The sequence below is a fragment of the Cetorhinus maximus genome, chromosome 20 (assembly GCF_964194155.1).
Source record: "Cetorhinus maximus chromosome 20, sCetMax3.hap1.1, whole genome shotgun sequence".
NCBI classification, from domain to species: domain Eukaryota; kingdom Metazoa; phylum Chordata; class Chondrichthyes; order Lamniformes; family Cetorhinidae; genus Cetorhinus; species Cetorhinus maximus.
Genome location: NC_135898.1, coordinates 83,309,327 through 83,597,684, shown reverse-complemented (window position 1 = coordinate 83,597,684; position 288,358 = coordinate 83,309,327). Strand labels below are relative to the sequence as shown.

The 288,358-nt window shown below is 45.5% G+C and overlaps 1 protein-coding gene across 1 annotated transcript; it reads right to left on the bottom strand.

The window, feature by feature from the left end:
• Positions 1-145,823: 145,823 nt before the first annotated feature.
• armh3 (armadillo like helical domain containing 3) lies at positions 145,824-286,178 on the bottom strand. Its single transcript, XM_078565041.1, has 26 exons — positions 285,789-286,178; positions 269,583-269,694; positions 268,233-268,289; positions 267,313-267,459; positions 265,721-265,828; positions 263,832-263,924; positions 263,496-263,570; positions 259,408-259,494; positions 258,562-258,618; positions 255,117-255,160; positions 249,482-249,542; positions 247,524-247,570; positions 234,155-234,230; positions 231,819-231,915; positions 229,520-229,621; positions 226,671-226,729; positions 226,385-226,450; positions 224,699-224,768; positions 208,576-208,636; positions 206,135-206,223; positions 194,680-194,762; positions 192,470-192,596; positions 191,572-191,647; positions 182,995-183,073; positions 147,639-147,755; positions 145,824-146,678 (listed from the first exon to the last, which is right to left on the bottom strand). Exons 2-26 carry the CDS (start codon positions 269,682-269,684, stop codon positions 146,586-146,588), a joined length of 2,073 nt encoding a protein of 690 aa, XP_078421167.1. The 5' UTR covers positions 269,685-269,694; positions 285,789-286,178; the 3' UTR covers positions 145,824-146,585.
• Between the last annotated feature and the right edge of the window lie 2,180 nt (positions 286,179-288,358).

The following is a 288,358-nucleotide window of genomic DNA, read 5'->3' as shown; positions in this document are numbered from 1 at the left end:
GGAGTCTCACCATCAGGGCCCCTGTTAAAGGGGGAGTCTCACCATCAGGACCCCCTGTTAAAGGGGGAGTCTCACTATCAGGATCCCCTGTTAAAGGGGGAGTCTCACCATTGGGACCCCTGTTAAAGGGGAAGTCTCACCACCAGGACCCCTGTTAAAGGGGAAGTCTCACCATCAGGACCCCTGTTAAAGAGGGAGTCTCACTATCAGGACCCCCTGTTAAAGGGGGAGTCTCACCATCAGGACCCCCTGTTAAAAGGGGAGTCTCACTATCAGGATCCCCTGTTAAAGGGGGAGTCTCACCATTGGGACCCCTGTTAAAGGGGAAGTCTCACCACCAGGACCCCTGTTAAAGGGGGAGTCTCACCATCAGGACCCCTGCTAAAGGGGGAGTCTCACCATTGGGACCCCTGTTAAAGGGGAAGTCTCACCACCAGGACCCCTGTTAAAGGGGGAGTCCCAGATTTACAATGTCTTTTAACACGGAATGACTGATCTGTCGAGAGTTCACTTCACTCACTCGCACATTAATTCTCCCTAAATACCAAAAAGTATTATTCAATGTTAAATTAAAGATTTCAGACATTTCTGGGAAGATTAAATGTCCCTGAGAACCAGGGGGCAACCATGGAGGCTCAGGATGTTAGCACATTATAGGGATTGGGAGCTTTACTCTGTATCTAACCCCATGCTGTACCTGCCCTGGGAGTGTTTGATGGGGACAGTGTAGAGGGAGCTTTACTCTGTATCTAACTCCGTGCTGTACCTGCCCTGGGAGTGTTTGATGGGGACGGTGTAGAGGGAGCTTTACTCTGTATCTAACCCTGTGCTGTACCTGTTATGGGACCCTGTACAGTACATGTCCTGGGAGTGTTTGATGGGGACAGTGTAGAGGGAGCTTTACTCTGTATCTAACCCCGTGCTGTACTTGCCCTGGGAGTGTTTGATGGGGACAGTGTAGAGGGAGCTTTACTCTGTATCTAACCCCGTGCTGTACTTGCCCTGGGAGTGTTTGATGGGGACAGTGTAGAGGGAGCTTTACTCTGTATCTAACCCCGTACTGTACCTGTCCTGGGAGTGTTTGATGGGGACAGTGTAGAGGGAGCTTTACTCTGTATCTAACCCTGTGCTGTACCTGTCCTGGGAGTGTTTGATGGGGACAGTGTAGAGGGAGCTTTACTCTGTGTCTAACCCCGTACTGTACCTGTCCTGGGAGTGTTTGATGGGGACAGTGTAGAGGGAGCTTTACTCTGTATCTAACCCCATGCTGTACATGTCCTGGGAGTGTTTGATGGGGACAGTGTAGAGGGAGCTTTACTCTTTAGCTAACCCTCTACTGTACCTTTTTTTTTATTCATTCACGGGATGTGGGCTTCGCTGGGCTAGGCCAGTATTTATTGTCCATCCCTAATTGCCCTCGAGAAGGTGGTGGTAAGCTGCCTTCTTGAACCACTGCAGTCCAAGTGGCCCACAGTGCTGTTAGGGAGGGAGTTCCAGGATTTTGACCCAGCGACAGTGAAGGAACGGCGATATATTTCCAAGTCAGGATGGTGAGTGGCTTGGAGGGGAACCTCCAGGTGGTGGTGTTCCCATGTGTCTGCTGCCCTTGTCCTTCTAGATAGTAGTGGTTGTAGGTTTGGAAGGTGATGTCGAAGGAGCCTTGGTGAATTCCTGCAATGCATCTTGTAGATGGTACACATTGCTGCTACTGTGCGTCGGTGGTGGAGGGAGTGAATGTTTGTGGATGTGGTGCCAATCAAGCGGGCTGCTTTGTCCTGGACGGTGTCAAGTTTCTTCAGTGTTTTGGAAGCTGCACTCATCCAGGCAAGTGGAGAGTATTCCATCACACTCCTGACTTGTGCCTTGTAGATGGTGGGCAGGTTTTGGAGAGTCAGGAGGTGAGTTACTGTCTGCAGAACCTCCAGCCTCTGACCTGCTCTTGTAGCCACAGTATATATATGGCTAGTCCAGTTCAGTTTCTGGTCAATGGTAACCCCCAGGATGTTGATAGTGGGGGATTCAGTGATGGTAATGCCATTGAACATCAAGGGGTGATGGCTGGATTCTCTCTTATTGGAGATGGTCATTGCCTGGCACTTGTGTGGCATGAATGTTACCTGCCACTTGTCAGCCTGAGCTTGAATGTTGTCTATGTCTAGCTGCCTATGGACACGGACTGCTTCAGTATCTGAGGATTCTTCCTGTTCGATAATCATGCACATTTTTCATGCAGTGGGAGAGAGGCAGGTCCCCAGGTAAACAGTTTTATACTGAAAATCCAACTCACAAGGGGAGCAGGAACCCAACTCCTAAAACCATGCATCATATTTGAGAATGAAAGCTCCACTGAGAAATTGAATAACACTATTGAACGAATATAAAGGATATGTTCCATAATTCATCACAATTTATCATTTATGAATGCTTGCAGCTGCTCGAGTCACACTGCACTCCATGTGACAGCAAGCAATACGGATCCCAGTGCCATGTGTAGCACATTTGTTACAGGTTCAAATATACCCCAAAAGATGCAGTGAGGGCTTTCAGATAGGGAAGTGTGGGCACAGAGAGTAGCACTCGCCTCTTCTACAGTGGCTGTTGGACAACTGGACTCATTCTAAACTCTGCTTCCCATTTCCAACTCCTGTCAAGTTCCATTTGCCCACCCCCCCACCCGCCCCCCACCCCGCACTGTGATCTCACTGATCTATATTCACTCCTGGTTTGTAACACTTCCATTTGAAAATTCTCATCCCCATTTTCAAATTCTTCCATGGTCTCTCCCCTCCCTATCCCTGTAACCTCCTCCAGTCCCGCAACTCTCTGGGATATCTGCACTCCTCTAATTCCTGCCTCTTGAGCATCCCTGATTTAATCACTCCGTCATTGGTGGCCATGGCTTCAGTTACCAAGGCACCAAGCTCTGGAATTCTCTCTCTAAATCTCTCCATCTCACTCTTCTCCATTAAGATACTCCTGAAGATCAATCCCCTTGACCAAGCTTTTGGTCATCTGTCCTAATATCTCCTTACTTGGCTCAGCATCACATTTTGTTGACCATACTCCCGTGCGGCCGCTTGAGACACCTTATTAAGTTGAAGATGCTATCTAAATGTAAGTTGATGTTGTTATTTAATTCCTGATGTACCTAATTTTCTCTCTTCGTCATTCTAATCTTTGTGGTGCCCTGAATCGGCCCTTCATCTAGCGACTAAAAGGGATTTCTTGGTTGGGACAATTGAAAATGCGGCTGCTCCCTTGAACCATTGAGGATCCCAGGATAGTAAGTTCCCATTCTAGGTCAGAAAATGCTGGAAAAACTCAACAGGTCTACCGGCATCTACGGAGAGAGAAACGGAGTTAACGTTTCGAGTCCGTATGACTCTTCTTCAGAGCTCTGTTTTTTGTTTCAGATTTCCGATATCCGCAGTATTTTCCTTTTATCCCCTTTAAGGCTCCCCCTATTCCAAGCTGCGATATTGAACGAGTGACAGTACAAGAGATGACGAGATTCCTGTCGAGCTCAAGGTGCTTTACCTTTACCACTTCACCTCAACTTGATTACCCTCCAATGAAAGGCAGCGTCCAGGACGGCTCATCAATTATTGAGATCAGGTTTGCGGTTCACCCATGCAGTTGACAGATCACCTAGACTGCTCATTAATATTCAGAGGCTGGAGCTTCACAGCGCCAAGCTTCTCAAACATTAGAGAGCAGCTTCAGGTTACAAAGCAAACAGGGGGAAAAGACAATCTCTTCACAATCTCCTCTCATCGAGTGATCAATACGGTTTTGCTGCTTCTGATCTATGTGACTAATCGACACTGAGGAACAGAAAGCTTTGCTAGTTGTCATGTAGACTGATCATCTAGAAAGTGAAGTCCAGAAGCCACTGGGGAATTTAAATTCTGATAATTAAACCTACCTGGAGTTAAAAAGGAAGGATCAGGAATGGTTGTTGTTCAAAGACCCATCCGGTTCACTAATGTCCTTTAGAGAAGGAAAACGGCCATCCTTACCCGGTCTGGACTCCGTGCGTCTCCTGACCCACAGCATTGTGTCAGCCTCTTAACTGCCCTCCGAAATGGCCTAGGATTCGTGTTCAAGAAAGTGACTCAGCACCCAACTTCATAAGGGGAATTATGGATGGACATCAAATGCTGATCTAATCAGCCGACACCCACATCCTGTGTATGAATTATATTTTTAAAAAAGGTACCTCTACACTGTCCCCATCAAACACTCCCAGGGCAAGTGCTGCCTGGAGTTAGTTACAAAATAAAGCTCCCTCTACATTGTCCTCATCAAACACTCTCAGGACAGGTACAGCATGGGGTTAGATACAGAGTAAAGCTCCCTCTATACTGTCTCCATCAAACACTCACAGGACAGGTACAGCATGGGGTTAGATACAGAGTAAAGCTCCCTCTATACTGTCTCCATCAAACACTCACAGGACAGGTACAGCATGGGGTTAGATACAGAGTAAAGCTCCCTCTACACTGTCTCCATCAAACACTCCCAGGACAGGTACAGCATGGGGTTAGATACAGAGTAAAGCTCCCTCTACATTAGAAATATTTGACCCATGGGCTTAGAGACTGAAATAGTCCAGCAATCTGCTGTTGATAGACTATTTAACAACACACTTGTATATAAATGACTGAATATTCTCTGTATAAGCATCCATTTTACTGAGTTCCTGATAAATTATTCCACTTAGAAGGATTTGGTCCGTAAGCAGCAAAGTAACTTCCCTGAAATGAACTCTAGACTTGCTCACACCTGTCCTGCGTCATGGCCTCATTAATCACTCATGAGTTGCCGCTCTGAGTATGTTCATGACGTGTTCTCAATTATCCAAGATTCAGCCAAAATGACAATTTGCTTTCCCTAACATGGAGGCTTGAGCTGTCCTAACGCGGCACCTATTATCTATAATCCCAGCTCGATTGGCTCAAAGCATCATCCTTATGCTTGTCAGCTTGTTCTTCTGGCACAGAGGTAAATGCATGTGCCCTTTTGGATTAGTTTAGACAAATAATGTTGTACAATTCCTCCCTTGCCACAGCCCTCTATCTCCACTGCAATGTTTCTCTAATTCTTCTGTTTAACTATGTGTCACTCTCAACCCTCAGTCAGATGGTTGTGGGTTTAAGTTTTATTCCAGAGATTTGAGCTAGGAAGAGCATCCTGCAGTCAGCATCGCAGTGAAGCAGTCTGGGAAGTGTGTCCTGCAGTCAGCATCGCGGTGAAGCAGTCTGGGAAAAGTCCTGCAGTCAGCATCACAGTGAAGCAGTCTGGGAAGAGTGTCCTGCAGTCAGTTTCATGCTGACGCAGTCTGGAAAGAGTGTCCGGCAGTCAGCATCACGGTGAAGCAGTCTGGGAAGAGTTTCCTACAGTCAGCATCACGGTGAAGCAGTCTGGGAAAAGTGTCCTGCAGTCAGCATTGTGCTAAAGCAGTCTGGGAAGAGTCCTGCAGTCAGCATCACGGTGAAGCAGTCTGGGAAGAGTGTCCTACAGTCAGCATCATGGTGAAGCAGTCTGGGAAGAGTGTCCTGCAGTCAGCATCACGGTGAAGCAGTCTGGGAAGAGCATCCTGCAGTCAGCATCACGGTGAAGCAGTCTGGGAAGTGTCCTACAGTCAGCATCGCGGTGAAGCAGTCTGGGAAAAGTGTCCTACAGTCAGAATTGTGCTAAAGCAGTCTGGGAAGAGTGCCCTGCAGTCAGCATCACGGTGAAGCAGTCTGGGAAGAGCATCCTGCAGTCAGCATCACGGTGAAGCAGTCTGGGAAGAGTCCTGCAGTCAGCATCACGGTGAAGCAGTCTGGGAAGAGTGTCCTACAGTCAGCATCATGGTGAAGCAGTCTGGGAAGAGTGTCCTGCAGTCAGCATCACGGTGAAGCAGTCTGGGAAGAGCATCCTGCAGTCAGCATCACGGTGAAGCAGTCTGGGAAGTGTCCTACAGTCAGCATCGCGGTGAAGCAGTCTGGGAAAAGTGTCCTACAGTCAGAATTGTGCTAAAGCAGTCTGGGAAGAGTGCCCTGCAGTCAGCATCACGGTGAAGCAGTCTAGGAAGAGCATCCTGCAGTCAGCATCACGGTGAAGCAGTCTGGGAAGTGTCCTACAGTCAGCATCGCGGTGAAGCAGTCTGGGAAAAGTGTCCTGCAGTCAGCATTGTGCTAAAGCAGTCTGGGAAGAGCGCCCTGCAGTCAGCATCGCGGTGAAGCAGTCTGGGAAGAGTGTCCTGCAGTCAGCATCGCGGTGAAGCAGTTTGGGAAGAGTGTCCTGCAGTCAGCTTCGCGGTGAAGCAGTCTGGGAAGAGTGTCCTGCAGTCAGCATCATGGTAACGCAGTCTGGGAAGAGTGTCCTGCAGTCAGCATCATGGTGAAGCAGCCTGGGAAGAGTGTCCTGCAGTCAGCATCACTGTGACGCAGTCTGGGAAGAGTGTCCTGCAGTCAGCATCGCGGTGAAGCAGTCTGGGAAGAGCGTCCTGCAGTCAGCATCGCTGTGAGGCAGTCTGGGAAGTGAGTCCTGCAGTCAGCATCGCTGTGACGCAGTCTGGGAAGAGTGTCCTGCAGTCAGCATCGCGGTGAAGCAGTTTGGGAAGAATGTCCTGCAGTCAGCATCGCGGTGACGCAGTCTGGGAAGAATGTCCTGCAGTCAGCATCGCGGTGAAGCAGTCTGGGAAGAGTGTCCTGCAGTCAGTTTCGCTGTGACGCAGTCTGGGAAGAGTGTCCTGCAGTCAACATCATGGTATCGCAGTCTGGGAAGAGTGTCCTGCAGTCAGCATCGCGGTGAAGCAGTCTGGGAAGAGCGTCCTGCAGTCAGCATCGCTGTGAGGCAGTCTGGGAAGAGTGTCCTGCAGTCAGCATCACTGTGACGCAGTCTGGGAAGAGTGTCCTGCCGTCAGCATTGCTGTGACGCAGTCTGGGAAGAGTGTCCTACAGTCAGCATCGCGGTGAAGCAGTCTGGGAAGAATGTCCTGCAGTCAGCATCGCGGTGAAGCAGTCTGGTAAGAGTCCTGCAGTCAGCATCACAGTGAAGCAGTCTGGGAAGAGTGTCCTGCAGTCAGCTTCATGCTGACGCAGTCTGGAAAGAGTGTCCTGCAGTCAGCATCATGGTGAAGCAGTCTGGGAAGAGTGTCCTGCAGTCAGCATCACGGTGAAGCAGTCTGGGAAGAGCATCCTGCAGTCAGCATCACGGTGAAGCAGTCTGGGAAAAGTATCCTGCAGTCAGCATTGTGCTAAAGCAGTCTGGGAAGAGTCCTGCAGTCAGCATCACGGTGAAGCGGTCTGGGAAGAATGTCCTGCAGTCAGCATCGCGGTGAAGCAGTCTGGGAAGAGTGTCCTGCAGTCAGCATTGCCATGAGGCAGTCTGGGAAGAGTGTCCTGCAGTCAGCATCGCTGTGACGCAGTCTGGGAAGAGTGTCCTGCAGTCAGCATCGCGGTGAAGCAGTCTGGGAAGAATGTCCTGCAGTCAGCATCGCGGTGACGCAGTCTGGGAAGAATGTCCTGCAGTCAGCATCGCGGTGACACAGTCTTGGAAGAACGTGCTGCAGTCAGCATCGCGGTGAAGCAGTCTGGGAAGAGTGTCCTGCAGTCAGCATCGCTGTGACGCAGTCTGGGAAGAGTGTCCTGCAGTCAGCATCGCGGTGAAGCAGTCTGGGAAGAGTGTCCTACAGTCAGCATCGTTGTGAGGCAGTCTGGGAAGACTGTCCTGCTGTCAGCATCGCAGTGAGGCAGTCTGGGAAGAGCGTCCTGCAGTCAGCATCGCGATTAAGCTGTCTGGGAAGAGTGTCCTGCAGTCAGCATTGCTTGACACAGTCTGGGAAGAGCGTCCTACAGTCAGCATCACGGTGAAGCAGTCTGGGAAGAGCGTCCTGCAGTCAGCATCGCGGCGGAGCAGTCTGGGAAGAGCGTTCTGCAGTCAGCATCACGGCGAAGCAGTCTGGGAAGAGCGTCCTGCAGTCAGCATTGCTTGACACAGTCTGGGAAGAGTGTCCTGCAGTCAGCATCGCGGTGAAGCAGTCTGGGAAGAGTGTCCTGCAGTCAGCATCGCTATGAGGCAGTCTGGGAAGAGTGTCCTGCAGTCAGCATTGCGGTGAAGCAGTCTGGGAAGAGTGTCCTGCAGTCAGCATCACGGTGAAGCAGTCTGGGAAGAGTGTCCTACAGTCAGCATCACGGTGAAGCAGCCTGGGAAGAGTGTCCTGCAGTCAGCATCATGGTGAAGCAGTCTGGGAAGAGTGTCCTGTAGTCAGCATCATGGTGAAGCAGCCTGGGAAGAGTGTCCTGCAGTCAGCATCGTTGTGACGCAGTCTGGGAAGAATGTCCTGCAGTTAGCATCGCGGTGAAGCAGTCTGGGAAGAGCGTCCTGCAGTCAGCATCGCTGTGAGGCAGTCTGGGAAGAGCGTCCTGCAGTCAGCATCGCAGTGAAGCAGTCTGGGAAGAGCGTCCTGCAGTCAGCATCGCGGCGAATCAGTCTGGGAAGAGCATCGTTCATTCAGTTCTTGTTGAAAATAACAAGAGTGACCTCACAAGACAGCGCGAGAGAGCGGCGGAGAGATCAGAACTAGCATGAGTGTGGAGAAGCTTCAAAAAGTGACATCAGCACAAAGGTTAGAGCTGATTGGTGAGTAGTGGGTAAGTGTTTTTCTCCAGTTTTTTAATCCAGTTTTTCTCCAGTTTAAAATAGATTAAGCTGAGGAAAGGTAAGGGTTCTAGTTTTTATTTAAAGTACATAAATAATTTAACGTTTAATTTAAAGTAAGGTTTTTTTCAACTAGAAGCATGGCAGGGCAGCTCAGTCCCGTGTTATGTGCCACCTGCAACATGTGGGAAGTCCTAGACGCTCCTTGCGCTTTGACTGGCCGTATGTGCAGGAAGTGCCACCAGCTGCAGCTACTTGAGCTCCGAGTTTCAAAGCTTGAGCAGTAGCTGGAGGCACTGAGAGTTTTGGTCGATGATGGTCCCATTCCAGTTCAGGTGCAACCTGTCCGCCTTGTACAGGTCCCACTGCCCCCAGAAACAGTCCCAATGTCCCAGAGATCTAAAGCCCTCCCTTCTGCACCATTTCTCCAGCCACACGTTCATCTGGACTAACCGCCTATTTCTATACTCACTAGCACGTGGCACCGGAGGTAATCCAGAGCATCCATGAGACTGTGTTTTGTGGATAGCACGTTTTTAGACGTGGTCACCCCACAGCTTACAGAAGTGCAGACAGAGGGGGAACGGGCGACCATCAGTCAGAAGAAAGGTGTCAGGCAGGTAGTCAGGAAATCCCCAGGGTGCATCTCACTTGAGAACCGTTTCTTTGTGTTGGAAAACGGTGAGAGTGATGGTTCCTCTGGGGAGTGTAGCCACACTCATGGCACTGTGAGTGGCTCAGCTGCACAGGGCGGGAGGAAAAAGAGGGGAAGAGCAATAGTGGTAGAAGACTCGACAATAAGGGGAACAGGTGTTTCTGCGGCTGTAGACGTGACTCCAGGATGGTGTGTTGCCTCCCTGGTGCCAGGGCCAAGGATGTCACTGAACGGCTGCAGAACTTTCTAAAGAGGGAGGGCAAATATATTGGTACCAACAACGTAGGTAGAAAGAGGGATGAGGTCCTGCAAGCAGAATTTAGGGAGCCAGGAAACAGATTAAAAAACAGGACCTCAAAGGTAGTAGTCTCTGGATTACTTCCGGTGCCACGTGCTAGTGAGTATAGAAATAGGAGGTTAGTCCAGATGAATGTGTGGCTGGAGAGATGGTGCAGGAGGGAGGGCTTTAGATTTCTGGGACATTGGGACCATTTCTGGGGGCGGTGGGACCTGTACAAGGTGACAGGTTGCACCTGAACCGGAATGGGACCAACATCCTTGAGGGGAGGTTTGCTAGTGCTTTTGGGGAGGGTTTAAACTAACTTGGCAGGGGGTTGGGATCCTGAGAGGAGGTTCAGCAGGGAGAGATGCACAGCCAAAATTAGAAGAGAGAGCAAGTGAGTCTGGAAGGCATAGAAATTATAGGCCAGTTAAGGCACAAGGGAGTTTGGCAAGGTTGGATGGTATTTATTTTAATGTAAGGAGTCTGACGAATAAGGCAGATGAGTTGAGGGTGCAAATTAACACATTGAAGTATGATGTCACTGCTGTCACAGAGACATGGTTGAGAGAGGGACAGGATTGGCAGCTCAATATTCCAGGATATAGGGTCTTCAGGCGAGACAGGGAAGGAGGTAAAAGAGGAGGGGGTATCGCAATATTGATCAAAGAATCAATTACAGCAGTAAGGAGGGATGACATCTTAGAAGGCTCCTCAAATGAAGCTATATGGGTAGAACTGAAAAACAAAAAGGAGCAATCACATTGCTGGGAGTGTACTAAAGGCCCCCAAACAGTCAGAGAGAAATAGAAGAGCAGATATGTAGGCAAATTTCAGAGAAGTGTAAAAATAATAGGATAGTAATAGTGGGGGATTTCAACTTCTCCAACATTAACAGAATTAGTCATAGCGTGATAGGTTTAGAGGGAGTGGAATTCTTAAAATACATCCAGGAGAGCCACTGCGCAGAAGGTCCTACAAGAGAGGGGGTGGTCCTGAACTTAATTTTAGGGAATGAAGCCGGGCAAGTGGTAGAGGTATCAGTGGGGGAGCATTTTGCAGATAGTGATCATAACTCCATTAGATTCAAGATTGTTATGGAAAAGGACAAGGATGGGCCAGAAATCAGAGTTCTAAATTGGGGGAAGACCAATTTTCATAAGATCAGATATGATTTGGCCAGAGTGGACTGGGAGCAGCTACTTTTAGGTAAATCTGCATCAGTGCAGTGGGACTCATTCAAGAAGGAAATAGGGAGAGTACAGGACCAACATATTCCAGTAAAGATAAAGGGTGGGACCAACAAATCCAGGGAACCCTGGATGTCGAGGGATATACAGGATTGGATAAAGAGAAAAAGGGAGGCTTATGGCAGATACTGAGGGCTCAAAACAACGGAAGCCATAGAGGAGTTTAGAATGTGTAGGGGGGAACATAAAAAGGAAATTAGGAGAGCAAAAAGGGGCATGAAAAAACATTGGCAGGTAAAATAAAGTAAAATCCAAAGCTATTTTACAAGTACATTAAGAGTAAGAGGATAACTAGGGAAAGAGTAGGGCCCATTAAGGACCATAGTAGTAATTTGTGTGTGGAGCCGGGAGACGTAGGTGGGGTTATAAATGAATACTTTGTGTCGGTATTCACAACTGAGAGGGACGACGTGGGTATGGAAATCAGGCAGATGGACTGTGATGTAATTAAAGAAATTAGCATAGAAAGGGAGGAGGTTCGAAGTGGACTGGCAGGCTTAAAAGTAGATAAATCTCCAGGCCCGGATGAAATGTATCCCAGGCTGTTGAGTGAGGCATGGGGTCTGGATAGGGGAAGGAGTAAGGGGGGATGGAAGAAGTAAGGGTGGAGGAAGGAGTAAGAGAGGGGGAAGGAGTTGGGGGTGGGGGAGGACTCCCAAGGTGGATGTCCAAGTGAACATGCAAGGGAGGGCTCTGTGGAGTTGAGGACTGCCTCCTGGGGCGTGAAATAAGGATGGGCAGGGTAGGAAGGAATGGTGAGAATGACAGGGGGCAGAGTAAGTTGGTAGGGTGAGGGTGCGACGGTATCGGTAGAAGGGGGCGGGGGTTGGTGGGGACTCGGAGGCAGACACGGACCCTGGGGGTGGGAAGGAGGAGGTCGGGGAGATTAACGTGGATGGGGGTGGGATTTTCGGGAAGGTAAGGAATGTGGTATGTTCACCTGGACATCCTAAAAAGAAAAGGGCTGTGGCTGGTAGGTGATGCTGGGGGGTGGAAGGTATTGCCAGAGTGGGGGCCAACAGTGATGGGGGAAAGGACATGGGTGACTGGGGGAGGGGAAAGGAAGGAGGGCCTGAAGAAGAATGTTAAACGCACCACGCTTCAGATCCAAAAGTGAAAGGAGACACGTGATGGGCAGGAACAGGCGCTGCACGGGAGAGCGATCAGCGGGTGGGCGGAGATGCAGCTCAGCTCAGATGGACAACTGAAAGAGAACTCCCAGCAGGCAGCATTGAAAATGCTCGGGACATTGAGGTGAGCTTGATGGTGGAAGGATCCGCGTGTGTGGGAGAGAGTGCTCGCACAAGGCTCTGAAAGGCCCTGCCACACACACACACACACACACACACACACACTTCTCCCCCCAGAATTACTCATGATCTGGCTGTGTACAGCTGAACTGCTACTGCAGGGGGGGGGGATGCAGGAGGATGACTTGTGAAGCCTGTCAATGAAGCTGAAAGACACCATTACACTTTACTCACTGTGAGCCAATATATTTTCAGATTGTGAAGTGATAAAATGTGTTCACCCGTGCAACCAACTGTGATCAGAATTTCTTAACTCTTCTAGGCTTTACATTTCTAGGTGCTGCCCTGACATCCGCAGCAGGGGTGGAGACAGCCTGTGCAATGGTTGGCCCTATTGCCTCTGATGACTTTGGCGTGGGTCCCCTGGAGAACCAAGGCCTTGAGGGGCCTGGCTTGCTTTGGCTGTCCTCCTGTGGGCCTGCTGCTCTCTCTGTGATGACAGAGGATGAGTTTGAGGGGATCACGGGGAAAGGGGACTCAGAGGGAGTGCACAATCTCTGAGATTCCTGAGTGGATGACCCAGGGGTGTCCAGCTGCTGCTCCTCCTCCCTTCAGGTGCCCGAGGACCCCAGCCTGACTCATTGAGGGGAAGGAGCACCTGGAAGGATGTTGAGGTGCCCCATTTCCCTCTCATGTTGCCACTCCAGGAACTCACCCCATGGCTACCACGATGGAGTGCACGCCTGCAAACCTCTTCGCGTTGTGCTGGACCAGGGTCTCCATGGTGTCTGCCATCCTTCCCATGGAGACCTCCATATTCTCACATGTGGGCACCAGTGAATCAGAGAGCAGGCGGACGCACTCCTCTGACTCGCGTGCTACTCTGTTAAATGCTTCCAACAGCTCTGCGTGATGTTCCCTGCCTTCTGCTGATGCTCCACGATGAGCTGGAAGGCCGAATCCAGAGGCTCGTCATCCGACTCGGACCTCACCGATGCCTCTTCCCCAGCAGCCCCCCCGAGTGCCGGGGAGCTCGGCCGAACCTGCCTCCTCCTGCTGCGGACACATGTCCGTGAGGTGACCACCAGATTGTGAACCTGATGGAGAAGTGAGGGTGTGTGTGAGAGTTAGTGGTGTTGTCCCTTGAGGTGCGAGATCCCTGTGGATGTGTGATGGGTTTGTGAGTGTGTGAGCTGAGAGTGATAAGAGCGACTTGCCCTGGCGAAACGGATGAGACTATTCATCCTCTTGTGGCACTGGGTGGCTGTCCACTTTAGCAGGGCATTGGCGCTGACCACCGCTGCCACCATCTCCCATGCTGGGCTGGTAACCTTGCTTGCTGGCCTTGCCCAGAGCAGGGGTAGAGGACATCACGGTGGGCCCCCACGGTGTCCAAAAGGCACTCGAGGGATGCGTCACTGAATCGGGGGGGCTGCAGTCTCCTTGCCTTTCGGGGCCATGTCTTCCATGCAGCAGTCCTGGGCTGGAAGCTCTGAGAGGTGTGTGCGGATGCACTTTAAATATGGTGCCCAGCATGAGAAAATGGCGAGGTGACAGCGTGGTGGGCGATTGAGAGCCCGCCTGCCATCAAAACGGTGTGTTTCCTGGGAATGCATGATTAATGATGGCGGGATTGGGACAATACGGCGTGAAAAGCCGCCATTGTTGCCGGCGGGTAAAACGTTGTTTTTCCTGCCCGCTACCACACTTAGTGCAAATCTGGGACTATTCTGTGCCACATGTCAAGAAGTACTTTATTGGCTCTAAAACACTTTTGAGATATCTGGTGTTGAAAGGAGCTATATAACTGTAAGACATTCTTTCTCTAAAATTAACCAGTGTTTCTCTCTGCTTTCCTGTGACTCCCACTGACAAGTCTATGTCTGGGTGTTCAGTGAGAGATGGATCAAGCTCAGTGCCGATACTCACAGTATAGGGTGACGTGTAGAGAATTTAGACAAGTTGCCCAAAGCACCAGAACAGAAAAAAGTTTAAAGAGGAAAAGATTGTGTATTTATATAGCGCCTTTCAGGACCTCATGACATCCTAAAGTACTTCACAGCCAATGAATTAATTCCTGAGGTGTGGTCACTGCTATAATGTAGGAAATGCACACAGCAAGCTCCCACAAACAGCAATGTGATAATGACCAAATCTTTTGGCTGAGAGATAAATATTGGGCAGGACACGATAGATAGCTGCCCTGCTTCTCTTTGAAATAGTGCCGTGGGATCTTTTCCATCCACCTGTCGGGGCCAGAGAGTCTGAGTTTAGCATCAGGTTCGAAAAGGACAAGGCAACACTCTCTCAGCCCTGCACTGAACGGTCAGCCTGGATTTAAGAGTGGGTCTTAAACCCTCAATGTTCAGATCGAGAAGGGAAGGAACTACCTCTGAGGTAAGACTGAAAAACATAAATGTTGCTCTCAAAATATGTACTGGTCTTGCAAAGGATAGACAGACACACAAAGAAACACAGACACACACTCATGCAGAAATTTTCCTGTCTATATTGGTTTTAGGTAATTAGTAATTATGGCATCTTTAAACCAGTTAACGAGCTTGATGGAAACATCAGTTAATCGATGGGTAGGTCTAAAATGAGGCATAATAGTTCAATCTTTTTCCAGACTTGGTACATAACGGTCACTCCATAAATCGTTTCCCTATCAGAGAATTTTGCTCTCGTATTCAATAACACCCACTGACTGCCTCTGTGTTAAGCTCCATGTCTTGTTTAACTCCATTATAATACTTTATCATTGAATTCCCCCTTCAAATCTGGCCGCTTGCGCATCCCTAATCTCACCATTACTGGCTGTGCCTTCAGCTCCTTAGGCCCAAATCTTTGGAATTGTCTCCCTAAACCTCTCTCTCCTCCCGGAATACATCCCTTAACGGAGTCATATTTAGCACAAAGGAAGATGGTTGTGGTTGTTGGAAGTCAGTCATCTCAGCTCCAGGACATCACTGCAGGAATTTCTCAGGGTAGTGTCCTGGCCCAACCATCTTTGGCTGCTTCATCAATGACCTTCCTTCCATCATAAGGTCAGAAGTGGGGATGTTCGCTGATGATTACACAATGTTCAGCACCATTCGCAACTCCTCAGACACTGAAGCAGTCCAAATGCAGCAAGACCTGGACAATATCCAGGCTTGGGCTGACAAGTGGCAAGTAACATTTGCGCCACACAAGTGTCAGGCAATGACCATCTCCAACAAGAGAGAATCTAACCATCGCCCCTTGATGTTCAATGGCATTACTATCACTGAATCCCCCACTATCAAAACTCTGAGGGGTTACCATTGACCAGAAACTGAACTGGACTAGCCATATAAATACTGTGGCTACAAGAGCAGGTCAGAGGCTAGGAATCCTGCAGCGAGTAACTCAGCTCCTGACTCCCCAAAGCCTGTCCACCCTCTACAAGGCACAAGTCAGGAGTGTGGTGGAATACTCCCCACTTGCCTGGATGAGTGCAGCTCCAACAACACTCAAGAAGCTTGACATCATCCAGGACAAAGCAACCCGCTTGATTGGCACCACATCCACAAACATTCATTTCCTCCACCACAAATGCACAATAGCAGCAGTGTGTACCATCTACAAAATGCACTGCAGCAAATCAGCAAGGCTCCTTAGACAGCACCTTCCAAACTCACAACCACTGCCATCTAGAAGGACAAGGGCAGCAGATAGATGGGAACACCACCACCTGGAAGTTCCCGTCCAAGTCACTCACCATCCTGACTTGGAAATATATCGCCATTCCTTCACTGTCGCTGGGTCAAAATCCTGGAGCTCCCTCCCTAACAGCACTGTGGGTGTACCTACACCACAGGGACTGCAGCGGTTCAAGAAGGCAGCTCACCACCACCTTCTCAAGGGCAATTAGGGAAGGGCAAGAAATGCCAATAACTCTCACATTCCATGAAACAATAAAAAAATGACTTTTTGTGCAAGCTTTTGTTGCCTGTACTAATATCTATTTGTATTATTTAGTGTCAAATTTGGTTTGATAATTCTCCTGTGAAGCACCTTGGATATTGTACTCTGTTAAAAGTGTGACATAGATGTAAATTGTTGTTTTTGAAAGGCCACCTGTTAGATTTGAGCCTTACTGAGACCCCCAGGAGATGCTAGTACACTCACAAGGAGACAAAGCAGTGATTTATCACCTGCCAGTGTCTGCGTGCTCTTACTAATATGATTTGATGTTTGTACAGGGATTGGTTTCAGCACATTAAGACTCAAGCAATTTCACATTACATATCTAGCAATGTCCCCTTGGCTGCTTCCATGGTTGGACATCAAGATAAAGAGAGGCTGGGATCACTTGGATTCCATGATGTCAGTGTATTTGGTGTTATCCAATTAACTTACCAACTATGGAGACATCTGTTGGCAAGGTAACAGAGATAAAACAGGAAAGATTAAAGACTCCAGTAAAGTGATAAACTGTCTGTCGATGACTGTGGCAAGACACAATCGCCAAGAGCACAGATTTATGATCCTTTTTTCATGAACTTGCTGCCTACCAGTTGGAAGCAGAAACAATGAATGGTTTCAGAAGGAAATTGGGTGGACATTTGAGGGAAATGAACTTGCAGGATTACAGGAATACAGGAATAGAACAGGGAAATGGGACTGAATTGATGGTTCTACAGTGAGTCAGTATGGACAGGATAGGCTGAATGGTCTCCTTCTGTGCTGTAATGATTCCATGACTTGATAGAATTGTGGATTGTCATTCCCAAAACACCAGTAAAAATCCCACCTTGTGTAAAGGACATTCAACTCATTTGACCCTGAACCCTCCACAGACACTGCAACGTCATTTAAAAAAATTCTTTGATTGGATGTCACTGGCAAGGCCAGCATTTGTTGCCCAGTCCTAATTCCCCTTGAACTGAGTGCCCTGCTAGACCATTTCAGAGGGCAGTTAAGAGCCAACCACATTTCTGTGGGGCTGGAGTCACATGCAGCCCAGCAGATTTCCTTCCTTAAGGGACATAAGTGAATCAGATGGGATTTTACAACAATCAATGGTAGCTTCACAGTCACCATTACTGAGACTACCTTTATATTCTAGATTTTACTAATTCAATTTAAATTCAACCTGCTGCTATAGTGCGATTTCAAACCATGCACCAGAGGATTATCCAGGGTCTCTAGATTACTAGCCCAGTGATAGTACCACTCTGCCACCATCCTGGCCTCCAACATATGCCCTGTCCATGATTCTACTTCAGTGCATTTCTCTCTACACTCTATTGAACTCACAGAGACTCTCAAACTCAACATCCACCTCACAGAGGCTCTCAGACTCAACGTCCCCCTCAGAGAGACCCTCAAATTCAACATCAACCTCATACAGACTCTCAAACTCAACTTCGACCTCATACAGACTCTCAAACTCAACATCTACCTCACAGAGGCTCTCAGACTCAACGTCCCCCTCAGAGAGATTCTCGAACTCAACATCAGCTTCACAGAGACCCTCAAACTCAACATCCACCTGACAGAGGCTCCCTGACTCAACATCGCCCATAGAGAGACTCTCAAACTCAACATCTACCTCACACAGGCTCTCAAACTCAACATCCACCTCACACAGACTCTCAAACTCGACATCTACCTCAGAGACTCTCAAATTCAACGTTCACCCCATTCAGACTCTCAAACTCAACATCCACCTCACAGAGATTCTCAAACCTAACATCCACATCAAAGAGACTCTCTCAAACCCAACATCCACCTCACAAAGACTCTCAAACTCCACTTCTGCCACATACAGACACTCAAACACAACATCTAACCAAATGAGACCCTCAAACACAACATCCACCTCACAGAGACTCTCAAACCCACCGTCCACCGCACAGAGACTCTCAAACTCAACACCCATGTCCGAGAGACCCTCAAACTCGACATTTATCTCATACAGCCTCACAAGCTCAACATCCACCTCACAGAGACCATCAAACTGAACATCCACATCACAAAAGAATCACAGACCCAACATCTATCTCACAGAGACTCTCAAATGCAAAATCCGCCTCACAAAGACTTTCTCAAGCCCAACATGCACCCCACAGACTCTCAAACGCAACATCAACCTCATACAGACTCTCAAATGCAACATCCACCTCACAGAGACTCTCAAACACAAACTAACCATTTCTACTTGGAAAAATCAATGGTGCAATTTCCAACAGGAAGTTTCTTTTGAGGGCAAGGGCAGAGGGCAAGAGCAGCAGGCAGGGGCAGCGAGCAGGGGCAGCAGGCAGAGGGCAGAGGGCAAGAGTAGTGGGTAAGGGCAGAGATCGGGGCAGAGGTTAGCAGCTGAGGACAAAATGCAGGTGGCAGAGGCCACAGGAAAAGGGGCCCAGGGCAGGGGGCAAAGTGTAGGGAGAAGGAAAATTTTTCTTCAGTTAGGTGTGGCCCAAATCATTTTGTTTTCAGACTAACTGCATCTAACTGCTCTGTAAGGCTAATCTATCCTCGTGGTTACAATGCTGTTTTATGCCTACTTCAGCCCCTCAGTGCCCTCCTCATCCTCTATAATTGCAGCTTGCTGTATTGTGTGCCACACTACCCTGCCTCCCATTCTGAGGGTTTCCAGACAGCAGCAACAACTGTCATTGGGTCTGATTCATCACCACTGACTGGGAGAGTGTCAAAAATTACAAAATGCCTCATTAGAGCTTGTTCAGCGTGTAAAACACTCAGTTCAGTATCATTATGTGAAGTGATTAACTTTTCTCCTAAAGCTTTTGCATCTGTGATAATATAAATTATGGCAAAGGTTTGAGGAGGTGACAAACTCACTCACACATTCCTCACTCACACACCTACATACACGCACACACACACACACACACATTCCTCACTCACACACCCACATACACGCACACACACACACACACACACACACATTCCTCACTCACACACCCACATACCCTCACACACACACATGCACACACACACACACACACACACACGCATGCACACACACATACACATTCCTCACACGCTCACTCAAACACACTCATATACACATAAACACAAACATTCCTCACACACACACACCGACGCACTACGCGCATACACACTTACAGACACATACACACATACACACAAACACATTCACACATTCCTCACACTCACACACACACATTCCTCACACACACACACACACTCACTCACACTCACACATACAAACACACACACATTCACATAAATTCCTCACTCTCACACTCAAAACATTCCTCATCACATATACACACACACTCTCACACAAGCTCACACATTCCTTGCACACAAACATCCATCACACACACACACACACACACACACCGTGTTATTTGTTGAGCAGCTTGATTGGAGGAGTTAAGTTCATGTCATGTCCCATTCCCACCTGTTGAAAGCACTGGACAGTGAGCCTAAAGAAACAACCCAGCATTGATTTTTTTAAAATTCCCCCTTTGGGGTGACCCGAGTTGTTCCTTATACTCGTGCTACCAACAAGATCCAACAGCACTCCAGGCTGGACATTTAGTTCTGTCATTGCTGCAAAAATTACATTTTTCATTGGCCGATGGACAGGATTGTTTCTCCCTTACATACAATCCTCGAGCATAGAGTAACTGAAACCCGCGACTGACAGATACCCAGGAGTAACTGGTAACTGGGAGTGAGTTATATATAGAATAACAGTACCCAGGAGTGAGTTATAAAAAGATTAACAGAAACCTAGGAGTGAATTATATACAGAATAACTTAAACCCAGGAGTGAGTCATATATAGGCTAACAGATACCCAGGAGTGACTTACATATGGAATAACATGATGCCCAGGGGTGAGTTATCTATAGAATAACTGATGCTGAAGAGTGAGTTACAGACTGGAATCTAATCGAGGGGTTAGGGGTGGCTTATATATAGAATAACAGATACCCGGGAGTGAGTTACAGACTGGAATCTAATCGAGGGGTCCGGGGTGGGGTTTATATATAGAATAACAGATAACTGGGAGTGAGTTACAGACTGGAATCTAATCGATGGGTCCGGGGTGGGGTTTATATAGAGAATAACAGATACCCGGGAGTGAGTTACAGACTGGAATCTAATCGAGGGGTTCGAGGTGGTTTATATATAGAATAACAGATACCCGGGAGTGAGTTACAGACTGGAATCTAATCGAGGGGTTCGGGGTGGTTTATATATAGAATAATAGATACCCGGGAGTGAGTTACAGACTGGAATCTAATCAAGGGGTCTGTTATTTGAATATTGCAGATGTTACTATTGTTCTAATGAAAACAACGTTGGGCTCTTTTAATTAATGAAGTTTCACTTTGCCTCACTGTTTTCATTACCTTCTTCAGGAAGTAATGAGAAAGATTCTGTTATTTGCTGACACAACCCAATCAATGGTGACCTTGGACGATGCCTCCTGCAGTCAAACTGCTGCTGATAACATTCTCTGGAGAGAACACTGGCTTAACACAAGGGTTGTAAATCTGTGCTGTTTATTAAACTGTTGTGATGGAGAGATGGAGCACAGGTTGTTCTCCATTGTGTGCAGAGCTAACATGGAAATATGGTGTTTTGAAGAGAAGAGTTGTCAGGAGAGATTAGAGTTTCAAACTGTCAGCTCAGTTGGTACAGGAATATGTGTGTGAAGAGTTTCAGTCAAGCTGCAATATTTTGTTTGGACTTTAATCCTTCAAAACAGTGAAAAAAATCAAGGTCAGGATGGACTGTAATTCCTGAAGGGATCCAGCTGCTCCCCACCCCCCCTCCATTCCACATGCCCCTACATCGCTCTACCTAATGCCACCTCACTCCTTCTGCCATAGCCTCTACCACAATCCCTCCCAATCCCATCTGCCCCCACTACTCTCCAACCCACACCTCTCCCCACCCCACTCCCTCCCCATCCCACCCTAGCCCTTCCCCATCAGCCCCGCCAAACCCCAAACTCCACTGCTACCCCGCCCCACCCTCTCCCCACCCTACCCCCAACACCTCCCCATCAGGTTCCCCCAAAACCCATACTCCACTCCTACCCCAGTTCAACTCCTCCCCACCCTAGCCCCCCAACCCCTCCCCATCCCAAGTCCAGCCCCTCCCCACCAGGCCCCCCCCCCAATACCCAAACTCCACCACTAACTGACTCCAACTCCTCCCCATCCCACCCCCCAACCTCTCACCATCACAGATTCACAGAATCACACCTCCCACCACCTCCTCACCCCCCCCAGCCCCCACTACCTGAGAATGAGGAAAGGCCATTCAGCCAGCCAAGCCCTTTTGTCCCACACATGTTGTGCAGTTTGCTCTTTCCTAGACTCACGAGATGTTTCTGATAAGAAGCAATTTTGCCAGTGTGGAATTTTCCCGAAGAGGTGATAGAATTGTACAGCAGAGAAGCTGGCCATTCGGTCCATCATACATGTAGCAGATCTCTGAAACGGATATCCATTAATCCCACTGCGCCTGCTCTTTCCCCACGGCCCTATAAATGTTTCTACTTCCAGTATTTATCCAGCTCCCTTTTGAAAGTTCCTACTGAATCAGCAACCATCGCCCTTTCAGGCAGAACGTTCCAGGTTACAATAACTCACTGAACAAAAATTCTCCTCATTCTCTCCTTTGTTCTTTTATTAGTTCTCTTAAACCTGTCTCCTCAGCGAGGGACATAATCCCCAGCGATGGGTCACGCTCCCCAGCGAGGGGTCACGCTCCCCAGCGAGGGGTCACGCTCCCCAGCGAGGGGTCACGCTCCCCAGCGAGGGGTCACGCTCCCCAGCGAGGGGTCACGCTCCCCAGCGAGGGGTCAGCCTCCCCAGCGAGGGGTCACGCTCCCCAGCGAGAGGTCACGCTCCCCAGCGAGGGGTCACGCTCCCCAGCGAGGGGTCACGCTCCCCAGCGAGGGGACAGCCTCCCCAGCAAGTGGTCACGCTCCCCAGCGCGAGTCACGCTCCCCAGCGAGGGGTCACGCTCCCCAGCGAGGGGTCACGCTCCCCAGCGAGGGGTCACGCTCCCCAGCGAGGGTCACGCTCCTACTGGTTCGGGTTCCTGGTTGCAATGTGGTGACGGTGCACAGAATGGCCTCCTCAGCGGGCAGTTCACTCAATAGGAGGAGTGGGTGTGGCAGGTGGGGCTGGAGGTGTTGCCAAAGATAGAGTGGGTTTAGGTGTCATGCACACTGAGGTGGTGTCATAGAGGTATTGTCACTGGACTGGTATTCCAGAGACCCAGGGTAATGCTCTGGGGACCTGGGTTCGAATCTCCCTGCTGCAGATAGTGAAATTTGAATTCAATAAAATGACAACCATGAAACCATTGCTGATTGTTGTAAAAACCCACCTGGTTCACTAAGGCCCTTTAGTGGAGGAAATCTGTTGTCCTTACCCAGTCTGGCCTACATGTGAGTCCAGACCCACAGCAATGTGGTTGACTCTTGAATGCTGGCCTAGCCAGTGACATCCACAAATACAAATAAAAATAACTCACACGGTGCTGTATGGTCAATCACCTTGAGGTGCTCCTGCAAACTGTAACAGAAAGGAACTGTGTTGTGAATCGGTGCTTGATTTCCATATGTTACTTTGGTTCCATCACAGCCCCTTTCTTTAAGCACAAGCAGTCAGAGTGTCAGGGTCGCTCTCCCCCACCCACCCCGCCTCTCTCTCCAACCTCTACCTTTAAGGTAATCTCCTCTCCTCCTCTTTCCAACAGTGCTCTACGCAATAGACGTGGGCCTTTGTCCAAGGCTCTGCATCATGGGAAGAATCAGATGAGCACAGCCCCCATGGTGTAACCGATAAATCATTGGTTAATCTCCACACAACTCAACCAGACTAAGTACTACATGTACATTCATGTATAATGAAAAGGTCGGAGTGTTTTATTTAAGCGCGTTAATACTTATGTTGTAAAAGCTTTTCTGTATTCAATGCAAAAATTAATTTTCTTGACGTCAGTGCTTTCAGTGCCTCGCTGTCTTGGAAAGGTCAAACACAGATTGCCCAATTAAAAATATTGCCACACACACTCGCACGCACACACACACACTCACAAAGACATGCACATTCACACACATACACACACGCGCACACACACTCACAACACACACACACACACACTCACAACACTCTCACACACACAGACACACACACTCACAACACTCTCACACACACACACACTCACAACACTCTCACACACAGACACACACAACACTCTCACACACACACACACACATACACACACTCACAACACACACACACATACACGCACGCACACACACACACACACACGCACACACACACACACACACTCACAACACTCTCACACACTCTCACACACACAGACACACACACTCACAACACTCTCACACATACACACACACACACACTCACAACACTCACACACACACACACACTCACAACACACACACACACGCACGCACACACACTCTCACACACACTCACAACACTCTCACACACACACACACACTCACAACACTCTCACACACACACACACTCACAACACTCTCACACACTGCTTCCAGCCATACCCTGCCCACACACTCCATTCAGACAAACCCACAGGCATACACTCACTCATACCACAGTCACACTCACATCCTACACACACACACACACCCAAGCACAATTCTACCATGTCCCTGCAGAACCAGACAGAGAAATGCTTCAAGAGTTGTTGCTGAAGACAGCAGGCCTGTCTTTTCACACAGCTCATTAAGGTCTCCCCATCAGGCAATGAATCAAGTTGAGGGGTCATTAGAGATAGGCGTTCAGTGTCAAACTCTCCGTAACAAAGACAGATGATTAGGCTCAGTAAAGAGCACCCTTAAGAAATGGAAGGTAGGTTTTAAATTTAAAATAATTGCTGATTTGTTAAAAAAGGGATCATTGAAAAAAAGTGAATCATTGTAGTGGTGGTGGTAGTGTAATGGTATTGTCACTGAACTAGTCATCCAGAGAGCCAGGATAATTCCCCAGGGACCTGCATTTGAATCCAACACAGGAGATAGTGAAATTTGAATTCTATAAAATTCTGGAGATTTTGATTTGAAAATCTGGTCTGATGATCTGGTGATGATAACCATCATCATCTGGTGATGACCATTGTCAATTATTATATTTGAAAAAGCCCAGCTGGTTCACTAATGTCCTTTAGGGAAGGAAATCTGCTGTCCTTACCTGGTCTGGCCTACATGTATCTCCAGACCCCAAAAGGCAGCTCACCACCACCTTCCCAAAGGCAATTAGGGGATGGGCAATAAATGCTGGCCCAGCCAGCGACCCCCACATCCCATGAACAAATTAAAAAATTATGCAATCTATATAGGAATGTTGTACCCAGTAATGCACGGTTTGTTATTAAATAATATGTACAGTGTTCTTTCCAGTAACACATGGTGTATTGTATCATATATAATTTTCATTAGTTTGTGAGATGTGGGCATCTAATTGCCCCTTTAGAAGGTGGTGGTGAGCTGCCTTCTTGAACCGCTGCAGTCCGTGTGGTGTAGGTACACCCACAGTGCTGTTAGGGAGGGAGTTCCAGGATTTTGACCCAGCGACAGTGAAGGAACGGCGATATATTTCCAAGTCAGGATGGTGAGTGTCTTGGACGGGAACTTGCAGCTGGTGGTGTTCCCATGTGGCTTCTAGGTGGTAAAGGTCGGGCGTTTGGAAGGAGCTGTCGATCGGAGCCTGGTGAGTTGCTGCAGCGCATCTTGTTGATGGTACACACTGCTGCTACTGTGCATCGGTGGTGGAGGGAGTGAATGTTTAAGGTGAAAGACAGGCTGCCAATCAAGTGGCTGCTTTGCCTTGGATGGTGTCAAGCTTGGAGCTGATGTGGGAGCTGCACTCATCCAGGCAAGTGGAGAGTATCCCATCACACTCCTGACTTGTGCCTTTAGGATAGTAGACATGCTTTGGGGTGTCAGGAGGTGAGATACTCACCACAGGATTCCCAGCCTCTTGTTCTGCTCTTGTAGCCACAGTACTTATATGACTGCTCCAAGTCTATTTCTGGTCAGTGGTAACCCCCAGGTTGTTGATAGTGAGGAATTCAGCGATAATAATTCCATTGAATGTCAAGAGGGGATGGTTGGATTCTCTCTTGTTGGGGATGGTCATTGCCTGGCACTTGTGTGGTGCAAATGTTCCTTGCCACTTACCAAGTGGTCCTGGGAATCCAAGCTGGGCATCAGTGAGCAGATTATTATAAGTGCTGCTTGATAGCACTGTTGATGACCCCTTCCAACATTTTGCTGATCAAGAGTGGACTGATGGGGTGCTAATTGGCTGGGTTGGATTTGTCCTGCTTTTTGTGTACATGACATACCTGGGCAATTTTCCACGTTGCTTGGTAGATGCCAGAGTTGTAGCTGTACTGGAACAGCTTGGCTAGGGGCGCAGCTAGTTCTGGAGCACAAGTCTTCAGTACTATTGCTGGAATATTGTCAGGGCCCATAACCTTTGCAGTATCCAGCGCCTTCAGCCATTTCTCGATATCACGTGGAGTGAATCGAATTGGCTGTGAGACTGGCATCTGTGATGCTGGGGACCTCCGGAGGAGGCCGAGATGGATCATCCACCCGGCCCTTCTAGCTGAAGATTGTAGCAAATGCTTCAGTCTTGACTTTTGCACTGATGTGCTGGGCTCCCCCCATCATTGAGGATGGGGATATCTGTGGAGCCTCCTCCTCCAGTGAGTTGTTTAATTGTGCACCACCATTCACGACTGGATGTAGCAGGACTGCAGAGCTTAGATCTGACCCAATAATTATAGGATTTTAATATTAAAAGCGACTGTTTCAGGCAAGCGTCCTGGATAACTAAAAGTTGCCCACCCTAATATTGCACCTGAACTGTTTGCGGACCCGGTTCTGGCGCTAACATCATGGTTGGAAATTTGGGAGTCCTTGGCCTGATCTTAGACTGGGAAAATGAGTTAAATTACAAACCTATTGCAGCAAGATTGTCACTGCTGAAAATTTGCTATAATTAGCAAAATTTCCCCTGATGTGCTGTGTGAGGAACTGTGCCTGCTCTCTATTCAAGTTGTCAGATCCATCTTCTCAAAGTTATTCTCTTTTTGTATTCTTGCCACGTGTCTCGTGATTGGTTTTGCTCTATTACTGGTGCAGCAAAACCAGCCCCTGGCAGCCGGTCGGAATCCAAGTGTGACTAATGGTCTCTTCTGTGCATTCACTCTCTTCATCAAATCACTACATTTCTTGCACGCTGAAATCATCACAGACCTCCCCACAACCCCTGACACACTCAAAACACACACACACTCATACACACTCACACACACCTTCACACACTCAGTCAAACACTCACTCACACGTTCTCACACATACACACACACATACACACACTCACACACACACACCCACACACACACACCAAATGTATAATTATCTCCATTTCATAGTTAATTCTGTTTGTCAGTTTTTTTTAATATACCGACTTCAGGTCTATCTGGAACACTCAGCCTATCTATTTTTAGTTTTTCAGAGAGATACAGACAGGGAGGAGAAGGAAACAGAAATATGCAGAAAAAAACAAGGATAAGATATGGGCAGATAACACCGAGACACGGCTACATAGTCCAACAGAAAGGGCAAATTTTCTTTTCCCTGTAAAATGGAATGAACTTGCATTTATATAGCACCTTTCACAACCTTAGGACACCTCAATTTGGAAATTGCATTTCCTACATTACCAATGGTGATTGGATATTATTTGGCTGTAGGATGCTTTGGACACACTGATATTGTGAAAGACATTATATAAATGCAAGTTCTTTCTTATTACCTAGAGCTTCATATAATGGAGTTGCCTGTTCAGCCGCCTCACAGGGCGCTTTAAGAGGCGACCACATTGGTGTGGGACTGAAGTCACCCATAGGCCCAGACTGGGTAAGGACCGCAGCTTTCCTTCTCCAAAGGACATTAGCGAATCATTTGGGTTTTTATGACAGTTTGACAGCTTCATGGTCACTTTTACTGACTGGCTTTTTATTTTCAAATTGTTTTAAACTGAATTAACATTCACAAAGTGCTGTGTCAGAATTTGAACTCCCATTTGCTCAATTATTCGTTTAGTAACATAACCGCTACACCACCCATTAGTCTTGGCCGATAGCCAGCCACCAGTGTGAGCATTAAAACCCTCAGCGCAGGTTTTAGCTAAGCTGGAATCCCCAACAATGCATCCCAACCCCAGGAAAGCATCAAGAGCTGAAATAAAGCTCCAATTGGACCCCTCCTAATACCCCATCGCCAAACGATACTCGTCCACATTAACCGCTGCTTTGGGGAAGTATAGAACAAAACAAAAGAACTGAAGATATTCTGCATAAGGGAGGACTCAATGTCCAGCACTGAGAGTGGTGGCATCACCACTAACCCAGCTGGGCGAGCCCTGAAGGATATAGCTGGCTTGTGGCACCGCTGCATCACGTCACCCGCCTGACCTCAGCTTCACCAGCCTACCTGCCACAGGCATGTCTATTAACAATAGTATTGGATGGCGTGACAACTGTGCAGATTGTGATAAGACCAACTCTCGTCTCCCCAATGGAAGCATTGTGCTTAAAAAGATGTTAACCTTTTTCCCATTCCCATGGCAACCTTCTTTAGGCCTGTAATAGAATCAAAACTGATCCGAAGGAGGCCATCCAGCCCATTGAACCTGTGCAGCTAGTTTAAAGAGCAATCCAATTTGCCCCATAGTCCTTCAAATCTTTCCTTTCTGAATATGTAACCAATTCCATTTTGAAAGTTATTACTGGATCTGTTTCCACCAGCCTTTTGGGTGCTGCATTCCAGATCACAACAACTCGCTGGGTGAAAATTGTCCACATGTCTCTTTGCCAATCGCTTTATATCTGAGTCCTCTGGTTACCAACTCTCCTGCAACTGGAAACAGTTTCTCCTCATTTACTCTATTAACGCCCTTCACGATTTTGAACATCTCTATTAAATCTGCTCCTAACCTTCCTCTGTTCCAGTCTTCCCTCCTAACTGAAGCCCCTTAGCCCTCGTACCATTCCAGTAAATCTCCTCTGCACCCTCTCTAAGGCCTCTGCATCCTTCTGAAAGTCAGACACCCAGAACTGGAGAGAATACTCAGCCTGCGCCTAACCGAGATTTTACAAAGGATTCACATCATATTTTGATTTTTGCACTCTATTATAAAGCCAGGGATTCCATACACCTTTTAAACCATCGTCTCACATTGTCCTACCACCTTCAAAGACTCGTGTACATACGCCCCCCCAGCTCTCTCTGTTCCCACACTCCCCTTCACATTGAACCATTTACTTCATATTACTTCCTGTCAAAATGAATCACCTCACAATTCCCTGTATGTAATCTGCCATTCTATCAGTCCGTCTACGCTCTCCCGAAGTTTATTACTATCTTCTTCACTTATTACATCTCCGAATCCTGTGTCATCTTACCAACTTTGTATTTATCCCCTATATACTCGAGTCCAGTTAATTAATATATGGCAAAAAGAGTAGTGGTTCCACCACCAGATCCTTCTTGGGGACACAACTGAACAATTCTCTTCAGGCTGAAAAACAACTGTTAAGTGTCACAATTTTAAAATTCTCATCCTTGTTTTCAAACCCCTCTATGACCTTGCCCCTCCCTATCCCTGTAACCTCCTCCAGCTCCACAACCCTCCCAGATCTCTGTACGGCTCCAATTCTGACCTCTCAATTTTAATCCCCGATCTCTTCAGCATTGGCTGCAATGTCTTCAGCTGCTGAGGCCTCAAGCTCTGGGATTCCCTCCTTAAACCTTTCCACCTCTCTACCTCTCTCTGTTTATTAAAATGCTTCTTAAAACCTACCTCTTTGATCAAGCCTTTGGTCATCTGCCCTAAGTTGGCTCAGCGCCAAATGTGGTTTGATAGTTGCTGTGAAGGACCTGGTTTATTTTACTACACTGAAGGTGCTGCAGAAATTTTTTTTAAAACTAACATTTCTATAGCAGTTTTCAACACCAGCAGATGTCCCAAAGCATTTTACCACCAATGAAGCAATCGCTGTTGGAATGTAGGAACCAATTTGCCCACAGTGAGCTCCCACAAACAGCAACATGATAATAGCCAGATCATCAGTTTTAGTTTTTAAAAATTCTTTCATGGGCTGCGGACACCATTGGCAGGGCCAGCATTTGTTGCCCAGCCCTAATTACCCTTGAACTGAGTGGATTGCTCAGCCATTTCAGAGCGTAGCTAAGAGTCAACCACATTGCTGTGGGTCTGGAGTCACATGTAGGGCAGACCAGGTAAGGACAGCAGGTTCTTTTCCCTAAAGGACATAAGTAAACCAGATGGCTTTTTAACAACAACAATCAGGACTAGCTTTCAAGTCCAGATTTATTAATTTAATTTAAATTCCACCAGGATTTGAACCCATGTCCCCACAGCATTAGCCTGGGCCTACTGGGTTACTAGTCCAGTGACATTACCACTACACCACTACCTCAGCCTAGTGATGGTGGTTGAGGGCCCTCAGAATAACTCACATGCTCTTCTTTGAAATTGTGTCAGGGGATATTTTACTTACACCTGAAGGGGTCAAGCAGGACCTCAGTTTAATATTTCATCTCAAAGATAGCATCTCTGACACTGTAGCACTCCCTCAGTACTGTACTGAAGTGTCAGCCTGGATTGTTATGCATAAATTCTGGAGTTGGACTCGAACCCACAACCTTCTGAGTCAGAGAGTGCTACCACTGAGCAACAGCTGACAAAACTAGCAACAGCATTAAAAAAATAAGAAAGCTCTTGCATTTATACAGGCCATAGTTAGTCCAGAGCCAATCCAAGTTCTTTGTGCTGAAGAGTTGGTCCAACTATTTCAGAAAACATGAAGTATTGGCTTAAGCTGAAGAGGGGTTATTGATATTTTAAACACCAAAGCAAATTTCTAAATTGTGATTTTGGCTGCATTCCTTTGCCTGTTGATTATTCCTGAATCTTGGTTATGAAGACTAAGGTCATTGCTCCCTCTTTCCTTTCAGACTGATTTACCACAAGGCTGATTTTTACATTAATCCAAAATCCACAACTGTCCAGATTTAAAATTGATGCTTTTAGTTAAATATCCTGCTTAAATCAGCTCTCTGTTAGATGGCTGTTGTCATGAACCTATAGCAACAGAAATAGCCCAAGGTTATACAGTGCAAGAGGCACAGGTCTTCCAGGTTTTCTGTCTAATGCGGCGTGCCAACACACACCATTGTACCTGGCTCTGAAGACGGGTTAGAGAATGGCGCAAACATTTCAACCTTTAAAGGTGGTGAATGTGAGGGAACGTATGGGGAGTTATCAGGTATCAAGATAAATGCTTCAGGCTCCTCATACATACACTGGTGACATCCAGCTCTATATCACCACCAACTCTCTTGGTCCCTCCACAGCCTCTGATATGTCACACCGGCTTGTCCACCATCCATTTCTGGATAAGCAGAAATTTCTTTCAATTAAATATTGGGAACGCCGAAGCCATCGTATTCAGTGCTAACTCCAAACTCCGCTCCCTCTCCCTGGCAACACTTTAGGTTTGAGCCAGTGTTCGCAAACTTGCACCATGTTTGACACTGAACTGAACTTCCGACCCCCTTATCGTCCCCACCAGTAAGATGACTGCACCTAACGTCACGGGTTCCCATGCAGCTTCAGCCCATCCATGATTGAAATTCTTGTCCATACCACATTGCTACTTCAGGATGGGATTATTTCAATGCTTGTCAGAACGTTCTGATGAAGGATCATTATTTTTTCTTTTTATTTCAGATTTCCATCAATGGTGCTGTTTTGCTTCCGTATCGGAAACACTTTTTCAGAGTGGGCAATACTTGGAAAGGTCCCCAGGAGGGAAAAGGGCAGCAAAAGGTTCACAATCGTTCAAAGGGGCAGTGTTGAGGCAATTAGGTTGGATGGTTACTTGTCAGCCAGTGCAGACGTGATGGGCCGAATGGTCTCCTTCCATGTATAAATTTTCTATGATTCTGAGTCTATTGAGCATAATCTATTGAGGTAGAAAAAGAGACTCTGGACATGAAATTCATCTGCCCGATTTTTGGGTATGAGGGAGCCACAATTCAGTGACCTGCGAAATGGTAAGATACAAAATCCATCTACCTACTTTATCTGAATGATTGCAGAACTGGTTGGCATGCCTCTAGTGCTGTTGTCTCCTTCTGAACGCTGCTGGTGAGCTCTGCACACAGCAGGAGGCCCCAGCTGTGTTATTTGCAGACCAAGTGGTACAGGCAGTCTGCCCTTCCTTAAAGGCAGGCTGCTTCTTAAAGGGAAGATGCAACCTAAAGATTGCTACAATGTAAATTCCTGGAAGCTAAACCCCGGGGCAGACAGAGCAATCCAGACTGGCTGACGCAGTGCTGGAGGCATTGGTAATGCGGGTGGGCAGGAGAAGCGATGTCATGGTCTTGCGGGGAGGGGGTCAGGAGACCCTCAATAACCACTCTCAGAGGGGAGTGGGAGCAGGTGGCCAGGAAGGTCAACTCTGGGAGTTTGGACCTGGAAATGGTAACAAAAGAGGTCCAATGATCTCACAAAAACCCCAAAAGCACTCCCAAGTACTTTCCGATACTTGGCAATGGAAAAAGTTGCAAGAATGTAATTAACCTGCAATCAGGGTGCCTGGCCCTTTAAATAACGTTACTTGCAGGGCCATCTTGCTGCTTCATACTTCTATTTTCAACAGTGGAAAATGCAGGCATTGCCAGGACCTACTTCTGTCAAATTTGGGATCCTGGCATCACATCCGTCGTTGGGGCTGTGTGACACCAGGATGGTGCAATTCAACCTGTTCAGGCGCAGGCAGAGGATGCACCCACCTCCTCAGAGAATGCCACTTTGGAAGTGCAGGTAGCTTCCCACATGCAGCCTGTCCTGGGAAACCAGGTAAGTTGTCATAGGGCTGCTAGAAGTGGTGATACGTGATTGGATTTTGCACCCAATGAATTTTCCATCTCTTGGACACTCTGTGCCGTGGCTCAGTGGATAGCACTCATGCTTCGGAATCAGAAAGTTGGTGGGTTTGAGCCCCCAGTCCAGAAACCTGAGCATAAATTCCAGAGTGTCTCAGGCTCAGTGCTGCACTGAGTTTGGGTGCGATGTTAAACCAGGGTGACATCAGCCCTCTCAGACGGATGCGAAATATCCCACGGCCACTATTCAAGGAAAAGCCGGTCAGCCAACATCATGAAATTATCTCACAGCTGCTTGTGGGACACTGTTCTGCACATATTGGTTGCCTACATGACAACAATGGCAACGCTTCAAAAATCATTCATTGGCAATGAAGTGCTTTAAGATGTCCTGAGGATGTGAAAGGTGCTATAAAAACGCAAGACTTTTTTTTTTCTCTGTCTAAACTAATTCTCCAATCCGTATAGTTAATTGCCATTAATTCCATGAGGCTTCTTTAAAAGTCTTACTTGTGGCACTTTATCAAGAGTTTCCTGAAAATCCAACTGAATTATACCTAACCATTAAAGGCATTTCCTAAGAGAATCTGGGGTGTGATTGTCATTGCAGCGATAGTGTTTATTGTACAGGAATAATATTTCTCAATATGATTGACATCATCCTACCATCTGTTTACATTTAAAAAAGTGTTGCTTATTAAATCTTAAACTGTGGCATTGCCCTTTTAATGGCTGGTACATCATGTCAGCTGCTGCTCAGTTGGCAACAATCTCACTTCTAAGTCAGAAGGTACTGGGTTCAATTCCCACCCCAGAGACTCAAGCAAAGAAAATCTATGCTGAAACTCCCACTGCAGTACTGGTGGAGTGCTGCACTGTTGAAGGTGCCATCTTTTGGATGAAACGTTGAACCAAGGCCCAGTCTGGCCTCTCAGATGAATGTGAAAGATCCTGCGAGCCAGAAAGTTCTCTCTGGGGTCTTGGCCAAAATTTATCCCTCAGCAAATATCACTAAAAGCAAGGTGATCAGGTCATTATCACATTGCTTTTTGAGGGAGCTTGCTGTGTGCAAATTGGCTGCACCATTTCCCACACTACAACAGTGATTAAGTACTTCATTGGCTGTAAGCACTTTGGGATGACATGAAAGGCGCTATAGAAATGCAAGTCTTTCTTTCTTCATACATTGAATTTACAGCAGAGAATCAGGACACTCAGCCCAACTGGTCTGTGCAATTGTTCCATATGAACCATTTGAATCCCTACTCATCTTACCCTACCATCATAACCCTCTATTCCTTGGGTGGACCATTTAAAAAATAACTTAGGATGAAGGCTTCCCTGGAATAGCTGAAGAATCCCCTAAACGCAGCAATTTCTAAAAAAAAAAATGATGCATTGAATTAAAGAGCTCAACCTTGTCAACTCATCCACTGTAAAGCTGTGTTGGAGATGACATAAATCCACAGCAGTGCCTCATTGAATGCAGCCTATTAGCAGAAACAACAAGACTAATGCAGCACAGAGTAAATGATTTTCTGCCTGGCAAATGGAGATAAGGAAAAAGTTACAGGATTTTATAAAGGAGCAGAATTTCAAATCCGACTTCGCCTCAGCATTGATCATTCATGTTTACTTTCATTTTAAATTTGTGTTTGTCAGAGCTAGTGAGAGTTATTACTGGGTAATTGGAATGCTTTTCCATGAAATGCCTAGTTACCCCATCAAACACTCCCAGGACAGGTATAGCACGGGGTTAGATACAGAGTAAAGCTCCCTCTACACTGTCCCCATCAAACACTCCCAGGGCAGGTACAGCACGGGGTTAGATACAGAGTAAAGCTCCCTCTACACCGTCCCCATCAAACACTACCAGGACAGGTACAGCACGGGGTTAGATACAGAGTAAAGCTCCCTCTACACTGTCCTCATCAAACACTACCAGGACAGGTACAGCATGAGGTTAGATACAGAGTAAAGCTCCCTCTACACCGTCCCCATCAAACACTCCCAGGACAAGTACAGCACGGGGTTAGATACAGTGTAAAGCTCCCTCTACACCATCACCATCAAACACTCCCAGGGCAGGTACAGCATGGGGTTAGATACAGAGTAAAGCTCCCTCTACACTGTCCTCATCAAACACTACCAGGACAGGTACAGCATGAGGTTAGATACAGAGTAAAGCTCCCTCTACACCGTCCCCATCAAACACTCCCAGGACAAGTACAGCACGGGGTTAGATACAGTGTAAAGCTCCCTCTACACCATCACCATCAAACACTCCCAGGGCAGGTACAGCATGGGGTTATATACAGAGTAAAGCTCCCTCTACACTGTGCCCATAAAACACTCCCAGGACAGGTACAGCACGGGATTAGATACAGAGTAAATCTCCCTCTACACTGTCCCCATCAAACACTCCCAGGAAAGGTACAGCACGGGATTAGATACAGAGTAAATCTCCCTCTACACTGTCCCCATCAAACACTCCCAGGACAGGTACAGCACGGGGTTATATACAGAGTAAAGCTCCCTCTACACTGTGCCCATAAAACACTCCTGGGGCAGGAAGACACAAAGGCCATTAAAGGGTGCTTGGGTAAATTAGGAAGCCTTTTCATTTTTGGATAATTTCCCACTGCAATCGCCAATCCTAAGACCATTACCTTGATCATTGTGTATAGCTCTGGACACCAGATCACAGGAAATTATACACTGTTAATGTACACAGTACAATTAAGTACCATGTTATGCCTGACTTCAAACACAACTTAAAATTCTTTTTAGCTTGTGTTCCCTGTTGTTTGAATCCTTCTCCTTAATCAGAAATCTCAACCAAAGTGCAGCACAGGAAGAGGCCATTCAGCCCAGCCTGCCTGGGCTAGTTCCATCTCATCAATTGGATGCCATCTAATGTCAATCCAACATCCCTGTATCCTTAATATTCTTCCTCTGTGATTCCTTACCCAATTCCCTTTTAGATGTTCTTACTGCCCCACAATTACCACTTGTGGTAAAACATTCCAGGTCCTAATAACTCTCTCAAAATGTTCTAACCTGCTCCTTTCATCATTTGCTACTAGCTCTTCAGTCAGTGCACCAACCAGGGGAAGCAATCCTTCATCATCCACTCTGACAAAACCTTTCATCAGTCTGAAAACTTCCTTAAGTTGGTCCTCACCATACTGTTTCATTGGGGAAAGAATTCTTCCAGCCTTTCTTCCTCACTTTAACTTCTCATTCCCGCTCTAAGTCCAGTGATTTTTCACTGGTTCCTTTCCATGTCCAATTGAGATTTATTAACCAATGTACTTATGTTCGAAGTCATGTGGAACTTGCATATTTATTCAGTGGAGTACCAGACCAAAATTGTTCCCAAGTCACAATGTCATCCAGGAGTCTCCTGGATAGATAAATATTAAGAAGACAAAGGCTTGCATTTATATTCCACTAGATGTCTGAGAGTGCTTTACAGCCAATGAAGTACTTTGAAGTGTAGTCACTGTTGTAATGTAGGAAACACAGCAGCCAATTTGTGCACAACAAGATCCCACAAACAGCAATGTGAAAATGGCCAGAGAATCTGTTTTCCCGATGTTGATTGAGAGATAAATATTGACCAGGACACTGGGGAGGCTTCCCCAGCTCTTCTTTGAACTAGTGCCCGAGGATCTTTTACAGCCACCCAAACTGGCTCAGTTTAATGGTTCATCAAAAAGACAGCACCTCCAAGAGTGCAGCACTCCCTCACCACTGTACTGTCAGCCTGGACTTTTGTGCTCAAGACTGAGAGTAGGAATTTGAACCCAGAACCCTGTGACTCAGAGGTGAGAGTGCTGCCCACTGAACCACAGCTGACACACATGATTAACCAATTGGTCTATGGGATACGGGTAAGGAAGGTTCCCTGATTCAGTCTCTGGTCATGTTCAATCTCCCTGTCTCCATGTATCATCCTCACTATCTCTGTAATTCTCCAAGATCTCTGTGCTCCTCCAATTCTGGACTCTTGTGGCATGACCAATTGTAATCACTCCACAAGTGGCAGCCATGCCTTCAGCTATCAATGGCCTGAGCTATGGAATTCCCTCCCTAAATCTCTGCGCCTCTCTCTCCTAATTTCAAAACCGACCTTAAAACCTACCTATCTGACCAAACATTTGGTGATTTGCCCTAATATCCCCTTATGTAGCTCAGTGTCAAATATTGTTTGACAACACTCCTGTGAAGCACTGTGGCCATTTCACTATGAGAGGTGCTATGTAAATGTAAATTGTCAATGTGTTGGGTCAGCGGATCGCAACGTTGGGGTGGAACAGAGGGAGGGATGTATTACAGTTTGCCTGGAGTCCCTTGGTTTACGGGGATGGGAAAACCCGGCAGGTTTACTGCTGCAGATTGTTGAAACTGTGTTTGTGGAATTAAAGGAGAATTCACAGTAATTCAACTGTGAGGGGAAAGTGGGATTTCAAATGAGGAAAAACATTCACTGCTGGGGTCCATCTCTTGTCTGAAGGACATCTCGGTTAAACTCAATCTGTACTGAGTTCACTGTGAGGGTGGCACTGTTAACACAGGTTAGTAATGTGTATGTGTATATGGAGAGAAATTAAGCTGTAATCAGGCAGGCTTTATGTGCCCAATTTTGTCAATTTAACAGGCCAGCGGAGATAGAGGTCTCTTTCAATGAATCTGCAGGTTAAAGCACATTAAACTCCTTTAAAACAGTGAGTTATTGTTACAGTTGTAAGCATCCGTGATCATGAATGAAAAATTGTCACTCAGGGAAGGTATAAGGAATTAAAAAAGAATCATCATTGTCCCCTTTTGGTGCCTCTAATACCTCCCATAACTGGGGTACCCGGGCCGGTACCTAATACAGATTATCTCGAACAATTTAACATCATCTCCGCACTACTATATTCAATGCCCTTTATGTATAAAACCCAGAGCTCCATTTGTCTGTTTTATGGCCCTTGGTACTTGAGTTCCCCTTCCCCTGATCAAGGCAATGAGGAGGCTGTACCATTAAAGGGACAATCAAACCAATTACAGCTTCACTTCCTCCATCGTCTGGTTTGCTGCCATTTTGGTCGCTGGCCTTGAAACGAATGGCCCATGTGCCTGACAGAAACCTCATTAGTTGGGAACCTCATTAACCTGTCACATCAATAGGATCCCAATGCAAGAACCAATGGGAGGAGCTGGATTCCCACAGGCTCCACCCATTGGTACCCAATATGACACGGCTTAACCAGCAGCCCTTAAAAGGGAACTCCGCAAGTCACCCCGAGAACATTTAAAGACATGTGTGTCAATGGTTTTGCTGGGGTTATAAAAGGATATATTTGCCTTGGAGAGGATACAGTGAATGTTACTGGAGCTAAAAGAGTTAAATTACAACAGCTTGCATCGGCTAGGTTTATATTCCCTTGAGTTCAGAAGTTTAAACCGTGAACTATTTCAGATATTTAAGCTGATTAAAGGATTTGATACAGTAGATAGAGAGAAAATATTTCATCTGGAGATGTGTGGTGAGGGGGCTGGGGGGTGAAGGGTAGGGGAGTCCAGAACAAGGGAGCAGAACCACAGAACCTTAAAATTAGAGCCAGGCTGTTTAAGGGTGATGTCAGGAAGCACTTTTTTGCACAGAGGGGAGTAGAAATCTGGAACTTTCTGCTCCCAAAGAGCTGTTGAGGTTGAGGGTCAATTGAAAAATTCAAAACTGAGATTGATAGATTTTGTTGAGTAAAGTTAATAAAGGTTACAAAGCCAAGATTGGTAAATATAGTTAAGGTACAGATCAGTCATGATTTAGTTGAATGATGAAACAGGCTTGAGAGGCTGAATGGCCCCCATGAGCATAAATCAAACCCTACAAAGCCCATCCCTCCATGGTTCCTCCCTCAAGGTGACGCCTATCCTCTGCCCCCAGCCTTTAACTTGTTTACTCTCATATTTTCAGCTCTCTACAATCAAGCAGCCACTCCAAATGTGCAAGAAACTTGCCGATGGGATAGTAATTAGGCACAATCTTCACCAGCAGCCTCTTCAATGAGGCAGGCAGTCTATATTCACACATGAAGAATTGTCAAGATGCCGGACGTCTGGTATCTGTGGGATTATACACACGCTATGGCTATGACTCAGTGGGTAGCAACTCTCGCCTCACATTTCAAGACTGACTCCTGACACTTCAGCACAACGTACAGGCAGATGTGCCCAGTGTGTCAGGAAGATATAATAATGTCTATAATGTAATTGGAAATTATTTTAAAATAGAATTCTAGTGGTATCTGTGTCTATGTGCGTGTGTGTGTGTGTGTGTGTGTGTGTGTGTGTGTGTGTCTTAATTAGATTAAAGCCTGCTGGTCTAGAGGCTTAGATGAATAGAAGAGAAGTAGGTTTGAAATGGTAATTAGGTAAACATAGGGAGGTTAGAAGGTGAAGTGAAAAGGGAGCAATTTGCATTTTTAAATAAACCATTCAAAAGAATGGGTGAAATATTACACCTGGCCAGAAGTAGCCAAACAATGTGTTTACTTTTTCTAAATCCTACTAATAAAATTGGTGTTTTGAAAGGTGTTTTATTGTTAGAAGAGGTAAAGTTCAAAAAACCTTGTGATACAATGAGAATTTGCATTCAAATAGGAAAATATGTATAAAGGAAGAGGAGGCTGTTGGTAAAGGAAGAGGGATTCTAAGATCTAAAGCCTCCAGCCTGTAAGCCTCAAGCCGCCATCTGCAAGGACCCAGAGCTGAAAGAAACTCATTTTGAATGTGACTGTCCAGAGTGTGCTTTGCCAGGGGTCTGTTTAAGTCTATGTGTTTTGCAGTTGCCTTAACGGAGGTGTAACTGAGAGTCAGATTAATTAGGGGATATTTTTTGAAGTTATTATCATAGTCATTTGTAGACATATGTGTGCGCCTACAATATTTTAATTAATATATGTTTAATTTAGTTTTATAGAAACCTCTTGAGGCTCAGTGGTCTTATTATAACTGAATTCAAAGCCTGCATCTCGAAACATACAAATTGTAAAAATTGGTTATGACAGTTGTTTCAAGTTTCCCTCTGGGATTTGAACAACTCAGCACTTACCTTCGGCTGTGTCATAATAAGTGCCAGTTCTAAGGGAGTGCTGCACTGTCAGGGGTGCTGTCTGTTAATTATGCATTAAACTGGGATTCCATCTGTCCTCTGAGGTGGATATGAAAGATCCCAGAGTTCTCTTTTGAAGAAGAGCAGAGAGTTCTCTCAGGTGACCTGAGGCAAATACTTAATCCTCAGCCAACGAAACTAAAAGCAGGTTTTCTGGGCACAAACCTCATATTTGCTACATCCCAGCAGTGACGACATAGCACTGACTGTAAAGCACTTTGGGACATCCTGAGGTTGTGAAAGACACTGTAGAAATATGAGTCTTTCTTTTCCTTCCCTTTTTTGCCCTAAAAGCCTCTCGAACATTAAGAGTGTGACTGGGCTGGCATTAATCCTCTCCGAAAATTGCACACTCCAATATCTCTTGACCAGCTTGTTTTTTTTTCATTTATTCTTTCATGGGATGTGGGTGTTTCTGGCAAGGCCAGCATTTGTTTCCCATCCCTAATTGCCCTTGAACCGAGTGGCTTGCTAGGCCAATTCAGGGGGCAGTTAAAAGCCAACCAGAGTCATATTTAGGCCAGACCTGGTAAGGACAGCAGATTTCCTTCCCTAAAGGGCATTAGTGAACAAGATGGGTTTTTATGACAATCGATGATCTTTTCATGAGGCGTGCATCCCGACGTCACCGCACGTCATTCCGATTTTCAGTTCGGCGGGCGCGCACCAGAGACGGCTGCGCGCCTGCCGAACTGTCAAAGGCCTGTTAAGGCCATTACTCGACTAACTGAAGTAGTTGTCAGGGCTGCCATCCAACCTTAAGGTTGGTGGGCAGGCGAAGACTCCAGGCGGCCTTCGCGTTTTTCATGGAACCTCATTCGCGGGCGGGATTAGGTTTCATGAAGGGTTTATAATGTTAATAAAAAATTTTATTAAAATTCATTGACATGTCCCAGCTCATGTGACACTGTCACATGAGGGGACATGTCTGAATCATTTTTTAAAATTCTTTTTTTCGAGTTTTCAGAATCCTTAATTGGCCGGCCCACGCAAAATGGCGGCGCCCAGCGTGCTCACCACTCCCGCCCAGCAGGAAGAAAATTCTCCCCATGGTCACCATCACTGAGACTAGTTTTCAATTCCAGATCTTATTAATTGAATTTAAATTCCACCAGCTGCCGTGGTGGGATTTGAACCCGTGCCCCCCTGAGCATTAGCCTGGCCCTTCTGGATCATTAGCCCAGTAACATCGCCACGATGCCACCATCTTCAGGTTGCGATGGGCTACATGAGGATAGGGGAATTTGAAACAGAAAATGCTGAAAATTCCTTCCTCCTTTTTTTATCCATTCGGCTTTTGGACAGAGGCCCCAGGGAGGGAAGGATGGACATAAGCTGATTCAATATTTTGTGATTTATTTATTTAAGCTGTCTTTTTAATCGAGATTACAGGACAGAACGCGTAGTTTCAGTACCTCCTGTGTGTCGGCATACACTGGAAAGTCTTTTTAAGGTGAACGATAAGAAGGCTTGGCATTTTGGAAGAAAGGAGTGACTGGGAAAACTGGAGATCAGACTTCAAACATCTCTCCAGCAGCCAGGCTTCAGATCCACTGAAGGCATTATTAAATATTACGCGGATGACTCCTGCCACGATGACAGCATTTTGGAGTTCTAAGCCCACTATAATACTTGCTGTCAATGCATGTTAGACAACTCTGACAGAAAAAAGGCCAATCAAAAGGAGCATCAAACTCCCTGTTCGAATAAAGTGTTCATGGAGCATTTAGGATAGATTCTCTCATTCTGTAACTTCCCTCACTTCTGCTGAAGGCTCCACGGGTGCTGGTCACCCCCTTACAGTCCCACGCCCAAAGTACTTATCCTGAACGTGCCCAATGTCCAAGCAATCATTGCTACCCTGTCCTCGACAATAGCACCAAGTTACATCTATATAGTACCTTTAATGTGTTTCACAGCAATATGATAAGTCCAAAGTTTGACACCGAGCCACATAAGGAGCTATTGGCACAGGTGCGGGAAAAATTTGGTCAAAAAGGTGCATTTTAAGTGGCGGAAGATCGTGAGGATGGAACCAGAGGTGGAGAAGTTTAGGGAGGGAATTCCAGAGCTTAGGGCCCTGGCAAATGAAGGCACAGCCACCAATAATGGTGACCTATTGGGAAAGTAAAACAGATGGGGAAGAAATGGAAGCAGATTCGGGCAACAGTTCTGCATTGCCAGCATTTAGTAGACTGGCGACACTGCCTGGTGGAGGCCAAGGTTGAGAAATTATGAAGAGAATGACTTATGTTGTTTCCATTTGATGTAAGTTCTGTCATGAAGGTATGCAATTAAAGGATTGTAAAAGCAACTTACAGTATATTGTAATTGCCAGGCATTTTGTTATACTGCCCTCTCTGCTGCCCTCTCTTTGGGGAAATGTAAATAAGTTTGTTCAATAATGGATGCCTGCAGTTGAGCACGTGTTAGTCTGATGCAATACACAACAGAAAACTACAATTAGAGTCAAGCTAATGAAAATGGGAGAAGATACTCAGACAGAAAGAGAAGGAAGCTATAGTATAAGAGGTTAATTCTAACTGTGAGATATGCTAATGAGACACAATACACATCATCACAGGAAGTGTTCCAATAAAGTTAATGCTTTCCTTACCTCAGCAGGCTCTGTAAATATTTTGTATTTGCTCAAGACAAAGAATATTATATGGTGGCAGCAAGTGAAAGAATAAGCATGGAAGAGTCTCTAGTACCAGAAAGCTACGACCCGGTCACAAGCCCCAATCAAACAGAAATGTAGCTGAACTAGCGCTGAAGATTTTACAGCTATTGTACCACATCAGGCCTTGCTGTGAAGCCCAGCAGTGAGCAGGTCAGCACACTATTATATATCAACGGGTGGCTTTGCAGATGACATCCTAGTCAGGCAAGGGAAGCAATAAAAGCATTTGATGCCCACTTCAATCTGTGAAAGAATACCATTTGTCAAGAGGGCTAAATTTAACAAGTGTACCCAGCGACAAGGGGATCATATTGATATGTTAGTCTGTACAGAATATGCAATCTGTATAGACCTGCAGAGAATTGTGAATATGTCAGCTTAAAAGATAAACGAATCAGGGACAGAATTGTTGTCGGTGTCTTGGATGAAGCATTGTCTGGCCGCTTGGATAATTTTACTTTTACAAAGGTGATTTAACGGAGCAGACAGGCTGAAGTCAGTTAGGAAGATCGATCGGTTATTCAGGGGTGACAGACAGAACTATAATCCCAAAAATGACTGACTCAGTGGAGTTTAAAGCAGAGGGGTGGCCGTCATTAAGCAGGGGAGGCAGGAAGAGTGTCCATCAGCCGCTCCAGCTACCTGTAATCGGTGTGGCGGGAAAAAACACTGGGGTGGAATCGTGCACTAAGTGTGGTAGTGGGCGGGTAAAACCTTGTAAAACGCCACAGTGGCGGGTTTTCACGCTGTGTCGTCCCAAACCTGCCGCATTAGTTATGCATCCCCAGGAAACACGCCGTTTCCATGGCAGGCGGACTCTCATTCGCCTGTCACGCCATCACCTCACTGCTTCATCACGCCGGGAGCCATATTTAAAGTGCAGCTGTGTGCACACATCTGTGCTTCCAGCCCATGACTACTGCAGGGAAGGTGTCCACGAAATGCAAAAAGACTGTAGCCCCCCCCCAGGTTTAATGACGCGTCACTGGAATGCTTTTTGGCTGCCGTGGAGGCCCACCACGATGTCCTCTACCCCCGCCTCTGGCCGCAGGATGGACAGTGGCATCACCAATCCAGCAAGGCAGGCGGTGGCAGTGGTGGTCAGCGCCAATGCCCTGCAAAAGAGGACAGCCACCCAGTGCCGCTAAAGGATGAGTCCGGCAGGCTGGCCTTATAATGCCACGCTGATGTATTACAATGAGGCTCCCAACGTCCGATAGCGGGGAACGCGGCCCACCTCAGTGGGCGGAGAGGACGATCGCAAACTGGTCCTCGTGGCATTGTGAAACTGATTTTTGGCCTTCTCGCCATATTATCTGCTCACTCCACTGAACACGCCCGACACCAGCTGGCACAGGCAATTCCACCCACTGGCGCGAAAACTGTCCCACCAAAGGGGCTGAATGCCAGAAAGAAAGGCCACTTCCAGGCAGTGTGCCACAGCAAGAAGCCTGCACTCAATAAACAAAACAAGATGCCTTGCAAAGGTGGCAAGATCCATGAAGTAGATGATATCAATGATACTGAGGCACCTTTCCTTCCAGATATCCTGGAACCAAGTGGAAGCTGCTGGTGTGCTAATACCCTAGTCGAGGGAAACAAGACCCACTTTAAGTTAGGCACAGGTGCAGCAGTTTTGGTTCTTTCTGAGGCTGAACCGTGGTTGGAGAAAATTGCTCATCAGCCATTATGCAAAATACTACACAGGCCAGGAGTTGTAGAACTCAAGGTCATAGGACAACTGGATGCAACCCTTCTAAACATAGACAGAGAGAAATCACGGAAACTTTATACATGATGCTGAACCAGAGCTGTTCAGTCTTAAACAGGAAAGCCTGTATCAAGTTACATCTGATTTGCAGAGTAGAGGAGCTGGAAAGCCGAGAAGATCAGCTTAAAATCTTCAGAGCTGAATTTCCACAGCTGTTTACAGGACTAGGGAAGCTGAAGACAGTGTACCACATCACCCCTCATCCTGAAACAAAACTAATGTGGCTGTTTGCACCCAGAAAAGTTCCTCATCCACTCTTGCCAAAGGTAAAGAAGGAAGTTGTCTCTAGGTTGAAGCAAGGGGTTACCTCACCTGTGACAGAACCAACAAGCTGGTGTTCAGGGATGGTCCCAGTGCCACAACCCAACAGACCGATCAGGATTTGCATAGACCTTACACAGCTGAACAAAGCAGTTGAACATGAAGTTCATCCTATGTTGCCAATAGACAAGAGTTTATCTAAGTTGGGAAAGAGTTCAGTCTTCACAAAGCTAGAAGCAAGTAGTTATTTTTATCAACTAGTCCTTGATGAAGAGTCTAAGTTGCTGACAACCTTCATTACTCAGTTTAGGAGGTTTGGTTTCAACAGATTACCCTTTGGCATCACGTCAACATCAGAAATCTTCCAGAGGACAATGCCTAGCATCTTAGAATGACTGGATGGAGTTGTATGTCACATGGATGATGTCCTGATCCATGAATCCACTCAGATAGAACATGACACTAGAGTGCGAGCTGTGCTGCGATCCCTACCGGAAGCAGAACTTACATTCAACAACAAAAGTGAATTCTCGCAGCTGACTGACAAGTTCCTTGGGCATATTGTGGTTGCATCCAGTGTCAGAGTTGACCCGCAGAAGACAAGAGCAATCAAGGAGTTTCCAGCTCCCTGGAATGTGACTGAGCTCCCGAGATTCATGGATGTGGTAAACCAAATTGGAACATTCCTGCCCAACCTGGCTTCTGTCAATGAGCCATTCCATCAGCTGGTAAGACAGGACAATGCTTAGTGCTAGGAGGAAGCACAATAGAGGCCTGTTGGGAAAATCAAAGAGATGCTGATATCACCTGAGATTTTAGCTCACTATGACCCAGAACTACCCACTGTCATCGCTGCAGATTCATTTTCTACAGAGCTATACTCTTTCAGATACAGACGGGTGGAAAGGGTAGATCATTTTACTACGCATCCCATTCACTGACAGAGACTGAACAGGGATTTTCAGTGATAGAGGAAGAAGCATTAACTGCTACAGGGGCTTGTGAAAAGTTTGCAGATTATGTCCTTGGTCTCCACTTCAAGGTAGGGACAGACCACAAACCCTTAATGACACTCTTAAATTCTAAGGAGTTGGCAAAAATGCCTCCTCGAGAACAACAATTCAGACTGAGGATGATGAGATTTGACGCTAAGACAGAGAATATTCCGGGTAAGTAGCAGAATACAGCAGATGCTTTGTCCAGTATCCCAGTGGCAAGGCCTGGACAAGGTGATGTTGTCCTTGTTAAAGAGGTAGAAACCTTTGTCTCGCCAACAACCACAATTCTACCAGCAACAACTCAGCGACTGAATAAAATCAGAGATGCACAGAAATCCGATGAAGAATGTACTTAAGTCAGAGAGTACTGCGTCAAAGGATGGCCAGCATACACGTCACACAATCCCATTCTCAGACAGCACTATGAACAGAGAGGACACCTCAGTGTGGCTGATGACTTACTCATCTATGACAAGAGAGTAGTCATTCTGAAAGTTTGGAGATGGACATCAAGGACATATAGGCATCACAAATTGTTGAGCCAAAGCAAGACATTCTGTTTGGTGGCCAGGTCTCTCAAAGTTGTTGGAAGAGATGATATCAAACTGTATTACTTGTGCGGTTCATCTTCTTTTCCATCAAGACCATGGGAATGTCTTGGGATGAACCTCTTTGAACACAGCGGTAAGATGTTCTTGATCGCAGTAGATTACTACACCAGGTGGATAAAAGTCAAGTGATTGAAAGGTCGCACTTCTGAAGCAGTGATGACATTGCTGAAAGAGACATTTGCAATGCATGGAATCCCAGACCTTGTAATCTCAGACAATGGACCACAGTCTTCCAATGAATACTTTAAAGAGTTCATGACACCATATGGATTTGTCCATCCTACCAGCTCACCAAGATACCTTCAAGCTAATGGTGAAACTGAAAGAGGAGTGCGCACAGTGAAAGCATTGCTGAAGAACAATGACATCCAACTTGCACTTCTGAGTATCATTCAACTCCACTCCAAAATGGTTTAGCACCATGTAAACTCTGAATGGGAAGAAGACTTAGAACTCAACTCCGTACTGTCCCATACACACTCATGCAGCATGTACAAGCTTCTGACTTGGATAAGGTGAGGGAGAAGTATCATTCCAGCCAGATGTGAAACTAAGACAAACGTCACAAAGCATGCAACCTGCCAGACCTCCAATCAGGAGAGCCAGTTTGGACCTGAGACCAAGCTCATTATGGGCAAGTATTTGAACAGACACCACATCCACGGTCCTATATCAATCAAACCGAAAATGGTACGATGAGACGGAGCAGACATGCACTGGTTGCCAAACAGAAGCTATCTTCAGACAGTCGAAACAGTCATCTACACAATCGAACAGACCAGAGATGCTGTGTTCATCGAGAGATCCAGATGACAACCAGACTGGTAAACCTGATTCATCTATTAATTCTCCTCCTACCCAGCAGATTCTGAGAGATCACCCGCAGAACTTAAATCCCCAATCTCCTCCAAAGGGACCCTCAGACATGAGCAGCCCCGTGCCCACATACCCCACTCCTCCCCCACCGCCCACCACCCCATTAAACCCCATTCTCCACTACCTTCTTCCTTCACCACTAAAAATCTTCTCAAAGCTCATCTTTTTCAACAAGTCACTGGTCACCTCTCTAAATCTTTCCCACCGTGGCTGCACACCCATTTCTTTCTCATAGTTCCCCCTCCTTGGGCACGTTTTCTATGTACAAGATGCTGTTCGAATACCTGTTGTTGTTACAATGAGAAGTGCAGTATGAGCCAATACTGCCACATCACCAGGCTAACTACAAATGTCAGAAAGCATTACTCAATCAGGCACTTGAGGTAAAGTCGATGGGAGGCAAGTGGAACAGCCCATCATTGTACAACTGGCTGAATGAGTCAGGTTTCATTTATCTGAATGACTGTTGCACTGGGTTGGAGTTAATTTGGAATTGGAATTTCACATGCCGGGGGTCAAATCTGGATCAAGTGAAAGGAAGCACTTTTCATATTAAAATTAAGCTTGGATTTGATGCAAGTTTCTTTCTTTTCCACTGGGCTTGTAATATCATACAGTCCACCTTTCGATGTTGCTTAGGGAACATAGGAAAACAAGAGCAGGAACAGGCCATTCAGCCCTTCATGCCCATTCTGTTGTTCAATAAGGTCATGGTCGAACTGGGTCTTAAATCCATAAGTTCCCTCTCCCTTAGTACCCCAGCACTAACAAAAATCTATCAAGCTCAGTTTTGAAATTTTCAATTGATTCCGGCCTCAACAGTTTTTGAGAGAGAAAATTCCAGGTTAAGGTACTTTGAAACAAAATGAGAGTTCAGAACCTTTTCTATGAATCTCTGATGAATACAACACGGATGCCCCTCCAACGTGGAGTGCCTCCCACTCAGAGTCATTCCCTTCACCAAGATATGGGAACAGGCAGGGAATTGATCATCCTGCTGCCCTGATACTGAGATAAGGTCGCAAGATATATATTGAGGTATGGTCCAAAGTCAATGGGTTAGGTTGCCCAAGGGGATGTTCCCTTGGTGGTAAACCAGGATAATCTCAGCGGACATGAAGGAGGGTTGCCAGAACATTACAGCCCAGTGTAATTCTGTCCTCAACATAGGTCCACTTGCCTGTAGGTTTCACTGTTGGGGACGAGAAATTCAGGTTAATCATGTAGCTTGGTAGCTCAAGGGCAGTGAGTCCATTCTTAGTCCCTCTACCACCACCCAGCCAAAGTCAGCTACCTCAGTATGGAATAGATCTGGGATCCTACTGTGCATGTGGCTCAGTTCCCTAATCCACTGTAGTTAAGTCTGAGAGCTTATTTAATATAGGATTCATTAATCTGCATTGGCTTCCAATCGGCAGCACCTTATTTTCTAATCCTACCAGAGCCTCGCAAGTTGTGGAGCGAATGTAAAGAGTGTGCAAAGGGATATATGTAGGTTAAGTAGGTGGGTAAAAATTTGGCAGATGGTATATAATGTGGGAAAATGTGAGGTTGTCCACTTTGGTAGGATGAATAGAAAAGCAGAATACTATTAAAGTGGAGAGAGGCTGCAGAATACTGCGATACAGAGGGATCTGGGTGTCCTTGTACATGAATCACAAAAAGTTAGCAAGCAGATACAGCAAGTAATTAGGAAAGCAAACGGAATGTTGGCCTTTATTGCAAGGAGGATGGAATATAAAAGTAGGGAAGTCTTGCTACAATTGAACAGGGCATTGGTGATACTGCACTGGAGTACTGTGTACAGTTTGGTTTCCTTTTTTAAGGAGGGATATATTTTCATTGAAAGTAGTTCAGAGAAGGGCTGACTCTTGGTAATGAGGAGTTCGTCTTATGAGGAAAGGCTGAGTAGGTTGGGCCTATACTCATTGTATTTTAAAAGAATGAGAGGCGATCTTATTGAAACATATAAGATTCTGAGGGGCTTGACAGGGTAGATCCTGAGAGGACGTTTCCCTCCGTAGGGGAATCCAAAATTAAGGGAAACAGTTTCAGGATAAGGGGTCTCCCATTTAAGACAGAGGTGAGGAGGAATTTCTTCTCTCAGAGGGTTGTTAGTCTTTGGAATTCTCTTCTTCAGATAGCAGTGGAGGTTGGGTCTTTGGATACATTCAAGGCTGAGATAGGCAGATTTTTGATCGACAAGGATGTCAAGGGTTATGGGGAGACAGACAGGAAAGTGGAGTTAAGGCCACAATCAGATCAGCCATGATCTTATCAAATAGCGGAACAGGCTCGAGGGGCCGCTGGCCTACTCCTGCTCCTATTCCTTATGATCACATGATCTCCCCATCTCTGTAACCTCCTCCAATCCCACAACTATCCGAGATCTCTGCAATCCTACGATTCTGGCCTCTGCACATTCCCGATTTTACTTGTTCCACCATTGGTGGCCATGCCTTCAGCTGCCTGAATCCTAGTTGCACTGGAATTCCTTCCCTAAACCTCCCACCTCCTTTAAGATGCTCCTTAAACCTACCTACTTGACCAAGCCTTTATTCATCTGTCCTAACGTCTCCTTCAGTGGCCTGGTCTCAATTTTTGTTTGATTACACTCCTATGAAATGCCCTGCAATGTTTTAGTGCATGAAAGATGCTATATAAATACAAGATGTTATTGTAGAACTGCATACAACATTATTGTTCCTGCACAAATAATTGTTCAGACATTTTCCTGACTCACTCGAGAGATCATTTATAATGGAAGATCTTGCTGAACAATGAAATTAAGGCAATTCACACTTTCAACTGACTAAAATGAATGTGTTCCCCATGAGAATTATAATGAAAAATGAGGACCAATTAGCATAGCTGCAGGAACCTCACTCAACCTTTCAGTCAAGAGGTGGTAAAGAAATTAATTCAAATCATGCACAATTAACAACCAATTTTCCATCTCGATTGGAGCTAGAGGAGGCCATTCAGCCCTTCCAACCCATTCCACCAGTTAACTGGATTATGGTTTATTTTACATCAACTCTATTTACCTGACTTTGTCCATATCCCTCAATATCCTGACGCAAGAAAAATCAATCAAACTCCATGTTAAAAGCTCATTTTTTTGATTTCAAATATAAGTAAAAGATTTACTACTGAATAAGATTGTAAACAGCTTCCCCGAGTTTATAGCACAACAAATAACTGAAGGAAGACTCAAAGCTTCAGCAAGGACACAGGACTTGTATTACGTAATACAAAACAACTGGTGTGATACATAAAACATCCATCAAAGATTGACATATGATCTAATTAAGGTGTTTAACTTGATTAAGGGAATTGATAGAGCAGATACAACCACAAAACAATTCATTCTGATAAGGGGAATCCAGAACAAGGGACCACAATGCTAAAATTAAAGCCAGGCCAGTGGAGAGTGAAATTTGGAAGTGTTTCTTCACACAATGGGTAGTGGAAATCAGAAACTCTCTCCATTAAAAGTCCATGTATTCTAGGAATCGGAATTGGAGTTTCCAACACTGAGGTCAATTGAACCCTTGTTGGGTAAAGGTTTCAAGGTTTATGGAACAAAGATAAGTAAATGGGGTTGTGGTGCAAATAAGCCATGGTCCAATTGAATGGCAGAGCATACCTGAGTGTTCTGTTCCTATAAATGCATGTTTAGAACGAAAACAAATTTCTGGAAATCTGAAATAAAATCAGAAAATTCTAGAAATGCCGCTGGGAGGAGGGAAGTAAAGGGACTGATTCACCCTGAGGGCTTTGCTGTTCAAACATTAAGTCTTAAGAAATCCCTTACATTTGTTCAAAGCAAAATGGAATGAAACGGAAGCAACGTGCCCCGTTGTCTGGGGAAACAGCAGGCCACAGAAGGCTTCTCACCCTTCCTGATCTGATTCTGGAATCTGAGATTCTTCACTGCTCCAACAGACATCACAACGTCATGGGCAATGGAGCTCGGTTGCCATGGCTACATACCCAGGGGTTGACCAATGGCAGGCAGCTGGCCTGGGGGTCCCCGACTCTTCTTGGTAAGTAGCTATTTCGTGTGTGAGTGTGATCACTTCACCAGATCCAATCAGTGGACCCAAGGCTTCTTCAAATAGTAACATTATGTCCAGCGGAGAAGACTGACATGGCCTTGGTTTAATTACTCATTTGAAAGACAGTGCAGCACTCCCTCAGTACTGCACTGGGAGTGTCAGCCTGAATTTTATGCTCAGGACCCTGCAGTGGGTCCTGAGCCACAACCAACTGACTGAAAAGTGAGATGCTAGCATCAGAGCCACAGCTGATACTTCAATACATTCAGCAGAGTCAGCGGAGAGAAGATTAAACAGATTGAGACTGGTTTTTTTTAGAAGAAAACAGGAGACTGAAAGGTGACCTGATAGAGATCTTTAAGATTATGAATGGGTTTGATAGAGTAGATGCAGAGAGGATGTTTCCACAGTTGAATTAAGAGTGACTGCCCTTGACATCAAGGCAGCATTTGACAGAGTGTGGTATCAAGGAGCCCTAACAAAACTGGAATTAATGTGAATTGGGGGAAAGCTCTCCACTGGTTGGAGTCATACCTAGCACAAAGGAAGATGGTTGTGGTTGCTGGAGGTCAATCATCTCAGTTCCAGGACATCACTGCAGGAGTTCCTCAGGGTAGTGTCCTCGGCCCAACCATATTCAGCTGCTTCATCAATGACCTTCCTTCCATCATAAGGTCAGAAGTGGGGATGTTCGCTATTGATTGCACAATGTTCAACACCATTCCCGACTCCTCAGATACTGAGGCAGTCCATGTCCAAATGCAGCAAGACCTGGACAATATTCAGGCTTGAGATGACAAGTGGCAAGTAACATTTGTGCCACACAAGTGCCAGGCAATGACCATCTTCAACAAGAGAACCATCTTCTAACCATCGCCTCTTGACATTGGAATGACATTACCATCGCTGAATCCCCCATTATCAACATCCCTAACAGCACTATGAGTGCACCTACACCACATGGACTGCAGCGGTTCAAGAGGGCAACTCACCACCACCTTCTGAAGGGCAGTTAGGGATGGACAATAAATGCTGGCCTAGCCAGCGATGCCCACATCCCATTAATACATTTTTAAAAACTTATGGGAGGGACCAAAGCTAATGCCATAAAGTATAAGGTAGTCACTAATAAATCCAATAGGGAATTCAGGAGAAACTTCTTTACCCAGAGAGTGGTGAGAATGTGGAACTCACTGCCACAGGTAAATAGTGTATAGAGGGAAAATTGGATAAACATATGGGGGGGAGATGAGATGAAGAGGGATAGAAGGAGGCTTACATAGAGCATAAAAACTGGCATGGAGCTGCAGGGCTGAATGGCCTGCTTCTGTACAGTAAATTCTTTGTAACTCTATGAACCCTTCCTCTGAAATTTGCCCATCAGGGTCAGTGTTGGTTATTGATAGACTGAACCTATCCCAAGCAAAAGAAAGGGAGGCTTGCATTTATATAACGCCTTTCACATCAGTTTGTCCAAAATGGCTTTATAGCCAATGAAGTACTTTAAAATTGTTGTAAATGTTGTCATGTAGAAAACATGGCAGCCAATTCGTGCACAGCAAGCTCCCACAAACAGCAATGTGGCAATGATCAGATCATCTGTTTCAGTAATGTTGATTGAGGGGTAAATATTGGTCAGGATACCAGGGAGAACATCCATGCTCATCTTCGAAATAGTGCCATGGGATCTTTTACATCAACCTGAGAGGGCAAACGGGGCCTCTGTTTAACATCTGATCCAAGAGATGACAGCTCTGACAGTGCAGCGCTTCCTCAGTGCTGCACTGAGAGTGTCAGCCTAGACTAAATACTCGAGTCTTTGGCGTAGGACTGGAATCCATCACCTTCTGACTCAGAGGGTGAGAGCATTACCCACTGAGCCAGGGCTGACAATTCCGAGGCATGAGTTTTTGTAGAAAATGGTTCCTCACAGGAGAGATGCAGGAATCTGGCTGAATGCAATATACTGTCGTAGCCAGAGACTGTGTTTAAATTGAATTAGACTCCAGAGAGAGGTGTGCAGTGGCGAGTGTCTAAGTGAGGGGTGGGTGAACACCGGTGAGGAGAGGAAACAGGTGCAGTGAAACCTATTTGTACACTGAGGTAAGAATTCCTCTGTGTGTTGTTGTTACCCTAAACCTCTCTTCAGTATTCCAGACATGCTTCTGAAGAGCCTGTTTACCATGTTATTGTGTAAAGTCACCCAATTCTTACCCCCATTCACACAATTCAAAGGACGATCAATAACAAATGCAGTTACTGACATTGCCTTGAGGTTAGACAATGTTTTAATTAGACATTAATTAAAAGCCATTCAACTATCGACGGGCAGACTTCACTCCATGGCAACTGGCACAAAGCCAAAGGTTGAATAAATGTGACTGCTCCTGGCCAGCGAAAAACATCTCAAGTTGTTCACTGTCCTTCGGACTGTCTGGTCTGTTTATTAGCACAATCACCGCAACTTACCGCAAGGTCTTGTTGGCAATCAACTTCTATGGGCACTGCCAACTGTTACCTCACTCACAGGATCATTCCAAACTAATAATCCAGAGAGCACGGCTTCAGATCCCACCATGGGAAGTTTGAGAATTTGAATTCAGTTTTAAAAATCTGGAGTGGGCTGCTTGAGAATGTGGTGCAGGCGGATTCAATCGAGGCATTAAAGAGGCAGTTGGATTGTTATCTGAAAAGGAGGTATGTGCAGGGCCACGGGGAGAAAGCGAGAGGTGTCGCACTAGGTAAACTGCTCTTACGGAGAGCTGGTGCGGGCACGATGGGCCAAACGTGTTCTGTGCTGATGTAACAATGCTGTAGAAATAAGATACCTGGTATCAGTAAAATGAAGCTGACAGGTTGACATGAAAACCCAACTAGTCCATGAATATCCTTTCAGGGAGGAACCATGCCCACTCTGGGCCTATATGGGACTCCAGTCCCACACTGTTGTGGTTGTGCCCTCTGAAGTGACAGGGCAAGATGCTCGGATTGTATCAGAGTGCTAGAAAGAGTAAACGCGATGGGAGCACCTTCACCAAACACTTCAAGAAGCGGCCCCACCGTCACTTTCTTAAGGGACGAGCAGTAAATGAAAGCCTTGCCAGTAATGGTCACACCCCCAGAATTAATAGAAATGTGGGACAAGGTACAATTGTAGGGAGTGTTGGAGATGAGACCGATCGTTTGGATGTGACTTAAACCGAAGCCCCAGCTGTCCTCTCAGGTGAATATATGAAAAAATCCCACATCACTATTTCAAAAAAGAGCAGGAGAGTTTTCCTTGGTGAACTGGTTGTGGGAGCTTGCTGTGCACAAATTGGCTGCTTCGTTTCCTACAAGAGTAAATGGCTGTCAGGCATTTTGGAATGCCCTGAGGCTGTGAAAGGCACTATCTGAATGCAAGCTGTTTCTTTCTCTTTAATGGATGTTTTGTGTGATGTAATCAGATTGGCAGTGGGTCACACAGGGTGAAAAAGCCACTCTGATGATCAGAGTTCAGTGTTCTAATCGACACAGGTAGAAACAACCTTGTTTACTGCAGCCAATAAGAGGCGTTTGTGAGGCTCAGATGCAGATGGCGATTGGGTTTTTGAAGAGATCTTCATCCTATTACTGCAGAAATGAATGAATTCCGGTCTGGAAATGGGCTGCATTAGCCAAGTTCCACTTCGTCAACTTCCACTCTGACAAATTTATATCCATGAAAAAATAGAAAAATTAATGAACTTCACCCTCACCATGCTGGGCACAGCACCTCCCAGTTAGGGGATTAACCCTTCCTCTGCTGGACCATAACATCACATTAGCCTCCTGGATACAATGGTACACGGCTAAACCAGGATTAACCCTTAATCTGCTGGATACAACATCACACAGTTATACAGGGAGTAACCTCCACACTGCTGGGTAATAACTCTGAACAATTACACAGGAATAAACAGAAAGACTGTTCTATTCTGCAATGAGTAACTTGTCCCTCCATTAGACAGACAACCACACCGATTCTGCACCCAAACACATTTGGTGGATTCGTCGCTGCTTTGATTGCACCAGGACAAAGGTCAAAACCAGGACAGCAAACTATCTCTCCCACTATCTCTCTGTGCCTCACTCTCGCTATGATTTTAGCCCTCTCACTCTGTCTCTCCCTCTCTCTCTCTCTCGAGCCCTTTTTCACATTATGCATTAAGCACTGCACATCATTAACATTTGAAAAATTATTTGCAAGAAACGAGCCCTAATTAAGCTGTAACAAGCAATTAAACATGAACACCTGCACATTACAAATGGAAATTTATGCACATTACTCCAAGAGTCTGGGTACAGTTACTCAGACATTCTGGGTACATTTAATCTTAGGATCTGAGTTCAGTTACTCAGAGGAAATATGTACAATTACTTCATAGGTCTGAGTGCGGTTACCAAATGAGTAGAGTGCTGTTTGCAGGGACAGTGTAGAGGGAGCTTTACTCTGTATCTAACCCCGTGCTGTACCTGTCCTGGGAGTGTTTGATGGGGACAGTGTAGAGGGAGCTTTACTCTGTATCTAACCCTGTGCCGTACCTGTCCTGAGAGTGTTTGATGGGGACAGTGTAGAGGGAGCTTTACTCTGTGTCTAACCCCGTGCTGTACCTGTCCTGGGAGTGTTTGATGGGGACAGTGTAGAGGGAGCTTTACTCTGTATCTAACCCCGTGCTGTACCTGTCCTGGGAGTGTTTGATGGGGACAGTGTAGAGGGAGCTTTACTCTGTATCTAACCCAATGCTGTACCTGTCCTGGGAGTGTTTGATGGGGACAATGTAGAGGGAGCTTTACTCTGTATCTAACCCCATGCTTTACCTGTCCTGGGAGTGTTTGATGGGGACAGTGTAGAGGGAGCTTTACTCTGTATCTAACCCCATGCTGTACCTGTCCTGGGAGTGTTTGATGGGGACAGTGTAGAGGGAGCTTTACTCTGTATCTAACCCACGAGGTACTCAACCTTGCCCGCCACTTCCTGTACAGGTTTGGGAACTCTGACAGCCACCGGCACTCCCTTACCCCAAAGGCCTCCACTGTGGTGCCACAGTGAGGGGTCAGACTAGTGAGAAGATCGGCTCTCCTGGAAAACCAGCCAATGCTGAGTGCTGCATCATGACGGAGGTGCCTTTGGCCAAATGTGGTGCTCAGAACCCATTAGGACACTGGCGTATCAGCAGTGGAGCAGATGGCCATAGACATTCTGAGCTTTGGCCACACTAACCGATGGAGCATCCCCCTCTCCCTCCCCTTCCCCGACGCTGATCTGCTGGAAATGGCAGCCCAGTCAATCACATAGGTCATCCCTGGAATTTGGGCAGAGTCATTGGGGATGGATAATGTCCCATTTCATCACATGACTGACTAAACAGCCACTAATCCTGAATCTCTGGACTATTATGCTTCTTAGGTCACAGCCACTTGGAGGAATAGCTTCTCCTGAAGCAGTTAGTGTTGACGCTGGGTTCCTGAAATGGGGTGGGGGGGGAGGGGACGTTCCGGGGGGAATACTGGGTTTTGGTTCAAACATCCCTCATCTTGACAAACGTAAAGCAAACCAAACAAAAGACAATTGTTAAAACTACACCAAATAGAAACCGAATACGAAAATGGACAGAGTGCATCATTAATACTCCTAAACAATACTCCCTGGTGAATCTTCTATCTGTTGCAGCTAGCTGCGGCTGAACAGCTCACAGTAATGAGCAGTCTCAGTCAACTGGGGCCAGTGGATGAGAAAGACCTGAGGGTGTGTGTTGGCAATGACATTCCAAGGACTCCACTGCAGTTGGAAACGGGGCAGGTGGGAGAGCCGTCTCCACACTGTGCCTGAGACTATAATTATCTGTCATTACATTTCTTCATGGTCATCATGGTTTCCTCCAGAGGTATGCTTGGAGATAAGGAATTTACCAGGAAATTGAAAGAGAAAGTTTATTCCCTGGAGTTTAGAAGGTTGAAGGATGATCTGATCAAGATGTTTCAAGCGGTAACGAATTTGAAAGGATTTGATGGTGGGTGAGGCAGGGGGATGGGAGGGGTGGAGAGCATAATTTTACGATTAAATCTTAGTCATTCAGTGAGAAACCAGGAAGCATTTCTTCACAGTGGAAATTTGGAATTCTCTCCAAAAGAATGTGGATGCTGGTGGGAGAAAGCAGGACTGATTTGTGTTAGATAAGGAGGATCAGGGGACATGGAGCAATAGCTGGCGAACGCAGATGAGGTAAAGGTCAGGCATGATCTAATTGAATGGTGAAATAGTGGGCAGAAATTTCAGTGCCCAATGGCATCGGGCATGTTTGGCAGCATGAGCGGACAATATTTCCAGATGGCCAAAAATTGGTTTCACCCGGCGGGCTGCACTTCACTCAGGACTTCGAGGTTTGTTTGCCTACCTTGCTTTGGGCAGCACTCGTGGTCATCAGCGCCAGGCTTTGCAGGCAGCACCACATCACTTTTAGGAGGGCTCACAGGCATGTATCTACCTACCAGACCAACCATCAGGCTTTTCAACGGCTGCAGGGCCAGGACTTGCTTGGGGAATGGGGAGAAGTGGCCTCGGGCAAGGGAAGAGGCTACAGGGTGAGGGCTGTACTGGGGAAGGAGGGTATCCCAGGGTGTGTTTGTGGGGGCACATGTTGATCTGTGCAAGTGGCCTCAAGATGGTGAGAGATGAGGCAGTCTCCAGAGGAGATGAGGCCAGATGGAGATGTGAGTGTCTGTGTGTGTGTGAGGGAGTGAGTGGTGATGTCCCTTGAGCTGGCAGTGAGTGAGGTGCCAGCGAATGTGTGATAGACTTGTGAGAGTGTGTGAGTTCAGAGTGATGAGATGGTTGCCTTATCCTGGTGGCACGGTTGAGATCATTCACCCTCTATCTGCATTGGATGGTTAACCTCTTCTGTGCAGCATTGGCACTGATCACTACTGCCATCACCTGCCAAGCCAGAGTGTAGCTGCCCTCCCTGTGGCTAGAGTGGGGGTACAGAACATCACAGCGAGCCTCCACGGCATCCAAAAGTCACTCAAGCGACGCGTGGCTAAACCAAGGGGCTACAGTATTCTTGCCTTTCGGGGCCATGTCTTCTGTGCAGCAGTCCTGGGCTGGAAGCTCTGAGAGGTGTGTGTGCGGCTGCATTTTAAATATGGCGCCCGGCATGATGAAGCGGTGAGGTGACGGTGTGGCAGGCGAATCACAGCCCACCCACCATCGAAACGGCATGTTTCCCAGGAATGCATGGTTAATGAGGCGGGATTGGGACAACATGGCATGAAAAGCCACCATTGCGGCCGGCAGGTAAAATGTCATTCTTTCCAGCCGGGACAATTGCACCCAGTGTGTGAATACAGGGTCCTTATCAGACCGTGTGACAATACCATGATTGAAATTTCAGCAGATACAGAGGTCAGGTGGGTGCTTGCATTTGTCCCAGAGCTTGCTCCATACCTGGTACCATTTACTCCAATACCATTTCCCTCCTCTTTCCCTGCACCATTTCATATTGGGATTCAAATGTTGCAATTGACTTTGCTTCAATTACACTTGTTGTAATTCATATTATATTCTAATAACCTTTCCCAATCTGTCCTAGACCTTTATTCTCTGAATACTATCCCTGAATTTAAGGCCACCAAACAGTGTAACTAATCTTTTAATATTTACTGTCTCTAAAACTTCACAGTTTTGGATATTTTTGTTAGGTCTCCCCTTAACCTTAAATAAAAAAGAGAATCCTGGAAACACTCAGCAGGTCAGGTATTGCCTGTGGAGTCAGAAACAGAGTTAACACCAGGTCAGTGACCTTTCTTCAGATCCTTCTCAGCTGCAATGAAGGGGGCCCCAATTTCTCAGTGTCTCATTCCTAGTTTAGTCCTATTGAATCTATGCTATACCTTTTATTCACTGTCCAATATCCCTTCACAAAAGGCCCCTAAAGCTTCACACGCTACCCTGCCTTATCCTAACCAATGACTTACAAGGATTCATCATCACTTCCTTGCTCTTATACTCAGCAGCCCTGCACTTGTATTTGTTCATTTTGTGGCTCTTTCCACCTATAACCTTGTTTTTAAACATCGGCTTTTCTCTACACCCCTCAGTTTCCTAACTCCACTGTGAGTTTTAACATTTCAGTTATTGTTCCATTCTCTGTTCCTTTTATGAAGTCCACACCCTCCAGCACCGACGCACAGTGGCAGCAGCAGTGTGTACCCTCTACAAGATGCACTGCAGCAACTCACCAAGGCTCCTTCAACAGCACCTTCCAAACCTGCAACCTCTACCACCTAGAAGGACAAGGGCAGCAGATAGATGGGAACACCACCTCCTGCAAGTTCCCCTCCAAGCCACTCGCCATCCTGATTTGGAAATATATCGCCATTCCCTCACTGTCACTGGGTCAGAATCCTGGAACTCCCTCCCTAACAGCACTGTGGGTGTACCTACACCACAGGGACTGCAGCGGTTCAAGAAGGCAGCTCACCACCACCTTCTCAAGGGCAGTTAGGGATGGGGAATAAAGGCTGGCCTAGCTAGTGATGTTCACATTCTGAGAATTATTTTTTGAAAAACTAATCTCTCATTATTCTGTAGATTTTCCAACCCTAATAATACAGTACCCTTTTTGATATTTGTATCAATTAGTGATTTGTTCAAGTCCATCTCAGTGCTTTCTTCCCTATCCTTTATTGAAATAAGTGAAAATACTTGCTACGTATCTTTTCATTTCCGCCATTTCCTACGACAACCTCTCTTTGAATTTCCTGTTTTCTGTTTGCTGTCGGGTTAAAATAGACTTTGCGAGGAAGTGAAAGAATCAAGTTCTGATCTCAGAATTCTGCCTCAATGTATAATTGAAGTTAAGGTTATTAAAATTCGACATTTTCTTCTGCATCAAGGCAGCAATTTCTCTCATTTTTCAAAGTAATTAGAGAGTAAAAGTGCAGCTCCTTCAATGTTAATGGAATTTCTATAAGGACGCTTAGATTAAAACCAATCACCCAGACCTTACCGACTTGGTTGAGTTGTTTTGATTAAGTAACAGAAAGAGCTGATGAAAGTAGCGTGGTTGATGTTGTATATTAGGGCTTTCGAGTGATGTTTGACAAGGTATCGCTAACTAAATTTGTCAGCAAAATTAAAATGAATGGGAGTAAAGAGGCTGTCAACGCTGCAGCATCCTGAACAAAACACTTTTGGAAGGATATTAGAGAGGGTGCAGAAGAGAGTTACCAGACTGGTTGCTGGAATTCTGGAACTCAGTTACATGGAGAATCTGAGGTTGTCCCCCCCAGAGCAGAAATGACTAAGAGGAGATTTGATCGAGGAGGTCAAAATTATTAAGAGTTTAGATAGAGTAAATAAGGAGAACCCATTTCCAACGGTGAAGATTTGGTAACCAGAGAACACAGGTTTAAGGTGAAGTTGAAGGGGTTACAGGGAACAATATGTGTGAATATGATTAGAATTATTTGTTCAATTTTATTATTCATTCTGGGGTTGTGTGCATTGTTGGCAAGGCTGGCATTTACTGTCCATTTCCTATTCCCTAAGAAGGTGCTAGTAGCTGTTTGATATAACTGAGTGGCTGGGCCATTTCAGAGGGCAGTTAAGAGTCAACCACCTTGGTGAGGATTTGGAGTCATGTAAAGGACCAGGCTGGGTAAGGACGGCAAATTTCTTTCGTGAAAGGAATGAAGCAGATGGGCTTTTTCACAACAATCTTTAGATTGACAGATTATGGTCACTTTAACTGATAACCAGCATTTTAATCCTGGATTATTTTTAAAACTGAAATTGAATTTTCAAACTGCCTGTGGTAGGATTTGAACTCATACTCCACTGCTTTATTATAGTCTGTTCTCATAACCCTCCTGCGGTGCATGTAGGCTGATTGGTTGGACCTAATGGCCTGTTTCTATAAATTGCATGTATTTCTTTGTAAAAGGTGAGTAGGTGAGATTACACAGGAACATAGGAACAGGAGGAGGCCATTCAGCCCTTCCAGCCCTTCAATTTGATCATGGTTGATCTACAACTTAACTCCATCTACCTGCCTTGGTTCCATAACCCTTAACTCCTTTACCTATCTAAAATCTCTCAACCTTAGTTTTTAATTGACTACCTCCCCCGCCATACACACACCCCCACCCTGTCCCACCACCCCCTGCAAGCCAACAGCTTTTTTGGGAAGAGAGAGTTCCAGATTTCCACGAGCCTTTGTGTGAACAAGTGCTTCCCGTTACCACCTCAGAATGACCTAGCCCTAAGTTTAAGGTTATTCTCCCTTGTTCTGAACTCTCCCCACCAGAGGAAATACCTTTTCTGTATCTACCCTATCAAATCCTTTAATCATCTTGAACAACAATTAAAAAAATGGCAGATTTATTGGGTCAAGAGACCTGTTTGTGTTGCTAAAAGGAATGATCAGACCGCACTACCTGCCAGAATAGGTGATAGGTCGATTAAACAATGGCCCAGGTTTCTCATTGAGGATAACAGCACTCTCTGTTATTATGGGGTAAACTGGACAACAACTTCTGGAGCAAGCACAGCTAAATGTGGAAATCCAGAAATTACGGTCCAAGTTACATCGCTCCTCCACAAGCTGTGCTATAACAGAACCGAGCCGATAAACTCAACATTAAAAGTCTGTGTAAGGGCGTGAAGTTATAGTATTTACCCACTCATTGCCCACCAAACACAGCAGAAAAGGGTATAGGGCCGATGCATACAGGTGTAAGTGAACTTTTAACGCCATGATAAGTCACAGCTACTGCCAAATAACCTCTCTAGTCCCGAAAATTTAATTTTACAAAGGAGGGTTTCATTCCTGCAGAATTTAATTAGTGTTGGAGATCTTTTAAAAAATAAATTTATTTATTGTTTCCGTATCTTTTGTCTTTTTCTATTTATCCCAACTTTCTTTCCTCTCTCTTTATTTCGCTTTCTTTACATGACTTTACTAAAATAAATCCAATTCATGTTTCCTGGTTTATGCTTCCTGGTTTAGAATCTGCATATCTGGGTGAGAATTCTTCAATCTGATTGGTTGAAGAGACACGCTGTCGCTCGCCCTGCTCACACATGCCACTGATTTCCTGCAGGAGGCATCACTAGAGATGATACCTAAATACTGCAAATTGTTGCTCAAAAGCTGTCCGGGGAGGGAGAGTGCGGGATGTCCGGAGAGGGAGAGTGCGGGATGTCCGGAGAGGGAGAGTGCGGGATGTCCGGGGAGGGATAGTGCGGGATGTCCGGAGAGGGATAGTGCGGGATGTCCAGAGAGGGAGAGTGAGGGATGTCCGGAGAGGGAGAGTGCGGGATGTCCGGAGAGGGAGAGTGCGGGATGTCCGGAGAGGAAGAGTGAGGGGTGTCCGGAGAGGGATAGTGCGGGATGTCCGGAGAGGGATAGTGAGGGATGTCCAGAGAGGGAGAGTGCGGGATGTCCGGAGAGGGAGAGTGCGGGATGTCCGGGGAGGGATAGTGCGGGATGTCCGGAGAGGGATAGTGCGGGATGTCCGGAGAGGGATAGTGCGGGATGTCCGGGGAGGGATAGTGCGGGATGTCCGGAGAGGGATAGTGCGGGATGTCCGGAGAGGGATAGTGCGGGATGTCCGGGGAGGGATAGTGCGGGATGTCCGGGGAGGGATAGTGCGGGATATCCGGGGAGGGAGAGTGCGGGATGTCCGGGGAGGGATAGTGCGGGATGTCCGGAGAGGGATAGTGCGGGATGTCCGGAGAGGGATAGTGCGGGATGTCCGGAGAGGGATAGTGCAGGATGTCCGGGGAGGGATAGTGCAGGATGTCCGGAGAGGGATAGTGCGGGATGTCCGGGGAGGGATAGTGCAGGATGTCCGGAGAGGGATAGTGCGGGATGTCCGGGGAGGGATAGTGCGGGATGTCCGGAGAGGGATAGTGCGGGATGTCCGGGGAGGGAGAGTGCGGGAGGTCCAGGGAGGGATAGTGCGGGATGTCCGGAGAGGGATAGTGCGGGATGTCCGGGGAGGAAGAGTGCGGGCTGTCCGGAAAGGGATAGTGTGGGATGTCCGGGTGTCCTTTAAATATGGCCCCAAGACCTTCGACCCCATGAGGCAGCAGTGGAGTTGGCGACTTCCTACCTGCCCCACAGCGAGATTCGTCCTGCTCCTCGCTCATGCATAAATAATGAGCTGAGCACAATTGCACGTGGTCAGCTGCCCCACACCCTCAGCGGAAATCTCTCCCACTTCCAAGCCCACCACTAAACTTCAACTCCCGAGCTGAAGATTCCAGCCTGGGTTGAGCTGAGGCCACCCTGCTACACCTGGTGTTTGGGAATGGAACAAGACCCCAGGCAAGCCACAGGGCGGGCAGAGAATGAAGAGGAGGAGTAGAGAAAAATATTCCCCTCCTGATTTTGGCTGAGCACATCATTTTCTCCCGGTCTATTAAAAATAAGCGATGATTTTTGTTCACTGGCAGGAAGCAGATTCTTCTAATGATCAGCAGAGAGGCAAGGCAGCATATTACAGACGCCAGTTAAATGTCCAACTTCAGATCCGGCTAATGTCCCAACTGGAGCTATTTCTAGCAGCTCGAGCCCTGGACTGACCTCGATGCTGAACACGCACCATTACGCTCCACATCCAGGGAACAATTCCAAATGCCCATTAAAAAAAGCAAAAAATTGAAAAAAACAAAAGAATTGCTTATATTTCTAAACTGTCTTTGACAGCCTCAGGGCATCCCAAAGTGCTTTGCATCTAATGAAATACTTTCTAAAGCGTAGTCACTGTTGTAATGTAGGAAATATGGCAATCAATTGGTGCACAGCAAGATCCCACAAAAAAAGTATTGTGAAACTGACACGTTATCTGTTTTTGTGATGTTGGTTGAGAAATATGCAATAGCCCAGAACACTGGAGAGAATTCTCCTGTTCTGCCTTGAAAAATTGTTGTGTGTTCTTTTACCCCACTGGCCGGCAAGGGTGGGGCCTCCGCTTAACGGTTCATCTGAAAGACAGCACCTCCAACAATGCAGCACTCCCTCACTGAAGTGCTTTGTTGAATTGGACACAGAGTACCCAGTATGCCAACATAAACATCCTCATAAAAGTTCCAGCGAAAGATTCTCTCATGAACTGTTTAAAGTGATTTTTTTTTTGTGGTTAAAAACCACTCAAGTGAAAAACAATGCACAGGGCAATCTACAACCGAGGACGGAAGGTTAAACCAAGAGATTACAAACTCTCCATGACCATCAGAAAATTCTGATTCATATCTTGATATTGCTTCTTCGACTTTCACCCAAAGCGTTTGCTTGACATATTTGACAGATGTTTCCCAATTTATCCACCATGTAAAATTTGGGTAAATTTTCCTTTTTTTTGTGTTTTGATCCTGTTTGTCCTTCCATCTGGTTGAGGCCACAATCGGACAGGTCAATAGGAATCCTGCTCACTGGGTCCTGCCCAGAACTGTTACTGGCTGTAGGTACTGCATGCTCACTCTTGACTGCCATTATAGGGAGTCACTGTAGCCTCCGTCCAACGGCTGTCTGCACAGCTCAGATCAGGTCTGGGTCTCAGCAGATCAGACTGGGGTCAGAGTGGGTCAGACTGGGGTCAGAGTGGGTCAGACTGGGGTCAGAGTGGGTCAGATAGGACTCAGAGTGGATCAGACTGGGGTCAGAGTGGGTCAGACTGGGGTCAGAGAGGATCGGACTGGGGTCAGAGTGGGTCAGACGGGTCAGAGTGGGGTCAGAGTGGGTCAGAATGGGTCAGATAGGAGTCAGAGTGGATCAGACTGGGGTCAGAGTGGAACAGATAGGACTCAGAGTGGACCAGTTCAGGGTCAGCGCAGATCTGATTGAGGTCAGAGTAGATCAGACTGGGGTCAGAGTGGATCAGACTGGGGTCAGAGTGGATCAGACTGGGGTCAGAGTGGATCAGATAGGACTCAGAGTGGATCAGTTCAGAGTCAGAGCAGATTCCATTGGGGTTAGAGTGGATCAGATAGGGGTCAGAGGGGATCAAATAGGAGTCAGAGTGGATCAGTTCAGGGTCAGAGTAGATCAGATTGGGGTCAGAGTGGATCAGATAGGAGTCAGAGTGGATCCAATTGGAGTCAGAAGGTTGTGGGTCTGGAGGAGATTACGGAGATAGGGAGAAACAAGACCATGGCGGGATTTGAAAATGAGGATGAGAATTTTAAAATTGAAATGTTGACAACCGCGAGCCAACGTAGGTCAGCGAATATAAATGTGAGGGGTGAATGGGATTTGGTGTGAGTTAGAATAGAGTCAAACCAAGAGATTACAAAGGCATGGGTGAGGGTTTCAGCAGCAGCTGAGCTGAGGCAGGTATGGAGTTGGGCAGAGATTCGCAAGTGGAAGGAGGTGATCTTAGTGATGTTCTGAGATGGATATGAGGAAGCAGCTCTTTTATCCTTAAAGTATCTTCTTTAAAAAACATCATTTTTTTTAAATGGCTTCATCATTGGCTTCCTGATGCTGCCTTTTATTTCTCTGTTCAGCATTTTAATTCCTCTGTCATTCTGTTACCGATCTATGAGTTACAATGTCGCTGCAAGATTAACAACTCAGAGTAAAACATATTCATTTCACCAGCACCCTCCACCCCCACCCCCCGGCCCGGTTCCTTCGCCAATTATTTGCTATCTGTGTCGTCTGGTTACCGACCCTCCTGACAGCCCTAGTTTTAAAAAAATCCTGAACTCCTGGCATCCCGTTTTATATTCTAGAAGTTTTGGATATATTTCTCTCAAGGAGCGGGAAGGACTTGACCTTGGTGAGCTGAAGTCTAACTGCATGACTTCAGTTATGAAAGCAGGTATCTTTCAGAGACAAACGCCTTCATCCCCTGTTTCCTTTGGAATAGATTAATGCCTGGGTCATAACAGAGGACAAAGAATTCAATACAGAAACATTAACGAGTGTTTCTTTATTGATGCCGCACAGCAGGTTTGCACTTTAAACACAGTACCTGAGACCACCTTTCTTCACATGTGCTCTCACTAATCCCCTCTCCTGGGAGACCTGATGTGTTTAAGTCAAACACTCAACAAGCAGAACAGAGTGACCCATCTGAACCTGAACTCTTGCTAATAAGCAGTGACCTGCTGTTCCCCTAAGACCAAGCCTTGCCGTGCTGTAAATTTAAATTAAATTCTATTCTTGCCTACCTCCATGCAACAGCCAATCATTGAAGAGCATTGTGACAGATAGGATAATCATCATGCAATCACACAGCCATCATAAACTCTGTCCCGACTGTTCACTTCCCTTGGGGTAGTTTACCTTAATCTTTTCCTATTTCTCCCCATGAATAGTTTAGATAGGGTAAATGGTGAAAGATTTGTCCCTCTGGTTGGTGAATGGGTAATATGTGGGCACATACTGAGGAACTAACAGGAGAGAATGAATGGGGAGTTTAACAATCACTTATTCAACAAGAGGGTTATTAGGGCATGGAATCATTTACAAGTAGCGACTGAGACTGTAATTTCATTTAAAAGGGAACCGGATGAGATTTTGCAACAGAACAATTTAAAAGTATATGGGGACGAGACAAAGAAAGATATGTAGGGTAGTTAGATCCAGCTGAAGAGCTGGTACAGGTTCAAGACGACGGGCTTCTACAGTGCTCCTCTCCTGAATGTGTGAATGTTTGCTATTTTCTTCAATTAAATCACGATCTCCATTTGCTATTTTAAGAACATACCACCAGAGTGTTTAGAAACATGAATTAGATCATTAGCCCGAACAAATAAAAACAGAGCATGCTGGAAATACAGGTCAGGCAGCATCGGTGCAGAGGGAAAAAGAGTCAACATTTCATGTTACAAACGGTCATCAGCCCAAAATGTTGATTGTTTTTCTCTCTCTACAGATTCTGTTGACTTGCGGAGCACTGCCAGCATTCAGTTTTTAATTTCAGATTTTCAGCACCTGCACTATTTAGCTTTTGTATCAACCTAATACATTCTCCCACCTACCATCTCCCCATATTACTAAACCCCACCTACCCACCACCTCCCCATATCACTAAACCCCACCTACCCACCATCTCCCCATATCACTAAACCCCATCTCCCCATATCACTAAACCCCACCTACCCACCACCTCCCCATATCACTAAACCCCACCTACCCACCATCTCCCCATATCACTAAACCCCATCAACCCAGCATCTCCCCATATCACTAAACCCCACCTACCCACCATCTCCCCATATCACTAAACCCCATCAACCCAGCATCTCCCCATATCACTAAACCCCATCTCCCCATATCACTAAACCCCATCAACCCAGCATCTCCCCATATCACTAAACCCGACCTACCCACCATCTCCCCATATCATTAAACCCCACCTACCCACCATCTCCCCATATCATTAAACCCCACCTACCCACCATCTCCCCATATCACTAAACCCCATCAACCCAGCATCTCTCCATATCACTAAACCCCATCTCCCCATATTACTAAACCCCATCTCCCCATATCACTAAACCCCATCTCCCCATATCACTAAACCCCATCAACCCATATCACTAAACCCCATTTACCCACTATCTCCTATTATCAATAAACCCCATTTCCCCACCTTCTCCCCAAATCCCTCGACCCCATCTTTGCCTTTATCCTTCAACCTCGCCTACCCACCTATCCCGATGTCCCTCAAGTACATTTGCCCATTTCCCCTGAGTGAAAAGTTCCCTCCAATTTCCCATCTATTTCTAACTTTTTATTTTTAACTCGTCCCTGGGAATTTGAACTCCTCACCACAATGAACATTTTTCCCTGTTAAGGCACCAGCAAGATCATCTCAAACTCCCCTCTTTCACAAAGAAAACAACTTTAACCTGCTTAAAATGCTCCTCATTATCTAAATTCCCAGAATTATATGGGAGACTTCAATGTACTCTCTTCCACCTAGACAGTAAAATCCTCCCTGTGCCAAGGTGGCCAATAGGGTACACAGAGTTTCAGGTGGGCACTGGCCCACCTTCAGCTTTCCCTTAACATTAAATTCCCCCTTAATTACCCATGTAGTCATTAGGTGATTGTACTCAGCAATCAATTGAGACAAATCAAAATGTACATCAATTAGAATCTTGGCTTCGTTTTTAGCACTCTTGTCTCTGAATTACAATGTTCAATTCCAAATCCAAAGATTTGAGCACATAATCTAGGCTGACACTCCCAGTGAGGGAGTACTGCACTGTCAGAGGTGCAATCTTTCGGATGAGGTATTAAACCAAATTCCCTCTCAGGTGGATGCACTATTTGAAGAAGAGCAGGAGAGTGCTCCTAGGTGTCCCAGTTAATTTTCATTCCTCAACCACCACATTATTTGATCATTATCACAATGCTGTTTGTGGGAGACTGCTCTGCACGAGCTGGTTTTCACATTTCCTAAATTACAAGAGTAACCACACTTTAAAAAGGACTTAATTGGCTGCAAAATGCTTTGGGATACTCTGAGGTTGTGAAAGGTGCTACAGAAATGCAAGGGAAACATTCCCCCCCTCACCCCACCCTGTTGGGGGGGATGTGCAGGAGCGGGCGCGAGCAGGCGGGCTTCCGATCGGCGCCCCGGTCGGTGGCACGCCGCCATTTTACATGGGCGGGCCAATTAAGGCCCACCCAGCGTGACGTGCGCCAGGAAGCGCTATGCACTCGCTATGCGGGCAGGGGGTATTACCTCAGCACATGCATGCACGTGAAAGAGCATGCAGATCTCCCTGAGGCAAAGTGCTGCCTCTGGGAGATCGGCTCCGATTTAAAACTTTGGCTAAAGATTCGAAAAAAATTTCCCTGCTTTGTCCCCTCAAGTGACACTGTCACATGAGCTGGGACATGACCATAACTTTTATTGTAAAATATCCTGCATTTTTTAAATCACTCATGAAACCTCATCCCACCTGGGCTCCCGGCCTGCCCGCCAACCTTAAGGTTGGACGGGCAGGTCCATCAATGAGTTCAATTGGTTTTTTAATGGCCTTAATAGGCCGTTGACAGGTCGGTGTACGCGTATCCGACTCGGATGCGCGCCCGCCGAACTGACAATCTAAATGATGTGGGGGTGATGTCGGGACGCACGCCCAACATCACCCCACATCATTTTACATGTCGGCAAGCGGGCCCCACCCCCGCTCGCAGACCAGAAGATGCTGGCCCAGGTATTTTTACTCTTTCTACAATGGGCACCATACCTCCTGTCCTCTTATCCCCAAGAACAGTAGCAACAGATGATGGGTTTTTTTTTAACAGTACCTTTTGTTTATCAGGCTCTATTCCTTTAAGTCAGTTTTTTTGGGGTTTTCTACTAGAGTTCCAGGGAGTATCTCATTCTGGATCATCACTTCAATTCCTCATGTGGGCCCATGTCCACTTGACAAATAATTGCTATTCAATTCCACCATACCGCATGGCACCCTCTCACTATGACTGTGATTTATCGCAGTCTCTCTATCCCGAGTAGAAGTGGAATAAATTCAGAAGTAGTAACACCAAGCTTGGGTTTTAGATCCTCCTACATAGAGTTTTGAAGAATGGTTATAGCAAAGACAAAGGCCATTCAGGCCATCGTGTCTGTGCTGGCTCTGTGCAAGAGGAACTCAGCTAGTCCCACTCTCTTAATATTTCCCCATAGCCCCACAAATCTTTTCTCTCATGTGCTTATCCAACTCCCTTTTGAAAGCCACAATTGAATCTACCTCCACCACACTCTCAGGCAATGCATTCCAGATCCTAACCACTTACTGGGTAAAAAATGTTTTCCTCACATCGCCTTTGGTTCTTTTACCATTTATTAAAGGCACAATTATCACTGCGCTATAATGTTTGCACCTCTCTGGGAGCATGAACTCTGGGAGGTGACTAACCTGGGAGAAAATAAGTTGGGGTTCAGAGCTGATACAACCAGTGGTAATTTCAGCAGAGGGGGCATACAGCAAGGAGGAATAGAATGTTAGGGAGGGTAGTTGGGGATTAGGAGGGACCATCAACATAATAGTATCAATAAAATTAAGATAAGAGAGGGTGCAACAGAGACTCACCAAGCATTTAATCATTTCACTCTCCCTGGAGGTTTGTAAAGCAAGTTGAAAGATTGATTCTCCTTGAAGTCATGGTAGCTCCATCAAAGACATATTTAATGCAGAGGGAACTGTGCAGGCAGTAGCTGTGGTTCATTACGTTAATCTTTTAACCAGTATTTAAGGATTAAATTGTGAGATTGCATGCAATAGACTAGACACATGAATATTTCATCTTTTGTAAAAGCAAGCAATGTATCACAGAATGGCTCTCATCATTGAGACCTCTTCTAAATCAAGTATTTTTTTAAATATCCTCCTTACATTTAATGCCATGCCTCAGTTGATGCCACTCTTGCCTCTGGACTAGCTGGCTTGAGTCTGAGCCTACATCAGGACCTGAACTCAGAAAACAGGCTGCCTCTCCCGTATAGTATCAAGGGAGTGTGGCGTCGATGAAGGTGCTGTTCTTTAGGTCAGCCTCTATAGAGTAAGCTGTCCCCAGGTTTAAGTTTAAGTAAACACTAAAAATCTCTGAGAACTATTCAAAAAACAGGGAATTCTCCTGGTGCCCCGGCCAACATTCCACCATCAACGAACTCCATCAAAAAACTGGTAAGCTGGTCATTCAACTTCATTCTGGTATCTGCGATCTTGGTGTCCAAAAGATTAACTATCCTATTTGCCTATGTAATAACAGGAATTGCACATCAAAGTGATCTTTTGGATACAGAGCCTCTTGAAGTGAGATAAGAGGCTATATGAATGCAATCCCTTACTTTACATCCTTTGAAGGCTATTGCAAAAAAGCTATGGGGCTATCGCAGAAAAGCCACGGTGTATTGTCAGAACAACATCAAACAGGACGACAATCACTATTCTTTCTCTGTGTGAGATTATCGCCAGGTCACATCCAGGATACTCTATCCAGTTTTGGTTCGCTCACATACAGGGTGGCATAGGAATCCTGGACAATGAGCAAAGAAGGCCAATGGGATTGTTTCCTAGTTTAAAGGGCCATAGCTTTCAGGACAGCTGGAAAATGGTGGGGCTTTTCAACCTTACATAGAATTAGAATGTGACAGCCTGGAAACATGCCATTCGGCCCAACAGGGTATGTATTTCCCGCAAGTCTCTTCCCACCTCACATGATCAAAATCATGAAAAGTCTAGGCCTCTGCAGGATTTAATTGAGGCCTTTAAAATAACAAAGGATTAGACTCAGGCCAAGTAGAACCAGATAGTTTTGGAGGATCATGATTTAAAAGCTTAGGTCTAGGTTAGATTCAGAAATGAGGTAGTAACCGGATAATCTGTTTAAGAGATATTGGTTAAAAGATAAATATTGACCAAGGCACCATAGACAATCCCCTGCTCTTCTTCAAAATGGTGGCCATGTGAATTTGAACATCTAACTGAGAGAGCAGAAGGCACATTGGTGTAACATCTCTTCCAAAAGATGGCACATCCAACAGTGCAGCACTCCCTCAGTTATACAGTGGGAGTGTCAGCCTGGATCTTTATACTCAAATCCTGGAATAGGGCTCAAACCCATAACTTCCTGACTCAGAGACGAATGTACAACCCACCAAGCCTCGCACAGTAAGGTGCTGACTCTCGCTGGGGTTTCAGTGAGTGGTGACCCTCCAGTAACTTGCCCATTCACTTCATTCAGCAAGTGTTGGTAGACTAATTAATGATGGTATCAAGAGAGCAAAACCTGACCTTCCTCTCAACTGCCGCACCCACACGCACGTTCTGTTCATGCACAGTTAGCAATCAGTAGAGGGAACTCTACTTCATGATTTGACACCCAAACTCAGTAACACTGAGACCAACCATAGAAATCCTATTGCCACCCACACTGGGCTCAGTTAACACAGTTTAGGCTGGGGATTAACCTGGGAGTGATTTCTACAATGTACCCCAAAACCTACCCCAACTTTAACCAGCTGAATGAAGGGGAAATCAGCCCTTTGGCTTTGAATAAATAAATATCATGAACACAGGCAGTCACCACATTTCCAGTAATCTATTCCATGAATTATAATGGGAGGGCAAAATGGTGTTGCCAACTCTAATTGGATGTATTGCTAGAGATTTAATCACATGACCTCTCACCACCAACTGTTCCATCCAATCAAACCATTTTTCCCTCACCTCCAATATTTTTATGACTACAATAATTAACAAAAGTGATCAACGAAAACGAATAAAGAAATCATTTTAATGTCTCCGATGATTATTTCTCTCCAAGTTTCTTGCTCACATCATTAGGCTGGTAATGAATCTTTAATTCATGGAGACTCCAGGACAGCCCTGGAGAGCTGGCAACCCTTGGCAATACCTACTTGGTGTGATACCCAACAACCTCACCGCTTAGGTGATGCCGACATTCTCCCAATGTGAATCATGGCGCTGCATTGTGCATTGGCACTAATGGGATAGAAAACTTTGCCATCCCACCCGTGCCCTTTGCTCAGCCCTGACCTACCAACCAGCAACAAAATTCAAAACAATGCCAAATCCCAACTCAGCCAGTGTGCAGTTTATGGAAAACAGACTCAGCCTTGTCAAGTATTCAGATCAAGTCAAGGTACAATTATGAGTAATGATCCAATTTGAATTTACTATAAACCTAGGACAGCAAATATACAAGAGACAGCCACAATTCAAACAGTTGGAAAAGGAAAGCAGAGAAGCAAGGCACTGGGACTGGGATCCAGCATGCAGTCATTCCAAAAAGCATCCCAAACACTTCCCAATTTCAGCCAGAAAGACGAACCGTTAAATTCTATCCATGGTTTATTTTGTTGATAATCCTTACCTGCCAGTTGATCATATCCATCCATGCCTCTCTGCTCTGGGTCCGAAATGGAAACGCTACCCTTTTTGCTTTTCCTTTTCATGATCCCGTTACTTTAGGCGACCGTGAGGGTGGGGGGGAGGAGGGAAAAATTGGGAAATAACAAGTCAATAATTTGGAAAAGGCGGGAGAGAGAGAGAGAGAGAGACAAAGAGAGAAAAAGCTGCCTGGTCCTTACCTCCTGATACTGATTCCTCCAGATGGAGAATTTAGTATTTGCTGGTGGTGGATTGGAAAACTGGTTTAAAAAAAAAATTCAGGATTTCTTGCAGAGTTGGATTTTGCGCGAATGGAAGTGTTGGTTTTGCTTTCCCCTTTACCCCCCACCCCCTCTCTCTCTCTTTGCCGATGTGATAGATCCTGACTGTTAGCTCCCGGAGTTGTTGATCCAGTTCCTGGTAGCAGTCCCCAGCTCTCTCTCCAGCCTCCACTCCACAGAGATACTCGTTCCCCTCCGGAGAAGCTGAAGTGTTTCTTTTTATATATTTTATGGTTCTCTGTTTCACATTCCTGCCGGCTCTTTCTTTAAAAATAGATATTTTTTAAAAGAAAAGAAACATTGCCAATTCCCGATTTGACTTTCCCGCAGCGTCACTAAGTCCCTGCTGTACAATATCTGAGTGCATTCATTCTTCAATCGTTGCCGCTTAATGGCTTTCTTATTTGTACCCCCCGGGTTGCTTTGTGAGATAAAACCTCTCCAGCCAGTGGCTCTCTCCACTTCTCTCTCTCTCTCTCTCTTTCCATGGGATTGCTGGGCACCTAGGAGCAGTGATGGGGCTGAACAGCGAGTGGGAAACACAAAACAGAGAGGAGCACACACTGAGACACAGAGAGAGTGTGTGAGAGAGGCACAGCAGACACGGCAGTGACACAGAACTGGATTCAAGCAGAGAGGGGTAGTGCTGAAAAGACAGTTACACTGGGCGCTGAGAAATATACACACAAACAGCAGATACGACTGAGAAAAGATACACACATAAACAGCACAGGGAGTGATGTGCACAGATAGACGGCTAGTAGTCTACCCACACACACACACACAAACACGGAGTCCATGCAAATACTGACAGACGGCAGGGAGAGGCAGAGTGTATGAGGGAGCTAGTGCTGAGAGAGACAGTGAAAGACACAGTGCAGAGACACACATAGAGAGCACGATGTGACAGTGAGAGAGATAGAGTAATAGAATAGAGATAGGGGAACCCATGCAATCGTGGTGAGCAGACAAACCCTGGGGAAACCCTGGAGATAATGTCAGAAAATGTAAGTCAGAAGATGCAGCATTAACTTCAACACATCTAGAGGGACTTGAGAGGAGCAAAGGTTTGGCGAGAATGATGGTAAGTTCTTCAGCGATGCAGAATGTCAGACCCTATCAAACGCTGCAATGTGCCAGGCCACAAAGGGTGATTCAGCAAAGTGTTTAAGAGATGTGTAACTCAGGCAGCAAGACCATCAGCAGACCATCATACTGAAAACCATAGTTGTGACTAAGGATTGGGCCAGAGACATTGACCTATTTGGTTTCTATGGTACAGCGTGAGTGGGAAGGGGTTTGGACCTTTGGGATTCCACAGAGTGGGAGTGAATGGGAAGCAATTTAGACCATCGGAATTCTATGGAGCGGAAGTGAATGGGAAGGGATTTACTCCATTGGGTTTCTATGCAATGGGAGTGAATAAGTAGTAAGTGATGCATTGGGGTTTCAGTGAATAGGAATTCTATGATTACATTTCTTGAGTATTGCTGAAAATAGAGACATGTTGAAGCTTTTCATCTCGCACTCATCAGGAGGCTTTGTAAGAATACCAATATAAGGGGAAAACAACAACTTATACTGTATGTGAATAGAGCGCTGATTGGTTGGCAAAGTGGACTCTGATTGATAGAGGCACTGCCATGGAGAATGCACCAGTGATGTTGACTGACAGTTAATTGCTAAGCATTGTTTGCCTCTTATACAGAATAAATTGTTGTTTTCCCCTTATATTGGTATTGTTGCAAAGTGTCCCGATGAGTGCAAGACAAAAAGCTTTGACATGTCTCTTTTTTCAGCAATAATCAAGTTCTGTACTACCAAACGACTATTTGATTACTTTCCTGTGGAGTGGCACTTAGAATTAACCACAAGAAAAATTGTTAATCCTGTAATATAACTATTCCCTCATCGGGCACACACGATCGGCGAGCTTGGGAGCGTTTGGGAAACGGGCCCCCAGCTGTGATCGGCCCCCCAACTGCAACTGACGGCCAGCCAACGTGAGACGTGCGCTGAAAAGCTTAGCGCTACCGAGGAGGGGCTGGGAAGAGGGCGGGCGACCACGTCACCGCAGGTGCGGTGAGCACCGCGATAGAGCTCCCCGAAGGCAGACAGATGCCTCAGGGGCTGCAGACCTGCAAATGATAAAACAAAGCATAAAAAAGCTGGAAAAAAAATGTCCATGAGTCACAATCAAGCACCTGAAAGCATACCTCATAAAAACGCTGCTCCTAGATATTTATTTTTATTCTATTTCCTAACGGAGATTTCACCCTTCCCTTGGATGAGCTTTCATGAAAAATGTAAGGGCTGCCTGGCCGATTAGACCATCCACCAACCATAAGGTTGGATGGGCCACGAAAAATCGCATTCAATTGCCCGCTTAATTGTTGGCGGGCGCACTTTCGGCTTTGGAATTCCCTAAACCCCCGAGATCTGAGGATGAGCAGTCATCGAGAAATAAATAAATGCGATCCGATGGCCATCACGGAGACATGGCTACAGGGTGACATAAATTGGGACCTGAATATTGAAGGGTCTGTGACATTTAGGAAGGACAGGAAGTTAGAAAAAGATGGAAGGGTGGCTCTGTTAATGAATGATGGTATTAGCACATTGGAGAGGAATGGCCTAAGTTCAGGAAACCAGGATGTAGAAGCGGTTTGGGTTGAGATGAGGAATGATAAAGGCAAGAAGTCACTTGTGGAAGTGATATACAGGTCTCCTAATTGTAACTACACAGTAGGACAGAGTGTAAAAAAACAGATAACGGGAGCTTGCCAGAAAGGTTCAGCAATAATCAGGGAGATTTTAATCTACATACAGATTGGAAAAATCAGATGGGCAAAGGTAGTGTAGATGAGTTCATAGAATGTTTTTGGGATAGTTTCTTAGAACATGTTCTGGAGCCAACCAGAGAGCAGGCTATACTAGACCTGGTATTGAGCAATGAGATAGGATTAATTATAACCTCATAGTGAAGGCACCTCTAGATAGCAGCGATCATAATATGATTGGATTGTACATTCATTTTGAGGGAGAAATAACTATGTCCAAGACTAGTATTTTAAACATAAAAAAGGGCATGAAAGCAGAGAACTGGCAATGAGGTTAAGGGATATTTCAATAGAAGTTCAGTGGCAGACATTTAAAGGGATATTTTAAAATACGAAGAATAGATACATTCCAATGAGAAAGAAAAATTCCAAGAGGAGGGCCCACCATCCGTGGTTAATTAAAAACATTAAAGACAGTAGTAAAATTAAAGAAAAAGCATATAATTATGTAAAGACAGGTGGCAGGTCAGAAGATTGGAAAGAATATAAAGCACAGCAAAGAACGACAGGAAGATTAATAAGGAGGGAAAAATTAGAGTATGAGACTTAGATTCCCAGAAGCTCATTGTGTAGGGGGTAACATATTGGCATGGATAGAAGATTGGCTAGCTAACAGGAAGCAGAGAGTTGGCATAAATGGGTCTTTTTCTGGTGGGCAGGATTGACGGTTGGTGTGCCACAGGGATCAGTGCTGAGACCTCAACTTTTTTACAATTTATATAAATGACTTGGATGAAGAGACCAAAGGAATGGATGCTAAATTTGCCAATGACACAAAGATAGGTAGGTAAGTAAATTGTGAAGAGGACATAATGAGGCTACAAAGTGACATAGATAGGTTAAGTTGGTGGGCAAAGATCTGGCAAATGGAGTATAATGTGGGCAAATGTGAAATTGTTCATTTTGGCAGGAAGAATAAAAAAGAAGCTTATTTAAATGGTGAGAGTTTGCAGAGCTCTGAGATTCAGAGGGATCTGGGTGTCCTAGTGCATGAATCGCAAAAGGTTGATGTGCAGGAACAGGAAGTAATTAGGAAAGCTAATAGAATATTATCATTTATTGTGAGTGGAATTGAATACAAAAGTAGGGAGGTTATGCTTCAGTCGTACAGGGCACTGGTGAGACCACATCTGGAGCATTGTGTTTAGTATTGGTCTCCTTATTTACAGAAAGATGTAAATGCATAAGAAGCAGTTCAAGGAGGTTTACTAGACTAATACCAGGAATGGATGGGTTGTCTTATGAGGAAAGGTTGGACAGATTAGGCTTGTATCCACTGGAATTTAGCAGAGTAAGAGACGACTTAATTGAAACCTTTAAGATCCTGAGGAATCTTGACAGGGTGGATGTGGAGAGGATGTTTCCTCTTGTGGGAGAATCTAGAACTAGGGGTCACTGTTTAAAAATAAGGGGTCACTCATTTAAGACAAAGATGAGGAGAATTTTTTTCTCTCAGAGTGTTGTGAGTCTTTGGAACTCTCTTCCTCAAAAGGCAGTTGAACCAGGGTCTTTGAATATTTTTAAGGCGGAGCTAGATAGATTCTTGATTAACAAGGGGGTGAAAGGTTATCTGGGGGTAGGCAGGAATGTGGAGTTGAGGCTACATTCAGATCAGGCCATGGTCTTATTGAATGGCAGAACACACTCAAGGTGCCGTGTGGCCCACTCCTGATCCTAATTCATATGATCGTATGTTCATATTGATTTTTTGGGCCCTAAGGGAATTGAGGGATATGGGGATAGGGAGAGAAAGTGGAGCCAAGCTTAAAGAATGGTAAAGCAGGCTTAGGGGGTGCTGTGTGACATATTCCTGCTCTGCTTTCTTGTGTTCTTAAATAAAATGTATCACAAATATTTGTGCAGCAATGGATAATAGTTGTTATCATAGTCATATAATTCTCATCACTTCAAAACATTAAAAAGCACTTCATGTTATGAATTATTTTTGAAGTGCAGTGACTTGTGTAAACAAATGTGGCAGGAATCCTGCATCAGCTGTACCCTACAAAAAAACACTGATATATTTAACCAGTCAATCTGTATTTTAATGTTGTTCGATGAGGGATGAATTTTAGCAGGACAACAAAAGATGGCCCTGCTGTGTCCTTCAAGTAGTACCTGTCGAATCTTTAATGTCTTTCTGTGAGCGCAGATAGGATCCCATGTTAAAGTTCCAACCAAAGGATGACAGCTGTGACAATGCAACTCTTCCCCTGTGCCACATATGCACGCCAGTCTACTTTAGGTGATGAAGAGACTGCCAACTAAGTCAAGCTGCTGTAATGTCATATCCATTCCAGTACAAAATGCTCCCACTTGTCAATGTGAGAGTGAGTGAGAAAGGGTTTGATCCTTTGAGATTTGATACAATGGGAGTGGATACTGTATTTATCTAGAGTTGACCATTTATGCGTAGGCTACAAATGAAATGTTTAAACTTCTTAACGCACTGAGCAGTGCCATATAGAGTTAATACTCTCATGGTGGATGTGCCAGTGTCGTTATCTGATGCTGAAAGTGCCACTGGTTTACTCTCCTGTTGGGTCTGTCAGAGTCATGAATGATAAAGAAATATTCAACTCGGTCTGTCAGCTCGTGAGGCTCTGATCAACCATGATATCTGCCCAGACGTAAATGAAGTCTGACAGGTGACACTGCGGGACTGAAATCTCTTTGTTGCAAAAAAAAAAGTGGTACGAATCCTTCCGCACATCGGGATGTCAGTGCTGCGGATGCAAGTTCTTCCTAATTGCAGACACTGAAGGACCAACTTTCTGAATGCATCTTTGTGGCCCACAGAGCTTTACTCACCAGGAAGCATATTGGAAAACCACACACTAATGTGTTCACTGTGCTGCATACTGAGTGTGATAAGCAGCTGCTCAAATTGTCTCTAAGTAGAACTTTGTTTCTCCACATTAATGACAAACCTCCCTCTTGCTCATTCTGTCAGTTTGGTAGATTTGCATTTCAACTCTCTTCTCTCTCTCTTCCCCCCACCCCCCTCACCCACTGCCAATAATTTACTAGAAGCCCCGAGTCATTCAAGTCAATCTCTCTGACTCGCAATCACTGCAGCAGTATAATTAGAAAAACTGCACAGCCCTGATGGAAAATGCATCTTCTGACCTCAGTTTCAACTTTTGATTTTTTTTCTAAAAATTGCTGCTATCCCACAATCCCAGGATGAGAAGTTGGCGCAAACCACAGTGAAAACCTGGATTCTGTGTAGGCACAGGGATCACAGATTATATCTTGACTTTCTCCTCTCAGGATTCAATGCAGAGATGATTGAATGTGGCTCAGTGGGTATCTGAGTTTGAAGGTTGTGGGTTCAAGTCTCAATGCGGAGATTTGTGTGTCTAATCTAGGCTGACACTCCCAATGCTGCACCGTCGGAAGTGCCAGCACTTGAATAGGCTGCAGGAAGAGACCATTGTTCACCTCCTTGTGGAATGTGCCTTTGCAAAGAAGGTCTGGAGAGAGATGCAGCGGTTTTTGTTAAAGTTCATCCTGAGCAGCTCCGTGACACAGGACCCTGTGCTCTACAGGCCATTCCTAGGGGAACACAACAAGACAAACATCAACTGTGGCTGGAGAGTCATCAACTCAGGAAAAGATGCTCTTCAGCCTGCCCAAAGCTTGTTGGTCTACCAGTGCAAAGAGTTGTCCCCGACCGAGTGTTGCAGACTGGCACGTTCCAAGGTCCAGGACTACGTGCTTGAGGGACGCACAAAAGCTTGGGGCAGCCTCCGCAGAGATGCAATGGGGAAAGTTTGCAGCCTAAGGCCTTTCAGCCAAGTAGGCCGAGGGACTGGAAAATTTGTACGACCCCTCGGACTGTATGCCTGACATGGGATGTATATTGCGAATATCAAGAATTTTGAAATTGTATTGAGGCACCTCAGAGAGGAATGTGCTGTATGAAGGAAAGTTGAATTCTATTGAACTTCCTGTAATTTGTCAATCTGAAATGTTTTTGCCCTCAGGCTGTATGCCTGACATGGAATGGCACCCAGGCATATTGTAAATATCAAGGGTATTATAATTGTATAGGGGCACCCAAGAGCGGAACACACTGTATGGAGTCAAGTTGGATTTTATTGTACTTTCTGTAATTTTCAAGTTGAAATGTTTTGCAATGTACTTTTACAATTTTATGAATAAAGTATATTTTTGGGGGAAAAAAAGAAAAAAAATAATTTGGATGAGATGTTAAACTAAGGCCCTTTCTGCCCTCTTGGGTGGATGAAAGATCCCATGCCACTATTTTGAAGACGAACAGGGTAGTGCTCCCTGGTGTCCTGGCCAGTTATGTATCCCTCAATCAGTATCACTAAACATTTTCTGGTCATTATCAGCTTGCTGTGTGCAAATTGGCTGCTGCATTTCCTACATTACAACACTTTGAAAATACTTCATTGCCTGTAAAGCACAAGGATGCCTTGAGGTTTTGAAAGATGCTGCAGAAGTACAAAACCTTCCTTTCTTCCAAAAAGAGCGCACTTGCTGAAACTATGGGAAGTGCTTTTTGGAACCCATTCAATCCTGACAGCATTGACTCACAATGGAATACAATTCAACAGAGAGCAGTCACTCGTCAGTTCCTCACCCATCTGGTCAGTATTCCATTGGGTTTTGATGCATTTACTTGATTCCATATCCCAACTTTACAGTTATTTGTGCATTTCCCAGCAGTTATTACAAGATAGTAAATCAGGAGCAAGAACTCTGGCAGAGTTTTTCCCCATTGTTAACCAAGGCTAAGTGAGGTTATGTGTACCAGTCCCAAAACCTATTAATCTCCTCAGCTTAGACCTGGCATCATCATAGGACCTCCTTGCTCTGTACCATATACAGCTCACGTTTCAGCAGTGCCTCTTACCAGCTCAGGGCCAGGATTTTACATCCCGTGGGCCGTAAAGATGCGAAATAGCGCGAGATAATGTCGGGCGAGCGTCCCGATGTCATCACGCGATATCTTGCTTGGCGGGCGCACACGGCAGTCGGAAGCGCACCTGCCAACAATTAAGCGGGCAATTAAGCCAATTAAGGAGGCAATTGAAAGCGATTTTTTTGTGCACCAGCCAATTTTGCGCTTGGCGGGGAGGCCGATCGGCCAGGCGACCTTTACATTTTTGCCCAAACCTCAACCCAGGGATGAAATCTCCGTGGGGAAATAAAATAAAAAGAGATATCCGGGGGCTGGTTTTTTTTATGAGGTTTGCTGTCAGATGTGTGATTGTGCTGCATGGACATTTATTGCAGCATTTCTGTTGTTTTGTTTATTCTGCGGAGGCCTGCAGCTCCCCCAGGCAGGTTCAGGGAGCTCAGTGGAAATGCTCACCAGCACCCTCGGTGATGTTGGTGCCTGCCCCCTCCCACCATCACCGGCAGTGCCAAGCACGTGTTTCACGTTGGCTGGCCGTTAACTGGAATCACGATCGGGGGGTTGGGGGCCTGTTTCCGTCCACTCCAGGGCCCCACCGATCGTGCGTGCCTGACGAGCGAAAAGTTCAGGCCCAGGTTACTTGAAGAAATTATGAACAGAGAAACAGGAGGAGATCATTCAGGGCATTGAGCCTGTTCCCCTATTCAATCAGATCATGGCTGGTCTATACCGCAACTCCATATTTACTCCTCTTAGCTCCATACCCCTTAATATCTTTACCCAACAGAAAACTATCCATCTGAGTCGTGAAAGTTCCACTTGCATCCACTGCTTTTCAGCAAATGGAGTTCCAGATTTCCGCTAGTCTTTGTGTGTAGCATTCTTTTATTTCACTCCTAATGACCTTGCTCTAATTTTAAAATTGCACCCCAAATTATTAGGTTGTTTATGTGGATTATTCATTCAACCGCATACCCTGCCAATATTGTGTACCTCGACAGATGTCCACTGAGATCTGTGGGGCACTCTATTGCAGTGAAACAAAGGGTATTTCTTACCTTGTATGACTGGTTTATCACCACGGTAATTAAGTATACATAATTAATGACAAAAGGACGTCAACCAGTTCTAATGAATGTGACTCTATTATATGGAGGGCAAGTAAAGAATCTTTTCCCTCAAGCTATAGCCAGTGAAGAGAGTTTCCTCCCAATGCATCATCCCAGTAGCAAAGGAAATTCTGAAAAACCTAGCTGTGGACTCCTGAAGAAACAAATATAAATATGATGAAATCTCAAGGTCCTTCTCTTTAGTTTAACCAGGAGATTATCCACAAGGTTTACAATTCCAACTTCCAAACATTTTAATTCTGAGTTTGTAAATCGAAATAAACAGGAAACTACAATAATGTAACATGTAGAGGAATAGCAATGCAATTATCTACCTATCACAACGTTAAGTTGCATCAGATATAATCAATCATGAGCAACCCTGTACCAAGAGGACAATGAAATACATGTTGCATATTATGGCTATGCAGAGCTGATCCTACTTGTAGGGCAGAATAAAGCTCTCTCTACACTATACCATCAAACACTCCCAGGGCAGGTACAGCACGGGGTTAGATATGAGTAAAGCTCCCTCTACACTGTCCCCATCAAACACTCCCAAGGTGGGCAAAACAGGCTTTAGATGCAGAGCAAATCATTAGTGTTCTTATTTTTTTTTCCCAGTTTCCTGTATTTCCTTTGATCTGAGCTTGAAAAAGCACCAAGTCCCCAGTCCTGTCAGGTCTTATCAAAAATTAAACAAAGATTTACTCTAGTTTTTAATTAACACTTACACATTTCCCTGAAGTGTTTTGAATTGAGGAATGGAGGCAATTAGTTTTAAGATAACCAATAAAAGGAAATTAAATTATGCTGCCAAGGAGCACAGTACAATCTTTGAAGTTATGTGGAGATACTACACCAGGTTACCAGTGGGACAGTGGGATCCTTGACACATCACCTTTTCAGGCAGTTAAGTGTCAACCACGTTGCTGTGAGTCTGGGGTCACATGCCAGGCTGGCTAACAATGGCAGATTTACTTCCCTGAATGACATTAGTGAACCAGATGGCTTTTTATGACAATCCAGTAGTTTCTTTGTCACCAATACCAATACCAGATTTGTTTAATTAAACTTAAATCTCCCCATCTGCTTTATTTGGAGTTGAATTCATATTTACAGATCAGTAGTTCAGACTTCTGGATTACTGGCCCAGTAACATAACCATTATGCTATTATACCCCAGTATTTGGCTCTTTACAGTCTTAAGGTTTTCACAGCTGACATGACACCCACTACGAATGGACAAGCAACTGAATGATACCCCTTTCCCCCATCCTTTGTTTAGCAATGTCTCTCATTGGAAGGTCAAGGCGTAGGTATGGTCTATATTCCAGCAGCCCGTTGATAGAACTGATAAGCAGAGAGGCTATGTTAAACTTGTATCAAACATTAGACCATGCTTGAAGGACTGTGAGCAGTTCTGATCTCCATATTATTTAAAGGATATTGAGGCACTGGAGAAGGTGCAAAATAGGTTTACAAGGATGATACCAAAACTGACAGGTTATACACCCGTAAGGAAAGATTGAACAGGCTGAGGGTCTTTCTCTAGAAAAGAGAAGACTAAGGGGTGACTTGATCGAGGGTCTTTAAGGAGGGTTTGATAAGGTCGATGTGGAGAAGATATTTCTGATTGTGGGAGAGACCAGAACTAGAGGCAGTAAATGCAAGATCACTAATGACATGTGTGGTGTACATTATAAAGAATTCAGCAGAAATGCCATTATCCAGAGAGTGGTGAGAATGTGGAACTCGCTACAACAGGGAGTATTTGAGGTGAATGGCATTGATACATTCAAGGGGAAGCTGGAAAAACACATGAGGGAGAAAGGAATAGGATATACTGATAGGGTGAGACGGAGTAGAAGGAGGATCATATGGAACATTAACTCCAGCAGGGATCAGTTGAGCAGAATGGCTTGCTTCTGTGCTGTAAATACCATGTACTATGGATCTCAGTCAGTTCTTTTCAAAGGGCTATCTGTAAATTTCTAAAGATAAATATCTCTTTCTTCTCCCACTTATTTTTGTGTCACATGGTGCAGAGGTGTTACTGAGTCTTGAGTCTTTATGGTTCTTTTTCACATCTCTCAGTTTCTGACAACACTTCACATACATTGAATTAAGTGGAAGTGTAGCTGTCTCACAGCCAAATATGACAGCAGGATCCTACAATATCAACAACAACTTGCATTTATACAAATCTCCCAAGGTCTTTCACAGAGGAGTTATTAGTCAAATATTGGCCCCGGGCCACATCAGGAGATATTAGGACAGGAGATCGAAAGCTTGGCCAAGGACAATCTTAAACGAGGAGAGTGGGTTCGAAAAGCGGAGAGGGTCAGGCAATCCCAGAGCTTAGGGCCCAGGGAATAAATGAGCTGTTGTCCTGTTTTTTGATGTTCTAATGTGTGGAGAAATAGTCAAGCAGCAAAGTTAAACATCCAAGCTGAAACTTTGATCCCAGAGCCCACCTCCTGATCCAGTTACAGCCGTACAAGCTTCAGATCGAAAGAACTTGCATTTCTAAAGTGCCTTTTACAAACGTCAGGATGTTTCAAAATGCTTTTGACAGCCAACGTTGTTTTGGTGTTGTCACTGTTGTAATGTGGTTAACAAGTTACACACATTAAGATTAAGGAGGAAGCTAATTGAGGTGGTTAAGATGATTAAAGGATTTTTAGGTTAGATTGAAAAAAAGAAAAAACAGCTTGCATTTATATAGCACTTTTCACAATCATGAACATTCCAAATCACTTCATAACCAATGAAGTACTTTTGAAGTGCACTTACTGCTGTAATGTAAGAAATGTAGCAGCCAACTCTTTTGCACAGGAAATTGCCACAATCGGCAATGAGGTAATGACAAGATAATCTGATTCTTGTGATGTTGATTGAGGGATAAATATTGGCCAGCACACCAGAGCGAACTCCCAGGCCTCCTTCGAAATAGCGGCCGTGGGAATCTTTTACATCCGCCCACCAGGCTGATGAAGCCTCACTTTAATGTTTCATCTGACAGGCAGCATCTCCGGCAGGTGGGTAACATATTGGCATGGATAGAAGATTGGCTGGCTGACAGGAAGCAGAGAGTTGGCATAAATGGGTCTTTTTCTGGCTGTCAGGATATGACAAGTGGCGTGCCACAGGGATCAGTGCTGGGGCCTCAACTTTTTACAGTTTATATAAATGATTTGGATGAAGAGACCGAAGGTGTGGTTGCTAAATCTGCTGACGACACAAAGATAGGTGGGAAAATAAATTGTAAGGAGGACGTAAGGAGGCTACAATGTGACATAGATAGGTTAAGTGAGTGGGCGAAGATCTGGCAAATGGAGTATAATGTGGCATATTGTGACATTGTTCATTTTGGCTGGAAGAATAAAAAAGAAGCTTATTACCTAAATGGTGAGAGGTTGCAGAGCTCTGAGATTCAGAGGGATCTGGGTGTCCTAGTGCATGAATCACAAAAGGTTAGTATGCAGGTACAATAAGTAATTAGGAAAGCTAATAGAATGTTATTGTTTATTATGAGGGGAGTTGAATACAAAAGTAGGGAGGTTATGCTTCAGTTGTACAGAGCACTGGTGAAACCACATCTGGAGTATTGTGTACAGTGCTGGTCTCCTTATTTAAAGAAAGATGTAAATGCATTAGAAATAGTTTAGAGAAGGTTTACTAGACTAATACCAGGAATGGGCAGTTGTCTTATGAGGAAAGGTTAGACAGATTAGGCTTGCATCCACTGAAATTTAGAAGAGTAAGAAACGATTAATTGAAACCTTTAAGATCCTGAGGGGTCTTGACAGGGTGGATGTAGAGAGGATGTTTCCTCTTGAGGGAGAATCTAGAACTAAGGGTCACTGTTTAAAAAAAGGGGTCACCCATTTAAGACAGAGATGAGGAGAATTTTTTTCTCTGAGGGTAGTGAGTCTTTGGAACTCTCTTCCTCAAAAAGCGGTGGAAGCAGAGTCTCTGAATATTTTTAAAGCAGAGCTAGATAGATTCTTGATTAACAAGGGGGTGAAAGGTTATCAGGGGTCGGCAGGATTGTGGAGTGGAGGTTACATTCAGATCAGCCATGATCTTATTGAATGGCAGAGCAGGCTCGAGGGGCCGAGTGACCTACTCCTGCTCCTAATTCATATGTTCGTATGACAGTGCAGCACTTCCGATTGGAATGTCAACTTTGACATGTGCACTGAAGCTCTGGAGTGGGACCTGAACATAGAGCTTTGTGACTCAGAGGCAAGAGTGTGACCAACTAAGCCACAGCTGATGGTAACATAGAGAGAAACTCCGTCCGATGGGGGGAGTTCAGGACAAGGGGACACAACCTTAAAATTAGAGGCGGGCCATTCAGGGGTGATGTCAGGTTAAGCACTTCTTCATACAACAGGTAATGGAATCATCGACTCATGCACCACAGAAGGAGCCCATTCGGCCCACTGTGTCTTTGTCAGCTCTTTGAAAGAGCTATCCAATTAGTCATACTCTCCTTGCTCTTTGCCCATAGCCTTGCAAATATTTAATTTTTAATTAAACATCCAATTCCCTTTTGAAAGTTATTATTGAATCTGCTCCCATCTGCCTTCCAGACAGCGCATTCTGGATCATAACAACATCAGGGGTATCAGGTTTCCTATCAGCTTGGGGTAACAGCAAGACTCTGTCTGTAATTGTGCACTAAATTGGCAATTGTTCTTGGTAAAATGGAGAACGAACTGGAGAAAAATTATCCAGGAGCCAAGCAAAGTTCACTATTGGAACTCTGTATCTAGCCCATACTGTCAGCCCTCTGCAAACCTTACTGAATAAGCACTAAAAAAGATGAAATAACTTCAAAGTTAGTAAATTGTTTGATTGAGTGGAAAGCTATCAGAGTACCATAATAACAGACAAAGGGAGACCTGCTATAAAATTGTTTATTGAACCATCAGTGAATTGTCAACACTTAATGAAAATGGAATGAAATGTCTACACGCTTCGCAGCACTGCAACTATACTCTCAACATTTTAGTGGGTGACTTTATTAAATAAGCAATTTTTGTTTGAACATCAATCAGCAAAATGGTTGGCTCTTAACTGCCCTCTGAAATGGCTGAGCAAGCCACTCGGTTCAAGGGTGATTAGGGATGGGCAACAAATGCTGACCTTGCCAGCGATGACCACATCCCATCAAAGAATAAAAAAAAATCCACCCCACCCCTCCCCACAATCATTGTGGCTTCCCTGAAGATACGACTGCAAATCTGCTATGGTTTCTAATGCTGCAACCCCAGGCTGAGGATGAGGGTGGAATATAATAGGGTGCAAGTTATATTCCAGTTTATATGAATCTCTGGTTCGACACCGTTTGCAGTATTGTGTTCAATTTGGGGCATTGCAGTTCAGGAAAGGCAGACTTGAGGGGGTACAACGTGGATTTGCAGAGAGTTGAAAGAGTGAAATGATGACGACAGGTTGCATAGACTAGATCAGTAGTTCCTTGAGAAGAGAAGAATAAGGAATGATCTAATTGAGATGTTTAAGTGTCAAAGAACTTGATAGGGTAGATCAAGAGAACCTGTTCCTTTTGGTAGAAGGCATCCAGAACGAGGGAACAGAACCTAAAAATTAGAATGAACCTTTCAGGGCTAATGTCAGGAAGTACGTCTTCACACACAGAGTAGTGGAAACCTGGGGATCAATTGAAAATTCAAAATTGACATAGATAGGCTTTTTTTGTTTGGGTAAGAGTGATAATGGTTATGGAACCAAGGCAGGTAGATGGAGTTAAGGCGTAGAACAGCCATAACCCAATTGAATAGTGGAACAGGCTTGAGGGGCTGAATGGCCTCCTCCCAGTCCCAATGATTCTTCCCCAAGTGGAGATTTTTCCTACACGAACCTAGACAGTCAGTTTTTAAAAATAAAACATTTTTATTAATTCACAGGTTGTGAGCATTGTTTGCTAGGCCTGCATTTATCCCCATCCATATCAGATCAGTCATAATCTTATTAAATGGTGGAGCAGCTCGAGAAGCCTGCCCCTGCTTCTAGTTCGCATATTTGTATGTTGTGTTATTCTTATGAATCTGCAAGTATTTGTAAAGATCTGGTTGTGGGTGAAGGAGTAGTGTAATATAGTTCATCTTTTTCTTATTTAATAAATGTTTTATTCTTTTTGTTAAAAGTACATCAGCTGACTCCTGTGACTCTGTTCAGTAGCTGCCCTCCACGTTTCTAACCAAAAAATAAAAGTTGGGATCTATCAAGCCGGGTTTCACCCTGGGCTCTGACTTGTCCAGTAGTAACATCAGCAGGGACCACAACAGCAGGGAATCCCACTTGGCTAAGGGACGAGGCAATTGCCAGTGTCTGCTGCCTCTGGCCCATGAAAAGCAGGACACGCAATAAATATGCAAATACATTTTGTTATAATTTGTAATCATTTCTTATAATTTGGAGAGTATAGATAGCTGGAGAGCTAAACTAAATACAAGAGAAAATGCTGCTGACACAAGGAATCTGGAATTAATAGTAGAAAATGCTGGAAATACTCAGTGCTTCAGGTAGGATTGATGAAGAGATAAAGAGTCAGTGTTTCAGGCCATGGTTCGAACCAAAGGTCACAGACTTGATCGTTAACTCTGTTTCTCTCTCCACCAATGCTGCCAGACCTACTGAGTATTTCTGGCATTTTCTGGTTTTGTACTAAATTAAATATAAGAGGTTCTTAGAGGCTTATTCTGTGAGAGGTGTTGTATTATGGCCTGAATTTTCTGGTTGGCGGGGGAGCGGGAGCGGGTAGGCGTGATCAGGTCAACGTCGCCATTTTACATGGGCGGGCCAATTAAGGCCCACGCAATGTATTTCTCGACTCCTGAGGATAGAGGGAGTGGGCGGGCAGCAACGGGCGTGCACAGACCGCTGGGTCCAATGGTGACCCGGCAGCCTGTTTATATGAAGCGCTGGCAGCCTTTTCTAGGCTGCTCACAATGGCAAGTGCAAGGCCACAGCAGAGGGCGTCCGGTGAGCAGGCCAGGCTGGAGGGTGGGCCAGTGGAGCAGGCCAGGCTGGAGGGTAGGGCAACAGGACAGGCCAGGCTGGAGGGTAGGGCAGCAGGACAGGCCAGGTCGGAGGGTAGGGCAGCAGGACAGGCCAGGCTGGAGGGTAGGCCAGCGGGACAGGCCAGGCTGGAGGGTAGGGTAGTGGGAAAGGCCAGTCCGGAGGGTAGGCCAGCGGAGCAGGCCAGGCTGGAGGGTAGGGCAGTGGGACAGGCCAGGCTGGAGGGTGGGGCAGTGGGACAGGCCAGGCCGGAGGGTAGGGCAGCGGGACAGGCCAGGCTGGAGGGTAGGCCAGCGGGACAGGCCAGGCTGGAAGGTAGGGCAGCGGGACAGGCCAGGCCGGAGGGTAGGGCAGCGGGACAGGCCAGGCTGGAAGGTAGGACAGTGGGACAGGCCGGGCTGGAGGGTAGGCCAGCGGGACAGGCCAGGCTGGAAGGTAGGGCAGTGGGACAGGCCAGGCCGGAGGGTAGGGCAGCGGGACAGGCCAGGCTGGAGGGTAGGACAGCAGGACAGGCCGGGCTGGAGGGTAGGCCAGCGGGACAGGCCAGGCTGGAAGGTAGGGCAGTGGGACAGGCCAGGCCGGAGGGTAGGGCAGCGGGACAGGCCGGGCTGGTGTGCCCCTCGTTTTTTGGATGACCGCCTTGCTGCCCTCCTCGAGGAGGTGGCAGCACGGTGGGAGGTGCTGGTTCCCCAGGATGGGAGGAGGAGGCCCCCCCCACATGACGAAACATGCCTGGCAGGAGGTGGCGGAGGTGGTGAGCTCCCGCGATGTGGTGCGGCGCACCTGGATCCAGTGTCGCAAGCGCTTTAACGACCTGTCGCACTCTGGCAGGGTGAGGACAATGTTGGCATTGGGTATTTAACCCAGCTGGTCAGCTTACCCCTTTGCTGCCCACCCCCCCCAACCAAAGTGTGAGTGTTGAGGCTTCATTGAATCATTGATGGCATTTGTCCTTTGCTGGGTTGGCCAGCAGGTACTGCCTATGCCGAGGTCACCCTGAGAGGGTGATGAAGAGATGTGATTTGCCCCCGCAGCATGTGTTACACTGAGTCCCACATGACTGTTTTGGGGGCAGCCTGGAGGAGCTGCACCTAGGCGCTGTATTTGAACTCCAGGACATGTCCAAGTCAGGGTGATGAGATGCTGGGAGGGGATCTTCAAGGTGGCGTGGCACCGAACCATCTACTGCCCTCTGTGCTCCACGTGCTTGCGTCTCCTTGCTATGGAAGGATATACTGTCTGGTGCTTAATGTGATGTAGGCAGCATGTGGCCAAGGGGGTGGTGGGTGAGTGGGGAGCAGGCCTGGCATCTTTGTGTGAGTATTCGACAGCAGCGGGGTGAGGAGGCACTGGAGCCTGATATGTCCCACTCTGGTTGGGGTGGGCCTTGCGCAAAGAGAGTCCATGTACAATTTGCACAAATCAATGTTCGTCTCTCATTTTCAGGAGAAGAATGCTCACAACGCGGCAGAGCGTGTGAGGACTGGCGGCGGCCAGGCGCAATTAGCCATTCTCAGCCGGTTTGAGCAGGAGGCCCTGGATTTGGAGACGCACCATGGACCCAGGTCCACCGGTGTCGGTGAGGCTGGGGTGCCACAGGCAGGTATGTTTGCCCAGCAGTGAGGTCAGCATTGTTCTCCCAACAGCCAAAGCACTGTTAAATATTAATTGATTTAATTTTGCTACATGGCTTGACCATTGCTTAAGGAAGGATGAGTGCATAATGATCCAGGGGACAGGGATGAACTTTGTCACTGTTTTCACGCCAAGTGATCCAATGTCCTTGTTCTTCCTTTCAGCATCAGCGGAGCAGGGCCAGGAGGAGGAGCAGCAGAGGCCCCCTCTCACACCTGAGGGCCCAGAAGTCTCACCAGCGTCACACCATCTCCCCCAGGCAGGCACCAGCGCAGCTACTAACACCTCGATGGGAATTTGAACATCGGCTAGTGTCCCGGGGCACAGCGGTGAGGGCACTTCACACTCATTGGAGGAACTGACAGAGACAGAGAGTGCCCATGGTGCCAGCAGTCGGAGGACTGCAGGGGACCAGGCACATGCTCAGTCGGTGCCTGATGATGTGGCTCTGGAGTCGTCCCCGATGCAGCAGCTGCAGGAAATGTGGCCGGGTGCGTGGGACCATCTGGGGGAGATACATGAGGCTATGCTTGGCTTGGTCTCCGTGGTGTAGGAGTTTACATGGACAATCATTGCCTAAGTAATGAGCCACATGTCCGAGCGCCATGTGTCTTCCATGGAGAGAGTGGCAACTCTCATGGAGAGCCTCCTCCAGGAGACCCGTCAGGGCTTCCTGGGGATGCGTTCTGACCAGAAAGCCCTCACATTGGCATTGACTTCAGCTGGTCAGTGTCAGTGTGGGAGATGGTGTGGGCACCAAGTTTCCCAGCTCGGTGCCCATCCATCAACGGTGAGCAGGGAGGTCCGAAGCGACTTCACGTCATCGGCGCAGCAACTGCCTGTCGTCTCTGTGGGAACCTCTCACGGTGCTCCGGATGAGGGCGGAAGCTCCTCTGCCCCTCTCCCAGTGACCATATCATCCACTGAGGCTGCGATGACTGGGGAGATGCCAGCTGTGGAACTGGCAGATCCCTCCCAGGCGGGGCCAGCACAGGATCCACGGGCCAGAGGACAACCGCCAAGGTCATTGAGGCCAACAGGACAGCAGAGTCAGCAGGCTGGTTCAGATGCCACTCCGAGTGATGGGGCAGTACCAAGACGTAGCACCCGTAAATTAAAGCATAAAACCTTAGGCACACCACGGGTTTTTCACTGGTGCTTTTGTGTTGGGCCAAGATGAGGCCCTTATGATTTGTTTTGATTTGTAACACTATTGTCTTTTTTTTGTAATGAGTTGCTTTGCTTGACACGTTAAATTTAGATATGTCACCATGGCTGAGGGTGCCTCCTTTCTTCTGCATGGGTTTGGTTTCCAAAACTGTAATGAGTGCTTTGTTGGATAGTCAGCTTTATTAACAAGGCCCTTAGTTACTGTTGCTAACCTGGCAGATTTTGCACTTAGGTGTCGAGTATCGAGCTAACAGCCCAGACTTGTCCTGATGGTGTGGTGTGTGGTGTGCCAGCTGAAGGTTCGTTGGATTAAAGCCTCTCGGGTATCCCTGTCTCCCAGGAGTATGCCCGGGTCAGCGTCTACCCCCTCAGCATTTCCCTGTGTGTGCTCATCCTCGGACTCACTGCGGGACTCATCGTGTGCAGCCGCAGCCACTGCGTCAATATCTTCATCGTCCACTGCGTCCCCCCTTTCCAGCGCCAGATTGTGCAGAGTGCAGCATGTAACCACTATCCCCGACACACAATCTGGGGGGTACTGGAGTGCGCCCCCAGAGAGGTCCAGGCATCGGAAGCGCATCTTGAGAAGACCGATGGTTCTCTCCACCACAGCCCTTGTGGTGCCGTGGCTCCTATTGTACCACTGCTCAGCTTCTGATATTGGATATGAGCCACCTTCTGAGGGGATAGCCTTTGTCACCCAGCAGCCATCCATCCAGCCGGGCTGGAGCACTGAAGAGCCCTGGAATCTGGGAGTGTCTGAGGATGTAGGCGTCGAGGGAGCTGCCTGGGTACCTTGCACAAACTTGTAGAATCAGCATCTTGTGATCACACACTATCTGCACGTTCATGGAGTGGAAGCCCTTCCTGTTGAAGAAGGCACCGGGCTCACCTGCTGGCGCCTTGATGGCCACATGTGTACAGTCTATAGCACCCTGGACACGGGGAAGCCAGCAATGGCCACGGAGCCTCTGGCTCACTGTGTCTGGCTTGCCTGGTCCCAACGGAAGTGGATGAAGGTCAATGCACACCTGAACAGAGCATCTGTGACCTGCTTTTCACAAGTGTGGACAGCTGATTGGGAGACACCGCAAAGTTCACCCACCAAGCCCTGGAAGGAGCCAGAGGCAAAGAAGCTGAGGGCAGCTGTGACCTTTAGAGCCACTAGCATGGAATGTCCATCCACACAGTTAGCGGAGATCTCAGGCCCAATCATCTGACAGATATAGTTGACTGTCTCCCTTGAGAGATGGAGCCTCCTTCGGCACCGCACCTCAGATATATTGAGGTAGCTGCTTCACCACCTGTAAACCCTGGCAGCAGGATAGCGGCGTCTTCTGCGGCTCCTTCCGCCTTGGTCTGCCTCTTGGCCCTGCACCCCTTGTGCCTGCGCCTGTTCTCCCAAAGGTGGCTCCCCTGGAGGCTGAATGTGGACTCCTGGCCTCCTCCCCCTTCCAGCCCTCCCTTCCTCCTCAGAGGAGGTGCCTCCAGTGGACAGTTCAGCTCCCATTCCCAGGCTAAAGGAAGGCTTCCTGAAACCTGCAGGCCCAGAAAAGATTCCTCACTGCAGAGTGCTGACCTGAAGGTTGTGAGTCCAGTCCAAGCAGCTGGGATGTGTTTTGAAGTATCGCTGATCACACAGGCAAGCTTCAAAAACTTTCAAAAATCAATATTTGACAGGGCACACTCACGACCCCACTGAGCCCTCTTATCCCGCCCGTGGGTGAGGTTATTACAAATGTGTCCTACCCGCCTGCCCATTGCACCCGTGCGCCGACCCGAAGATTGCACGGGTGCCGAAAAATCGGCATCGATTGAACATGCAAGGGCCTTAAGTGGCCCGTTAATTAATGGCGGGCGCGCGTTGGACATCATCGCGCGCCTGCGCAGCGAAATATCACAATGGCGCATGGTGACGTCGGGATGGTCACCCTACGTCAGTGCGCATCATTTTACGCACGGACGTGAGGGGCCGGGCCCCACGTGACAACAGGAAAATTCTGCCGTATATCACACTGAATTACTTCCGCAGATATAACCCAGGAATGAAGGGCACAGGAGTTCCTCCCATAACTTGCCATTCTGATGAAGATGCAAGACACCAGGACCAACATCCTGAAGAACACAATCTCCAAACAAGGTTGAAGGTGGGAGAAGCCCTGAGATGTTGGAGGGTGCAAAGTGTAGTGAGAAACGCCCTCACATCACAGAACACATAGAACTCACAGCAGGGAAGGAGGCCCATTCGGCCCATCATGACTGTGCCAGCTCTTTGAAGAACTATCTGTGATCTTATGAAACAGTAGGTGAAGAGATGAGACAGTGGATTGAAACACTCTGGAGAAATCAGTCTTCAGTAATGAAGAAGATTTGCAGGGCTTGCGAGTTTCTCGATCTGGAATGTAGCTGATTATCTCTATTTTTGGGGATGAATCTGCTTCTCCTGTCAAATCCTGGCTCGGCCTATCTGTAACCCGTCAACTGTGGCCTTGGTCTTTGGAACGCATATTGCTGCTGTCATTCTAGGTTATCCTCACTTCTATGCATCTGGTGTACTCCTGCCTGAAACCCAATGCTTACAGTACAAGAGTCTGTCAAATCACTCTGGCTTAACAGGGAAATAACTGAAAATAACCTGGATAGAAGTGAACAGATTAAGGTATGTTTTTGTGTTGGTGAAGAGCTGGTCATGAAGGAACTGTTCAAAATCCCCAAATACTGCGGGGCTGATGGTTCATATTGAGAGGAATGGATTTGTGTGGAAGTGTTACAGAGCTGTAACAATGTAAAGAGACAAGACATTAAGAAATCAATGAATAATGAATAAAAGTTTAAAACTCAAATAACATTTTTTATATCGAATTTACAGCCAAGAAACAGGCTGTTGGGACCAAGTGGTCCATATGGGTGTTTCTGCTCCACACAAGCCTCCACCACCTCTTCATCTCACCCAGCTCACCCTATCAGCATATCCTTCTGTTCCTTTGTCCAGCATGTGATTATCCCATTCAATACATCTCGAAAACAAGGAATGAGGAGGGAAAGCAGGCAAATTGACTGGAGACCATTTGGAGAATGGACTGGTTGTGTCAAAAGCCTATATTTCTTGTTACTAAAATACCTTAGTTTCCCAAAGACAATCTGAGAAAAAGAACATGAGAAATAGGAGCAGGAATAGACCATTTGACCCCATGAGCCAGGGTAACCAACTCTTCCAGAGTTGAATAAGTGGGGGTGGGATGCTGGTGCCCATAAACTCCCCTGGTGGCCAACAGCCTCAGTGCCGCTTGCTCACAAAGAAACCGGAGAGGCTGAGCCTCCCACGGATTGTTCCAGAAATAAGGGCAAAAGGCCTCACTTAAGGGACATAGGATAAAGAGTCAAAATAAGGGACGATGCCTTAGAAGGCGGGACTGTTGGTCACCCTGAGCTCCCCCATTCAATACGATCTTGGCTGACCTCCCACCTCAGCTTCACATTCCCGCCCAATCCCCATATCCCAGGATTGCCTGAGGGACTACAAGATATGAATATTGTTAAGAAAACTTCTTGCAGAAAAAGATAAAACTCTTTTTGGCTGCTCCTCTCCAAAATGTAATCAGAGGGGAGCTTCAGGATATGAAGCTGACATGACTACTGCATTATTAAACCCTGAGTTCAATTCCACAAATTTCTATTTGGTCGGAAACAAAATGTTTCATGGAATATTTGAGCCTCTCAGGTTTGACCTTATTCCTTTACAGATTAAACCCTGTGTTACATGAGGAAGGGTGGGATGAGGCTCGTGTATAGTATGATGGGCTGAATGGCCTGTGTTAGTGCTGCAAATACTTCGTCATACCTGAATTGTTAAGAGCAAACTATCTCACTTTGAGGGAGAGAGAGCACATGGTTCGTCCACCAGGAACCACAGCCAGCGGTATATTTGTCTTTGAATCAAAAGGTTGTAGGTTCAATGCCCAGCCAGAACGGGACCACAATCTAGGCCAGTGCAGCACTGAGGGAGTGCTGCGCTGTCAGGCGGTCATTACTGAGGGAGTGCTGCACTGTCAGAGTGTCAGTACTGAGGGAGTGCCGCACTGTTGCATGGTCAGTACTGAGGGGTGCCACACTGTCGGAGGGTCAGTGCTGAGGGTGTGCCGCACTGCCGGATGGTCAGTACTGAGGGAGTGCTGCACTGTTGGGGGATCAGTACTGATGGAGTGCTGCACTGTCAAAAGGTCAGTACTGACGGAGCGCCACACTGTTGGAAGATCAGTCGAAGGGCTGCACTAACAGCGGGTCAGTACTGAGGGACTGCTACACTCCCAGAGAGTCAATACTGATGAAATGCTGTGATGTTGGGGTTGGCTGGTTAGAACACTCTCATAGCCACGGTATTTATATGGCTAGTTCAGTGCAGTTTCTAGTCAATGGTAACCCCCAGGATGTTGATAGAGGGGGATTCGAGGATGACATTCGTTGATGGCAATCCCATTGAATGATAAGGTGGGGGGGGTGGTTAGATTCTCTCTTGTTGGAGATTGTCATTATCTGGCACTTGTGTGGCATGAATGTTACTTGCCACTTATCAGCCCAAGCCTGAATGTTGTCCAGATCTTGCTGTATTTGAACTGATTCGGTATCTGAGGAGTTGCGAATGGTTCTGAACATACGAACACACGAATTAGGAGCAGGAGGAGGCCACTCGGCCCTTCAGGCCTGCTCCGCCGTTCCATAAGATTATGGTTGATCTGATTGTAAACTCAACTCCACATTCCCGCCGACCCCCAATAACCTTTCATCCCCTGGCTAATCAACCTCTACCTCAGCCTGAAAAATATTCAAAGACCTCCACCGGATTTTGAGGAAGAGAGTTCCAAAGACTCACGACCCTCTGAGAGAAATCATTTCTCCTCATCTCTGTCTTAAATGGGCGACACCTTATTTTTAAACAGTGACCCCTAGTTCCAGATTCTCCCACAAGAGAAAACATCCACTTCCCATCCACCTTGTCAAGACTCCACAGGATCTTATACGTTTCAATCAAGTCGCCTCTTACTCTTCCAAACTTCAGCGGGTACAAGCCTAGACTGTTTAACCTTTCCTCATAAGACAACCTTCCCATTCCAGGTATTAGTCTGGTAAACCTTCTCTGAACTGCTTCTAATGCATTACATCCATCCTTAAATAAGAAAAGCAATACTGTACACAGTATTCCAAATATAGTCTCGCCAATGCCCTATATAACTGAAGTATAACCTCCCTACTTTTGTATTCAATTCCCCTTGTAATAAACAATAACAGTCTATTAGCTTTTCTAATTGCTTACTTTCTTTGATTCAACAGAGTCGCGAACACACCTTAATTTTAAAAAGACATAGAACCATTTACTACAGCTCCACTTTAAGTAAAGTTTTTAATCCACGCAATTTGCTGGGAAGTTGACCAGGGTATTGTTTTGATCGTTATAAATGTCTCAACCTCTCTCTGCTCCTTTGAGGTGTTCCTCTAAATCTACCACTTTGGCCAAGCTTTTGGGAACCTTTCTGAACATCTCCTAACGTGGCTCAGTGATGCTGTGAAGCAGCTTGTGTGTTTTACCACCTTAAATGTGCAGTATAAATGCAAGTTGTTGATGTTGTGATTGAGTTTACATATATGATTACATCGGATATGCAACACTGAAACAGGCCATTCAGCCCAACCAGTCCATGCCAGTGTTTATGCTCCACTCGAGCTTCCTCCCATCTTTTCTCATCTAAATCTACCATCGTAACCCTCTATTCCCTTCTCCCTTGTATACTTGTCTAGTTGCCCCTTAAATTTATCTATACTATTTACTTCAATCACTTCCTCTGGTAGCGAGTTCCACATTCTCACCACTCTTTGGGTAAAGACGTTTCTCCTGAATTCTCGACTGGATTTCTTGGTGACGATCTTAAATCGATGGTCTCTAGTTATTCTCTTCCCCACAAGAGGAAACATTCTCCCTGTATCCACTGTATCAAAACTTTGCAGAATTTTAAAGACCTCTATTAGGTCACCCTTCAGCCTTCATTTTTCAAGAGAAAGAGAGCCAGCCTGTCAGTCTTTTCCTGATATGTATATCCACACATTTCTGATATCAAGTTAATTGAGCCTGGCAACAGTTGGAGAATTGTAGTTGGCCTCAGCCTCCTGCAGGCTATGAGTGCGGGATGGGGAGGGTGAGGAGAAAATTAGCCAGGGTTCCCACACCTAGTTCACTGTTCAGTGACTATCCCTTCCGGAGAGCACGTGAGGTAAGGACAGAGTCTTGGTGCCTTTATTGTTTGAACAGTGTGCCAATTAATACTGTGGCTACAAGAGCATCTTAGAGGCTGGGAATTCTGAGATGAGTAACTCATCTCCTGACTCCCCGAAGCCTGGCCACCATCTACAAGGCACAAGTCAGGAGTGTAATGGAATGCTCTCCACTTGCCTGAACGAATGCAGCTCCCACAACACTCAAGAAGCTCGACACCATCCAGAACAAAACAGCCTGTTAGATCAGCACCCTATCCACCACCTTTAACATTGACTTCCTCCACCACTAACACACAGTAGCAGCAGTGTGTACCATCTACAAGATGCAATGCAGTAACGTACCAAGGCTCCTTAGCACCTTCCAAACCCATGTCCTTTACCGCCTAGAAAGACAAGGTCAGCAGATACATGGAACACCACCACCTGCAAGTTCCCCTTCAAGTCATCGCCGTTCCTTCAGTGTCGCTGGGTCAAAATCTGGGAACTCCCTCCCTATCAGCACTGTGGGTGTACCTACACCTCATGGACTACAGCGGTTCAAGAAGGCATCTCACCACCACCTTCTCAAGTGTTCCAAAGACTCATGACCCTCTGAGAGAAAAAATTTTGCCTCATCTCCGTTTTGAATGGGCCAACCCTTATTCTTAAACAGTAACCCCTAGTTCTATATTCTCCCACAAGAGGAAGCATCCTCTCCACATCCACCCTGTCAAGACCCCTCAGGATCTTAAAGATTTCAATCAAGTTACAAAAAAATCTATCTTATGCTCTAATGTTCACAGTCAGAATGCAGTCCATGTAACCCATGGTCAGACACAGCACACTCCAAGATCAAGTGACAGATGCCACCCAGAGCAGATGCTATGGATATCTTATCAACTCCCCCTGGACTCTTGTCACACTGTGAGCCAATCGGTCTCATGGAACTCTAACTTTCAGACAGGGGACTTCCAATCTCCACTTTCAAAGAACTCATTTTGGAATATTCTCCCACAAAATGCTTTCTCTCAGACATCTTCAACAAGGATCCACCTCCAGGATTTGATCTCTCCCTCCAATGTTCCTCTCCCCTGGATCACCACGTACACTCAAGCTTCACCTCCCACACACTCTCTCAGAGACTCAGCCGTGCCAACAGAACACCGTTGCTTCACAGGCCTATAGGAGTCACCAACCTTTGGCTCTCTCCTTGGATCTTCTGGCTTCTCTCAAGCCCACTTTGCCTTGAATCTGCTCCTCTCCGCTTTCTCTCTTTAATTTGGAGCTTTTTCCACTGTTCCTTACATTAACTTCACGAAATAGATTTCTGTTCTTGTCCTTTAACTTAACTTAAAGCCCTTCTTGGGACCTTTCTCCTTTTCCTTTAGGATCTGTTCCCTGCAAGTCCCTCTCCCAGTAGATTGCTGACAATTTGGTATCTCTCTTGAGATACAGAACTCATTTGAGATTCACTGTTAGAGCAATTCATCTGAGATTCTTAGACTTACTTTCCTCAGCAATCTGCTAGTATGATCAGCAAGAGAGAGACTTAAACTGCTTCCTCCACCCTAGAGCATAATCACCAACTGAACTCAAACTTCTTTCTGTTTCTCTGACTCTGTGGGCCCCCTGTTGTTAGGCAACAGCACAGTTTTCCCTACTTTGTTTTAACTTCCCTAAACCACTTCAAGGGTCGTAAAACTTCATTAAAACGCAGGTATACAAACAAATCCACAAACTTGTAGGCAACATTCTAAAGTGACCAAAGCCCAGGTTTCCCCTTTCTTATCACACACAAAAAACATTTAAATTAAACTTAACCTTAAAGTTAAAACTTAAACTTAAAGTTATAGCTTAATCCTAACACACACAAGTACACATATAACTTACTTAAAACTATCTTTAGTTCTGAACACTCTGTCGGTCAGAACATTAAGTTTCGGCAGATCATTCAGCATGTGGGTAGGAACATAGGAACAAGAAGGGGCTGATCTGCATATCAACTTCATCTATCTGCCTTAGTTCCATAACCCTTAATCATCTTACCCAGCAAAAAATCCATCAATCCCATTTGGAAATTTTCAGCTGACCCTCAAACTCAACACGTCTTTGAGTGAGTTTCAGATTTCCCCTCCTCTCGGTATGAAGGAGAGCTTCCTCACACCAGCTCTGAGTGATCTGGCTCGAATTTTAAGCCTGGCAACCACTTAACAAGAGGCCATCTCTGCAGGACTGAAATTGGAATATTCCAGGTCAACTTTGCAACACTCAGCAATGTGACACTTGATAATGTGCCAGTGAGTGGACTGATATAACTGGTCAACGCTATTGTTTAACATGAATTAAAGGTTTTATCTAATACTTCATCAGCTGGCTCTGAGCGCAAGTAGTCCACTGAACCAATTGATAATGTTACCCAATGTGAGCCAGTGCTTGTGAGACCTGTAGCCCAGTGTGAGTCAGGGTGTGTGGAACCCATACCCCAGTGAGAGTCAGTGGGTATGGAATCTGTACCACAATGTGAGTAAGTGTGTATGGGACCCATACCACAGTGAGTGTCTGTGTGTATGGAACCCGTACCCCAGTGAGAGACAGTGTGTGTGGGACCCGTTCCCCAGTGAGAATCAGTGTGGACCCATACCCCAGTGAGAGTCAGTGTGTGTGCAACCTGTACCCCAGTGAGAGTCAGTGTGTCTGGAACCCGTGCTCCAGTGAGAGTCAGTGTGTGTGGGACTCATACCCCAGTGAGTGTTAGCGTGTATGGAACCCTTGCCCCAGTGAGAGATGGTGTGGACCTGTACCCCAGCTAGAGTCAGTGTGTCTGGAACCCATACCACAGTGAGAGTCAGTGTGTGTGAAACCCGTACCCCAGGGAGAGCTGGTGTGTGGAACTGGAGCCCAGTGAGAGTCAGTGTGTGTGGAACCCGTACCCCAATGAGAGTCAGTGTGCGTGGGACCCCCACTCTAGCAAGAGTCAACGTGTGTTTGGTACTGTACTCCCTGTAAGCAAGGAGGATAGAAGTTTAGCCATGAGAATTAAATCTCCAGGTCCTGGTTTCAGAATGCAAGTAGACTGGGCATTGTGATTTTAACACTAGTGACAGGTTCCTGATATATGATGCCAAACTGAGTTTAAAAAGCTTTAAAATGGATCTGGGTACTGTAGACTTTCAGATAAAAAATTAATGGCGAACAGAATTAAATGCTTGACAGAATTACATGGCACTGATATCTGAGGTGTGACTTGGGGAGACAGCACAATACCACATGGACTTCAGCTGATGTTTTTCATTAACATCCATGTAAGATTAATCATTTAGACGCTGTAGTTTAAGATTTAGGAGAATATTTCCAGTGGTTCCTGCCTCATGGTGAGTGATCTTTCCGATTCCCATAATTTCTTACCCTCTCCTGTATATTACAATTTCAACCAATGGAAGCAAAACGATCAAATAAACCCTTAATACTCTCTACACTGTCCCCATCAAACACTCCCAGGACAGGTACAGCACAGGGTTAGATACAGAGTTAGATTTCCTCTACACTGTCCCCATTAAACACTCCCAGGACAGGTACAGCACAGGGTTAGATACAGAGTAAAGCTCCCTCTACACCGTCCCCATCAAACACTCCCAGGACAGGTACAGCACAGGGTTAGATACAGAGTAAAGCTCCCTCTACACTGTTCCATCAAACACTCCCAGGACAGGTGCAGCATGGGGTTAGATACAGATTAAAGCTCCCTCTACACTGTCCCCATCAAACACTCGCAGGACAGGTGCAGCATGGGGTTAGATACAGATTAAAGCTCCCTCTACACTGTCCCTATCAAATACTCCCAGGACAGGTACAGCATGGGGTTAGATGAAGAGTAAAACTCCTCTTGCCCCCAGTCTAACATTGAGTTTAACTATCCTACTATATAAGTGCGTCATTTACAATTCCCACATTCACCATCTGTACCTTCTCTCTGAGTGATGTTGCCAAGTATGTGTGAATCTGAGACTGTATTATTATGGGTTGTGTTTGGATTTTCCCAGATTCACTTCCAATACTTGATATTTGATTGAGATTTGTTTCCTTGTCAAATTCAACATTGCTCATTCATGAACATACATTCATAAATATTCCCATAAGACCATAAGTTGTAGGAGCAGAAGAAGGCCATTCAGCCCATCGAGTCTGCTCTGCTATTCATTGAGATCATGGCAGATCTGCTAATCCTCAACTCCACTTTCCTGCCTTTTCCCCATAACCCTTGATTCCCTTACTGATTAAAAATCTGTCTATCTCAGCCTTGAATATACTTAACGACTCAGCCTTTACAACCCTCTGCGGTAAAGAATTCCACAGATTCACTACCCTCTGAGAGAAGAGATTCCTCAACATCTCTGTTTCAAATGGGCAACCCCTTACTCTAAGATTATGCCCTCTAGTCCTAGACTCTTCCACAAGGGGAAACAACCTCTCAGTATCTACCCTGTCAAGCCCCCTAAGGATCTTATGTGTTTCAATAAGGTTGCCTCTCATTCTTCTAAATTCCAATGAGTACAGGCCCAACCTACTCAACCTCTCCTCCTAAGAAAATCCCTCCATACCCTGGATCAACCTAGTGAACCTTCTCTGGACTGCCTACAATGCCAGTACTTCTTTCCTTAGATAAGGGGACCAAAACTGTTTGCAGTATTCTAGATGTGGTATAACTAGTGCCTTGTATGGTTTTAGCAAGACTTCCCTATTTTTATATTCCATTCCCTTTGAAATAAAGGCCAACATTCCATTTGCCTTCTCTATTACCTGCTGAAATTGTATGCTAGCTTTTTGGGATTCATGCACGAGGACCCCCAAATCCCTCTGTGCTGCAGCTTTCTGTAGTCTTTCTCCATTTAAATAATATTCAGCTCCTCTACTCTTCCTGCCAAAGTGCATAACCTCACATTTTCCCACATTATATTCCATCTACCAAGTTTTTGCCCACTCACTTAACCTGCCTATATCCCTCTGTAGACTCTTTGTGTCATCCTCACCACTTGCCCTAACACCTATTTTTGTGTCATCCGCAAACTTGTCAATAGTACATTCATTTCCCTCATCCAAGCCATTAATATATATTGTAAATAATTGTGGCCCCAGCACTGATCCCTGTGGCACTCCACTAGTTACAGGTTGCCATCCTGAAAATGCCTCCCTTATCCCAACTCTCTGTCTTCTATTAGTTAGCCAATCTCTATCCACGCTAATATACTACCCCCAACACCATGGACTCTTATTAAGTAGCCTTATGTGCGGTACCTTATCGAATGCCTTTTGGAAATCCAAATATATTACATCTACTGGTTCCCCTTTACCTATCCTGCTTGCTACCTCCTTAAAGAATTCTAAAAAATTGTCAGGCATGATTTCCCCTTCATGAAGCTATGCTGACCCTGCATAATTATATTTTTTATTTCTAAATGCTCTGCTATTACATCCTATATAATAGACTCTAACATTTTCCCACTGACAGATGTTAAGCTAACTGGCCCATAGTTACCTGTTTTTTGTCTCCCTCCCTTTTTGAATTAGGGTGTTACATCGGCAGTTTTCCAATCCTCTGGGACTTTACCATATTCTAAGGGTTCTTGGAAGATTGCTACCAGTGCATCCATTATCTCTGCAGCTACTTCCTTTAATATCCTAAGATGCAACTCATCGGTCTTTAGCCCCATTAGTTTCCCTCGTACGTTTTCTCCAGTGATAGTTATTGTATTTATTTCCTCCCCCCACTTTTGTCCCTTGATCATTTAGTAGTTTTGGAATTCCCTGCCTGTCCATCTGCGATGATCCTGCAGTAGTCCATCTCCTCCAGCACTCCCTGTCTGCTACCTTTGATGCACCTGCCCCAAATGAAACCCATAATCTCTCTGATCACCGTCAGCTGTGAAGCCCGCTTTCACTCCTTTCAGTCTAAGAGGTCGCAGCCTTAAGTTCATGTGAAGCACAACTGGATCAGCCACTTGTTGCCAGATCCTCCTGGAGCACCTCAGGTGCTTTGAAGTCCTACTTCCCTCTGTCCAAGCCACCCACTGCTCCAAGATCATCCTGCGGAGTAAAGCTAACCCTTGTGTTTTTACTCCAAGCCAAACCATCTCCTTAAACGCCTATATCCTCACGGCCAGTAAGTGTGAGGAGTTTATGGACTCCATTGTCATGAAGATTGAGATCTCTGTTGCTTTTCTCCCCTCCCCAAACCACCTCTCTTTTCCCACAAAGTCACCCACTGTCTCCCACAATTCAGCAAAACTATCCCCTGAGATCTGACCTAACCAACATTCATCCATCTCAACCCTGAACATTCCAATTACCGCCCCCCTCCCCACAAACCATCACCCCCACCCCCACCCCTGCCCCCACCACCCCCCCAGCATCCCCAGCCTTTTTAGGTGAGACTTTCCAATTTACAGACCCTTTATGAGGAGGTGTTTTCTAATTCCCCCTCTGAATGGCCTGGCCCTTGTCCCCATTGCTCTGGATTCCTTCGGCAGAGGAAATGAATTCTTTGTATCTACCCCATCCTAACCTTATATGATCGTAATCATTCAACTGCCTCTTTATCTTCTACGCAAAGTCTATGGTGTGTTTGATAATGATTAAGCAGTTGCATTCCCCTCATTATACCTGCATCTATCAGCTTGTTGAGATGTCCTGAGTTTAGGGCTGTACGGGGTTAGCTTTTGGTTTCCAAGGCACGAACCTAACACTTTTATTCCTGGGTCAAATACTTGGTGCACAAGAAAATTGTCCAAAAATGAAGACATTGGGGATGTGCTGATTCTCTACAGAGAGGAGCTGCAAATTGATGGATTGGCGTCACTATATTCAGGGACCCATTCTCTGCAAACAAAAGGAATATGTTCGAGCATTGTGTCATTTTTGAATTACCCGAAACTTGGGAAGCCTGTTATTTTCTCCATGGCAACGCCTCGGACAATCAGGGTCAATTTGCCAACCAATCAGCATCCTTTTCTCCTGTAGTATAAATGGCTATTATGGCTTGAAATTTGGTACTTGTCCTGAAAAGTTCAAGGTGGAAAGCTTCAGCAACACATCCCTCTTCTCAGCAACGTTCAAGGACTGGAAATTCTTCAGCTTCATGAATGCAGTTACTATTGTGCAGGGGCATGGAAGGTACAACTGGGAGCTATCATTGAATAACGTCCTGGACTTTGGGGATTGCTGCTGTTTGGAGGAAAATAAACACAGTGGACTCTCAGATCGTTCATGACGTCCCATGAGGAAAGCAGTGAAGTTGCTACTTCTTAGCAAGTAACACATCGTTCACCTGCTTGTCACATCGGTGCACCGCAGATTGACTGGTATTCCCTGTGGCAGCCAGGAATGAGGTCTGGTCATTAAAGTTTGGGGCTGCCATGCCCTTGACTGCCACCAGCAGTGCTGTGCCTCGTCCTGTAGTTTGGCTGCACATCACATAATTGCAACCTGCAGCACATCTGTTGCAGTCTCTCTGTGCACACACGCTGTTCCTGAGATGAGTACAGGTAAGTCTGCCTTTGGATAAACTGTATACTCAGTTGGGAGGGTAAGGAGGCAGAGTTGCTCCATTCCTCCTCCTCCCTGTTTTGTTGAGTTGTTGCTACCCATGGTGTGTGCCGCCTAGACACCATTAAACAGTCCTGTAGAAGTTATCAAGACGTCTTTATCAACATTACTGAACTATGTACAATTTACAGTCAAGGGTACAGGTATGAAGAGGAATCCATAGCTTGTCCTTACATGTTGCTACCTTGCTCTACACTGCTGACCTAAGCTCTAGGTCAGGTGCCTTCTTACATCACTGGTGGGCGGTACTGTACCCAGCCCCAGGTTAAGCCTTAATGTACCAGATTCTTCTACATCACAGCCCATCTGCCTAAAGACAGAGGAGTTTCCATAGGAACACCCCTTGCCCAAGCTTGTACATGGCAAATCAGGAAACAGGTGAGTTAAAACCCCCACCAAAAACTCTCTTCAGCCATGAAATTGGTCATAAAAAAAACTGCAGGTGCCTCTAAGAAAAAAACTGTTCTAAATACAAATGTGGGAGATTGCTATCAGTGAGATTAAATAATGTTCTTTGAACTGCCTTGGGGTGCTTTACTATGTTAAAGGTGCTATATAAATGTAATTTTCTGTTGTTGGACTCTTGACATAAGGGATGACTAATAACGTTACCATATTGTATTGAAGTTCCCACCTATTACTGGTGGAGCTTTCAGAACCAAGCGGAAAGCTAGCCAAAAACCCAAAGCAAACATGTTATAGGCAAACTCAACAACAAATTTATGTAGCAACTTTAAAGTAGCAAAATGTCCCAAGGCGTTTCCTGGCCGGTGGGTGCGGTGGGGGGGGAGGGGGGCGGTGCTTATTTGATGCCAAGCCACATGAGGAGACACTAGGGACATGCAATAAAAAGCTTGGTCTAGGAGGTAGGTTTTAGGGAGTAAGGTGGAGAGAGGGGTGGGGAGGTTTAGGGAGGGAATTCCAGAGATTGGGCCCCAGGCAGTAGAAGGCATGGCCACCAAGAGTGGAGAAATTAAAACCAGGGATGCACAAGAGGCAGAATTAGAGGAACTCAGAGATCTTGCTGGGTTAGAGGAGATTACAGAGATAGGGAGAGGCGAGGCTATGGAGGGATTTGAAATCATAGGAACATAGAAACATAGGAAGTCAGAGCAGGAGAAGGCCATTCAGCCCCTTGATCCTGCTCTGCCATTCAACTAGATCATGGTTGATCTTCACCTCAACGCCATTTGCCTGCACTATCCCCATATCCCTTGGTGTCTTTAATATTAGAAATCTATCGATCTCTGTCTTGAGCACACTCAATGACTGAGTCTCTAAAGCAATCTGGGATAGAGAATTCCAAAGATTCACCACCCTCTGAGTGAAGAAATTCCTCCTCATCTCAGTCTGAAACGGCCTGCCCCTTATTCTGAGACTGTGTCCCCTGGTTCTAGATACCCCCAGCCAGGGGAAACATCCTTCCTGCATCTGCCCTCTCGAGCTGTGTAAGAATTTTCTATGTCTCAGTGAGATCACCTCACATCGTTCTAAACTCGCAAGAATACGGACCCAGACTCCTCAACCTCTCCTCAAAGGTCAATCCTGCCATCCCAGGGATTAGTCTGGTGAACCTTTGCTGCACTCCCTCTATGGCCAGTATATCCTTCCTTAGGTAAGGAGACCAAAACTATATACAATACTCCAGATGTGGTCTCACCAAGGCTGTATACAATTGTGGCAAGACATCTTTTCTCCTGTATTCAAATCCTCTTGCAATGAAGGCCAACATCCCATTTTCCTTCCTAATTCCTTGTTGCACCTGCATGTTAGCTTTCACCGTCTTATGAACAAGGACAGGCCCAATTGGACATCGACACTTCAAGGAATCAAGAATGAGAATTCGTGAGCAAGACATGTTGTTTGAGCACCTAAGGGTGGGTAATTAATAATATAAACAGAAAATGCTGGAAAAACTCAGCAGGTCTGGCAGCATCTATGGAGAGAGAAACAGAGTTAACGTTTTGAGTCCAATATGACTCTTCTTCAGGAGAGTCCGTCGTACAGACTTGAAACGTTAACTCTGTTTCTCTCTCCACAGGTGCGTCCAGGCCTGCTGAGGTTTTCCAGCATTTTCTGTTTTTATTTCAGATTTCCAGCATCTGCAGTATTTTGCTCTTATTTTAGTGGATAATTAATATTTTGTTGGCGTCAGCTACACCTGAGGAATGATCCGGAAAGGCCCGCTGAAATGGGGATCATCGCAAACTCCAGCTGAGGAAAACTAATTTACCAAGCCGGGCCCAAAATGAGGGCAGGAGCCTCATTTCAACATTGCCTGAATTCCCAGACACCAGGGCAGCCTGAATAAAAGGCCCCAACCAATTTAGTAGTGCCCCAAAAATGAGTACAGATTGGGGCCCTTGGGATTAGACTGGAAGGGGTATTAAAGGGTATGGGGAGTGAGTATGTGAGTAGGATTGGACTGGAAAGGAGATTAAAGGGTATGGGGTGCTGTTACCATTGTACCCATTCCCTAGGCCCATCAAACAGGAGCAACAAAGTTCAATTTGGACCCCAACATGTCCTTCATTTCAGGACATTACTCTCACCTCATAAAACCAACAGGACAAACCCAGAAACATTGAACCCTAATTGTATCTGCTGCCTCAGGCATCTTAATTAGGAGAGTGATAACAAACTAGCTCAACATTCAGTGAGAGAACTCAACCTAAACAGATTCAATTTCTTCTGAGATTTGTGTTCAATGTACTTCCTCACTTGAGTGAAGTCCGGTGAGAAATAAAGCAATCAATTGTCACAGGTACAGCTTCTCTACAAGGACTTAACTTTATTGACAATGACACCATACTACTGCAAAGATGTCTCTCTCTGCTCAGTCCATGTGTAATTATCTATCAATGTTACCTCACTTGAGCTATTGACGTTTGGATTGGAATGAGAAACAGGATCAACAGTTTACTGAGCTAACATATAATATCAACCCAAAACCTTGGCTACATCAGCCCCCCAGCTGTGGCTCACCAGGTAACACTCTCACCTCAGAGAGCAAAGTTGTGGGTTTGGATCTCATTCGAGTCAGCACAAAATCTAGACTGACACTACCAGTGGAGTGCTGAGGGAGTGAGGCACTGAGGGAGTGAGGAACTGAGGGAATGTAGCACTGAGGGATTGAGGTACTGAGGGAGTGTGGCACTGAGGGATTGGGTTGCAGCCCTGAGAGAGTGAGGTGCTGAGGCAGTGAGGTATTACAGGAGTGAGGGAGTGTGGCACTGTGTAAGTGGAATACTGAGAGGGTGAGGCACAGAGGGTGTGTGATACTGAGGGGGTGAGTTACTGATGCAGTAGGTGAGTGTGGCACTGAGGGAGTGAGGTACTAAGGGAGTTAGGCACTGAGGGAGTGAGGCACTGAGGGAGTTAGGGAGTGCAGCACTGAAGGGATGCAGCACCGAGGGTGCTCCCACCTTTCAGGTGAGATATTAAACCTCTAAGTAGACATAAATGACCTTTGCCGACTGTTACGAAGTTGAGCAGTCAAGTTCATCCTGGGCAAAATTTATCCCTGAGCCCGAGCCATTGAACTCTCACATTCCTGTTTGTGGGAGCTTGCTGTTCACAAATTGAACAATGGGTTCAATAGAGCAATAGCGATGAGAGGAGCAGTCTTGGAATCTAATATCATGGAATTTGATGTCAAGTGTAGAAAGTGAACAGGTTTGGGGAATAAAGAACAGTAATTTCTCCAGTAATGGTTTATATCCTGGAGCTGAATTTAAAATCTCATTCACGGGGTGACACCAAGGACACACAATGTGATGTTCACATTGTAATTGATGGGCCAATTGTGAAAGGAGCAGATAAATTTCAGCACAGAACTCGTTTACAAGAGTGATTGAGCTGTAAGATTCAAACACTAGTGGATTAAAGGCCAACAGAATCTTAAATAATGAGAATAGGAATGAAAGGGCACACATTTGAGTAATATTGTGTGTTATTATATATTTTCTCTTAGCTTTTGGACGACTTCCAGAGATGAAGTTGTGAGTTCCTGCTCACTCCCCATACCTTTTAACGTCCACCCCCATCAAACCCTATTCTCATATGACTCGCTGGTCTAATCCTACTCTCATACTCACTCCCTGGTCTAATCCTACTCTCATACTCACTCACCGGTCTAATCCTACTCTCATATCACTCCCCGGTCTAATCCTACTCTCATGTCACTCTCCGGTCTAATCCTACTCTGGTACTCACTCCCTGGTCTAATCCTACTCTCATACTCACTCCCCGGTCTAATCCTACTCTCATACTCACTCCCCCGTCTAATCCTACTCTCGTACTCACTCCCTGGTCTAATCCTACTCTCATGTCACTCTCCGGTCTAATCCTACTCTCATACTCACTCCCCGGTCTAATCCTACTCTCATACACACTCCCCGGTCTAATCCTACTCTCATACACACTCCCCGGTCTAATCCTACTCTCATATCACTCCCCAGTCTAATCCTACTCTCATACACACTCCCCGGTCTAATCCTACTCTCATATCACTCCCCAGTCTAATCCTACTCTCATACACACTCCCCGGTCTAATCCTACTCTCATACTCACTCCCCGGTCTAATCCTACTCTCTTTTCACTCCCCGGTCTAATCCTACTCTCATACTCACTCCCCGGTCTAATCCTACTCTCATACTCACTCCCCGGTCTAATCCTACTCTCATACTCACTCCCCGGTCTAATCCTACTCTCATATCACTCCCCGGTCTAATCCTACTCTCATACCCACACCCCGGTCTAATCCTACTCTCATACCCACACCCCGGTCTAATCCTACTCTCATACCCACACCCCGGTCTAATCCTACTCTCATACTCACTCCCCGGTCTAATCCTACTCTCATACTCACTCCCCGGTCTAATCCTACTCTCATATCACTCCCCGGTCTAATCCTACTCTCATACACACTCCCCGGTCTAATCCTACTCTGGTACTCACTCCCTGGTCTAATCCTACTCTCATACTCACTCCCCGGTCTAATCCTACTCTCATATCACTCCCCAGTCTAATCCTACTCTCATACTCACTCCCCAGTCTAATCCTACTCTCATACTTACTCCCCGATCTAATCCTACTCTCATATCACTCCCCGGTCTAATCCTACTCTCATATCATTCCCCGGTCTAATCCTACACTCATACTCACTCCCTGGTCTAATCCTACTCTCATACTCACTCCCCGGTCTAATCCTACTCTCATACTCACTCCCCGGTCTAAACCTACACCCATACTCACTCCCCGGTCTAATCCTACACTCATACTCACTCCCCGGTCTAATCCTAATTTCATACTCACCCCCATATCCTATAATATCCCCCCCAGTCTAATCCTACTCTCATACTCACTCCCCATGCCCTATAATATCCCCCCCAGTCTAATCCTGATGACTGAGTCCTCCAGGTTTGGTCTCCAAGTCAAATGGTGCCATTTCAACCCTCCCACACCTATCTGCACAGTGGATGTTGTCTATCATCTCTCCTCGGAGGGCGCGAATTCCGGCCTCTCTCTCCTGCCACCTTTTGCCCCACCTCCGCCATGTGATGCCCCCACTGCCCTCCTCTTCCCCACTGCCCTTCACTTCCATCCAGTCAGAAGCATCCATTTTAATTTAATATGGGGTCTCAGTGGTCAGTCTGAGGCAAACTCCTCTTTGTTTTCCCAGTGTAAGGCATTTTGATAGCTCCTGTGTTTCTGTTGCTGAAAGGCATTTTTAATGTCCCTTGTATTTCTGTTTGTAAGGAAAATGTAACCCAGTTGTGTTGTGGACCAGTGTGTGTGGAGCTCACCGGGGGGCAGGAACATGGGCGGGCTTGTCTTGGCGGGCGGGCGGGTGGGATTGGCAGCCTTGCAATCGGCCCCCAACTGCAGTTTCTCGCTGCCTGGCCAATTAACGGCCGGCCACTGAAAAGCTCAGCACTGTCGGGATGGGGGGGCAGGAGGAGGGTGGGCGATGCTGAGAGAAAGCCCCCTGAAGGCAGAGAGCTGCCTCAGGGAGCTGCAGGCCCGAAAATGTTCCAATAAAGTTTTAAAAAGCAGAAGAAAAATGTCCGAGCATCGCAATCAGGCTCCTGAAAATACAAATGATAAAAATGCTGCCCGCAGGTTTTGGTTTTTATTTTATTTCATAACGGAAACTTCATCCCGCCCTTGGATGAGGTTTCATGAAGAATGTAACGGCCCCGCCTGGCCGATTCGCCCGTCCACCAACCGTAAGGCTGGATGGGCGATGAAAAATAGCAGGTTATTGCGCCGTTAATGGGCTTAATTCCCTCTTGTTGGCGGGCGCGTGGCGACATTGGGACACTGGCCCAACGTCATCTCATGCGATTTCACACCCGATCGGGTCAGGCGTGCACCCGCCTGATCAACATAAAATTCAGCCCATGGAGTCAGGAGGGCATCGGGATGAAGGGAGAAGAATTCTGACCAGAGGCATCATTGCTGGGGCTCATATTGGACTTTTTAAAAATAAAGACATTTTAACTGAACAGGGACACACACAAATACACACACAGACACATACGCACAGATGCACACAGACACACAGACACACACACAGACACACACAGACAGACACACACACACACACACACACACGCACAGATGCACACAGACACACAGACACACACACACAGACGCACACAGACACACAAACACACACACACACACAGACGCGCACAGACACACACACACAGACACAAACACATACACAGACACACACACGCAGACACACACAGACAGACACACAGACGCACACAGACACACACACACACACACACACACGCACAGATGCACACAGACACACAGACACACACACACAGACGCACACAGACACACAAACACACACACAGACACACACACAGACACAAACACATACACAGACACACACACGCAGACACAAACACACACACACACAGACGCACACAGACACACACACATATCAGGACATGTCATTAAGCTGCCCAGACTAATTGCACCCAGACACTCTGTCTACAACAACTCTCATACACGATGGTCTCTCTGGATCTTCGTGCTTTATCAAGATTCAGATTGCTGGTCTGACACCCCCTGCTGAGAGCAGGAAATGATCACATGCAGGTTTCAAAACAAAAAACTGCGGATGCTGGAAATCCAAAACAAAAACAGAAACAGAAATACCTGGACAAACTCAGCAGGTCTGGCAGCATCGACGGAGAAGAGCACAGTTGACGTTTCGAGTCCTCATGACCCTTCAACAGAACTAAGTAGAAATAGGAAAGGGGTGAAATATAAGACGGTTTAAGGGGTGGGGGGGAGGTGGTTGTAGGGACAAGCAAGCAGTGATAGGTGGAGATAACCAAAAGATGTCACAGACAAAAGAACAAAGAGGTGTTGAAGGTGATGATATTATCTAAAAGAATGTGCTAATTAAGATTGGAGAGCAGGACAAGCAAGGTAGCTCTAGTGGGGGTTGGTTGAAATAAACCATGGGTGGAATACATTTAAAAATAATGGGACTGTCCCCATCAAACACTCCCAGGACAGGTACAGCATGGGGTTAGATACAGAGTAAAGCTCCCTTTACACTGTCCCCATCAAACACTCCCAGGACAGGTACAGCACAGGGTTAGATACAGAGTAAAGCTCCCTCTACACTGTCCCCATCAAACACTCCCAGGACAGGTACAGCGCGGGGTTAGATACAGAGTAAAGCTCCCTTTACACTGTCTCTGCAGATATATATTCTATTGATGAGGTCATCTTTCTGTGAACTTTAACAATTCTGATGCAGAAACTTGAAGAAAGGAGGAGAGAAAACACCGGGAAAATAAATAAGAGGCTGAAAGAGTCAAAGTCAGTTGGAAGACAGAACCTGCAATAGACCAATCGTGTCAATGTGTTTAAGTTAAGCCATGCAGACTAAATATGTATTTGTTTTTTTCAAAGTTGTTTTTTATCATTGGTTCTGAACTCATATTTGGGACAAATGAAAAGAATGATTGTCAGTAAATGTGAAGACAGTTCTGTTGGCTGACAGCTCCTTCACCTGGAGTCAGCTTGTTAGCAGGTCGTTAGTTTATTTTTCCTGGATTGTAATGAGGCCCTTCAAAGTGAGACTTGAAGGGGAAGTGCAGAGGTTGGGACTACGGACACTCTGAGCATCCTGCAATTACAGCGTGACAGTTTGAATGTTGGTAACAGGCTCAGTGGACTGGAGATAGGGAGAGATGAGCAGATGGGGGTGTTGGATTAAACAAACTCACCTGATGTAGTAATTGTAAGTTAAACCATTTCTTACTGTTATGGGAATCAGCCCTAAACGCAGGGAATCTTAGGGGTGGAGCTTTTTAGCCTTGGTCTTGGAACAAGCAGGTAGTCTCATCTGGAGCCTGTAAATAAAGTTCACTGTTTCTTACAAGAAACCCATCCTGCACTCCGAGTTTATTATTACACCTGACCAGCTCAGTGCATCACAGACTAACAGCCTCCTGTAAGCTTTGTGTGCACATGGGCATATTTTATTATAAGACCTTGCATTTCTATAGTGCCTTTCACAATCTCAGGACATCCCTAAACACTTTGCAGCTACTGAAGTATTTTTGAAGCATAATCACTGTTGAAATGTCGAAACATGGCACTCAATTTGCATACAGGAAGCTGGTGAGAACCAAATAATTTTTAATAATGCTGATTGAGGGATAATTATCGGCCAGGGCACCAGGGAGAACTCCCCTGTTCTTCTTCAAAATAGCCCCATAGTTCCACTGGCTATTTTATGCCTGAGGGGGGTAGATGGGAGCTCGGTTTAACATCTCCTCAAAAAGATTCAACTCCGACAGTGCAGCACTCCCTCGGTACAGCACTGCGACTATCAAACTGAATTTTACGCTAAACTCTCTGAGCGGGATTATCCATGCCAGTTAGCTTCGGGCGTCATGAGTGGGCAATGTGGCAGGAAGGCCAAAAATCGGTTTCACGACATCATGAAACCAGTTTGTAATCGTCCGCTCTGCCTGTCAATGGCCAGCTGCATTTTCATCATAATACAACTGCGTATCATTATAAACCCAGCGCGCCAGAATCAACCCCTCCCTCCCCCCCAACGCTGGGTCATCTGTGCAATCACACTGACATGTTTCACAACTGGACATAAGCGACATGTACCTGGTGAGCTGCACTTCACTCGGGGCTTTGAGGTTTGTTTGCCTACCTTGCTTCGGGCAGCACTTGCGGTCATCAGCGCCAGGCTTCACAGGCAGCACCACATCACTTTTAGGGAGGCTCACGGGCAGGTCTCTACCTACCAGACCAGCCATAAGGCGGGTGTAGCTTTTCAGTGGCTGCAGGGCCAGGGCTCGCTTGGGGCAGGGGGGGAGAAGTGGCCTCAGGCAAGGGAAGAGACTGCAGGGCGAGGGCTGTACTGGGGAAGGGGGACATCACAGGGTGTGTGTGGGGACACATGTTGATCTGTGCAAGTGGCCTCAAGAGGGTGAGGGCTGAGGAGACAGTCTCCAGAGGAGATGAGGCCAGATGGAGATGTGAGGGTGTGTTTGAGAGAGTGAGTGGTGATGTCCCTTGAGCTGGTAGTGAGTGAGATGCCGGTGAATGTGTGATGGCCTCGTGAGTGTGTGAGTTTAGAGTGATGAGATGGTTGCCTTACCCTGGCGGCACGGATGAGATCATTCATCCCCTTTCTGCACTGGATGGTGAACCTCTTCTATGCAACATTGGCACTAACCATCTCTGCCACTGCCACCCAAGCTGGAGTGGTGACACTGATGGGCCTCCTGCGGCCAGAGCGGGATTAGAGGACATCACGGTGGGCTCCAACTGTGTCCAGAAGTCGTCCCAGGGATGTGTCTCTGAATCGGGGGGCTGCAGTCTTCTTGCCTATGGGGCCATATCTTCAGTGCAGCAGTCCTGGGCTGGAAGCACTGAGAGGTGTGCATGTGGCTGCAGTTTACATTACGGCACCCGACATGAGGAAGTGGCGAGATGACGGTGTGGCGGGTGAATGAGAGCCTGCCCACCATCAAAACGGCATGTTTCCTGGGAGTGCATGATTAATTAAGGCAGGATTAGGACGATATGGCATGAAAAGCCCTCATCACAGCCGGCGGGTAAAATGTCCAATTTCCCGTCCACTACCGCACGGTGCGAATCTGGGGTGATTCCGCCCTGTGAGTGGGACTTAAACCCATGACAATGGGACTCTGAGGTGAGAATGTTTCCCCATTGAAGCACACTCACATCTCAGCAAACAGCCTGCACCTGTACCCCCATGTGGAGGCAATGACTGCTGGACAGAGAGAGAGAGAGCAGAAAATAACCAGAGGAAAGACAGAAAAATAATAGCCACTGGGGTCTGAATAAAAACTCTGCTGAGTCCCGATGCAGAAAGGGCCAGCGATCCCTGGAAAAGAATTAGCGGAGGTGGGTCTTGTCTTTGTCAGAGAGTGTAAACTCAGTAGTTGTGAATCAATCCAGTCTCCTAAAGGCTGCAATGAAAATAAAATGAGAGATGCAAACGCGGGCTGTTGACTCACTATCACCTGTTCTACAATATCACACAAAGATCCATCCATCTTCGTTCTCGATGCTGTCACCCACTAATACTATGCGATATTCAGGAATTAGAACCATAGAATGATACAGCACAGAAGGAGGCCATTTGGCCCATTGTACCTGTACCAGCTCTTTGAAAGAGCTATTCAATTAATCCCACCCCTTCCTGTTTCTTCCTCATAGCCCTACAACATCCCCACCCCCCCTTCCAGTATCCAACCCCCTTTCGAAAGTTCCTATTGAATCTGCTTCCACCGCCCTTTTAGGCAGTGCCTTCCAGGTCATCACAACTCACAGTGTGAGCTAGCTTTTCTAATGTCTTTCCAGTTATTTTGCCAATTATTTAATGTCTGGGTCCCTCTAGTTATTGATGCCCCCCTGTCACTGGAAGCAGTTTCTTCTTATTTACTCTATCAAAAATCCCAGCTTCTCCACATCACTGAAGTACCCTCACCCCTGGTACCATTCTAGTAAATATTTTCTGCACCATCTCTAAGACCCTGACATCCTGAGGGGTGAGTTGGCTAAGATAGATTGGGGAACTTCATTAAAAGGCATGATGGTGGATAGACAATGGCTAATATTTAAGGAATGAATGTATACATTGCAACAGTTATACCTTGCTTTCTGGTACAAAAACACAACAGGAAAAGCAGCCCAACCATGGATAACAAAAGAAATTAAGGATAGTATTAGATTCAAAGAGGAGTCATATAAAGTTGCTAGAAAAAGTAGCAAGCCTGAGGATTGAGAGCAGCTTAGAATTCAGCAAAGGAGGACCAAGAGATTGATTAGGAGGGGAAAAGTACAATATGAGAGTAAACTTGCAAGGAAAAGCAGACTGTAAAAGCTTTCATAAGTATGTAAAAAGAAAAAGATTAGTGAAGACAAATGTAGGTCCCTGACGGATAACTTGGAGAGACTAAACGCAGACTGGGTGACTGTTTTGCAGAATACCTTTGGTCTGTCCGCAAGAATGACCCAGACCTCCCTGTCGCTTGCCATTTCAACACACCACCCTGCTCTCATGCCCACATGTCCGTCCTTGGCCTGCTGCAATGTTCCAGTGAAGCTCAACGCAAACTGGAGGAACAGCACCTCATCTTCCGACTAGGCACTTTACAGCCTTCCGGGCTGAATATTGAGTTCAACAATTTTAGATCATGAACTCTCTCCTCCATCCCCACCCCCTTTCCGATCCCCCTTTTTTCCAATAATTTATATAGATTTTTCTTTTCCCACCTATTTCCATTATTTTTAAATGTATTTCCATCCATTGTTTAATCTCTACCTTTTAGCCTATTTCGATCCCTTCTCCCCACCCCACCCCCACTAGGGCTACCTGTACCTTGCTCTCTACCCTTAATGTCACCTATTGGCACATTTCTTAGCTAATATCACCACCGTCAACACCTCTTTGTCCTTTTGTCTATGACATCTTTTGGTTATCTCCACCTATCACTGACCCTCTATCCAGCTCTACTTGTCCCACCCCCCCCATTAAACCAGCTTATATTTCACCTCTCTTCTATTTTTCCTTGATTCTGTTGAAGAGTCATACGGACTCGAAACGTTAACTGTGTTCCTCTCCGCAGATGCTGTCAGACATGCTGAGTTTTTCCAGGTATTTTTATTTTTGTTTTAGGTCCCTTACAGTCTGAAATGGGAGAATAATAGATAACACGGAAATGGCAGAGCAATTAAACAATTACTTTAGTTCTATCTTCCCGGAGGGAGACACAAACAAGTTCCCAGAAATACTAGGGAACCAATGATCCAGTGAGGAGGCGTAATTGAAGGAAATTAGTATACTAAAACAATAGTGCTGGAGAAATTAGTGGGACTCAAAGCCGATAATCTACATCCCAGGGTACTAAAGGAGGTGACCATGGAAATAGTGGATGCTTTGGTTGTCATCTTCCAAAATTCTGTAGATTCTGGAACAGCCCCGGCAGATTGGAGGGTGGCAAATGTAACCCCAATATTTAAAAAAGGAGGGAGGGAGGAAACAGCGAATTACAGACTAGTTAGACTAACATCAGTAGTGGGGAAAATGCTAGAGACTATTTTAAAGGATGTGATAACAGGACACTTAGAAATATCAATGGGATTAGACAAAGTCAGCATGGATTTATGAAAGGGAAATCATGTTTGATAAACCTATTGGAGTTTTTTGGGGACGTAACTAGCAGAATAGATAAGGTAGAACCAGTGAATGTGGTGTATTTGGATTTTCAGAAAGGTTTTGATAAAGTCCCACATAAGAGGTTGGTGTGCAAAATTAAAGCACTTGGGATTGGGGGAATATATTGGCATGGATTGAGAATTGGTTGGCAGACAGGAAACAGAGAGTAGGAATAAATGGGTCTTTTTTGGAGTGGCAGGCAGTGACTAGTGGGGTGCCACAGGGATCAGTGCTTGGACCTCAGCTATTCACAATATGTATCAATGATTTGGATGAGGGAACCAAATGTAATCTTTCCAAGTTTGCTGGTGACACAAAACTTGGTGGAAATGTGAGCAATGAGGAGGGTGTTAGGAGGCTTCAAGACAATTTAGACAGGTTAATTGTGGGCAAATACATGGCAGATGCAGTTTAACATGGATAGGTGTGAAGTTATCCACTTTGGTAGGAAAAACAGAATGGCAGAGTATTATTAGTTAAATGGTGATAGATTGGGGAATGTTGATGTACAAAGGGACCTGGGTCTCCTTGTACACCAGTCACTGAATGCAAGCATGCAGGTGCAGCAAGCAGTTAAGGAGGCAAATGATATGTTGGCCTTCATTGAGCGAGGACTTGAGTACAGGAGCAAGGATGTCTATCTGCAACTGTACAGGGCCTTGGTAAGACCACATCTGGAGTATTGTGTGCAGTTCTGGGCTCCTTACCTAAGGAAGGATATACTTGCCATAGGGGCAATGCAGTGATGGTTCACCAGACTGATTCCTGGGATGGTAGGATTGTCATATGAGAAGAGATTGGGTCGACTAGGCATGTATTCACTGGAGTTTAGAAGAATGAGAGGGATCTCATTGAAACATATTAAATTCTGACTGGGATGGACAGACTGGATACAGGGGTGGGCTGTCTAGAACAAAGAATACTCTCAGGTTTTGGGGTAGACTAATTAAGACTGAGATGAGGAGAAACTCCTTCACTCAGAGGGTGGTGAACTTGTGGAATTCTCTACCACGAAGGGCTGTGGAGGCCAAGTCACTGAATATATTTAAGAAGGAAATAGATAGATTTCTGGAATCTAAAGGCATCAAGGGGTATGGGGAGAGAGCGGGGGCATGGCGTTGAGATAGAGGATCAGCCATGATCGTATTGAAAGGTGGAGCAGGCTTGAAGGGCCAAATAACCGACTCCTGCTCCTCTTTCCTACATCTCTATGTTTCTAAAGTGTGACTGCTGGAATTGAACATGGTACTCCAGGTCAAACAAGTGACTCGTAAAGGCTTCATTCTTCCACTCGAGAAGGCAGGTCGTGAGATTGCCAATTTTGTGCCACGGACATATTGCCCAATGGAAATCAGGTGTAAGATGCCATATAAACATCTTACAACATAATCGATATGGAGAAGAGACCCCAGTCTGGGTTGGACTTAAACCCAGGTCCCCGGGGTGAAAGCCCAGGGTTAAGCCGAGTCCTCTGGGTTATTCTTTTAAATAATATTTCAATCGTTGAAAATATTCTCCCACTGCTCAATGTGTTGTATCAGAAAGCAACCCTCATTAACACATTACTGTGAGACAAACTCCGGACACCTAGTACATGTGCAAAAATATTCCACTCTAATTATTTGTAGAAACATTCATAAAAGTTACACATCGTTAACACCGTTGCCCAAGTGTTTTCCTGGTGGATATTGGAACGACTAACTCATTGGCATCTATATTTAGATTGTGGCAGAATGGCATAAACAGCCGCTGGGATTGTTAATATTTGATATTCTGTTTGAGGAGCTGGTGTTCAAACAGCTGCTCTGGAACAGGTGTCTCGAAATCCTCAACCTGGAATGTGGATCTGAAGGGAAAGGGGCATTTGGCAGAGGGGCATGGGGACATGGGGGGAGGATACCTGGCTTAGAAGGACCTGAAGTGGAGGGCATGGGTCAGAGGGGCATGGGTCAGAGGGGCATGGGGCAGAGGGTCATGGAACAGGGGATATGAGGCAGAGGGTCATGGGGCAGAGGGTCATGGAACAGGGGATATGAGGCAGAGGGGCATGGGGAAGAGGGACCTGAGGCAGAGGTGCATGGGTCAGAAGAATTTGGGGCAGGAGAACGTGGGGCAGGAGAATGTGGGGCGGGAGAATGTAGGGCAGGGGAACATGGGGCAGAGGGGCATGAGGCAGGGGCATGGGAACATGGGACAGGGATATGAGGCAGAGGGGCACGTGCCCCCTTTACCAAGTCCCCCTCTGCCTCAAATCTCTCTGCCCCACGTATCTTTTGCCTAAGTTCTGAATTTTTTCAATCTCGGAGTATTTATTCAATTCTCTTTTGAAAGTTACTATGAAATCTGTTTACAGTGCCCTTTCAGATTGTGTTAGGGCTCCTCTCCCTTTCATCGAGTGAGGTACCTGTGTGAACTAAGTTTAGTGATGAACAAACTGAAAGAGAAGTTAAGGCTGATCACCAGCCTGTAAATTAGAATATTAATGCAGCACCTCTCAAATGCGTAGGCCCAGTATGTCTAATTTATTCGGCTGCATTGAATTTCTATCCCATTTTTCCATTATGGTCCATATGTGTATTAATTTTGTAGACATTTAAGTGCATGTTTCTCCTGCATAGTTAATGAACAGATGGCAGTAAGTCACACAATGACTAAATCATATTAAACTGCATCAGTGCTCAAGGCAAACAGGATGCAACAAGAATATTTGGAGTCATTCCTATCTGGTCGTTTTAAATTTATTTGTTCTCTGTTGTTTCTCTGTTTATACACCTGTCTCCAAGCATCCACCTTTTTCACTAACTTGATGAAATATCCTCATTCCCAACTTTCATTGCAAGCTAATGAGTCGGAAAGTTGGTGATCATCAGTCCAGAACTTAAACTCATATAATGAAGCAGTCCGTGTCCAAATGCAGCAAAACATGGACAATATCAAGCCTTGGGCTGACAAGTGGCAAATAACATTCAGGCACTGACCATCTCCAACAAGAGAGAATCTAACCATCTCCCCTTGACGTTCAATGGTATTACCATCACTGAATCCCCCACTATCAACATCTTGAGGGTTACCATTGACCAGAAACTGCACTGGACTAGCCCTATAAATACTGTGGCTACAAGAGCAGGTCAGAAGCTAGGAATCCTGTAGTGAATAACTCACCTCCTGACTCCCTAAAGTCTGTCCCGCCATCTACAAGGCACAAGTCAGGAGTGTGATGGAATACTCTCTGCTTGCCTGGATGAGTGCAGCTCCCACACACTCAAGAAGCTTGACACCATCCAGGACAAAGCAGCCCGCTTGATTGGCACCCCATCCGCAAACATTCACCCCCCCCACCACCGACGCACAGTACACATCCTGTGTACCATCTGTAAGATGCACTGCAGCATCTCACTGAGGCTCCTTTGACAGCGCCTTCCACACCTGTGATCTCTTCCACCTAGAAGGACAAGGGCAGCAAATAGATGGGAACATCACCACCTGGAAGTTCCCCTCCAAGTCACTCACCATCTTGACTTGGAAATGTATCGTTCCTTCACTGTCGCTGAGTCAAAATCCTGGAACTCCCTTCCTAACAGCACTGTGGGTGTACCTACACCACATGGACTGCAGCGGTTCAAGAATTCAGCTCACCACCACCTTCTCAAGGGCAATTAGGGATGGGCAATTAATGCTGGCCCAGCCAGCGAAGCCCACATCCCATGAAAGAAAAGCTAAGGCAAGGATGTCTGAATGATCAGCAGTGGTTAATGGAAATGCAATCAAGAGAGACATGGGATCAGAAGTCCCACATCTTAAAGTCTCCAAACAAGGGTGGATAAGTCAAAGTGACAGTCAAATGTGGAGCTAAAACTCAACCAACTCCATCCCTGCCTCAGTTCATCTGTTGCTGAAACTATTATTCAGACCGTTGTTATCTCTAGACTTGACGATTCCAATGAACTCCTGGCTGGACTCAGCTTCAAGAGTAAACTCCAGCTCATCTGAAGACTTGCTGTTCCTACCCTTAACTTGCACCAAGTCCTGGGCACACATCAGCCTTTATGCTTGCTGGTGTACATTGACCCTGGGTTGAGCAACCTAACATTTTCACCATTGTTTTAAAATCCATCCATGACTTCACCCCTTCCTAACTCGGTAACCTTTTCAAGCCCTATAACCCTCTGTGAGCTCTGCTCTCCTCCAATTCCGGTCTCTTGAGCATTCCTGATTTTAATCGCTCCACTGATGGCGGCCGTGGCTTCAGCTGCCTGGGTCCTAAGATCTGGAATTCTCTTCTTGAATCTCTCTCCCTCTCTTTCCTCCTTTACACAGTATCACAGTATCTTTACAGGGCAGAAGGAGGCCATTCAGTCCATCGATTCTGTACTAGCTCTCTGAATGAGCATTCCACCTAGTCCCATTCCCCCCTAACCTTGCACATTCTCTCTTTTCAGGTAGCAATCCAATTCCCTTTTGAATACCTCGGTCGAACCTGCCTCCACCACCCTTTCAGGAAGTTCGTTCCAGACTCCAACAACCCCCTGGGTGAAAAGATCTTTCCTCACATCACATTTACTCCCTTTGCCAATTATTTTGAATCTGTGCCCTCTAGGTCTTGATGCTCTCTTGATTGGGAGCAGTTTCTTACTATTGACCCCGTCCACACCCCTCAGGATCTTGAATACCTCTATCAACTCTCCTCTCAGCCTTCTTTTCTCCACGGAAAACAGACCCAACCTCTCCAATCTATAAGACACTTCTGAAAGCCTGCTCTCTAACCAAATCTTTGCTCAGGCACCCTAATATCTCCTTCTGTAGGTTGATGTCAAATTTTGTTTGAGAATGTGCCTGTCAAGTGACTTGCAATGTTTTACTTAGTTATAAGGGCTGCACGAGGGCAAGGTTGTTAAAAATCACAGCTGTCAATCTTCCACAGAGCAAGGACCCACAAGCGATAATAACCATCTCATCTGTTTCTAGGCACTGATTGAGGTATAAATGATGATTTCTCTGCTTCTCTTCGATCTCCCGTGGGGGTCGAGGAGAATTTTTTTGAGGATTTCTTTTCTTCGTTATTGGGCCTATTGTATTCCCTTCGTTTTGGTGAATCAGATTACAATTTGGCATGGTGAGCCTTAACCTCAGCAGGGCTAAGAGAATGGTGATGTAGGAGAGATCGTGTAAGGAGTGAAAGTGCGAGGTGGGCAATATTGAATCAGCAGGTCATTTTACACTGTTCCCAAATTCCTTCCCCATTGTGGAGAATGAAAGTGCATCACTGTCTTAAACGGGCCAAGAATCTGCTTCACAGTTTCCTCAAAGACCAATTTCACCCCCATAATTTAGAGATTGGAGGGACAAGAGGAGAAGGAACGTTGGTAGGGTTGCCAACCCTCCAGGATTGGCCTGGAGTATCCTGGAGTTGAAGATCAATCTCCAGGACACTGCTGTGTGCAACCCTAGAGAAAAGTCATCGGGACATTAAAAAATATTGTTTCCTTTTCAGTTTCTCTGAACATTTCTCTTTACCAGATGTAAAAATATTGAAAATGGAATAAAAATGGCTGTTTGGCTGACAGTCAAGCACCATCCAATTGGGTAACGAGTCTTTTTGCTTTCCAATTGGCGTAGGAAGGCAGTGCGTCACAAAGATGGATGTGTTGGCCGACTATTGGCTGGAGTGTGGGGGGCAAGTCATGTGATGAAGCCTCCAGGAATACATTTAATCACAGTTGGCAACCCTAAGCACTGATCAGAATAATATCAATAAATCAACCACATACAAAGGAGCTTGCAAGAAAGAGAGGCTAAAGGTGCCTATTAGACGAGCGATTCATAGTGTAAAAACCAGGAGGTAAACAAATAAATAACAATAATTAAATATAAAAAATATTGGTAAAGAGGGAAGGGCTAAAAAAAAAAAATCATTATAATTCTGCAAGGCTAGCTTCAGGCTAGTGTATCACAATTAATGAGGATAAGCAAATGAGGACAGCAGCCTGGCAGCAAGATGAATTGAGGTACAGCGATAATACAATTTCTGCACTCAATCTTTCCCTGGGTCCCTCACCAGCTGAGGTTTCAGAGCTGTGAAAATTGTAAAAGAAAGTAGAAAGCAGCATAATCCTGCACCCTGTGTCCAACATTTATCTTCACCGGTATCGACTGAGATTCCAGCAGTGGACCTCAGTCTTGACCCATTCCAGCAAAAATCAATGTTCAGCAGCATCGAGTCCAACTGCAATTAATCAGGAGGAGGGACAGGAGCCCAGAACTTGTTCCAGTGAAAATCTCTATCTTCTTTAGTTTCCAACCTTCCCCGCTTCCCGCCCCCCCCCCCCACCTCCCCAGTTCCCTGCCTTACTCCTGAGGAGCTGAGTTTTATTTGCAGGGATTCACTCCCACCAGCACTGACTCCCAGCACCTCCCCAGCTGGTCGTTCTTCATGTGTGGCTATGAGTAGCTGTAGGTTATTTAACCACAAGGGAAGATCGGAGCTGTTTGACCCTTTCCTTGTCTGATAACCACCCACATAGCAACCTAGCGTCCCCCTGGTTGGGAAACTGATGGGATGGAGTGTTGTCTGCAATGCTGGATTTATCCTCCATCCAATTTGACTCAACATTGAAATCAATGAAATAGTAATATGTTCTGGGTGTAAAATAAGTGTTTCACCCGATCTTATGGGTTTCACGCCAGGCGAATCAGGTTAAAATTACCACCCTTGGGATCTTGGCTGATTATTTGCCCTCTTATCAGTCCCAAGGAACCAATGTCAATTAGAACAGCCTTCATCTTGCCCCAGGTGAGACAGATCAATCTTTGAAGCTGGGACCTAACTAGTTCAGCACCACCCGGACAGTATATGTAGCCACTGAACCATCATGGGAACTTGTCAGATGCTCCTTTTGTCCGTCACGTAAGCCCCAAGAACCCAGCATCACTAAAGGGAAGATCCCCAAGAAGATGCCAGCCTCTGAGTTAAAAAGTAGTGGATCCAAACATTACCCCAGAATTTAAGCCCAGAATCTATACTGGCACTCCCAGTGCAGTACTGAGGGAGTGCTGCACTGTCAGTAGTCATAGAGTCATTATGGCACAGAAGGAGGCCATTTGGTTTACTGAGTCCACACTGGCTCTTGGAAGAGCAATCCAATCATTCCCACTCCCCCACCCTACCCCAACAACCCTGCAAGTTTATTTCCCTCAGGTTCCCACCCAATTTCCTTTTGAAATTATTCATCACTTCTACTCCCAGCACCCTCAGAGAGAGTGAGTTCCTCATCTTTTTGATGAGATCTTACACCGAGGCTGCATCTCCCCAACCAGGTGCAAGGAATAAAATCCCATGCCACTACTTGAAGAGCAGGCAAGTTATCCCCAGTGTCCTGGCCAATAATTATCCCTCAACCAACATCACTATAACAGGTTATCTGATCATTTATCTCACTGTTGTTTGTCGGAGCTTTTTGTGCATAAATTGCTACATGACACTGTGTCCTTGGCCCGACCATCTTCAGCTGCTTCATCAATGACCTTCCTTCCATCACAAGTTCAGAAGTGAGGATATTCACTGCACAATGTTCAGCATCACTCACAATTACCAAATACTGATGCAGTCTGAGTCCGCATGCAACAAGACCTGGAAAACATTCAGACTTGTTCTTAGGACATGGTAACATTCACGACCCACAAGTGCCAGGCACTGGTAATCTCCAACAAGAAAAATCTAACCATCTCCATTTCACATTCAATGGCATTACTGGACTAATTGGACCATCTCCTTCACTTACACCCTGCAGACAGTGAATTGATTGACAAGCCAGTAGCTAGAGGTTGTTGTTGATGGTGATGTATCCAGGAATCTTGCGAGGATGGAGGAAAGTGCGATGATGGATCCAATTGAGTTCAGACTGTCTTGCTCCAGTTAGTTCCCAGTGCACAATCCACAGGGAACAATGGCCTCATTAGAAGTAGAATAGTTTGGAAGAATATCTTCCAATTGCTGAACATCACTGAATCCCCCACTGTCAACATCCTGGGGGTTACCATTGACCGGAAACTGAACTGGACCAGCCATATAAGTACTGTGGCTACATGAGCAGGTCAGAGACTGGGAACCCTGTGGTGAGTAACTCACCTCCTGACTCCCCAAAGCCTGTCCACCATCTACAAGGCACGAGTCAGGGGTGCGATGGAATACTCCCCACTTGCCAGGATGAGTGCAGCTCCCACAACACTCAAGAAGCTCGACATCATCCAGGACAAAGCAGCCCACTTGATTGGTATGAGAGAGGCTAGAACCACGGGACACCATTTAAAAATAAGGGGTCTCCCATTTAAGACGGAGATGAGGAGAAATTCTTTCTCTCAGGGGGTTGTGAATCTGTGGAACTCTTTTCCCCTAAGAGTGGTGGAGGCAGGGTCCATGAATGTTTTAAGGCTGAGTTAGATAGATTCTGGGCTAACAAGGGAGTCAAAGGTTATCGGAGGTAGGCGGAATGTGGAGTTGAAGCCACAGTCAGGTCAGCCATGGTTGTATTGAATGGCGAGCAAGGGGAACAAACGGCTTACTCCTGCTCCTAATTCCTTTGTTTGTATGCATCTCATCGACAAAATTATTCACCCTGTCAACCACCGATGCAAAGGGGCAGCAGCATTCACCATCTACAAGCTGCATTGCAGAAACTCACCAAGGCTCCTTAGACAGCACCTTCCAAACCCACGGACAGCAGGTACATGGGAACACCAGCAGCCAGAAATTCCCCTCCAAGTCACTCACCATCCTGACTTGGAAATATATCGCCGTTCCTTCACTGTCGCTGGGTCAAAATCCTGGAACTCCCTCCCTAACAGCACCGTGGGTGTACTGCAGCAGTTCAAGAATTCAGCTCACCACCACCTTCTCAAGGGCAATTAGCAATAGGCATTAAACACTGGCCTAGCCAGTGACGTTCACATCCCAGGAAGGAATAAAAAAAATCTGACAACAGTAGTTACTCTTCAAAAATATTTAACTGGCTTTGGTGCATCACAAAGTGAAAGAAAATGTTTAAATAGTTGTATTCTTCCAAACTATTCTACTTCTAATGAGGCCATTGTTCAGTGTGGATTGTGCACTGGGAACTAACTGGAGTAAGACAGTCTGAACTCAATTGGATCCATCATTGCACTTTCCTCCATCCTCAGTAGATTCCTGGATAAATCACCATCAACAACAACCTCTAGCTACTGGCTTGTCAATCAATTCACTGTCTGCAGGGTGTAAGTGAAGGAGATGGCCCAATTAGTCCAGTCTGCTGTAACAAGCAACACTGCACAAACTCCCTGGAGAATGTACCAGGAACCTGGAGGTACCATTTTATTTAGAGAGACTTGGAGAATTGAGAAAAAATAAAATGAGAGGAGACACAATTCAAATCTTTAACTGCTCAAAGGCATGGCCAATGTTGATGTAAAGTGGTTATGGGATTGTGTGATTAAAACACAACTAGAAAGGATGTTCCACTCTCAAACCTGCATGAACAACCTGAGGTCAATTTGACTGAACCCTTCAAAAGAAAATAATGAAAGGTGATCAACCCGAAACATTCGCTTTGTTTCTCTATTCATAGGTACTGCCTGACCCTGCTGAGTGTTTCCTGCATTTTCTGCTTTTATGACATAAATATATTGATTCAAGATAGAGGACAAAATGATGAATGCCAACATGAGGGATCTTGCACTTCTGGGTCTATTTGAGAGAAGAGAACCAATCAAGGATGAATGTGGTTAAAGTGATATTGTTGAACTTCACTCAGTTTATCTCTGGGGAGGGGCAAGGTGAAATATTGAAGAACATTCTTCCAGAGGATAAAATTGGTTGAGTAAAGTGCATGATACATCAAATAGTCCCCACCCCTTCACTCTCCATTAGATAGTTGCCCTTTGAAATCTGAACTCAGTGATCCTCTGTAAAACATCTCCTTCAGGACTGAATGCAATGGGACTATGCAAGGACTTCCATTCTTTACCCAACCATTTCGCACAAAGTCTTTAATGAGGCCTGACTTGCTTACTTCCTCTTTAGTTAGAATGTTAATAATTCTTCTGCTCAATTCTGGCATAAAGCATTGATCACTGGCCTGTGCAGGCTAATTAACCAACAGCAGATCAAGAGGGAACAAGTTTGGGATTGTGAGTGGAACGTTGATTCAGGATGATGGGAAGGACTTATTTAGAGGTTTGATCAACAGCTGGAACAGGGTGTCAAAAATATTTTGGGATGCAATGTATGGGTATTTTGAGACATGACATGTGCTGGGTGCAGTGTGTTCGGGAGGAACAGGTGACATTAGACCTATGGTTCCCAGAGCTCTCTACCACTGGGGGTTTCCTCACCCCCTCCGCATGATTAATTAAATTCAACAACTCCGTTATCATGTTGTGCAACTACCAATGTTTTGAACAGTCCCAACTTGCCACATTTGTCCTCCCAATGTCCTTTAGGGAAGGAAATCTGCTGCCCTTACCTGGTCTGGCCTGCATGTGACTTCAGATCCACAGCAATGTGGTTGACCCTTAACTGCTCTTTGAAACGTTCTAGCAAGCCACACAGCTGTATGAAACTGCTGAGAAAAATCAGCACTGTGGGTTTACCTACACCACATGGACTGCAGTGGTTCAAGAAGGCGGCTCAGCACCACTTTCTCAGGTGAATTAGGGATGGGCAATAAATGCTGGCCCAGCCAGCAATGCTCACATACCAGGAACAATTTTTAAAAAATCCTCATCTAGAGAAGGTAAGAAATAAAGGTGGATAAAGGGGAACCTGTAGATGTGCATTACTTAGATTTCCAAAGGGCATTTGATAAGGTACCACAAAGGTTACTGCACAAGGTAAGAGCACATGGTGTAGGGGATAACATATTAGCATGAATAAAGGATTGGTTAGCTAACAGGGGTCAGAGAGTAGGGATAAATGGTTCATTTTCGGGTTGGCAAGATGTAATTAGTGGAGTGTCACAGGGATAGCGCTGGGCCTCAACTATTTACAATCTATATCAATGACTTGGATGAAGGTACCAAATGTATGGTAGCTAAATTTGCTGATGACACTATCAAAGTAAGTTGTCAAGAGGAGGTAAAAAGGCTAAAAAGGGAAAAAAAGACAGATTAAGTGAGTTGGCAAGAATTGGCAGATGGAATATAATGTAGGAAAATGTGAACTTGTCCACTTTGGCAGGAAGAATAGAACAGCAGTATACTATTTAAATGGAAAGAGATTGAAGAACTCAGTGGTACAGAGGGAATTGGGTGTCCTGGTACATGAATCACAAAAAGTTAGTATGCAGGTACAGCAAGTGATTAGGAAGGCAAATGGAATGTTGGTATTTATTGCAAGGAGAATGGAATATAAAAGTAGGGAGGTTTTACTGCAGCTGCACAGGGCCTTGGTGAGACTACATCTGGAGTACTGGGTACAGTTTTGGTCTCCTTCTTTGAAAAAGGATATAAGTGTTTTAGAAGCAGTTCAGAGAACATTCACTTGACTCATTCCCATGTGAATTATCAAGCCCGACCACTCCGCAGGATGTACTATTAATTTAAATGTTTAATTTTCTCACCGAAAGGACCAATTGTTTACCTATATCTCCAGTACCCAGAAGAAAAGAAACTCTGACCAGGCTTCTTTCAAAACTCAGAGTGATTAATTTCTTTTAAAACACAATTTATTTTTAACGAGTTGCAAGTAACAGTTAACACACAATTGTAATCAGGAAGTATAACTATCTACCTCTTCCTAAAGAATTCCCCCAGTACACACACACACAGACACACACACAGACAAGCAAAAGACAAACAGAGTCTCTCTGCAGAGATGAGTTTTGGAGGATGGGGGTTATAAAATAAAGGATAAAGTTCTCTCATGTGAAGATACGGCTGGTCCCAATGGATGCCTGGAAGTCCTCACCAGCTGGTCCAGCTTTGCAGGTCCAAATGCAGACTAGTTACACACAGATGAGGGTTCTCTGGCTACAGGTTGATAGCCACACACAGTTTTAGGCAAGGTAGAGAGAGGGAGCCAGTTAGGGTAGCCTTCCTTCCTCAGCTTGTTCTTCAACAAGACTGACTTCAAAACAAGCAGGTTCACAACTTAAGTTTTTTTCCTCTCTCCCATACGATTGTCTTTTTGTCTCCCAGCTTTTCATTAATTAAAGTGCTTTGCAGTTCAGCACAAACAAACAACTCCTTCTCAAGTACCATATAGGTCAGGTGATATCTTGGAAGAGGCCTGCTTGTTGACAGCTCCAAGGTGAACTTGTGACCTTTTTAAAAAATCCCAGGTTAGCATCCACATGCCCAGATCATGCCAAATCCTTCTATTTTGTAAAAGAGAACTTCAGTCTTGAGAGATATGATTCTAATACGTGGGATAAACGGCTTATCTTATGAAAACGATTGAACAGGCTGGGCCCATACCCAGGAGTTTAAAAGAATGAGAGACGACCTTATTGAAACATATAAGATCCTGAGGGGACTTTGACAGGGTGGATGCTGGGGGGGATGTTTCCTCTTGTGGGGGAGACGAGAGAGTCAAGGGTTAAGGGGGACAGACAGGAAAGTGGAGTTTGGATCACAACCAGATCAGCCTTGATCTTATCGAGTGGTGGAGCAGGCTTGATGGGCTGAATGGCCTACTCCTGCTCTTACGTCCTATGTTCCTAAATAATTAGTTCCAAGAACAAATGGGAAAAAGCACGCTTTCTCCCAAAGGCACCAACATATATTGTGCACAGACATCAGCTGCCTTTCTCTCCCCTGCCTCCCATGAAAGGATGTCAGTAGGTATTCAACCATGAGGCAAGAACACCCAAGAACACAAGAAATAGGAGCAGGAGTAGGCCATTCAGCCCATCGAGTCTGCTCCGCCATTCAATAAGATCATGACTGATCTGATTGTGGCCTCAACTCCATTTTCCTGCCTTCCTCCCATAACTCTAGCTCCCTGGTCAATCAAAAATCTATCCAACTCAGCCCTGAATATACTCAATGACCCAGCCTCCACCACTCTCTAGGTAGTGAATTCCACATGACCAACATGCATAATCAAGTTCAATCTCATTCTGAACCAAATCCATCCCCTTTTTTAAAAATTCATTCCTGGCATCACTGGCTAGGCCAGCATTTATTACCCATCTTTAATTGCCCTTGTTCAGAGGACATCTAAGATGTCTCATTGCTATGGCTCTAGAGTCACATGTAGGCCTGACTAGGGAAGGATGACAGATTTACCTCCCTAAAGGACATTAGTGAAGCAGATGGGATTTCATGACAACTGGCAATGGTTTCATGGTCATCATCAGGTTTTTACTGAATTCAAATTTCACCATCTGTGATGAGATTTGAACTCAGGTCCCCCTAGGTCTCTGGAATACTAGTCCAGTGATAATGCCACTATGCCACCACCTCCCCTGAGTGGGAGTCACCAGATAGCGGGGAAACAAACACTGGCTTGGCTTTTTCTCCAGTCCGTATCTCAGGTCAGTTGTCCTGTCTCAAGTACCACCTTGGCTCGGATCAGCACAGAGGAACTCTCAAAGCTGGGATTCTCTTGGAATGCTCTCCTACGTTATGGGTGCTATATAAATGCTACTTATTTTTAATGATTTCAAAAGCGCATTTCCCATTCGGTGAATGTTAAATCTTTTTTGCACTGCTTAGGAATCAGGTTTTAACCAGCCTGAGGGCCAAGTATTAGCTTTGGGCAAGTGGGTGAAGAAAGAGAATGTGAAGGCTTTAGGGATGGTGCAGAAAGGGTTTACAAGGATGGTTCCAGAGATGAGGTTCCAGAGAGATGAGTTACATGTATAGATTGGAAAAGCTGGGGTTGTTCTCCTTAAAGAGAAGGTTGAGAGAATTGATAGAGGTTTTTGAATATCATGAAGGGTCTGGACAGAGAAGGTAGGGAGGACCTATTCCTCTTGCGAAAGGAGAACCAGCAGACACTGATTTATGGTGATTGGCAGAAGAACAAAAGATGACATGAAGAAAAACATTTTTATTCAGGGGGTGGTTAGGATCTGGAATGCAGCGCCTGAGTGATGGAGGCAGATTCAATCATAACTTTCAAAAAGAAATTGGATAATTACCCGAGGAGAAATAATGTTCTGTTTTATGGGCAAAGGGCAGGGATCACAGAATCACAGAGCAGAAGAGGCCCTTCTGCCCATCGAGTCTGCACCGACATGTGAGAAACACCTGACCTACCTACAGTAATCCCATTTACCAGCACTTGGCCCATAGCCTTGAATGTTATGATGTGCCAAGTGCTCATCCAGGTACTTTTTAAAGGATGTGAGGCAACCCGCCTCCACCACCCTCCCAGGCAGTGCATTCCAGACCGTCACCACCCTCTGGGTAAAAACGTTTTTCCTCACATCCCCCCTAAACCTCCTGCCCCTAACCTTGAACTTATGTCCCCTTGTGACTGACCCTTCAACTAAGGGGAACAGCTACTCCCTATCCACCCTGTCCATGCCCCTCATAATCTTGTATACCTCGATCAGGTCGCTCCTCAGTCTTCTCTACTCCAACGAAAACAACCCAAGTCTATCCAACTTCTCTTCATAACTTAAATGTTTCATCCCAGGCAACATCCTGGTGAATCTCCTCTGCACCCCCTCCAGTGCAATCACATCCTTCCTATAATGTGGAGACCAGTACTCAGTACTGGTCACACAGTACTCCAGCTGTGGCCTCACCAAGGTTCTACACAACTCCAACATGACCTCCCTACTTTTGTAATCTATGCCTCGAATGATAAAGGCAAGTGTCCCGTATGCCTTTTTCACCACCCCACTGCTGGGACTAACCGAGTTACTTTTGCTGAGAGCCAGCCCAGACTGATTGGGTTGGACAGCCTCCTTCTGTGCGGCAACTATTCTATGACTCTATGTGGAGTAAAATGGGAGTGAGGGGAGGGAAAAGGTCACCATTTTTAAAATGGAAGCTCTAAAGTCGCTCTGGAGAAATGAGCACAAATCAGACGGTTGATATTAAATTAAAAATGACCACCCCCTACAGGAGTAGACCACAAGTTGGAGTGCAACAAGACCAATTCGGTTTATTCAAGCCTTTCCATTTTGGAAAACCCCCAGTCCTTCCATAAACAGTATGGGAGAAAAATAGGAATGCAGCAGGAAAATTAGTGCCAGAAGATGCATGATGGGCCAAATGGCCTATTTCTATTCTGAAATTTCTACAATAGCATCCAAATGATTCTCAAATGGTTCCGTCAGTACTCCACCCAGATGTCCAGTCCATAGGATAATCACTAGAGTATGAACTTATGAAATCCTCAATTTAACTTCCAACAATTCAAACCTACCCTGTCTATGCCTGAAGCTAATCTGGAGGAACAATTGGGCTTCTATTAAAAGGATCGAGAGTAAATCATCAGGATTCTCTTGACTTAAAGCATTGGCAGCCACAGAGTGAGGTTATTATAACCCTTGGGACTTTGTTGGTAGAAAATGACGACAGAGGCTCTGGTACTCTCTGATCTCTAATTTAATGAGCTGTAGTTCAGAGCTCACACACCCTTCAGCAATTCCAATCTTTGCTTGCACAAATGAAATTTTTTTGAAGAGAAAATCGATGTTAATAAAACGAAGGTGGTTTCTGGTTTGCTGGCCTGTGCATCACGATCAAGACAGAACAACAACAACAACCTGCATTTATCTAGGGTCTTAAATGTAATGAGGCATCCCAAGGCACTTCACAAGAATGGTATGGAATAAAATATGGCACCAAGCCACATAAAGGGATATTAGGCCAAAAGCTTGATCAAAAGAGGAAGGTTTTAAGGAATGTCTTAAAGGGAGAAAGAGGAGCAAAGAGAATTCCAGAGCTTAGGGCCCAGGCAGCTGACGGCAAGGCCACCAATGGTGGAATCTTTAAAATAAGGAATGCTCAAGAAGCCAGAATTGTTGGGAGCACATAAATGTGGGGGGGGGGGTTTGTGGGGCTGGAGGCGAGTACAGACATAAGGAGAGACAAGGCCGTGGGGAGGTTAGTCCATGGAGAGATTTCAAAACAAGGATAAGAATTTTAAAATCGAGCTGTTGTTTGACCAGGAGCCAATGTAAGTCAGCGCGTGCAGGGGAGGTAGGTGAATGGGATTTGGTGACCAGCCAGAAATGTGCTTGGATAATCACATCTCGAGGTAACAAGGGCCTGGTTGAGGGTTTCAGCAGCAGGCCAGCTGAGGCAATGTTAAAATCGGACAACGTTACAGAGGCGGAAATAAGGCGGTCTTAGTGACAGCATGGGTGTGATTGGGAGCTCCTCTCGGGGGCAAATCTAATACCCAGGTCTGCAAACAGCCTGGTTCAGCCTCAGGTAGTTGCCAGGGGGAGGGTTTGTGTCAGGGACTGTAGACAACGGCTGGAATTTTCCAAAGTCCCGTGGTGGGAGTGGGAACTGGGAGTGTTTCCCTCCGCAGAGGCCGGCTCGAATTCGTTATGCATTCGGGGGTTTCCCGACATATTGCGTGGCTGGGTGGGCATATTTGAAAGGCGCCCATCCATCAACTTCTTTGTCCGAACCCACCGTGGAAGGAAGAGATGGTCCAGTGATTCCGGGGCACTCCGGCCCCCAGATTCAGCGACGATTCCCTCAATGTGCTGCTCAATGTAGGGGAGGATGGGAGGGGTGTCCTGTACCCCGAGGATGGACGGAGGAGGCCGAGCTGTGTGACCAATAACCCTGCAAGAGGGGGAGTCCCCAGAGTGGTCAGTGCCCATGGCCTTGACCAGAGGACTGCCCAGCAGTGCGCCGCCAGGTTAAGTGAACCCTCAACTGGTCACACTCACCTCAATGAATGGTAGAGGGGACATGGGCCTCAGTGGGAAGGGCACCATCCGTACACCTCGATCTATAAAAGAGCTGCTCAATGTGATAAGGTGATGCCTCGTGGCCTCACCGCAGCCCATCTAGTCTGCAGGTGGAGAGGCCACCGTGGGTCCCTGACACTTCCACACAGGGAGTGCAGATGTTGTTTGGGGGCGGAAGAGGGGGGTGGGGGGAAGGGTTAAGCATTGAGGGCACCAGCAAACATTACTAATGACATGTCTCTGTGAGCCTTATCCTTCCATCTGCAAGGGCTCACCGCTCTGGAGGGTGCTGCCCCAGAACCCTTGTGGACAACCTGCAGTACATCAATCACATGGCCCACAATCCAGTGGGTTATTTGTCAGAGCGGAAGAATGAGAGCAACACATGAAACCCAGTTGCTCTCAGCCCCACCTTTGCGCAGGAAAAGTTACAGGAGAGAGAGAAAGAAGATGGAATGGGGCAGAAGGAGAGGTCGGCAAGTGGCCTCCATCCAGTAAGGATCCATGCAAAATGTAGTCACACAGAAACCCAGGGGCAGGGTTTTACATGCACCCAACCCAATATAAACTAGCGTGCGATGACATCAGGCAAACATCCCAATGTCATTGCGCATTCGCTCGATATTTTGGTTGGCAGATGCACGCGAGAGTCAGTAGCATGCCCACTGACAGCATTTATTGCCCATCCCTAATTGCCCTTGTTCAGAGGGCATTTTTAGGAGTTTCCCCACATTGCTGTGAGTCTGGAATCACATGCAGGCCAGACCAGGTAAGGACGACAGGTTTCCTTCCCTAAAGGACATTAGTGAACCGGATGGGTTTTCATAACAATCGACAACAGCTTCATGGTTACCATTAGACTTCTATTGAATTCAAATTTCACCATCTGAGCATGATGGGAACTGAACCCGGGTCCCCAGAGCATTACCCTGGGTCTCGAATCCAGTGACAATCCCACTATACCACTGCCTCCCCTATTAAGTTGATTAATCTATTAATTAAAAGCTCTTTCTCGCTGCCTGTCCAGCCTTACAGTTGGTGGGCAGGCAAATCGGCCAGGCAGTCTCTGGAGTTCTTAGGAAACCTTATCCACGGGCAGGATGAGGTTTTCAACATTAAAAAAAAAAATGTTTTGACATATTCATATTACATTAATGTTCATGTGAGTGAGTCCTGTGTGGGGACACATTTTTTTCAGATTTTCAAAAGCTTCATTTTGGAATTTAAAAGTCTTCATCTCCCTGAGGCAGCTCCCTCCCCTCAGGGAGCTTTCATTGCACACACCCCCACACATATGCAGACTTCAGCACTTGCCCCTCCCCACCCTGGCAGCGCTGAGCCTTTCAGTGCCAGCCAGCGTCAAATCATGGTTGGCGGTGGATCACGGGCTGCGGGCCATTTCCCTGCTGTGCCCAGGCCCGCCCGCCCACTGTGCCCACCTGACAACCCAAAAACCCTGCCCCCCATGGTCAGGCGCTCCTCCATGTTGGAGGCAGCTCATGCTGTCACTCACTCCTCTCTCACGAGCAGGAAGAGGGGAAGGCCAGAAGAGGAAGCCCTGTCCAGCAGGTCCTCCAGCCCACAGAGGACCAAGGACATTGGGTGGGGGGGGGTGGTGGAGGATGAAAGTACACCTGTGCACTCACCTGCACCCTCCACCAGCGCAGAGACACACACCTCATTAGGTACTAGATCTAGTTCAGTCTGGGTCTTGTATTCTGGCAGTCTTCGCATGGTGAAGTGTCCACAGCAGGAGGAGGCAGGGTCAGCCAAGCTCACTGGCACTCAGAGGGCTGCTGGGGAAGAGGCATCCATGACGTCTCTCTGGGATGGGCCCTGCATGAGATGCTGGAGATGCGCGAGAGGCAGGGGAACATCAGGCTGATGTGGTGGAGGCCCTCAACAGAGTGGCACATGAGGCGGAGGAGTCTGTCTGCCTGCTCCTCGCTGAAGTGGTGACAACATGTGCGCACATGGAGGTCTCCATGGGAAGGATGGCGAATGCTATGGGGAACCTTATCCAGCAGTTCGCCAAGTTTCTGTCAGAGATGTTCACAGGCCTCTACTCCGTCGCTGTAGCCATGGGTGAGATCTTACTGTGGATACTTGAGAAGGCAACTTGACATCCCCCCAGGTGCCTGTTCCCCTCAAGGAGTCAGGCAGAGGCCTTTGGGCACCCAAAGGGAGGAGCAGCAGCAGCTGGACACCCACTGCAAGCTCCACTCAGGACTCTCTGAGGGTGTACCTGCCCTTCAGAAACCCCCTTGCCTGTGACCCCTCCAGCTTCATCCTCTGTGAGCACAGAGGGAGCAGCTGCCCCACAGCAGGACAGCCAAAGTAAGCTGGGGCCCTCCAGGCCTCGGGTCTCCAAGGACTTCCAAGACAACGTGGTCAACTGGTCAGCAGGCTGCCCCCACCCTTGCTGCAGATATCAGGGGAGCAGCTACAAGAAGTAGTAGGGAATGCAAGATTAGGAAGATATGATTTCACATGTGATTGCACGGTGCACTATAATTGTTAATGTTCTTATGCTTTTGTAAATAGACTACACTTTAATGAAGTCTGATGTGGCTCATTTGCAATTTAAAGTCCTTAAACCTGTGTGCCCCCCACCACCCCTTCACCGGGGCATCCTAGGCTGGGTCCATGTGCCCCAGAATCATGCATTTGCATGAAGCCTCTGTGGATGCTCAGTCTTTGCCCTTCATGCGCTGATCTTCCGATGTCCAGTTGAGCTGGCCTGCTGCTCCACCCACCCCCAAATGACCCACTCCCACGCAGCATCTCCAGATCTCCACCTTGAGGCTCTGGATAGCTCTGAGCAGCTGTGGTGTGACTTTTCAAGTCGAGTTCAACACCTTCCAAACTCCCCTTGTGATCCACACCCTCCGCCCCATAATCAGTGACCCTCCTGGTGTGATCTTAGACATCCCCACAGTCACCCTACAACCTTCCCCCATTACATCCATCCCGTGCAGGTGAATCTCTATGTCCCCTACCTTTCTGAGGAGCTCACCCTGTGCCAATAGACATGCCCCCCCCCTCATCCTGCCAAACCCCAGAATCTGGTTTCACTTCCATGTTCCCTCAATCAAACCTCAGTGTCCCAAAGCCCCTCATCGCAGGACACTCACCCCTCCCACCCTACCGGCTCCCACTGCCCCCTTTAACCCTCACCACCCCTTCCTATCAGAAATTCCCTCAGTATGCCCTGCAGGACTCATCAGTTGACACCACAGACTCTGAACCCCATCAGTTGACACCCTCCCTCTGAGCCCCTTTCCCCTCTTCCCCCCGATGCCTGTTCACACCTATACACCCCCCCATCCCTGTTCACACCTACACACCCCCATGCCTGTTCGCACCTGCACAAGAACCCCCCCGCCCAATGCCTGTTCGCACCTGCACACACCCCCCCTTGGCTGTTCCCACCTCTACACACCCCACCATGGCTGTTCGCACCTGCGCACACCCCCATGCCTGTTTGCGCTTACGCACACCCCATGCCTGTTCGCGCTTGCGCACACCCCCATGCCTGTTCGCGCTTGCGCACACCCCCATGCCTGTTCGCGCTTGCGCACACCCCCCATGCCTGTTCACACCCCCCATGCCTGTTTGCGCTTGCGCACTTGCCCTATGCCTGTTCACAATTCCCCCCCATGCCTGTTCACACTTGCACACACCCCCCAAGCCTGTTCACACCTGCACACACCCCCCATGCCTGTTCACACCTGCACACACCCCCCATGCCTGTTCACACTTGCACACACCCCCCAAGCCTGTTCACACCTGCACACACCCCCCATGCCTGTTCACACCTGCACACACCCCCCATGCCTGTTCACACCTGCACACACCCCCCATGCCTGTTCACACTTGCACACACCCCCCATGCCTGTTCACACTTGCACACACCCCCCATGCCTGCACACCCCCCCACATCCTGGAATATCCAGCAGAGTGTAGGTCCATGTGTGGTTGATGCTCCACCCAGCCCCGGCTGCACGTGGTGTTCCAGGGTTCATGGCCGCTGGAGGCCTCCATCTTCTGATCTCCGCAAGCTACCCCGGGCCTCCTTCCGGGTGAGTCCCGACATGTCCACGTGCCCCGTTGGCCAGGACGTGTTCCAGACCGGGGTGATATCCCGCTGGCAGTGCGGATAATTGGACATGGGGGGGAGGGGGGAACGACAATTCTGGTTGGGCCTTCATCTGCATCCCATTAAGAGGATGTAAAACAGCTTCACGACAGCTTCTGGCAGGAATGGCATCCTGCCAGGATGAGCAGCAGCGTACATTCCCACCGTTACTTCACGCTGGCGGGAAACTGAACATCCAGCTCCCGCTACATTGTACCACCACCCCCCCCTCCCCTCCCTCACCGTCCGCCATTAAACCCTCCCCTGTTGGGACTGGCAAATCCCAGCCAATTGCTTCCGATTTCCCAAAATTTACTTGGAGTGAATACTGGGTAGAAGCAGTCAGACAATTTAGAGACAGAGCAGAGATGAGAGGTGACGCTGAGGTAGAGCTGAGCATTAACAACACTGATGTGAAAACTAACACCGTGATTATGGGTGATGTCACCGAGGGCCAGAATGTAGTTGAGAAATAGAAGAGGTTCTTGGGGGGCACCAAGGGGTAATGGTGTGGGAGCAGGAAGAGAAGCCACTGCAAGTGATACTCTGACTACGTCAGGATAAATAGGAGTGAAACCGGGCAAGTCCCAACTGGTCAGACAACAGTGGAGGCACGTTGCACAGAAGGTTGCGGACAGCTGTGTGAAAGGCTGCAGGTAGATCAAGGAGGACGAGGATGGAATGTTTACCTTTGTCGCAGTCATATCGGATGTCATTTGTGACTTTGGTAAGAGGAAACCTGATTGGGAGGATTGGAACATGGAGTGTGCAGAAAGATGAGAATAGATTAGGGAGACAGCGTGTTCAAGGATTTTGGTAAAAAATGTGAGGTTTGAAATGGGGCATTAGCTTGCAAGGAGGGATAAAGGGTTGTTTTTTGTCTGAGGAGAAGGATGATGACAGCAGATTCGAAGGATGGGGAAAGAAATCGCTGAACCCACGGTAAAGCTGGAAATTACATGGGTGCGATCATCAGTATTGGGGCAGAATTAGGTCCAGAATTAATGATGTTTCCCAGAATAGCCTGTCTGGGATCACACCTGTACAATTGGCAAGTTGGGGGCCAGGTATTGGAAGGAAATCAGTCAGCAACTGAGAAACTACATCCTCCTGCAAGAGTCAACTGCTTCCAAAGAGGGAGGCCAAACCAGCTTTGTACCAGTGAAATTTGTTGACTTAATTTCAACCCTCCACACTGTTCAGTTTCACTAACCAAATTATCAGAATTAAACAACATTCACAGTCAATAAAACTCTTCGTGAAAAGAACCAGCAACATTGTACTTAATAAAACATTTACAATTCATACAATATTAACTTGAAAGTGGAAAAAAAGGCATGATCTTGTATATATATTTATATCTGTAAAGTAATTTCAGAAGTTAATTACACTTCTGTTATAAATATTCTGTCCTGGAAACCAACATTGCTTCCAGTGAAATTGCCACTGAACAGGGATTTCTCTGGATCAAACTCCAACACAGCTTGTGTTGTATAGCTGGCTGGTCACTGAGATGAGGGATATCAGTGCCGGGAAATGAAAGCTGTGACTATTTCTCCAGCTGCCACTGCTAAGGATTTCAAGTCTGGAATCGCAAGAGAGTTCCAAATTCCCACTACCCCTTTATCAGAAGTGCTTCCTGACATCATCCCTGAATGGCTCGTCTCTACTTTTAAGGTTATGTCCCCTCGTTCTGGACTACCCCCGCAAAAGAAGTAATAGTTTCTCTCAAAAGAGTTTGATCAGCTCATACCTTGACTCAGTAACCCCTCTCCCCCCAGCGCCCTGTGTTACTGACTGTATTGCTACTGATGTTAATCCAGCTCCCTCACACTGTCACTCAGTAACCCCTCTCCCCCCAGCGCCCTGTGTTATTGACTGTATCGCTACTGATGTTAGTCAAACATTCACATGCTGTCACTTAGTGACCCCTCGCTCAAAAAACTTGACCAGATGTCACCAGGGCTCATTCTTCAAACATGGTTTTGAAATACAGATTGTTCTGTAGGTGGCACATGACTCCAGAATCAATCCCTGGCTGGCACACACTCTGGGGTCCAGTAATGACAGTTCATATCAGTGCTTCTAGGTTATTGAGGGGCTATCGCCTGCCAGGGTTCCTGCTCTCAACTACTATCTAGTGACTGACAGCGCGTAATCTTAATGTCAGGCGAAAACAGGATTGGTCTTGGCTATGATCCCTTTTACAGTCAAACAGACAGCGTTAAGTTGGCTCACGTGAGTGAGATCAGAAAGTGGCACTGGAACCATCTTCCTAGCAATAGGAAGGGGGATAAACTGAGAACGTTAATAATTCTCTGTGAGGTTATCTTACCTTGGAGTCATACTGAGCTGCACCAGGCATAATCCGAGTTACAGATTTGGAAGACGCTGCTGAAACCAATTGATCAAAGCTGCACAATATGTATTAATACTCTTTGAGTGGCAGTAATGAGCAGTCTTTCACCAGAGAAGCCAGGTGTAGGGCGGAGACATGGTGCAGGAAGCTCCAAGGTTGGATAGAACAGGGGAGGTGGCAACCGTGCAGTTTTATCTCATACAACTTATAATTAACAGCAGGCAGTCCCAGTGTGCTGATCACTCAGTGAGCTGTTGGCCCTTCCACCTCCTGCTGTAGATCCTGCATTAATAAACACTGCTGACTCCTCATAAAGTAGCAGATGCAAATAAACATCTTTTGAAAATCACATCTTTGATTTCACAACAGAAGGCTTCAATAACAATCTGCTGCGGTTATAACCTCTCGCTGGTACATGTTCCCCTCACTTCTCCCCTGTCTACCCGCAATCAACAATTTTATATTCCCTTTCCATTTTTAATATTTAACAGTGGTGAATGTCAGCATGGAGGAATAATTACCCATTGAAGAGTAAAGCTCCCTCTACACTATCCCCATCAAACACTCCCAGGACAGGTACAGCACGGGGTTAGATACAGAGTCAAGCTTCCTCTACACTGTCCCCATCAAATATTCCCAGGGCAGGTACAGCACGGGGTTAGATACAGAGTAAAGCTCCCTCTACACAGTCCCCATCAAACACTCCCAGGGCAGGTACAGCACGGGGTTAGATACAGAGTAAAGCTCCCTCTACACTGTTCCCATCAAACACTCCCAGGACAGGAACAGCACGGGGTTAGATACAGAGTAAAGCTCCCTCTACACTATTCCCATTAAACACTCCCGGACAGGAACAGCACGGGGTTAAGATCGAAATAGGCTAAAAGGCAGGGATAAAACAATGAATGGAAATAAACTTTTTAAAAAATAATAGAAATAGGTGGGAAAAAATATATATATATTAAAAAAATAAATATTTGAAAAAAGGGGATCAAAAAGGGGTGAGGATGGAGGAGAGTGTTCATGGTCTGAAGTTGTTGAACTCATTGTTAAGTCCGGGAGGCTGTAAAGTGCCTAATTGGAAGATGAGGTACTGTTCCTCCAGTTTGTGTTGAGCTTCACTGGAACATTGCAGCAGGCCAAGGACGGACATGTGGGCATGAGAGCGGGGTGGTGTGTTGATATGGCAAGCGACAGGGAGGTCTGGGTTGCTCCTGGAGCTTGCTTAGTTCCGCTGGGAGGTGGAGAGATATTTCCTAGTGTTTCCTGAAGTTGGTTACAGTCTGCTGGTCTTCTGCCTCACTGCAAGGGTCCAGATTATCAGTTGGAAAGGGCGATGAAGGAGGCTGCCCCATCCATTGGTTAGTGGGTCACTGGGCTTCCTGTGTTAGTGTCAGCTGTGGCTTAGTGGATAGCACTTTTGTCTCAGAGGAAGATACTGCTACCCAGGTCACAGTGAAAGGAGACAATTCAGAAACTTGGAAGTGTTTAAGTTGATAAGGAGAAGGTATTAGATAGACTGTCTATTCTTAAAGTTGTAAAGGCACCAGGACCAGATGAGATGCATTCAAGGATCAAGGGAAGTGAGAGTGGAAATTTGGATGCACTGGCCATAATTTTTCATTCTTCCTTAGACTCAGGGGCTGTGCAGGGTACTAGAGAATTGCAAATATTACACTCTTGTTCAAAAAATAGTGTAAAGATAAGCCGAGCAACTACAGGCGAGTGAGTTTAACTTCAGTGGTGAGGAAGCTTCTAGAAATAATAATGCGGGACAAAGTTAATAGCCACATAGACAAATTCCGGTTAATTAAGGAGAGCCAGCACGGATTTGTTAAGGGAAAATAATGTTTAACTAACTCACTGGAGTTTGTTAGTGAGGTTAACAGAGAGAATTGATGAAGATAATGCTGTTGATATGGTTGGTATACATGGGCTTCCAAAAGGCATTTGATACAGTGCCGCACAACAGACTTGCGAGCAAAGTTAGGGCTCGTTGAATAAAAGTAAAAGTAGCAACACAGATACGGAATTGCTGAGTGACAGGAAACAGAGTAGTGATTAATGGATGTTTTTCAGACCAGCGGAAGGTTTGTGATGGAGCTCTCCAACGTTGGGACCCTTGTTCTTCCTGATTTATATTAATGATCCAGAGCTTGGTGTACAGGGCATAATTTCAAAATTTTACAGATGATACACAATTTGAAGTATTGCGAACTGAGGAGGATAGTTTAGAACTTCAAAAGGACATGGGCAAGTTGGAGGAATGGCAGGCAAGTGGCAGATAAAATTTAACACAGAGAACCGTGAAGCGATTCATTTTGGGAAAAAGAATGTGGAGAGACAATATAAACTAAAGGGTACAATTCTAAAGAGGCACAGGAGCAAAGCAACCTGGGTATATATGTGCATAAATCATTAAAGGTGGCAGGACAGGTTGAGAGTGCAGTTAATAAAGCATACAGTATCTCAGGTTTTATTAATAGGGGCATAGAGTACAAGAGCAAGGTGAAACGCTGGCTCGGCCTCAACAATTCCGGGCACCACACTTTAGGAAAGATGTGAAGACGCTAGAAAGAATGCAGAAAAGAGTCACAAGAATGGTTCCAGGGATGAGGACCTTCAGTTACATAGGCAGATAGGAGAAGTTGGGGCTGTTTTCCTTGCAGGGGAAGTTGAGAGGAGATTTGATAGAGGTATTCAAAATCGTGAGGAGTCTGGACAGAATAGACAGGGAGGAAGTGTTCCAACTGGTGGAAGGACGGAGAACTAGAGGACACCGATTTAAGGGTGAGTGGTAGAAGAAGCAATGGCGACATGAGGAAAATCTTTTTCACACAGCAAGTGGTTAGGATCTGGAATGCAGTGCCTGAGAGTGTGATGGAAGCAGGTTTAATCAAGGCATTCAAGGAGGGATTAGATTATTATCTGAAAAAGAAGAATGTGCAAGGGTTAAGGGAGAAGATGGGGAATTGGCACTAGGTGAGTTGCTCATTCGGAGAGCCAGTGCAGACACAACAGGCCAAATGGTTTCCCTCTGTGCTGTACCATTCTGAGAGTTAATAGGTGGTGGGTTCAAGTTCCACTCCACAGACTTGAGGTCAAAATCCAGGTTGACACTCCAGTGCAGTACTGATAGAGTGCTACACTGTTTGAGGTGCCAACTTTCAAATATGTTTGCCCCCTCAGCTAAAAGGTCTCACTTTTTGAAGAGCAGGTGAGTTCTTCCTGGTGCCCAGGGTCGCTATTTAATCCTCAACCAACATCAGTAACAAAAAATTATTTCTTTATTATCACATTGTGTTTGTGCGATCTTGCTGTGTGGAAATTGGCTGCCGCGTTTCCTACATTACAATAATGATCACACGTCAAAAAAATACTTCATTGGTTGTATAGCCCTTTGAGATCTCCTGAGGTTGTGAAAGGTGCTATAGATATGCACGTTCCTTCCTTTGCCATTCTTTTTATTGTGGGTGGCCGATTATTTTTAACCCACAGTGTCCTCTTTTAGAGCATGCCCAACACTTAGTTGTTAAATGTACCGCTTCTTGTGGTACCGAGACAGACAGAACAGGAAAACCTGAACTTAATAAAAATGACACTGGCAGCGGTACGATGTTACTGTCACTGTAAACAACACTATCAGCATATACCTCTAGTGATGTATTATAATGCAGTACTGTAGACCATGATATATGGTAATTTAACATAGCTCACTCACTTCCATTAAGCTGAGGGGTGAATATTATAATAAGCTTTTTCCTTCCCTTGAATTTTATCAGGAAATAAAAGCATGCATTTCCAATGAGACCTCTCACTGGAGCAGCCTTGAACCCAGAGTTCTATCCTCTCAATTAGCAAAAGAAATAGCTTTTCATTCCATGCAGTTCTCCCACCACCCCCGCCACTGCATCTCTCTTCCCCTGTAGCCATGGACTCATTCTGGGGCAAAGTGTCATGGACAGTGAGGTACCCTCCGACATCTTGTGTATGGGTGTGAGTGCAGCCGGTGAGAGTTGGCAAGGTGTCCAATCGTGCCGGGCAGGAAGTCCAATCGTGGCTTGGGTATTAGAGCCTGAGACCATCCTCTCATCACCCACTCGCAGCCCCACTCCATTGCAGAGCGGGGGTGGGGTAGTCACAGAATAGTGACAAGGGGCAGGGCAGCTTTGTTGAATTTTGCTTCTTCAGCCCAGAGGCGCTAAGTCCGATAGTGCACCCCCTTATCATTGTCCAGCTGTGATCAGCTACCTATATACGGAGTAGAACCAAAGTGAAAGCCTACACTGGGGTACTACGAAGTATGACTAAACCTGTCCTTTCTCTATCAGGTTCCGATGGCCTTTTGTATGCTTCAATAGAGTGTTCTGGATTTTAACGGAATGAAACGGAACTCCCAGCCCTAGGCGGAAGAAAGATGGCTGCCTGAAAAAGATATGCTATAGCTCTTTATTCTCCAAAGCATGTTCCACACTAAGATATATGGAAGCTGTGTCACTTGTATGCAGTGATCGACACTTCCAGTAAACACATTAACTAGGGATCAGCGTAAAAAGTTCAAGCCAGCTCACAGCGAATCATCACACACTGGTCCGGCCAGGTTCAGCTCCCAACACCAAGGTCAGATTGTCTGCAGGGATTTCGGTCCCAGGCTGGGAGTCACTTCTTTGTAAACGTGTGCTGCAGGTTACCCTGGGAGCTGGCCATGAGCCAGACAGGCGGGGCTGATAACTCTGAAACACACCAAGCCTCTCGCACACATATAACTGCGGAATCTAGTCACCGGCAGCTCTAGCCCCTGAGGCAAGAGAAGAGAGAAAGATAATACTCAAGGAGACCGCGAGGCTGCATCGCAAGTTTGTGTCACTTCACTGTCATGCCAGTCCTAGGCTTTCAGCTCCAGAAAAATCAACGACGGGTTGAACGTAAGCCAGCACCGAGTGTTCGATCTCAAGGGTGCAGTGCGGAAATGCACAGTTCGGGGTCTCCTCTCCCACTGTGAAGGCAGGCTGGCTCTGATGGAATTCAGAATGCCACAAACAACATGCACCGCAGGAAGTCAATCGCAGAATCCAATTGTATTTTTTTTTTAAAAAAGAAATCATTACACAATAATCCACTGGAAAAAGAATCAAAACATTGGTGTGCTAGTTAAACCAAAGGTGGGGGGTATGAGGCTGACAGACAGAAGCCACTTTCAGGAGATGGTGGAGAATTCTTTCAGCAAGATCTCCTGGCTCAATGTATTCACAGCAAGGTTCTTCCTCACATTAAGACTGATGGAGCGGACCTGTGGGAGGAGAGAGAATCAGCTCAGTGATGGCTTACTCTGCACTGGAGTCAACACTGAAAAAAAAAAGGCTAGAATTCCTCTTTAATAGAAACAGAAAATGCTGAAAATACTCAGCAGGTCAGGCAGCACCAATATAGAGAGAAACAGAGTTAACACCACCATGTGCAACCTCCCCTCTAAGTCACTCACCATCCTGGCTTGGAAATATATCGCTGTTCCCTCACTGTCGCTGGGTCAAAATCCTGGAGCTCCGTCCCTAACAGCACTGTGGGCGTACCTACACCACATGGGCTGCAGCGGTTCAAGAAGGCGGCTCACCAACACCTTCTCAAGGGCAACTAGGGATGGGCAATAAATGCTGACTTAGCCAGTGATGCCCACATCCCATGAAAAAACATTTTCAGGTCTGTGACTTTTCACCAGAAATGGCCTCAGGTCACAGGTCTGAAACATTAACTCTGCTTCTCTCTCCACAGATGTTGCTGGACCTGCTGACTATTCCCAGCATTTTGTGTTTTTATTTCAGATTTTCAGCATCTGCAGTATTTTGCTATTGTAGAGTGTGTCTTTGTTTAAACAGAGATTTCTCGCCTTGTGCCAGCTGTGGCTCAGTGAGTAACACTCTGGCCTCAGATTCAAGGAGATTTCGGGCTCAATCGCACTCCAGAGACTTGAGCACGTAATCCAGCCTGACGTTCCCAGTGCAATACTGAGGGAGTGCCGCACTATCAGAGACGCCATCTTTTGGATATAATCGCGCTCCTGTTTCTGGATGCTTGCTGTGCGTAAATTAGCTGCTGCATTTCCTACATTCCAACAATGACTACACTTCAAAAAGCAGTTCATTGGCTGTGGGGCACTTTGGGATGTCCTGAGGTCTAAAAAAGGGATTTGAAACACAAGATCTTTCTTTAACCGTATGGTTCGTAGTCGCTCTGATGAATGCTGCTTTCTTACCAGCTCTTTGAAGAAGGCCGCCTCTTTGGGCTGTTCTGAGTACCGCTCGTACTGGTCCAACCCGTCCTGGAGCTTCAGTGTCAGTGTGTCGTAGTTAGAGCGGACCACCTCCAACACCTAAGGAGACAGGCACACTAGTTGCTTAGATATGGAGGCTAAACTTACAGACGCCATCCAGGGCAAAGATAGTAGGAGGATTAAACAGGATTAGTCGAGTAATAGCTGGCTGAATGATTTAAAGACCATAAAATCCTGGAGAATGTGTGGGCAACTGAGGGAGATGAGGATTGCCAGAGACTTGAGCTGCTGCGAAGGAATGAGTTAAAAACAACAACCACATGCTGTGTTTTGATTTGAACGCAGTGAGGATTGAGGCTGGCGGGGGGGGAAAGAGAGTGGGGGTCAGTGTGTAGGAGGGTGGCTTTGGAGTTTGGGAGGAACAAGAGGGAACAATTCAGAGGAGTATGGATTGATAGCAAGCTTCCATTAAACACAATTTCTCCAGTCGGTTCAATGTATGCCATTCTTACACAGTTAAGTATTTAAACTTTATATTTGAAAGAGCTTGAATAATTCGGAATCACATTATCCCAAATATTTCCAGAAAGTACTGCCCTAAGAGCAACAACTTCAATTTCCATTGCAAGCAGGTTTTATGCTTTAAGACTAACAATTCAGAAGCAGTGTAGGAACAGTTAGTGTTACAGAGCACCTCCGCCATAACATCACTGCTCCTGTGTGACATCATAGCCCTCCACCAATGATATCACTGCTCCATGTGACATCACAGTCCTGAAATTTTGTACTCTTGCATTTGTCCTGATGAGTACAAGACAAAAAGGTTCAGTAACATGTCTCTCTTTTTAGGGATATAGGTTAAGTGAATGGGAGTTTTAACATGAAAATAAGGGAGAAAAATTGGATGCCAAAAATTGGGGCATGAATTTAGAAAAACTGAAAAGATATTGCTACGTCAAGAGTGTTAGCTAGGTTGCTGGAATGAGAAGATGTTGAGTGGTAGGGTGAAGTGGGGCTGCTTTGAGAGAAGGACAAGCTAGCTGGACATTAAAAGGCATTTTATTGTCCCAAATAATCCTCATGACCGAGGGCAATATCCTGTTAGCTGCTTCCAAACCAAGGTGAACACAGTTGCTGGAAAAAGTGCTTGAGAAACCGGTCAGTCCCCAATATAAACATTTCCCTCCGCAGTGCTAATTTAGACAGTTCCTTGATTTGTGCCAGGGCATTTGTGATCTGGATTGGTCACAAATAAAACCCACCCTCACTACATTTTCACGTTCCTAAAGGTAACGAGCAGCTAATAGAACTCAATGGCTCCATATTGCACTGTGCTGCCTAGGGAACAGGAAAATATGCAGTAATTAGAAAAGTCTTGAATTCCCCTAAGCATAGAATTATCTGACATGTTTCGAAATAACGTCAGGTCATTAGAAAACTGGCAAATAATAAATAACAAATATGTAGGTGGAAATGCATGAATACATAAAATAATTCTAATTATTTAGATTAAAAATGACATGTTGCAGTATTATAGGACCATTAATGTACTAAAACCTTCCCAGGCACATCATGGGAGCATTATCAAACAAAATGTGCCATCACTCAACACATGAAGATATTAGAGGCACTAACACCTGCTAAATGGGATAGATTTCAAACAAATATAAAAACAAAAAACTAAACACAAAAAACTACTGCGGATGCTGGAAATCCAAAACAAAAACAGAATTACCTGGAAAAACTCAGCAGGTCTGGCTGTTGAAGGGTCATGAAGACTCGAAACGTCGACTCTTTTCTTCTCCGCCGATGCTGCCAGACCTGCTGAGTTTTTCCAGGTAATTCTGTTTTTGTTTTAGATTTCAAACAATTCTAGCAACTCATCACTGGACATCCATGAGGTGCTGTGGGCCACTAATAGCAGCAAAACTGTTTACATCCACAATCTGTAACCTTGTGTCCAGGCATATCCCGCACTGTACCATTATCACCAAGCCAGGGGATTAACCCTGATTCAGTGAAGAGTGCAGGAGCAGCATCAGGCATAGCTAAAAATGAGGTGTCAACCTGGTGAAGCTATAGCACAGGGTTCCTTGCGTGCCAGACAGCATAAGAAGCAAGTGATAGACAAGGCTAAGCAATCCCACAACCAACGGATCAGATTTAAGCTCTGCAGTCCTGCCACATCCAGTCGTGAATGGTGGTGGTGGTAGACAATTAAACAACTCACTGGAGGAGGAGGCTACACAAATATCAGCATCCTCAATGATGGGGGAGCCCAGCACATCAGTACAAAAGATAAGGCTGAAGCATTTGCTACAATCTTCAGCCAGAAGTGCCAAGTAGATGATCCATCTCAGCCTCCTCCGGAGGTTCCCAGCATCACAGATGCCAGTCTTCAGCCAATTCGATTCACTCCGCATGATATCAAGAAACGGCTGAAGACGCTGGATACTGCAAAGGCTATGGGCCCTGACAATATTCCGGCAATAGTGCTCCAGAATGTGGCATGCCCCTAGCCATGCTGTTCCAGTACAGCTACAACACTGGTATCCACCTGGCTATGTGGAAAATTGCCCATGTATGTCCAGTACACAAAAAGCAGGTCAAATCCAACAAGGCCAATTACTGCCCCATCAGTCTACTCTTGATCATCAGCAAAGTGAGGAAAGGGGTCATCAATAGTGCTATGAAGCAGCATTTGCTTAGCAATAACCTGCTCAATGACGCCCAGTTTGGGTTCTGCCAAAGTCACTCAGCTCCTGACCTCATTACAGCCTTGGTTCAAACATGGACAGAAGAGCTGAACTCCAGAGGTGAGGTGAGAGTGACTGTCCTTGACATCAAGGCAGCATTTGACTGAATGTGGTATCAAGGAGCAGACACACAGACTGAGGATCAGTAGCAAAACTGGAGTCAATGGGAATCTGGGGGAAAACTCTCCACTGGTTGGAGTCATACCCAGCACAAATAAAGATAGTTGTGGTTGTTGAAGGCCAATCATCTCAGCTGCAGGACATCACCGCAGGAGTACCTCATGGTAGTGTCCTAGGCCCAACCATCTTCAGCTGCTTCATCAATGACATTCCTTCCATCATAAGGTCAGAAATGGAGATGTTCACTGATGATTGCACAATGTTCAGCACCATTCACAACTCCTCAGATACTGAAGCAGTCCATGTCCAAATGCAGCAAGGCCTGGACAATATCCAGGCTTGGGCTGATAAGTAGCAAGTAACATTCGTGCCACACAAGTGCCAGGCAATGACCATCTCCAACAAGAGAGAATCTAACCATCGCACATTGACGTTCAATGGCATTACCATTACTGAATCCTCCACTGACAACATCCTGGGGGTTACCATTGGCCAGAAACTGAACTGGACTAAATACTGTGGCTACAAGAGCAGGTCAGAGGCTAGGAATCGTGTGACGGGTGACTCACTGCCTGACTCCCCAAAGTCTGTGCACCATCTACAAGGCAAAAATCAGGAGTGCAATAGAATACTCTCCATTTGCTTGGATGAGTGCAGCTCCAGCAACACTCAAGAAGCTTGACGCCATCCAGGACAAAGTAGCCCTCTTGATTGGCATCCCATCCACAAATATTTACTCCCTATACTACCGACACACAGTTTCAGCAGTGTGTACCAACTACAAGATGCACTGCAGGAATTCACCAAAGCACCATACACAGCACCTTCCAAACCCATGAGAGCTACCATCTAGAAGGACAAGGGCAGCAGACGCATGGGAACACCACCACCTGGAAGTCCCCCTCCAAGTCACTCACCATCCTGACTTAGAAATATATTGCCGTTCCTTCACTGTCACTGGTTCAAAATCCTGAAATTCCCTCCCTAACAACACTGTGGGTGTACCTACACCACATGGACTGCAGCGGTTCAAGAAGGCAGCTCAGCACCACCCCCTCAAGGGCAAGTAAGGATAGGTAATAAATGCTGGGCTAGCCAGTGAAGCCCACATCACATGAATGAGAAAAAAAATCAGATAGGTTTTAAGGAGCATTCTTAGAAGAGGAGAGATTAAGAGGTTTAAAGAGGAAATTTCCGTGCTTAGGATTCAGGCAGCTAAAGGCATGGCCGCCAATGGTGGAGCCATTAAAATCAGGGCTGTGCAAGAGGCCAGAATTGAAGGAGCACAGGCTACATTAATATGGAGGGGTGGAGGAGGATTAAGGGAATTGGGGGCCAATGTGTCATATGATCATGCTGGAACCAAAGCTTTGAATCTAATATAAAGAGAAAGATAGTATTCACCTTTCAGCTCAGTTGTTGTGAATCCATAACTAAATCGCATCAAATCGACACTATATGATGCCATTTTGGTCATACAGTCAAAGAAATTGGGAGTCAAATTCCAAAAGATTGGAATGCCTCATCAGTGGAGATGAAATACTCTCCAATTGGGATCTTGTGTGTTTCTTAGAGCAATGTTACAGGAGCTTTGACTGGCTATAAGATAACTTACTCAAAGGGAATGGTAACCTAGTTGTTTTGGTACTGGCTAGTACCAAATAAGTTCGACTGCCATTTCTGAAACTTGCACTTCCACTGAACAAGGCTTACCCTAAAAATCACTAAATAAACCTTATGTGTTCACGTCCACCATCTCCTGCCAGAGAGGCAAGTGTGCTACCATCAGAGCCAAAGACTCCTACAAATTTACAGAATGGAAGTAGGCCATTTGGCCCTTCATGTCCACGCTGGTCAACAAAGTGCCATCGAGTCTAATCCCACTTTCCAGATTTTGATCTATAGTCTTGTAGGTTACAGCACTTCAAGAGTAAATCCAATAACTTTTTAAATGTTATCAGGGTTTCTGCCTCTATCACCCTTCCAGGTAGTGTTCCAGATCCCCACTGCCCTTTCAGTGAAAAAGTTTCCCCTCGAATCTCTCTAAACCTCCAACCTCTTAACCTAAATCCATGCCCCCCACCTCTCCCCCACCCACCCCCGACTATCGATCCCTCAAGCAAGTGGAATACGACCTTCTTATCCACTCTATCCAGACCCCTCATAATTTTAAACACTTCAATTAGGTCTTTAACCTCTATTCCAAAGAAAACAACCCTAGTCTATCCAATCTTTCCTCAAAACAGGAGTTCTCCAGTCGAAGCAACATACTCGTAAATCTTTTCCGTGCCCCCTCTAAGTGCAATCACATCTGCACTATTCCAGTGGTCTAAAGGGTCATACGGACTCAAAACTTTTCTCTCTCCACTGATGCTGTCAGGCCTGCTGAGTTTTTCCAGCATTTTCTGTTTTTATTCCAGTGGTCTAACCTCTTTACCCAAAGAGTGGTGAGAATGTAGAACTCACTACCACAGGGAGCGGCTGAAGTGAACAGTGTAGATTCATTTAAGGGAAGCTAGACAAGTATGAAGGAGAAGGGAATAGAGGGTTATGATGATAGATTTAAACGAGAAAAGATGGGAGAAGTCTCGAGTGGAACATAACCACCAGCATGGACTGATTATGCCGAATGGCCTGTTTTTGAGCCATGTGTCCTATGTATTCCTATATAACCAGTTGCAGTTACAGCATAACCTCCCTGATTTAGATTCTATGCCAAACTGACAATGGCAAGGACTAAGTGAAAATACTAGGTAAATTGGAAAATAGTAACTAGGTTTTAAAAAATCACTCTTAGGATATGGGTGTCACTGGCAAGTTCTGCCTTTATTGCTCATTCCTAGTTTGATGCAAGTAACTTGATATTGGTCACTTCAGAGAGCAGTAAAGGGTCAACCACATTGAGGTGGGGCTGTCTTGAATGAGTGACCATTTATTTTAAACAGTGACCCCTAGTTCTAGGAATCACAATATAGGCCTGGGTAAGGATGTCAGTTTTCCATCCTTAAAGTAACAATAGTGAACCAGTTGGGGTTTATGGCAATTTGATAGCTTCATAGTCACCAGGTAAGGAGAATAAAAAGGAAGTTTGTTATCTAAATGGTGAGAGATTGCAGAGCTCCAAGATTCAGAGAGATTTGGGTGTGCTAGTGCATGAATCACAAAAAGTTAGTATGCAGGTACAGCAAGTTATTAGGAAAGCTAATAGAATGTTATCTATTGTGAGGGAAATTGATTATAAAAGTAGGGAGGTTATGCTTCAGTTATACAGGGCACTGGTGAGACCACATCTGGAGCATTGCGTACAGTAGTGGTCTCCTTATTTAAAGAAAGATATAAATGCATTAGAAGCAGTTCGAAGAAGGTTTACTAGACTAATACCAGGAATGGGCAGGTTGTCTTTGAGGAACAGTTGGATAGAATAGGCTTATATCCACTGGAATTTAGAAGAGTAAGAGACTACTTAATTGAATCCTTTAAGATCCTGAGGGGTCTTGACAGGGTGGATGTGGAGAAGGATGTTTCCTCTTGTGGGAGGGTCTAGAGCTAGAGGGTCACTGTTTAAAATAAGGGTTCACTTATTTAAGACAGCGATGAGATGATGAGGAGAAATTGTTTCTCTCAAAGGGTTGAGAGCCTTTGGATCTCTCTTTCTCAAAAGGCGGTGGAAGCAGAATCTTTGAATATTTTTAACGCAGAGCTAGATAGATTCTTGATTAACAAAGGGTTGGGAGGTTATCGGCAGTAGGCAGGAATGTGGGGTTGAGGTTACATTCAGAACAGCCATGATCTTATTGAATGGTGGAGCATACTTGAGGGGCTGAGTGGCTACTCCTGCTCCTAATTTGTATGTTCGTAACTTTTGAACTGAATTCAATTTCTCAATTTGCTAACTGCATTGCCATGCTTGGGCTTTAAAGCCAATAGATTATAGGAGGGGAGGGGAAGATGGGTAAAGTAGACAATAGAGTTTGATCGAATGAGATAGACATGCACAGAGACTTGATTATACCATAGTGGGGCTGCAGGGAAGAAGGACATTCCATTGGTAGTTTAGGAGGAATGTTCAAAGAAGCACTGATGTGAATATTCCTGGAGGTGCTGTCACTCGTTAAGCTGTCAGAGCATTAGCCATGGGCAAAAAGCTGCAATGTATTCTAATGGATGGCTCCTACACAGTGACAATATCACATTATTAGCAATACTGAACCGAAATAGAATAATGTGCAGTATAACAACCCTTGTGTATCAACCTGAAAGAGTTGCCAGCACAGTTTAATAACAATGACCTTGTCACATCCTGTACCACAAGACCTGGCAAACGTGTTTGGCTTAAAAAATTGACATTTTCCAATATTGCCCCCTCCCTGCTGGGGCAAAATCTGCATCAGTTCAGACAACAGTAAGGCTTGAAATATAAATCGATTCAGTCCATCAAGGTCATTCTTTCCTCAGAGATCATTGTATTGATCATGAACTCTCTTTAACAAAATTCCTTTCTGGACCACCAGTGCCCAGCCCCCATCCCATTGAATCAAATAGATCTGCTGCTGGCTGTATAACATCCAATTCCCTTAACATGTACTAAACTGGCTCATTTTACAGCTAAGCCAGAATGAACTCCTTTCTCTGCTCACCTGCTATCCTAACAGAGTGAGTAATTACATTGGTTGGTGAAGTACCAAGCTCCATAGATCAGGAAGTTCTTAGGTCTGATCACTGGTCTTGAGGAGTCAGCCATTCCCAGCCTGGGTGACAGTCCCTAACACTGGCAAATCAGCAAGTCTTCCCTTCCTCTTCAAGACTAATGACGTGTTTGGGTACAGGTTCATGGCTGTAAGCACCAGCACACCATGTCTCTAGCGTGTAATATCCGCAGGATCCAATGGGGAGGCAGTGGCATACTGGACTAGTAATCCAGAGGTCCAGGCTAATGCTCTGGTGACATGGGTTCAAATCCCACCACAGCAGTTGGTGGAATTTAAATTCAATTAATAAATCTAGAATATAAAACAGTCTCAGTAATGATGCCCCTAAAACCATTGTCGATTGTCTTAAAAACCCATCTTGTTCACTCACGGGAAGGAAATCTGCTGGACTGGCCTGCCACATCCAGTCAAATGGTAGTGGACAATTAAACAGCTCACTGGAGGACGAGGCTCCACAAATATCCCCATCCTCAATGATGGGGGAGCCCAGCACATCAGTGCAAAAGATAAGGCTGAAGCATTTGCTACAATCTTCAGCCAGAAGTGCCGAGTGGATGATCCATCCCAGCCTCCTCCGGAGGTCCCCAGCATCACAGATGCCAGTCATCAGCCAATTCGATTCACTCCGCATGATATCAAAAAACGGCTGAAGGCACTGGATACTGCAAAGGGTATGGGCCCTGACAACATTCTGGCAATAGAAGTGAAAACTGGTGCTCCAGAGCTTGCCGTGCCCTTAGCCAACTGTTCCAGTACAGCTACAACACTGGCACCTACCCGGCTATGTGGAAAATTGCTCAGATATGTCCTGTACACAAAATGCAGGACAAATCCAACTCGGCCAATTACTGCCCCATCAGTCTACTCTTGATCATCAATAAAGTAATGGAAGGGGTCATCAAAAGTGCTATCAAGCGGCAATTGCTTAGCAATAACCTGCTCACTGATGCCCAGTTTGAGTTCCACCAGAGCCACTCAGCTCCTGACCTCATTACAGCCTTGGTTCAAACACGGACTAAAGACCTGAACTCCCGAGGTGAGGTGAGAATGACTGCCCTTGACATCAAGGACGCATTTGACTGAGTGTGGCATCAAGGAGCCATAGCAAAACTGAGGTCAATGGGAATCCGGGGTAAAACTCACCGCTGGTTGGAGTCATACCTAGCACAAAGGAAGATGGTTGTGCTTGTTGCAGGTCAGTCATCTCAGCCCCAGGACATCACTGCATGAGTTCCTCAGGGGAGTGAACTCAGCCCAACTATCTTCAGCTGCTTCATCAATGACCTTTCTTCCATCATAAGGTCAGAAGTGGGGATGTTCACTGATGATTGCACAATGTTCAGCATCATTCACGACTCCTCAGACTACTGAAGCAGTCCATGTCCTAATGCAGCAAGACCTGGACAATGTCCAGGCTTGGGCTGACAAGTGGCAAGTAACATTCATGCCACACAAGTGCCGGGCAATAACCATCTCCAACAAGAGAGAATCTGACCATCGCACATTGACGTTCAATGGCATTACCATCGCTGAATCCCCCACTATCAACATCCTGGGGGTTTACCATTGACCAGAAACTGAACTGGACTAAATACTGTGGCTACAAGAGCAGGTCAGAGGCTAGGAATAGTGTGATGGATGACTTACCACCTGACTCCCCAAAGCCTGTCCACCATCTACAAAGCAAAAATCAGGAGTGCAATGGAATACTCGCCACTTGCTCGGATGGGTGCTGCTCCCACAACTCTCAAAGAGCTTTACACTGTCCAGGACAAAGCAGCCGCTTGATTGGCATCACATCCACAAACATCCACTCCCTCCACCACTGATGCACAGTAGCAGCAGTGAGTGCCATCTATAAGATGCACTGCAGGAATTTAACAAGGCTCCTTCGGTAGCACCTTCCAAACCCACGACCACAATCATCTAGAAAGACAAGGGCAGCAGATACATGGGAACACCACCATCTGAAAATTCCCCTCCGAGCCACTCACCATCCTAGCCTGGAAATATATCGCCATTCCTTCACTGTCATTGGGTCAACATCCTGGAACTCCCTCCCTAACAGCACTTTGGGTGTACCTACACCACATGGACTGCAGCGGTCCAGTAAGGCAGCCCACCACCACCTTCTCAAGGGCAACTTGGGATGGGCAATAAATGCTGCCCCAGCCAGCGAAGCCCACATCCCGTAAATGAATTTTTAAAAAAGAGGTGCGAATTTGAATCATAGACCTGTCTACTCTCTCAGGTGGGTGTAGGTATGCCTGGTGCTGTTCCTGGCGTGCCCTCTGAGTGCAGCATTCCCTCTGTTCTGCCATGGAGTGTCATCCTGGATCTTGTGCTCAGGTCTCGGGAATGGGATTTGAAACCCATGATTTTCTGACTCGGAGGGGTGAGCACAATCCACTGAGACACCACTGATACCAAATGACGAACCAAGTGGCACTGCAGATAATAACATCTACCTTAGGTCCACTCTCTGAGTGGAATACAAGACTGCTGCAGTCAATTAACTTTAGCTGCAGGGTGTATAACCCTATTGCATCTTTATAATCCTGTGTATAGTTGCCTTTAAATACTTAAGGACATGGGTCATTAATGTTAGTGACTGGAATTGTCTCTTCTTATTTCTGGTCAAAGATATCTCAGGAGGTTGCATGGCAGAATGTCAGGATGATTCCTTTCATCTCTGTCTTATGGATTGGAGCTGAGCCAAATCCAAGTCTCAGAAGGCAAATGTTCAGGGGAAGGACTGAAGAATTAACAGCAAAGTGCTCTGCTAACTCTGGCATCTGACTTTCAATCTAAACACGAATAGGGGAAACTCATCTCACACCTCACACACACTCCTGTGATCTTGTTACCAAATACCTTTCTCATTTCCAGACTCCAACCTCCCTCTCCACTGCTGTCTGTCTCATCTTTACAACTGTATAACATGCTCCTCCTAAGCTCCAAATCCACTGCGGCACCCATTCTTTCTCTTCTTTGCACTCCCACCAAGCTCACATCAAAACTAATCATATTGTCTCCTCCTTTAACATTCTTTACCAGGATCAGCTGTCCCTGCCATGTGTCTTCCTTCCTCCATATGAAATTGAACTTTTCAAAACTCAAATTTCGCATCACCCAATCACTAACTCCTGCTGTGCCTGGTTTTCTTTACTACTCTTCCTAAACTTGGAGTTTTCTGTCATTATGGGCCTTAACCTCAGTTCCTCGGTTGTTACTAAAAAAAATAGAGGCGTGTGAATGTGAGTCAGTGTGCAAGCGTACACGAGTGATTTTAGGGCATGCGTGTGTGTGTGTGCACATGTACGTGAGTAGAGGAAGCAATGTGTTAAATCCCAGGTAGAATATAACAGGGTGCAGCTGGAGATACTGTGACCAGGTTCATCATCTGTAGTCATCACAAGGTTAGAGGAATTGTAACGAGACACTGTTGGTGAATTAATCAGACTTTAGCCCAATGACAATTACTTTTCTTTAAAACAGGTAACATTCGCCAGTGCTCCTCTGATTAATGAACCATTGCAGCTACAGGGGGATGAGGTGCTGGTAAATGCCATAACATTAGTCCCACCCCTTTAACTGCAGAAACAGACTCTGTTCTAGTCTGCTAACAAGTCAATCTGCTGGAAAATTCACTTTCTTGCTCCCTTTTTTCATTCAAATAGAAACCAAGCTGGTGCACAATGTTGACAAAATTCACTGTTTTTTAGTTAGTGATTGACAAGAATTAATTGCAAGATCACAAGAGGTGGCAGCTGAACCTGACTGAGTGGCATCTCATACATTCAATCAGAATACTCTTTATCAGCTGACTGAGTTAATATTACAGTATGTGAAAATGGTCTGCACTGTAAACTTTCAAATTAAGTTCCTGGGCTTTGTTCTCCTGATATCTCAGTGAAATGTAGCGCCCAGCATGACTCAGAGCCAGAAATCAGGGTGACTCCTGGTCTGTGCAGAGTTCAGCTGGGGAGCTGGCCTTAACATACCTGAAGTTCTTAAATGTATTCTGCCATGGGATGTGAGCATCACTGGCTAGACCAGCATTTATTGGTCTTCCTAATTGCCCTTGAGAAGGTGGAGGTGAGCCACCTTCTTGAACTGCTGCAGACCTTGTGGTGTAGGTACACCCACAGTGCTGTTAGGGAGGGAGTTCCAGGGTTTTGACCCAACAACACTGAAGTAACAGTGATATAGTTCCAAGTCAGGATGGTGAGTGTCGTGGAGGGGAACTTGCAGGTGGTGGTGTTCCCACACATCTGCTGCTCTTGTCGTTCCAGGCGGTAGAGGTCACAGGTTCTGTCCAGGGTGCTGTCCAAGGAGCCTTGGTGAGTTCCTGCAGTGCATCTTGTAGATGGTACACACTGCTGCTACTGTGCATCGGTGGTGGGGAGAGTGAATGTTTAACGTGGTGGATTTGGTGCCAATCAAGCGGGCTGCCCTAACACCTGGATGGTGTTGAGCTTCTTGAGTGTTGTGGGAGCTGCACTTATCCAGGCAAGTGGGAAGTATTCCATCACACTTCTGACTTGTGCCTTGTAGATGGTGGAGGGGCTTTGGGGAGTCAGAAGATGAGTTACTTCTCGCAGAATTACCAGCCTGTGACTGCTCTTGTAGCCACGGTATTCATATGGCAACCCCCAGAATGTTGATTGAATCCCTCACTATGATGGTAATGTCATTAAATGTCAAGGGGCAATGGTTAGGTTCTCTCTTGTTGGAGATGGTCATTACCTGGCATGAATGTTACTTGCCACTTGTCAGCCCAAGCCTGAATGTTGTCCAGTCTTGCTGCATTTGGACATGGACTGCTTCAGTATCTGAGGAGTTGTGAATGATGCTGAACCTTGTGCAAATATCAGCAAACATCCCCACCTCTGACCTTATGATGGAAGGAAGGTCATTGATGAAGCTGCTGAAGTGAGGTGGAGAGAAGTAAAAGCCTTTTGCCAGAGTTCCCCTTCCTGATTGCTGTCCAGCAGCCCCACTAGAAGGTACAGGTAAGGACCAGACCAGGGTCATCCTTAGGTCCCCTCTCCTGAGCAGAATGAAAGACTTGCCAACACTCACTGTCTAGGCTCACAGATGGAAAAATCACTATCTGTATCTTGCTCAGGAAAGTGGTTAGTATTCCTGCATTCTGGTCTTTTGTTCATTCCCCCAATCATCTCGACCCAATATTGGCTGACATACTTTCAACTGTCTAGGCCCCAAACTCTGGAATTCCCTCCTTAACTCTCACCACCTCCTTAAAATCCACCCAAGTGGCCAAGCTTTTAGTTAAACCTCTTAATTCCTCATTATGAGCCATGTGTCAAATTTTGACTGATAACACTCCTGTGAAATGCCTTGGGATGTTTTTACTATTTTAAAGGTGCTGTATAAATGCAAGTTGCTGCTGATAAAGCGAAATCCCAGTGAAAGCAAGAATTTTACAGCAGCAAAGAACTGGAAGCAATCAACACAGGAAACCCGAAACACAGCACCTACTTCATGCAGATTGGAATATGTTGAATACAATGCCAGCTAGCTCTGGTTACATTATTCAGCTTGTGCAACATGCCAACTGCACTCTAATAACTTAAAGGACTCAAGCATAACACTGTGAAGATTGCTGTCTTGTTACAAAGGGGATATTGAGATCAAATGCAGATTTAGGTGAACTGGATTGAACATTTTATCTTCTCACTTTAATAGACCAATAATATTTTTCATGTGTGCATATTCACCCCCTTTTTATTTTAATTCCAGAAACCAAGATGAAGGATCAAGGTCAACAGCAAGGCTGAGAAGAGCAGGTTGAGATCAGCCAGGAATGAGTGGTTGGGTGACACTGGGCTGAGCTTTTACAACTCTGTAGATTGAAGGGGGAAGGGGAGATGGTGAAGTGAGGAGATTGACAGCTTTAAGCTCAATTCTCGGAAAATGTGCAGAACTGAGTATTTGAAGTTTGGAATCAACAAAAGGCAACATTCAAAGAGCCACTGACCCCAGAAAAATCAATAAAACAGAATAAGGTAGGAAATGGTGCATCAGAGTTTGGAAGTGGGAGGTGACAGTGCAAACATTTATCAGCTTTTCTTGTGCCTTGCAGCATTATTGAACAAGACATGAGAGAATATTTACCAGAAAAATACGTTACAGGGATGACAGACTTCAGTCATGTGGGGAAACTGGAAATGCGGAGATAGTTTTCCTCAGAGAAATAAGAAGAAACTATTTTCACTGGCAGTAGGGTTGGTAACTAGCGGACACAAACAAGACACTTGACAAGAATCAGGGGTTGGTGAGGAGAATTTTTTATTTTACACAGTGAGTTGTTGTGAGATCTCGAATGTGCTGCCTGAAAGGGCGGTGGAAGCAGATTCAATAGTAACTTTCAAAAGGGGTTTCGATAAATACTTCAAAAAGAAAAGTACAAAGGGCTAAGGGGGAAAAGCCAGGGGAAGGAGGTGGGAAGGGACAAGGGAGTGGGACTAATTGGGTAGCTCTTACAAAGAGCTGGCACTGGCAATTGGGCTGAATGGCCTCCTTCTGTTCTTTATGCCTTAATGAAATAATATTAAAATGGCTCATCTTGCACCCAGAGCAACTTATCTTATTTCAGACTGGAGTAGCAGATATGGACGTACAACCGCATGCTGATTTTTTTCCCCCCATCAATTATCACCTGAAAATAGTTTGGTCATTTGTGGGATCTTCCTGCGCATAAATTCACTGCCATGATTCCTATACTTCAAGAAATTCTTTTTGGCTGAAGAGCACTCAGGGACATCCTGACATTGTGAAAGGTGTGATGGGAATGTCAATTCTTTCTTTATGATGCCCCCCCAAAGTCAGATATCCTGCTGATGCTCATTGTCTCGGCTCATAATGATGAACACTGACTGCAGTGAGATAGCAGAGGTGGCCAGTACCATCCAGTCCTGACAGCCCTGGGAGGAAACTAGAAACTCAAACTAAAAAAAGATCAGAAATCAGCAGAACTTCAAAGAGAAAAGCAAATTAGAGGGCTGATAAAATTATTCAACAACAGCTTTAATAAATGTTTCACTGAATGCATTTTGGGAATAAGTGGCAGAAAACAGATTAAGCCAGGAAGCAGAGACAAGTGCTTATTATAAACATTACTGAAAAGAGCTATGTAGCTAGCGTCAGCCAGCGATGACACTCTGAGAACCTGTGCCATTTCATTTCTTGATCTCCTAAACTCATTCTGGGATTGAAGAATTTTAGCTGTCGATTACTGCTTGCTGTTAATTAACCAAAAGGATCGCTGCTGCTTCATGTGGAGTAGGAGAAATTTTCATTAACCCTTGCAGCACCAGGAGCTACAGAGAATTTCACTGCTCCCTTGGCCACCCTTTCTTGCCAACCTTTCTTTCTCACTCCTGACATTACAACTCCTGATTGGGGTAAACTGTTCCTCAAGTTCAGGTCAAATTATTATTATTAAATCACCATGGCAGGCTTGATGGATCAGTTGGTCCTTTCCTGCTTTACAATGTCATATGTTCATATCTTGGGCAAGAGGGGCGAAGGGTTCCTAATGAAAAGAACACATCCAGACGTGGTTAACACTCCACCCATCATCTCTATCTCATTGCTCATTATTTGAAACTGCATTTATCATTTTAACTTATGTGTTGTCACACTCTTTCCTTGATACTGACTAATGCCCCCAGGCATTACTCAGGGATAAAAGTTGACACAACACTCTCACACTGGAAACCACATTTTGTCCCCTCCCGTAATACAGTGGCCAAAATATCCTAAGGTGTAACAAAACTAATGCGCTCCATCCTACACTCCAATTCACTTTTGAGATGGAGAAGTCTAACGAACTCCCTTTCCTCGACATGCTAGTTGAGAAATCTGCTGATGACTTCTCCACTACTATCTACTGCAAGCCTACCTTCACCAGTCAATATAAGCACTTAGCTCCATGTACTATAAGATTGACCTTATTAGCAATCTTGTAAATAGGGCCTTAGGCATTTCCAAGCTTGACACGGAAAGAGAGCGCATTAAAGCTATCCTGAATGAAAATGGCTACTAAGATCAGATCAATGTTCACTGTGTATCGCACAATTTTGCAAATGGGTGAAAGGCTGGCGCTCTCGGACCTGAAAAGTGGCAGGTCTACCTTAAATTATCCTGGAAAAGCAAGTACCTAAAAAACTTGAGCAAAAGGTTAAGCAAGCCATTTCACACTATGCATGCAGTGGTGACATGAGTAGTATTTTTCAATAATAAGATGCTGCTGTTGGTCCAAAAAGACATTCTACCTACCACACAATTGAGCAATGTCATGTATGAATTTCAATGCCAGTGCAATGTCCGAATGATTGGCTAATTGAATCAAACAACATGTTCCCCTGGCTATTCATAATAGGCAGAGTATAGACCGTACTCAACCAGCCATGCTTGTAAAACCCAAAACAAATTTCTATTGTTAGATGTGATTTCATGACTGGGCAGCACTTGCTGAACAACCATGAGTGCACTAACTGTTACACTAACAGGCGATTTAAGATAATCAGTCAAGCTTGTAATGTGGCTCATTTATGCTTGCTAGAAGCAACATATATTCAAAGGGGCCTGTTCTCTGTAAACAAAAGGAATATGTTCAAGCATTGCACCTTTTTTGAATTACCCGGGAGCTTGGAGAGCCTATAGTTCCCCATTACTTACTCTATGGCAATGCCTCGACCAATCAGAGCCAACTTGCCAGCACTCTTTTTCTTCCTGTGGTATAAATTGTGTTTGTTTGAAATTTGGCATTCTTGCGTTCGTCCTGATGACTGCAAGGCAAAAAGCTTCAGCAAAAATAAAAGTCTAAGTTGTTGTTGATACTAACCATAATGCACAAACTGCCAAGGGCTGTGAAAATCTGGAACACTCTCCCTCAAATTGCTGGGGGTTCAAGTGAAACTTGTAAGACTGAGATTGATGGATATTTGTTAGGTAAGAGAATCAAGAAATGTGGCGGGTAAATGGAATTGAGGTACAGTGCAGACATGACCAAACAGAACGGCAGAACAAATTCAAGGGCTGAATGGCCACCACCAACTCCTAACTGCAACACTAGCTCTCATTTGGTAAGTATCATGGAACATATAAATAAGCAATCGACCTTTCTGATTGTTTCTATTCAAATAATAATAATGTGCAAGTGTACAGGGGAAAGGCAGGGCAATGGCACTAGATCATAATGCTCATTTGGAGAGCCGGTACAGACATGTTGAGCCGAATGGCCTCCTTCTGTGCTGTTAAAATTCTGTGATCTCTATGGTTCAGTACTGTTCTTCATGGTATATTCATACACCAATTAAGTCAGAAGAGAAACCATTTGACCCACCTCAAATGCATTTAATAGGCAGTATCAAAGGGGAGAAACTGTTTCAGTATGCGCCTGAGTCAGTAAGCATCCATAAACAATACTGTCAAAAGGTTAATCACTAATCTACTAAAGTAAAAGCAAAATACTGTGGATGCTAGGAATTTGAAATAAAAACAGAAAATGCTGGAAAAACCCAGCAGGTCTGGCAGCATCTGTGAAGAATCATACTGACTCGAAACATTAACTCTGCTGCTCTCTCCACAGATGCTGCTAGGCCTGCTGACTTTTTCCAGCATTTTCTGTTTTTGTTACTGTCAAAAGGTTAATGTTTTAGGAACCTATCTAATTTTGCTCCTATTTAGTATGAGCACTCTCATAGTCAGGAGGTTGTGGGTTCAAGTGCCAGTCGAGAGACTTGAGCACAAAATCCAGGCTAACACTTCAGCACCGAGCAAGTGCTGCGCTATTGGAACTGCCACATTTCAGATGAGACACGGAACCAAGCTGGACATATTTGAAGAAGCAGTGTTCTTCCCAATGCCCTGGCTGATGTTTATCACTCAATTGTCATTTCATTGCTGGTTGTGGGGCCTTGTTGTATTGTATGGTAATTAGCTGCCCACATTACTACGCTTCAAAAGTGCTTCATTATCTGTAAAGTGCTTTGAGATATCATGACAGGTACCGTGTAGATGTAAGCCATCCTTTAACATAGCTACATTGTGCAGAAATCAGTGTCATGATGAAAGAAAAACATTTATGTCTCAATGAGCCTGTGCTGTTGCCTTTTGAAAACAGGGAGTCTGTAAAATCCACTGAATAATAGTAGAATCATTCCTAATCTGTCAGTCAAATAATGGCAGTCTTCCTCCGCTGGACAGCTATATCTAACTGAACTTTGAAGAGGATAGTGATAGACTTTAAGAGGACATACATAGGCTGGTGAATTGGGTGAACACTTGACAGATGAAACTTAATGCAGAAGAGTGTGAAGGGGTGCATTCTGACAGGAGGAATAAGGAAAGACAACATAAAATAAATGGTGTAATTCTAAAGGGGGTGCAAGAACAGAGGGATCCAGAGGTATACGTGTCCTCAAATTGTTGAATGTAGCAGGGCCGGTTGAGAAGGCAGTTATTAAGGTATATGAGATCCTGGACTTTAAAGACAGACGTATAGAGTATGAAAACAAAGTTTATGGTCAGCCTTTACAAAACACTGGCTCAACTGCAACTGAAGTATCATGTCTAATTCTACGCACCATACTTTAGAATGAACGTGAAAGCATTAGAGAGAGTGCAGAAAAGATTTACAAGAATGGTTCCAGGAATGAGGGACATCAGTTATGTGGATAGATTGGTGAAACATTGGAGAAACTGGGGTTGTTCTCCTTGGAGAAGAGAAGGTTGAGAGGAGATTTCAAATAATGAGGGGTCTGGATAGAGTAGAGAGGGAGAAACTGATCCCATTAGCAGAAGAGTCAAATACCTTAGGACACCAGTTTAAGGTGATTGGCAAAGGAACCAGGACATGAGGAAAATCTTTTTTATGCTGCAAATAGTTAGGATCTGGAATTCACTACCTGAGAGTGTGATGGAGGCAGATTCATTCGTGGCTTTTTAAAGGAAGTTGGATAATTATCTGAAGAGAAAAGCATTGCTACAGTGAAAAGACAGGGAGAGTGGGACTAGCTGAGTTGCTCTCACAGAGAGCAGGCATGCACAAGAAGGGACAAATGGCTTCCTTCTGTGCTGTGACCATTCTAAGGTTCTAATAACTGCCCTGAAAGCAGAACATTCCGAGATTAGTTTTAATCATGTCAGTAAATACAGTTTGAATTCCTTTTCTTTTGTACTTGTGTTTCATCTCAAAATGAATTAAAGCAAAGTAATGGAATTCATTACTGGTGTCAGCTGTCACAACTGGGATGAGAGCCAGTAAACCTCTCACAACGGCGCACATTCTTATCAACATAATTTAGGGAACTTGATTTATATTTATCAAGGTAAAGGATGTAAGTGCTTGTGAACAGAATACACCATCTACAAGATGCACTGCAGGAATTCACCAAGGCTCCTTCGACAGCACCTTCCAAACCCATGACCACTGCCATCTAGAAGGACAAGAGCAGCAGATAGACGGGAACACCACCACCTGGAAGTTCCCCTCCAAGTCACTCACCATCCTGACTTGGAAATATATCCGTTCCTTCACTGTCGCTGGGTCAAAATCCTGGAACTCCCTCCCTAACAGCACTATGGGTGTACCTACACCACATGGATTGCAGCGGTTCAAGAAGGCAGCTCACCACCACCTTCTCAAGGGCAACTAGGGATGGACAATAAATGCTGGCCCAGCCAGCGAAGCCCACATCCTGTGAATGAATAAAAAAGAGCATTGCCAGCATCAAACACTCAGAGGGCAGATATGGTTCCTAACTCTGAATGCAATTTGAGATATTATTAATCTGAAAAAGTCTGATGGGACAGCATAAAAGGAGCCTTAATCTGTATCTAACCCCGTGCTGTACCTGCCCTGGGAGTGTTTGATGGGGACAGTGTAGAGGGAGCTTTACTCTGCATCTAACCCCGTGCTGTACCTGCCCTGGGAGTGTTTGATGGGACAGTGTAGAGGGAGCTTTACTCTTTAGCTAATACTGTAGCTCACCTGGGAATGCTGCACACTAACACAAAGTTCTGTAAATGAAAAATATTCCATTTCACAACAATGGCATCTCTCACCTTGATGAGTAAACATTTCACCAAAATATTTGAAAGAAGTCAATGCTCATGCTGCTTTAATCAACCAATACTTTGATCATTCACATCTGGGCAAACAGCCAGTCCTTTCTTACCTAGAGAGATGCAAAAGGACCTAGAAATAGCTTGGGCCAGCATCAATGCAATGCAGTGAGTAATATGCTGGGCTTCACTCTTCTGCTGTAGGAGATAGCCCAGGTAACCTCCAGTTTCTCTTCATCACAGGTTTCCTTACTCTGCCTAGTGGGAAATTTCAGTGAGGCGGCACTGTCAGAATGGAGTCCCATAGGCAGAAGCATGGGTTGAGAAACAAATTTACAGAGTATGATCTCAGAGTAGCACTCTGCTCCCAAAACACTGCCTGACTAAATTTGCCCTCACCTTGAGTATGCTATGATCAGCAGGCCTCTGATGTTTCCTTGTTCCTCTTGGATTCTGAGTTCTATCTACTCTTCCTTACTCTGAATATCCTATCATTGATATCCCAGTCTTCTTCACTCTTAATATCCCATCCTACTTGATCTTCATTATTCCTTGTACTACATCCCATACAACATATACATCCTACATATCTACACTTCTAAAAGCTCATCTTGCACAATCTTCCTCACCCTGTAGATCCAGTCTTAGCTGCTCTTCCTCACTCTGAATATTCTATCCATATACAACCTCTTCACTGAATATCTGATCATTCTAACTCCATCAATTCAGCTTCCTCCCAATCATCAATAAAGTGGTGGAAGGAGGCCACTGTGGTGCCGTTAAACAACATCTACACACTAATAACCGGCTCACCGTCAGAGCTGCTCGACTTCAGGCCTTATCAATGGCGCGACCCAGACACAAGCTCAAGAACTAAATGCCAGAGAGAGGTGATACTAGCTGCCTTCAACATCAATGCAGCAAATAACTGAATATGGCACCAAGGAGCCCCAATAAAATTGACGTCAGTGGGGTTCAAAGGGAAATTCCTCCAGTATTAGGGTCGTAGCTGACATAAATGGCTGTTGGGAGCCTTCGAAGGGTCATGAGGACTCGAAACGTCAACTGTACTCTTCTCTGCCAATGCTGCGAGACCTGCTGAGTTTTTCCAGGTATTTCTGTTTCTGTTTTTGTTACTGAGGTAACTCTCCTGCTCTTCATCAGAATAGTGCCATGGGGTCTTTTACACCCCTCTGAGAGAGCAGATAGGGCCTTGGTTCAATGTCTTATCCAAAAGACAGCACATCTGACAGTGCAGCACTCCTTCGGCACTGCAGTGGGGTGTCAGCATTGATTTTTGCGCTCAAATCCTGGAATGGGACTTGAACCTGGAACCTTGTGGCTCAGAGGTGACAGGTTACCACTGAGACATGGCTGACATGTGATGGAATTCTCAGGAAGTTCAAATCCATCCAGGACAGAACAGTTCATTTGACTGGTGCCCCTATTGCTGGTCGCAATATCCATCTCCTCTACCACCAGCGAACCGTGGCTGCAGTGTGCACAATCTGTAGCAGGATTTTCCAAGCTGTGGGTTGTGAGCTTTGAAGCATCAATGGCTGTTGTGCCGTGGATATCGGACTGATTTCTAACAGCTGCAAGGCTCTCAAACTTGCAGATGGTTCACCAACCCCTCCCAAACCCATTCTCTTTCAGGATGCCATTAATGGAGTTTCTTACCTCCCTCAGCCTTGTTTTCTTCCTGCAATCCAATAAAACTTTGAAAATCTGCATGCTATGATACATTAGATGGGAAACGATGCACTCCCCTGCTGGTACAGCAGGCCCACTTTGACTGGGCAACTGGGGTAAGAACAGAATGCTCGGTATTTGAGGCAGCAACCACTGCATCTTTTAAGGAAACAGTATGTAAACATTTAAAATAAAGATCAAGGTTAGCAAAGCAGTGGCTTTAGGTACAAATTGCTCTTGCAAAGGGAAAGCTCAGACAGGGGTGACTCAATCACCTCCTACACTGCTCTGATTATCCATAGTTCTGATTCGCCTGTTGTCATGTCTCCTTACATCAGCCAATGTCAAATTTTGTTCAGATAATGCTCTTGTGAAACACCTTGGAAAGTTTTCCTACATTAAGGGTGCTATATAAATCGAGATTGTTGTTGTCCTGGCCAACATTCCTACATCAACCAACACCATTAAAGTAAATTAACTGGGCCATTCATGTGATTTATTGTTTGTGGGATCTTACTGCATTTGCCTAAAGCACAACCGCAACTGTAATCTCAAAAATAAATGTACTTCATTATCCATCAAACATTTATTGATGTCTTCGAGATGTGAAAGGCACTACTATATTAATGCAAGATCTTTCTTTTCTCTAAAGTTTCAGGCAAGAGCCATTCAACAGGGCCATGCCATTGAAGGGCTTCACTCAGAGCATTAACCTGCCTAACTATGTCTATTAGACATGATGCCTGTTCCAGTATCTTAGGCGGTAGCTAGAAATTCTCATGATCAATCATACTCCCATTTTACTGCAGGAGGGGCCAAGAAGCAGGGAGTGATTGTCCTTTTTAGGATTACTTCTCCACTGGGTCACAGGTCAGCAGTGCGCCTGCTTCCGAGTCACAAGTCAATGGCCTTCTGTAAGTGACTACAGGTCACACACCTCAGTTAGCAATATGCCTTCTGGCAGAACACAGGATAAGGCTCTCAGGAGCTACTGCAGAAATAAGCCTAGCCTGCGGGTTTTGCACGCAGAGTTGTGGTTTTCTCAGTGTCACTGTTTAGTGCGCACTCATGATACCCAAAAGGTGGTAAATTAGCCCTCTCCTCCCTGCAAGGAAAGCCACCCGCTCTTATAGTTTGGGCAGTAACCGCCCAATTTCGTGTCGGTGATGGGATGAAAAGTTGCACAGCGCTGCACTCAACAGCAACAACCTGCATTAATATAGCGCCTTTAACATTGCAGGATGTCCCAAGGCACTTCACAGGACACGTGACAAAATCTGACACCAAGCCACATAAGGAGGTATTAGGACAGGCGACATAAACCTTGATTAAAGAGGTAGGTTTAAGGAGCATCTTAAAGAGGAGACAAAAGTAGAGAACTAGGATTGAATTCCAGAGCTTAAGGCCTAGGCATCTGAAGGCCTAGGCATCTGAAGGCAAGGTCCCCAATGACGGAGTGACAAATTCTGCATGTGCAAGAGGCCAGTGTTGGTAGAATTGCAGAGATCTCAGAGGGTTGTAGAGCTTGGAGAGGTTACAGAGAAAGGGAGTGGCGAGAGACTACGGAGACATCTGAAGGTGAGGATGAGAATTTAAAAATTGAGCCAAGGCAGATCAGCAGGCACAGGGGGTGAGGGGTGAACGGGACTTAGTGCAGCACGTCAGGACATTGACAAAGTTTGTTAGCACGCGGGATGAACAGGGCACCTGAAAAAAACAAACCTGTTTCCGTGATTTAAGACCTACAGTTAGGAGTTGTAATTGATCTATTAAAAAATGAAGACATTTGCAGAAATGAATGTACAGTCTGAGTATGCTTGAAATGAGTGAATTAAAACTGCTCACAATGATATGTGGGAGCATTAATACCAGCTCGCGTGGTCTTTACTGACTCCTGCAGAATTCAGCAGATTTATCACTCCCCAAGCACAAGGATAATTTCAAACTTTGTTTCTAACCCATTAATTATGACAGTTTAACATGAGGTGTGAGGAATTCATCACAGTTTTTACAATATTCAATGTATAATCCTGGCCTTAAATGTAAGTAAAGATAGATTTGAAAGACAGTTTAAAAGGCATCATCTGAATGCATGAATTTCATCTCTAAATTATTGGAATTTAAATTTTTTTTAAATGTCCCAATTGGGAAATTAATGCCATTCTTTCTTTGAACTAATTTTCTTCCCTCCTCTACTACAACGGTTTCTCTTCCCGTTCCCACACTGTTACCTTTGCTGTCACCCAAGGATCTTTTCTTGCCCCTTATTTCTCATTTACATGCTTCCACTCAGGGACATCATTTGAATGCACAGCATCAACTTCCAGCGTACTCTGACAAAACCTAGCTACACCTCACCGCCACCTCGCTACACTTCTTTCCTCTTTGCTTGTCCAACATCCAGCACTGCATGACCAGAATCCAACTAAACATTGGGAAGATCGAAGCCACTGTCTTTCCACCCCGCCACAGACTTTGTTCTCTAGCCAACTCGCTCACTCTCCCTAGCAACTGTCTGAGGCCGAACCAAACCGTTTGCAATCTTGATGCAAGGTCTGACCCAGAGATGAGCTTCTGCCACATATTCTGTCATCATTCAGACTGCCTATTTCCAACACCATAATATCGCCCATCTCTGCCCCACCTCAGCTCATTTGCTACTGAAACCCTTATCCCTGCCCGTTACCTCTTTACTATTCAAATGCACTCATGGCTTGTGCTCTAATTCATACCAAATTATGTTCACCCATCACCCGTGCACGCTCCGTGGCTCCCAGGTAAGTAACTCCTCGGTTTTACAACTCTGTTCTTGGTTTTCAAATGCCTCCATGTCTTCACCCCTCCCTATCCCATAATCTCCTCCAACCCTACAGCCTTCTAAGATATCTACACTCATCTAATTCTGGTCAAAAATTTCTCCAATTTTAATCTCTCCACCGATGGCAGCATGCCTTCAGCTGCTTCAATCCTAAACTCTGCAATACTCCCCCTAGGCCTCTCCATTTCTCTTTCATCGTTTAAGACATATCTTAAAATCTACCTCTTTGATTAAGCTTTTGGTCATCCCCTCCTTTATCTTCTTAAGTGATTCAGAGTCATATTTTATAGTGCTCCTGAGAAGCATCTTAGAGAATTTTATTACATTTTAGATGCTATAGAATAGAAGTTGTTGTTAGTGACCTTTCTGGCTGGGTGCAGTACCAGGGCTGCCCAATATCTGCCAGTATAAGAGAAATATCATGGCTCAACTCCACTCTCCAGCCTGATTCCTAAATCACTTGATTCCCTTATTAACCAAAAATCTATTGATCTCAGTCATGAATATACTCAACTCACCCAAATGTTAAGTGCATATAAAACTGTTCCTCTGGTCACTTGCTTATCTCTCCTCTGGTTCTTTTGTCAATAGCCTTAAATCTCTGTTCCTGGGTACTGATCCTACTGCCAGTGGGAACAATTTGGAATCCCAGTCAGACAAAGACAGGAAAAAAATCCTTAATCCCAGCACAGCTGCAGAATGATGTCTCAGATCCTGCTACTTTAAACAAAGCACACAGCAGTCTCACATCAGGCTAAAAAACTCAGAAGGCAGCTCATTTTGATTTCAGAAGCTTTGAATTAATGGAGGGAATGTATCAAGGTGTTACTAGACTGAACCTAAGCTTCTTGCTGTCCCCTTCAAACCGGCAATCAGTGGTACTCACTCACTGCTTCTTGATAAAAGTGAAACTTGTGATCCAGTAACTTTTTGCTAGAGCAAATCATTGCTCCTCTAAGTTTCCTGTCAGTTAGTTGTGCCTCAGTGAGTAGCACTCTTGCCCCTGGGTCAGAAGTTTGTGAATTCATGCCCCATTCCAGAGACTAGAATACAGAAACACGTCTGACACTCCAGTATAGGACTGAGGGGTGCTGCACTGTTGGTTGTTCCACCATTTGGTTGAGACATTAAACTGAGGCCGCTTCTGCTCTCTCAGGTGGGTGTAAAACATCTAATAGCCACCATTCAAAAAAGAGCAGGGGAGTTTCCCCCCTGTGTCCCGGAACCAATGTCATTAAGAAAAATAAATGATCTGGTTATTGCTGTTTGTGGGAGCTTGCTAGGTGCAAATTGGCTGACATGTTTGCTATGCTACAAGTGACCACACTTCAACAGTACTTCATTGGCTGTAAAGCACTTTGGGATGTACTGAGGTTGTGCAAGGTGCTATAGAAATGCAAGTTCTTTTGCTCCTCCCTTGCTCTTTCTGCTCCCTGCATTTGACATTTAAATCACAACCCATCACACCATTTCCAACTCAAATTCATTTGTTCCTAGGACCTCAAATCTTTGGAATTCTTCACCTCCCTCAATCCTTCCTTCCTGCAATCTACATAGGAACACAGGACTTGGGAGCAGTAGGGTAGGCCATTTGGCCCTGTGGGCCTGTTCTGACATTCTGATTGTGCTTGATTTGAATGTGGTCTCAGCTCCACCTACCTGTCTGCTCCCCATAACCCTCGGCTCCTTTGCCCACCAAAAATCTACCTAACTCAGCCTTGAATAAATTTAATGACCTAGCTTTGCGGCTCTCTGGGGAAGAGAGTTCAAAAGACCAACGACCCTCTAAGAGAAATAAAATCTAATCTCCACCTTAATAGGGAGACCTCTTATTCTTAAAGTATGTCCCCTAATTCTAGTCTCCCTGCATCCCCCTATCACCTTATATATTTCAATAAGGTTGCCTCTCATTCTTCTAAACTCCAATGGATATAGTCCCAACTTGTTCAACCTTTCTTCATAACTGCTTCTAACGTATTTATATCTTTTTTCAAATAAGCAGGCCAAAACTGTACACAGTGCTCCAGATGTGGTCTCACCAAGGCCTTGCAGTAAAATTTCCCTACTTTTATATTCCATTCCCCTTGCAATAAACACCAACATTCCATTTGCCTTCCTAATCACTTGCTGTACCTACACACTAATTTTTTTGTGATTCATGTACCAGGACACCCAGAAACTTCTGTATCTCAGAGTTCTGTAATCTCTCTCCATTTAAATAATGTTCTGCTTTTCTATTCTTCCTGCCAAAGTGAACAAGTTCACATTTTCCCACATTATAATCCATCTGCCAAATTTTTATCCACTCACTTAACCTATCTATAACGCTTAGTAGATTTTTTACCTTCCCTTGACAACTTACTTTCCTATCTATCTTGGTGTCTTCAGCAAATTTAGCTATTATACATGTGGTCTGCTCATCCAGGTCATTTTTATATATTGTAAATAGTTGAGGCCCAGCGCTCTCCCTGTGGCCCTCCATTAGTTACAGCTTGTCAACCTGAAAAAGACTCATTTATCCCTACTCTCTGCCTCCTGCTAGCTAACCAATCCTTTATCCATGCTAATATGTTGTCACTCACTCCATGAACTCTTATTTTGATGTGGCAGCTTACCAAATGCCTTTTGGAAATCCCAGTACACTACATCTACAGGTTTCCGTTTATCCATCTTGCTTGTTACTTCTCCAAAGAACTTTAATAAATTAGTTAAACACCATTTCCTTTTCATAAAACCATGATGCCTGATCCTATTATGATTTTCTAAGTATCCTATGACCTCCTTAATAATGGATTCTAGCAATTTCCCTATGACAGGTGTTAGGCTAGCCGGCCTATAGTTTCCTGCTTTCTGTCTCCCTTTTTTCCTGAATAAAGGTGTTAGTTTTGCTATTTTCCAATCCATGGGGACCTTTACAGAATCTAAGGAATTTCAGAAGATCATACCGATGCCTCTCCTAACTCTGCAGCCACTGTTTTTAAGACCCCAAGATGCAGGCCATTAGGTCCTGGGACCCTGTCAGCCTTTAGGTCTAATAGCTTTCCCAGTGCTTATTCCCTGTTGATAGTGATTTGTTTTAAGTTCCTCCCTCCCTTTCACCTCTTGGTTTTCAAGTATCTCTGAGAAGTTTTCTAAATCTTCTACAGTGAAGACAGACACAAAACGCCTGTTCAGCATTTCCACCATTTCCTTGTTTTTCTTTACTAATTCCTAGGACTCACTCTCTAGAGGACCAACACTCGCATTAGTTACTCTTTTCCTATTTAAATACTTGTAGAAACTCTCACTGTCTGTTGTTATATTTCTTGCTAGCTTTCTCTCATACTTTACCTTCTCTCGATTTTTTTTTTAGTCATTCTTGGCTGGTTCTTTAAATCTGACCAACTTTTTCTACAGCGTTTCTTTCAATTTGATACTATTCTTGACTTCCTTATTTAGCCATGGATAATGCATCCTTTTCAAAGACTCTTTCTTTCTCACTGGGATAAATCTTTGCTGAGAATTATTAAACATCTCCTTAGAAGTCTGCCACTGCATCCCTACTGTCCTACATTTCAACATAGTTTCCCAGCTCATGAGCTGCCTTTGCACCCTTATAATTACCTTTATTTAGGTTTAAAACTTGAAACTGAATATGAAATTCTATCATGTTATGATTGATGTCGCCTAGAGAGATGTTTATTATGAAGTTATTGATTAAGCCTAGCTCATTGCACATTACCAGGTTGAGAACAGCCTGCTCCCTGATTGGCACTACAACGCACTGCTCCAAGAGATTGTACCAAATACACTCTATGAACTCATTTTCCAGGTTACCTATACCAATCTGATTCTACATGCAGATTAAAGTCAACAATGATTATTGTGGTATCTTTCTTAGACACCTCCATTTGGAGTGGCGGTGGCGGAGTGGTATTGTCACTGAACTGGTAACCCAGAGACCCAGGGTTCGAATCCCATCAAAGCAGATGGTGGAATTTGAATTCAATAAATATCTGGAATTAAAAGTCGAATGATGGCCACGAGACCTTCTGGTTCACTAATGCCCTTTAGGGAAGGAAATCTGCTGTCCTCACTTGGTCTGATCTACATGTGACTCCAGACCCACAGCAATGTGATTGACTCTTCAAAATGCCTCTGAACCCAAGGGCAATTTGGGGTGGGCAATAAATGCTAGCCTAGCTAGCGATGCCCACGTCCCACAAACGAATAATTTAAAAAAATTATTTCTTCCTGTATATCCTGTCCTAAAGTGTAACTGCCTATAAACTGCTCCTGGAAGTGACTGCTTGTCTTTAATATTTCTTATCTCTACCTAAACTAATTCTACATCTTGCTCTTTCGAGCTAAGATCACTACGAATTACATCCTTAAGTAACAGAGCTACCTTACCACCTTTTCCTAGCTTCCTGTCTTTTCGAAATGTCAAATACCCTTCAATATTCAGGTCCCAGCCTTCATTACCTTGCAACCATGTCTCTAGAATGATAGCCATTTCTATCAGTGCTAACAATTCATCCATTTCAAATACTGAGCATTCCAATATAGAGATTTTAACTCTGTCTTTTTAACATTCTTTGCAATCTCTGGTTTGTCTGCTGGTGCAGTCTTAAGTTTGTACGCTCTGACCCTTCCTGCCACACTCTGGTTATCATTACCCAGATCATTACCCTGCTCTATTACCTCATTGTTTGATTTACCACATCCCCGTTCGCATGATCCCTCCTCCCCACTATTTAGTTTAAAGCCCTCTCTGCCGCCCTAGTTATACGATTTGCCAGAACACTGGTCCCAACACGGCTCGGGTGAAGACTGACCCAATAGTACAGCTCCCACTTTCCGCAGTACTGGTGCCAGAGCCCCATAAATTGAAACCCATTTCTCCCACACCAATCTTTGAGTCGCGCATCTAACTCTCTGATCTTATTTAGTCTGCGCCAATTTGCTTATGGCTCAGGTAACAATCCAGATATTATCTTTGAAGTTCTGCTTTTAAATTTAGCTCCTAGATGCTCATAATCCCCGAGCAGAGTCTCTTTCCTGGTCCTATCTATTTTGTTGCTACCTACGTGGACCACAACATCTGGATCCTCACCTTCCCACTGCAAGTTCCTCTCAAGTGTTGAGCAGATGTCCAGACAACACAGCTTCCAGAGTCTTGCTCTCGGCTGCAGAGAACGGTCTCTATCCCCCTGACTATACTGATCCCTATTACCACAACATTCTTATTCACTCCCCCTACTCGAATGGCTTCCTGTACCATGGTGCTATGGTCAGTTCACCTTACTGCTCTCCCCACCCCCCCTGCCCCCAACAACTGCAAGGGCTGAGACTCCTTTAGGCTTTCAAAACTTAAATTTTGGCTCATCTATTTCCTCACTGATCTCATCTCTACCCTGGTGCTTGTCCTGCACCACAGGCCTTCACTCTGCCTCTAGCACTTCCCAATAAAAAATCTAATTAATAGTGCAAGGTGATTTTGCCAGCTACAGTCACTGATGCTATTCTGTCTATTTAACACACTGGAGTCAGGCTGATTGTTTTTAAAGTGTAATGCTGCTGTCTCAGCCAAGACCTTGTGGGTCAAGCCACTGCTGGAGAGACTCGTTTCCATGGCTACACAGCCTTATAGCTAAAGAGGTTAAAAATTAAAGCACTAGTGATAAAAATCTGAACCAAAGATTGAAAACACAGCCAGTCTTGGAATACACCACCACCCCACCCCTCAACACACACACACCAATCCCCATAATCTCCAGGAGTTGTGCAGGTGGGGGAGGAAACAGTAAATGCAAAAATAGATCACCAAAAAGAGAGAAAAGGGGCTAGGGAGAATCACAGCCGCACCCTGTATACAGAATCCATTCTCCCAGTATTGATCTAACCAAGGTGTTTAAAATGATTAAAGGGATTTTTAAGTTTGATAGAGAGAAACCATTTCCTTTGGTGGGGAACATTCGCTTGGTAGCAGGGAACTTTAATATTGCTGAAAAAAGAGACATGTTGCCAAAGTTTTTCAACTTGCACTCATCACTCTTAAAATTAGAGTCAGGCCATTCTGGGGCAACTTCAGGAGGCACTTCTCCACAAAAAAGGAAGTGGAAATCTGGAATCTCTCCCCCAAAAAGCTGTTGAGGCAGGGGAGGCAATTGAAATTGGCAAAGCTGAGATTATTAGTACCCTTACCTAATAGGTTACGGAATGATGGATTGTAGATGGAGCTGAGGTACAGATCAGCCATGATCTAATTCAACGGTGAAACAGGCTCTCAAGTGACTGAGTGACCCTGTTCTGTTCCTATCTTCCAACCCAACATTTTTCTCTGTGAAATCTCACCCGCATTGGACCCGTGAATTAACTGACCATTGATGGAGCGTGAGTGATCTCAGTCGAGCAACTTCAGGCACTTTCCCTTATAACAAAATATCAGGGCCTTACGAGACCCTGAATTATATGTCGGCAGGGGTAGATCTAATTTTTTTTTTGAACTGGAACACAGTTAAGGAATATTCCACACAATGGTTTCTCCCTATTGCCTTTTTAAAATTCTTTTGGTTAAAGTGCTTGTGCTCCCTTAGCTAAAATGGTTGCCATGATATTTTTCTGATGCTGGACACTGTGGCTATGTGTTGAATGCCCATTAACGGACAACAAGTACTAAGGCAGCTTTCTTTTATTTACCGTACATCGCAGTGTATAAGTTGACCTGGCGAATAAGGTGACCCCTGTTTTTGGACACCAAAATGCATGTTTAAGCCTATACTCGGTATCTAAGTTGACTCCCTTGATTTTTCAGTTAATAAATCCATATTTAGCGCTATAGTCAGCTAAGAAGTCGGCCTCGTTTCTTCAGCTCAGAAGTACATGTTCAGTGTTATACTGGCCTAATAAGTTGGCACATGGGGCAGAATTTTTCTCTCATCGGGCGGGCATGCGTCCGACCCGAACGAACGTAAAGTGATGCACGATGACATCGAGCGAGCGTCCCGATGTCATCGCGCACTCGCACGATATTTCGGTCGGTGGGCACGCGCAGGAGTCGGCAGTGCACTCACCGACAAGTAAGCGGCCTATTAAGGCCCTTAATAAATTAATTGACTAGAATTTTTCACTGCCTGTCTAACCGTTTGGTTGGTTGGTGGGTGGGTGAAAAGGCCAAGCGACCTTTGTATTTTTGGTGAAAAATCATCCATGGGCGGGATAAGGGATAAGGACCAGTGATTAAGAAAAAAAAAACCTTTTAACACTCATATTTAACACGTCCCTGCTCATGTGACACAGTCACATCAGGGGACATATTTTCATAATTTTTAACATCTGTATTTTAAAAACCTTCAGCTCCCTGAGATGGCTGTGTCTCAGGGAGCTTTTACTGAACACACCCGTGAACTTCGGCGCTCGCCTCCACCCCGGCAGCGTTGCAGTGCGCGATTCACCCTGTCTGGCCATTAATTGGTCAGCCAGTGTGAAATCGTGGGTAGCGGTCAGCTTCCTGACTGCTCCCGGGCCCGCCCGCCGCACCCGATGACCGGAAAATCCTGGCCATGGAATCAAGCAAGTGACACGGGCCTTGTTGCCAAGGTGATGCGCGGCAGTTTAAGACGCGCCCACACAGAAGACTGCAAAATTGACCGATGAACTTTTTCACATTTCAAAATGGCGACCACCTACACCAATGACTTACATTTTATACCTGCATAAGTTGACCCCTGTTTTGGAAGAATTTTTTGAAGCTTCAAAGGCCGACTTATACTTTGGCCATCTACAGTAATCAGGCTCCGACGGGGTGTTATTTCAGTTGGTGCAGTTTCCAAATTCCTAGCTCACATTAGATCAATCATTTCTGCCACTCCACCAATGCCTCTTGGGGTAAATGCACCTGGGGCAGATTTTCCTGCCCAAATTGGGATACAATGGAGGTGCGATGGCAGAAAAATGGCACTAGCAACCTGTGTGCCGGTCTGGTTGCCTCCGTTCCTGACTCTGACGATTTTCCCAAGGGAGAGGAGGCAGGAAAGTGAAGTCACCCATTTTTGTAACTGGGCGGCTTGAGGTCATTAGAGAACTGGTTAAAAATTTGTCTTTTGACACCCGAGGCAGGGTTTTACATCCTGTGGGTGGGCGCGCGCCTGACCCAATTGGGTGTAAAATAGTGCATGATAGTTTGGTCGGTGGGCGTGCGCGAGAATCAGCAGCGTGCCCGCCAACAATTAAGAAGCCTGTCCAATTAAGGCCATTCATTAATTAAGTTAAACCTACTTTTTGCTGCCTGTCCAACCTTACAGTTGGCGGGCGGTCAAATCGGCCAGGCGGCCTTTGGATTTTTTAGGAAACCACATCCACGGGCAGGATGAGGTTTCCAACGTCAATTTTTTTTTTTAAAAACCCAAAATTTTTTGACAATTTTTATAACGTTTATGTTCCTGTCAGTGAGTCCTATATGTGGGGACATGTTTTGCACATTTTCATAACCTTTATTTTTGATTTTAAAATTCTTCAGCTCCCTGCCTTCAGGGAACTTTCAGTGCGCGCTCCCCAACGCATATGCAGGCTTTTGCGCTCAGGCTCCTCCCGCTCCCACCCCGGCAGTGCTGAGCCTCTCAGCGTGTCTTTCATGCTGGCTGGCCGTTAAATTGGCCAGCCAGTGTGAAATCACGATCGGGGCCCGATCGCGGGCGGTGGACTGTTTCCTGGTCGCTCCTGGGCCTGCCCACCATGCCCGGGGTGGGCAAGTATTAGGAGCTCTCTGAAGCTGACCAGCTGCAACCTGGCGGGAACAGGGGCAGCAGCCTTGAAACAGTTTCCTTTAATACAAAAAAGTGAAAGTTTGGATAAAAAAAAGTCCTGAGCAGAAATAACATTTTAGTAACCAATCTTTTCCCTACCCTATCCCAAGTCCAGGCTCTCCATTTTCCCTGGCCACTTTGAACACAAAGATCCTCTAAAGTTTTTTGAAACGCCGTGCACAGACAGCAGCCACATCAATAGCTGCTGATTGGGACCAGGATATGGCCTATTGCCCCAATGTCCAACCTCCGTTCTCATCCCACAGCCACTAATTGGGCAGCAGGCCATTTCTGAGATTTCTGTCATGAAGTGAAAATTGCAATTTGTGGCATGCTGGCATCAGGGGCAGGTTTGTGACTCAGAATCGAACCCGCCTCCTGATTCATACCTACCTCCAAAGGGAAAGTTCAGCACGTGGTTTCAGCATGGATCACTGTGTGATTAAAAGGTTGTGGGTTCGGGCCCCACATCAGAACCTTGAGCACAAACATCCAGGCTGACATTCCAGTGCAGTGTTACGGGAGTGCTGCACTGTCAGAGGTGCCATCTTTAAACCAAAGCCCTGTCTGCCCATTCAGGTGGGCATAAAAGATCCCATGGCCACTATTTTGAAAGGGTCAATATTCATCCCTCAACCCACATCACTAAAACAGATTATCTGGTTATCATCCCACTGCTAATCGGAGAGTTTGATTTGCTCAAACTATCTCCTGTGTTTCCTACATTACAACAGTGACTTACACTTGAAAAAGTATTTCACTGGCTGCAAAATGCTTTCTTTATACAGGATTGAGAAAAGCTGTGATGCTCCCCCACCCCAACTAGGATTCATTATCCTCCAAACATTCAGCAACTAGCCAAGGCTTCTTTGGTAAAACCTCCCAAACCGGCGACCTCTACTGCTTAGAAGGGCAAGGGCAGCAGACCCATGAAACACCACTACCTGCAAGTTCCTCTCCAAGCCACACACCACCATTGCTCCTTCACTATTGCTGGCCCAAAATCCTAGAACTGTATAATGGCACTGTGTACCTACATCACATGGACTGCAGCAGTTCAAGGCAGTGGCGCACCCCCACCTTCTCAGGAGTAATTAGGGATGGGGAACAGCAACACCCCCATCCCAAGATTAAATATAAAAAAAATTAAGAATGGCCAGTTGGCTGTAGTAGCCTGTGGTAACATGCCCCAAGAAGAATCAGTGCCACCAGGAGGCAGAACATTAGGGAAAGATAATTCTGTATTAAAAATGATCAAGGAAGTGCTAGGAAAGTAGAAACATAGAATATTCAACAAAAGCCAAAAGGAGTTTCAAACACTCCAGAGAAGGCACACTATGTGATGAAGTGCAACATCCCTCAAATTTCTACATGAATGTAGTGTAGTTTGCTGCCTGACACAAAATGTCCCAGGGTGATCAACATTGCCAATCCGTGCAAGAACAAATCACTTGTCCTGTTTAACCTTCCCACCGTCAATGACTGAATCAAGATAAAAATGGAAAAGGTTTACATGTTCTCCAGGAGAAGGCCAGAGGTGAAGTACTTGCAGTAAACTCCAACTGTGACTTCTAAAGGATGTGCTGTTAAAAGCTACCATTTGAAACTCTGAATGCCTGTTTACTCAGAGATGAAATGCCAGAAGCTTTCCCTCACACAGGAAGGACTGCTCCTGCTCTCCCAGCCACCAGAACACACAATGACATGAACATCAAATGCGTTAAGCATTTCAATCAATGTTGTTCCCTTTAAACTTCAAAGAGGGAAAGTATTATCAAATACAGAAATAGATAGGAAATAGTATGCAATGCAATACCTATAGGAGCACACAGTAACAAAGGAGGCTATTCAGCCCATCATGCCAGTGCGGGGAGGGGCGGGGCAAGGAAGAGGCTGGAGCAAGGAGGGAGAGAGGCTGGAGCAAGGAGGGAGAGAGGCTGGAGCAAGGAGGGAGAGAGGCTGGAGCAAGGAGGGAGAGAGGCTGGAGCAAGGAGGGAGAGAGGCTGGAGCAAGGAGGGAGAGAGGCTGGAGCAAGGAGGGAGAGATGGAGGAGCTGTGTAGGGAGAGAGGGAGGTACGAGGTAGGGGGAGAGAGATGAGCGGGTAGGGGAGAGGGCTGGGAAGTTCCAGCCAGGATGGCCACGTCTGATTGCTATTCTCTGCAAGATGTGCTCCTGTGGACTTCAGGTGCGGAAGGGACTGTGCTTGGCACTGAAGTCTCCTATTGCCGAATAGTTGCCTGGGCTCTCAAATGGGCCAGTTGAGGATTGATGGTGCCAAACTGTATTTCACATCTGAAGCTTCAAGGCATGAAAGCAAACTGAACCAAAAGTATATTAAAAATGTCAGCAGCACATACCTGATCTTCAGAGAGCTGAGAGATGTGATTAACTGCTGCGTACGACTCTATTTTAGGATTGAAATGGTTGATGATGGCTCTGAAACAGAAAGTGGCCAGTGATAAGCAAAATTGTCAATTGTATAAACCCCTTAATTAATATGCAGTTTCTGAAGTTTGCTTTAAATTCGTTCAGAATGGTGGTGATATTTAAAAAATAAATTCTCAAATGGGAATTTTTCCCTTTAAATTATGAAACTGCACACCATGTAACCTCCAAATCTGCTGTTTGCATAGACTCATAAGACCACTCATGATATGACTCCCTGCATTTTAATCAAAAACAAGGAAAATAACATTTACTACACTGATACAAGATTCCCTCATCAGTCATCACAACATCACTTCTACGTTACAACAGTAACTACACTTCAAAAGTACTTCATTAGCTGTGAGGACTAGTGAACAGGAGCAAGTGAGAGAGAGTGCGGTGAGAAGAAAAGGGGAGGAACATGACACTGGACGGGTAGAAGAAAACGCACCAGGGAGCTCAAAAATCAAAAAAAAAGCAAGACTTGCATTTATATAGTGCCTTTCATCATCTCAAGATGCCCCAAAGTGTTTTACAGCCAATGAAGTACTCTTGAAATGGAGTCACTGTTGTAATGTAGGAAACACAGAAGCCAATTTACACACAGCAAGCTCACACAAACAGCTGAGTGATAACGATCAGATAATCTGTTCTGGTGATGTTGGCTGAAGGGTAAATATCAGTTAGGACGCTGGGGAGAATTCCCCTGCTCTTTTTCGAAACAGTGCCATGGGCTCATTTACATCCATTTGAGAGCGTAGGCAGGGCCGCAGTTTAATGGCCAATCCAATAGATAGTGCCTCTAACGATACAGAATTCCCTCAATAAGCCTGAATTTTTTGCTCAGGTTCTGAAACATGGACTCACGATGTTCTGACTCAGGGGCAAGAGTGTGCTACCCACTGTTCCACAGCTGACAAGAAGGCGGGACCAGGCCAGAAACAGAGGAGGGGAGTGTGCTCCTCAGGGTAACGTCTGCATAAGGTGCCTCTTTCCCCACACACATTACTTTTAAAGCCTTAATCTCAAACCTAAATATGAAGACTTAAACACATGTATGTATAGCAAGCCTTCTGTTGCATATGTTTTGAACATCAATGTTCAGAGCTGTCTCACCATTGGTACTGACGCTCATCAACTAACCCTTTCCTCTGATAGACAAGGAGTACAACCATTAGCAATGTCCTGCACACACACACTCAGCACTCAATACAGAGTTCTCTCTTAGGACAACTGTTGAATCACTATGGCTGCAAATTTTCTCTGAGGTGCTCCCATTCTGCCAGCATAACTTTGTTGCCACCCAATAGGTAGAAGAACTGAGTGTACCACAATGCTACCATGCTAACCTCTGTGCCCGCTATGCCAACCAACTCATTTGCCGCATGGAGCAATGTGACAGGAACACAAGCTCGAAAAACCTATCCCATAATATGCACTCATGCTTGTGAGCTACACTGCAGCATGGTCTGCCTGCTGTGCATGTTTTCTTAGCTGAAAGGCTCAGCACCAGATGGATACATTAAAACTAGATCTATTTATGAAGGAGAGATGAATTTGTCACAAAAGACAGCAGGGCATGAGGCTGGTAACTCACCGAGTAGATAAAACAGCAGGATTCAGCCACAAAGTCATGGATTCAAAGACAAAACAAATGTGGCCCAGGTAATTACAGGATGTTGTGCAAGATGGTTTACATCATGTAGTCAGCTATTTACAAAGGACTGTCTTGTAGGGTAAACTTTCACTGTGCAGCAGTTGGAAGTGAGACCTGACTTTATTTATTTAGTTATTCATTCACAAGATGTGGACATCACTGACTAGGCCACCATTTATTGCCCATCCCTAATTGCCCTTGAGAAGGTGGTGGTGAGCTGCCTTCTTGAACCACTGCAGTCCATGTGGTGTAGGTACACCCACAGTGCTGTTAGGAAGGGAGTTCCAAGATTTTGACCCAGTGACAGTGGAGGAACAGCAATATATTTCCATGTCAGGATGGTGAGTGGCCGACGGGAAACTTGCAAGTGGTATATCATTAGAACTTTTTCCCATCTTATGTTTAGAAAAAAAGAATTTGCATTTAGGTTTCAAGATTTGTCCTTAGGAAGACCCACAGCAACTGATCCCACAACATTATTTGAAAGAAGAGCAGGAGAGTTCTCCCTGGTATCCTGGCCAACATTTATCCCTCAATCAACATCACAACAGATTATCTGGTCATCATCACATTGTTAACCACATTCATAATAATGAAAAAAAAATACTGGTGGAATACGGATGTTAGTCCGTGATGCCAACACAACCAAAGCAGAAACAGAAGAAATGAAAGGCCAGGTGACACAGGAGAATGTGGTTACTTCTTGAAAAAACGTTCTATTATCACTGACCTCAATCAGATCCCTCTCTCTAATTCATACCAAATATCCCACAAGCCTACCTTTCTGCAAAAATACACCTAGCTTGTGCTTTGGGCCATTTTATACGGTCTGTTTCAGTGCATTCACTGGAAATTTATCACCATGTAAGCAAAAACTTTTGCTCAATTTCCCATCTTACTCATAACTTCCTTTTTTTAACTGGTACCGTTTTACATAAGATCAGGAGGAGGCTGTTCAGCTCCTCCAGAAACATGGGGCAGGGGAACGAAATTCATCCCTTGATCTGGGGCTGCGGCGGCACCGGATCCGCACTGGGGCTGCAACGGTGCTGGCCAACGGCGGAGCCGTGGCGGCGCCCGACTTGCGCTGGGGCTGCGCCGGACCCGCACTGGGGCTGCGGCGGCATCAGTCTGATCTGCTGTGTCTTGCCATTACACCATTGTTTCCTTGCAAAAGAACTCTCCTCACTAAAGTTAGAATAAGTTGGTGCAATTAAGGAAGTTGAGGAGATTAATCACAGTCTTGGTAGTTTAATAATCTATCTCAGTTATTGACTAACTGCCGGGGCCCTTAAGTGAAATGGATGCCTTTGTTTTCCCCCAAAAGGTTTAATGAAATAGCCAACACATTTTCTTTGGTGAATTTTGTACTAATTAAGGAGAAATCATTTTTCATCCAGGGCACTCAACATCTCCTGCCAGGACAGGTACAGCATAGGGTTAGATACAGAGTAAAGCTCTCTCTATACTGTCCCCATCAAACACTCCCAGGACAGGTACAGCACGGGGTTAGATACAGCATAAAGCTCCTTCTACACTGTCCCCATCAAACACTCCCAGGACAGGTACAGCACGGGGTTAGATGCAGAGTAAAGCTCTCTCTACACTGTCCCCATCAAACACTACCAGGACAGGTACAGCACGGGGTTAGATACAGCATAAAGCTCCTTCTACACTGTCCCCATCAAACACTCCCAGGACAGGTACAGCACGGGGTTAGATGCAGAGTAAAGCTCCCTCTACACTGTCCACATCAAATACTCCCAGGACAGGTACAGCATGGGTTTAGATACAGAGTAAAGCTCCTTCTACACTGTCCCCATCAAACACTCCCAGGACAGGTACAGCACGGGGTTAGATACAGAGTAAAGCTCCCTCTACACTGTCCACATCAAACACTCCCAGGACAGGTACAGCATGGATTTAGATACAGAGCAAAACTCCCACTCTATACTGTCTCCATCAGACACTCCCAGCTAGTCACATGCCATAATGTGCAAAGCTTCATAAATCAGTCTCAGTGACATTCTTAGTGACTGAGTGACCCTGTACCAGGGTCAAAATGAGGTGGAGATGGCCAATCATTTGCAGTGCTGATGATGCAGGAGGCACAGAGCCACAATGATGGAGTCATGCTCTTTGAACATGTACAGATTCTGCGATAACATCTGTGTGTACAACAGCATGGAGATCAGACAAGTCACTGATCGAGTGAAAGTGCAATAGTGAAGATTGATAGCAAGCAATTGTGAAGGTGCAAGATCAAATAGTACTGCATGAAAGTAAAACAATCTATTTACTAAGGCTCATAACAGCGCAAAGGCTTTTCAGCAGAGTGGCAACCATAGCAGACCAATTTGTGAATTATTCCAATTGCAAATTGCAGTTGCTGGCACTACAGCTGCCTCATTTATTACCTCAATGCATTACATGTAATGTGGGTGAACCTGTAACAGTTATAAATAGCATCTTCAAGAGAGCATCACTTTTTATAAGTCATAATTAGTAGCTTCGTTTTACGCGAGTAAAATCTATAACAAAGTTTTACTACGAAGAAAAACACATAAATCACATCAATGGAATGAAGTGCCAGAGAACACAGATTAAAATGGATCAAACAAGGGCATTAATAAAAATCAAATGTAGATATTAAACTGGATGGAACATGGACTGCAAGAGCTTCCGGGTGTGGGTATTTAGAGCACTGGGATGTGAACAATGAGGGTTGATAGGTACACATTAAGAGTTTGGACTGTATATACGCAATTCCAAATTAGTTTCAAATGAGTGTTGTTATTAAGTTACTAGCTACATTCAGTAATTAAGAGCATTGCTGATGAAATTTAATTATGTCATTGGCTCAATCTAATTATCAAGTCTGGCTGAATTTCAAGGATCCATATACTGAATTAAATTTGGCCAATTAATAAGCTGATGCCTGAAATTAATTCCTCAATGACTTCATTTGTAACTTGAGTTGAGATTGTGGACAGCACACCTTTTGTTTACAGCTGCAGAGCATCATTTACAGAGCGGATCATCACAGGAGCCCAGGAAAACTGGGACAAACAACAAAAAACAATTCCTAGAAGCATCACACTAGGTTCAGCCCCTGGCTGAATGGCTGTGCACAGGCCTATAGAATGACCCAGGAACAGTGCCACTTATACCCCATTCATCAGCCTAGAAATAACCTGGCCTCGTCCCTCAATGCAACGTCAGCTCAATAATATTTTAAACTTTTAGTTACTTGATAGTATAGAACTTGAGTACTGCTGAAGAGAGAGACATGCTGTCGAAACTTTTCATCTTGCACTTATCAGGACAGACACAAGAATGCCAAATTTCAAAGGGAACAACAATTTATGCTACATGAGAAAAGGGGCGCTGATTGTTGGCAAGTCGACTCTGATTGGTTGACGCATTGGCATGGAGATTCACCAGAGAACAATGCTTCTGTTTTATTCAAAAAAGGCACAATGCCTGAACATACTCCTTTTACCTGCAGAGGACAGGTCCCTGCACGAATTTTAAACTTTGCTCCAATTTGCAGTTTTTGTTTATCTAGTTCATTCTCAGGATCAGGCAAGGACTAGTTGCCCTAAGATGGTAGTGGAGGCTGAGTGGTTCACTAGGCCACTTCAGAGGGCAGCTCAAAGTCAAGTCCCACTAGGTAGAAAAGTGGAATTGAAGCCCAAGGTCAGCCATGATTGTACTGAATAGTGGAGCAGGCTCAACAGGCCATATGGTCTACTCCTTCTGCTACATCCCAGGGTACTAGAGGAAGCGGCCATGGAAATAGTGGATGCGTTCGTTGTCAACTTCCAAAATCCTAGCAGATTGGAGGGTGGCAATGTAACCCCACTATTTAAAAAAGGAGGGAGGGAGAAAACTGCAAATTACAGACCAGTTAGCCTAACATCAGTAGTAATGCTAGAGCCCATTATAAAGGGTGTGATAACAGGACACTTAGAAAATATCAACGGGATTAGACAAAGTCAACATGGATTTATGAAAGGGAAATCATGTTTGATAAACCTACTGGAGTTCTTTGAAGATGTAACTAGCAGAATAGATAAGGGAGAACCAGTGAACGTGGTGCATTTGGATTTTCAGAAAGCTTTTGATAAAGTCCCACTTAAGAGGTTAATGGGTAAAATTAAAGCACATAGGATTGGGGGTAACATATTGGCATGGATTTGAGAATTGGTTAGCAGACAGGAACCAGAGAGTAGGAATAAATGGGTCTTTTTCGGAATGGCAGGCAGTGACTAGTGGGGTACCACAGGGATCGGTGTTTGGACCCCAGCTATTCACAATATGTATCAATGATTTGGATGAGGGAACTAAATGTAACATTTTCAAGTTTGCTGATGACAGGATACTTGGAGGGGATGAGAGTCTTTGGAACTCTCTTACTGAAAAGATGGTGGAAGCAGAGTCTTTGCATTTTCTTAAGGCAGAGCTAGGTAGATTCTTGCTAAGCAAGGGGGTGATAGGTTATCGGGGGTAGGTGGGATGCAGATTTGAGGTTACAATCAGATCAGCCATGATCTTATTGAATGGCGGAGCAGGCTCAAGCGGCCGAATGGCCTACTCCTGCTCTTTGCTCGTATGTGAGTGGTGAGGAGGGTGTTAAGGGGCAGGGTGATTTAGACAGGTTAAGCAAGTGGGCAAATACATGGCAGATGCAGTATTACGTGGATAAGTGTGAGGTTATCCACTTCGGTAGGAAAAATAGTGTTATTTAAATGGTGGTAGATTGGGGAATGTTGATGTACAGAGGGACCTGGGTGTCCTTGTACACCAAACACTGAAAGCAAGCATGTAGATGCAGCAAGCAGTTAGAAGTCAAATGGTATGTTGGTCTTCACTGCAAGCGGACTTGTGCACAGGAGCAAGAGTGTCTTGCTGCAGCTGTACAGGGCCTTGGTGAGACCATACCTGGAGTATTGAGAGCAGTTTTGGTCTCCTTGCCTAAGAAAGGGTATACTTGTCATAAAGGGAGTGTAGCAAAGGTTCACCAGACTGATTCCTGGGATAGTAGGATTGTCTTATGAGGAGCGATTGGGCTGACTAGGTCTGTATTCACTGGAGTTTAGGAGAATGAGAGGGGATCTCATTGAAACGTATAAAATTCTGACAGGGCTGAATAGACTGGATGCAGGGAGGATGTTTCCTCTGGCTGGCGTGTCTAGGACAAGGGGTCATAGTCTCAGGATATGGGGTAGACCATTTAGGACTGAGATGAGGAGAAACCTCTTCATTCAGAGGGTGATGAACCTGTGGAATTCTCTACCATAGAATGCTCTGGAGGCCAAGTCACTGAATATATTTAAGAAGGAGTTAGAAAGATTTCTGGACTCTAAAGGTGTCAAGGAGTATGGGGAGATAGCAGGAGTATGGCGTTGAGATAGAGGATCAGCCATGATCATACTGAATGACGGAGCAGGCTCGAAGGGTTGAAGGATCTACTCCTGCTCCCATTTCTTGTGCTCTTGTACTCAAGGCTTGCTGGGACAGAGCGATATGGGTTTTTGGAGAGAGGGATTTCTAGGAGCCGCAACCCTTAAACAGTTGCTGGCACCTTAAGAATGAAGGGAATTGGCGAAGGGGAAAGAGAAAACTAAGCAACTAAAGCGAGTTTAAATGTCCAAAAGTCAAGAGGAGGTTTAGCTGGGCAGCCCTAGGGCAAGTTGGATGTATGAGAACGGGTTAATTTTCTCAGATGTGTCTGATTTTAACAGACGCTGAGCTACTGAAAACCTGCCCAGGTAGTCCAGCTGCTTCAGCAGGTTTAATTAAAGTAAAAAAAGAAACCACAAAAGAAGCCTGCACAAACTTTAAATTATCCTAGCTTGATACATATTAGCTGGTTTTACTGGTTTATTCATATAATTGACAATCAGCACCTGAAACATGCCAGTGACCTCTATCACCTAGAAGGACAAGGACAGCAGACACATGGGAACACCACCATCTGCAAGTTCCCCTCCAAGCCACACATCACCTGACTTGGAAATATATTTTTGTTCCTTCACTGTTGCTGGGTCAAAATCCTCCCTAACAGCACTGTGGGTGTATGTACACCATACGGACTGCAGCTGTTCACCACCACCTTCTCAATTACAGATGGGCAATAAATGCTGGTTTTGCCAGCAACGCCTGCAGCCCATAAATGAAAAAATATAAAATGGGCACTTCCAATCACACCATCAGCCCCACTGGGTGTTACTGAACACATGTCAACTGTCACTCTCTCATCTCAGAGTCAGAAAGTTGAGAGTTCAAGTCCCACTCCAGAGACTTGAGCACAAACGCAGGCTGCTGCCTTTCAAATGAGACCTTAAGCCAAAGCCCCAGCTACTCTCTCAGATGGATGTACAAAACCCCACTGCACTGTTTGAAATGCATCTGGGAGTTCTCCCCTGGCCAATATTTATCATACCAACCAGCATTGCTAAAACAGAGCATGTCATTGTATTACTGCTGTTTGTGAGATCTTACTGTGTGCAAATTGGCTGGCACGTTTCCTACATTACAACCGTGACCGCACGTCAAGAAGCACCTCATTGGCTGCAACACACTTTGGGACATCCTGAAGTTGTGAAAATACAAAATGCAAGTTGTTTTTATAACTCCCCTATATTTATACAATACACTATGTTACTGCGATACACGTGTGTGTTATGGGCTTATAAATTGCATAAGTGACATAACATTTGTATCATAACATTCAAAAACCAAGTCGGATCAACCAAAGGAAGAACAGTGAAAGTGGTCCCTACCTTACATAGCGTCTACACTGGGTTGTGCCTGAGTTTAAGCTCGTCACTTGCATATTCCTTACCTGACATTGACCAGTGCGTGTGTCACTTTGCTTGCTGGCTCCTTCCATTGACCGCTGTTCGTCGAAAGCCTTAAAACTGTAACAGAGCAAAATAAAGATCACAAGTGCTCACTTCAAACTCGTCTGCAAACACATTTATATCAAGCTATGTGAACAAGGAGTTGTGCCTGGCACATGTCCAGCAACAATTTGTGTTTATGTAGCATCTTTGACAAAGTAAACAATGCACGGAGCTTCACAGAGGCCCAAGGGGAAGATAATGAACGCTGAGTCCAAGAAAGAGAGATTTAGGAGAGTTGGTGAAATTTTGGGAAGGTTCTGAAAAAAGAGAAGGCAAGTGGAGGAAGCTGAAGGGCAATTTTAGGGAGTGGGACCTACGTGACTGAAAGCATGACTGGCAATGGTGGGGTGAAACAAAAGAGACATATAAGAGGCACTAAGGAGGGCTTGGTGTGCCCATACCTTTCCTCAGATTCTCCAAACTCAATTGCTGGGCACATAATCCAGGCTGACACTCCCAGTGCTGCACTGTCAGAGGCGCCGTCTTTCAGTTGAGACATTAAGCCGAGGCCCTATCTACTCTCTCAGATGGATGTAAAAGATCCCACAACACTTTCTGAAGAAGAGTAGGGGTGTTTTTCCCCAGTGTCCTTGGGTCAATATTTATCCCTTAACCAACATCACAAAGGAAAAATTATTTAATCATTATTGCTGTTAGTGGGATCTTGCTGTGTGTAAATTGGCTGCCACGTTTCTGACAATACGACAGTGTCTACACTTCAAGAAGTATATCACTGACTGTGAAGCACTTTGAGACATACTAGGGATATGAAAGAAGCTACAGAATTGCAAGACTTTCTTTCAACTCAGTTTCTCAGTAAAAATAAATTAAACTCACCCATTGAATATAGGTTATCGAAGACTTGGTGCATTCGAATGATCTCGTAGTAAAGCTCATCGTAACTACTCGGCGTTGGGAGAAAAGTGTCACCGTATGTAATAAACACATTGAACAAATTCACAACCTGCAACAAAAGGAAGTTGTCACTCAATTATTCCGGCACAGTTGTCAGACGATGGCAGGTGATGGAGGACCCCTGCCCTGCCTCAGTTGGTGCGAGTCAATGAGATCTTCAGAGACACACTAGGCTTGTTCTCCCTCGAGTTAGAGAATTAAGTGGTAATCTAATTAAGGAGTTTAAGATGATTAAAGGAATTGATTGGATCAATAGGGAGAAACTATTTCCTCTGGTTGGGGGGGGAGGGGAAGAGTCCAGAACAAGGGGGCAGAACCTTAAAATTAGAGCCAGGCTATTTGGGGGGGGGGGGGGGGTGATGATGTCAAAAAGGGTAGTGGAAATCTGGAACTACCTGCCCTAAAAAAAAATGTTGCGTCAATTGAAAATTTCTAAACTTAAATTGATAATACCATTGCCAAATAAAAATCTTAAGAGTTACAGTACCAAAGCAGATAATTGGAGTTAGGACGCAGATCTGCCATGATCTAACTGAATGACAGATCAGGCTGGAGGCTGAATGGCCTCCTTCTGTTCCTATGCTCTCTGCGTGCTACGCTAACAGTTTAGTATCTGTGCTGAAATATCAGGCAGCAGAACTTCACACAAGTGTGTTAAGCTATTGCCTGCTGACATCCAATAGTAATTTTGCGGCTTAGATTTAAAAAAAAGCATGAAACAGGATACCAGGGAGGGATGTTGTAGTATGCACAGGTTAATGTGGGCTCATGGGACAAATGGGTGGATTTTATGGGTAGGGATTGAGGCAGATTAACTGGGGGCGGGGGGTGGGCAGTCTGAGAGTTTGAGGTCAATGAAAAATTAACAAGCTTGTCGGTCCTGGTGCCCTTTTCTTCTCCTGAAAAGATTCTACGTCAAATGTCCATGTGACTTCATCAGCCCTGTTGCTAGGTTTTTGTTGCTAGGTAACTGAAGAGCAATCCATCACTTGTTAAAAATCCTCCTTTTTGCTGCAATCTGCAAACTTTAACATTTTATTTAGTGTAGTGGCTCTTTTTTTATCATTAATACATACCACAAGCTGCAGAATTTCTGCAGCCAAGTTCAGGGAGAGATCTGCAGGTTGTCCAATTAGAAATATTGCTCCTGTTAGCCAAACCTTCTGTTTTGTATTCTTAAGCCAATTCAATATCCATTTGTATCGACTGCCTTGAGCCCACAAGCTATCGTTGCAGCCAAGAACTGAAGAAAGCATCTGTGCTCCGATGGAAGTTTTCCACCAGTCAGTCAATCACACAGTGACAGGGTCGTGCCATCGAGGGGTCAGTCAAACAGTGACAGGGCCACACTACTGAGGGGCCATTCAGTCAAACAGTGACAGGGCCTCACTATCAGGGGGCCGATCAGTCACACAATGACAGGGCCGCACTATCAAAGGGCCAGTCAGTCAGTCACACAGTGATTGGGCCACACTATCGAGGGGCCAGTCAATCACACAGTGACAGGGCCGCACTATCGAGGGGCGTTGTTGAGACCACATCTAGAGTACAGTTTTGGTCTCCTTATTTAAGAAAGGATATAATTGCATTACAAGCAGTTCAGAGAAGTTCACTCGACTACTTCCTGGGATGAAGGGGTACCCCATGAGGAAAGGTTGGACAGGCTAGGCCTCTATCCATTAGAGTTTGGAAGAATGAGAGGTGATCTTATTGAAATATAGAAGATCCTGAGGGGACTTGACAGGGTGGATGCTGAAAAGATGTTTCCCTTTGTGGGAGAGACTAGAACTAGAGAACACAGTTTAAAAATAAGGAATCTCCAATTTAAGACGGAGATGTAGAGAAATTTTTTCTGAGGTTTGAGAGTCTTTGGGACTCTCGTTCCCAGAAAGCGGTGGAGGCAGGGTCAGGAGCGGACTGAATGGCCTACTCCTGCTCTTAATTCGTATGTTTGTAAGTATGTTCGTATGTAATTCTAACTTAGTCCATCAGAAAAGGCCTGAACAACCTGGCAGTTGCTTAGAGAGTTTTACAGTAAGTCACCTCACTGTCCCGTCATTTTGGGATCATTGTGAGACTCCTGAGAGAACAGGAAATGTTAATAAAATGTACTTCAAAAAATTATGGCTCACCATTAAGGCCAAAGCAAAGATGTTGTATTTTCCCAGAAGCACAGTTTCATTCGACATCAGGAACTTCAACAGATTGATTAGCGCTGGAATTACATGATACACACATAAGGAAAGTAATAAAACAAAAAGACACATCATTTTTACTGCTAAATTTCTCTCCTACTCCTTTGATAGGAGTGCCTCATGTTAGGAAATGAATCACTAGGCTCAGATTCGCACCTACATATTCACTTCCGAGCACCAAGTCAGGAGGGTACTCTAACTGAACCTCTCCCCAGCACAACAGAAAGCCACGGTTTACCTGTTTCACTCCTGTTCCTTGGCCGAGCTCTGCTAACTTGACATCGACTGTACAGAGTTAAGATCCTCCAGTGAGCAGTTATACATTAGTCTTATAGATGAAGCCATGGAGATTTTCACTATTTCCTCCAGAATCTGCAACAATCTGCCTGATCAGGAATCTGTCCCATTTCTTTGATGCTAAGTCCATCCTAGTGGACAGTCACTGTGATAAGTTAATCACTAAAAGCTAGTGCACTGGTAAGAGTGTTAATCAAAAAAGCCAAATGGATCTTAGCAAAAGCTCAATGGTGTGGGAATGCAGAGAGGAGGGACTGATGCTTCAGTTGTCCAGAGCCATGGTCAGATGCCATCTGCAGTAAAAGTGCTCAGCTCTGGGCACTGCACCTAAGGAAGGATATACAGGTTTGGAGTGTGTGCAGCGCAGGTTCACCAGAACAATGCATGGGTTTAAAGAGTTAAATTATGAAGATAAGTTGCACAAACTTGGTTTGTATCTCCTTAAGTTTAGAATTCCTCAGGGTAGTGTCCTAGGCCCAACCATTTTAGCTGCTTCATCAATGATCTTCTTTCCATCATAAAGTCAGAAGTGGGGACGTTCGCTGATGATTGCACAACGTTCAGCACCATTCGCAACTCCTCAGAGATGAAGCAGTCCATGTCCAAATGCAGCAAGCCCTGGACAATATCCAGGCTTGGACTCACAAGTGGCAAGTAACATACGTGCCACACAAATGCCAGGCAATGACCATCTCCAACAAGAGAGAATCTAGCTATCACTCTTTGACATTCAAAGGTATTACCATCACTGAATCCCCCACCATCAACATCCTGGGGGTTACTACTGACCAGAAACTGAATTGGACTAGCCATATAAATACTGTGGCTACAAGAGCAGGTCAGAGGTGAGGAATCCTGCAGCGAGTAACTTACCCCCTGACTCCCCAAAGCCTGTCCACATCTACAAGACACAAGTCAGGAGTGTTATGGAATACTCTCCACTTGCCTGGATGAGTGCAGCTCCAACAACACTCTCAGAATCACAGAATCACACAGAACAGAAGAGGCCCTTCGGCCCATCGAGTCTGCACCAACACTTGAGAAACACCTGACCTACCTACCTAATCCCATTTACCAGCACTTGGCCCATAGCCTTGAATGTTTTGACGTGCCAAGTGCTCATCCAGGTACTTTTTAAGCCCTCCCAGGCAGTGCATTCCAGACCATCACCACCCTCTGGGTAAAAAAGTTTTTCCTCACATTCCCCCTAAACCTCCTGTCCCTCACCTTGAACTTATGTCCCCTTGTGACTGACCCTTCAACTAAGGGGAACAGCTGCTCCCTATCCACTCTGTCCATGCCTCTCATAATCTTGTACACCTCGATCAGGTCGCTCCTCAGTCTTCTCTGCTCCAACGAAAACAACCCAAGTCTATCCAACCTCTCTTCATAACTTAAATGTTTCATCCCAGGCAACATCCTGGTGAATCTTCTTTGCATCCCCTCCAGTGCAATCACATCCTTTCTATAATGTGGCGACCAGAACTGCATACAGTACTCCAGCTGTGGCCTCACCAAGGTTCTATACAACTCCAACATGACCTCCCTACTTTTGTAATCTATGCCTCGATTGATAAAGGCAAGTGTCCCATATGCCTTTTTCACCACCCCACTAACATGCCCCTCCACCTTCAGAGATCTATGGACACACATGCCAAGGTCCCTTTGTTCCTCAGAACTTCCTAGTGCCATGCCGTTCATTGAGTACTTCCTTGTCAAATTACTCCTTCCAATGTGTATCACCTCACACTTTTCTGGGTTAAATTCCATCTGCCGCTTATCTGCCCATTTGACCATCCCGTCTATTTCTTTCTATAGCCCAAAACACTCAACCTCACTGTTAACCACCCGGCCAATCTTTGTGTCATCCGCAAACTTACTAATCCTATCCCCCACATAGTCATCTATGTCGTTTATATAAGTGACGAATAATAGGGGACCCAGCACAGATCCCTGTGACACGCCACTGGACACGGGCTTCCAGTCACTAAAGCACCAAGCCACTCACCATCCTGGCTTGGAAATATATCGCTGTTCCTTCACTGTCGCTGGGTCAAAATCCTGGAACTCCCTCCCTAACAGCGCTGTGGGTGTATCTACACCACATGGGCTGCAGAAGTTCAAGAACGCAGCTCACCACCATCTTCTCAAGGGCAATTAGGGAATGATAATAAATGATGGCTTAGCCAGCAATGCCCACATCCCATCAATAAATAAAAAAGACATTTGAGGGGTGAACTATTTGAGGTGCTTAAATTGATAAAGGAGTTTGATGGGGTACATAGAGAGAAACTATTTCATCAGCTTGGGAAATGCAAGGTGAGGGCTAGTTCATTCAGGGACTAAGTCATATTTAAAATAAAAATAGGAGAAATATAAACTAAACTAATCAAGCTCAAAGAAGATGAGAACCTCTTGTCCACACAGAATGCAACACGCCTTTTAAAAGAATCTTGGGAAGAGATAGCAGATGTACTAACACATATATTTAATAGGAAAATGTTTAATGTCAGGACTGCTGAATAGCTAACATTATACCCATGCCTAACAAGGCAGATAGAACATGTCCAGGGAACTATGGAAAAATCATTGGACAGTAGGAAAAATAATGTAATTCCTACTGAAGGAGAAAATAGAAAAGCATCTAGAAACGAAAATTAGAATAGTGAATAATCAGCATGAATTGCAAAAAAGAAACCTTGAGTCAGCAGCAGAGAGTAGGTAAAGATAATGCAATAGATTTAGTAAATTTACATTTCCAAACGGTCTTTTATAAGGTGTTACATAACAGGCTAACGAATAATGTCAGAGAATGCAGTCAGGGGACAAGTGGCAGAATGGATTGTTAGTTGCGTTCAAGACAGAAAGCAGAGAGTGGGAGTAAAGGGTAGTTATTCAGAGTGGGAGAAGATGGGAAGTGGGGTCTTACAGGGGTCAGTGCTGGGACCATTGTTGTTCACAAAATTTATATTAACAATTTATACTCTGGAATCAAAAACACAATTTCTAAATTTGCAGATGACACCAAATTAGGGGTGTAGTCAACACTGAGGAGGATTGCAACAAATTACAAGGTAATAATAAATTTGAAGAATGGTTTTATAATTGGCAAATGAATTTCAAGAAAAATAAGAATAAGGGGGTCACATATTACATGGTAAATAAGAATTCAAATGGGGTCAAAGGACAAAGGGATTTGGACAAAAAGTTGCAATGCAATAAGTCACAACAAAAGCAAGTCAAGCACTGGGGTTTATTTCCAGAAAGATAGAATTGAAAAGTAGAGAGGCTATTGTAAACTTGTGTCAAGCTTTGTTTAGCTAAAACTTGAGTGCAGTGTACAGTTCTGGTTGCTATATTAATAAAAGGATGCAGAGGTGCTGGAGAGGGTGCAAAAAAAGATTCACAAGGATAATACCAGAATCTATGAGGAAAGGATGAACAGGCTGAGTCTCTTCCTTAGAAAACAGAAGGCTGACTTAATACAGATCTATAAAAACCTTTCATAATTTTAAAGAGTAGATAACGGAGAGTGTTTCCACTTCTGGGGTTGAGCAAAATTAGTAGCCATCAATATAAAACAGTCACCAAGAAATTAACTAGAGAAGTCAAAAGAAACTTCTCCATCCAGAGTGGTGAGAATGTGGAACTCACCACTAAAGACGTGGTTGAGATGAATACCTAGCACAAAGGAAGATGATTGTAGTTGTTGGAGGTCAATCATCTCAGTCCCACGATATCACTGCAGCAGTTCCTCAGGGTAGTATCTTCGGCCCAGCCATCTTCAGGTGCTTCATCAATGATCTTCTTTCCATCAAATAGTCAGAGGTGGGGATGTTTGTTGATGATTACACAATGTTCAGCACCACTGGTGACTCTTCAGGTACTGAAGCAGTCCATGCCCATATGCAACAAGACCCAGGCAACATTCAGGTTTGGGCTAATAAGTGGCAACTATCATTCGCACCACACAAGTGCCAGGCAAGGTCCATTTTCAACAAGAGAGAATCCAACCATCACCACTTGATATTCAATGGCATTACCATCACTGAATCCCCCATCCTGGGGGGGTTACCATTGACCAGAAACTGAACTGGACTAGCCATATAAATATTATGGCTACAAGGATGGATCAGAGGCTGGGAATCCTGCAATGAGTAAATCACCTCTTGACTCCCCAAAGCCTGTCCACCATCTACAAGGCACAAGTCAGGAGTGTGATGGAATACCCTCCACTTGCCTGGATGAATGCAGCTCCAACAACACTCAAGAAGCACGACACCATCCAGGACAAAGCAGCCCGCTTGATTGACACCCCATCCACCACCTTTAACATTCACTCGCTCCACCAATGCATGGTGGCAGCAGTGTGTGTACCATCTACAAGATGCACTACAGCAACTCACCAAGGCTCCTTCAACAGCACCTTCCAAACCCGCAACCTCTACTATCTAGAAGGACAAGAGCAGCAGTTGCATGGGAACACCATCACCTGCAAGTTCCTCTCCAAGCCACACACCATCCTAACTTGGAACTATATCGCCGTTCCTTCACTGTTGCCGGATCAAAATCCTAGAATTCCCCCCCTAACAGGGCTGTAGGTGTACCTACACCACATGGATTGCAGAGATTCAAGAAAGCGGCTTACCACCACCTTCTCAAGGGCAATTAGGGATGGGTATTAAAAATGCTGGCCTAGCCAGTGACGCCCACATCCCATGAAAAAATAAAAATGGATATAAAGAGAAGCTAAACATGCACACGAGGGAAAATGAAATAGAGGGTAATGCTGATAAGAGTTGGACAAGGAAGGATGGAAGCATAAACACTGGCATGGATTGGTTGGGCCAAATGGCCTGTTTCTGTGCTGCAATGTAATTCCATGTAGAGCTCGGCCGTTCAGGCTACCATGTGCATCTGGAAACACTTCTTCACATGAAGGTTCAGTGGAAATCTGGAACACTTGCGACACGTTGGGGTTCAAGTAATTAGCAAAGCTAATAGAATGTTATCATTTATTGCGAGGGGAATTGAATATAAAAGTAGGGAGGTTATGCTTCAGTTGTACAGGGTACTGGTGAGACCACCTCTGGAATACTACGTATAGTATTGATCTCCTTATCTAAGGGTGTATATGCATTAGAAACAGTTCAAAGAAAGTTTACGAGACTAGTACCAGGAATGGGTGGGTTGCCTTCTAAGGGAAGATGGGACAGGCTAGGCTTGTGCTACTGGAGTTTAGAAGAGTAAGAGGCGACTTGATTGAAACCTTTAAGATCCTGAGGGGTCTTGACAGGGTGGATGTGGAGAGGATGTTTCCTATTGCGGAACAATCTAGAACTAGGGGTCACTGTTTAAAAATAAGGGGCTGTTCATTTAAGACAGAGATGAGGAGAATTTTTTTCTATGAGGGCTGTGAGTCTTTGAAACTCTCTTCCTCAAAAGGCAGTGGAAGCAGAGTCTCTGAATATTTTTAAGGCAGAGCTAGATAGATTCTTGATAAGCAAGGGGGTGAAAGGTTATCAGGAATAGGTAGGTACAGATCCACAATGATGTAATAGAATGGTGGAACAAGCTCAAGGGGCTATGTCTCTATTCCCAGGTCTGAAGTAAAACAGTTTATATGCTGAGTAAAGCTCCCTCAGCACAGCTTCCACACACTTTGGCCCCAGCCCAGAATATCTCCCATACCGTAACTAATGTCGCACATGTATTTCTGCTAAAAGTGTTGATGGTGGATGAACTACCAGAAGCAGTGTCGTTCAGATGGGGCATTGAACTCCAGATCGAAATATCTTCAACCCAAATCGTTAACTGTTTCTCTCTCCGCAGAGGCCACTTGAACTGCAGAGAATTTCCAGCATTTTCAGGTTTTAATTCAGACGTTCAGCACCTGCAGTATGTACGAAACTTCTTTGAAGAAATGATTTGAAAATTAACCTCAGGTGGTCAGATATTTATTTTGCTGATTCCAAATAATGTCCAACAAGAGGGATCAAAAAGAGACAATGGCAGATGGTGGTAACAGATGTTAGGTAGCTGTAGTGACTGAGCTTTGCTGCGTGTGCTATGTTGCTGATCTGATTTGGCTGCGAGGCAACCTGCTTGAGCCAGATAGCAGAAAGAAACTGCAGGATGGAAGTCATACAAAGAAAGGAGTTTAGGAGGAGAGTTTCGTCAAACTGCAGGTGGAGAAAGAAAAAGTGAGAAAAGACAGAGCAAGCAAATAAAAGTTAAAAGTGAATGAGAAAGAAGAACTATAAAAGGAAAGAGAAAGAGAAAAAAATAAAGATTATTGAAAAAAGTCAGGATAATTAAAAATACAATTGAAGTGACAGATTTGAGGAGGTTGCAGCTTAGCATGACTGAGTGCACGGCACTGTCATTGATGATGGAAGGAAGAAATAATGAACTTGCATTTATGTAGCACCTTTCATGACCTCAGGACGTCCCAAAGCATTTTATAGCCAATGAAGAACTTTCTGAAATGCAATCACTGTTGTCATGTAGGAAACGTGGCCGTCAATTTGCAAACAGCAAGCTCCCACAAACAGCAGCGCTCCCTCAAAAGTGCCATCAGTGCGGCGCTCCCTCACTACTGACCCTCCGGCACTGCAGTGCTCCATAACTACTGCCCCTCCAGCAGTGCAGCGTTCCCTCAGTACTGCCATCCCTCAGTACTGCCCCTCCGGCAGTGCTGTGTTCCCTCAGTACTGCCCCTCCAATAATGTCCAATTTTCTACTGACCCTCCAACAGTGCAACACTCCCTCAGTACTGACCCTCAGGCAGTGCTGCGCTGACTCAGTATTGACCCTCCGATAGTGCAGTGCTCCCTCAGTATTTAATTTCCATTGGAGCCATGAGCTTTCGCCTCAATCTCAGAAATCATTAACCCTTTCTGTTTTCCATGTTGAAAAGGATATTTAAGGTGATTAAAGGATTAGATAAGGTAGATAGAGAGAAACCATGAGGAAGATATTCCCCTAGTTGGGCGGGCCCAGGAGCGGCCACACAATGGCGCGCTGCCCGTGATCAGGCCCCGATTGCGATTCCACGCTGGCTGGCCAGTTAACGGCCAGTCAGCGTGAAACGTGCGCTGATAATCTCAGCGCTGCCGGGGCGGGGGCGTCGGGAGAAGCGCGGGTGCTGAAGCATGCACGTGTGTGGGTGCGCTCAGTGATAGCTCCCCGAAGGCACACAGTTGCCTCAGGGAGCTGAAGGATACAAAAATAAGCTTTTAACATATTATATGAACGTGTCCCCACACGTGACTCAGTTAAATGAAGAGGGACATGTGAGAAAGGATGTTATAAAATTTTTATTTGAGGTTTCCTTAAAAACGCAAAGGCTGCCTGGCCTATCCGCCTGCCAACCGCACAGGTGAGCAGGCAGCGAAAAATGCTACTTAATTAATTACTTAAGATGCTTAATAGTCCTCTTAATGGTCAGCGGGCATGCTGCCACCTCTCGCGCATGCCCGACTGAAATGTCGCGCGAGTGCGCAATGACGTTAGAACGCTCGCCCGACGTCATCGCGCACGATTTCATTCCCGTTCAGGTCAGGCGCACGACGGCCTGCGGGACAAAAAATTCTGCCCTGTATTTTCCGGTGTGTAAGTAGCCTTAAAGTTAGAACTAGAGTGTTTGGGGACGGGGAGGGGGGGGGTATCTGAAAGCACAGCTTCACACAAAGGTTAGTGGGAACCTGGAATATTCCTCCCCACCCCTAAAAATAGTGTTGAGGCTGGAGGTCAATTGAAAATTTTGAAATCGAGATTGATAGGTTTTTGTTGGCTAAGATAATTAAGGGGTATGGAACAAAGGCAGGTAGATGAAACTGATACAGGTCAGCCATGGTCTAATTGAATGTCAGAACAGCTCTGAGGGGCTGAATGGTCTCCTCCTCCTATGCCTGTGCTTGCACAGTGGTGCCCCTGTGGCCTCCTTTTGATGATTCGCGTTGAACTTGACCAGTTTCTCAACTGGTCAAAGGCTCCTGTGCAGCAGGCACTGCATTTCAAACTACTGACTGTGTCAGGCTGACAGTTTACTATGGAGTGAGTGTATAAACTGGGCCAATGGAGACCCAAACTATTGGCCAACTGCAACAGAAACTGCAAAAAGTCTCTTTTTAAAAAAATTTCTTTTATAATTTCAGGGAAACCGATGGGAATTCTTATTTAGTTATGTTTCAGTCTTTCAGATACAATTAATTCCAGAACAGCCCAAGAAACTTTAGAAGACCTGAAATGATTTGTTGCCTCATCAGATATGCAGCTGTAATTTTGTAATAAAAAGTTGTGGCCCTGCATCGGTTGTTAAATTGTTGTAAATAAGCTGTGAGTTCTCTATGCTCATGAAGGAGTCAGAATCGTATAATCTTACGGTGCAGAGGCCCCCTGTTCGCCTATGGTACCCGTGCCAGCTCGATCAAAGAGCTGTCCCACTGGCCCCACTCTGCTCTTTCCTATAGCCCTGCAAACAATTTCTTTTCAAATATTTATCCAACCCCATTTTGAAAGTTAAGACTGAATCTGCTTCCACCGCCCTTTCAGACGGCACATTCCAGACTGTAACGACTCAATGAATAAAAGCCCTCATCTCTCCTGGCTCTTCTGCCTTTTATCTTAATCCTCTGGTTGCCATCTGCCATTGAAAACACTTTCTCTTGATTTGTTCTATCTAAAGCCCTAATTCTGAACACCTCTGTTAAATCTCTTCTTAACCTTCTTTCTGATGTGTGACAGTAGGAGGGGATGCCTCGCCAGCTTGAGGTTCTGGCACTCCAAACAGGTATGATTCAGAAGCATGGACAATCCTGCCATACGCATGAAATGAAAATGCACTCCTGTTCACCTGCAACGTAAAATTCTTGTTGCCAGGATGCTGTCATCGAGCCAGCTCAATGCCAGCAGCAGCGTCTGTAAATTAGTTTCAGTACTCAAGGGCTCATCTGAACTACCTCATATACACAGCAGTGTTCCCCACACCTCTGATGAGTCATGTGGTCTCACGGTTGGGGACACAAATCGCAGAGCTATTTTACCATGCGATTCAGCTGGGTTCAAAATATAATCGTGATCGAACCGCAGAGCGTCTACAGGTGCAACAGTTGGATCAAGTGTGGAATTATACCGCTGCTAGCAAATGTAGTAGTTGGGGCGAATAGCACAGGCACATTTAAGGGGAAGCAAAGGAGAAAGAAATAAAAGGATATGCCGACAGGGTAAAATGAAGTAGGGCAGGAGACTCCTTTGGAATATAAACACTGGCATGGCCCAGTTGGGCCGAATGGCCTGCTTCTGTGCTGTAGACTCAATGTAATGGATAAAGTTCATCCGGATGATTGATTGGGAATGGGACGTGTGAACCTTTACCTTCCCAATTCCGCCCCACCCCTGGGTCATACCCAGTTTGTTCATGTGTGAGCTCATGATTGACAAGCAACTCTCTGCTCGGAGGACTTCCCGATATGTACAGAAAAACATAGCTGTCCACTGCAGTCTGGCAAACACCAAGGGTGATGGAGGAGGCTGGTGCTCCTACAATTTAAATTTGCAAAGAACGGCACTTTTCAAATTAAAGCTTTTTCTCAGCTGTAAAGGTCATGGAGGAACTCAGGGCTATAAATAAGGAACAGCTAGCATACCGATTGAGGGGCTAATTAGTTTAAAACAGTTAAATTTCTGGTGTTAAAATGATCCTACAGTAATCTGAGTTGGTGTGGAGATGCAGCCACAAAAATTGTCCTCATTCTCCCTGGAGTAAAATAAGCCAGACCCTCTGATCCTGACTGCCATTCAGTAGAAAGTCACCAGGCTCAGCTATCACAGCCCAATAATTGAATGATATAGGACAGATTTTATAGGCTCGCTCACAAAGACCTTGCATTTTACAATGCCTTTCACAGTATCAGGATATCCCAAAATGTTTTACAGCCAATTAAATACTTTTAAAGAGTAGTCACAGCTGTAATGTAGGAGAGGTAGCAATCAATCTACATACAGCAAGATCCCACAAACAGCAATGAAATAAACAACCAGATCATCTGCTTTATATGTTGCTCGAGGCAGAAATGAAGAAATCCACTATTCTTGCTTGAAATAGTGCCATAGGGATTTTATGTCCACCTGAAAAGGCTGATAGGGCCTTTCATCTCATCTGACAGAACGGGGCCTCTGACAGTGCAGCACTCGCTCAGTACTTCACTGGGAGTTTCAGCCTAGATTTCACTCTCAAACTTCTAGAGTGAAACCTGAACTTATGACTTCCCAATTTAGAGGCAAGAGTGCTGCCCACTAAGGCAATGTCACCGGTAGCAGATGAGTGTTATCTGTGGCACCGTGGCAGGAGGAAAAAGGGAGGTGGGAGGGGGGCAGAAATACTGGGGTGGAGCTTGGACTACATGAAAAAATCTGTGATCCACGAGCACTACAACCTCTCAGCAAAATATACAGCATCCGCAATTTCCAAATTTCTCACGTCACTTCTCAATAAGAACCTGCATAACCTGACACCCAAGCCAGAGTCCTGGATCCTTCCTGACTGTTGCTTTCTCAGTACGCCCACCCTCCCACCTTGACTCATATATTCCTGCTGACTTTTTTTTTAGATCTCCTGGCTTCTCATCCCCACCCGCTCTCCTATCACACCTGACTTTCCATCACCGAAGGATTTGATGAAGCTCCTGATCTGTTGCCCAGCATTCCGCCCCCCACTTTCATCCATCCCACCCGCACTCTCAACTCGATCCCCATCCAAACCGCTCTCATCCATTCCATCCCCACTTTCATCCATCCCACCACTCTCTCAGCTTTACCCCCAGCCATCCATCCTACCCCCCATCCATCTCACCCCACCCCAGGCCCTCACCCAAATCCATCTCTCCCTCACCCACCCCACCCTCACTTCATGGGTGAACAAGCCAACAGTGGACTGGCAGAACTCCAGCAAATATTATTTAATTATTAAAATGTGGAATTCTTCCCTGTGGATAGTCGATCATTTTTTGGTCATGCAATACTTCCTAGTGCGTTTCCTCTATTTAATCCTGCCTGATCCCAGCCCCCTCACCAGGTACAACAGGGCACTTACCTGACCAGAGTTCACGCCAAGTGTAATGTAATCGTACTCGACACTTCTTCTGATAACAGATGAGCTTGTGAACTATCTGAACACACCGTCTGCAAACAGACAATGGAGTAAGTATTACACTAACAACAAAAAGAACTTGCTTTTATAGAGCTTTTAAGCTTAATCAGAGTTAATGGACGGTAAAGCAAAGAAAGAGCAATTTGGAAAGAGGTGTGTTAAGAAGGGCAGTGAAGGATAAAAGAGTGGCCAAGAAGTTCAAGGAGCAAATTTCTGTGGGGTCTAGATGGTTGAAGGCACAGCTGCCAGTGGTGGGGTGAATGGAATGGGGGATGTAAAAAAAGCCAGAGTTGGAGGAGTTGAGAGCTCCGAAGACGACGTTGGGTACGGTTTAGGTTAGGAAGAGATAGGGAAGGACAAAGCAATGAAGGGGTTTCAACACCAGGGTGAGAATTTAAAATTTGAGGCTTTGGGAAATGGGGAGTCAATGTAGGTCAGTGAACACAGAGGTGATGGGTGAACAGGGCTTGGTCAGGTTAGGGTACAGGGTTTTGGACAAGCTATTGTTTAGAGGGGGTGAAGGATGGTAGGGGTCTTAGCAAGAGATTTGGAATACTTGAGTTTGGAAGTGACAAAGATACGGATGAGGAGTTCAGTTGGAGGTGAATTGAGATGGGAAAGAAATGGCGATGTTACAGAGGTGGAAATAGATGGTCTTTGTAATGGAAGGGATATGGGGTTGAAAGCTCATCTCAGGGTTGAACAAACACAAGGATGTGAACAGTCAGGCTCAGTCTCAGACAGTGGCCAGTGGCTGGAATTGGTGTCTAGGGAACAGAGCCTGTGATGGGAGTGATGTGGACAATAGCTTTGATCTTCCCAATATTTTAACCCGAGGAGCTTGCAACTCATCTAGATTTACATGTTAGACAAGCAGACGGAAAAGTGAGGGGTCAAGAAAGATGGTTAAAAGGAAGAGCTGGGATTTTAAATACAAACAGCAGAAAATGCTGGATATACTCAGCAGATCTGATAGCATCAGAAAGGTCATTGACCCAAAACATTAACTCTATTTCCCTCTCCAAAAGGCTGCCTGGCCTGTTGACTATTACCAGCATTTCTGTTTTTGTTTCAGATTTCCAGCATCTGCAGTATGTTGCTTTTGTGCTGTCTGCGTAAATGCAGAAGCTGCCCCACGTCTGTGGTAATTTCACCAAGAGGCAGGAAATAAATGAGATTGTGGCAGGGGGCAAAGGAGGCACTTGGAAGGTAACAGTGCAGGGGCAGGAAAAGGGGCCACTGAAGATACTCTGTCCCATGATTCTATAGGCAATTGTGGAGCTGCATAAGAGCAGGACAATGGAGAAGTGCCAGAAGAGGACTGTGTGGTTGACTGCAGAGAGATCACAGTATGAGATGGAATAATGCATCATAGCCCCAGTAAGAGGAATTTTTTTGTTGCTGTTTTGATAAGCTGCTGTGCAGAACAGGGATTTTGATCTGAGGGATTCATGGGGAGCTACAGGAAAGATGAATGCAGATTTGGAGGCACCAACGCATTCAAAGACTTTGGAAAATAAAAAAAGATTGGGGGTGGGGTAATAGTTCGCAAAGGCAGAGGGCTTGAGGCTAGGTTTTCTGAGGTGGAAAGACGATTACAGTGAATTTTAAAGAGAAGGGTACAATATCTGAGAAGAGGGAACCATTTACCATGTCAGACAGCATGAGAGCTAGAAAGGGAAGTTGGGTGGTCAACAGTTTAGTGGGAATGGGTGAAGGAACAGAAAGTGGCTCTCGTAGACAAGATGAGCTCTGACATAATATGAAGGGAAATAGGAGGTAAGGCAGATTAAGGTGCAGGTTCAACACTGGGGCGGTGAGAAGATCAATTTTGGCAGCTAACTTGTCTAAATGTAATGAACAAAAAGGTCCCAGAGCAGATGAACAGCTGCAGAACTACTGTGGTGACAATGAGTGTATTGGTATTAAGGAGTCATGTTGTGCTCAATAACACTCACATGCATTTGAGCTATCCAGACTATAATTAATCCACTCCAAGGGATCCAACAAATGTTATAAATCTAATGTCATTGTTGGTGCTCTCACAGCCCATCCTTGCTGATTTTCAAATGCTCTATCCAGTATTGCACCGAGGATATACACGGAACAAGTTACCTGATCATACACAGGTTAACAGTAGAAGGAGCTACAATTGCTTTCAGGGTCGCTGGTTACAAAAGGAAAGTTCATCAGCCACATTTTCTGCATCTTGCTCATTGTCCAAAGACTCCCACCAACAGCCTTCCAATGTTCACCATTAGTCTGGCAGAAATCTTGGGTAAGGTAGGGGGAATGACCCCTGTAAGCAGGAGGGGTGAATGTTTGGGGACAGAGTGGGGGAGGGGGGTGGGGGAAGGTGCAATAAAAAAAAATGTTGAACTTACATGTAAAGATCCATAGGGAACTCCTTCATCATGTGCGTGACCATAAATTCAACCATTAGATCTGGAAAACAGTGAGTTAAGCTTTGGAATGTATTGTAGCTGACACTTACATATTCATAGAATCATAGAAAATTACAATTCAGGAGGCCAGTCAGCCCAATGAGTCTATGCCGATTCTTTCAAAGGGTGGTCCAGTTGGTCCCAGTCCCCTCTCTTTCCCCATAGCCTTGCAATATTTTCTTCTTCAAGGATTTATCCATTTCCCTTTTGAAAGCTACTATTGAATCTGTATCCACCACCCTATCAGACATTGCTTTCCAAATCCTAACCACTCACTGTGTAAAAAAGTATTTCCTTATGTTACCTCTGATTCTTTTGCTAATCACATTAAGTCTACACCCTTTCGTTTTGACTCTTCAGCCACTAGGAACAGTTCCTCTTTATCTACCCTACCTAAAAATAAACAAATAGCTTACCTAGCTCATTTTGCTGTAACTACTGCAACTGAAAGATCTGATATGGTGCTACAGGAACAAAATGCTTTCTTTTTTCTTTATCTTCCATTACAGTAGTAACAAGAGACTACTGACAATGCAGTTGGTTTGACACTACTGCTGTAAGGTCAAGAACTTTCAGACTTGATTTTGGGCACCACCCAAACATGACTTCTTGGTTCTACCACCAATCCTTCCATCTTTTCAATAGGGTAAAATGGGTGCCATGATTCTTGGTCATCACCTCTCGTCTTATCAACAATATTGAGATAATGCTGTGATACAGCAACTTGCAAGGTCTTAAATACCCACTCCCATCATCTTAACCATTAATATGCAAGATAACCAGCCACACAAGGAACCTGGAAAAGCATTAACTGTTTTTATTTCATGTCTGTGATACTAAATCCAGAAAATCCAACGAACAAAGGTACCAGAAAGGGAAAAAAAAGCAACCCGGTTAGCAAGGGCTGAGGTGTCACCGAGAGCTGACATCGATCCTCAATCTGTCTGCTGAGATAGATGATCCCAGAAAGGGATGGTAGTATCATAGAATGGTTACAGCACAGGAGGAGGCCATTCAGCCCTTCAACTAGTCTCACTCCCCAGCCTTTTCAACATAGCCATGCAAAATTCTGTTCAGATCCTCCTCCAATTCCTTTTTCAAATCCATGATTGAATCTGCCTTCATCACACTCTCAGGTAGTGCATCCAGATCCTAACCACTCGCTGTACAAAGAAGTTTTTCTTCATCAAGCCGTTCCTTCTTTTGCCAAACACCTAAAATTGACGTGCTCTGGCTTGCGATCCTTCCGCCAACGGGAAACAGTTTTTCTCTATCTAATCTGTCTGGGCCCCTCATGGTTTTGAACACTTCTATCAAATCTCTCAATCTTCTCTTCTTTGAGAAGAACCCCAGCTTCTCCAGTCTATTCACGTAATTGATATAATTGGGATCAACAATCCAGAGCAAGAAAAAGAAAATATCAGAGAGGGATTGTCACTCCTGATTGCTGACCACTACTGTGTGAGAAAGCCAGGACAGAACAGGACTGGACTTGGCTGTGACAACTTTCAGAGACAGTTTGAAAGAAGAATAAAAACGTGCCTTTCTATAGCACCTTCCACAACCTCGGGATGTCCCTGAGTGCTTTACAGCCAATTGAAGTACCTTTGTAGCGTAGTCTCTGTTTTACTGTAGGAAATGCAGCAACTAATTTGTGCACTGCAAAATCCCACAAACTAATGACCAGATAATCTGTTTCTCGTGATGTTGATTGAGAAATAGATACTGGCCGCGGACACAGGTTGGAATTCCCCTGCTCTTCTTCAAAATTATGCCTCATAGGGCAGATGGGATCTCAGTTTAAAGTCTTATCCGACAGACAGTGCAGCACTCCCCCTGTACCTGGGCTGTGTGCTCAAGTTTCTGCAGTGGAACTTGAAACCACAGCCGTCTGACTCAGAGGTGAGAGCGCTACCCCACTGAGTTATTGTTGGCACCATTTAGACAAGAGATTGGCTGTTGGCGGAGGTACCAGTGATACAAACAAGGAGCAGGAATAGGCCATTCAGCCCCTCAAGCCTGCTCTGTCATTTAATAAGATCATGGCTGATCTGATAGTAACCTGAAATCTGCATCCCACCTACCCCGGATAAACAATCACCCCCTTGCTTACCAAGAATCTATCCACTTCTGCCTTAAAAATATTCAAAGGCCCTGATTCCACCACCTTTTCAGGAAGAGTGTTCCAAAGATTCGCAACACTCAGAAAAATTTTTTCCTCATCTCTGTTTTAAATGGGCGACCCCTTTTTTTAAACAGTGACCCCCAGGATCTTATATGTTTCAATCAAGTCGCCTCTTACTCTTCTAAACTCTAGCGGATAAAAATCTAGCGGTCTGTCCAACCTTTCCTCATAAGACAACCCACCCATTCCAGGTATTAAGTCTGGTAAACCTTTTCTGAACTGCTTTCCAATGCATTTACATCCTTCCTTAAATAAGGTGACCAATACTGTACACAGTACTTCAAACGTGGTCTCACTAGTGCCCTGTACAACTGAAGCATAACCTCCCTACTTTTGTATTCAATTCATCTCGCAATAAATGATAACATTCTATTAGATTTCTTAATTACTTGCTGCACCTGCATACTAGTCTTTTGTGTTTCATGCACTAAGACACCCAGATCCCCCTGCACCTCAGAGCTCTGCAATCTCTCACGATTTAGATAATATGCTTTTTTATTCTTCCTGCCAAAATGGACAATTTCACATTTTCCCACATTACACTATTTGCCAGATCTTTGCCGACTCACTTAACCTATCTATATCTTTTTGTAGCCTCATGTCCTCTTCACAATTTACTTTCTTATCTATCTTTGAATCATCAACAAATTTGGCAACCATCCCATCCATCCCTTTATTAAATTGTGAACAGTTGAGGTCCCAGCACTGATCCCTGTGGCACACCACTTATGTCTTACCAACCTGAAAAAGGCCCATTTATGCCTATTCTCTGCTTCCTGCTCACTAGTCAATCTTCTATTCTTGCCAATGTGTTACCCTTACACCATGAGCTTTTATTTTCTGCAATAACCTTTGATGTGGCACTTTATCAAATGCCTTCTGGAAATCTAAGTACAGTACATCCACCGGTTCTCCTTTATCCACAGCACCTGTTACTTCCTCAAAGAACTCCAACAAGTTGGTTAAACACGATTTCACTTCAACAAATCCATGTTGACTCTGCCTCATGACCTTGAGCTTATCCAAGTGCCCAGCTATAACTTATTTAATAATGGCTTCTAACATTTTACCTACGACAGATGTTAAGCTAATTGGCCTGTAGTTTCCTGCTTTCTGTCTCTCTCCCTTTTTGAATAATGGAGTTGCATTTGCTATTTTCCAATCTAATGGGACCTTCCCTGAATCTAAGGAGTATTGGAAAATTAAAGCCAATACATCAACTATCTCACCAGGCACTTCTTTTAAGACCCTAGGATGAAGTCCATCAGGACCCGGGCTCTTGTCAGCCGCAGCTCCAACAGTTTACTCAGTACCACTTCTCCGGTGATTGTAATTTTCCTGACTTCCTCCCCCACTTCCATTTCCTGGTTTATAGCTGCTTCTGGGATGTTACTTGTATCCTCTATAGTGAAAACTGATGCAAAATACCTGTTCAATTAATCTGCCATCTCCCTGTTTTCCATTATCAATTCTCCAGACTCACTTTCTATAGGACCAACTCCCACTTTGTTAACTCGTTTCTTTTTTAAATATTTATAAAAACTCTATCTGTTTTTATATTTCTGGCTAACTTTCTCTCTTACTCTAACTTTTCCCTCTTTATTAGCCTTTTAGTCATTCTTTGCTGTTCCTTATATCTGTCCAATCTTCTGACCTGTCTTTGCACAATTATATGCTTTTTCTTTAAGTTTGGTACTCTCTTTAACCTTTCTAGTTAACCACAGACGGTGTGTCCACCCCTTGGACTTTTTCTTATTCGCTGGAATGTATCTATTCTGCGCATTCGGAGATATCCCCTTAAATGTTTGCCACTGCATCTCCATTGACCTATCCCTTAACCTAATTTGCCAATTCACTATAGCCAACTCTGCTTTCATGCCCTCATAATTGCCCTTATTTAAGTTTAAAAACATAGTCTCAGACCAACTCCTTTCTCCCTCAAACTGAATGTAAATTCAATCATGTTGTGGTCACTACTACCTACAGGTGCCTTCACTATACGATCGTTAATTACTCCCATCTCATTGCACAATACCAGGTCTAGTATAGCCTGCTCTCTGGTTGGCTCCAGAACATGCTTTCCTAAGAAACTATCTCGAAAACATTCAATGTACTCCTCATCTAGGCTATCTTTACCCATCTGACTCTTCCAGTCTATATGTAAATTAAAATTTCCCATGATAATCGCCGTGCCTTTCTGACAAGCTCCAATTATTTCTTCCTTTATGCTCAACCCTACCATGTGGTTACTGGCTGGGTGCCTGTACACAACTCCCACAAGTGACTTCTTGCCTTAACCATTTCTCATCTGTACCCAGACCATTTCTACATCCTGGTTTCCTGAACTTAGGTCATCCCTCTCTATTATGCTAATGCCATCATTAAGTAACAAAGTCACCACCTTTTCCTCATTTCCTGTCCTTCCTAAATATACTGTACCCCTCAACATTCAGGTCCCAATCCATGTCCTCCTGCAGCCATGTCTCCGTAATGGCTATCAAATTGTAATTATTTATTTCTATGTGGGCTCCCAGTTCATCTGTTACGTTTCAAATGCTACGTGCATTCAGATACAGAGCTTTGAATTTTATCCTTTTATTCTTTTTATAACCTCTAGTTTAATCTGTTTCATTTACCATTAGATTTGTACTCTCTATCCCTTCCTGTCATGATCTGTTTTTCATTTCCCACATTAATACCTTTCTCTTTTGCCTTGTCTTTGCTCTTTGCTTTACCACATCTCCCCAAATTAGATCCCATGCCCCCACTATTTAGTTTAAAACTCTCGCCACTTCCCTCGTTGTGCGGCTCACAAGAACACCGGTACCAGCAGGGTTCAGGTGTAGACCGTCCCAACAGTACAGATCCCACTTTCCCCAATACTGTACCAGTGTCCCATGAGCTGGAACCCACTTCTCCCACAACAGTCTTTGAGCCACACGTGCATCTTCTTAATCTGATTTGTCCTATGCTAATTTGCACATGGCTCAGGTAATAATCCAGAGATTATGACTTTCAAGGTGCTGCTTCTTGATTTGGTGCCTAGGTCATCATAGTGACTATGCAGAACCCCCTTTCTTTGTCCTGCCTATGTCGTTAGTGCCTACATGACAAGTGGGTCCTCCCCCTCCCACTGCAAGTTCCTCTCCAACCCCTAGCAAATGCCCGAACCCTGGCTCCGGGCAGCCAACACAGCCGTCAGGACTCATACTCTTTGCTGCAGAGAACAGTGTCAATCCCTCTGACTATACTATCCCCTACTACCACTACATTCCTTTTTGCTCTCCCCAGTTGAATGGTTTCCTGTACCACAGTGCCATGGCTATACAAACATGAACAAAGAGCAGGAGTAGGCCATTCAGCCCCTCGCTGATCTGACAGTAACCTGAAATCTGCATCTCACCTACCGCCAATAACTTATCACCCTCTTGCTTACCAAGAATCTATTTAGACCCCCGTTTTGCAAACAGTAACCCCTAGTTCTAGGCCAGTTAGCTCATCCACCCTGCAGCCCCCACTCTCACCCAAACAAGCTGAAAAAACCTCAAACCTGTTGGACAATTGCAAGGGCCGAGGCTCCTGCACTCCTGCCCTGAGACCCCTTACCTGCCTCACTTGCAGTCACTCTCTCCTGTCCCTGACCACTGACCAAATCAGAAGACCCTGTCCTAAGAGGTGTGACAGCCTCCTGGTACAAAAAAATCCAGCTAACTTTCCCCCTCCCTGATGCACCACAGTGTCTGTAGTTCAGCCTCCAGCTCATAAACTCTGAGCTGAAGCTGCTCAAACTTCAAACATTTACTGCGGATGTGATTGCCCTGGATCAAAAGGGCATCCTGGGGCTCCCACATGCTGCAGCTGTGACATATCAGCTCTCCTGACATGCTTAATGTGTTCTAATTAATTATTTAATTATTTTATTCAATTATATATTTCACTTTTGTTTTTATATATTTTATTAACCTTACCACCAGTTGCTAGGCTATTTTGAACCTTAGGAACAGAATAAACCTTAGTCACTTACCAGGTACTCACCAAATAACTAGCTTCTTCTTTTGTATCAGAGTACGAAAACTTGCTGAAGGCTCAGAAAGTTAGAAATCAGAAAGCAAAGGAGCACCTACTTCCCTTCCTTCCCTAACTCTCTTAATTACCCAACTCCCAGCACTCTATTCTAAGACGCACTTCTTGCAGTAAACCTTACCTAAAGCACCTCTTTCCCCCACGCACCGAATTCCCGCTTCGAACCAAATTCCCAAATATGCTCTCAGTCTTTGTCTCACTCAGGCCGAAGTTTCCTCTCTCTGATCGCACGCCTCTTACCGATTGTGCACTTAAAAAGTCCCTTTCTTATATAGGTCTGTGATGTGTCACTCTCTAGCATAGCATCCTGCTACAGTTATCAACACCTAATTTAGGCCCTATTCAGGCAAAGGTAGGTTTGTCCCTTGTAAAGCTATATTCCACTAAGAGACAGAAGCTAAAGGAGACTCAATACTACAGCTTGGAGTCACTTGAATCATTTTGTTTCCATTTCTAAATTCCCACGGTAACAGCAAACTCATTTTTATTGGGACTTGTTCCTCAGGTATCATCAGAGTGCATTTTAGCAACATCACAACATCTGGTCTAGGCTAATACAGGCACAGCGAGAAAGCAAGTATAACTTCATCGTGAATACAAAAAGACAAATCAAAAATGGGTCACAGTTATGTAAAACATCAATATTTAGATTCTTAAAAAATGAAAGAACCACCAAATTGTTCAAGTGTTTCAATATCACAGTGATTCGGATTCCTCTTCACGGTGTCTACATGTACCCAATTAATTTTGCTCCTATGTGGTGCCAGAGAATGGCCACAGCCTCATTTTGAATGCTGGCAAATTAGATTTAATTAGCATAATTCATTCATATATATTCATCACAAGCTATAATGAATAGATCCTTCTAATCTCAACATTGGATTTTTTTTAAGCCTTAGTTTAAAGTCTGTCCTTAATTAACCCGATTTGCATAGGCATTAATCATACATAGCACCATGAGCTGGGTACTAGCTGATCTCAGCCGTAGTAGCACTACAAGGCATCTCAGCACCCTCAAACTGAGTAGGAAGGGGTGTTAAAGCTTCCAACTGCTAAACTGTGACCCCAATTGGACAAAGTGAGGGGGTCAGACTCAGTTGATCAGTGCGTAGCCCTCCCAGCTCTGAATCAGAAGGTTGTGGGATTAAATCTCACTCCAGAGACTTGAACACAACCTAGGCTGCCATGCCACTAGCAGTACTGAGGGAGTACTGTACTGGTGGGGGCGTGTCTTTCAGGCGAGATGTTAAACCGAAATCCTCTCTGCTCTCTCAGATGGATATAAAAGATCCAATAGCACTATGTAAAAACAGAAAGGATTGCATTTATATAGTGCTTTCATGACAATCACATGCCTCAAAGCGCTTTACAGGCAATTGAGTACCTTTGAAGCATCCTTATGTAGGAAATGTGACAACCAATTTGTGCACAACAAGCTCCCACAGACAGCAATGCGATAATGGCCAGATAATCTATTTTTGTGATGTCGATTGAGAGATAAATATTGGCCAGGACATGGGGAAGAGCTCCCATGCCGATTTTCTGAAACAGTGCCAGGGGATTTTTTACATCCATCAAAGAGGGCAGGCTGGTGCTTGGGTTAATGTGTCATCCAGTGAGAGGACACCTCCGACAATTCAGCACTCCCTCAGTATTGCACTGGGATTTTGTGCTTATGCCCTGGATTGGGACTTGAACCTGAAACCTCCTGGCCCTTAAGAGGTGAGAGCACGACTAACTGAACTACGGTTGACACTATTTCAAAATAGAGAAGGGAAGTTCTTACTGATGTCCTGGGCCAATAGTAATCCATTAACCAACATCAATAAAACAGATGATCTGGTCATTTATCACATTGTTGCTCGAGGGAGTTTGCTGTGAGCAAATTAGCTGCATCATTTCCTATGTTACAACAGTGACTGCACTTTATAAAGTATTTCATTGGTTGTGAAGAATCTTGGGACGTCCCAAGGTTGTGATAGGTTCTATATAAATGCAAGCTCATTCAGATATCCCACCAACACTCACTCCCTCACAATACTGTGGATGCACCCACACCACACGGACTGCAGTAGTTCAAGAAAGCGGCTCACCACCACCTTCTTAAGGGGCAATTAGGGATGGGCAATAAATGCTGGCCTAGCCAATGACACCCACGTCCCGTGCAAGAATTAATTTTTAAAAATCACACACTTGACAGCATAAGTCATAGAAATCATAGAAAGAAGCCATTCAGCCCATCATGCAAGTGCCAGCTCTTTGAAAGAGCTGTTTAATTAATCTCACTCCATCTTGCTCTTTTCAATCGACCTTCTTTTCGCAATCAAAATTCTTTTCATCTTTTCAAGTATCATATATGTTCGTGTAAAAGGTAAAATTTTGAGACCTTTTTTTAGGCAAAAAGTTAAGGGTCGGCCTTTACGCAATCACTATTCGAGGGGGTTTACAAGTGTGCTTGCCTTGGGCCCACACAGCATCCTGCTCCTCTGGGAGCACTGTGGCTTGAGCTAGCCGCGATGGCGATGTTAGCAGAGCATCAGTTCCAGCAGCTCTCGCGGACAAAGATCAACACCAGGGCTTTCCTGGACAGCGTCTCCTACCTATCGCCATTTTTACAGTGAGTGTGTGAAGGGCTCCTGGAAAGACTGGTAAACAAGGAGCGGCAAGCAGAGTGGCCAACGGAAATTGATCCCTGAAAAACTAACATTGACTTTTACATGAGGTATCTGGAAAATTACATAAGTTTAAGCCAAAAATCATGGGTCGGCTTTTATGTGAGCATATATGGTCTTTAACCAATTCCCTTTTGAAGTTACTATTGAATATGTTTCCACCAATGCATTCAGATCACAAAGGCTGGTGCACAAAAGGAATTCTCCTTCGCTCCCCTCAGTTACTGACCCACCTGTTTATGAAAACAGCTTCTTTTCATTTACTCTTATCAAAAAGGAGTTGGGGCTTAGGCCAATTCCTTCCCCCGCACCCTGAACTCGGAGAATTATTGTAGCACTCCTACCATGACTTTAACCGAGATGGGGTGCCTTGGCTGTGATCTGGGACCAGGGTGTGAAGAGGAGGGGGCTGTACCACATTGTGCATTTACCAGTAGAGCCCCCGAGGGAGTTAATAAGCTGCTTAAAAACCCATAATGCTGACAAAGGCATTGGAAATACAAATATTTCCCTAGCAGCTCAAAGAACATATTTATATGATAATTGTACAATACACATACCCTTTACAGAGCAGTCAAGCAAAAGATATGTGAAATTTCAATCAAGAGCTGTTGGTGTGCGCGTGACAGCCTTGGGCCTTGATATGCAGAGGCAGCTGTGAACTGCATTTTCCTATCATTAAATGAGACAGGATGTCAACACGGTTCCGCATCAAGACTGGGGCCGATTCCGATAGCATTCTATGATTTCTGACAATGTGAAATCTTCACTTTCTTCTTTTTCTCTCTTTCCCCATCCTGATGGCTCTGACTGCTGCTGGGGGACAGCTGCAGTGTCAGTTAAGGTATCAGTTGTGGCTCAGTGCAGAGCACTCTTGCCCCTGAGTCAGAAGGTTGCAAGCTCGAGCCCCAACTCCAGAGATTTGAGCATAAAATTCAGGCTGACATTTTCAGTGTGGCACAGAGGGGGTGCTGCAATGTCAGAGGTGCTACCTTTGACATTAAACCAAGGTCCATCTGCCCTCTTAGCTGTATGTAAAAGATCCCATAGTACTATTGGAAAAAGAGCAGGGGAGTTCTCCCTTCTGTCATGGCCAATATTTATCCTTCAAACAACAGCACTAAAACAGATTATTGCTGAAAAAGAGACATGTCAAAACTTTTCATCTTGCACTCATCAGGACACTTTGCAAGAATACCAAAAAAAAGGGGAAAACAACAATTTATACTGTTTGTGAAGAGAGTGATGATTGGTTGGCAAGTGGACTCTGATTGGTAGAGGCATTGCCATAGAGAATGCACCAGTGTCATGTGTCACCAGCGATGCCCACATCCCATTACTGAATTTTTAAAAAGGAAAGAAACAAAGCATGGAACATGCGGAATGAGCCAGCTCCTCCATGTTTGTTCTTCCTGTGCAATAAACTCTTCCCTATCATAGATTCTACCCACTCAATTATTCACCTCCCACACTCTCCTCTAACAGATATTAAATGTGCTATTTGGCCATTTTTTTGTCCCTGTCTTTGAAAGTGTGATCATGATGTTACTACACAAAATAAGAGGTCATGGTGTAGGGGGTAACATATTAGCGCAGATAGAGGATTGATAGCTAAAAGGAAGCTGAGAGTAGGGATAAATGTGTCACTTTCAGGTTGGCAAGGTGTAACTAGTGAAGTGTCACAGGAATCAGTGCTGGGGCCTCAACCGTTTACAATCTCTATCAAACACTTAGATGAAGGGACTGATTGTATGGTAGCTAAATTTGCTGACAACACAAAGATATATAAGAGAGTAAGTTGTCAAGAGGATGTAAAGAGTCTACAAAGGGTTATAGATAGGTTAAGTGAGAGAGCAAAACTTTGGAAGATGGAGTATAATGTGGGAAAATGTAAACTTGTCCACTTTGGCAGAAAGAGTAGAAAAGCAGTATCCTGTTTAAATTGAGTGAGATTGCAGGACTCGGTAGTACAGAGGGACCTGGGTGTCCTGGTACATGCAAACATACAAAGATTAGTATGTAGGTACAGCAAGTGATTAGGAAGGCTAATGGAGTGTTGGTGTTTGTTGCAAGGGGAATAGAGTATAAAAGTAGGGAAGTTATGCTACAGCTGTACAGGGCGTTAGTGAGACCACATCTGGAGTACTGGAGTTTTGGTCTCCTTACTTAAGGAAGAATATTTTTTTTTTAATTCATTCATGGGATGTGGGCTTCGCTGGCTGGGCCAGCATTTATTGCCCATCCCTAGTTGCCCTTGAAAAGGTGGTGATGAGCTGCCTTCTTGAACCGCTGCAGTCCATGTGGTGTAGGTACACTCACAGTGCTGTTAGGGAGGGAGTTCCAGGATTTTGACCCAGCGACAGTGAAGGAATGGCAATATATTTCCACGTCAGGGTGGTGAGTGACGTGGAGAGGAACTACCAGGTGGTGATGTTCCCACGTATCTGCTGCCCTTGTCCTTCTAGATGTTAGTGGTCATGGGTTTGGAAGGTGCTGTCGAAGGAACCTTGGTGAATTCCTGCAGAGCATTGTGTACATAGTACACACTGCTGCTACTGTGCATTGGTGGCGGAGAGAGCAAATGTTTGTGGATGTGGTGCCAATCAAGCGGGCTGCTTTGTCTTGGACGGTGTCAAGCTTCTTGAGTGTTGTGGGAGCTGCACTCATCCAGGCTAGTGGGGAGTATTCCATCACACTCCTGACTTGTGCCTTGTCGATGGTGGACAGGCTTTGGGGAGTCAGGAGGTGGGTTACTCGTTACATGATTCCTAGCCTCTGACCTGCTCTTGTAGCCACAGTATTTATATGGCTACTCCAGTTCAGTTTCTGGTCAATCGCAACACCCAGGATGTTGATAGTGGGGGATTCAGTGGTGGTAATGCCATTACGCATCAAGAGGTGATGGTTGGATTCTCTCTTGTTGGAGATGGTCATTGCCTGGCACTTGTGTGGCATGAATGTTACTTGCCAACTGTCAGCTCAAGCCTGGACGTTGTTCAGGTCTTGCTACATTTAGACATGGGCTACTTCAGTATCTGAGGAGTTGCAAATGGTGCTGAACATTGTGCAATCATCAGTGAACATCCCCACTTCTGACCTTATGATGGAAGGAAGTTCATTGATGGAGCAGCTGAAGATGGTTGGGCCGAGGACACTACCCTGAGGGACTCCTGCGGTGATGTCCTGGAGCTGAGATGACTGACTTCCAACAATCACAACCATCTTCCTTTGTGCTAGGTATGACTCCAACCAGCGGAGAGTTTTCGCCCGATTCCTATTGACTCTAGTTTTGCTAGGGCTCCTTGATGCCACACTCTGTCAAATGCGGCCTTGATGTCAAGGGCAGTCGCTCTCACCTCACCTCGGGAGTTCAGCTCTTTTGTCCCTGTTTGAACCAAGGCTGTAATGAGCTCAGGAGCTGAGTGCCCTGGCGGAACCCAAACTAGGCATCAGTGAACAGGTTATTACTCAGCAAGTACCGCTTGATAGCACTGTTGATGACCCCTTCCATTACTTTACTGATGATGGAGAGTAGACTGATGGGTTGATAATTGGCTTGGTTGGATTTGACCTGTTTTTTGTATACAGGACATGCCTGGGCAATTTTCCACATAGCTGAGTGGATGCCAGTGTTGTAGCTGTACATGAACAGCTTGGCTAAGGGCGTGGCAAGTTCTGGAGCACAAGTCTATAGTACTGTAAGTACTATTGCCGGAATATTGTCAGGGCCCATAGTCTTTGCAGTATTCAGTGCCTTTAGCGGTTTCTTGATATCATGTGGAATGAATCGAATTTGCTGAAGACTGGCATCTATGATGCAGGGAAATTCCGAAGGAGGCCGAGATGGACCATCAATTCGGCACTTCTGGCTGAAGGCTGTAGCAAATGCTTCAGCCTTTTCTTTTGCACAGATGTGCTGAGCTCCTCCATCATTGAGGATGAGGATATTTGTGGAGCCTCCTCCTCCAGTGAGTTGTTCAATTGTCCACCACCATTCACGACTGGATGTGGCAGGACTGCAAAGCTTAGATCTGACCTGTTGGTTGTGGGATCGCTTAGCCCTGTCTATCACTTGCTGCTTATATTGTTGTGCAAGTAGTCTTGTGTTATAGCTTCACCAGGTTGACACCTCATTTTTAGATTTGCCTGCTGCTGCTCCTGCCATGCCCTCCTGCACTCTTCATTGAACCAGGGTTGATCCCCTGGCTTGATGGTAATGGTAGAGTGGGGGATACGCCAGGCCATGAGGTTACAGATTGTGCTCGAGTATAATTCTGCTACTGCTGATGGATGCCCAGTCTTGAGTTGCTAGATCTGTTCTAGCTATTCCATTTAGCACAGTGGTAGTGCCACACAAGTTGGAGGGTATCCTCAATGTGAAGACGGGACTTCGTTTCCACAATGGCTGTGCGGTGGTCACTCCTACCGACACTGTCATGGAGAGATGCATCTGCGGCAAGCAGGTTGGTAAGGGTGAGGTCAAGTATGATTTTCCCTCGTTTTTCCCACCTGCCGCAGACCCAGTCTAGCAGCTACGTCATTTAGGACTCGGCCAGCTAAGTCAGTAGTGGTGCTACCGAGCCACTCTTGGTGATGGACATTGAAGTCCCCCACCCAGAGTACATTCTGTGCCCTTCAGTGCTTCCTCCAAGTGGTGTTCAACATGGAGGAGCACTGATTCATCAGCTAAGGGAGGGGGGGTATGTGGTAACCAGCAGGAGGTTTACTTACCCATGCGCTTACCTCATGGGGTCTGGAGTCAACAGGACAACTCCCTCTCTCCTGCCTGTATACCACTGCTGAGCCTGTCCTGCCAGTGAGACAGGACAGGGATAGTGATAGTGGTAAAACAAAAAGCTACTGCGGATGCTGGAAATCCAAAACAAAAACAGAATTACCTGGAAAAACTCAGCAGGTCTGGCAGCATCGGTGGAGAAGAAAAGAGTTGACGTTTCGAGCCCAACATGACCCTTCAACAGAACTGAAGTATAGTTAGGAGAGGGGTGAAATATAAGTTGGTTTAAGGTGGGGGGGCGGGGGGAGAGAGAAGTTGAGGGTGGGGTGGTTGTGGGGACAAGCAAGCAGTGATAGGAGCAGATAATCAAAAGATGTCACAGACAAAAGGATCAAAGAGGTGTTGAAGGTGGTGATATTATCTAAGAAAAGTGCTAATTAAGAATGGATGGCAGGATACTCAAGGTACAGCTCTAGTGGGGGTGGGGTGGAAAGACTAACAAGGTATTAGTTGTAGATTTAAAAATAATGGAAATAGGTGGAAAAGAAGAATCTATATAAATTATTGAAAAAAAAACAAAACACACAAAAACAACACACAAAGCCCCCGCCCTGATTCAGGCCGGGCTTTGTGTGTTGTTTTGGTGTGTTGTTTTGTTTTTTTTTCAATAATTTATATAGATTCTTCTTTTCCACCTATTTCCATTATTTTTAAATCTACAACTAATACCTTGTTAGTCTTTCCACCCCACCCCCACTAGAGCTGTACCTTGAGTGTCCTGCCATCCATTCTTAATTAGCACTTTTCTTAGATAATATCACCACCTTCAACACCTCTTTGATCCTTTCGTCTGTGACATCTTTTGATTATCTGCTCCTATCACTGCTTGCTTGTCCCCACAACCACCCCACCCTCAACTTCTCTCTCCCCCCGCCCCCCACCTTAAACCAGCTTATATTTCACCCATCTCCTAACTATACTTCAGTTCTGTTGAAGGGTCATGTTGGACTCGAAACGTCAACTCTTTTCTTCTCCACCGATGCTGCCAGACCTGCTGAGTTTTTCCAGGTAATTCTGTTTTTGTGATAGTGATAGTGGTGTCTGGGACATTACCTGTAAGGTATGATTCCATGAGGATGATTATGTCAGGCTGTTGCTTGACTAGTCTGTTAGACAGCTCTCCCAATTTTGGCACTAACCCCCAGATGTAAGGAGGACTTTGCCTAGGTCGATGCCGGGTGGTCCGTCCGATTTCATTCCTTTTTTGTGACTTTGTAGCGGTTTGTTACAGCTTGCTAACTTGCTATTTCAGAGGGCATGTAAGAGTTGGTAACAACAATCGACAATGGTTCCATGGTCATCGTTAGACTTTTAATTCAATTCCACCATCTGCTGTGGCGGGATTCGAACCCGGAGAATTACCCTGGGTCCCTGGATTACTAGTCCAGTGACAATACCACCAAGCCATCACCTCCCGCCTGCATTAGAAGCAGTTCAGAGACGTTCGCTTGATTGATCCCTGGGATGAAGGGGTTGTCTTATGAGGAAAGGCTGAACAGGCTGGGCCTATACCCACTGGAGTTTAGAAGAATGAGGTGTGGTCTTATTGAAACATATAAGATCCTGAGGGGACTTGACAGGGTGGATGCAGAAAGAAAGGTCCCCCTTATGGATGAGTCTAGAAATAGGGTACACAGTTTCAAAATAAGGGGTTAACTTAAGGCTGGGATGAGCAGAATTTTTTTTTCCTCTCAGAGGGTTATTAGTCTGTGGGATTCTCTTCCTGAGACTAGGGGAGGCTTGGTCATTGAATATACTCAAGGCCGAATTAGGCAGGTTTTTGATTAACAAAGGAGTCAAGGGCTCTGGGGGGGGGTGCAAGGAAGCAAGTGGAGCTGAGGCAACGACCAGATTAGCCATGATCTTACTGAATGGTGGAGAAGGCTTGAGGGGCTGAATGGCCTACCCCTGCTCCTATTCCTTGTGTTCTTGCTTTCTTGTGATGTTACATTTGGTGCTGTGCATCAGTCTACCCAGATATACTGGGCTCTGCTGTACAATACAGAGAGCCAAGGGCCATTGAGTGCAAACACCCGGGACAAGCTCTCTACAGATAATTCCACAGCAGTGCTGTAAATCATGAGTTTGCGATGGCCTGGAGCCACTCACATCTTAGAATGAGCGAGGCATTGAGAGAATTGAGTTGCACTCTACACAGATAGGCTATCCCTAAAGTAATTTAAATCCTTGAGCTGAGCAGGATGTATTCTTAACATTCATCATTTTTAAGCTGTGGATCCTGAGCTTTGCTTTCTTTTTTTCAAGGGTCATCGTTTCACAAACTCAGCTCATCATTCACAGGGGGAAGAGGCAAATAAAGATACTTACCCAACACAGCACAGACCAGAGGGCGTGAGGGGATGTTCTTCTCTGCAGCCTTCTTTCGATGTCTCATGGGCTAGAAAGTAATTTAAAAGTTGACAGACCAAATTTAAGGAACATGAAGAGACCAGTAGTCATTTTTTGAGAGGTCAACTCCTCCTCACTCAATCCCTTCACACATGAAAGCCCAAAATCCAGTTTTGATTCTTTTTTCATTACTGCAATACTTGCTGAACTCCAATCAAAATAAAGATTGTTTAATAAGGTGAAGACCTACAGAGAAAGCACTAACTAACCAAAACATCAAAGCAGGCCTATGTTATCTGAGGGAGTATTAACACATGGAGAATCAGTAGTCTGGACTCTGATCAAGTCCTGAAAAAGGGTCTCTACTCTGAACACTACCTTCTTGTTCTCTCTCAAAATCTTGATCAACTAGCAGAGATTGCCCTGTTTCCTGCTCTTGCTCCCAGCTTTTCCATTCATCTCTATGTGAGGATAACTTCCCACATTGACATGTGAATGAAAGTGTGTTGGGGATCTGTCTTCCAATGCTCAGTCCTGGGTTTAGTTAGTGTCAGCTGCCTACCACTGTCCTGGATGAAATCAGTTTAAGCAGTTGTCAACTGGTTAGTGGACAAAACAGCACCTAATTTAGCAATGGGACATGAGTTAAAGAGGGTTCACCCAATTTTGGTTCCGAGGTCCAATGTTTGATACATGTGCGGGAAACTTTACTCTGTATCTAACCCGTGCTGCACCTGCCCCAAGGGTATTTGATGGGGACAATGTAGAGTGAATTTTACTCTGCATCTAACCCCGTGCTGTACCTGCCCTGGGAGTGTTTGAAGGGGACAGTGTAGAGGGAGCTTTACTCTGTATCTAACCCCGTGCTGTACCTGTCCTGGGAGAGTTTGATGAGGACAGTGCAGAGGGAACTTTACTCTGTACCTAACCCTGTGCTGTACCTACCCTGTGAGTGTTTGATGGGGACAGTGTAGGGGGAGCTTTACTCTGTATCTAACCCTGTGCTGTACCTGTCCTGGGAGTGTTTGATGGGGACAGTGTAGAGGGAGCTTTACTCTGTATCTAACCCTGTGCTGTACCTGTCCTGGGAGTGTTTGATGGGACACTGGTGGCTGACAGCAAAACATATTCTTTTTCCCACATTAATGAATGGGCAAAGTGAGACCAGGGAGACCTAGGACAGGATGCACTTGTCATGTCCAAGGTTAATATCACTGCTCAGCAAGATCATTATCTCTAATGATATTGCAGTAGAGAAGCTAATTCTGAAATGATAGCAGAAAGTGCAGGAAATGAAGATCAGGCAACAACTGAAAGTGACTGAAGTGGCTAACATTTCACATTGGACTCCACGTGTACAATTTTTCCAGTCAGTTCTGAAGTTTACTTCATTTGCAGCATTCACTGAGGATTGTCTTATTCCCAGATGAAGTGGCTGTTAAGCACCTTCACAGATGGGCAGAGACCCCTTACTAATGCCATGTTCTGATAAATATTCACCAGCGCCAACCTGGGAGGATACTTACGACCCAAATTGTTTTCCCTCTTGGTGGTGAATTCTCCTGAGGTTTCCTGGAAAGTCTGGCAATTAAAGATCTAAGTCAGCAATTTCGGGCATTTCTACGGTGGGGAAATGTTCACCCAGCATCTTAGCTCAATACTCACCATTCTGTGTAAGTTAACCCGGAAGTTCATGTTGTCATCATGCAGGAAGGCATTAGCGTATTGATCCTGTAACAGAGCAAAACAGAAAGGGTGGTCTTACAGAGCGAGTGTCACTGCAGCAGTGAGGTCAAGACTGAGGCATATTGTTGGAGTATATTAGATGGAACTCTACTCTGTATCGGTGCATGCTGATCCTGTCTTGGGAGTGTTTAATGGGTCAACATTACAAGTGTTACGAGAGCTCAGAAATATGGGAATGCAGGTGGTATAGGTATTTTGTACTTACCTCCGCAATACAGGTAAGGATGATCAGGCAGAGTTTGGCACTGTTCAACCGATGCTCATCTGAAAGAAGAATTCACGGTATAGATTAGAGAATTACAAGAAGCAGAAGTGAGACAGCTATTGTAGGCTGTGAATGAGATAAGCTATCTGAACCACACAACTTTCAAGAGATCGGAACGGGAGTTCAGAAAGAAGTAAAGGGCAAGGGCAGGGTGATATCAGACAGGTTTCAGCTCCTGATCAATATCTGTGACTGATGCTGAAAACTACACGAGTGCAGGTGTAGGAGAACACAGGTTTGGACCCAGCTGTAACGCATTCCACAGCTCAAGTCTATGAACTCACAAAGAAAGAAAGGATGTGCATTTCTACAGTACCTTTCATAGCCTCAGGTCATGTCAGAGCACTTTACAACCAATGAAATCTCTTTTCGAAGTGTAGTCACTGTTGTTATATAGAAAATGTGAAGGCCAACTTGTGCACAGCAAGCTCCCACAAACAGCAATAAGAGGCTGACCAGATCATCTGTTTTCAGTGGCATTGGTTAAGGGCTTGACTAGGACACTGGGTCTACTCTCCAAGCTCAGCGTCGAATATTGCCACAAGACCATTTCCTTAATCTGAGTAGGCAGAAGGAGCACATCTGAATGATGGCACCTCTTGCAGAGTTGAGCTCCTTTAGTACTACAGTAAGAATGACATGCTCAAGTGTTGCATGAAGTTACGACCATCTGACTTAGTGGAAAATGGTGCCACAACTGAGCCAGGCTGGTGCCTTAATGGGCACTGGTGGTGAGGGACTGCATGGCAGGCAGTGCCTGAGGAACCAGTACCCTAGTACATGAATTGGTGCATTCAGAATGAGAGGAAGAGTTGGGATTTGAAACTGATTAGAAAATACAAAAGTCACTTCACATTTGCATTTGAGAAGTGCGATTGCCACTGTTTCAGATCAGTCATTTCTGGCTGCAGATGAGGAGCTTGAAGCAGCATTTACAATACATGTCACTAAAGAGGGCACTGCATAGAAACTGGCTGCACTCCAGCAGTATGAAAGCATAAAGCACAATAACAAGGGAAGACTGAGTCACCAGCACAGAGTCGCTTATTGTCCTTTACAGAATTTAGAATAATGTGGCACTTCAACAGACTCACCCTTGCCCTTCCACAATGCTGGATATGAATTGAGAGCTCACGGGGAGACAATAACAAAAGCTCATTTATATTGGAGAACTGGCAACGGCGAAGTGTTAAATCCAAAGGCTTTATTCCAGAACAGGAGGACATTCAAACTGAGGCAATCGCAAGGATTAAGAGAGAATTAGATAAATACTTGAAGAACAGAAATATCAAAAGCTGGCAGGGAAAGGGCGTGGTAGGGAGCTAGCCTTGACACAACGAGTCAAATGGCCCCCCTTCTGTGCTGCAATTTCTATATGCACCCTCGGAATCAGGGATCCTGATATACCACACAAAGGCATGAAGATCGATATAAATATTTAAAGTGTAACATAATGCTGATATTCTTACAAGGCTGCACTGATTCGGAGAAAGCACAGAAAACATAAAAAAATAGGTGTAGGCCATTCAGCCCCTCGAGCCTGCTGCACCATTCAATAAGATCATTACCACTTTCCTGCCATAACTCCATATCCCTTAATTCACTTTTTGCACAAAATTCTAGCGATCTCAGCCTTGAATATACTAAGCGACTGAGCATCCACAGCTCTCTGGGGTATAGAATTCCAAAGATTCGCAAGCCTGTGTGTGAAGAAATTTCTTCTCATCTCAGTCCTAAATGGCCAACCCTGTGTCCTGTGTCTTTGATTCCTAGTTCTAGATTCTCCAGCCAGGGGAAACTGCCTCTCAGCATTACCTTGTCAAGTAATGGGTAAAATGAAAATAAAAACAAATTCAACGTGTTTCTAGGCGATTCTGTGCACCTTCAAGCCTATAAAATTTGCAGATGATTTACAGACATAAAAACAATGTCTACTATGGCTGCACATGTGCATTCTGAACTGGGAGTACACTGCTCACCATACTGCATCAAAAGAGGGAGGGGTCAAGGGCCTGCCCTGTTTGCCCGGCAGCAGGCCAGCTACCTTCAAGATAATCAGGGTTGCGAGTGGTCTGACCTAAAAGGGACCGCCACCTAAAATTCTTTTAATGATACTACCTAGCTCCTCACAGCTCCACATTAAAACTATGGGCCACCGCTAATCACCGCTTGCCTCCCCCTTTATAGTCACTGCCCCCTCTCTGAATTGCTGAAATTCCCTCTTTCTAAGGCTTGCATTTGGCGACAATAGTGACCTGAAATTGAAATCCCTCTAGTCAGCAAGCTGCCCAGGGAGATCCAGCAAGATACCTGCAGTTTACCAGCCTCATTAAAACGAGGCCAGAGGCCCAATTTTGGGTGGGAATTATGCCCAGCTGTTCTGGCACCCAGTACATGTTATTCTGTAATGCCTTTGTATTATCTGTTCATTGGATGTGGCCATCGCTGGAAACGCCACCATTGCAAAATGCTTTCAAGTCCTTACTGAACTGCTATAGTTTGTGCAGTGTAGGTATAATAACCACAATGCTACTAGATTGGGAGTTTCAGGGTTTGACCCACAGAAGTGCCATAGAAATCCTCTTTCTCCCAAAAGGCTGGATTCTGGAGGTCAATTGGAAATTACAAGATGGAGAGATGTTTGTTCGGTAAAGGTACCAAGGGAAGTGGAACAAAGGCAGGTAAATAGTGTTAGAGTACAGATGTGTTTCTGCACTGTACAATGTGTTTCTACAGTTCCTACAAGAGTCTCCATACTCTTCCTTAAGGCCACAATTTGCTTTCCTTACCTTTTGTATCCTGCATGACAATGGAGCAATACTTGAGGAAAGTGATGAGGAGATTACTGGTGTGCAGGTTTGGATCCAGTGTCAGCTCTGAAGAATTCATTACTGCAGTGGAAAGAGAGAACGAGGAATTAAATGAAACACAATACTTGAACTACTTGGGGGCTGTCCACGGTCTGTACCAATCATATGATTGCAGTCAGGACAGTATCTTACGCTGCTGCAACACAGCCTCAGCATCTGAGTTACACAGAAATACATGGAATAAGCAGTATGGAAAGAGGCCATAAGTACAACCAGTTTATGCTCCACCACTCTCCTCACATCCTTCCTCATCTAACTCAGCATAACCCTCTATTCCTTCCTCCCTCATAAGCTTCTCCTTAATGGCATCTCGACTATTCACCCCAACCACTCCCCGGGGTAGCGAGTTCCACATTCTCACCACTCTCTGGGTAAAGAAGTTACTTCGGAATTCTCTGCTTGTGGAGGAAAAAGGCCCAGTCCTAATCTAGCTTCCACTTGCTGGAACATCCACATTCATAAACAAACAGGAAACCATTCAGCCCAGCGTGCCTGTTCCAGCTCTATCTAATTAGTGTCACTCTCCCTGCTCTTTCCCAAGAGCCCTGTAAAGGTTTCCTTTTCAACTATTTATCCAAGTTCCTTCTGAAAGTAACTATTGAAGCTGCTTCCACTACCCTTTCGGCAGCACATTCCAGATCACAACTCGCTGCTTAAGTAAAATTCTCATTTCCCGCAGAACCTGATCTTAAATCTGTGTCCTCTGGTTACCAAGCCTCCTGCCAACAAAATTGAGTATTTCCTCATTCTCACCTTTTTATCAAATTATAATGGATTGGCTTTCACTTGGAATTTAAATGGCAAGTGGGAGCTGAGAGTCCCGAGGTGCCTTTCTGCATTCACAAAGCGAGTGAGGATGCCCTCACTGCATAAAAAAATCATCTTCCCCTCTGGTTCTTTTGCCAATTACCCGAAATCTGTGTCCTCTGGTTATCGACCCTCTGCCAATGGAAAGTTTTTTTTTTGCCTTTCTACTCCAGCTATGTAACCAGCCAGTGCATTGGGTCATGGGTGTCTGAGACATGATAAATAACCTGGGCCTTTACTCAGCTAGCACTGGGGCATGAGGGATATGGTCAGGTAAAAATTTGCAGAACTTTCCCTTAAGAGGTTAAGTTGCGTAGAGAGCATATCAGTGCAGAATGTAAGCAACTGGACTGAGGGATTGGATGGAGGCTTGGTCTATTCTTCTTCTGTATTTTGTTTTATACAAGTATATATTCAAACTACCGGTGAGGGGCTTTCAGGAGCAGTCATTTTGTGTAGAGTTGCAGTTCCTGTGACACCATGAACACAGTGCCTACAGTCTCTGTGTTTTTTGACTATATGGTGGAGTCAGCACTCAACGCAACATGGCGTCTGCCAATCTGTACCAGGAAATAAAACTAGGCCGCCAATAACTCCTATCAAAACAACTTGGGATCACTGCCCCTCTTGCTAAGGCAGGTCACTGACGATCCCAGGGCTTTGCCAAACAGTGCTACACCAACTTGGGCTGTCTCTCCCAAGCATCAGCGGCAGTGCTAAAACTGGCCCAAGTGCCTGCTGGATGGGGCAGTGGGTTTTTTGAAAATTCTTTCACAGGATGTGGTCAGCATTTGTTGCCCATCCCTAATTGCTCTCAAGAAGGTGTTGGTGAACCATCTTCTTGAACTGCTGCAGTCCATGTGGTGTAGGTACACGCACAGTGCTGTTAGGGAGGGAGTTCCAGGATTTTGACCCAGCGACAGTGAAGGAACAGTGATATAGTTCCAAGTCAGGATGGTGCGTGGTTTGGAGGAGAGCTTGCAGGTGGTGATGTTCCTATGCATCTGCTGCCCTTGCCCTTCTAGGTGGTAGACGTCATGGGTTTGGCTGGTGCTGTTGAAGGAGGGTTGGTAGTTTGCTGCAGTGGATCTTGTAGGTAGTACACACAGCTGGGGAGTAACAAGATATCCTGCTTCTCATCAGTGTCCAGTCAACCCTCCCTGAAAAGGGTAGGTGAATATTGTGCCAAAGACAGGGTTAAACTCCCCCACCAATCTCCAACGGACCCCCAAACACTCCCATCCCAATAGCGCTGCTTGGGATTACACCTGAAGAACACACACAGAGTAAAAAACTGGAGGCAGCAGGTCTCTTTGGGAACCCAGAGTCCAGGCAGGAGTTAGCACATTCAGGAAAGGAGGAGAGCAGTTGGCAGAAATAGAAGGAAGTATATAATTTCAGGAAGACTTGCCGTCTGATGAAGGAGGAGTATTTCCCAAAGGTGTGGTCGGAGTTGTAGGCAATGTTGGTGTCGTTGGAATACTAACCAGCCCGATATCTGGGTGGCTCTAAGTGTAATAAAAACAACATTGCAGTTAGAGACTTTATCCCACTTACATATCTAAGAATCTTTACATTAACAATTCCTAATTTAGAAAAAAAATGTCATTTCCAAACACATTTTTCTTTTGATTGACGGTTATCTATTTATCAAAATCAGAGGCTGCATAGGGTCCAAGGACATCTCCCTTCATTAGTGGCTCTGGCCTGACCTTCTGTTACCTGTACATCTGAGACACCATTCACAGCCTGTTTGGTTAAGGATGGTGGCCGTACTGACATTCAAAGCCAATCTCTCTCCTTTCCTTGCTGTCCAAATAAATAAATAAATGGGGGCCGGAAACGTAATTAGAAAATTGGCTCCACGAGTTTCTGGAACGCAAAGATCCCATTAACATATAGGCATTAGGACCCCTCACTGTGAGGAAGTGCCGATATCCACATGGCAATTGCATATGGCAGGATTATTACGAGTTCGCCGTGTAGAGCAATCACAAACAACACCCACGTCCCATCACTGTCTGGGGAAATCTCTCCATGATATGGAGAGGCTTGTGTGCTCTGATGATTCCTTGAGCGATGCCACCTGGAAGAGGTGCCAGACAAAGTGCGGTCCTGAACATCCTCAATGGCAGAACAGGCGATGGAAAACTACGCATCTCACTGACTGTGAAGGCAGAAGGCGGCTGCAGAGGCAAGGTGGTCCCAGTCATTGTGGCTCAACACGTCACCAAAATCTGACCACCAACCCATCAAGATCATGTGGACAATGATGGGGCCCCAAGGCTCCCACATTACACAAAGTCACATGCAGGCTTCTACCAATGTCCTGTAGCGATGGAGAATTTGTGAACCTGGGAGCCTATAATCAAGAATCTGCACACAGACAACAGATGCACGAAGGTCGTTGGGCACCTGTGTTGGGACAGGCCTAGTCCCATCACTGTATGGTGGGATCATAGACACAGACCTGCTTCCATCACTGCCAAGGGGAATCATAGCCACAGACTTGCCATCACCATGTGGGGTAAATTACAGACAGGGACTCACGTCCCATCACCATGCGGGGTAAAGCATAGTTACAGGCTCATGTCCCATCACCATGCGAGGTAAAGCATAGTTACAGGCTCATGTCCCATCACCATGCGAGGTAAAGCATAGTTACAGGCTCATGTCCCATCACCATGCGGGGTAAAGCATAGTTACAGGCTCATGTCCCATCACCATGTTATATTAGGTCAAACAGGTATATTTTAAGGAGTGTTTGAAAGGAGGAGAGAGAGGCATAGAGATGTTTCAGGAGGAAATTCCAAAGCTTGGGACCTAGACAGCAGAAGACATGGCCGCCAACATGGTGTGAAGGATGTGGGGGATGTGCAAGAGGCCAGAATTAAAGGAGCACAGAGATCTCAGCGAGTTATAGGGCGGGAAGAGCTTACAAAGCTAGGGTGGGGTATGGTCCTGGAAGATTGCAAATACAAGGATGAGACTTTTAAAATCAAGATATTGCCAGACCAGGAGCCAATGTAGGTTAACGAGCACAGGGGTGATGGATGAATGGTCTTAGTGAGTTAGTAGACAGGCAGCAGAGTTTTATATGAGTTGGAAGGTGGAGTATGGGAGGCCAGGCTCCAGGAGCACAAGCTGTCCTCTAATACCGCCCCAAGTGATCAGTCTTCATATATGAGCCCTTGGAGTGAATGCAGCAGGTTATTTGGCCGTGGAGGTGGGAATGGGCCAAATCTTATCCTCACTGGCCACCCACACAGTATGATCAGTGCTTCACTGGGACTTCAAATCTACGCGTTCCTGTCCAATACCTTCGTCCCTCCTGTTTTGAAGTTGCTGACTCAGACTGTGGTAGGGGCTTCATAGATGCCCAGCATCTCATCCAAATGGTTATTCTTCATTTATGAACCCAGGCATCCAGGCTAACAGGCTATTCTGCCTTGTGAGGCTATGCAGAAACACAGAGGAGGTGACTTGCAGTTACTTTGAGATAGTGATCGAGAACAGGAATCCTGGCTGGTTTAATTTACCATTTCTCAGCCATGGGCCAGCAATGCCTATCAAAGCATAACTGCTGCCATCCTGTCCAAGGCCAGCTAGCTCAGCACAGTCTGGGGCTATTGGGTTGTTTGACTTAGTACAACTCAAAACAGTACACTAATGCCATTGGGAGAGCCGCTTCTGTGGGTTTCAAAAAAGACCGTTAGGTTGGGCACAGAGCAAGGTTAGCGTGCTCACCTGCGCTAATACTGTGATGAAGTTTCTGTTTAAGTGAACAGCTTCGTACAGTGCCAGCAGGATAGCCTCATTGGTCCTAGATGAGAAAGAGCACACAGATAACCAGCATTTGGAGAAAGATTGCAATGCCTATTCAATAACAACTTGCATTTATATAGCGCCTTAGACATGGGAAAACATCACAAGGCATCTCAAATGAATGATATCAGACAAAAATCGACGAGCCACATAAGGAGTTGTTAGGGCAGGTGATCAAAAGCTTAACCAAAGGAGGTGGTTCTGTGGAACATCTTAAAAGAAGAGAGAGGCAGGGGGGTTTAGGAAGGGAGTTCCAGAGTTTGAGCCCTTGGCAGCTGAAGGCACGGCCACTAGTGCTGAAGCAGTTAAAATTGTGGGGTTCACAAAAGGCAGAATTGAGGGAACACAGACTTCTCCAGGTCGTAGAGCTGAAAGGGACTATTCTTCATCCTCATGTTTTAACAGAACCTTTTTCCAGACCAGATTTATTTTGCAATTCCTTTACGATTTTCAGTCCAAATATACCTTTACTTCTCAATGTTAAATTCCATTTATGATTCCCCTGCTCAAATCTCTCTATCCCTCTTCTTCAGAAAATCCTGCTTTCCCATACAACTTAGTGCTGTTTCAACATTCCACTCTCAGCCAACGTAAACAGATTAATTGGCCGATCATCTAATGCTTGGGATCCTGCTGTGCCTTAAAATGGCTGCCAAGTTTGCCAGCATGAAGACACAAATTACCTCTAGATATTTACGAGGCTTGGCAAAGTATTCTACAAGTGCAATATTTTATTCTGAAAATTTAAGATATTTTACTTTCAATACCTTTAAGATCATCACTTATTAATGTGGTGAAAAAGGACAAACTCCAGAGGGAGACTCGACATGTGTCACTACTCTGCAACAAGCATTAATCACAACTTAGTTATCCTATTACTTTGAGGATTTATGAACTCATTTACAGTGTCCGCTTTTTCCCCTTCTAAAGGCTTGTTAGCCTCAAGTCTCTTGTGAATGACCTTAATAATTCCAATAACTCTTGACTGCAGAGCTGTTTTATAGAGAGATTACAGAACAGTGCCTGAAGGGTCTATGAACATTGTTCCATAATCTTCAAAAGCATCATTCAGCCTGCTCTGTCCTTCATCCATGCATGATCACCTTGATTGTGGTCTACTCCCAAGGCAAGATCCCTACTTTCTAACCTCTTGAGCATCCCCAGTTTCCTTGGCTCCACTATTGGGGGACAGCGCCTTCAGTTGCCTAGGCTTTAAACGATGAGATTCTCTCCTGAAACTTCACTGCTTCTCTTCTCTGCTTTAAGGTGCTCCTTAAAACCTACCTTTTTGAACAAGCTTTTAGCCATCTGTCCTCAAATCCCTTTATATACTTGTGTTGAATTTTGTTTCATAATGCTCTTGTGAATCACCTGTCAATGTTTAATTACCATATATAAATAGAAGTTGTTGTTGTGTGAATCAAATAGATCTGTAATACCTCCATAACTCTTCTTGGCAGGTATTGATTTTGTTCCTTTTAAATACATCAATTGGCCTGGAACTGAATACTTTCCGGTGGTACATTCAAGTCTCAATACCCTGTTAGGGTTGGTTTAGGCAGCTGGGGGGTGGGGGAGGCGATCTCTTCAGAGTCTAAGCTAGTGAATTTTGCAATTGTGTATATTTTTTTTATTCATTCACAGGATGTGGGCTTCGCTGGCTGGGCCAACATTTATTGCCCATCCCTAGCTGCCCTTGAGAAGGTGGTGGTGAGCTGCCTTCTTAAACCTCTGCAGTTCATGTGATGTAGATACACCCACAGTACTGTTAGGGAGGGAGTTCCAGGATTTTGACCCAGAGACAGTGAAGGAATGGCGATATAGTTCCAAGTCAGGATGGTCAGTTACTTGGAGGGGAACTTCCAGGTGGTGGTGTTCCCATCTATCTGCTGCCTTTGTCCTTCTAGATGGTAGTGGTCGTGGGTTTGGAAGGTGCTGTCAAAGGAGCCTTTGTTGAATTCCTGCAGTGCATCTTTCAGTGTCTTGTGCAATTGAGAATGAGGAGCTTGCTCACCTCACATCTAACTTCTCTCTAACTTTCACTGTTCTGAAAACTACATCTCGGGTTAAGGGCATGGGGAATAAGGTGGCAGAGAGAGTATAATGTGGGGAAATGTAAAGTTATTCACTTTGATAGGAAGAATTGAAAAGCAGAATATTTCTTAAAAAGTGTGAAACTTATAAATATTGATATTCAGAAGGAATTGGGGGGGACTCATAGAAGGAACACAAAATTAGCATGCAGATACAGCAAGCAATTAATCGCTGTTCACACTGCCCTTTGCCTGAAGCATTAAACATCTGAACATACGAAGAAACGAATTAGGAGCAGAGGTAGGTCATTCAGCCCCTCGAGTCCGCTGCGCCATTTAATAAGATTATGGCTGATCTGATTGTGGCCTCAACTTCACTTTCCTACCTACCCTCGTTAACCTTTGGCTCTCTTGTTAGTCAAGAATCTATCTACCTCCGTTTTAAAAATATTAATTCGCCCAGCCTCCACCGCTCTCTGGAGAAGAGTTCCACAGATTCACAATCCTCTGAGTGAAGGTATTTCTTCTCATCTCCATCTTAAATGGGAGACCCCTTATTTTCAAATTGTGTCCCCTACTTCTGGTCTCTCCAATAAGGGGAAACATCCTTTCAGCATCCACCCTGTCAAGTCTCCTCAGGATCATAGTTGTTTCAACAAGATCACCTCTCATTCTTTGAAATTCGAATGGATACAGGCACAAACTGCCCAAACTTTCCTTATAAGATAAAGTTACCATTGATCAGAAACTGAACTGGGCCAGCCATATAAATACTGTGGCTACAAGAACAGGTCAGAGGCTAGTAATCCTGTGGAGAGTAACGCACTTCCTGACTCCGCAAACTATATCCACCATCTACAAGGCACAAGTCAAGAGTGTGACGGAATGCTCTCCACTTGCCTGGATGAGAGCATCTCCTACAACACTCAAGAAGCTTGACACCATCCAGGGCAAAGCAGCCCGCTTGATTGGCACCACATCCACAAACATTCACTCCCTCCACCACTGGCACATGGTGGCAGCAGGGTGTACCATCTACAAGATGCACTGCAAGAACTCACCAAGGCTCCTTAGACAGCACCCTCCAAACCTGCAACTTCTACCATCTAGAAGGACAATGGCAGCAGATGCATGGGAATGCCACCACCTGCAAGTTCCCCTCCAAGCCACTTACCATCCTGACTTGGAAATATATCACTGTTCCTTCACTGTCACTGGTTCAAAATCCTGGAACTCCCTCCCTAACAGTACTGTGGGTGTATCTACATCGCATGAACTGCAGAGGTTTAAGAAGGCAGCTCACCACCACCTTCTCAAGGCCAATTAGGAATGGGTAAAAAATGCTGGCCTAGCCAGCGAAGCCCACATCTCATGCAAGAATAAAAAACCCTTCATCCCAGGAATCAGTCCAGTGACCCATCTCTGAACTGCTTCTAACGCAATTATGATGTTTCTTAAGTAAGGAGACAAAAACTGTTCACAGTTACTCCAGATGTGGTCTAACCAATGCCGTGTACAACTGTAGTAAAACTTTTCTACTTTTATATTTCATTCTCCTTGCAATAAACACCAACATTCCATTTGTCTTCCTAATCACTTGCTGTACCTGCACACTAACTTCTTCTGATTCATGTACCAGGACACCCAGATCCCTCTGTACCTCAAGAGTTCCGCAATCTCCCTTTATTTAGATAATATGCTGCTTTTCTACTCTTCTTGCTAAAGTGGACAAGTTCACATTTTCAAACATTATACTCTATCTGTCAAGTTTTTGCCCACTCAGTTAATCTATCTACATCCCTTTGTAAACTCCTTATGTCCTCTTCAAAACTTACTTTCGTACCAATCTTTGTGTCATCAGCAAATTTAGCAACTACACATCTGCTCCCTTCATCCAAATTGCTGTAAATAGTTGAGACCCCAGCACTGATCCCTGTGGCACTGCACTCATTACACCTTGCCAATCCAAAAATGATCCATTTATGCTTACTCCCCATTTCCTGTTAGCTAACCAATCTTCAATCCATGCTAATATGCTATCGCCTACATCATAAACTCTTATTCTCTGTAGTAGTCTTTGATTTAGTAATCTTGTCAAACGCTTTCTGGAAATCAGCTGCATCACATCCACAGATTCCCCTTTATCCACATTGCTTATTACTTCCCGTCTACCTTTGCCTTAAAAATATTCATTGACCCAGCCTCCACCGCTCTCTGGAGAAGAGTTCCACAGATTCACGGCCCTCAGAGAAAATATTCCTTCTCAGCTCCATCTTAAATGGGAGACCCCTTATTTTTGAACTCTGTCCCCTACTTCTGGTCTCTCCAATAAGGGGAAAACATCCTTTCAATATCTACCCAGTCAATTTCCCTCAAAGTCTTGCATGTTTCAATAAGATGACCTCTCATTCTTCTAAACTCCAATGGATACAGGCACAACCTGCCTAAACTTTCCTTATAAGATAAGGTTAGCATTGAGCAGAAACTGAACTGGACTAGCCATGTAAATATTGTGGCTACAAGGGCAGGTCAGAGGCTAGGAACCTGTGGCCAGTAACTCACCTCCTGACTCCCCAAACCTCAGTCAAACACAATTTCCCTTTCACAAAATCATGTTGACTCTGCTTGATTGCAATGAGATTTTCTAACTGCCCTGCTATAACATCCTTAATAATAATTCCCTATGACAGATGTTAAACTAACTGGCTGTCGTTTCCTGCTTTCTCTCTCTCTCGTTTCTTGAATAGAGGAGTTACATGCGCTTTTTTCCAATCTGATGAGAGCGCGGGCGAGGGGGGTGGGGGTGGGGGGAGGGGGGGGGGGGTGGGGGCGGGGGGGAGGGGGCGGGAGCGGGGGCGGGCGAGGGGGTGGGGGCGGGCGAGGGGGAGGGGGCGGGCGAGGGGGAGGGGGCGGGCGAGGGGGACGGGGCGGGCGAGGGGGTGAGGGGGAGAGCGAGCGAGCGGGAGAGGGGGAGAGAGAGAGTCTGCGAGAGAGGGAGAGAGAGAGAGAGAGACTGTGAGACAGGCAGAGAGCGAGAGAGGGAGAGGCAGGCAGAGAGCGAGAGAGGGAGAGGCAGGCAGAGAGAGAGGGGGAGAGACAGGCAGGGAGAGAGCGGGAGAGACAGGCAGAGAGAGAGCGGGAGAGACAGGCAGAGAGAGAGCGGGAGAGACAGGCAGAGAGAGAGCGGGAGAGACAGGCAGAGAGAGAGCGGGAGAGACAGGCAGAGAGAGGGGGAGACCGGCAGAGAGAGAGGGGGAGAGACCGGCAGAGAGAGAGGGAGTTACGGAAAGAGAGAGTCACAGAAAGAGAGGGAGAACGACAGAGAAAGAAAGCGAGACAGAGGGCGACAAAGAGAGACAGAGTGAGAGACACACAGGAAAGCAGAAAGAGTGTGTCACAGACAATGAAAGATTCACAGAAAGAGAAAGAGAGTCACAGAAAGAGAAATAGGGAGGGAGGGGTGGAGAGAGAGGGAGGGAGGGGGAGGGGAGGGAGGTGGGGGAGGGGAGGAAGGGGGGAGGAGGAGCAGGGGAGTAGGAATGGAGGGGGAGGGAAGGAGGGGGAGGGAAGGGAGGGGGAGGGAAGGAGGGGGAGGGAAGGAGGGGGAGGGAAGGAGGGGGAGGGAAGGAGGGGGGAGGGGGAGGGAAGGAGGGGGAGGGAAGGAGGGCGAGGGAAGGAGGGCGAGGGAAGGAGGGGGAGGGAAGGAGGGGCGAGGGAAGGAGGGCGAGGGAAGGAGGGCGAGGGAAGGAGGGGGAGGGAAGGAGGGGAGGGAAGGAGGGGAGGGAAGGAGGGGGAGGGAAGGAGGGGGAGGGAAGGAGGGGGAGGGAAGGAGGGGGAGGGAAGGAGGGCGAGGGAAGGAGGGCGGGGAAGGAGGGGGGGGAAGGAGGGGGAGGGAAGGAGGGGGAGGGAAGGAGGGCGAGGGAAGGAGGGCGAGGGAAGGAGGGCGAGGGAAGGAGGGCGAGGGAAGGAGGGCGAGGGAAGGAGGGCGAGGGAAGGAGGGCGAGGGAGAGGGCGAGGGAAGGAGGGCGAGGGAAGGAGGGCGAGGGAAGGAGGGCGAGGGAAGGAGGGGGGAGGGGAGGGTGTCAGGAGGGAGGGAAGTGGGAAGGGTGGAGGAGGGGGCGGGGGGAGAGAGGGAGGGGGCGAGCAGAGGGAGGGAGGGGGCGAGAGGGAGGAAGGGATTGGGGGCGAGAGGGAGGGTGGGGGAGAGGGGTGGGTGTGAGAGGGAGGGAGGGGGGGCGAAAGAGAGGGGGACAGACAGCGTGAGAGGGACAGATTGAGAGTGAGAAAGAGATAGAGAGATAGAGAGAGAGAAGGAGAAAGAGAGTGCACGAGAGGGAGAGCGCGAGGGGGAGGGAGGGCGCGAGGGGGAGGGCGGGCGCGAGGGGGAAGGCGGGCGCGAGGGGGAGGGCGGGCGCGAGGGGGAGGGCGGGCGCGAGGGGGAGGGCGGGCGCGAGGGGGAGGGCGGGCGCGAGGGGGAGGGCGGGCGCGAGGGGGAGAGAGAGTGCGAGAGGGAGAGAGAGTGCGAGAGGGAGAGAGAGTGCGAGAGGGAGAGAGAGTGCGATAGGGAGAGAGAGTGCGAGAGGGAGAGAGAGTGCGAGAGTGCGAGAGGGAGAGAGAGTGCGAGAGGGAGAGAGAGAGAGAGAGTGCGAGAGGGAGAGAGAGGGAGAGAGTGAGTGAGAGAGAGCGAGGGAGAGAGAGAGCGAGGGAGAGAGAGAGAGGGAGAGAGAGAGCGAGGGAAAGAGAGAGCGAGGGAGAGAGAGCGAGGGAGAGAGAGCGAGGGAGAGAGAGAGCGAGGGAGAGCGAGAGCGAGGGAGAGAGAGAGCGAGGGAGAGAGAGAACGAGGGAGAGAGAGAACGAGGGAGAGAGAGAACGAGGGAGAGAGAGAACGAGGGAGAGAGAGAGAGCGAGGGAGAGAGAGAGCGAGGGAGAGAGAGAGCGAGGGAGAGAGAGAGCGAGGGAGAGAGAGAGAGCGAGGGAGAGAGAGAGAGCGAGGGAGAGAGAGAGAGCGAGGGAGAGAGAGAGCGAGGGAGAGAGAGAGCGAGGGAGAGAGAGAGCGAGGGAGAGAGAGAGCGAGGGAGAGAGAGAGCGAGGGAGAGAGAGCGAGGGAGAGAGAGCGAGGGAGAGAGAGCGAGGGAGAGAGAGCGAGGGAGAGAGAGCGAGGGAGAGAGAGAGCGAGAGAGAGAGAGAGCGAGGGAGAGAGAGTGAGAGGGAGTGAGAGAGTGAGAATGAGAGAGTGAGAGTGAGACACACAGAGAGCGAGGCACAGAGAGAGCGAGGCACAGAGAGAGCGAGGCACAGAGAGAGCGAGGCACAGAGAGAGCGAGGCACAGAGAGAGCGAGGCACAGAGAGAGCGAGGCACAGAGAGAGCGAGGCACAGAGAGAGCGAGGCACAGAGAGAGCGAGGCACAGAGAGAGCGAGGCACAGAGAGAGCGAGGCACAGAGAGAGCGAGGCACAGAGAGAGCGAGGCACAGAGAGAGCAAGGCACAGAGAGAGTCAGGCACAGAGAGCGCGAGGCACAGAGAGAGCGAGGCACAGGGAGAGCGATTCACAGAGAGAGCGATTCACAGAGAGAGTGAGACACAGAGAGAGTCAGGCACAGAGAGAGTCAGGCACAGAGAGAGTCAGGCACAGAGAGAGTCAGGCACAGAGAGAGTCAGGCACAGAGAGAGTCAGGCACAAAGAGAGTCAGGCACAAAGAGAGTCAGGCACAGAGAGTGAGACAGACAGAGGGAGACAAAGAGAGAGGGACAGTGAGAGTGTCACAGGAAAAGAGTCACAGAAAGAGAGACACCGAGACAGAAGTGTGAGACAGAGGGAGATGAGGAGGGGGAGCAGGAGTGGTGGGGGAGACAAGGAAGGGAAGAGAGGGATGGGGGTGGGGACGAAGAGGGAAAACGAGAGGGTGTCAAGAAAACCAAAAATTATATATTTTTTTCTGGTAATAACTCTGGCATATTTTCCTTTGTACTGGAAGTCAGGGTGTAATTGGATTAAGAGCTAGAGTGATGGCAAGGGTCTAAAGTCAACAATAACATTGGTTTTGATATGTTTATGAACCAAGAGGAACTTCAATCAGAGTTTTCCACAGAACAATAACAGGAATAGTTTTGAATTGAGTTGTTTTAGTTCAAAGAGGGATATTTGCAGCTGTAAATAGGTGCAAGGAAATAAGGTAAAGATGGAGAAGTTTGTTTTTACAAGTCTAACAGCAAAGTAAGAACAATTTAATCAATTCTGGGGAGAAAGCATTTCTGAAGAGACTGGTTGAGATAATAGGGAGATCAAAGGGAAGGAACGCATTTAAGCAAATGCTGAAGCCCATGTGAGGGTGTAGCTGCTTAGATCTCCCAGGAGACAGCTGGGTAGCTGGTCAGAACTCCCAGAAGACGGTGTGGACATGGCCACACTGAAAGAAGCAGTTGCTGTCGGGCTTAGAGGGCACCCCAAGGAAACGGCACTGGTAAAATTACAGGACTTCTGGACTTCTACAGACTTTAAAATCTATAAGGATAGTTGCTGAACAGAGAAGCAAAAGGTTAGCTCTGGGGTACTCAAGATTTGTGACAGAGGGAGCACGCGTGCGCGACCGGGAGAGAGAGAGGGAGAGGGAGCGCGTGCCCGCATGACAGGGAGGGAGAGGGGCCATGTGTGCGACTGGGACAGCACAACAGAGTGAGCACCCAGATTCCTGCCCTCATCCAGGACATCCAATGGGCACAAGCAGTTATCCAAAAGCCCTGCCCGTGAAAGGAAAGGAGAGCAACCAAGCAACACAGACACAGTTAAAATATAGAAACATCACAATGCAACATTAAAAAAGCCCCTTAAAAACTAGAATGAGATTGCTTAATAAATGACTGAACATCAGAGGCTCACACCATCAGGACCCCCTGTTAAAGAGGGAGTCTCACCATCAGGACCCCTGTTAAAGGGGGAGTCCCGCCAAAAAAGTGGAAAACCCTTGCCATTAGGACTTTGTTTAAAGCCCAGTTTTAATGGATTAAGTAGCAATCTCCTGCTTGTCTTTTTTATACTGTTTCTAACTACTGATTATATCATCAGAGTCAGTGGCTTTGAAGGGCTGTTCAGCTCAGCCTTGTAAAAGGGCTGTCTTCAGACATGTGCTCCATACTGATTCATCCACAAGTTAATTACTGTGCCACAGCTAATGTTAATTGTACTCCCCCACATCAGCAGTCTCAAGCCTCTGAGGCAATTAATCCTACACCAATTTGCACTTTTTCTCTCTCACGAGATCTCTCCCTTCCTCCCCTGAAACTATTGATTCTCGCTGAGGTACAGTTCTACAGGCTTGTGCAGCCGTCTAACACTTCGCCACAGTGGCCACTCTTATGTTCGAACCAAGATTAGGAACTGACTGAGTCAAGACTATTCCTCTATAAAGTAGTTCACACAGCTAACCCAGGTCCTATCCTCAACCTAATGTCCAGTGTCTAATCGGAGAGTGATCCGGGAGTGGGAAATCCCTGGCCGTTTTCCTTTCTATCCCTCCCAAAACTGAGAAACATAAAAACATCCACATGCATTTACAGAGTAGCATTAACATAGTAAAACCTTCCAAAGGCAAGTCACATTCCCAAGGAGCATTATCAGACAAAAACTGACACCAAGCTACATAAGGAGATATTCCCTTTTGTTAAGATAGGTGACGGAAAGTTTGGTCAAAGAGGAAGGGTTAAAGGATTCTCTTAAAGGAGGAGAGAGGGGTAGAGAGACGGAGAGGTTTAGGGAGCAAATTCCAGAGCTCAGGCAGCTGAGGGAAATTTCCACCTCAACTGCTGGCCCCGTTGTCACTAGTTAGGGCTACGCCAACCATGAATTGCACTTGGGGCCATTTCTGGCCTGTGTGGTTGAAGTACCACAGAGGTAAGTGTATTAGCCAAGATAGGCACAAGGGCTTTTGATGAATTTCTTGGCTTCTTGTTAAGATATGTCAGTTGTCCCAGTCCTGCAAGCAGCTTCTGTGAAACACTCTGTGATCTGTACAGCTAGAACAGGGCTGTCCTGTGTTGCAAATTCAGTTATCCTGCACTTTCAGCAAGAAGTCCAATTCAAGGGAGAATGGGTCCTAGGACATGGTCACTGCCGGAATGACCAGCATTTATTTCCTGAGAAGGCAGTAACCCTACTTCTCGATTGGTTGATCGCAATTTTTCGACCCAACTGCGTACCTTGCTGGGTCGTTGCAGAGAACAATTAAGAGTTAATCCCATATGTGTCAGATTAGGAAAGGACAGCAGGTTTCTTCCTTAAAAGATGCTTTGTTTTATTCTTTCATGGGAAGTGAGCGTCACTGGCAAGGCCAGAATTAAACGCCCGAGAAGGTGACCAAGATTTTACAGACCCCAGTTTGAAAACCTGCGCTCCATCTGCAAACCCATTATCTCCATTCCCATTCCCAACCAGAACTTTAAGGCCCGCCAAAATAGACCTGGACAATCACCTCAGCCTGAACAGCTGTTACTTTTCAATGCCCACTGCTCTGTTGGAATAAAAGCTTTGTTTTATCTTTAGCTTCAATTCAGGCTCCTCTAGTCCTTACTAGCAGCCCAATTAAAACCCAAGACTGTTTTCTCATAAAACTTTGTTCTCGCTATCTCGGGGTTCTGTCACAAAGCTTGATGAGCTCCGCATCTTCCTTGCCCTCTCCAAGTTGATCAATGTGTGACCAACGCTGTAAACAAGGGTTTCGATTTTATTTGTGATTAGGCGTGTAGAGGAAGAGAGAAAACAAGGGACGCCAGTTCCAAGTTTTCATTAAATATCTGTCTGTTGTACTGACGGCAAAGACAGAGCAGAGTGGGGTGATTTATTATATGTCAGAGTCAAAGATGGTGAGTTCAAAACAGTCAATAATGCTGCAGAAAGTCTGTCTGCCTCCATCTTACATTATTACACTCATTTCTCTGATGTTGTTTAATTCCACATCAGCTGTGGCTCACTGAGTAGCACTCTCGCCTCTGGAGTCAGAATGGCGTGGGTCTGATCCCACTCCAAGAGCTTGAGCACTTACCCCAGGCCAACATTCCCAGTGCAGTACGGAGGGAGTACTGCACTGTCGGAGGTGCCGTCATTTGAGTGAGACATTAAACAGGTGGACATAAAAAATCCACTCAGGTGGACATCAAAAATCCCAGGGCCACTATTTCAAAGAGTTCTCCCCCATGTCCTGGCCAACATTTTTCCCTCAATCAGCATCATTAAAATAGAATATTTGGTCATCATCACATGGCTGTTTTTGGGAGTTTGCTGTGTGCCAATTATCTGCCATTTTTCCTCCATCACAACAGTAACTACAATCAAAAAATACTGGTTGTGGCTATCCTGAGGTTGTGAAAGACACTATATTGGCAAAGCTTCTTTCTTTCTGTCCCTGCCTCCTGTGTGACGGTTCCTGATTAACAGGATATTTATTCTTTAAACCTCGCCACCACACCCCCACAATCCCAGTTTTCTCCTGAATGTATTAACTTATACTGGAGTTTAGCTGCAAAGGTGTTGGATGTTCTTAATGGTAACTTCACGTGTGACCCAAGAGTGAATGCTGGAGAGCTGTCAGACTATGGAGGGCATCAGAAATGAGTCTGATTCCATCCTCAACCCCACCTCTGCATGCACATTTACCAAAGGTCATCGGCACGACATTGGTTGGGATTGTGGTTGCTGACAAAGTCAGTAACACTGCACCATAGGAACATAACAACATGCATTTGTATAGCACCTTAACAGAGTAAAACGTCCTAAGATGCTTCACAGTGGTATTATAAAACACTTTGACATTAAGTCATGTAAAGAGATATTAGGGCAGATGACCAAAAGCTTGGTCAAAGAAGTAGGTTTTAAGGAGTGTCTTAAAGGAGGGAGGGGTGGAAAGGCAGAGAGGTTTAGGAAGAGAATTCCAGAGTTTAGTCGTTCAGGAACTGAAGGCACGACCCCCATTTGGTGAAGCGTTTAAAATCAACGGCGCGCTAGAGGCCAGAATTGGAGGAGCACAGGGAGCTTGGAGGATTGTAGGGCCAAAGTAGACCAAAGTAGATTAGATGTAGGGAGGGTGTGGGGGGGGGGCCATGGAGGAATTTGAAAACAAATATGTGAATTTTAAATCTGAGGCCTTGCTATGCCAGGAGCCAATATTGGTCAGCGAGCACAGGGTCAATAGGCAAGGGGAACTTGGAGGAAATTAAGATAAGAGCAGCAGAGTTTCGGATGAACTCAAGCATATGGAGGGTGGATAGTGGAAGGTCGGCCTGGAGAGCAATGGAGTAGGATTGCGTCTCCTCTTCGGGGTGGAGCTCACGGAGGGTTGAGTAGAGCATCCAAGCTGACTAATGTATCTGTCCCATTTTCCTGGGTCACGAGTCTATTCCAATGCATGATGGGATCTCAGCAGTATTATGGTGGAAAATGCAGCGGGAACACCAACAGAAGAGGTGGAAAGGGACCTTAAAAGGCATGCTGCAACTTTGGCACCAAGGTTCCTGCTTGAGGCCTCAGCCAACTACAGAATGCAAGTTGCAGCAGTGGAGGCCGCTAGAAGGCCCTGTTCCTCCATTAGGGCCATTTTTCACTGCATCTTCCACATGGGAGGGAGTGGCAGTAAGTGGGATGGATTGAATGGAATCCACTGGAAACCCCACCGCCATTGCACCTGCTATATGCAAAATTTTCCCACATTCTTCTCCGCAATTGTGAAGAGAATTTAAAAAATCATTTCTACAATGCCTTTCAAAGAATGTCCAAAAGACCTTTACAGCTGATAGAGTACTTTTGAAGAACTGTTAAGAAGCCAATTTGTGCACATAAGCTTCCAAAAACAGCAATGATTTAAATGACCAAATCAATGGTTTTAGAGTTGTTTGTTGAACAAATGGAGAACTCCCATGCTCTTCTTTGGATAGTGTCCATGGGAACTTTTATGTCCACCTGAAAGCACAGATGGGGCCTCAGTTTAACATCGCACCCAAAAGACGGCATCTCCAACAATGCAGTACTTCATCAGAATGTCTCAGTCTGGATTTTATGCTTAATTCTCCGGAGTGGGGCTAGAGCTCACAACATTCAGACTCAAGAGGAGAGAGTGCGATCCACTAAGCAACTATAGACAGCTTCAATTCCTGCCAAAGCCTTTGGTGATCGGTGATTTGGGTGGGGGTAGCTTACAAGAAGAGAATGTTTAAATAAAAAATGGAAGGAGAGAGAAAGAAACGGTGAAGATTTTGCAGAAGATTACTTACTGGACTGAAATCTTCTCCTCAGCATCTGCTATGAACATGTTGCCCACCTGTACACAGAGAGAAAACAGCTGTTAGTATCTACCCTGAAGGATGCAGAGAAACAAGGAGAAAAAGGCAGTGGTGGTGGAAAAGAGTTTCAAACAGTGATCTGGGTGATAGATCTGTAGTGAGTAGCTAAACATCCAGGGGTGAACACATTGAGAAAGTAAGAGTGAAGAAATACACTTAACACAAGAAATACAATTAACACAAGAACACAAGAAATAGGAGCAGAGGTAGACCATATGGCCAGTCAAGCCTGCTCCACATTTAATACAATCATGACTTATCTTGGGCTTTAACTCCATTTTCTAGCCTGCTCCCAAAATCCTTGAAAGACCACATATCTGTCTATCCCAGCCTTAAATTAATTCAACAGTGGAGCATCCACAACCCTCTGGGGTAGAGAATTTGAAAGATTAAACTGCAGAAAGAAAGAATAAATGACAGAAAGAATGATGAAGAAACAAAGTGGGAGAGTAACGGAGAGAAAGAGACAGTGAGAGAGAGACATTAGGACAACTTGTATTTATAAAGTGCTATTAATGTAAATTGGCTCTAAACACTTCACAAGATCAATTACAAACTAAAATTTCACAAAGACAATAGGTGAGGTGGCAATAGCTTAGTCAAAGAGGGAGTAAAATAAAAGAATGACATATAACAAGGAGTGTGAGTTAGAAAGTGAGAGGCAACAGCCCATAAGTGAGGCCAAGGGGGAAAAGTGAGGTACAGAGCAAAGAATAAGTGTCACCATTAAACATTATAATAGCATCAGAACACAAGAACATTTAATGACTGCCTGGTGATTTATCTAACTGGTTCTCCACCTATCTGCAAATGTTTGTTGAGACATTGTAGAGGGACCATACTCTGTATCTAACCCTGTGCTGTAGCTGCCCTGGGAGTGTTTGTTGGGACAGTGTAGAGGGAACTTTACGCTATATCTAACCTGTGCAGTACCTGCCCTGGAATTGCAGAGGGAGCTTTAGTTTGTTTCTACTCTGTGCCTCCATTTATCTTGTCCAATCAAAGGCTTCCAGGTCAATCAAAGGCTTCCAGGTCAGGTACATATTAGATGGCGTATAAGATGGCCTGTGTCCCAGCTGTTACAGTGCCCCAATCTCTAATGTGTGGCCCATTTGCCCTCTACTGCAGCCACACTGGGAAGAGTGACAATGTTTAATTTTGAAGTGTAGATTCCTCCTGGCACAAACTCATCTCACACTGGACTTTGTACAGGCAGAGTATAGAAGCGATATTAACAGCATCAGACTGAGCTTAAGTGCATATGGGGTAATGTTAACCTAACCCAGCCGTCAGGAGACTGATGGGATTGTGTTCAATGTTGGCTTTACTCCCCCTCCACTAAAATTAATGGAGAGTAATACTGTATAGTGTCTAAAACCATAATGTCACCCCATCCCTTAGAACTTTAGCCTGATGAATTCGATTAAAATTACCCCATGAGTCAGAAGTGAAAAAGCAGCATTTAATCTACTGCAAGCCCTGGCCCATTCACTCCGATGGCAGCTCCTTGAAAGGGATCCCCAATTAGGCCCACCCCCATTCCTTCCTCATAGCCCTGCAAAAAATTTTCTTTTCAAGTATTAATCCAATCCCCTTTTGAAAGTTACTATTCAATCTGCTTTCACCACCCATTTAGCAGCAACTTAATGTGTAAAAACAAATTGTCATCTCCCCTTGTCCTTCTTTTGCCAATTATCTTAATACTATGCCTCGGGTTATCGACCGTCCTGCAAGCAGAAACCGTTTCTCCCCATCTTCACTTATTATGGACCGGCTTTAGTTTTGGACTTAAATGAAAGGGTTTTGAGGCGTCTTTCTATATTGTCACATCAAGTGAGGTTGTCTTCAAACTCTTAAGCAAACATTTCCTGATTTACTGCGATCCGTACCATGTTGGTTAGAGCAGAGAAGAATCCTCCCTGGTTTTCCTCTTCCTTGTCTTTGTACTGCCTGTGAAAATCGAGGGAAAGTAGAAGCAAGTAAATCTCCCATGGTAAATGGGAATGAGTAAACTCATGTTTGGTAATTAATTGTAATTATCTCAGTGTTGAAATGAGGTTTCTGCTTTCTGACTTTCTTTCCTATTGATACGTTATGACTAGCTCTTTCTCTCTCCCTCCCTCAAGGGGAGTCAATCTTCAAGTAAATGCTTACAACAGCCCCTCACATACAAACATTTAACAACAATTCATATGTACTGATGTATTTGAATCTCACGATTGTTGTAAATGCTGTGATCATGATAATTTGTATTGTGTTAATTGTATAGAAGTAACTAAATAAGTAAAATTATAAATTAGATTGCGTGCAAGATGGCAGGTTTGATCCCCAGGGTCTGTGATGTGTTAGCTCTCACGGCTACAGATCAGATGTTGCATTTGTCCTCGCCAGTTCACGTGAAAGCAGTGAATCGACCTCTGTTCCCGGTGCCAACAGCCGCCCCAGTGACAATCTACTCGATCAAAATGTTCGTGGATCTTGAGTGAGGGTGTGGCCAAGCTGATCAGCAGGGTGTGATCAGCAGCACCTAGATCCTCCTCCAATCATATAGTTCACTCCGACAGTCAGCGAGAACAACAGGGATTAAAAGCGCAGAGAGCAGGAGTTCACTCCCAAGAGTCAGTGTGAACAGCAGGGGCTAAAGGCACGGTGAGAGAGCGGGAGTTAACTCCGAGAGTCGGCGTGAACAGCGGGAGCTAAAAGTAGGGAAAGAGAAAGAGTGGGAGCTCACTCTGAGAGTCGACATGAACAGCGGGGGCTAAAAGCGCGGAGAGAGAGCGGGAGTTCACTCCAAGAGCTGGCGAGAACAGTGGGGGCTAAAAGTGCAGAGAGAGAGAGAGAGAGACTGGGAGTTCACTCAGAGTCAGCAGGAACGGCGAGGGATAAAAGCACGGAGAGAGAGTGCGGGAGTTCACTCCAAGAGTCGGCGAGGACAGCTGGAGCTAACCTTTAATCAGTTTCCGCATTTCAAAACAAAAAAAATCAAGGTGTGACATCACAGGAGAACAGTCATTCCCTACAGAGAGGGGAGTGCGAGAGGACGACCCTGGGACAGGAAGTCAACAGCAACTGGAGGACCTAGTCTATCTAGGGGATCTAGTATCTAGTCTATACTCAAGTAGGAGTAAGGGTAAAATAAAAGCAAGAGTCCATATTCTATTTAGTTAAGATATGTCTGGGGAGCTCAGTCCCCTGGTTTGCACATCCTGTGCTATGTGGGAAATCCTGGACGCTCCCCATGGTCTGGATGACCATGTGTGCAGGAGGTGCCTCCGAATGGAGCAACTCAAGCTCCGAGTTTTGAAGCTTGAACGGCAGCTGGGGGCACTACGGTGCATTCACGTGGCTGAGAGGTTCACGGACAGCACATTTTAGGATATGGTCACCCCGCAGCTTAAGGAAGTGCAAGCAGAGAGGGAATGGGTGACCGCCAGACAGGGGAAGGGGACCAGGCAGGTAGTGACGGAATCACCCAAGTACATCTCGCTTGCAAACTGTTTTTCGACCTTGGAAAATGGTGAGAGTGACAATTCCTCTGTGAAGGTCAACCAGAGCCAAAGCCAGAGAAGTGTAAGAATAATAAGGCAGTAATAGTAGGGGATTTTATCTACCCAAATATGAGCTGGGATAGTTTTAGTGTGTGACGTAGGGAGGGAGCAAAATTCTTAAGTTGCATCCAGGAGAACTTTTGTAGCCAGTACGTAGAAAGCCCAACAAGGGAGGGGGTAGTTCTGGACCTAATATTCAGAAATGAGCCCGGTGGAAGGCATATCAGTAGGGGAGCACTTTGGAGATAGTGACCATAACTCAGTTAGATTTAGGATAGTTATGGAAAAGGATAAGGTTGGGCCGGGAATAAAAGTTCTAAACTGGGGAAAGGCTAATTTTACTAAGATGAGATATGATTTGGCTCAAGTGGACTGGGGGCAGCTACTTGCAGATAAAACTGTGTCAGAGCAGTGGGAGGCTTTCAAGGAGGAAATAGCGAGAGTACAGGGCAAATATGTTCCCATAAAGACAAGTGGGGGGACCAAGTCCAGAGAACCCTGGATGTCAAGGGACATAAACGTTAGGATTAAGAAAAAAAAAGAGAAGCTTATGGCAGAGACTGAGGGCTCAATACTGCAGAGTCCCAAGAGGAGTATAAAAAGTGCAAGGGGGAAACTTAAAAAGGAAATTAGGAAAGCCATGAGAGTGCACGTGAAAGCATTGGTGGGTAGAATAAAGGAAAACTCAAAGGGTTTTTTAAAAATCTATATAAAGAGCAAGAGAATAACAAGGGAAAGAGTAAGGCCAATTAGGGACCATAGTGTGTGGGCCCAGAAGATGTGGGTACAGTCCTCAATGAATACTTTGCAATGGAAAAGGGCGACGCAGGTATAGACATCAGGGTAGAGTACTCTGAAATATTAGAGGAAATTAAGAGAGAGAGGAGGCACCTGCGGGTTTAGTGGCCTTAAGTGGATAAACCCACAGGCTCGGATGAGATGCATCCTAGGCTGTTGAGGGAGGCAAGGGAAGAGATAGCAGGGGCCCTGGCAATAATTTTCAAATCCTCTCTGGCTACAGGTGAGGTGCCAGAGGGCTGCTAACGTTGTTCAGGAAATTACAGGCCAGTTAGTCTAACCTCAGTGGTGGCGAAGTTACCATAAAGCATTCTGAGGGACAGAATATGTCTGCACTTGGAGAGACATGGATTAATCAGGGATAGTCAGCATGGATTTGTTAGGGAAAGATCATGTTTGACAAAATTGGTCGAATTTTTTGAGGAGGTAACCAGGAGTATTGATGAGGGTAATGAATTTGATGTGGTCCACATGGACTTCAGCAAGGCCTTTGATAAGGTCCCTCATGGCAGACTGTTCAAGAAAGTAAGAGCCCATGGGATCCAAGGCAAAGTGGCATGTTGGATCCAAAATTGGCTGAGAGACAGGAAGCAGGGGGTGATGGTAAAGGGATGTTCCTGTGACTGGAAGTCTGTTTCCAATGGGGTTCCGCAGGGCTCGGTGCTGGGGCCCTTGCTGTTTGTGGTGTACGCAAATGATTTGGACTTAAATGTAGGGGGTATGATCAAGAAGTGTGCGGATGACACGAAAATTAGTGGGGTGGTAAATAATGAGGAGGATAGCCGTAAACTGCAGGAGGATATCAATGGACAGGTCAGGTGGGCAGAGCAGTGGCAAATGGAATTCAACCCGGAAAAGTGTGGGGTAATGCACTTGGGGAGGGCTACAAGGCAAGGGATTACACTATGAATGGCAGGACTCTGGAAAGTACTGAAGATCAGAGGGACCTTGGTGTGCATATCCATAGATCCCTGAAGGTAGCAGGGCAGGTAGATAAGGTGGTTAAGAAAGGTTCTGGGATACTTACCTTTATTAGCCGAGGCACAGAATACAAGAGCAGGGAGGTTATGCCGGAATTGTATAAAACGCTGGTTAGGCCACAGCTGGAGTACTGTGGGCAGTTCTGGTCACCACATTATAGGGAGGGTGTGATTGCGTTGGAGACAGTGCAGAGGAGATTTACCAGGATGCTGCTCTGGGTTGGAGGGTCTGAGCTATGATGAAAGATTGGATAGGCTGGGGTTGTTTTCCTTGGAGCAGTGAATGTTAAAACGGGACCTGATAGAGGTGTATAATATTGTGAGGGGCATAGATACGGTGGATAGGAAACACTTTTTCCATTCGTAGAGGGGTCAATAACCAGAGGTTATAGATTTAAGGTATGAGGTAGAAGGGTAAGAGGGGAGTTGAAGAGAAATTTTTTCACCCAGAGGGTGGTGGGAGTCTGGGACTCACTGCCTGAAAGGGTGGTTGAGTCAGAAACCCTCGTAACATTTAAGAAGTATTTATATATTCACTTGCGTTGCCATAGCCTCTAGGGCTATGGGCCAAGCGCTGGAAAGTGGGATTAGTGTAGTCAGATCTTTGTTGACCAGTGTGGATACGATGGGCTGAATGGCCTCCTTCTGTGCTGTAAAAGTCTGAGTCTATATAGTCTCAATCCTACAGTGCAGAGGTACATGTAAAAACTCAAGTGCAGGCGATGGGAGTGGGTTTTTCTTGATTCAATTTTGGGATGTAGGCATCACATGCCAGTATTTATTGTCCATCCGTAATTGCACTTGAGAAGGGGGTAGAGAGTGGAAAAAGCAGGCGCAGGGGAGAAATGTGACAACAAAATTAACAAGAAAATTACCCCTTCTTCATTGTGTAGAAGCAAACTGACAACATCCCAGCATCCAGCTTGATGCTACAGGGGCACTGATGGAACAGTCCAGTACTCCCATGGGTGAAAGGTACAAGTTTCACTGAGTGTGGAATATGAGAGACCATAGAAAGTCCAAACTAGGGTTAAAAGTTCCCTTTCCCCTTCGGACGTACTGAAGCAGCCTGCAGGGTATAATTGGCTAATCCAGCGTGCACTGTACGCCAGGACCGCAAACTTCTGAATCACATCACTGTCCAATAAAACAGCTTATATTATCATGTGCACTTCTTAATGGAATAAAATGTCCCAAGGCCTTTCACAGGAAGGTTATAAAACAAAATATGACACCAAGTCACATAAGGGGATAGTAGGTCAGATGACCAAAAGTTTGTTAAAGAGCTAGGTTTTAAGAAGTATCTTAAAGGAGAAAAGTCCAGTTGAGAGACAGAGGTGAAAGGAGGCTATTTCAGAGTTTAGGGCCTAGGCAGCAGAAGACATGTCCACGAAAGGTGGAGTGATTAAAATCAGGGCTGTCCAAGAGGCCAGAATTAGAGGAGCACAGATATCTCAGTGTTTCAGGGGATTCCAGAGATACAGAGAGGTGAGGCCATGGAGGGATTTGAAAACAAGCTGGAGAATTTTAAAATCAAGACTTTGCTTCACCAGGTGCCAATATCAGTGCTCAACACAGGGGCCTCAGGGGAACAGGGCTTTGTGCGAATTAGGACACAGGGGTCAGAGTTTCAGATGGCCTCAATTTTACCTCACTGCCCACTCTGTGTCCCACCCCTCACCATCTGCCCCACCCCTCGCCGCAGGCTCCACCCCTCGCCACACCCCTCACCGCCCACTCTGTGTCCCACACCACACCCCTCGCCACACGCCCCTCCCCTCGCCACACGCCCCTCCCCTCGCCACACGCCCCACCCCTCGCCATACGCCCCACCCCTCGCCACACGCCCCACCCCTCGCCACACGCTCCACCCCTCGCCACACGCTCCACCCCTCGCCACACGCTCCATACCCTCCATTCTTGTCTCACATACACTGAACAAATTGAGTCATCGTGCAAGGGACTGGAACCTATAACCTTCCGGCTCAAGATGTGAATAACAGCAGAATTTGTGGATGAAAACTCATGACCTGGCCTCCGGTTAGACTTTTTTATCTTGCTGTCCTTTCAAGACTTGGGAAAGTTATCCCAGAGCACACTGGCTCAGAACCAGACACAGTACACCTCTACACAGACAACTCCCTCCACCAAGTCACACTTCCTCTGGAGTCCTTTATACTACACAAGTTCATACAAACCTGTTATATTCAGTCAGGGCTTGTGAGATGACCAGACCCATACCCTGTAAGACGAAAGACGAGCTAGAATCAGCCATCAACCATGTTTAACATGGAAAGTTATTCTTCACACTGGTGATTTCTGGCTACGCTACTCCACTTACATGCTGTATACCATGTCAGAAGCTAGTGCACAGACACACGACCACACAATACAAAGAGAAGTACATAGAGTGCAATCTCTTCCACTTACCCGGTGTGTACTATACATGTACTGGAGCTTTTTTGTAATGCATTCATGGAATGTGGGCTTCGCTGGCTGGGCCAGCATTTATTGCCCATCCCTAATTGCCCTTGAGAAGGTGGTGGTGAGCTGCCTTCTTGAACCGCTGCAGTCCGTGTGGTGTAGGTACACCCACAGTGTTGTTAGGGAGGGAGTTCCAGGATTTTGACCAAGCAACAGTGAAGGAACGGCGATATATTTCCAAGTCAGGATGTCAGTGGCTTGGAGGGGAACTTCCAGGTGGTGGTGTTCACATGTATCTGCTGCCCATGTCCTTCTAGGTGGTAATAGTTGTGGGTTTGGAAGGTGCTACCTAAGGAGCCTCGGTGAGTTTCTGCAGTGCATCTTGTAGATGGTACACACTGCTGCCACTGCACATTGGTGGTGGAGGGAGTGAATGTTTGTGGATGGGATGCCAATCAAGCGGGCTGCGTTGTCCTGCATGTTGTCAAGCTTCTTGAGCGTTGTTGGAGCCGAACTCATCCAGGCAAGTCGAGAGTAATCCATCACACTCCTGACTTGTGCCTGGTAGATGGTGGACAGGTTTTGGGGAGTCAGGAGGTGAGTTACTTGCCACAGGATTCCTCGCCTCTGACCTGCTCTTGTGGAAACAATATTTGTATGGCTGGTCTTGTTCAGTTTCTGGTCAATGGTAACACCCAGGATGTTGATTGTGCAGGATTTGAATGTCAAGGGGGGGTGGGGTGGGGTGGGTGGCTAGATTCTCTCTTGTTGGAGCTGGTCAATGCCTGGCACTTGTGTGGCACGAATGTTACTTGCCACTTCTCAGACCAAATCTGGACACTGTCCAGGTTTTGCTGCATTTGGACATGGACTGGTTCAGTACCTGAGGAGTCATGAATGGTGCTGAACATTGTGCAAACATCAGCGAAGATTCTCACTTCTGACCTTATGATGGAAGGAAGGTCATTGATGAAGCAGCTAAAGATGGTTGGGCCGAGGACACTACCCTGAGGAACTCCTGCAGCAATGACCTGGGGCTGAGATGAATGATGCTCAACAACCACAACCATTTTTCTTTGTGCTAGGTATGACTCCAACCAGCGGAGAGTTTTCCCCTGATTTTCATTGACTCCAGTTTTGCTGGGGCTTCTTGATGCCACACTCGGTCAAATGCTGCCTTGATATCAAGGGCAGTCACTCTCACCTCACCCCGGGAGTTCAGCTCTTTTGTCCATGTTTGAACCAAGGCTGTAACGAGGTCAGGAGCTGAGTGGCCCTGGCGGAACCTGAACTGGGCATCAGTGAGCAGGTTATTGTTAAGGAAGTGCCGTTTGATAGCACTGTTGTTGACCCCTTTCATCACTTTACTGATGATCAAGAGTAGACAGATGGGACAGTAATTGGCCAGGTTGAATTTGTCCTGCTTTTTGTGTACAGGACATACCTGGGCAATTTTCCACATTGCTGGGTAGATGCCAGTGTTGTGGTTGTACTGAAACAGCTTGGCTGGGGGAACGCCAAGTTCTGGAGCACAGGTCTGCAGTACTACAGCCAGGATGTTGTCAGGGCCCATAGCCTTTGCAGTATTTAGTGTCTTCAGCTGTTTCTTGATATCACATGGAGTGAATCAAATTTGCTGAAGACTGGCATCTGTGATGCTGGGGAAATCCGGAGGAGGCTGAGATGGATCATCCACTCGCCACTTCTGGCTGAAGATGCAAGTGCATCAGCCTTCTCTTTTGCATTGATGTGCTGGGCTTACCCATCATTGAGGATGGGGATATTTGTGGAGTCTCCTCCTCTAGTGAGTTGCTTAATTGTCTACCACCATTCACGACGATGTGGCAGGACTGCAGAGCTGGGATGGTGATGGTGGTGTCTAAGACATTATCTGTCAGGTATGATTCCGTGAGTATGACTATGTCAGGCTGTTGATTGACTAGTCTGTGAGGCAGCTCTCCCAATTTTGGCACTAGCCCCCAGATGTTAGTAAGGAGGATTTGCAGGGTCGACAGCGTTGAGATTGCCGTTGTCGTTTCCGGTGCCTAAGTCAATGCCAGGAGGTCCATCCGGTTTCATTCCTGATTGACTTTTCAGCAGTTTGATACAACTGAGTGGCCATTTACGAGGGCAGAGGGCATTGCTGTAGATCTGAAGTCACATGTGGGCCAGACAAGTAAGGATGGCAGATTTCCTTCCCTGAAGGACATTAGTGATTAGTCATTATACTTTTAATTCCAAATGTTTATTGAATTCAAATGGGATTCGAACCCGGGTCCCAGAGCATTACCCTGGGTCTCCGGACCACTCGTCCAGTGACGATATCAGTATGCTACTACCTCACCTGGCATGGAGACAAATGAGCTGTACAGTACAGAAGGGAGTGAATCCTCTGTTTTCTCCCTCCCCTTCTGCTGGTATCCCCATCTTGACCCAGAGTCCAAAGGAATGCAGACTTGAGCATATCTGGTGCGCGGCTGGTTTAACCATCCCACACCAGATCTGACTGGACCACATTAAGTGCTAGTGAGTCTTATTCTCCTCAGACAAAACCAGCCACTACTCAAAAATCATCCTTTCATTCACTGCCAATCATCTCCTTAGAGCCCTATCACCCACTCCCTGCAACTTCACCTCCAATAAATGTGAGAAGCTCATGGACTTCTTTGTCATTAAGGCTGCGGCCTTCCATTTAGCTCCCGCCTCCCTAACCCCTCACTTCCTCTTGTCCATCTATGCTTATACTCTCCTCCACCCTAGACCTGAACTTGGGCCTCTCCTTAGTTTCTCCTCTCCCTCCAAGCTCATCTCATCCACCATGAGAGCCACTTCCTGCTCCTATGATCCCATTCCTCCTGAACTGCTGCCCACCCACTTTCTCCTCCCAGCTCCCATGCAAGCAGATATTATAAATGATGCCCTCTCATCAGATGCTGTGTCCATTCAGAACGCCATCATTGCTTCAAACTACAAAAAATAGCACACTTGACTCCCATTGTTCTTGCAAACTATCATCTCATATCCTACCTCCCTTTTCTCTTCAAAGTCCTTCAACGTGTTGTCACTTCCCAAATATATCTCCATCTTTCCCATTACTCCGAGTGCCTCCATAAGAACAGCTGGCAAGAGAAAAGGCTTCGACTATGAAACCTTGTACTCCAGTCTCTTGCATACCTTATCCTGCCATCGTCCTGCAGTTCGTCAGAAACTCATACTCACATTTAATGTCGTCTCATCATCAACAATGGACAACTTCACAATATATGGGTTCACGGACTGTAACAAAAGACAATGGATGTTAGCTGGATTGCTACATAGACCCTGTACATGAACTGAAATATATACAGAAACACAATATTAACTGATCTGTGATAGACATCAAGTTAAATGGACTGCACTAATACATTTATTGGTATTCTAACAGATATCGTGCCTTGATTAGGCTGAAACAGACTCTACAACAACAACTTGGCTTTATATATCCAAACCAAATATTAAAAAAAGTGGACCAATCATGTCAGGGCATTTCACTTTGACTACAAAATTAACAAGAAGTCTTCAAACTAAACGCTTTCTGTCCCCAGGCTAACCTTGGAATTTGAACTCAAAGAGACAGTCCAGCTTACTGAAGTTCCATCAAAATCAAATAATGGATGTTGGTTTACCACAAAATAGAAATGGTACAATTTATCACAAACAATGCTATATTGTATTGGCTTATATTACACGTTAGTTGATCTCTCCTGGTGTTGCTCACAGGCAGTCTGGGTTCTGGTGAATCTTGGAATCTCAACAGCCTGGCTCTACTTTTAAGGTTATGCTCCCTTGTTCTGGACTCCCCCCACCAGAGGAAACAGTTTCTCTCGGTTTACCCTTTCAAAGCCTTTAATCGTCTTAAACACCTCGATTATATCATCTGTCAATCTTCTACACTCCAGAGAACACAAACACAGATTATGCAACCTGTCCTCAGAATTTACATTTTTAGCCAGGTTATGACTTCAATGATATTTAAAGAGGGAACGAGAAGAGAATCATTGATCGCTTCCAACGATAATGACTTACCTCGTACTTTCTGTAATTAACCAGCAGTGCTAGGAGGACCACACCATCATAGCCATGCTGCACTCTGCTGGATGCCACAGACAGAATCTGAAAAAGAGCAATGGGAAAGGGAGCAGGAGCTTAGTTACAAAGACAGAAGCTAAGGGGAATTTCCTGACTTGCAGATCAAAACTTCACAGTGTTGCCACAAGGGTTATTCGATACCAGTCAGCACTTCAGAAATTGACAAAGTTATTAGCAGCCTTAGCACATCAGTCTGAAATGGTCCAAAGCAATTCTTGCAGATTTATTTAACACAGTCATTACTGCTTTGTAGGTATAACGGTTGAGCTAGCCACCCAAGTAAGTGGTCCGAGCGTCTTTATGTTTATGGCTGCATCCATACCAACTAAATATCAAACTATGCGATAGCATCACCCAGGGGTTTAACAATAGACATGTGTTGTACCACTTCAAAGTTTTTCTTTCAGGCAGTGCATTCCAGGTCTTGACGACACAGGGATTATAACTATTTGGGGGAAAAGGAAATCGGGAAAATTCCACTGCGATTCCTATAGGTGAATGAAATGAGTCCACTCTGGTCCTGATTAACATCATGCAGTATCTGCTGCATTCTGCTATATGAAATGAGTTAAAACACTGCCATTGTAGGTCCTAATGTTCCTAACCCACTACTAAGGGGGAATGGAAAGAATATCAATCTCCAGAACTAATGTCCTGAACAGAGCAAAATTCATAAGAAGCTATGAGAAGACTACATGGAACATGGTGCCACCTGCTGGCTGTGCCTGCAGACGGATATAATCTTTAAAAGATTCAAGAGAGCTCAAGACTGGTAAATGGTAGTTTGGCCGATGCTGGGTTTGGGTTTTTAGAGACAAACCCATCATCCCCAATCAGATTCTGCCCTAAATCTGCACAGACTTGCACACAATTTACTGCATAGAAACCGGCCATTCAACCCAACTAGTTAGCGAGTGTTAGAAAGTGAAGGAGGGGGCACGGGAAATTCAAAGTTCTTGAGTGTGAGAGAGTGTGAGAGAGAGTGTGAGAGAGAGTGTGAGAGAGAGTGTGAGAGAGTGTGTGAGAGAGTGTGTGAGAGAGTGTGTGAGAGAGTGTGTGAGAGAGTGTGTGAGAGAGTGTGTGAGAGAGTGTGTGAGAGAGTGTGTGAGAGTGTGTGTGAGAGTGTGTGAGAGAGTTTGTGAGTTTGTGAGAGAGTTTGTGAGAGCGTGTGTGAGAGCGTGTGTGAGAGCGTGTGTGAGAGCGTGTGTGACAGTGTGTGAGAGAGTGTGTGAGAGAGTGTGTGAGAGAGTGTGAGAGAGAGTGTGTGAGAGAGTGTGTGAGAGAGTGTGTGAGTGTGAGAGAGTGTGTGTGAGAGTGTGTGTGAGAGTGTGAGAGTGTGTGTGAGAGAGTGTGAGAGAGTGTGAGAGAGTGTGTGTGAGAGTATGTGAGAGTGAGTGTGAGAGAGAATGACTGGTTAAGAAGTTTTCTCAGTGAGCCAGCGCAGGCTTTCACTGCTGGCCTTACACTACTCCTCTGAACAGAATCTGCACCAGCATTGGGAATCGTGACAGCCAGATACTGCAAACTCTGTAACAACAGTCTTGAGCAGCTTATCATTTACATGATCGTGGCTATTCACTGGTGCCATGCTGAGAGTTTCATTTGACAGTGTAAACGGGAAGAATCCTGACTTCAATTTGAAAACAACAACTTCCATTTATATAGCAGCTGTAGCACAGTAAAATGCCCCAAGGGGCTTCACAGGACCGTTATGAAACAAAGTTTGACACCAACCCACGTAAAAAGATATTTGGCTAGGTGGCCAAAGCTTAATCAAAGAGGTCAAAGAGAAGCATCTTAAAGGAGAAAGCGGTAGAGAGGTGGAGAGGTTTATGGAGGCAATTCCAGAATGTAGGGTTCAGGCAACTGTGATGCAGCATTGAGTACTCGCCTAAAATCTTAAAAACAATTTCATTTCTTTTTGCAGGTGATATTCTTTTTCATAAATTAACAAAACCACATGGTTGCTGTACAATAATGTTGCTGCTGGTGTCGCTGCTGAGCCAACAGACAGCACTGTCCTCTTCAGTGCTGCTGGGATGAATGTTATGGTACTGCTGGCTCGTGTAGCCAACAGTCACATACAGCTATTGGAATTCTGGATCTACTCACAGAATGTACTGCACAGGAACACACCCAAATGGTCTATGACAGAGTTCATGCTCCAAACAAGCTCCTTCTTTATTCTCACCCTACCAGCAGAGCTTGTGATTCCCTTTTCCCTTATTCAGCTTCCCCTTAAAGACAGCGAGACAGCGACAATGAGCTGACAAAAGTTCAAGCTTATTGGCACTAAATGAACTGCACATTCCCTGTTCTCAGCAAAGCTTGTTACGGAGCTAAACCATAGACTCACCAGATGTTTTGAAAATCATGGTGGGGTCTAAAGCGATCGCCAATCCCCACAGAAAGGTTTGCATCAGTGATCAAGATGGTGCTTGACCCCAAAATATTTTGTTTTATTTTTCCAAGTTCCACCAAAATGCAGCAATGCTTTGGTCGTGAGTTAATCATAGTTTTGTTCTATAATCTATCATAAAAATGTCACAGAGTTTAACGTTGTTCATTTCTGGTTAATTTCATCTATGTACGTTATATTTGTTGGACATGGATTAAGCAGAATTTGCATTAAACACACAGGCACAAGCAGCACTCCAAGAAAGCAGATTTTCATTTCCTGCCAGTCTGTGCGAGCCACTCATTTTGTAGGGTTATGGGGCAAAAAGCTGGGGAGTGCGACGAATGGACAGCCCTTTCAAAGAGCCAGCAAAGGTACGACAGACTGAATGGCCTCCTTCCTCCTGTAAGATTCTGAGAGTACCTGTGATAATTAGAGTGTAAAGGCGTTGAATACAGGGTGGCAAAACTGTGGCATCATCGAATATCACAACACACACACACACACACACGCACACAGTAGTCTCACCAGCAGGCCCACGTGCTCCTGAAAATAAACTCAATGTAAAAACAAGGAGGCGTCAAGAACAGCCTGTTCTTCTTGTTGTGTCGCACTGAGACACAAACCAAGAAAGTCTGACATCTGATCAAACTGCTAGAGGAACAATGCGAGCAAACATCACAGGAGAGAAAGATTTGCCTTTCTATAGCACCTTTCAGGGCCACAGGACACCCCAAAGCACTTTACAGGCAATGAAGTAATTTTTGAAATGTCATCGCTACTGGAATGCAGGTGGTCAATTTGCACACAGCAAGATCCCGTGCACAGCAATGTGATAATGACCAGATAATCTGCATTTACCGATGTTGGTTGAGGGATCAGTATTGTCTAGAACAATTATATCTCAAGAAAGGCAACGCTGACTGAATGGGCCAATTAGATGGTGAAAGGACAATTCAAAGTAGTCAATGGGCCAAATCTTCCATGTAGTGGCAATCCTGCTCCTATTTTCCTACCTTAGACTGCAGCTCCACATTTCTAACCTGCGCCTGCTGAGCGCAGCTGCTCCTGGGGTCCTTCAGTGTAGTGCGGGAGCACTGGGGGAAGCGAACGCATGCCCTCTTTTTATGGCACTAGCTGCCATATTCCAGTAAGTTTATATGTCCCAGCCACTTTGACAAGTTAGGAGAGAAGGTAAATGTGTAAAGTAAGTGGCTGAGGGAGGAGGGTGATTCGGGAAAGGGGATTGGGGGGTAGTCGGGTGTTCAGCGGAATGGGGGGTGTAATTGGGTGGTCAGGAGGGATGGAAGGGGTAGTCAGGGGATGGGGGCAGGGGGCTCCTGTGGGGATGGGGGCAGGGAGGCAGTAATATAGTTACCCAGGAGTTAAAACTGGTTTTAATCCTTCTAACTTTTCCTGGGTAACTATTCTGATTATTGAGTCGGAATCATCCAAAGTCTCTGACTTTAATTAGTTGAAACTTCCCATGCTGTCCTTGCGTGGAGACTTCCAAGGGGCCCCCCAGCACATCTTGTGGGTACCTCCAGGGTAAGACCATCCGGAGAACGGAAGATCTGGGCCAATGTTTTACAATGATTAATTAAATTGATGAACAGAGGGCACTCACCTGAAGAATGGCTTCAAAAATACTGTTAATCATCACGTACTCCAGGATAGTGTTCTGGCTGATGTTATCTGTAACCTGCCAATAAAAAAAAAACCTGTTGATGATGTGAGACAGCCTGGAAAACTATTTCATCAAATAAATAGTTTCAATCATGTCTGTTCCCTCTTGCTTGCTATTACCCAAACCATGTGTCAGTGTAAAGCGCTTTTCAGGGTGGGGAGCCAGCATGGGGAGAGAGGAGCCATCAGGAGGGACAGAGACAGACAGACAACTGGAGCAGGCCAGGGCGGGCCCAGCACTGAAAGATGTTCCACCTCTGATGGGAGGTTGCCTCACCGTGACTAAACAAAGCAGCAGCTTCAGGCAAAGACTCTTCAAACTCTCGGAGCCGTCACCACACAGCAAAGTGTCCAAACTCTCCATCAGGTTCTGGGAATCAAAGAGAGAAGGGTTATCACACAGAGCCCATTGCAAAACTACCGAGCAACGCACATACACAGAGCCATGGCTGATATGAAGGCGCACTCACTCACTCCAGCACAGGACATAAAAAAGAATAGGAAGACGTATTTCTATGCAGCCTTTCACAACTACAGGACAACGCAAAGATTTACAGCTGATGAAGTACTTTTTGATGTGCAGTATCTACTGTAATGTAGGAATCGCAACATTCAATCTGTGCACAACAAGCTCCCATGAACAGCAATAAAAATAAACGACCAGATAATCTGTTTTTTTGGTGTCTGTTTAGGGATAAATATTGATTGTCCTGGAGACCAACAAATGTCCCCCATTCTTCTCTGAAATAAAGCCATAAAATCTTTTACATCCACAGGGCACACAGGGCCTCGGTTCAAGTTCTCATCAAAAAGACGGCACCTCTAACAGTGCAACACCTCTTCAGTGCTGTACTTCAGTGTCAGTCTAGATTTTTGTGCTCAAGTTCTGGTGTGGGACTTGAACCCAAAACCTTCTGACTCAGAGGGGACAGCACTGCCCACTGAGCCACAGCCAACACCAACATGGTCTAAATTCGCCAAATGTATTACATTTGAAGTGGATGAACTGCCGCTGACATTCACCTGATGCTTAGGGAGTCCAAAGGCTCCCCCCCACCATGTTGTCACTCTGCTCCTCTGATATCCAGTCCTGGATGCATTGAAATTTCCTTCAATTAAATATTGGGAAGACCAACCCCACTACCCTCCTCCCCCTCCACAACACAAACTCTGCTTCCGAGTCACCGATTCCATTCCTGTTCCTGGCCACTGGCTCAGGCTGAACCAGAACCAGTCCATTCGCAACCTCAATGTCCCATTTGACCCAGAGATGAGCTTCCAAGCCCATATCCTCTCCATCACCAAGACTGCCTACTTCCACAATATCACTCAACTCACTCCCTTGTCTCAGCTCAACTGCTGCTGAATCCCCCATCTGTATTTCTGTTGCTTCCAAACAGGACTATTCCAATGCTCTCCTGGCTAGCCCTCCACCTTCCACTCTCCATAAGCTTGAGTTCATCAAAAATTCTGCTGCCTATATTCTAACTCGCACCAAGTCCCATTCACTCATCACCCTTGTGCTTGCTGACCTAAATTCATTCCTGGATAAGCAATGCATCTTCCATCAAAGTTATTTTACCTGTTTTCAAGTCCCTTCATGATCTTGCTCCTCCCTATATCTCTAACCTCCTCCAACTCTACAACCCTCTGAGGTATCTGTGCTCCGTTAACTCTGGCCTCTTGAACATTCCCGATTTTAATCGCTCCACCAGTGGTGGCCATGGGTTCAGCTGCTTGTGCCCTAAGCTCTCAAATCTCCTCTCTAAACCTCTTCGCCTCTAACACTTTCTCTTCTTTCAAGATGCTTCTTAAAACCTACCACATTGACCAAACTTTTGCTCATCTGTCCTAAAATCTCCTTTGGTTCAACGTGAAATTTTGTCTGATTTTTGTTCCTGTGAAGTGTTTGTGATGTTTTGCAATGTTAAAGGCTCTAATATAAATGCAGTTGTTAACTGGCTTACTAGTTTGCTGTCACTTATCCAGCCAGAGCCAGTGTATGCCTAAGGGCATTGGCTTGAAGGGCTGTCAGAGCAGCAGGCATCCCACCACTGATAGTCTTCTATCGATAAGTCTATTCTAATTCTAGCTCTTCAAATGCCCTGGAGTGCCGCCAACTGTTTAACAGATTCGATTATCGTTTGCCCCTTCCCCAACTCTCACCTTCATCCGGAGTTCAGCTTTGTCAAACCCCATCAACATGTTGATAATGTCAAAGCCGGAGGTCGGTTTGTTTTTCTGGTGAACCCCTCGAATCAGGGCACACAGCGTCTGGAGGGAAAAAACAGGAACAGAAAATGTAACTGTGGGGTAATAACAATACAAACCCCCAACCTGAAGGACCACACGGACAGAAAAAAATAAAAGGAGGGGGAAGACAGAAGGGAGAGAGACTTCAAGGATCAGGGAAGAGATTTCACCCTCCACGGGGCTGACGGCACAGCCACTGATGATGGGGAGAAGAGGATCAGTAGCATAGTGGTAACGTTGTTGGGCTAGCATTCCAGAAGCCTGGACTAATGCTCCAAGAACACAAGTTCAAATCCTACCATGGCTGCTGGGGGAATTCAAATTCAATTAATTAATAAATCAGAATAAAAGAGCTAGTCTTAGTAACGATGATCATGAAACTACCAGATTGTTGTAAAAGCCCATCAGGTTCATGATTGTCCTTTAGGGAAGGAAACCTGCTTTCCTCACCCAGTCTGGCCTATGTGTGACTTCAAACCATACATGCAATGTGGTTAACACTTAACCGCCCTCTGAAACAGCCTAGCAAACTGCCTAGTTATATCAAACCGCTACAGAAAAGTTGCAGTTTAAGGAGGCGGCTCATCACCACCTTCTCAAGGGCAATTAGAGATGGACAGTAAATGCCGACCTTGTCAGAAATGCTCACACCCCCAGAATGGATAAAAATATGTGGAGAAACAAGAAGCCAGAGAAATAGGGAGTTTTCTGCGATTGTGAAGCTGGAGGATGTCACAGTAAGGGAGTTAAGCAGAATGAGAATTTCACATTGGAGGCATTTGGAGTTAGTGTTGGTCAGCAAGGGCAGGGTGATGGGAGAGCAGAACTTGGCATGAGATTGAATACTAACAGCAGAGTTTATGGATGATTGGAGGGTAAAAGGCTGCCGAGAAAAAGTGACAAAGAATGCTGGTTTCAACAGCAGCAGGGTGAGGGATGGGAGGTGTTATAGAGTTGGACATGGGCAGTCTTTTCCTTTTCTTTTAAACATTTATTCTCAGGATGAGTTCACTCTAACTTTTTTTTTGGGGGGGTGATCAATTTAAGTGCTTGGCCCCTTTAAATTCTTTTGCATATTGCGCGCACACAGTAACTTAAAGGGACAGCCGTGTGAAGCCTGCATACAGGTAACACTGGATGTGGGCATCGCTGGCAAGTTTATTACCTATCCCTAATTGCCCTGGAGAAGGCAGCCTTCTCTGCAGTCCATGTGGTGTAGGTACACCAGAGGTTCTGTTAGGAAGGGAGTTCCAGGGTTTTGACCCAGTGACAGTAAAGGAACGGTGATATATTTCCAAGGAGGATAGTGTGTGGCTTGGAGGGGAACTTCCAGGTGGTGGTGTTTCCATGCAACTGCTCCCCTTGTCCTTCTAGATGGTAGAGGTTGCGGATTTGAAAAAGTAATGGAGTAGTCAAGTGGGAGGAGGTGGGACAAGACACAGGGAAAGTAACCCTGTACCCCACTTGTGTAAAATGTAAATACGCCCCACTATTTCACATCTTACCTGTAATGCATTCACCACTTTAATCTGATGCTCCTCATTTAAGGACACTATGCAGTGCTGGAACAGGCTATTAATATTATCCTTCAACTTCATCAGCTCATCCCCATCCACAGATTCCAGTTTTGCCTCCAGGTACTCCAGGTTCACCTGAAGGGCACAAGACAAATGGTCAACAATAATTTCTAGGGATGGGTGAGGCCATGGAGGGATTTGAATAGATGACAGAGGTTTTTAAAATTGAACTGTCGCTCAACCAAGAGCCAATGTAGGTCAACAGGCACTGGATGAACCTGGACCCAATGCGAGTTAGGACAGGGGCAGCAGAGTTTTGGAAGACCTCAAGATTATGGAGGGTGGGATGTGGGGGACTGAAAGGAGGGCTTTGGAGTAGTCAAATCTGGAGGAAAAACCACATGTACGAGGATTTCAGCAGCAGGTGAACAGAGGTTGGGGGACAGTGAGGCAGTGATACGGAGGTGGGAGTAGGTGATTTTGGTAATGGCGCAAATGTGATTGGAAGCTCATCTCTAGGTCAGATATGACACCAAGGTTTCAAACCATTCCCTCCATTTAATCTCTTTCTAAACCCCATGAACAATTACCCCATCATGGACTCTACTCCACCCACCCAATTAATCTCTTCCCACTGCCCATGTACACTTTGCCCTATTATGGACCCTACCCACTTATTTAATCTCACAAATGAAATTCTGTGTTAACACTACCTGATCCCCTAAGCGAAGCTCTAGAATATTCAATCATCCTAAAATCTACACAACTCAACCCCTGGTCTGCTGCCCTCGACACACTAATATCCTCCCAATCCAGTAGCACTGAGTCCTGACCCACAAAAAACACCCACAAGTTAGTCAGTACAACCTAACACTGCAAGAAAGAATACACCAAATATACCAACTAACCTTCATCAGGAAGAGTTCCTCCCAGAATCGAGGACAGTTCTTGGCTGGGTCTTCATTCTGTGACAGAAATAACATCACCACATTACTCGAGACTCACCACGTTTTTCGCCAATTTCTCATCCTCTGCTAAAAGATAGCGCTCCCCTGGGAATCTCCACACTTCCCCATCATTAATAGGCAAAGCTTCCTCTAGTCTCCTATTCTCTTCCCCCTCTCCCCATTCAATTTCCTCAATCTCCCTTCCCCATTCCCTTGCCTGTTGTCCCTCCTCCTCCTCCTCCTCAGCTTCTCCCTGCTTTCCAATCTTTCTCTCACTCCCTCTGTTCTACTCACCACACTCCCCCTTCCTCTCCCAGCACTGGAGTCACCACAGGCAGTAGGGTGTAACTAGTTCACATTACATATAATTTACACAGGTTACACGGTCATTATCACATTGCTGCTTTTCGCAGCTTGCGGTGCACAAACTGTCTGTCACACAGCCCCCACATTACAACAGGAACAACATTTCAAAAGTACTCTATTAGCTGTACAGCACCTTAGGACTTCTTGAGGTTGTGAACAACGCTATAGAAATGCAAGCACTTTTTTTACATCGGCAAGTTCCATCATAAATGGAGATAAAGGCATTTATAATGAAAATATAAAAATAAAAACAATGTATGGATTTTTACATCTACACAGCCTGGTCCAAATATTCCTGGCCTTTAAACCTGTTACACTCGAAGGTCTGAATTTGAATTGATCTGAATTTATTCCCCTTGTCAAATAGTACAAGAGACTGACTGGTAATGTAAATAAATAAATTGCAGTCCCTGTAAACCTTTCACATTATAAATTCTCGTGTCTGCATCAATAACGGAAAATGGCTGTGTGAACCTGTCACATTAACGTTACAACCTACCCCTCAATGAAGGCACAATTTCCATTATAATCGTGGGCATCAGAATTTATAATGCAGATAGGTGACAGGAAATCTGTACAGGGGAAAGACTTATAACAAAGCTATAGAAATATAAAAATTCACACAATAGAAAACGAATGCTTCAAATACAATGCCAAATTTGTAGGGCTACAGGGAAAGGGCTGGGGAGTGGCTGAATTGCTCTTGCAGAGAGCCGGCACAGACACAAAGGACTGAATGGCCTCCTTCTGTGCTGTACCATTCTCTATTCTATTTTTCTAGCCTTATTAGATATGAATATTTCTAATGACAGCATTGCATTCAAATCTGTCAAACAGAACTAATAGTTTTTTTCACATCACATTGCTATCAATTAAACCAACCCAGCTCTTTTCATGGTAATACATAGCCTCATCATCAATCAATTCACATCTCACAATACGAACCTTGAAGATTTCATCGTACATTAAAACCACCTTCTCTTTCAGGGGTTTCTTGGTGGACGATGCTTTGCGGAGAAGGCCTCCCTTTTTCTCTACCTGTGCCATTGCTTGGATTCTGTAACAAAGATATTGGCCATTAGGAAATGTGCAGAACTTGGTGTTGTCATCACTCAGATTATTACAGCTCATTCTTACCAATTCACATCAGGCAGAGATCACACTTAAAGCCAACCTGTATTCATATTGTTCAATGTACTTCAACATTCCCTGACTAACTCAAATTGCTCTCACAATAAACAGTACAGATCCATAACTGAGGGTACTTCAGTGTCACAGAGCGCAAAAGGCTCTTTCCCGAGTTGGTTACACAACCTATAATCATACTTCTGGGTATTTTCCCCACAGATTAAATAGAAACAGGATGAAGATTTTAAACTAGCTGCAGTACACTTCACTGAAATCCCAGTGATAATAATGTGGCACATATGCAGTCTGTTAACTGTACCCCCATTCGTATAAGTATTAATACACACTCCCACCTGTCTAAGACCAGCTTTGCATACTGTCCCTGTTCAATTCAGATTAATCAAAGGATCGAGCCAACAGCTTCTGACCCTATACAATTCCTTTCCCCTCTCTGTAAATAACTGCCTGGTCTAATCCTGTGTGTTCTCCACAATACTGTCACTGGTTTCCAATGAAGTGTAATGATGGGCATGACATTTTGACACTTAAGATCTGCTCTGGGTAATATGTGTCATGCAATGTTATAAGCAGCTTCTTCCTGAATGTATTTGTCATGTCGCTAACCAGTGACCACAGCAATTATTTTCTGCATGGATCATACGATCTCTGCTCAGGTCAATTCAAAATTAAGGTTTAATCCGGGGCTGCAGTTTAATAAGTTGTCCGAATCCAAACATCAAGCTCCTTGAATTGCTACCAGCTACATCGCGGACAGCCCTGATTAACTGTGCCCTATAAAAACTGGTTCTATGTTCCATTTTGAAATTATCACCAGATGCTGTAAGCACAAGGCAGGCAAAGGGGGGTGAAATTAAACTTGCATGGGGTCACAAAACGGGCCATATCCCATCCACCACCCATTACACACCCACGCTATGGCACCAAACACTGAGAGTAGTTAATGCAATATGACTGCTTTGTGACCCCGCCCCACTCAAATTTCACCCCTAAGTGTACTTTCCAGCTGACAGGATTACGTAAAAGCAAAAGGCTAGCAGCTATTAGCATATACTTACAGGGCTAAATCTTGTTTCTTTGCGTGTCATACCAAGTCCAAAACTAGGGGCCATAAGTATAAGACAGTCATTAATAAATCCAATAGGCAACTCAGGAGAATGAGAGCAGTTCAGGTGATTTACGTAGATGCATTTAAGGAGAAGTTGGATAAATACATGAGGGAGAAAGGAATAGAAGGAAATGCAGATAGGGTGAGATAAACTAGAACTGGAGGGTGCTCGTGTGGAGCATAAACACCAGCATGGAGCAGTAGGATTGAATGGCCTGTTTCTGTGCTGTAAATTCTACGTAATACTTTTTAGACAGTTCAGGTGCTCAGAAAATCCATCACCAATTACCTCCTGCCATGAGTCACTGGTCACAATTATCTCGGAACAGCTGCAACAGGACAAGAGGCAGTAATACCAAGAAGGTTAAAAGTAGAGTGAAAACCCTGAAAATAACATCCTGTATCTATATGTGTAGCATTCCTCATACAAAGGAGGCTCTGCAGTTATTGACTGAAAGTCACTTTTGCAAAGAGAGAGCAAGCCCAAATTAAGTGAAAAAGATGAGAGGCTATTCAGTCCACAGGTGACTGTCTACTGAATGACTCCATCATCTTTGCCTCCACTTCCCTACCGCAGGTAAGTGAGCAAGTGTGTCCTGACATCAAGCTTGGTATTCAAATCACGCTCCTTGTCATGCAGCCATGGTGCAACCTAGAATCATATGAATATACAAACAAGGAGGAGTAGGCCATTTGGCCCCTCGAGCCAGCTCTGCCATTTAGTAAGGTCATGGCTGATCTGATAGTAACCTCAAATCTGCATCTCACCTACCTCCCATAACCTACCAGCCCTTGCTTACCAAGAATCTATCTATCTAGCTCTGCCTTAAAAATATTCAAAGACTCTGCTTCCACCAATTTTTCAGGAAGAGTCCCAAAGACTCACAACCCGATGAGAAAAAATTTCACCTCATCTCTGTTTTAAATGGGTGACCGCTTATTTTTAAACAGTGAGCCGTAGTTTTAGATTCTCACACAAGAGGAAATATCCTTTCCACATCCACCCTGTCAAGACCCCTCAGAATTTCAATCAAATTGCCTCTTACTCTTCTAAACTCCAGTGGATACAAGCTTAGCCTGTCCAACCTTTCCTCACAATACAGCCCGCCCATTCCAGGTATTAGTCTGGTAAACCTTCTCTGAACTGTTTCCAACGCATATACATTCTTCCTTGAATAAGGTGACCAATACTGTACACATGTGATCTCATGAGTGGTCTATATAACTGAAGCATAATCTCCTACTTTTGTATTCAATTCTCCTCGCAATAAATGATAACATTCTATTAGCTTTCCTAATTACTTGCTGTACCTGCATACTAACCGTTTGCGATTCATTCACTAAGACACCCAGATCCCTCTGCATCTCAGAGCTCTGCAATCTCTCACCATTTAAATAATATACTTCTCCTTTATTCTTCCTGCCAAAATGGACAATTTCACATTTTGCCACATTAAACTCCATTTGCCAGATCTTTGCCCACTCACCTATCTATATCTTTTTGTAGCATCCTTATGTCCTTGACACAACTCACTTTCCTACCTATCATTATGTCATCAGCAAATGTGGCAACCATCCCATCTATCCTTTCATCCAAGTCATTTATATAAATTGTAAACAGTTGAGGTCCCAGCACTGATCCCTGTGGCACACCACTTGCTAACCTGAAAAAGACCTATTTATGTCTACTCTCTGCTTCCTGTGAGACAGCCGATCTTCTATCCATGCCAATATGTTACCCCCCCCCCCCACCCTCTAATACCATGAGCTCTTAATTTCCGCAATAACCTTTGATGTGGCACTTTAACAAATGTCTCTGGAAATCTAAGTACAGTACATCCACCGGTTCCCCTTCATCCACAGCACATGTTACTTTCTCAAGTAACTCCAATAAGCTGGTCAAACATGGTTTCAATTTCACAAAACCATGTTGACTCTGCCTGATTACCTTGAACTTATCCAAGTGCCCTGCTTTGACTTCTTTAATAACAGCTTCTAACATTTTCCTTACGACAGATATTACACCAACTGGGCGCTTCCTGTCTCCTTCCCTTTCTGAATAATGGAGTTGCATTTGCTATCTTCCAATCTAATGGGACCTTCCCCAAATCTAGGCAGTTTCAGAAAATGAAAACCAATGCATCAACTATCTCAGTAGCCACTTGTTTTAAGGCCCTAGGGTGAAGTCCATCAGGACCTGGGCACATGTCAGACCCCAGCTCCATCAATTTACTCAGTACCACTTCGCTGATTTTTTTTTTCTTTCATGGGATGTGGGCGCCGCTGGCAAGGCCAGCATTTGTTGCCCATCCCTAATTGCCCTTGAACTGAATGGCTTGCTAGACCATTTCAGAGGGCAGCTAAGAGTCAACCACATTGCTGCGGGTCTGGAGTCATGTGTAGGCCAGACCAGGTAAGGACAGCAGATTTCCTTCCCTGAAGGACATTAGTGGACCAGATGGGTTTTTACGACAATCGATGATAGTTTCATGGTCACCATTATTGAGACAAGCTTTACATTCCAGATTTATTAACTGAATTCAAATTCCACTAGCTGCCATGGTGGGATCTGATCCCATGTCCCATGTTCCCAGGGCATTAGCCTGAGCCTCTGGATTACTAGTCCAGTGACGTTACCACTAGGCCACCATCTCCCCGATGACTGTAACTTTCTTGAGTTTCCCCCCCTTCCTTCCATTTCCTGGTTTATAGCTGCTTCTGGGATGTTACTTGTATCCTCTATAGTGAAAACTGATGCAAAATACCTGTTCAGTTCATCTGCCATCTCCTTGTTTTCCATTTTCAATTCTCCAGACTCATTTTCTATAGGACAAACGCTCACTTTGTGAATAGTTTTCTTTTTAATTATTTATAGAAGCTCTTACCATCTGTTTTTATACATCTGGCTAGCTTTCTCTCATGCTATAATTTTTTTCTCCTTATTAATCTTTCAGTCATCCTTAGCTGTTTCTTACATTCTGTCTAATCTTCTGGCCTTCCACCTTTAAAATTGGTACTATCTTTAATCTTTCTAGTTAACCACGGATTGTGTCCTTCCCTAGGACTTTTCCTTAGAGCACAGTAAGAGGCCAGTTGGTCCATCTTGAACTTCCGTGGGGCAATCAGTCATTGGGTGGTCAGTGGTGGGTCGGCGGGGTGGGGTCGGGATGGTCAGTCAGATGTGAGGTCAGGTGGTGGGGGAGGGGGTCAATGGAAGGGGGGTGCAGGGTGGGGGAAAATCATGTGGTCAGAGGGATCCTGCGGGGTTATCAGGAGTGGGTGGGTGGGAGGGAGTCCCATGGGGGATCTGGGGGAGTCCTGTGGGGCGTGGGGTCAGGGTGGGGGGGTGGTGGGAAGAGGTGTGGGGGGAGTCCTGTGGTGGGGAGAGGGGTGGGGGTTCCATGGTGGGAGGGCAGGGGGGGGGGGCAATTGCCCAACGAAAGTTTGAACTTTCCGGGCAATTGCCAGGCAATCCTTACCTGGGGAGTGAGGGGGTGGGGGAATTCCGTAGCACATCTTTGAGGTATGCCCCCACTCCCTCCCAGCCAGTTATAACTGGAGGTTGGATGTTACGGGTCATAGTGTAAAAATTTTTTCATGTCGCCTCTGATTCCTTTGACAATCACGTTAAATCTGTGCCCTCTGGTTATCGCCCCTTCAGCCTCTGGAAGCAGTTTCTCTTTATTTACTCCATGTAAACCCTTCATGATTTTGAACACTTCTATCATTCTCCCCTTAGCCTTCTCTGCTCTATGCTCTACTCGTGTCACACTGTTTATGTGACTGATCCAGCGAGGGTACTTAGAAGTTTGGGGAAAATATCCTGGGGTACCCGACACATGTCCAACAGTACTCCAAGAGACAGCATTTCAGACAAGCAGCGGTAAATGCTGAAAAAGCAAATAATTTATCAGCCAACGTCTTGGAGAGTTGAAAGTATAATTTAATGTCCTGTTCCTATAGGAAGCTGTGTGCTCTCAATATTAAATTAAGTGGTAAATTAAAATAACCCATCTCTGAGACGTCAAGTCACATCTCTCAGCATGAGACAGAAATTACAAGTGTCAGGGTCATCTGCAGCTTAAACTAATTACTTTATTGATTAAATGTACAGTGAAGAGTCTCACAGAAAGTAAGGCAGCTTTTATTGATCACGCATAGTCTCTTCGACCAGTAAACAGGCTGCCTTCAAAACTCAAGCACATTCCTGTGAGAGACAGGTTTAAACCCAGCACAGACGAATAGATCAAAGTCTCCTAATCTCCTAAAGTATCCAATTCCAAAGATTCAGGCATGATGACAGCACTACACAAAATTGTTCTTAATGGCAACTTAATTATAATATTCTCCACAGTTGACTGGCAAAGGAAACTGAACCCTGTTGCAAAAATAAGCAGTGAGAATAGGTTCAGGGCTGGGTACTCAGAGCTTTACTCTGTATCTAACCCCGTGCTGTACCTGTCCTGGGAGTGTTTGATGGGGACAGCGTAGAGGGAGCTTTACTCTGTATCTAACCCCATTCTGTACCTGCCCTGGGAGTGTTTGATGGGGACAGCGTAGAGGGAGCTTTACTCTGTATCTAACCCCGTGCTGTACCTGTCCCCTGGGAGTGTTCGATGGGGACAGCGTAGAGGGAGCTTTACTCTGTATCTAACCCCGTGCTGTACCTGTCCCCTGGGAGTGTTCGATGGGGACAGCGTAGAGGGAGCTTTACTCTGTATCTAACCCCATGCTCTATTTGCTTGCAGTGTTTGATGGGGACAGTGTAGAGGAAGCTTTACTCTGTATCTACCTTGTGCAGTACCTGTCCTGAGAGTGTTTGATGTGGACAGTGTAAAGGGAGATTTACTCTGTATCTAACCCTGGGCTGTACCTGCCTTGGGAGTATTTGATGGGGACAGTGTAGAGGGAGCTTTAATCTGTATCTATTCGCGACTGAGGAAGGTTTGGCACTAACTCCGGATATCAAAAACTATAAGCTGCAATATTCTTCATATTATCTAGCATAGACTCCACAAATAAATGAAACAGATGCCCAAGTAACTGAAGAAATCACAGAATGGTTACAGTACAGAAGGAGGCTACTCGGCCCATCATGTATGTGCTGGCTCTCCGAAAGAGCAATTTACCTAGCGCCACTCCCTAGTCTTCTACCCATAGCCCTGCACATTCTTCCTTTTCAGGTGATAATCCAATTCCCTCTTGAACGCCTTAATTGAACCTGCCTCCACCACACTCAGGAAGCGCATTCCAGATCACAATCACTCACTGTGTGAAAAAGTTTTTTCTCAAACCGCTTTAGCTTCTTTGGCCAATTACCTTAAATTTGTGCCCTCGATGCTTCCATCGATAGGAACATGATGGGACAGTTTATCCCCATCGACTCCATCCAGGCCCCTCATGATATTGACTACACCTATCAAATCTCCTCTCAGGCTTCTCTTCTTCAAAGAAAACAGTCCCAACTCCTCCAATCTATCCATGCAACTGAAGTTCCTCATCCCTGGAACCATTCTCGTGAATCTTTTCTGCACTCCCTCCAATGTCTTCACATCCTTCCAAAAGTGTGGCGTGTAGAACTGGACGCAGTACTCCAGCTGAGGCCGAACCAGTGTTCTATATAAGTTTAACATGCTTCCTTGTTTTTGTACTCTATGCCCCTATTAATAAAGCCAAGGATACTGAATGCTTAATGATAATATATGTGGATCAAACTCACCACTGATACCCCAGCCCTGGACCGTAACAGTATTCAGGGGCACCTGTCCCACTATCTCTGTATGTGGCTCAGTGTGAAAGGCTTTGGGATGTTGCACTGCTTCTGCCTGATATAATTGATGGAGTCAGCCAGTTGCTTACAAAAGTCAGAGGGTAGCAATCCAGTAGCGAGTAACTCACCTCCTGACTTCCCAGAGCCTGTCCACTGTCTACAAGGCACAAGTCAGGAGTGTGATGGAATACTCCCCACTTGATTGGATGAGTGCAGCTCCAACAACACTCAAGGAGCTCAACACCATGTAGGACAAAGCAGCCCGTTTGATTGGCACCCCATCCACATGCATTCACTTCCTCCACCACCAACGCACAGTGGCAGTAGTGTGTACCATCTACAAGATGCATATGCAGCAACTCACCAAGGCTCCTTAGGCAGCACCTTCCAAACAGACGACCATTATCATCTAGAAGAACAAGGGCAGAAGATAGGTGGGAACACCACCACCTGCAAGCTCCCCTCCAATTCACTCACCATCTTGACTTGGAAATATATCGCTGTTTCTTCACTGCCTCTGGGTCAAAATCCTGGAACTTCCTCCCTAACAGCACTGTGGGTATATCTACACCACATGGACTGCAGCAGTTCAAGAAGGCAGCTCATTATCGCCTTTTCAAGGGCAATTAGGGATGGGCAATAAATGCTGGCCCAGCCAGCAAAGCCCACATCCCAGGAATGAATAAAAAATATATAAAATCTGTGACTCTACAGGCTTCTGTATTATCTCTCAATGTCATATACATTCATAGTCCATTGCCCATAGGCTTATAAACTTCCTCAATAATAGAAAACTCGAGAACAGAGCAGAGAATGACTAATTCTAGATGACCCATTACCTGTTGCAGACAGCATTTGATTCAGGAAGGATGCCAGAATGGTCCAGGCTTGGTGTTAACTCCTGCACTACTCACAATAAAATTACACCCCACTCCCTCCCCACCATCAAGGTCACAAGATTCAGAGTTATGCATCCGTCATTAAAAAGATCCCCACAGATAAACTGTGAGGAATGAAGAGATTGTGTATTCTCTCCATTGCCTGGCTGTCTCATTCCACTCCCCGCACAGATCACCCACGACGCCCATCACACCACAAACTCTACCCTCATATATCTTCATACTTTTAAAAAACTTCTTCAAATTTTCTCCCTTCTTGGGAAGGCAAGGTTATTGCAGAATCTTACAGCACAGAAGGAGGCCATACAGCCCATCCAAGTCGCATTCCTCTACTCTTCTGTCTGCAAGTTTTCCCCTTCGAGTATTTGTCCAACTCCATTTTTTGAAAGTTACTATTGAATCTGGTTTCACTGCCCTTTCAGGCAGCGCATTCTAGATCACAGCAACTCGCTGAATAAAAAATCCTCCTCTCCGCACTGGCTTGTTTACAAATGACCTTCAATCCGTGAGTTCTAGTTACTGACCCTCCTGCCACTGGAAACAGTTTCTCCTTACCGACTCAATCAAAACCCCACCTATTGCTGGTTCTATTTCCGAGCACACAATATAGCACCTTACCAGCCTGCTCATTCTTCAGCTGTGAACTGCAATGTTGAGTGCCAGGGGTCTATCTGGCCGCAGGATGCATCACGATCAAGCTTGATTTCGCCCACTCTTGTAAACAGCTAGTGCGCTTGCACAATTTTCCTCTCCCTAACTCAGCAGCTTTTGTACGGCCCTACCCAGGATTGGCTAACTTGGCAGAGCTGGCAGCTTTGCTGGTCTAGTCTGGTGGCCTAATAGCCTGCTTCTGTGCGGATGTCCTAATCAATCACACTGCTCTGGCTTCACAAGCTGTGGAACAGTGGAGCTTAAATCATCATTTTGAAAGTGGGCCAAAGCGGGGGAACTGAACAAGAGCAGCACAGTAAAGGCATTATGGGACTAATGGGGTTATGTCTGCTATTCCCTAATGGTGAGGTAGTAACAGAGAGGTTGCAGTTTGCCACAGGGAGGAGGAATGTGAGAGAAACACCCTCCACATTTCTCAGCAGCCCTTCCACTGAAAAGAAAGACTTGTATTTATATAACCCTTTTCCTGACCTCAGGATATCCCAACATGTTTTACAGACAATCTACTAGGCACAAGTCAGGAGTGTGATGGAATACTCCCCACTTGTCTGGATGAGTGCAGCTCCCACAACACTCAAGAAGCTGGACACCATCCAGGACAAAGCAGCCCACTTGATTGGCACCACATCCACAAACATTCACTCTCTCCACCACCGATGCACAGTAGCAGCAGTGTGTACCATCTACAAGATGCACTGCAGGAATTCACCAAGGCTCCTCAGACAACACCTTCCAAACCCACAACCACTACCACCCAGAAGGACAAGGAGAGCAGATTGGTGGAAACACCACCACCTAGAGATTCCCCTCCAAGTCACAAACCATCCTGACTTGGAAGTATATCACCATTCTTTCACTGGCACTGGGTCAAAATCCTGGAACTCCCTCCTTAACAGCACTGTGGGTATACCTACATCACATGGAGGTAGCTCACCACCACCTTCTCAAAGGCAACTAGGGATGGGCAATAAATGCTGGCCCAGCCAGCAAAGCCCATATCCCGTGAATGAATTTTTTAAAAAGTACTTGTGAAATGACTTATAATATAGGAAATGCAGCAGCCAATTTGTGCACAGCAAGCTCTCATAAGCAGCAACAGCAATGAGCAGATAATCGGCTTTCAGTAATGTTGGCCAAGACATAAATATTGCTGAGGGCCCAGGGAGAACTCCCCAGCTCCTCTTCTGATAAATCCATATGATCTTTTACAGCCATCTGAGAAAGCAGACAGGGATTCAGTTTAGTTGAGATGCATCTCCAACATTACAACAGTGGCTAATATTCAACAGTGCTGCATTGGCTCTAACGCACTTTGGAACATCATGAAACATCATGAAAAGAGCTTGTTCATGTGTTTCTTCTTTCCCTGACAGGGCAGCATCCCCTCGGCGCCTGCCCCTCCGGCAGGGCGGCGCCCCCTCGGCACTGACTCTCCAACAGCGCTGGTAAAGTAATCCCCCTGCCTTTTTCCAGCTGCTGCTGTGGATTTGGCTTCCCAAGTACTATTTTTCCTGTACCATCTCACCAAAGGTGGCAACTGTCTCACTCTTGGGCCAATTAAGTGTGGCAGCCTATTTGGCCATGTGCAGCATTTCATCCAAGCTCACCTCAAGTCAGTTACATATGCAAGAACTTTCAGGCAAAGGTAATTGGGCTCAATTAAACTGTCAAACCCAACAATCTATCTTTGCACAATATCCCTCAGTCCTTTCTCTCCCACAAACCACATCTAATTGCTTCTTGAATCCTTTTACACCACTCACTCGATAGCCTTCCCTGTAATTTATTCCAGTGTTGTTTTTAATTCTTTCGCAATATATTTCCAAGTCAGGATAGCGTGCGGCTTGGAGGAGAGCTTGCTCCCATGAATCTGTTGCCCTTGTACTTCTAAGTGGTAGAGGTCACAGTTTGGAAGATGCTGTCTAAGGAGACTTGGTGAGTTGCTGCAGTGCATCTTGTAGATAGCACACACTGCTGCTACTGTGCGTCAGTGTTGGAGGGAGTGAAAGTTGAAGGTGATGGATGGAGTGTAAATCAAGCAGGCTGCTTTGTTCTGGATGGTGTCAAGCTTTTTGAGTGTTTTTGGAGCTGCACTCATCCAGGGAATTGGAGAGTATTCCATCACACTCCTGACTTGTGCCATGTAGATGGCGGACAAGCTTTGGGGAGTCACATGGGAAGTTATTCTCTGCAGAATCTTAGCCTCTGACCTGCTCTAGTAGCCATAGCATTTACATGGCTGGTCCAGTTCAGTTTCTGGTCAATGGCAACCCCTAGGATGTTGATAGTGGGGGATTCAGTGATGGTAATGTCATTGAGCATCAAAGACCAATGGTTGGATTCTCTCTTGTGAAACACTGTGTAATCATCAGCGAACATCCCCACTTCTGACCTTATGATGGAAGGAAGGTCATTGATGAAGCCGCTGAAGATGGTTGGGCCTAGGACACTACCCTGAGGAACTCCTGTGGTGACGTCCTGGAGCTGAGATGACTGACCTCCAACAACCGCAATCATTTTCTTTTGTGCTCGGTGTGACTCCAACCAACAGAGTTTTCTCCCCAGATTCCCATTGACTCTAGTTTTGCTAGGGCTCCTTGATGCCACACTCGGTCAAATGCTGTCTTGATGCCAAGGGCAGTCACTCTGACTTCTTGAGCTCAGCTCTTTTGTCCATGCTTCGACTAAGGCTGTAATGAGGTCAAGACCTGAGTGGCCCTGGTGGAACCCAAACTGAGCATCAGTGAGTGGGTTATTGCTGAGTGAGTGCTGCTTGATGGCACTGTTGTTGATCACTTCCATTACTTTACTGATGATCGAGAGTAGACTGGTGGGGCATTAAATGGCCAGGTTGGATTTATCCTGCTTTTTGTGGACAGGACATACCTGAGCAATTTTCCACATTGCCGGGTAGATGCCAATGTTGTAGCTGTACTGGAAATGCTTGGCTAGGGGCGTGGCAAGTTCTGGAGCACAAGCTTTCAGTACTATTGCTGGAATGTTGTCAGGGCCCATACCCTTTGCACTATCCAGTGCCTTCAGCCGTTTCTTGATATCATGTGGAGTGAATCGAATTGGCTTAACACTGGCATCTGTGATGCTGGGGACCTCCGGAGGAGGCTGAGATGGATCATACATTCGGCACCTCTGGTTGAAGGTTGTTGCAAATGCTTCAGCCTTATCTTTTGCACTGTTGTGCTGGGCTCCTCCATCATTGAGTATGCGGATATTTGTGGAGCCTCGTCCTCCAGTGAGTTGTTTAATTATCTACCACCATCCACAACTGGGTGTGGCAGGGCTGCAGAGCTTAGATCTGATCCATTGGTTGTGGAATCGCTTAGCTCTGAATATCACTTTCTGCTTATGCTGTTGACACACAAGTAGCCCTGTGCCGTAGCTTCACCAAGTTGACAGCTCGTTTTTAGGTATGCGTGGTGCTGCTCTTGGCATGCCCTCCTGCACTCTTCATTGAACCAGGGTTGATCCCCTGGCTTGATGGGGATATGCCAAGCCATGAAGTTACAGATTATGGCTGCACACAGTTTTGCTGTTATTAATAGCCCACAGCGCCTCATGGATGCCCAAATTTAAGGTGCTAGATCTGTTCAAAATCTATCCCATTTAGCACAGTTTTAGTACCACACAACGCGATGGATGGTACCCTCAAAGTGGGGTTTCATCTCCAGAAGGACCATGCGGTGGTCACTCCTACTGATACTGTCATGGACAGATGCATCTTTGACAGGCAGAATGGTGAAGATGAGGTCAAGTATGTTTTTCCCACTTGTTGATTCCCTCACCACCTGCTGCAGACCCAGTCTGGCAGCTATGTAATTTAGGACACGGCCAGCTCGGTCAATGGCGGTGATACCAAGCTGCTCTTGGTGATGGACATTGAGGTTCCCCACCCAAGGTACATTCTGCGCCCTTGCCACCCTCAGTGCTTCCTCCAAGTGGTGTTCAACATGGAGGAGCACTGATTCATCAGCTGAGGGGGAGGTGGTGGTGGAGGGGACAAGAGGAAGGGTAGGTATTAATCCACAGGACATTTCCCTGCCCACATTTCACCTGGTGCCATGAGACTTCATGGGTCCTGAGTTGATGTTGAAAACTCTCAGAGCAACTCCCTCCCGACTGTAAACCACTGTGCTGCCACCCCTGGTGGGTCTGTCCCATCGTTGGGACTGGTGCTGTCTGGGACATTGTCTGTTAAGTATGACTTTATCAGGCTGTTGCTTGACTTGTCTGTCAGACTGTCATGAAGCTATTAATGTAGGTAATATAATTGGAAATTATTTTTCTTTTAAAATAGAGTTTTAGTCTGTGGGTGTGTCTTAATTGGATTAAAGCCAGTGCGTCTAGATGATTTGATGTATGCTAGTTTTGAGATGTAAGAAAGGTAGAGTGCATTTGCATTTTTTTGAACAGAGCATTCAAGAAGTAGGGTGAAATCTGGCACCTAGCTAGCAGAGACCAAACAATATGTTTATATTGCTAATAAAATTGGTACTACGAAAGAGGTTTTATTGTTAGAAGAGGTGGAGTTCAAAGGGACTGGTGATACAATGGGAATTTACATTCAATAAGCTGTGCTAGGTAGAAGGATAGCAGTTGTGTGTGTGTGCAGGATAGGGGCAATGTATGATCAAAGTAGCTGTAAGCCTATAACTGTCTCCACAGGAACCAAAGTGAAAGGAACCTCATTTTGAATTCGTACAGTGAAAATGCTTTGCCTGGTGTCTGCTGAAATTCTATGGGTTGCTGTTGCCTTAACAGAGATCAGTTTGGGAACTTATTAAAAGTTACGATATTTTTAGCCATGTGTATATATTTAACTTGTGTAAATTAATAAATGTTTCATGTATTTTCATATAAAACCTCTGGAGAACTGGTGGTCTGATTCCTGAATTTAGAGTTGCATCTTAAACATACAAAAATAAAAATATAGGTTATGACAGTTACTTAAAGTTTCCCTCTGGGATTTTTAAATAACTCAGCTTTACCAGCTGCTGGGTCATAACAGAGACAGCTCTCCCAATTTTGGCACAAGCCCCCAGATATTAGTAAGGAGGATTTTACACTGTTGACAGGACAAGGTTTGCTGTTGTCATTTCTGGTGCCTAGGTCAGTGCCAGATGATCCATCCATTTTTTTTTCCCTTTTGCGTAGACTTTGTAGCTGTTTTGATACCAGTGAGTGGCTTGCTAGGCCAATTTCTTTTCTATTCATTCATGGGATGTGGGCGTCACTGCTAGGCCAGCATTTATTACCCATCCCTAAATTGCCCTTGTTCAGAGGGCATTAAGAGTCAACCACATTGTTGTAGATCTGGAGTCACATGTAGGCCAGACTGGGTAAGGACAGCAGAGTTCCTTCCCTAAAGGACATTAGTGAACCAGATAGGTTTTTATGACAATCAACAATGGTCACAATTACCAAGACTTGCTTTTTAATTCCAGGTTAATTAACTAAGTTTAAATTCCACCGGCTGCTGTGGTGGAATTCAAACCTATGCTTTATAAATGCAAGCCTTTATTTTTCTTTTTGAACTGATTCTAACTGTTAACATGATTTTGCTCATTCAATTACTCTGTTGGGTAGGGCATAAGGACTTTGAGACCTCGGGGAACAACTGGGGAATCAGTCATTGACAGGGCCCTCAACCGTGTCCGGCCCATCTCCCGCGCATCCGCCCTCACGCCTTCTTCTCCCTCCCATAAATATGATAGGGTCACCCTTGTCCTCACTTATCACCCCACCAGCCTCCGCATTCAAAGGATCATCCTCCGCCATTTCCGCCAACTCCAGCATGATGCCACCACCAAACACATCTTCCCCTCACCCCCACTGGCGGCATTCCGCAGGGATCGTTCCCTCCGGGACACCCTGGTCCACTCCTCCATCACTCCCTACACCTCAACCCCCTCCCACGGCACCTTACCATGCAACCGCAGAAGGTGCAACACCTGCCCCTTTACTTCCCCTCTCCTCACCGTCCAAGGGCTCAAACACTCCTTTCAAGTGAAGCAGCATTTCACTTGCACTTCCATCAATTTAGTCTACTGCATTCGTTGCTCCCAATGCGGTTTCCTCTACACTGGAGAGACCAAATGCAGACTGGGTGACCACTTTGCAGAACACCTTCGGTCTGTCCGCAAGCATTACCCAGACCTCCCTGTCCCTTGCCATTTCAACACTCCACCCTGCTCTCATGCCCACATGTCTGTCCTTGGCTTGCTGCATTGTTCCAGTGAAGCTCAACGCAAACTGGAGGAACAGCACCTCATCTTCCGACTAGGCACTTTACAGCCTTCCGGACTGAATATTGAGTTCAACAATTTTAGATCATGAACTCTCTCCTCCATCCCCACCCCCTTTCCGATTCCCCCCCCCTTTTTTCCCAATAATTTATATAGATTTTTCTTTTCCCACCTACTTCCATTATTTTTAAATGTATTTCCATCCATTGTTTTATCTCTACCTTTTAGCCTTTTTTGATTCCTTCACCCCACCCCACCCCTACTAGGGCTATCTGTACCTTGCTTGTCCTGCTTTCTTCCATTAATTAGCACATTCCTTATATAATATCACCACCTTCAACACCGCTTTGTCCTAAAAATAAAAAACTGCGGATGCTGGAAATCCAAAACAAAAACAGAAATACCTGGAAAAACTCAGCAGGTCTGGCAGCATTGGCGGAGAAGAACAAAGTTGACGTTTCGAGTCCTCATGACCCTTCAACAGAACCAAGTAAAAATAGGAGAGGGGTGAAATATAAGCTTATAAACTTATATTTCACCCCTCTCCTATTTTTACTTAGTTCCGTTGAAGGGTCATGAGGACTCGAAACGTCAACCTCTTTGTCCTTTTGTCTGTGGCATCTTTTGGTTATCTCCACCTATCACTGGTCCTGTATCCAGCTCTACTTGTCCCACCCCACTTTAAACCAGCTTATATTTCACCTCTCTTCTATTTTTACTTAGTTCTGTTGAAGGGTCATTCGGACTCGAAACGTTAACTGTGTTCCTCTCCGCAGATGCTGTCAGGCCTGCTGAGTTTTTCCAGGTATTTTTGTTTTTGTATCTATAGTTTCCATTTCTGTGATATCAGACAGCTTCCCAGCTTACTCCCCCCCTGTGGTGTTTAGATATGGTGAAGCTGGTTTAACAGTGTGATTTGTAATTTAACATTCGCAATGACTATTAAAACTCCATGGTTTAGATTTTAAGGTTTCGTGTTAGGAACTAGGGTTAGTGGTTGGAACTTTTTTATTGACAACACATTTTTTAGTATTTAAAGCGTAATTATATTAAAACCTCCGTGCAGGCTGTCAATATTTTATTAAAATGATTTTACAAGTAGGTGTGTTGAATAAGGAATCTCATTGTCTGGTCTCATTGCAAACTGTAGCCGCGGCCTCATCTGATTCCCAATCCCAGATCTTTCCTGTTCACCCTGATCCCTCTTTACTGCAACACCCCAGGATGAGGAGCTGATCCCATTCCCAAGAAGGGAAGGAGAGCATCTTCCCAGGCCCTGGTCCGGCATCTTCTTACCTGTCACTCCCATTCCAGTCACCAAAAGAGCCTCCGCTCACAAGCTCCCATCCTCAACCTGCCGCTCCTCCAGCCTCAGTCCGCCACTATCCCACAATCCCCGGCTGTCCGCCAGCCGCTATCTTCCAGTATCCCACAATACCCCGCGCTTGCCCAACTAATTTCCTCCGGGGTCCCCGCAATCCGGGGCAGTCCTCCAGCCTGCGGTCCGCCAGAATCCCACAAGGCAGCGCCAGGCCCCGGTCTGCCAGTATCCCACAATCCCCGTCGATCTTTCCTCAGGCGGTCCTCTCGTCTCCCACATTCTAGAGCCTTCTTTCCCACTCGTTAGCCTCCAACAACTCATAATTTCCAAATGTGGTTGTACTGTTTATGTCCAACGGTCTCATCCCCGCCTAATAAGTGGATTTCTGAACGAGATATTGGTAGATTGATGGGGCCCCAAACTCGGGATTGTGGGATACTGGCAGACCGGTGGGGAGGTCCTCTGGAGCCAGGATGCCTGAATGGAGTTTTTGTTCCTCTGCGGTTACTTTGATTTTGTGATGAAATGAGTCTTCTGTCGTGTTTTTATTATTTTTAGTTATGGGCAGGACAGACCTCCCATAGCAACCAGAATAACAGGGAGGCCCCAGAGCTCAGTGGGTGAAGGATCACATTGGTTGGTGGGAGTCTGGGACTGAGACCAAACTAATGCCAACTTGAACAAAAAATGGCCTCATGAAAATAGCACAGGGGGAATCAACAGCAACTTGGACTTATAATGCAGCTTTAAAGTAATAAAATATCACAAAGTGGTTCACTGGAGTATTATCAAACAAAAGAAAGCACCGAGCCAAAAAAGGCAATATTAGGACAGGTGACATACAAACATCCTTTCAGCACCCACTCTGTCACACCTCCTTAGGAGCTTATATGTTTCAAATAAGACCAAAGCTTTGTCAAAGAGGTAAGTTTTAAGTGCCTTGAAGGATTTAAGGGAGGTGGGAAGGTAATTGAAGGTGCTGCTACTAATGGTGGAAAGATTATGATCTGGTATACTTGAGGAGCCAGGATCAGAGGAACACATATCTTGGAGGGTTGTGGGGCTGCAGGAGATTACGGAGATAGGATGTGTTGAGGCCATGGAGGGATTTGAAAACGAGGATGATAACTTTAAATATTGTAGTGTTAGACTGGGAGCCAAATAGGCCAGTGGGCACAGCGGTGATGGGTGAACAGCATTTTGTGTCAGGACACACAACACAGCTTTGGATGATTTGAAGGTTTCAGGAACAAATGAGATGAGGTGGGGGCAGAGATGTAACATAACTGGAAATAATTTGGAAATAATGGAGATGATTTGTGGTCAGAATCTTAATTTATTATCAAATAGACCACTGAGGGTGTGAACAGTTTGGTTCACCCTGAGACAGTCACCAGGCAGAGGGATAGGATCAACATCTGATAATAAGGCTGCTAATTGTCTAGTGATGTTTTCCTACGTTAGAAGGGTGCTATATAAAAGCATGTTCTTGTTAATGACCATGAAAGAAACCTCACTGCACAAGTTGTACTCACAATTTACTCAAAGGGAGAAGTAAACTTCATTGTAGGAGTCAGTTACTCTTGAAATGCTGCAGGGTCGGGTATAATTGAACAGGGAAATGACAAGAAGAAATTGACATTTGACTAAACCAGAGCTAATAAATCATGGGCAAAGCTTTTTTCTTATTTCTTGTTATTGGTTGATAGCTCCATAAATTGCATGTTATGTTTCGGAAGTGGTTGCTTGGACTCAGTTGTAATTCCATCTTCTCAAATGGCTCTTAGGAATGGACTAATTCAAAGTACTGAGATCAATGAAGATGCTGTAGATCCACATTATAGTTACAAAGAACTGAGGTCAGTGTAGATGCAGTAGATCCACATTAAAGTTACAAGTACTGAGGTCAGTGTAGATGCTGTAGATCCACATAGATAAAAGCAAAACACTGCGGATGCTGGAAATCTAAAACAAAAATTGCTGGAAAAACTCAGCAGGTCTGACAGCATCTGTGGAGAGAAAGACAGAGTTAACATTTCGAGTCCGTATGACTCTTCTTCAGAACGAAAGAGAAGTAGAAATGTGGTGAAATATATACTGTTTAAGGAGGGGTGGGACAGGTGAAGCTGGATAGAAAGCCAGTGATAGGTGGAGTGAAAGGAGATATTGCAAAAGATGTCATAAACAAAAGGTCGAAGGAGTGTTGATGGTGGTGATACCAGCTAAAGGAGGTGCTAATGGTGACACGAATAGAAAGAATGAGCAAGTGACAGATGACCCTAGTGGGGGTGGGGTGGAGGGAGGGGACAGTGTGGGGAAAAAAGATTGAAATAGGCTAAAAGGTGGGGATAAAACAATGAAAGGAAATAAATTTTTTAAAATAATAGAAATAGGTGGGAAAAATATATATAAAAATTAAAAAATAAATATTGAATAAAGGGGATCAAAAAGGGGTAAGGATGGAGGAGGGAGTTCATGATCTGAAGTTGTTGAACTCAATGTTAATTCCGGAAAGCTGTAAAGTGCCTAATCGGAAGATGAGGCG

Bases quoted from the DNA above. Each gene is read 5' to 3' on its own strand.
- armh3 (XM_078565041.1), bottom strand. From the start codon at position 269,684: ATGGCACAGGTAGAGAAAAAGGGAGGCCTTCTCCGCAAAGCATCGTCC. The intron at 247,571-249,481 runs GTACGGATCGCA...CTCTGTGTACAG, and splicing joins TCTCTGCTCTAACCAACATG to GTGGGCAACATGTTCATAGC. The intron at 208,637-224,698 runs GTAAGTATCTTT...ACTGTTTTCCAG, and splicing joins TCTGGTCTGTGCTGTGTTGG to ATCTAATGGTTGAATTTATG.